The following is a 288,358-nucleotide window of genomic DNA, read 5'->3' on the forward strand; positions in this document are numbered from 1 at the left end:
GGGAACATATTTCCAGGTTTTAAGGTGGAGTTAGAAACAGACATCAGCCTCCGATTTCCTCACAATTGGTAATTACAAGAGGGCAGTGCTGTCAGAGCTGCCAGGGGCCGGAAGACCTTCACCTTCACCCATGGGGTCCTGACTCTTCACAGGAGTGAAGGTTGAAACAAGGCATTCTGTGTCAGACACCCTGCAGCGTCAGGGATGTGAATGGGGCAGCCTTCCGTAATTGGGATTTCCTTAAAAATACTGAACATTTTTCACTATTAAACACTATCTTCAAAATCCTAGGGCAATGTTCCAAGAGCTTTGATTCACCCTGAAATGATTTGGTTCTCAGAATGTTTCAATTTCTGGATTTAGCAACTCTGAGCTGTGGTGCAGAAAAATGTATTTTGAAAAATCCTTGAAGCTAAGGGCTCAGGAGAGCCAAGAAGCCAGCTAGAAATTGCAGAATATTTCATTTCATTTTCTGTTTCAGCACCAGGATTTCTGCATGATGGGTATCCAAACAAATATCGGACCAAAGAAAAAAACAAACCATTTTACGAATTAGATATCAGGATTCAACCTTTTTTTCGTATTTATCATTTTTAACAGAAAATGAACTGCTGCTGCTGAGTGCTAATACCAGCTCCTGTATGATCTGTATGATCTGCATTCGCATTGTGCATATAAGCCAGTCTGGAGCAGTCCCTGGCACGTACCAAATACTCCATAGATGTTAGTGGTCATTTTTATTATTAAAATAAGGAAATACTTTTATAATCTTTTCTTGCATCAAAGAAACATATATTTGGCTCTAAGAAATGAAGAAATCTCATTCTGAAGAAATCTGATTTGGGGGACCAGTTTTTAGTTCTGCAATTAACAAACTGGGTTGACCTTATTCACTGATAGAAATTCCTCTTGTCCACTTTGCAAGCAATTTATTATGATTGTGGTATTATCTCTAACAGTTACTAAAACAGCTCTCTTAAAAATTATCAAAAACTTACTAATTGCAAAATCCAATATGCTATAGAATATAGTACTCAGTCATAGAATACAGGTATTAGAAAATACCCCATTCGAGCTTCCCTCTCATTTCACTCACAAGTACCACACCACTACCATCTGATTGGTCCAAAATCTCTATTGGTTTTGCCTCAATTCACTTTTTCCAATCTATCTCCTCCTTTCAATAATCACTTCCTCAGCCCTAGTTGGATATCTCATTATCTCTCACCCAAACAATTAAGGTTGTTGCCTAACCTATATCCAGGCTCTTTCCCTTTCAATACATCTTGAGTATTGCCACCAACATTATTTTCTGAAACAGATCAAACCAATGTCACTCCGTTGCTGGAAAAGCTTCCTTTAGGTCTCTTCCACATGCTCCATAATGTCCGACTTGCTCAACCTATTATTTAAATTCCTTCACAACACAGCCTTTACTCACGTTTCTAGATTGAACTCTCTATCTACAGCAATTTTTCTTACTGTTCTTGGAAACTGACCTTACTTGCTTATCTTTTTTTTGTTTGAATTTAATTTTATTTACTTTTTTATACAGCAGGTTCTTATTAGTCATCCATTTTATACACATCAGTGTATACATGTCAATCCCAATCTCCCAATTCATCTCACCACCACCCCCACCCCTCGCCGCTTTCCCCCCTTGGTGTCCATACGTTTGTTCTCTACATCTGCGTCTCAATTTCTGTCCTGCAAACCGGTTCATCTGTACCATTTTTCTAGACTCCACATATATGCGTTAATATACAATATTTGTTTTTTTCTTTCTGACTTTCTTCACTCTGTATGACAGTCTCTAGATCCACCCACATCTCTACAAATGACCCAATTTCGTTCCTTATTATGGCTGAATAATATTCCATTGTATAAATGTACTACATCTTCTTTATCCATTCGTCTGTCGATGGGCATTTAGGTTGCTTCCATGACGTGGCTATTGTAAACAGTGCTGCAATGAACATTGGGGTGCATGTGTCTTTTTGAATTATGGTTTTCTCTGGGTATATGCCCGGTAGTGGGATTGCTGGGTCATATGGTAATTCTATTTTTAGTTTTTTAAGGAACCTCCATACTGTTCTCCATAGTGACTGTATCAATTTACATTCCCACCAACAGTGCAAGAGGGTTCCCTTTTCTCCACACCCTCTCCAGCATTTGTTGCTTGTAGATATTCTGATGATGCCCATTGTAACTGGTGTGAGGTGATACCTCATTGTAGTTTAGATTTGCATTTCTCTAATAATTAATGATGTTGAGCAGCTTTTCATGTGCTTCTTGACCATCTGTAGCTTTGTAGTATAGTCTGAAGTCAGGGAGTCTGATTCCTCCAGCTCCGTTTTTTTCCCTCAAGGCTCCTTTGGCTATTCGGAGTCTTTTGTGTCTCCGTATAAATTTTAAGACTTTTTGTTCTAGTTCTGTAAAAAATGCCATTGGTAATTTGATAGGGATTGCATTGAATCTGTAGATTGCTTTGGGTAGTATAGTCATTTTCACAACATTGATTCTTCCAATCCAAGAACATGGTATAATCTCTCCATCTGTTGGTATCATCTTTAATTTCTTTCATCAGTGTCTTATAGTTTTCTGCATACAGGTCTTTTGTCTCCCTAGGTAGGTTTATTCCTAGGTATTTTATTCTTTTTGTTGCAATGGTAAATTGGGAGAGTTTCCTTAATTTCTCTTTCAGATTTTTCATCATTAGTGTATAGGAATGCAAGAGATTTCTGTGCATTAATTTTGTATCCTGCAACTTTACCAAATTCATTGATTAGCTCTAGTAGTTTTCTGGTGGCATCTTTAGGATTCTCTATGTATAGTATCATGTCACCTGCAAACAGTGACAGTTTTACTTCTTCTTTTCCGATTTGTATTCCTTTTATTTCTTTTTCTTCTCTGATTTCCGCGGCTAGGACTTCCAATACTATGTTGAATAATAGTAGTGAGAGTGGACATCCTTGTCTTGTTCCTGATCTTAGAGGAAATGCTTTCAGTTTTTCACCATTGAGAGTGATGTTTGCTGTGGGTTTGTCATATATGGCCTTTATTATGTTGAGGTAGGTTCCCTCTATGGCCCCTTTCTGGTGAGTTTTTATCATAAATGGGTGTTGAATTTTGTCAAAAGCTTTTTCTGCATCTACTGAGATGATCATATGGTTTTTCTTCTTCAATTTGTTAATATGGTGTATCACATTGATTGATTTGCATATATTGAAGAATCCTTGCAGCCCTGGGATAAATCACACTTGATCATGGTGTATGATCCTTTTAATGTGTTGTTGGATTCTGTTTGCTAGTGTTTTGTTGAGGATTTTTGCATCTATATTCATCAGTGATATTGGCCTGTAATTTTCTTTTTTTGTAGTATCTTTGTCTGGTTTTGTTATCAGGCTTACTTGCTTATCTTAACATCTAGGTTGTTGGTTGGTTGGTTGGTTGGTTTTAATCTGTTAGGAAAGACTTGCCCTCTCTTCCCAATTCCCCTCCACCCTTTCAGTGTGTGTTAGTTTCAATTCCAACCCTTTCTCTTTCAAGACATCTTCCCAAATTTTCTCTCTCTGTTTCTCCCTCCCTCCCTCATTTTCTCTCTTGCTCTCTCCCTCCCTTACCTCTCATAGCACTTCATTTATTCCTAAAATGTCTTACTTCTAAGAATAATGTTAAATATGCTTGAATCTGGGGTCACATTAGGATTCCTAGAAGGGAAGAACCACAGTGCATTCCTTTCATAGCACTCAATGTTGTATCTAGAACTGCCTATGAGCTCACAGAGTAGGTACTTCATAATGCTAAATGAATGAAAATAACCTTATACTACTGTAGTTGAAAGTCAAAAATTACTCTGTAATGCAGATCTCCAGTACCACAGTTAAGTTTCCTTGCATCCGGTAACCTGTTTGTCATCTCTTCATTGCTTGAATTCCCAGCAGTGAGCACAAAACTTGCCAAATAATAGACTTTTAAATGACTGTTGAATAAATGACTAGTGGAATGAATAAACAAATGAACTAAAGTGGGAAACTAAGATGAATCATCGAATAATTTTAAGTAAACATGAATTGTCTCACTTGCACAGTTGAATGTACCTCCTGAATCAGGATCCAATGATTTTCCCAAAAAGTCTAATTAAGAAAATGATGCTAAAAGGAGTACTCAGAGTGGTTGTCTGTGCTGGTAATCACACTGGAAAATCCTGAACGTCAATTGGCAACTCAACAAACGAAGCAATGAGGTGTACTGAGGTCTTTCCTAGGTGGTTGAAGCCTGCGTCTCTCAGGAAACAAAGGACTGTATCAGGGGGCCAGTTTCAGAAACCAATATTTGGCATCACTTTGCTGAAGTAAGAAGAAGCCCATCCACCTGTTGTCCTGAGAAAGAAGACCTATGAGAATAAGTCAAGAGCAAGAATATGCAGTCATATCAATGCACCATATATACACCTTCTGGCATCCTTCCCCAAAGCACCTGACGTACTGTTCAGCCCAGAGAGAGATGAAAAATGCTGTTGAGTATTTGCCTAGCCCAGTTCTATGTGGCCAGGAAAGGTGGGTAGCCTTTGGAAGGGATTCAAAAATGTCATTCACTGCCTGAAACTGTAGGGCTGATTCCCCTGAGAAACACAGATGTTCAGTCCACAGTTGCCCATATTTTACCATGGGGAAGGTATGAATCACTTCCCACATTTCTTTCATTTCTTCCCATTTACTAAAGCCATTTCAGTCCACACAAATGCTTAAGATTTGGAAGATTAGCAGCTCGCTTGCTAATATTCACTTTGGATGTAACATTGGCATGACAGATGGAGATGGAAAAAAATTAAGAAAATCATCAAAAAGACATATCAGCACGGGATGAATGAAAAAAAGAGGGTGAACTATTATTAGGGAAACAAACATTTTTGCATCATGCTTTTGCACACACAGTCTCTAATATAATAAATCATGTAGCTCCCTAAATTAATATTTTATCCTCCCTCATTTTTCAGCTACTTGAAAGTAGTATATGCATGGGTTGGTGCCATGCCTAAGAGTGAGTAGTTAAATGAACTTTCTCTAATTCCTCATCATTCTATATTCCAAGCAACATTTTACTTAATTTTGTCCTGACAGTAAAGAGTTTGTTTCCTACTCTTTCCTCCTTTTTCTTGCCATTTTAAAACAGAGCTGCAGCTAAAGTGGGAGGATGATAATAGTCCTGCCAAATAGCAATACTGCACATGGTCAAGGTCACAGTCATGAATAAATCTTCGACTTAACATACTCACTATTAATATTTATTGATGATGAATAAAGTCAATGAGGTGAGCTATAAATGCCCCATCATATCCAGCAGCTCTATAGACAGATTCCCAAAAAAACCTATCATTTCTTCTTAGGATGTTTCCTTCTTTCTTTATCCTTTCCCATGGCTGTTTCCCGGAAAGATTTTTTCCTTTCCTCAAATCAAAATTTCATCTTTTAGAAATCAAGCAACAGAAGAACTGAGAAGTATTTTAATTTTGATCTGCCCAATTTTATATCCAGATGAGATATGCTCAACTACAGAATTTTGAGACTCTTTGCCTCTCTAAATGAGATGCTAACTTAGATTACATCTCGAGGGATTTTTCTTTTCTGCTGTCATATTACCAAGACAGATGGTCACTCTAGCAACAAGGGCATAATCACCCGAGAAGAAAGACCAACGTGATCCAGAAAAATTGGGGGAAACTTCATGCTGCATGAAAGAGGTAGGATTTGAGCTAGATCTGAAGGATAAACTTGGGAGTAACAGGATTTGGTGGTTCAGGTAAGTGTCCAGACATGGTGAGGCTGGGTTTTCCAGTGTAGTTTAAGATAGACAGATATGGGAAAATGCCAGACAGGACGAAAGAGCACAAAGATAAAACAACAGGGATAGTAAAATAGATTTCACATTTTCTGTCAACTCAAATCAGTTGAAATAGCTGCCAAGAGCCAATATCTGGTCTCAATTATGAACTGTGTGCTATAATCATTTAGCAACGCCAGCCGTGAGTATGGGAAGGGAGCACAGCAAGCCAACTACCACTTACAATATTTGTCATCCATATTGGATGGCTTTATTGAGGTAACCAGTCTTTAATACCTTGGTAAGCATAATCTAAAAAAAAATTAAACTTGATTTCATGTAAGACATTTGTTGATTTTATTTGATTATTAAAGGCAAGAATTAGTCAAAGGTATACTTTTCGTGGATCAGAAAGAACACCTTAACAATAGCCTATACAAAATGACCCGCATCATACTGGAAAAGTTAAACTCTCTTGCAGAACATTCCTAAAAAAAGATGAAAAAGTCGTTGGGAGAGAGGGCACAGACTGGCATACTATGTTAAAATATTAATGTTGATAAACATTCATTTATTTAGATTTAATATAAAGCATAGAAAATAGATTGTAGAAATAGGAAGGAAGCTGTGCCCCTAAGGTAAAATGCAGTTTTATAGTTATGAAAAGTTAATTTGACTGCTTTTCCAATAATTGCTCATATATGTAGCAGCAGCATGCCAGCAAGATAACGGTCAATCAAATGGACATCACCCTGTAAATCTCTTTAAAAGCCTGTGCTGTGTTTACTGGTGGGAGAATGGCAACGCTTCCAATTGTTAAAAGATGCCCAGCTGAAGAGCAGAATAAGAAATTGGACAGTAGGAAATCTTTATATATTGCCATTTCCCTCCCTCTCTCAAATTAAATTCCTGTTGGGAGCTGGAACTATTTTTTTTCTTCCTGAAAATAGAAAATCTGTCACATCATAAACCAAACCTTGAGCATAGAATGTGTGAGGTTCTCTTCTTAAAATTCTGTTTGTGGTCAAGAAAAATTAGGATATGTTACGAATATGGGCTGGGCAAATATTTCTTTCATAGGTGAGTAAAGGACGGCAGTAGGTCCCTCAATGTATGAAAAATTTCCCTGGATCCTGTTTGAAGAACAGCAGCAGAAAGCTTCCTCTCTGTCTCTGTCGCCCTCTGAGCCTCCTCTAATTCCTCTCTTCCTTTTGTTCTCTTCCTCGTTCCCTGTTTCCCACACTCTTCATGACCGTTGAGAAAACGCCATTAATAACTGGTACAAAGAATCGTGCTCGGTGCCTGGAGATAAACTGGGGATGACAAAATATCAACTTCCTGCTCCTCAATTGAAAGCCCTATCTGTACAACTGGTAATTACTTTTAATTTAATTAGGACTCCTGGTATTGTTTCTATCTCATAGATTACGCTATAACGTGTAATGTGTTAAAGCAACAAGACAAATTGAGGCGAGAAAACACAGAAAATATTACCTTTTTGTCTATAAATAATACCACAGTTTAACTCTTCAAACAGCCCTCAAGTAGCTTTACTATGGGCTAATTATTATTTTCCATATTCTTTTGGCTTAAGTAAGCAAAAATCTTATATAATCTAATGAAAAACTACATCTTGTGGCTCTTTGAAAAGAATTTTTTGAACTCTACACTTTCTCCTTTCCTTTCTCAGGCAGAACAAATAAATGATTTATGCTGTTGCTTGCTAAAACAAAACTCATGTGACTGGCAAGAACACTGCTTGGTGCTAGAGAGAGAACATGACATTGACTCTTAAATGTCGGGGTGTGAGAGTGGCTTTGGAAAGGCACCGTTTTTAGGCAGAAACACACTGTGAAAAAGACAAGGAAGCCCAGCTGAGATCTTTGCTGACTCAAAGGAATATGAGGGATCCATTTCTTTGTGAAAGACGTACATTCTGAGTTTCTATATGGAATTCGCAAATCGTGAACTACTAAATGACCTCAGATGACCATCTAAATAGTTAAATTGTATAATAAGGAGTGTTGATTAGGACTCTGAAGATCTCTCTTTTCAAATTGCTAAACTACAGAATAGGTAGTGAAATGAGGTGAGAGAGACAGACAGACAGAAACACAGAGATACAGAGCAACAGAGAGAAAATATAGAGGCACAAATACAAGCAGACAGATGCCTCAGTTGAAAGAAGATTCCCCGCACTGAGCTTGCAATTGCTGTGCACTTAAATGAAAAAGTCTGAGTGAATGGCAAGGTAAAATATGATTGTAAACTTCTCTAATAATATTTCATCTTGTAAATTAGAGGTGGAGACTTACTAGCGTAGGTAGATTTACTGGCCTAACAAAAACTTACCTGCAAATTTCATAGCACACAGAAAACAAACAGACCTCCCCATCAAAAGATTGCCCTTTTCTAGAATTAGAGGTACATGTTCACAGATAATTTTAGAACCCAAAGACCTTAAATATCATCTTGTACAATAACCCCACGTTATATATGGCAAAACAAAATTCTCAAAAAGGAAATTAGAATATATATCCCAGCAAGGCAGAGCAATCCCGAGGACCAAATTCTCATTTTCAATCCAGAGGTTTTTTTCCCTACACAACATTGTCAACTACAGTTCAAACTAGTGAACTTCAGAGGCTTAACAAAAGTTACACAAAATTAAATAATACCTATTTTTAGTCCAAAATTTCCTGTCATTCCAAGAGATAAAAGCACTTAAGTTCACCTGCATGGCTGAGCTGATTATCATAGTGTGTCGGTGTCTAGAACAGTTCCTCTCTGGCAACCTGGTATCCACAGTCTGGTATAAAGGTACAGCTGTTGCCCTATTTGCAGCCCAAGAAAATAGCACTGGCAGCCACTTCCTGAAAGACAGAAGACTTCTGGAGAAATGGCAGTGCTCTCTTGCGAAAACAGCAAACCATCATCTGGGTAAATTCAGGAAAGCTTATGACTTCTGCCAAAGCGAAATTGTGCAGTGATGATGGCAAGTCAGTACTGTGCTGGGATAGAGATCTAGATAAAGGTCAATTTAGATTTAAAGAAGATATAGAGAGTGGTGCGTGTTCAGAATAGGAAACAATTCCTTAGGCAAGCTATGACTTTTCTTTCTTCAAACATTCACATAATTGTTGTTAAATAGACAACTGTAAAGTGGTATCTTTGAAAGTATAATAATATTTTCAAATAAAGCCACATAGCTATACACATACTTCTGGGTAAAGTTACATACCATTTTACAAAGAGGTAGGACGGGAAGTGGGAGGAAAGGTAATGGATAGGAGTGGGGTTGAGGCTGAGTCATATTATGGATAAATACCCCTTTGGTGTGTAGCATAGTATATTGATGCCCTACAGATCTGGGGATAAAATAAATACAGTGCCTGTCCCCATGGAGCAAACAGTCAGGCAGCAAAGCTGAGTAAGTAACACTGGGCAGGGGTGAGGGGAGCAAGGGGACAATTATTAATTTAAAAACTTGTTACCATAACTGAGAAAGGAGAGTCTCATAGAACATGATGCTAATAAACTCCCACAAAGCTTTATGGAACTAGAACATAATACTGAAATACATCCTAATTTCTTCCTGTGAGATTGTGTACAAGTCATGCTAAGAATGCAAATGAAACTCTTGTAAGTTTCTTGCTAGTAGTTGGGAATTCACTGAGGTTTTCACCTCTCATGCACTAGCAAAGGAGAGAAATAAGATCTCCGCCAAGAAATCAAGAATGATATCAACTGTGGAGCAAAGCAGAGATGTGTACAGTCACACCAAGGAGAAAAAGTGATTCTCAAGTCAGCAAGACTGGACTGTATCCTGCTTCAGTAAACAAAAATATCTGAAAAATAAAATAGCAACTAATAAAGATTCAGTCAGCAAAGAACACATACAAAAGGAGAATCATAGAGCAAACGCTGGCTGTACCTACTTAAGCACTGTCCAAAAGAAAGGGGTTTTGGGATGTCAGTGTGTCCTTGCCAAATAGGACGGAAGGCCATCTCAAGCATGAGGACGAATGCATGGAGATAAAAATCAAAAGATTCAGCAGATTTCAGGTCCCATTAGCAGTAAACTTCTTACCCTGAAATGGATGCATCAGAATGTCTTTTCTTGATTTTTTTAAAGTTCAGTTTATCTAACACTACATCTTCTTCATCTTATTTTTCTATCCTAAGTTACCTTCTGATACACATTAGATCTGTCTGGAGGGATAAAATATCCTGATATACCAAGTCAAATTTTCCCATTTGTGTGACCATGTTATTTCTTCCATTCTCTATTTGGTCCTTATTGATCTGCTTTCTGTATGTGTCTACGAACTGTAGGAAAGCAGGGCCTATGATGGGAAAATGTGGAAGGGGAATGACAGTTTGATCTGCTAAAAATTGTATTTGGTGGCAGTAGCCCAATCTTGCCCATATGTCTTCACAATAATTTATATTGCTCAAGAATCTACTGTGGCTCCCTATCACCTATCATAGGTGATGAGAATCTTAGTGCTGAGAAACATTTGTAATCGTCTAGCAGGAACACACCACTCTATGGAGAAAGAAAATGAGGCATAGAGAAGTTAAATCCTTTGCCTATGACAAAACTCTGTTCAGTCTAGAAATATAGATCAGTGTTCTTTCAGCACCAGGTACTGCTGCCTCCAAAGCCTGTTTTCTGGAGAAGAACCTGAGCCACAGGTCTGGCGGATGGGAGGGTCCTAGAGAGGAGTCTTTGTGTGAGATTGTAGAGGTTCACTTTGACCCTGGCTTCTAAGTCAGAAGAAAGCATTGACCTTTTCTTCAGCAAACCAAAGATGCCTCTTTCTTGGGATATGTCCAGTCCAAGAAGAGTCCCCTCTGAATTCAGCCCCTCGCTACAATCTGCATTCATTGGATCAGTCAACCCCAGAGACTGAGTTGGAACTTGACTAAGGAACCCCTACTCTGAACCAGGCAGGTGAAGCCTGACATCTGAAGGTGACCAGTGGATTGCAGAGACAGGGACTGATGGAGACATATTTTGAGAGAAGCTCAGCATCTGTATGGAAAAAATTAGCATTTGGAGCAAAAAATTAATCTCCTGTGGCTTCAAGTGGATATTATAGTAAATATGCTACCTGGAACCACTGCCGACTCCCACTTAATGGAGAAGGAATAGGATGAACGCAAAAGTATCACTTACAAGAGAAAATAAAGGATGCTAAGGAGATTTACTAGAAGGGTGGGATGAAACCCACCAACCAAAGGAGGAGGATGTGGCTGAGGCCTTTAGACTAACTTAATAGATTGGTCTTGGGAGGGAGTATCATATAATAGAGCCATAGTGCATGGCTATTTATGGATTGGCTTTAGGAAGATGACAAGCTCTAATGAAAACCAAACTTTCAAGCCAGAGGAATATTCAGGAATATATGTAGATTTACCACAAAAGGACAGCAATCTGTATGCAGGACTTCCAGGAATATCTGTAGGTGATGTTAAACCTTTCAGTTCTGTGTGCACAAGTACACTGAAATGCATATGTCCCAGATTCACTCTTCACTGGATGGATACTACGGAGAAAAAACTGCTGGCATTCCGTTACAAAGAATGACTTACTGCGTTACGTTGATGCTTCATTGTGGCACATCTAAAGAGCGTTTTGGTGAGGAATGTGGAATCCCTAGCATTGCTGGGCCTCTGCGCCTCAGGCCCCTCTCTTCTGCCTTCAAAGAATACTCACTCCCCAAACCCACAGCTTCCTCCTCAGACCTCAGCTTCTCAGCAGCAAACACCAACCTTCCTGGTAATCTTTATTCTTTATCTGCTATTCACTGGTCTATATTATTTCTTCTTGTTTTTTATTAAATGTAGTTAAATGAAGAAATAAGTCACCTTTACCACTGAATCAGTATCACCATGTTAAACCCAAATTATCTTACTAAGGCATCAGTCTCAAATTCAAGAGTGTCTATAGTTATCTCACTACTTGAATCATATTTATTTTCTATTCCTCTAACCTATCTCATTACCTTCTGAAAAAGCTGTGATCATAAGAAATGGCCCTTTTTCTCTTTCCACCACAATACCAAAACCACTCCTAACTGAGAGTGGCCTTCTTATGTGTAGGTGGTGCTCCAGTTCACCAGAGTATCCAGATCTCTAATGAATTACACCCTATTTGCTTCTCTCATTTGTGTTACTAGCCAGGCCTTGGGGGCATTTGAGTTTGTGGTCCTTGGTCTCTTAGAGCAATGATTTTTCAAGCTGGGCTCCTTGGAAAGTTTAGTTGATAGACAAAAATTCGTCACCTTTACTAGAAAAAGAATGACTCAAAATGATTGTCTTGCTCAAAACTGTCTCATATGAAGGGAAAGAAGGTTGTTTCTGTTTTAAAAGCTCTATACCCTTCAATATCCTTCAGGAAATCATCCTATTCTATTTAGGTTAGCAAGGGCAAATAACAACGATAATGAAGCTAATGATAATAAAACAACAGTAATTAACAACTGCTCATCACGTATTTTATGCAAGATCCTGTTCTATGTGTCTTTCTTAACTTGTTTAATCCTCATGAGACTCACATGAAGTAGAAACTATAATTGTCCACATATTACAGATGAAGAAACTATACATAAGGTACTGCAATTAAATGGGCACTAGCCCATCCTCAAATCAATCAATGTGATACACCACATTAACAAAACAAAGGATAAAAATCATATAATCATTTCAATAAATGCAGAAAACGCATCTGACAAAATTCAACATCCATTTATAATAAAACTCTCAACAAAGTAGGTATAGAGAGAACATACCTTAACATAACAAAGGCCATATATTGACAAGTTCACAGCTAACATCATAGTCAGTGGTGAAAAGCTGAAAGCTTTTCCTCTAAGATCAGGAACAAGACAAGGATGCCCTCTTGCCACTTTTATTCAACATAGTGTTGGAAGTCCTAGACAGAGCTATTAAGGAAGAAAAAGAAATAAAAGCATCCAAATTGGAAAGGAAGAAGTAAACCTGTCACTATTTATGGATGACATGATTTTATATACAGAAAATCCTTAAAACTCCACCAAAAAGCTGTTAGAACTAATAAATAAATTTATTAAAGTTTCAGGGTCCAAAATCAATATACAAAAATTGGTTGCATTTATTTTTTACCATTTTTTAAACTGAAGTATAGGTAATTTACAACACTGCATTACTTTCAGGTGTATAGCAAAGTGATTCGGTTACATATATATGTATATATGTGTATATATAGAGATATATATATAAAACTTTTTCAGATTCTTTTCCATTATAGGTTATTACAAGATATTGAATATAGTTCCCTGTGCTGTAGAGTAGGTCCTTGTTTACCTATCTTATATATAGTAGTGTGAAGTTGGTTGCATTCCTATACACTAAAAAAAAACTATCAAAAAGAAAAATTAAGAAAACAATCCCATTTACAATTGGATCAGAAAAAGTAAATACCTAGGATTAAGTTTAACCAAGAAGGTGAAAGATCTATACACTGAAAACTATAAGACATTGATGAACAAAACTGAAAAAGACATAAAATAAATGGAAAAATATTCCATTCTCATAGATCTAAAGAATTTATATTGTTAAAATGTCCATACTATCCAAAGCAATCTACAAATTCAATGCAATCTCTTCAAAATTTCAATAGCACTTTTCACAGAAATAGAAAAAACAATCCTAAAAATTTTATGGAACCAAAAAGACCCCAAATAGTCAAAGCAATCTTGAGAAAGAATCTTGAGAAAAAAGAATACAAAGCTAGAGTAATCAAAACAGCATGGTACTGGCATAAAAATAGACACATAGATCAATGAAACAGAAGAGAGAGCCCAGAAATAAATCCATATATGGCCAATTAATTTACTACAAAGTAGGCAAGAATATACAATGGAGAAAGAACAGTCTTTTCAATAAATGGTGTTGGGAAAACTGGACAGCCACATGCAAAGGAATGAAACTAGACCACTATCTTACACCATACACAAAAATTAACTTAATATGGATTAAGGACTTGAATGTAAGACCTGAAATTATAAAATTCCTAGAAGAAAACCTAGCTGTTAAGCTACTTGACATTGGTCTTGGTGATGATTTTTTTAATCTGACTCCAAAAACAAAGGCAAAAAAAAGCAAATGTAAACAAATTGGACTACATCAAAGTAAAAAACTTTGACACAGCAAAGGAAACCATCAACACAATGAAAATGCAACCTACTAAATGGGACAAAATATTTGCCAATCATATATCTGATGAGGGGCTAATATCCAAAATATATAAAGAACTCAGACAACTCAACAGCAAAAAAATAATCTCATTAAAAATGGGCAGAGGATCTGAGTAGACAATTTTCCAAAGAAGACATGCAGATGGCCAACAGGCACATGAAAAATGCTCAACATCACTAGTCATCAGGGAAATGCAAATCAAAATCACAGTGAGATATCACTTCACACCTGTTAGAATTGGCTATTATCAAAAGGACAACAAATAACAAGTGTTGGCAAGGGTGTGGAGAAAAGAGAACCCTCATGCACTGTTGGTGAGAAAGTAAATTTGTATTGTCACTATGCTTTGGAGGTTTCTCAAAAAATTAAAAATAGAACTACCATATGATCCAGCATTTCCACTTCTGGATATTTTTGAAAGAAAATGAAAGCACTAATTTGTAAATATATATGCACCCTAATGTCCATTGCAGCAACATTTACAATAACCAAGATGTGGAACCAACCTAAGTGTCCATCCATGGGTGAATGGTTAAAGAAGATGTGGTATATATAAATACAATGGAATACTACTTAACCATAAAGTATGAAATCTTAACCACTTCTGACAACTTGGATGGATCTTGAGGGTATCATGCCAAGTGAAATAAATCAGAGAAAGACAAATACCTAATGATTTAACTTATGTGTGGAATCTAAAAAAACAAAATGAATGAACTAAACAAAATCTCGTTTGTTGCCTTTATCTTTGTTTTGTAGACACTGTACTCTACAGCTAGGTTTGTCTTTCAGTACTACAAAGGAGAGACCAATTCTGGAAGCCGGTCCCTACATATGTCACTTCATAAATTTAAAGGATCACTCCCAGCCCTATCCTTACAATTAACAAGGAGTATGTATTTCTGCCCAGGAGAGATAGTCCTGCCCAGGAACAAGCCCTTGGGGCCAGAGAGAGCAAAAGCAGCAGAAGAGGGTGACAAACAGCCTATTTCACAATCTTCCAGAACTCCTTGAGTATCTTGCCTTATTCCTCTATGTGCTTAAAATAATGCCTCAGGAATGTTTTGTACCCAATAATTTTTTTAATTTATTTTTTAAAATTTATTTTACTTATTTATTTTTGGCTGTGTTGGGTCTTCGTTGCTGCATGAAGGCTTTCTCTAGTTGCGGTGAATGGGGGCTAGTCTTCATTGTGGTGCGCAGGCTTCTCATTGCGGTGGCTTCTCTTGTTGCGGATCACGGGCTCCGGGCGCACGGGCTTCAGTAGTTGTGGCTCACGGGCTCTAGAGTGCAGGCGCAGTAGCTGTGGCGCACAGGTTTAAGTGCTCCGCGGCACGTGAGATCTTCCCGGACCAGGGCTCAAACCTGTGTCCCCTGCATTGACAGGCGGATTCTTAACCACTGTGCCACCAGGGAAGCCCTATACTCGATATTTTAAGAAGTAAAATAAAGTTGGCCAGTAGCATCATCTTCTTATATGAAGGAGAACGTGTTTTCTTCCAAAGAGAATTTTATACTATTTATCCTCTTTTTTAAAAAATACATTTCAATTTGGTAACTTGGAAAAATGCAAAGTATCTTAGAGTCTTTTAATTATTTGCTTTCAGTGAAAATGAAACGTAAACAAAACAAAACCAAAGGGGGAAGTGACCTTTAAATCATATGGAAAATAACATATTTTTCTTTTATTCTTTCAATACAAAGATGAATAGAGCATTATTCCTGTCCTTCAGAAACACACAGTCTAATAATGAAGGGGGAGAAAAGATTAAAAGCAGCCATCAAATTAAACATTTTGTACCTTAACTGAGTTGCCCATCATTTCTCACCTGCCAAATAGGAATAATGAGAACTGTTTTACTGAGTGGTTGCCAGGGTTAAGGAAAATTACAGATTTGAAAATGCATGTGTGTCTGGCACATAGTAGGTACTCAGAAAATGAGTTTTAAATACACTTGTAAAGGTCAAGTGTTTACTACAATGTGATTTACCAGGGGCAACGCTAGATGTTAAAAAAGAAATAGGTGTATTTCCAAGTATATTTTAGAAATTTAACTGGGAAGCTTTCCTTGAATATTCATTTTGTCACTGTTTATTATAGCTTTCACTAGTCATGAAGTAGTCATGAGGTTAGAAATGCACTGCCTTGTCTTAGTTCTCTGGAACAAGTTTCATAAATGTAGAGACATATTACTTGGATAATTCTGCTACATCACATTTCTATAAGTACATTTATAAAACTTAATTAGTAACAATATACACAGTTTGGCAAGTAGTTACTGAAACAGCTCTATAGTTTTGTGAAACAGATTTGGTACACAAATAATGTAATCATTTAATGGGTCAATTTCAATTACACTTTTCTACTAGGCACCCTGGAAATAGATTTCTTTAACATAGGGACATTAGTCTTTTCCATATTCCTACATATATTTCAGATCCGTGGATGGAGCTGAAACTAAATTTAATAAATCTTTTCTTCATTTTCAGCCAAATGTCCTCCGTTTGATGGATATTAATGACAAAGCAGCTTATAACTCTCACAAATGTTAAAAACTTAAGACAAAATACTTTGTTGCATGTTCACAATACTTTGAAATACAGTTTAGAAGATGAATCAACAGCCAACCTATTAAATATTGTGATAACATATCTCGAAGGAAGACCACATAAGCCCTTCAGCGTTACTCATATCGATTTATGAAATGAGAGCCGCATATGCTATGGCAGGCAGTTTTCATTCTTTTCCAGTGTTCACCCATTTGGTGGTGTGGATGTGGCAGAGTATTCATAATGGATAAGTGTACAATGGCACATGGGGGTCTTGGGTACAGGAACAATGACAGCTCTAAAAAAGAGAGACAGGTTTTATTTTTTCCATTCAATTTCAACTTTTTTAAAACCAAGACATTGTTTCTTTCCTGCCGTTTGGGGTGGGCCTTTGGGTACAAGTGTAATAGCTTAAAAACCAGCTACTTCCTGAGCTAAATATGTGCAGCTTATATAAATTCCACCAAGGGGCCATGTTCCCAGTCGCCTTTTTTCCGAAAACACAGGGAAAGATGCATTACTCAAGGTTTCACGTTTAACAAAAGAAAAGAAAAAAATTGTTTACTTTGGCTTTTCTTTTTCTTTTTCATCTTTATGAATGTGTGTGTAAGAGAAAGACTGTTTTTCCCTCTCAGTCATACTCTGCCATTGGAGGTAAATGTTCATGAAAAGAGGCTTGGTCCAACCCCAGGAAATCACTTGGGGGTAATTACCACTTGGCACTAGAGTGACATTTAACAAGCTTGCCTTTTTCTACCGAGAGATGAAATAGTCAAGCATGGCTTTCATTGAATGCCAAACTGGACTTTCCTCATTCAGGCAGGTTTTTACATTGGTTTTGGTTCAGATTAGTTGGAGTGGCAATTCAGAAGTTAAGAAAGTAGACTTGGTAATTTAACAGACTAGAGAATATTAATTCAACAATCCCAAACTGTTATTTTGCGTACTTGCTGTACTTGCCATTATATGGGAATGCCTGCCTTCTCTGAAGAGGACTAAATACAACATTGAAAGTAAGATAATTAACACACATCAGTTAACTACATGTATTGGTGTTTATATATGTCACACATACATACACACACATACACATACATATACACATACATACATCTCCTTTCTTATATGCACACTGCTCACTACTTGGAATCCTTGTGTGTTTAGACAATTGGGTTCCCCCCTACAAATTCGCCTTTCGGGACACTTCTTTTGTTATTTTGGGGTGTGGCTCTTAGGATAGATAGTAATAAAATAAAAGTTGAGCTGAGCATGTGATAAAAGAGCAGAGAATCCTTAAACATAGCAGGAAAAAGAAGATAGAGTCAGAAGCCAAGAAAATAGAAATGGAGAGTAGATGGAAACCTGCAAAGGAAGGAGAGCTGATGGGAGGTGGCTGGGAGAGAGCCAGTCAAAGTTATATAGTTTTCAGATGGACACAAAACTCCAAAGAAATCCTGGGACTGTGTTTTTCAGCAATTTCAATCATGACGACGGCAGGGGTTGAACCTCTGTGATGTCAAGTATTCAAAATCAGATGCAGTTTAACAAGGACAATACAGCCCTTTGCTTGATATTTATTTACCAGGGAAAGGCTTCATAAACAACCAGGAACAATGTGTAACAAAGAAAGATCTGTGCTTATGTAAGCGCACATGCTTGTGTCTATGAGGAAATTGTTGTATCCTAGAGATTTCCTTCTCTGCATCCGCAGCACCCCTCCCTTCCTATATCCACTGCACCCCCAGCCAGATATGTGCCTTTTCCTTTCCTGCTCTTTGAAAAATGATGTTTGGGCAACATAGCTAGTCAGTAACCATTAATGGGTTAAGAGGGTTGGAAACTCATTTGATTTCATAGTTGACTGTTTGCATGACTACAGGTTAAGCTGTGATTAGATTTCCATTTACAGCTCCCTCATTTTCAGGCATTTAAAAATAACTCAGCCCTAAAAGATCCCTCTAAATTGATTGAACTGGAGCTTGCCAATGAGTCATAGATAACCCTCGACCTCAAAAACACAAACAAAAAGCAATACCAGAGTTGGGGGAGGGGAGAGTATCAACTCAAAGCTAATTTTTTTAAAGCTTTCTTATTCTGAAAAAAAAGAATCATTTTAGGAAGGCAAGCTAATAAATTTATGTCACTTCTGTATAACTGTTTTTAAGTTATTTTGCAAGGACCCCAAAAAAGGTAAAACATTCAACTGCTGCACTTGCTAAAGACAACACACACGCACGCACACACACACACGTGTCTGTCTGAATATAAATAGATAAGAATTCAATGGTCTCTTGGAGGTTGTGTAAGACATATTCAGTGTCAAAATGGGTGTTTTGTGACGGTCTGCTCTCTGAGGAAAATCCAAATAAGTTTCCAAGACCTGATAAAATATCCTTTTTTTCCTCCTTTTTTGACCTTAAATTCAAGGCTATTCAGGACACTTGCCAATTTGCCAATTTACAGCTGTAGGATTACCTAAGAGTGCAAGTTTTTTCAAAGCATTCAGAAAGTGACATGGAAGTCCAGCAGGAGACCCCTGCTGGTGGCATCTCCTTAGACCTCCAGTACAATGCAGCCATTTTTCCTTCTACCCAGGCTCCTTAGAGAGGAACTGGTCTCTTGACCCATCCTATGACTTCTAGATTCCAATTTCCTAAAGCACTACAGCCTCTTATTATCGCATTTGATAGATTTAAAGTATTACTTTTCCTCGTGCCAAGGAACACAATGATGCTTTCAATAAAGTTAAGACCAGTGTGAGTCACTACTGTTTACAGGCATATTTTTTACATATACTGGTATTTCTGTCATTTGGGAAGGTCACTTGTTAAGTAATTTTCCTTTGTGATGGAGGGGTTCATCCTTACCAAAAATAAGACGAATAAACCTGGGAATAGTAGAAAAAATAAGATACGGATTTAGTCTGGTAAAACGTTATTAACTAGGCCTACACTAATGCATAATTTGTGACAGTGTGTCCTGGGCTAGACTACAGATTAAGAAAAATCTTGCTATGCAAATTTTAAAAAGAAACCAAGACTGGGCTGGTGGTGAGAGGTTAGTGGAGTAGGAGGCATATTAAGCCTACTTATGAAACTTCTGAAAACATAAAGCCTCTACAAGCAGCATGCTTCAAAACACGTGTTACACTTCCCACACTGGCACATACTTTGGAATCTATGGAAACAAGGTGAGGTGCTGCCTTCAAGGAGGTAGGATCCAGTTGACTCTGGACTGGCATGGATACGAATGGTTCGGATATTCAGATACAGGCAAAACCAACCTAGCTGTTGGTTTAAAAGTAGCTATGATAGAGGTTAGTTTGGGTATTGAGTGGGAAACAATAATATGGGATTTAAACGTATATAATATATTACATTAAAAATATGTATATATATGCCTGTGTACACACACTCACACAGTCATAAAGTGAATGTCCCCAAAGCTATCCAGTAGTTGTAGAAATTATTAGGTGCTTCCCTGCAGCGTTGGTTTCCCTCAGAGTACAAATAAATTATGGTCACTTGCAGGAGGCGCTGCTTTTGATCAGCTCTCAGTCCAATAAGAACAGAAAACTCATTACTGAGTTTAAATGTCTGCCTGGCGACTGGTTTAGTCCAACCCTCTATATGGACCAAGGAGTGGCATGTCATAGTCAGTAAAATGTGATAGTGAAAGTGCATAGACTCCTTCCAGCCTCTCCCAGGTCGTTGGTGATCGTTTACGTGTAAATTTGAAGACAAGTGTGTTTTACTAAGGATCCACCTGCTTATTTTTACAGTTGCACATATCAAGTTCCTTTTCATTTTTAGGTCTAACATTTTAGGCTGTCCAGTTTAACGTGTGAAAATATTACTGTGATTACATACTTTATTTCAATGCCTTTTTGATATTTTTCCTTAGGTACTATTTATATCATTGCATTATTTAGTCCTCTAACCTTAAAAATTAAGCAGACTTCTAACACCTTCCCATTTTAAAAAATCTCATTCAGTCTATACATCTAACTGGGTTAGAAACTCATAGTAAGAAGAGTAACAGGTACAATTTCTTAAACATTTACATTGTGCCAATGCCATTATAGGAACTTGACATAATTGATCCCAGCTTTACACACCCATTTCATAGATGAGGATGCCAAAGCTCAGAAAATTTTAAATAATGTTCACATGCAAATAACTAGTCATTGGCAAGTCCAATGTGAAAGCTCTGATCTGCAACACTCCAGAGGCCATCTTCCCATTGTGACCATTCAGTCACTGTCTTCAAGTCACTTCCACTGCTCTTCCTAAAGTGGGGAAAGGATTGACTTCATAGCTCAATGTCTGCCATCACCTTTCAATTATCCAGGATCTATTTTCCAATTTCTAAATTATCCATGCCTTTTATTGATCTTTCTGTTTCATATTATTTGCTTTTTATATATTCAATGTCTTATTAGTAAGTTTCCTGGGCCATGAAATATAGAAGGACTGAAGTTGGAAATCAGTGAATATTCTTATTCAAAATTCTAAAGCGATTCTAATGTAGAAGAATGATGAGATAAGGACTAAAGTGAGCTCTGAGTGTTACCTGTGCATTCCTGCCCTTGGTTCCTCCTAAGATAAAGAAGCATGCACTACTGCCATATGTAGCTGTTTATTTTATTTAGCCTGAACACACACACACACACACACACACACACACACACACACACGCCATTTACTATGTGTTAGGCATTATTCTAACACCTTTACAAATATTAACTTATTTAATCCTCATAACGACCCCATATGGTAGGTAACTATTACTCTCATTTTACACATGAGGAAATGAAACTCAGAAAAGAATAGGTGGGTTTCCCCATGTTACAAAGACATTAGCTGGTAGCTGTGGAATTCACATGCAGGTATTCTCACACTAGCATCAGACTAGCTTTTAACTCAGGCAGAAAACTGTTGATTGCTAATTCGTTGACATCACCTCTTCTCAGGGTATGTAATTCATGGACCCTCTCAGCTTGGGACTGGGGGTCCATGGGGATGGTGCTTTCACCATCAAGTGATGTGTTTGAGTATATCTTTACCTCATATCCACTGTTGTTAGAAAGTGGGAAAATACACCAAAAATAATGTCACTTGCTCAGGTGTGCTCCTGCCTTTTTTATAACACGCTGCCTAAGAGCAGGAAAACAAGCCTGGCACCACAGCTTCACTACATTTTTTCTGGCTTTAATGTTTCTCCACTGTGCCCATAAAAATTCAGGTTTATAGCTTCATCACTGGATGGAGATTTGTCTTACTCATCTTTTATTTCTATAACTAGCACAGTTCTTGGCTCGTAGTAGAAGCTCAATAAATATTGATTTGAAATAATGAACAGAACTATGTGAAAACCCAATAAAGGTTATCATTCTTAAACCTACTCTTCTGGTTTTTCATATGAAATGAGCTAATATCTCTGTTTTTCACCAGAAATTAAATTCTATAATGTTTAATGAATCAGAAAGTATATCACATCTTGCCAAACTCCTGTACCATTTTTCCCTGTTCCTGAAATTTTCTTCATTATTGCTGACATTTTACCTATGATAATATTCTCAGCAAAGAAAATAGAATAGCCAAGCAGCTGTTAATAGCCTTTGAAGTGAATCAATTTATTGTCATAGCAACCAAAATTTACAAAACAGATCAATTTAAAAAAAAGATTTAAATTCAAACTAGGAAGTGAATGTTCCTAGAAAAAAAGAGGTAAACTATTCCATTTTTCAAAAAGTTACAACGATAAGCCTTTTTCTGCCTCCGACAGATTTTCCAAAGTAAAGAATACAACCTATCCAGAGTTGAAATTGCATCCAGGAATTGAGGAAAGGTAAAGAAACAATAATGATACCCAAGTGCCAGCAAATTTGTAGATGTAAGTCCCTGCCCTGCCCCTATGGGCACTTTACTCCCATTCATGCTTTAGCTCTCAAATCATCCTACAAGTTCCAGAAAAGCCTCCCTGGCCTCTACTCCTCGCTGGATTAGGGGAGAACCCCTTGTGAAAGACTGAGTATGTCTTTCCTTTATAACAATTAATTTGTCATCAAACGTTTATTTTTTGTGATTACTTGATTACGATTGTCCTCTAGAATGTGTTTCATAAGCTCAGCAACTGGATCTGTCCTCATTCTCATTGTGCACCCAAAGGTTATCATGGGATCTAAAGCATAGAAAGTACTCAAAAAATACTCAGCAATATTTGTACAGCATATGCCGTAAGAACTTGGTGGATTTTTTTTCTCATGTTTCCTTAAAATTAGAAACATAGAGAGCAAAATCTTAAAGTGCATGTTACATAGCCTCAAGTGTAGGCTGGGAAACTTTATCCCAGGATGGAATTTAGACTCCTGAAGGTAATATTACCTGTCAGCTGGCCTTTTAATAAGAACCGATGGTCTCACTATGCTCTTGAAAGCAGTCAGTCCATACAGGAGGGATTCCCATGCATGACACATTCCCGTCGGCCTGTACCAGAGTATGAATAATTCCACTAACTACAGGTCACTCCAGACTTTTCTCTCCCACTTAAGAAAGCCTTTTGAAACTGAGTGTGAGTGACCTTATTATGAGAGAGAGCCTTGGATCTGATTTAATTTATAAGAAAACTTAAACCATTCATAAACACCACTACTTTACAGAAACAAATCATTCATGGCACCCAACAGACAGTGATAGACAAATGTGTCAAAATGATTTGGTGGAGAACGGCAGCCTTGAGGTGGCCTCTCAGGGAACCTATAGGAAAAGCCGAAATGTTCTCCAGAAAGCCGCTCGAAGTCTGTTTTGATATACAAACAACTACCTGAGTACATTTCTGACAATGTCATGCCAGAGTTTTGCACCAAATTTCCTTTCTCCCAGCAGAAAATAACTTCCTTGGAAGGTTACATGATAAACAGGAAGTCAGGAAGACAAGGCTCAGAAAAGTAAGGACTTCAACAAACCTCTTGAGGGACCAAAAATGAAAGAAGAAAGTGATTTAACTGTACTTTTATTTGTTTTTGCATCTCACCTTGCTTAAAGCTCAAAGTCTAGACAGAGTCCAGTGATTTGGCTTGGGTCATGTGCTCACACTGGTTAGAGGTGGGAAGGTGGCCTGGCTTGTAGTCCCACCAAGACTACACAGTGTGTGAGATGAATTTCCCGAATAGAAATCAGATTAATGCTGCCGAAAGAGAGATACGTGAATGCTGCTGTCCATCACTCAAAAGTCCAAGCTTAGGCTCAGCCAAATAAAAGAACTACTGTTCTAGAAGGAACAATCCAAAGGTAGTGCTTCCATATATTTACTCTCGTCATATAGTCTCTGGTCAATCCCTGACCCTTTTCTCTTGGCCTCTACTGAGTTGATCAACGAAGGAGGTACGTAAGTTTCACTCTGTTATTTCAGCTATGACCCCAGTTGTAGCACTCCAGTCCCATCCATGGGTGCCTGTATGCTAGCTAATTTTCACTGTTTCCTTTTGCTATACTTCCCTCAACAAGTCTTTCTATAAGACAGATTTCTCAGAATCATGAACTGATTCTCTCTCTGGTATTCTAAATATCCACACCATGGCCAGATGTCTCCAACAGCTATTCTCTACTCTGAGCAGGTTGCCCTGGAACTGACTGGAATGAAGATTGAGACTACAATATTTCACACGCACCTGAACCTCCCCCACAGATGATATCTAATGGCTAATGATCCTTAACCTCAACATTTTATAAGGTAGACATTGCCAATTTCATACCATCAACAATACAATCCCTTAATGGTGCTTCCACACCATTAAGTCAATTGCCTGCTACAAGACTTCCTGTTGAACCAACCTGAATAAATTAGTTTCAAGTTCAACTCCCCATAACTGCATGACTTATATCCAATTAAATCCAATCTTGTTAGATTTCAATCTAATAGACTTCAGCCTATTATTCTATTTGGTTATGTTCCCTGTGATCCTGATTCTATCATTCTTTGTACTAAACCTTTCTTCTAGTCTCTTGTCACCTGAAAATTTGATCAGAACTCTTTGATAATAAAGTCAGCTAGGACAAGACAAAGCGGAAAACCCAATTGCACCACTGTAGACCTCTCTTCAGGCTGATACTCATCCTCTGGCTCCTCTGCTCTGAATATAGCCCTTCCATCCACGTCAGCTCCTTCTAGCCATATTAGCATATTTCCTCATTTTGTCCACCAGAATATCATGAGAGATATACTAGAGTTTCCCTGAACATTTCCTGTGTTTCAGAGTCATATTAAAAAATCACAACATTAAGAGGGAGGATGTGAGGTTGTTTTCGTGTGATTTCTAAATGATCACTGATGTTGTTTCTAAATTATCATAAATAATATATTAAATAATTGATTCCAGTGTTTTCCTAGGCATAGAATCAAATGTACTGATCTTTAATATGTAGAATCCAAATTCTTCCCTTTTGGAAACTTAGAACAAGTCCTCTATCATTTCTTCCATTTTTCATTATCCTCTACTGTTCAACAAGAACTCCTCTTGAAACCCTTAGGATGAATTCATTAAAGCCAGAGAGTTGAACTTTTAAAACATCTTGGCATACTTTTCCCATTGCATTGTTTGTTTAACCCCCTCTTCACTAGGATTTGCTCTATTATTTTTGTGCACAGAGCGCTCACTGTTCTTGACAGACAGATAGAACAGAAATAGAGCTGGGTAGTGCTTCTGTCCACTTCACCAGTTTTCCTAACACAAACTGTCCTGTAGAGAAGACTGGCTCCTTCTCATTGCTTTGACTCTGAATATAGTGTAGAAACCCCTTAATTAATGTGACTCAGCTGTAGTAGTTGATGGATTAAGTGTGTGTTTTACACTTAAACTCTCTAAGTGTACATTGTTTCACCATTTCTTCGATACAAGGTGAGGCTTATTCTTTGAGTGTGAATCCCTTGTTTGGAGTTCTGCACTACTTTTTTGCATGTACCATACATCTAAAATGTAGGCTACAATCTTCCACTTTTGTTTCCTTAAAGTGCAATAAAAATTTAGAGCACTAGCAAAATCATCTGAATGAAAATCTTCCAAATTTTCACCTTTTTCCCAATCTCTTTTAATTATAATGTAATTTTTAATTATTATTTTTTAGCCACTCATTTTTATAGCCTTTCTAAAACATTTAATTTAGTAGTAATTTCTTTAAAAAAAAAAACCCTTTTCCAGTCATTTCATGAATTTGTATAATATTTAACTATCACAACATATAAAACTGGCATAAATCGAGGAGAAAAACAATTGAGCCTTGGGATATATATAGCTCCAATGGCAGGTTTTGCCTGGTACTCATAGGCATTCTAGAAAGAGCTCAGGAACCATGAGCCTAGTGGCCTGCAGTCTTTATCAAGGATGTTTTAAAAACAGGATGAAGTGTGTCCGTTAATCTGGCATGCCATTAGGCAGAGGTCAGTTAGGAGAGTTTATTCCATAACTTTTGGAAACTCCTTTTTTCTTTTTTTTTTTTTTTTTTGTGGTACGCGGGCCTCTCACTGTTGTGGCCTCTCCCGTTGCGGAGCACAGGCTCCGGACGCGCAGGCTCAGCGGCCATGGCTCTCGGGCCCAGGCGCTCCGCGGCCTGTGGGATCTTCCCGGACCGGGGCACGAACCCGTGTCCCCTGCATCGGCAGGCGGACTCTCAACCACTGCGCCACCAGGGAAACCCCCTGGAAACTCCTTATTATGGATCTTAGCAGTTTTCACAAACCCCAGCATCTTAGAGTTTTGTTCTATAGTATAATGGAATTCTTACAGACTGTTCTCTGTTGTTTTCCTTCTGGGCTATGGTTGCCCCCTTTCTCTTTTCTATGAATGCTTAAAGACTGAGAGTTTCCTGTAGCAGTCACCTCATCTTCCTTAAAAGTGTCTTCTTAAATCCTACAATTTGTGACAACATGGATGAAGCTTGAAGGCAGTATGCCTAGTGAGATAAATCACACAGCGAAAGACAAATACCGTATGATCTTGCTTATACATGGAATCTTCAAAAAAATAAAACAAACTCATAGAAAAAGAGAGCAGACATGTGGGTACCAGAGGAGGGATTGTGGAGAAGGGGAATTGGAGAAAAGTGGTCAAAATGTGCAAACTTCCAGTTATAAGATAAATATTAGGGAATAAATGTACAACACGATGACTATAGTTAATACTGCTGTATGAGATCTAGGAAAGTTGTTAAGAGAGTATGTTCTTAGAGTTCTCATCACAAGGAGAAAAATATTTTCTTCTTTTCTTGTTTTTATATTGTATCTATATGAGATGACGGATATTAGCTGACCCTATTGTGATAATCATTTCACAATATATGTAAATTAAATCATCATGCTGTACACATTAAGCTTCTACAGCAATGTATGTCAATTACTTCTCAATAAAACTGGGTGAAAAAAGTATCCTTTTTACTATAGCAGCAGATTTCCAATATTGGTAAATTGAACTCTGTATTCAATGAAAACAATGTTTATTGCATGCCTGCTGTGTGAAAGGCACTGGGCCTCTTTTTTTGTTTGTTTATTTTTTGTTTGTTTGTTTGTTTTGAGCAACTTCCCTTTCTGGTCTTTGGGCTATGGGAACATGCTTACATTTCCTGTTACTGATGTATTTATTTTTCTAATTTACCATCCCTAAATCTGATATACATCTGGCATTCTCTTATTTTCTTTTTCTCTTGCTATAGAATTCATCTGGTTTCAAGTGTCAGAACTCTTTAGCTGGCTTAAATAAAGAAAAGGAGAGTGAGTGAGTGAGTGAGTGTGTGTGTGTGTGTGTGTGTGTGTGTGTGTGTGTGTGTGTGTAGGAAAACCTCTTCCCTCCTGTAGCTGGAAATCCAGGGGATTTAATCAAAACTTTCATGGTGTCATCAGGCCTCTGGCTCCACCTCTCTTCAGTTCCCTTGGCTGTGACCTCATCTGTGAGTCAGGTTTGTCCTGAGACCGGCTCCCTTCATGACACTAAAAATCAGTTGGGTATTTAGTCATCTAATATGTCCCTCTCCCTCTAGGTAACCTCCACAAGCAGAGGGGCTGCATCTTGTTATTACCCCTTGCTATGCCTGACATCTAGCATGGGGTCTGGCACAGGGTAGCTACCAATAAACATGTACTGAAGGAATAATGATTGCCTGTCATTAGCCATGCACTGAACTAGGTGCTTTGTACTTCTCACCTCCAAGACATGTATGAATTTAAGCCTGAAACATCAGAGTTTAAGGGCGTCACTTTTTTTTTTTTTTTTTTCCTCTGAATCAAATTGTGTCTGCTTCAAGCCCACAACCACTGGACTGAGGAGAATTTCAATCTTAGTCATCAGGCCACCCGTCGCCACTCTATTTTGTACCAGGCAAATCTATTGGACATACGCAGTGCCAGGAAACTGGATAAGAAGCAGCTTCTTTTACCCATGGTTACGGCAGGCCTGATATTTCTTGGTCTGTGTCACACGTCACACAGGTGAACATCTGCCGATGCTCTCTGACTTAATCACCGCCATTCTAGATGGACTCTCAGAGATCTGCCTTCCTGACAATTGGCTCCGTTTCTCACACCATTCCCCGAGGTTCTTTGTGCCACTGGCCTTTGTCATAGCATCTCCCATCCCCGGACTAGAGGAATGGATCCCCCCAACCGCCCGCAGGTGTCACTACTTTTACTTCTACCACTCAAAGCACTTTGACATTTCTGGGACAAACCATATAATTCCCCTCAATGAGCCATTCTTGGGTGCAAGTGGGCAAAGGTGATGTTAACACAAGCTATTCCTTTATTTTTTTTAAACTCATTCTTATATTTAACGAGTCTGTGTTTTACATAAGATCGTTCTCAAAATAAAGGGTAAAGGAAAGTTGGCAACTCCGACCCCCATCCAGCAGGTTCATGGCAGAATCTGCATATGCATCCATCAGTCTTGAACACGTTCTCCTCATTCTAGGTCAGAACCAAATGTGAAGTGGTCACCTGACCCCATTAGTTGGCTTTTATACTTTTTTTCCTGCCCTTACTAGAGGAAGCAACACTAAGCACACCCACCTAATTAGCTAAGGACAAAAAAGCTTCTCAAGAGGACGCTTCACTCAAAATGCATGCCAACGCTAACACACTTCTAATCCCAGTGGGCAGAATTTGACTGCTATCCTGGCTGCCCGGCATTGTATTTTTCTCCTAGTTCAGTATTTATTGGAAATTTTATCATCGGTTTTGTTTTGTCCCTCCCATAATGTACTAATATCAACTACCAGTCTGATTTTACCACAGACAATGAAAGAATCCTGCCTGTTCAATCACAGTGCCAGCCACAAAGAGACTGGACCTGTCTTTTCCAGAAAAGACATTAGCATGACCAGTTCTCCCATAGCAGTGGTCCCTAAATCCAATATAAATCCATCTCTTATACCTTTAAGTCAAAATATGTAGTATACAAAACCACTGACTAAAGATATTGAATATATTTTAAACATGAATTAGGGAAATAAAGTCTTTGTTGTTTGTTTTTAATGTCTTGACAGACTTACAAAGCTAAAGGAGACGTGGGGTAGTGTGCGCTAATCTGGTCAACCCAGGTCAGTCTAGAAAGTTGCATGAATCATCTAAGCACTCACGCTCAAACCACCTACACTACCTAAGTAAGCTCGATAATCTATGCAAGCTCAGGTCCAGTTAGGTACTGCCTTGACTGACTTGTTTCCTGGAAACAAAAAAGACAGGAAAAATAACGATGCTCAAGTTCACAAAACTGGTTTGGACTACTCACAACCATTCTCTGAGAGGTGACTGTTGGCAATGCTTCTTTCCCGTTATGCTGGAAAGGCTCTAAGAAAAGCTTTCTCATGTTATCCCGGTCCTTATGGCCTAGAAAAAATGTGCAGAGGAAGACAAAATGGGTAAATAATATTTTTAAGTTCATCCAAATTTTAAAATTCCCAATCAGCCTACTTTAGTGCTGAAGGAATACCTAGTCACTCGTATGATTTATTATTGTTTCCTCAGCTCTGGTTCCATGAACATAAATATGTTTATATTTTTAAACATGGAGAAATCCTTTGGGGTGAATACTAGCAACTCTGGTAATACTTTGTATCTGAGGTTTCTATTAAAGGTTGGCTAGCACCATTGCAAAAGAAAGAGCCTTCCCTGTGTGCTACTGTTAAGACCTGCAGTCCTCTTAGATAAGAGGCCCGCCTTCGTTAGCTCCCTTCTTCTGCCTTCTAGGTTTAGAAAGTATGAATAGTCTTCATCCTCACTTTAAAATCCATTCAAAACTGCCTTGAATAAAGTAAGGCAACTAAATTTGAAGTTTAAAATAAGACAATCCTTGCAGGGAAAATCAGTCAGTTATCAGTAGAGTTCCATGCAGCTCATTGGAAATTCAGAATTTGGAACACAAATTTAGAACATTGAACATGGCATTATTCATTGCTTGGCACAGAGTCAGGCAAGGCAGTTAGCCAAACAAGCTATCTCTCTACTTACAGGTGAAACAACGGTTTAGAGAATCTTAAAAATGTGAAAACATTCATAAATCAAAATAGGAGGTTTTCTAAGAGGAAAGTTAACATGTTGCCAAGTTAAGCAAACTAAAGAAGGAAGCAAGCTGGCCGTTAAAATGGTTTTCATGACAGATACTAACACTTCCTCAAACAGTATCAATTAGTGTGTTTAGAACAGACTTCCCAAAGATGATATTTCAATCAGTATATTTTCTGGATGTAAAGAGCTTTCTTTCATTGTTTCAGACGGCAGAAAATAGGACGATGGTTAGCACTGCTGACAATGGTAGAGCTGGGGTTTCCTGTGTATACAAACGCCTGAGCTGATATAAAAATTACAGTACTTCTAGAACCTCAAAGGAAAACTTTTCCCTACCTATCAACAATAAAACTTGTTCATGTGTGAGTGTTCTCAGCTTACAGGTATACTTCTCTCTTTTCCAGAAATAATTCTGTCTTTTGAGGATCAGCTAAATTTGCCCTTGTTTTCTAAGGTCTGGTCTATTCTTACCACGTTGTTATGAGGCTACATCAAGAACATGGGTAAAAAGTTATGGGATTCTAAAGAAGAGAAAAATGGAAGACAAATTCCCTACTGAGTCAGTTATTGAGTTCTCCTCTGTTACTGAAAACCTAGACAGGAAATTAAGCCAAGGGACTTAAACTGATCTACAGTATAAAGACTTGAGGAGGAAAAGCAACCAGAGGTGTAACACAGAGAGCCTTCCTGGACTGGGTTTTGGGGAGAATTTTTAAAGTTTGGTGTTTGAGCAGCTCCAGAGCTGCAGAGTTAGGGAAAAGAGAGAACACAATTAAGATGTATAGGATGCATCATGATGCAAGTAAAAAGGCAAAGTCTTGTGTTTACTGTATCTATTTCTTTGATGTCCCTCTATGAAAAGTCTGTGCAATGCAGTGCACTGGTTATACCCACACTACAAGCTAACTCACTCATGTCCAAAAAAGAGTGCTCATTCTGGATCCTCAACAAATTGTCCACAGAAAAAAGGCACAAAAATCCTCCTTCAATGGCAATAACACCAACTATGACCAAGTTGTAAGGCTTGCAGCTGCATTTGAGTTCATTACGTGAACACACCACTTGACACGGGTTTTGACTGACAGTGGCTGTCACAGAATTTTGTCAGTAAGCTTCCAGGTCTGTTGTTGAAAAGCCAAAAATCATTTCTATCCCTGCTGCTTTCCTTATGTGTGACCACGTGACCTATTCATTTGTGTATTTCTCTCTGGAATCTGTTAGGATTTGCTTTTTATCTCTGCTGGTCTGAATGTCATAAATGGTCCTGGACATTTTGCATTTTTATGGGTCCGTGCCATGGTGGGCATTTCACTTGGTAAGACTTTTAGGTCTAGAAATTATTATTCTTTGGTTCTGGCAAAGTTCCTTGTACATTTATATGATAATTTCTTTCCCTCTATTTCCTTTGTTACCTTTTGCAGTAACTTCTGTTTTTTGGATATTGGAACTGCTAGAATGAACTAACTTTCTTGTCCTTCTTTCCTATATATTTATATATTTGACTTTTTGTTGCTTCTTCTAGAAGGTTTGCTCAAGTATATTAATCAACCCTTATGTTGAATTTTAATCTCTATTTCATATTTGTTTTAATTTCCAAAAACTCTCTTTTATACTCTAATACTGAATCACTTTTTACTTTTTTTTTTACTTTATATTGATTTCATTTTCATGAATGTAGTATCTTCTCTTATCTCTCTTGGGATAGTAAACATAGTTTCTTTGAGATTTTGTTAGCTCCCTGTATGGTCTCTTTATCCCCGGCTTCCTGTTTCCTGTTTGTTTCAGTCGCTGTCTTTACGTTAGAGTCTTATCTCAAAACTCAGGTAATCTTTTGGGTCCACTTCAACTTCAGCAAAGTAGTACAATGCTGGTTGGACTATATCTGTGTTCGTGCGTGGGATTTGTCAAATAGTGGGGCTTCGGTAAAGGGAGTTGGGTGGAAGGCATTCACCAGACTGCCAGTGTTCCAGGGAAATCTTAAATGTCCATTCTTGTAAACCTTGAGTGGGTCCGTTTCCTCAGAAAGAAATCCTTCCCTCTCCTGTGTCAGTGGGCAAAGAGGGACTTCCTGTGCTCTGGGGGGTAAAAATGGAAAAGAGGCATGGGGACTTCTTTGTTTAGTATAAAACTTTCACTGAATTCCCCTGTTTCCATGTAGCACCTACCCCTACCTCTGCTTTGCCTGTTGGTGCAGACACCAGACTCTATTGTGCATCTCCTGAAACCAAAGCCCCAGTCTTCAGCCTGGGTGGAGGAGGGAGTATAAAAAGTCTCATCACCTCGTTTAAAAGCAGGCAACCACACCATTACTGGACTCATACCTCTCCTCTTCCCTTGAGGGGTACATACTACCTACAACTCCTGACTCTCAGGAAACAGTGAGCTATGTTGTCCCCTCTGGATGTTCCGTGCTACCCCTCCACACGCTTAGCTGTCAACTTTTTCTGTTCAACATGGTCTCTTACCATTTACTTAACTGCTTTCCAACTTTCAGCTTTTTTGACATGAACCGTCTACTCTCATTTCCTCTCACAATCTCTTTCCCTTGTGTTTCCATAGCTTTCCTGCCACTTAATGAGGTTCGTAGAGGAAGTGTGAATACACACGTGGTCAATCTGCCATGTTAAACTGGAAATCTACGGTAGCTTTTCAACAAGTTTACCTCTAACAATGTAAGTAAGGCTGCAGAGAGACATGAGAGTTCAGAGTCAAGTGAGGCAACCTTATGTGTGAGAGAGGTCCAGGTGTGGTCAAGTTATTTTCTGCAGCTCTAATTGATATTGATGTTAATAACAATGACCTTTAGAGATGCTGATGAAGATGTGGATGAGGAAATGTTTGTAGAGATGTTACATAAACTGTAAAGTTTGTTCATCATCACCCCTCATAGGTAGAGACTAAATTTGTATCAACTCACTGGTAATTCTATGCTAAAAACTTTTTCTGGCTTTTGTCATCAAGGCAGCAAATTACCCAGTTGGCAAAGACAAAAGCATTTATATAGCCAAGAAAAAAAAAAATGCCAGACTACAAAAAGGGTCAAAATATATCAGACCAAATATCTGAATCTGATCTTATCCTTTCCTTCACCTCTGGACCTTCACACAGGCCATTTCCTCCCTAAGGATACGCTTTATCACCTCATTTCACTTTGCTTGACTAATTATCAACTTCCCTTTTTTGTTTTATTAATAATAATTATAATAAGAATGTTACTAACTACTTACAGTGACTAGATGTATTATATTATTGACTTCACATATATTATCTCATTTATTGTTTGGAGCAAACCTTGGAGGTAGAAATTCCCTTTGTCTCCGTTTTATACACAAGAAAACTGAGGCATAATTTATATGCACTTTCTCAAAGAATTCCCCAGTCTCTTAGTTGTGTCTTACAATGCAGTGGTTAGGATATATACTCTGGAGCGAGTTTCTTAGGAAATTTGCTTAACCTCTCTGTTCTTTGGAATCCCTGTCGGGAAAAAAAAAAAAAAAATGTGGATAATAGCAGTTTTCATCTTACATGCTTGTCCTGAAGATTAAATAAGTTAATCCAAGAGAAGCCCCTTGAACAGAACCTGGTGTGTGGTAAAACAGTGACTACATACAAGCTATTACTGTGTACTGCCTGAGCCCCCAGAAAATTCCCTATTTTAACACTTATTACACTATATTAGAATCTGAGGGTTTTTTTTTTAACTACATCAGTTTAGTTCGGTAAATACGCACACAAACACATACTATTCCCATTACACAAACAATTTAGAAGCAACTTATTTAGCAGTTGAAATGATAGTTCCACAAGCCATTACTTAGCAACTGAAATGACAGTTTCAGAGTCCTAGGCACAACCTGGCAGCCAAAAACGTTTAGGTGTGGTCTATGGATCGCTTATTCGTGATGGGTTTAAGTGGAACTGCAGAGGCTGCTTCTGCAGTGCACGGGCAGAATCCGAGCTTTTCATTTTCTGTATCCCACTCCTCACTTTCCAGGGCACTGTGAGCCCTGAGAGGGCCATGACTGTGTCTATGCTCTTCAGCGTTGTATCCTACCACTTAGTACAGGGCCTAGAATGTAAAGTGTACTTAATAAATAGCTGTTGGAAATGAGAATCAATGAATGAAGGCTTGTAGGAATTCAACTCCTTTGGGTGAGTTTTACACGTGCAGAAAATAAGTGAGGGTAGAATACTCAATTAGCTTCCGGCAGAAACATAGTCATTATAAGGAGCAAAGGCAGATCTTCTAACAGCTCTAACTTGGAATCAGAAGGGCAGGCTGTAAGGACCGTGTTCTTGATTTCCTGACCATGTGATCCTAATCTCATTATCAAATGAGATAAGGTACATGCAAGCACTCTGTAAACTGGATATCCCTGTAAAGGGTTACTCTAAAAGATTTCTCCCCAGACCATATCAATCTGGAAGTACAGTTGGGATATTCGTTTAATAGGCCTGTCATTCTCCAGGGTGTTTCTGAACTGTTGCCATCTTCACCATCCTAAGTGCCTGTTAGATTCCTTGTTGATGACGAATATATGTAGATCGTGTGAGTGGGGAAAATGGGGGGTGGGGACAGGAAGCAGAGACTATTTGTGCTTCACTTTGTCCCCAAGTTCCTAGAAGACAAAGAGAATTGAAATGCTCAGAAAAGTTATAGAACAGCCAAAAGTACGTAAAGTCAGCTACAGAACCTATAAACATAAGTAATGATTCTATTTGTTTTGGCAATGGTGCTAGGAGAAGAAAAATCTCAAATTGCCTAATAAGATAGGAAAAAAGAGAAATATGAATAGTTTCATCTTATTTAGAGACCAGCCACCACCTCCTGCCACCAACCAGTTTGGCTGGTTGATTTATTGTTTAATTAAATAATTTGTTTATTTGTTCAACCAATATCATAGATATACACCACCTAATATGCGCAGGGCCTTACGGCTACATTGGCAAGCAAAAGGGAGCAAAACGTTACATCTTGAAACTTACAGCCTGGGGGACACACAGGCTGACCCTATGCCTCTGCTTCTGGTTTGGACCAACTCTCGTATCTGAACTGGAGAGAGTCTTTCTTCATTTAAGAAGCCATGGCTGGCAACAGTGGGAGATGGTGTCCTTTCTATAGAGAACTATTAGACAGACATTTATTAGAGCATATATCCAGTTTGCAATACCATTTCTGAAAAAGAAAGTGAGTGACGGAAGGAAGGATAAAAGTATTTAAATTTAAAAAGATACATCCTGTAAATAAAATTTAAATGATTTTAAAAATCTGAACAGCAGAAACCAAAGTCTGATTTAATTTCTGCATTCAACAAAAGGTTTTCATGTAGGAAATAACCTTGAATAATGTAGGGGAACTGTCGTCCTTACCTAAGAAAGACCTGCGTGGCATTGGATGATAAAGAACTGGACTGGGAAACTGAGGAAACCTAGAGACTTATACTTCCAGGAGACCCATGGATTAAACATCAAGTTGCTTCATCATAGAAGCATCAGTAAAACCATCTCTCCCAGTGCTTTTCAGCTTTATAGATAAGTGAGAGGCCAATTACAATAGATGGCTATTAATTCCATGTAGAGAAAATAGAACAGAGAAAATGAATTTGTTTTGATTCTATTTATACTTTTATTGCAAAAGCCAGACAAGCTCTTATAAATCACTTCAACATTACTGGACCCTTTTCATGTGTCAGGCCCTGTACCCGGTGATGGAAATCTACAAAGATTCTTCTATTTTCATTAAATATATAATTTACTGGGGAGACAGAGCTCATAACTAACCACTGTCAAATAATCCCTTCCTATATGCCAGGCATTTTGTTAAGTATTTTATATGCCTGATTTTATTTAATTTTTACAGTAGTCCTATGAGGTATGGGTTATCACCTGCAGATACAACAATTCAGAACCTTTGAGATGTTAACTAAATCACCAAGGGTTCAGAGCCAAGTCATGGAGCTAGGATTCAAACCCAGTCTTACCCGATCCAAAGCCTGTGTACTCTTGATTACTACTTCCCACTTTGTGCTATACTCCAAAACAAAGGATAGTGATAACGACAGTAATAACAGTAGCAGTAACAAATAAAAGTGACAATGATAGTAAAAATGATAATAATAACACAATGCTTATTATAAGAAACATATAAACAATAGTGTTTGGCGATTAGAGAAAATGGAGAAATTGCTTCCAACTGGAGATCACTGGAAATCTTTGACCGGTCATTTTACAAAGACAGTTGTCCACCAGTATAGGTGACCCCACTTCTGTAGCAGAGCAGTCATTTGTGAGGAGCTACCCAACCAGCCAGTACTTCTCAGCCCCTCTGCCATGACTAATTCTCAGCAGTGGAATCTGAGTGAAAGTGATGTGGGTCCCTCCATTGCCAAGGCAGTGTAGACGCAGGTTTGTTTTTCCCACATTCTCTTTCTTCTTGCTGACCAGAATACCTATATAAATACTGCTTTATAAACACTGCTTTGTATTTATACAAAACATAAACTTTTATTCTGCTAAGCCACTGACATTTTAGGGACTTACTCATTGAAGCCACCGGCATTACACTAACTAATATAGAAATCATTCTGAGCAAGGAATAGAAAATAGGCAATATCATAGAGGCATGGTGTGTGCAGGGAGAGTGAACAATTCAGGTCTTTGGAGGATAGATATTAGAGAGAAGGAGAATGACTGGAAAGGTCATTTAGGACCATGAATACCAGGCACGGAGTTTCAACTCTCAGTGATGGAGATCCCCTGAGACAAGGGAGGTCATAAGTGAAACCTATCCCATTTAAACCTAAAAAAAATGTTTGTAGTTTCCATTAGAAATATGAGCAGAAAGAATTTTGGATCATGGATGGCTAACTGCCCTCCCCTGTTAAATAAATATGTTTGGTTTTAAGTGGAACATACACACTCCCAAGCTCACACATATGCACACTTGCACACACAAACATGCACACATACACACTTGCATGCCTGCAAAGCACAGACATGCACACATACTGTTCACACACATGTGCACACACTTATTCACACTTGTGAATTCACACACTCACCATTTTCTCCTCAAGCAGTGTTAGATCTTATCTAAATAATCTTCTAACTGTATGTTTATATAGCTACCTATTCATTTCTAGAACTGCATCTGTTTGGACACCTGGCTTATATATTTTTGTGAGGAAGAAAAACTAGAGTGCATGGCCGAATACTTGTATTCTCATTGCCTTTGTGATCTCTGTTTCCCCTTCTTTGCCTCGTGGAAGTAAGTCAGAAATGGAAGGGGCATAACTCAAGGAAAGAGAGAAGGCACATCTTTTTCACTTCTCTGTCTTCTTTTCTTCTTATTCTTTAAACACTTTCTTCTGTGGGTCTCCACAAACTCTCCTCAGGTGGGTTCAGAAGGTCCTGAGAGCTGCCAAACTTCCCCTCCAGTAAGAAACTTGTGCAAAAGGCCAGCTGCTTCCCAGAGGGATGTGACAGATGGCAAGATCACCGTGCAGGGCTCGGATGGCTCACTCAGGTGGAGAGGCATCAGGGAGCTGGAAGCAGAGCTCTGGAAATTATTCTTGTCCTGCTTCAGCTTCTCATATTAACAATTCCACACCCTTCGAAGCTGTGAATTTTGGAGGTTGCAGAGCCCAGAGGCATGCTTTTTTTTTCTCCTGAAAGAGCAAATCTGTTTGAGTTCTCTAAAGCCACCATGTCATTGGGGATATTGTCTTTACTGCACTGTACACTATTTTCTAGCGTTCACTGATGCCTAACTCGGTCTAATTTTCTCACCTGGGTGTGATGCTGACTTACCAATGGTAACGCCAGAGTAACCTCAACCAGCTTATAAAGGGGGCTCTTCAACAACCACAGTGCAGGCAGAGCCCAGATGGCATGTGGAATGACATGCCTGGTGTGTGGCCCGATGTGAGAGTTTAGACTTTGCAACTGGCCTGATGGAGGAGTGGCAAGCGTGGAGTGCTCAGAAATCGTAGCTTGGTTAGAGATAACAAATATTTCCCCTATAGGATACGTTGTTTGTGGTTCTTCCTTCCTCCCAAGAGCCACGAGGCAATGCCACGCAGGCAGCTTTACTCTCAGATACCATCACTGGATGGGAAAGCGTGACAAGGCAGATGTTGAAGTTCCACATCTAACCTTTACCTTCAAAGAACAGAAAAAGTAGCAAATACCAACCCCCTTATCACCGTAGGGTTAATTAGGCTAACAGCATCTGTACAAGTGACTCGATTGAAGATGTTTACTGCCAGAAAGCAGGAATTCTGTTTAACTGTTTCTTTCCTGTTAGTGAGATGCTGACTACCATAGTTTTGCTGTGTCCAGTAGTTGTACCCTGTCTCTTTGTCACCAAAGGAACATCAGCAGAAAAACAAGTGACTAACACCCCCCAGGGTAGCACCTAGAAACCTGTATCAAGATGATGAGTATCTGTGTTAAATTTCAGACCCTTGGTATTTGAAGAAGCTCCACAACAGAGCCTTGATGTGCTTTTTGCCCCAAAGTCGAGGTGACACTGAGTTTGAACAGTGTACATACACATATGAGAAGATTTTACTAATATATGTTCCAAGACGCCTGGCAAAGTTACAGCACAGTTCATGGACTTGGAAAAGTTCTGTTTACATTAGATTTTTTTAATGTTTAGCTAAGTGGCCTCCAAGTGGATCAAACCCACAACTTTGGCAACAGTATAACTATAGTCTACCTAAAAGACTTTCATATTCTTTTCTACATAGAAGCATCTGAGGAACTTGATAAACTGCAGATTCTAGGGCCTCACTCTAGAGTCTCTGATTCAGCCAGTCTGAAGTGGGGCCCAAGAATCTGCATCCCAATAAGCTTCCCAGGAGATTCTGATGCAGTAGTCTTGAAACCAAACCCAGAAATAATGTTAATTGAGGCAAATGCCAATTTGAAAGTTTGAAGTCTTCTTTGAGGTTATAGAGAGGACTACACCTCATCATGGGTTAATCTTATTTGCCATGATGAAAGTGGGAAAGAGAAAGAAGGTAGGAAAATGACAAAGAGAGAAAGTGGGATGTTTTACGTTGTGTTCCCCGGAGGCCGAGGCTGAGACAGGAATTCCTGTGCAGGCGAAAGGGGTGAGGGAGGCAAGCTAGCAGACGAGAAGGAGCTAATCAGAGAGGGGGTCTCTGCTGGAGTCTAGCCTCAGCCTGACCCCTCAGGGAGCTCTAGGGCATGAGTCACACACACATTTTGAGGCCAGGTCTCAGTTTCTTGTAACCCCGTATCACTTCGTCTATGGCTGTGGGCTACCCCTGGATGTGGGGCTCCAGCTCCCAGGCATCTCTGTTTGGGGTGGTTCCTTTCAGCAGGGAACAATATTCTGGAGGAAGAAGCAGCTGTGAGCTTACCCAGCCAACACTTCCAGCCGGTGGGGGAAGGATGCACCAGCCCAGTAAAGGACATTTTGGTTGGAGTACCAACAGCGTCAGATACAGGGAGGAACGGAAGTAGGGGAATGAGAAAAAGAATGATAAATAAACACTTCTCAACTAAGGATGATCCAAACAAAAGTTCTACTGTTCCAGTCAACAACCCGAATGGCACTAAAAAGCCAACAAGTCACTTTCTGTGGTACATTCCACTGAGCGTTCACAAATTGCAGCATCCTTGAGCATGTGCAGACTTGACGCTAGTGTCTAGATAGCTGCCTCCAGAGTAATCTGTGGTTATAAGGGCACAAAGGTACAGGAGGACATGAGACCACACACCAAATCACAGAATCTTAGAGATGAACAACTGGGCAGTCCAACAATTCCTCTCTGAAGCACAGGCCATTATACTCAACTTCATGCCATCTGCAAATGTAGTAAACACACATTTTCACCATAGTTAAACTAAAATGTACTGTATCAATCAAGACCACTGATTAACTCAAAATTTCAAAACCCTTCGTGTAGGATAAAGCACCACTAGGATAAACCAATCCAAGTCATATTTTCCATCTTACCCAAACTTCCATGACTTATTTTGTCCAATAAATGCCTTCTGAAATCAAAGATGCCATTACTATGCCATTTCTCTATCACTCCAATTGCTTCATTTTAGAAGGAAATTAATCGGTAGTATCAATGAGTCAACATTTGCTTCAAGTATCAATACTTTTTTAAAAATAGGTGTTAATAAACCACAGATATGATCGTTTATTCCAAAAACATTACTAGGTTTTGATAGTATTTTACTGAACAAAAAATTTTAGAAATTCCACCGTTTGCCCCTTTTTAAAAGCATGTCATATACCCACCTGCAGTGCTTTGGTAAGTCTCTCTACCGCCATGATTTCTAAAAGGGCACCAGACTAACACTATGGTGCTCTCTGCGTGGTCTTCCAGGACCTTACAATTTAATCCCTCTGAGACTTTACCCACATAAAGCTAATAGATTTTTCTTTACAATTTATTTGCTCATCTAACCTGGGCCTCTACATCCTCTTAATGATCTTTGTTCTGACTAGTCGAGCTTGAAGATGGTCTTGCTTGCTGGAAAACATATAATCAAAGTAGGGTCTAAATAATTTCTCTATTACCTTGGGCATATATCTATTGGAGCACTTACAGATGCACTTACCTTTTTCATATTCTCCTTGCCCTACAGAGAGCAAGAAGGCCTTTGGGTTGTATGCAACTCTTATTGAAACTTACTTTTCACCCTGGACTTTAGCTTTCCTGATACTCTTCTCCAGATGCACTTCCTACTCCCGTGTGCATCTGGGCCAAGGCCTCCCTCCATTTTTGTAGATGCCCTTCTACTAGATGACTTTATCAGAGGGCTTCTTTTTGGCTGCATTGTTAACTTTAGCTATCATGTAATTATGCTCGTTTGTGCTAAGTTGTTACAAATTCTACTTTTCAAAGATTCCTCTAGAGCCACATGAACTTTTGACTTTCCTGACCATGCAACAAGGCTTGCCCTTTTTATAAACTCTAGGCAATGTATTTCCTAAAGCCTAAGATATAGTATTGAGTGTCTCCTATGATTTTTTTATTTAGTATCTCAAATGATTTGACTACTTCCTACAAAAGTCCCTATCACGTCTCTATCACAAACAGTTCTTTCATAATTTGGTCCAGAATATTGTTTTCTTTCCTTGCTTCTTCATCTTTCTGAGTTGTCAGCAAGTCTAGAATTTATCAGATGCCCTGCCTTTGGTAGAATAAGACTTCAGCAGACATTCCGACGGGTGTATTTTCCCTTCTCTTCAAGGCCAGTTTTGTAATCTGCGTTCGGAAACCTTTATCCATATCCTCTGTCTGGTCTGTTGGTCTGCAGAATACTTCAAGAATAATATCACTTCTAATTCTCTTTTATCTTATCCTCCCTGAGAGGAAAATTTGCAATGTCCATTCTTTGTGCAGAAGGGAAAAGAACGTTTTGAGTCATAGCTATCACCTGGGTTTCCATGTGCTGCTGAATATTTGAATGCTCAAAAGAGAGGGAACTCAAAGGTCAATAAAATATATTTTTTTGGACAAAGCAGCAAAAAGATCACTTGTCTTTTTCTCTTTAAATTTCCCCATACCAATGACAACCTCTGTCCCAGGTTGTACTAAAACATACACTTATCTAATAAAAGTAGAATTAATTGAAGTATTATACATAGGAAAACAGAGAGTTATTAAGAATAGGAGCTTTGAAGCCCTGAGCTGACTTGACGTTGATTCCCAGCTGCAGTGCCTATGCTGTGTGTCACTGATAGTTTCTCTAAGTCTTAGATGTTAATCTATAAAATGGATTTATTAGTAGTACCTATCTCATGGGATCGCTGTGAAAATTATTTTTAAAAGGCTGACCCCAGTACCTGGATTTCAATAAATGTATTTATTTAATAAAAACCAATTAACAATTGCTTAGTTTGAACCAAGAAATATTCTCTATATTGTTATTATAACAGTGAACAAGTATAAAATTCCTGGCCTCACTAGGAGGGTGTCAGATGCAAACTATAAAATCATCCATACATAAAACATATATAAATTATGGCCAAGAGTAAATGCAATAAAAATACATAAAACGAGAACCAGAAATAAACTATGTATGTGAGGGAAGGGCCATTACTTTAGCTAGGATGGTCAGGAAAAGCTTAAGACTTCTCTAAACAGGGGCCATTTCAGTTGAGCCCGAATGATGAGAAAGCACCAGCAATACAAAAATCTGGGAGAAAAGTATTCTAGACAGAGGGATGGGCAAGTGTAGATAATAGTAAACTACTTCTCAGTACATGTGTTTCCCTTAAATAGATTTTGGCCAAGTGGTTGACATGATTTTATATTTTCTGTTTGGGCATTATCAATTCTCACTTAGAAATGAGCAGATTCCTCTTGATCATCCTCTGTAATGCCATTCAATCAATCATCGATATTTTAAGCTTTTGCAAAGTGCAAGTTGATGATTTACACACCCATGTTTTATCGCTGCGAGACTGTGGCTGAATGACATGTAGATGAATTCGACTCTGGAAACCATGTCCCTTCAATTACCTGTTAAATGCCTCTTTTTACACCCAACCTGCTGACAAAAATGAGAAGGCAAACAGATGAGATGAGCTGCAGTGAGGACACAGGAAGCCAAGAGAGCAGAGTATCTAATTAGAAGAGCACAGGAGAATGTTTAAAATAAGTTTCAGAATAGCGATAAGGATGAAGATGATGTTATCTCTTGGATAGAAGAAGCTATTAAAATACACCAGAATGTTTTGAATCACTTAATCAGAAAGCCCTTTTCCTGAAAACTGTCTTTTGTCCGTGTGCCATGTACAAACATAAATATTTTGGATTTCCTGCATCCTTCACCCTGATAATGGGCTCTTAACTATAAGCTCTTCCCACCTCAAAGAAAAAGCTAAAAACAATGATAAAACATGAAAGATAGATGTAATGTCTTTTCCAGATGAATTACTGAATCCCACAAATAGTTTTTAGTGTTATTCCTTTTCTAGCTCTTGTTTTTTTAAATAGGAGATTTTACGTTTTTTATATATAATACATGATGCATCCTGGATTTAGAGCATAACACATAAAGTAAACATGTACACAAGAGCTGAACTTAGGTAAAAGAAATAAGCTTTTTGAAAATTTCATGTGAATTCCTTTCAAGACGCCACATAATTGTACCCTTTTGTTTATATATAAATTTTCATCTCACATTTAATATTTGAAAAATTCTTAAAGAAATAATTTCATAAGATACTTTTATAAAATGTTCATTTAAGGCTTAAACACTTTTAAATTCTTAAGAGCAATAGGAGTAATTGTGTCTACATGTTTTTTAACAAGATAATTTATGTTGAAATCAAAAAACAAAAAAGAACCCTTATGTTAACAGGCCTATCTAGGAAAAAATTTAAACTATGAATTTTTTAAAACGATAATTAAAACAAATAATTTGACAGAAAGTTCTTCTGTTGTGATGGGAATAAAGTTTCACGAGATGTTTACGTACTTATGAGATTTTAAATAACATTTTCTGGATCCTAATAGAGATGTGTCAATCATTTGAATCATAATAAACCAGAAGTTCTCTTTTGTGTTAAACAAATAAACCAAAATGAAATTCTACTTGGGCAAAGGGTGAAATTAAGTTGAAGTGACCATATTCATGAATAAAATCACTATGAGGTACAATTAAATACATTTTTGCTGCTATTATAAATGACAAATTTTTCCATTATACCTGTATTTTAATTTATAATTGGAAATTGAAATCCTAGTACTCCAGTTGATCCCATCCAGAGTTTTACTTTGAAGTTTGACCTCAGAATTTGCGCAATAATATCAAGTAGCTGATAAAATTTCAGGGAAAATTGTGTAATAATAGCACTCCTGTAGAACTCTTACACAGCCCTGAGTCTTGTATACCAACCCGGCTCTGCTTTCCATAAGGATATAATACCCCTACCTATTTGAACCTCATGTTACCAAGGCACTAAAATACAAATCCGGTTTAATAAAACGGCCAAGACCGACAGAAAGGATCCAGTCAATATGAATAATATTCCTGCTTCTCTCTCCAAAACAAAATAGACTGCTTGAGTGTTTTATGTCCAGGCACAGCAAGCCAGTGAGTGCCGGATTCTGATAATTCAAGGGTTAAAAAGGACAAAATTATCATTCATGTATGAGAGAAGCTGCTATCAGCTTGCTTACTGACCTTATGTGTGCTCATGGGTAAGATGCACTTTACTTATAATAAGATGAGAAATGGATTTATCTGGCTAAACCCTTAGAGGAATCTGATGGTCTCATTAGTAAGGTGGCTTCCTAGCCATCAACACAGCCTCCCCTTACCAAGGAAACAGCTGCTAATCAAATGTGCTTCTGGAGAACTACAACAGGATTTGGCACTACATTTCGAAATAATGATGGTCAAGTAGGGCTTGATTTATCCTGTGTTGTGCTTTTATTCTCTTTATTGATTCCTACAAAATAAAGATGGCCGTGCCTATTACCGAATCTGAAATAATTGGAAACGGTGTTATTTACACATGATTTCATTTTTGCAGAAGTTGGGGAGTGGGTGGGGAGGGGGTGGCAGGCAAGTGGAGAAGTGTCCTTTGAACAGCTGCCTTTGGAAGAAATGTTCGGTAATAAACTGCCTCCAGTGTTTGTCTAAAATAAAGAAAGAAATAAATGCTGCATCGGGTGAATCACATCAAAATCTCAAGACAATTCCAAGATGAACCAACTCGGAGAGTAAATGACCTATTCATCTGGGTGATAAAGTTCCAGCCAAAATATTCTCTGGGCCCGAGACGTGATTCATTAGAAATATGTGCATGGTGGGGCGCTCCTCTCTCTATCTGGCAGAGTCCGGTCTGCACGCTGATAAGAAGCAAATGCAAATGTCCTGATAAGAACTGAATGCAAATATTTATGATATGATATTCCCTGGGAATTATGTGCAGATAAAACAAAGTGTATTATTTTCCTGCTTCTCTTTCAGGTTTGCCAAAATGCCCTTTTTCACTTTTGGAATTTGCATTTCTTCAAAATTGATTCGGCTTGCGTATTATGTTAAGCTATTTGTTTGCTAAGGATGGTAATTAGTTACTGTAATTACAGCAATGACAGTTGCTAAATTGTTTTTAAAGCATTACAGTGGGCCTGTGCCAGAAGATTGCAGTATTTTTTGGGATTTAAGCAGAGGCTGGAAAAACTCCCACTCTAGGGCCAGCATGGGATTTTCAACTACAAAGCTGCTTTTCCTGATTGAAATTTTTTTTTAAAGTCATTAATTTGCATTGATTGCAAGTGCTAACTTTACATTTAGGTTTATTCACATATCACAGAAATATTAGTGATAGTGGACTTTGGTGTAAAAGAGACATGGGGACACCCATCGTAAATAAAAGTGAAGGCTGATAGCAGAGGAAAAATGGTACAACTATTACTTGGAGGCTGTTAATTAAACTTTTTAGCCTGTTTTTAGATAAATTAAAAACAATTAAAAATGTTTCTCTGAAAGCTCTTCCCAAACTTTTCTGAGGGCTCCTGGTTAAAATAAGTAATGTGGAAAAAAATAGTTTGGCTATACTCCTCTATGTTTGATATGTGGAAATTTCCAAAAAAAAAAAAGGGAAAAAATGTTATTTACCCACTACTTCTTACAGATTTAGTTTAAAAGAAAATCATTGAGGAAGAGAGACTTGAGCTGTAGTGCACATCCAAGATGGTTCAGATGATTGATGTTTTATATTAGCATCCGTTAAAGACAGAGGCTAAAGGCAGAGAATGTGGTTCTCTCCGCTGTCTGTTGTTCCAAGACTGATACTACTTTCTAAAGTCTAGAAAATTCATGTGAGCTCAGAGTTTGTCTGCAGCCACTTGAAGTCAAAATAATCCAAAATATGGATGTATACGGGAAGGTGGCAGGGTTTTATACTCATATATCCCCACTCACAAATCCTTCATAAATAATAAATACTACTACCTTTTAAATGTTGAGCTTGCTGTGCTGGAGGAAATTAGTTACTTTCATAACAACGACAGTCATAATAGCAACTAGCATTTCTTGAGATCTTTGCACATTCCAGGCACGGTGCCGAGCCCTTTATACGCATTCTCTCAACAACTTACAGGGCATTATCATTATCGCCTCCATTGTAGAGGAAGAGATTCTGGGGCTTAGAGATGTTAGAACTTCCCAAAGTCACACTTCTGGTAAAAATCGAACATGGAATCCAAACCCCAGGCAGCCTAAGTTCACAGCCTGTGCTCTCAATGTGAGAGGATGTGACTTTGTATTTGAATGTAAATAAATACATAATCTTTTAAAGCCTTGACCTCCTCCTTTAATCAAAAACTAAACTGAAAGCTAAAGCACATAGGAAGATGTCAGAAATCAAATTCTCATTTCAAAGCTTTTTCTCCTGACATTTTATTCGATTTCCTTGTTATAGGTATAAATATGATTTCCTTGATAATGACTCCAAAAGTACTAGTACTTGATGAGAAGTTTGATGTTTTACACAAGGAATAGCCTCCTAGGAGTTGACTACTTTTGCTGCAAAAAAGACTCAACAACTTAGTTTGAATATTTATCATCATTTGAGAACTATAAATCCCAGTTTGTGTAATATGGTTCTTATATTTATATAAATACAGATGAAACTGATAAGTAGGCATTTTGTCACATTTTGAAATTGTTCTGAAACTTATCTCATGCTGTGCATACTTATGTATGATCCTCATTCTATAACAGCTGCTTCATGCATGACCCCAGGTACATATCCCCAGTGTGGGATGCAAGTATCTCACATGGGTACACACACATGAAAGCACAGATCAATAAAACTTACACAAGTGATGTCTCCAATTAATATATTCAAAAATCCCTCTTTATCATTCCTGATATACTTTTACCCCCTCCAAGCTGGACATTATCTCTTCAGCTTCCCAACGACATGGCACTATAATTTTAGCCCTTATAGCACTAATCATGGTGGCTTATATGAACCCGGCTCACTGTGTATCTATCTGTCTCCTCCAGCAGCCTAGAGACTCTTTGAAGACTGGGTCTTTTGTATCTCCTGGATCTAGCACAGAGCTTATTACATAGTAAATACCTGATAAAGACTTACTGAATGAGGGAATTCCCTGGCGGTCCAGTGGTTAGGACTTGCCGGGGCCCAGGTTCAACCCCTGGTCAGGGAACTAAGATCCCACAAGCCCTGCAGCACAGCCAAAAAAGAAAAATAGGCCATGCTCCCCATGCCTCAGACCAGCCTGCTTCTTCATTTATTATCCCCAATCTGCCAGCCCTAGCTTTGGGGAGGTGGGTGTGAGGCGTGTTCACCAGTCTCCTCGCATGGCTGCCTTGGCAAACCCCAGCAACTCAGCCTTTGGCTTGCTGCCCATTGTGCAAAACAGAACTCGTTCAGGAAGGCCCCAGTGCTAGATGAGTAAGACATGACCAGAAAGGTCTGGACTCAAAGAGGGCTAAAAATCCTCAATAGAAACTCTCCGGTAATTAAGCAGCACCGAGCAACAAATGAGTACAGACTCCCCAGTCAGAAATAGATTTCCAGAGAGGATCTTCAAGATGGTGGAGGAGTAAGACATGGAGATCACCTTCCTCCCCACAAATACATCAAAAATACATCTACATGTGGAACAACTCCTACTGAACACATACTGAATGCTGGCAGAAGACCTCAGACTTCCCCAAAGCCGTGTGGCTGAGAGGGTCTTGGTGCTCTGGACGGATGTCAGGCCTGAGCCTCTGAGAGGAGAGCAGAGTTCAGGACATTGGACCACCAGGGACCTCCCGGCACCACATAATATCAATTAGCTCTCCCAGAGATCTCCATCTCAATGCTAAGACCCACCTCCACTCAACAACCAGCAAGCTCTGGTGCTGGACACCCCATGCCAAACAACTAACAAGATAGGAAAACAACCCCACACATTAGCAGAGAGGCTGCCTAAAATCATAATAAGTTCACAGACACCCCAAAACACACCACTGGATGCAGTCCTGCCCACAAGAAAGACAAGATCCAGCCTTATCCCCAGAACACAGGCACCAGTCCCCTCCACCAAGAAGCCTACACAACCCACTAAACCAACCTTAGCCACTGGGGGCAGACAACAAAAACAATAAGAACTACAAACCTGCAGCCTGCAAAAAGGAGACCCCAAACGCAGTACGTTAAGCAAAATAAGAAGACAGAGAACACAGCAGATGAAGGAGCAAGGTAAAAACCCAAAGACCAAACAAAAGAAGAGAAATAAGCAGGCTACCTGAAAAAGAATTCAGAGTAATGATAGTAAAGATGATCCAAAATCTTGGAAATACAATGGAGAAAATAAAAGACACCTTTAACAAGGACCTAGATGAACTAAAGAGCAAACAAACAATGATGAACAACACAATAAGTAAAATTAAAAATTGTCTAGAAGGAATCAATAGCAGAATAACTGAGGCAGAACAATGGATAAGTGACCTAGAAGATAAAATAGTGGAAATAACTACTGCAGAGCAGAATAAAGAAAAAAGAATGAAAAGAATTGAGGACAGTCAGAGACTGTCTCAGGGACAACATTAAATGCACCAACATTCGAATTATAGGGGTCCCAGAAGAAGAAGAGGAAAAAAAAAAAAACAGGGACTGAGAAAATATTTGAAGGGATTACAGTTGAAGACTTCCCTAATATGGGAAAGGAAACAGTCAATCAAGTCCAGGAAGCATAGAGAATCCCATACAGGATAAATCCAAGGAGAAACATGCCAAGACACATACTAACCAAACTATCAAAAATTAAATACAAAGAAAAAATATTGAAAGCAGCAAGGTAAAAGCAACAAATAACATACAAGGGAATCCCCATAAGGTTAACAGCAGCTCTTTCAGCTGAAAATCTACAAGCCAGAAGGGAGTGGCATGACATATTTAAACTGATGAAAGGGAAAAACCTACAACCAAGATTACTCTACCCAGCAAGGGTTTCATTCAGATTCGACAGAGAAATTAAAACCTTTACAGACAAGCAAAAGCTAAGATAACACAGCCCCACAAAAGCAGCTTTACAACAAATGCTACAGGAACTTCTCTAGGCAGGAAACACAAGAGAAGGAAAACACCTACAATAACAAACCCAAAACAATTAAGAAAATGATAATAGGAACATACATATTGATAACTACCTTAAATGTAAATGGAGTAAATGCTCCAACCAAAAGACAAAGACTGGCTGAATGGATACAAAAACAAGACCCACATATATGCTGTCTACAAGAGAGCCACTTCAGACCTACAGACACATACAGACTGAAAGTGAGGGGATGGAAAAAGATATTCCATGCAAATGGAAATCAAAAGAAAGTTGGAGTAGCAATTCTCATATCACACAAAATAGACTTCAAAATAAAGACTATTACAAGAGACAAAGAAGGACACTACCTAATGATCGAGGGATCAATCCAAGAAGAAAATATAACAACTGTAAATATATATGCACCCAACATAGGAGCACCTCGATACATAAGGCAAATGCTAACAGCCATAAAAGGGGAAATTGACAGTAACACAATAACAGTAGGGGAATTTTAACACCCCACTTTCAATAATGGACAAATAAACCAAAATGAAAATAAATAAGGAAACAGAAGCTTTAAATGACACATTAAACATGATGGATTTGATTGATATTTATAGGACATTCCATCCAAAAACAACAAAATACACTTTCTTCTCAAGTGCTCATGAAACATTTTCCAGGATAGATCATATCTTGGGTCACAAATCAAACCTTGGAAAATTTAAGAAAATTGAAATTGTATCAAGTACCTTTTCCGACCACATGCTGTGAGATTAGATATCAATTACAGGAAAAAATCTGTAAAAAATATAAACACATGGAGACTAGACAATACATTACTAAATAACCAGGAGATTACTGAAGAAATAAAAGAGGAAATCAGAACATACCTAGAAACAAATGACAATGAAAACATGATGACCCAAAACCTATGGGATGCAGCAAAAGCAGTTCTAAGAGCAAAGTTTATAGCAATACAACCTACCTCAAGACACAAGAAATATCTCAAATAAACAACCTAACCTTACAACTAAAGCAATTAGAGAAGGAAGAACAAAAAACCCCCCAAAGTTAGCAGAAGGAAAATCATAAAGATCAGATAAGAAATAAATGAAAAAGAAATGAAGGAAACAATAGCAAAGATCAATAAAACTAAAAGCTGGTTCTTTGAGAAGATAAACAAAATTGATAAACCTTTAGCCAGACTCAACAAGAGAAAAAAGGGAGAAGACTCAAATCAACAAAATTAGAAATGAAAAAGGAGAAGTAACAACTGACACTGCAGAAATACAAAGGATCGTGAGAGATTACTACAAGCAACTATGCCAATAAATTGGACAACCTGGAAGAAATGGACAAATTCTTAGAAAAGCACAACCTTCTGAGACTGAACCAGGAAGAAATAGAAAATATAAACAGACCAATCACAAGCACTGGAATTGAAACTGTGATTAAAAATCTTCCAACAAACAAAAGCCCAGGAACAGATGGCTTCACGGGTGAATTCTATGAAACATTTAGAGAAGAGCTAAAACCTAGACTTCTCAAACTCTTCCAAAATATAGCAGAGGAAAGAGCACTCCCAAACTCATTCTATGAGACCTCAATCACCCTGATACTAAAACCAGACAAAGATGTCACAAAGAAAGAAAACTGCAGGCCAATATCACTGATGAACATAGATGCAAAAATCCTCAACAAAATACTAGCAAACAGAATCCAATAGCACATTAAAAGGATCGTACACCACGATCAAGTGGGGTTTATCCCAGGAATGCAAGGATTCTTCAATATACACATATCAATCAATGTGATAAACCACACTAACAAATTGAAGGAGAAAAACCGTATGATCAACCTCATAGATGCAGAAAAAGCTTTTGACAAAATTCAACATCAATTTATGATAAAAACCCTCCAGAAAGTACATATAGAGGGAACTTTACCTCAACATAATAAAAGCCATATATGACCAAGCCACAGCCAACATCCTTCTCATTGGTGAAAATTGAAACCATTTCCACTAAGATCAGGAATAAGAAAAGGTTGTCCACTCTCACCACTATTCTTCAACATAGTTTTGGAACTTTTAGCCAGAGCAATCAGAGAAGAAAAAGAAAGAAAAGGAATCCAATTCAGAAAAGAAGTAGAACTGTCACTGTTTGCAGATGACATGATGCTATACATAGAGAATCCTAAAGATGTTACCAGAAAACTACTAGAGCTAATCAATGAATTTGGTAAAGTAGCAGGATACAAAATTAAGGCACAGAAATCTCTTGCATTCCTATACACTAATGATGAAAAATCTGAAAGAGAAATTAAGGAAGCACTCCCATTTACCACTGCAACAAAAAGAATAAAATACCTAGGAATAAACCTACCCAAGGAGACAGAAGACCTGTATGCAGACAACTATAAGACACTGATGAAAGAGATTAAAGATGATACAAACAGATGGAGAGATATACCATGTTCTTGGATTGGAAGAATCAACATTGTGAAAATGACTATACTACCCAAAGCAATCTACAGATTCAATGCAATCCTTATCAAACTACCAGTGGCATTTTTCACAGAACTAGAACAAAACATTGCACAATATGTATGGAAACACAAAAGACCCTGAATAGCAAAAGCAATCTTGAGAAAGAAAAACAGAGCTGGAGGTATCAGGCAGGCTCCCTGACTTCAGACTATACTACAAAGCTACAGTAATGAAGAAAATATGGTACTGGCACAAAAATAGAAATATAGATCAATGGAACAGGATAGAAAGCCCAGAGATAAACCCACACACATATGGTCACCTTATTTTTGATAAAGGAGGCAAGAATATACAATGGAGAAAAGACAGCCTCTTCAATAAGTGGTCTGTGAAAACTGGACAGCTACATGTAAAAGAATGAAATTAGAACACACCCTAACACCATACACAAAAATAAACTCAAAATGGATTAAAGACCTAAATGTAAGATCAGGCAGTATAAAACTCTTAGAGGAAAACATAGGCAGAACACTCTATGACATAAATCACAGCAAGATCCTTTTTGATCCACCTCCTAGAGAAATGGAAATAAAAACAAAATAAATGGGACCTCATGAAACTTAAAAGCTTTTGCAGAACAAAGGAAACCATAAAGAAGGCAAAAAACAACCTTCAGAATGAGAGAAAATATTTGCAAATGAAGCAACTGACAAAGGATTAATCTCCAAAATATACAAGCGGTTCATGCAGCTCAATATCAAAAAAACAAACCACCCAATCCAAAAATGGGCAGAAGACCTAAATAGACATTTCTCCAAAGAAGATATGCAGATTGCCAACAAACACATGAAAAGATGCTCAACATCACTAATCATTAGAGAAATGCAAATCAAAACTACAATAAGATATCGCCTCACACCGGTCAGAATGGCCATCATCAAAAAAATCTACAAACAATAAATGCTGGAGAGGGTGTGGAGAAACAGGAACCCTCCTACACTGCTGGTGGGAAAGTAAATTGCTACAGCCACTATGGAGAGCACTATGGAGGTTCCTTAAAAAACTAAAATTAGAACTACCATATGACCCAGCAATCCCACTACTGGGCATATACCCTGAAAAATCCATAATTCAAAAAGAGTCATGTACCACAATGTTCAATGCAGCACTATTTACAATAGCCAGGACATGGAAGCAACCTAAGTGTCCACTGACAGATGAATGGTTAAAGAAGATGTGGCACATATATACAATGGAATATTACTCAGCCATAAAAAGAAACGAAATTGAGTTACTTGTAGTGAGATGGATGGACCTAGATTCTGTAATACAGAGTGAAGTAAGTCAGAAAGAGAAAAACAAATACCATATGCTAACACATATATATGGAATAAAAAAATAATGGTTCTGAAGAAGTTAGGGGCAGGACAGGAATAAAGACGTCAACGTAGAGAATGGACTTAAGGACACGTGGAGGGGGAAGGGTAGGTTGGGACAAAGTGAAAGAGTAGCATGGACATATATACACTACCAAATGTAAAATAGATAGCTAGTGGGAAGCAGCCACATAGCACAGGGAGATCAGCTCGGTGCTTTGTGACCATGTAGAGGGGTGGGATAGGGAGTATGAGAGGGAGATGCAAGTGGGAGGGGATATGTTGATAAAAGTATTCATATCGCTGATTCACTTTGTTTGTTATACAGCAGAAAGTAACACAACAATGTAAAGCAATTATACTCCAATAAAGATGTTAAAAAAAAAAAAAAGGCTTACTGAAGAATAAGCACTGGACCCATTCATACAACTCCAAAATTTCAGTAGCACACACAGTGAGCCTTGATGTCTCACCCATGGGCCTACAGTGTACCTAGGACACCGGTGCTTCAGACTGGGCCTCAGTTGGGTCTGTATACTCTCTCAGTTTGGGTCCAGGTTACAGAGGCACAGCTACCTAGGGCATGTTTTTCTCATGTGAAGATCAGAAGCTGCCAGATGGGTAAGTGGAAATATGTGATGTCTTTTAAAGCCTAGACTCAGAACTAGTACCTTTTATTTTTATCCACATTTTATTCTCCAAAGCAGTGAAGAGCCAAGCCCAAAATCAATGTGTGGGCAAACTCTTCCCATGAAACTGTGGGGCATAGATGGTGGGAGAGGGGTAAATGATTGCTGAATAATAATATAAACCACAAACAACAAATATTCAGAGTAAAAAGTTTACATTTCTTTAATGTAAGACTTCTAAAACATCTAAAAGAGAAAAGAAAGGTGGACAACTGCTACGTTATCAAGACCCTGGAAACATTTCATGATTTCCATTGATAATTATTTTTTAATTCAATAAACTGACATGAATTTTCTTTGTTCAGCATTAACATAACAAGCTACAGCTTCGTGCTTTTCTCATTTTATCCTTTGTATGTCTGGAGAAGTAATCAACCCTCTTCTTCCATACTTGAGGACCATTAGTCAATTGTTTGCTATGTTCTCTCCTCCAGGCTGACGTTTCTTTCATCTTCCCGTCTACATTTCACTTGCCAAACCATAACCCACCTTTGTGGCTCTTCTTTGGGACTCTCCCCAATCCATGTGGAGCCAAAAGCTATATCCAAATCTCTTCTTACCATCGATCAGTCAAAACTGGAAAGGGAATCTTATTTCCTTAGAGAAAGATGTTGGCAAATTTCCAGCTGAAGAGAAACATACGGGTTCACACTCCCACTCCCACATTTTCCTAACCCCCACTCCAATCTGCAAACATATCAGAGTCAATTTGACTAAACTGTATTGGATCAAAGAGGAGCTCCAAAGAGTGTGAAGTCAGGCTTCAAATATCAGCTAAGCTCAGTTTGGTTACAGAAAGGAAAACATCCCTCCTGGAGTGAGACATCTTTCTTGTCCAGACGTTCAAAGAGTGTTATTCATTACGAAGTTTATGGTGTCCGCGCTGGGAGCACAGTTCATTACGTCAGAATTCCTGCCCGTTTACAAGGAAGGTCTCCTGTTAGCCTCGTGCTTTCCATGGCAGATTCAGCCTCAGAGAATATAAAATATATCATTAGACGCTCCCTAGCTGCCCTTGGTCATATGGTGACTGTAAACACTTATCCCAGAGCCTGGAACTTTTAAGATTTTCATTTAAGTTTTCAAATTAGGAGGGTAATTTATTTTGCGTTCTGGAAGGTAAGATTTAGTCACGCTTTTTTCATGTAATTCACCTGTTTAACCAAATTCCACTGAAGTAGAGAGTTGATATGTTAATGTAAGGGGAAAAAATCACACTTTGGAACATAATTTAGTATAACTGGTGGTGAGATGAAATGAAAGGGCATCTCAAATTCAAACTTATATCAGTAATTCATATACTCAAGCTCCAGATCACAAAATAGGGACCACATGGCATATTAGTCAGGGTTCTCCAGAGAAACAGAACTGATAGGATATGTAAATATACAGAGAGAGATTTATTTTAAGGAGTTGGCTCATGCAATTGTTAGAGCTGGCAAGCCTGAAATATACAGGACAGGCTGGCAGGCTGGAGACCAGGGAAGAGGTGATATTGCAGCTCAGACCCAAAGATAGTCTAGAGGCAGAACCTCCCCCTTACTCAGGGGACCTCAGTCTTTTTTCTAAGGATGAGGCCTGCCCACATTGTGGAGAATAATCTGCAATCTGCTTTACTTAAATGTTCATTTCTTTTTAAAAAAATCCTTCACAGCTACATCTGGACTGGTTTTTGACCAAATATCTTGGTATCATGGCCTAGCCAAGTTGACTCATAAAATTAACCATCACACGTGGCTTACAATTATCTTTACTCTATCACTTACTTGATCAATAGGCACCTACTGAACATCTACTACATGCTTGGTGGTACCCAGGATTCCTGGGAAAGTTACAAAATCCATAATTCTGAATCATTGTTCAAATGTATTGATTTTCAGAAACACCAGGAAATAGACTTGGAATCATACCTAAATATGGTCTTTCCTAAAACCTAAAAGAAATTAGCACAAACATGCAAAAAATTAGTCGTCCCCAGACTCAAATCTCCTGGCACTTTTATCTTGAAATTTCCAGCCTCCATAACCATAAATGTTTGTTAGTTAAGCCACCCAATCTATGGTATTTTTGTTGTAGCAGCCTGAGCAGACTAAGACAACATGGGTATGGATGTGTAATATATATGTATGTGTGTATATTGATAAAATGTTCAACTGAAATTTACTGAAGGACTACTATGTTTGAGATACTTTCTAGACAGTGACAGCCTAGTGGTAGACCAAAAATCATCGTCTTATTTCTTGTGAAATTATTAGTCTAATGTGGGAGAGAGGAAATAAAACTTATACTTAATTTAAGATCCTAATAAAGCATCTGAGAGAGAAAGGGTAAATGCCTTTAGCAGGGAAAGCTAATTTAGCCAGGGAAGTTTGAAAAAGTTTCCCTGAAAAAGTAATATATTGATTGTATGCTGAAAGTTAAAGAATAATTGTCAGGTGATAAGAAAATCTGGGAGTAGTGTATTCCAGGCAGTGGGAACAGCATATGAAAAACATATTTGAGAAACACACAAAAATCCAGAGTATCCACAAAAGACTTTTTAGGTCACAGTAATAATTTTAGTGCACAGGGGAGTTAGTCCAGGGTTTGAAATAGGTGAGTGACATGGTAATATTCGAATGATCATTCTAGCTACTGTACAAAGAATGATCTGAAGGAAGCAAAGATGTATACTAGAAGGGCAGTGAAGCAGCTACTGCAGCAGTTCAGATAAAAGAAAAAATAGAAAAAAAAATAACAGCATACTTATGAGGTGAATTTTGTTGGACAAATTTGCAAAAATTAGGTCATTTTTGAATGAAGGTATAATGCAGAGGAAGAAGATAAGGTTGACTTCCTGGATTCTAGCATAAACAACTAAGAGAACACAGGGTAAAGATCAATACTAAAGATATGGGTTCAGTCTAATAAAATGTTGAGATGCCTGTGAGACATCATATGTCCAGTAGTTGAGACAAATGAGTTACAGTTATACATTTAGAAGTCATCAGATAATATCTGAAGGCATGAGGTAGAATTCGCTCAAGTTGAGTAAGGAGAAATAAAGATCCAGGGAAATCTCTAAGAAATTCAAGTCTAGAAGGAAGACCCTCAGAGAGGACAGAAGAAAGAAAAAAAAAAGGTGTGGCAGGGGGCATCTTCAAGATGGAGGAGGAGTAAGATGCAGAGATCACCGTCCTCCCCACAGATACATCAGAAATACATCTACATGTGGAACAGCTCCTACAGAACACCCACTGAATGCTGGCAGAAGACCTCAGACATCCCAAAAGGCAAGAAACTCCCCATGTACCTGGGTAGGGCAAAAGAAAACAGCAAAAACAGAGACAAAAGGATAGGGACGGGACCTGCACCAGTGGGAGGGAGCTGTGAAGGAGGAAAGGTTTCCACACACTTGGAAGCCCCTTCGCGGGCGGAGACTGCGGGTGGCGGAGGAGTAAAGCACCGGAGCCGTGGAGGAGAGCACAGCAACAGGGGTGCAGATGGCAAAGCGGAGACATTCCCGCACAGAGGATTGGTGCCGACCGGCCCTCACCAGCCCGAGAGGCTTGTCTGCTCACCCGCTGGGGCGGGCGGGGGCTGGGAGCTGAGGCTCGGGCTTCGGAGGTCAGATCCCAGGGACAGGACTGGGGTTGGCTGCGTGAAGACAGCCTCAAGGGGGCTAGTGCACCACAGCTAGCTGGGAAGGAGTCCAGGAAAAAGTCTGCACCTGACTAAGAGGCAAGAGAACATTGTTTCAGGGTGCACAACGGGAGGGATTCAGAGCACCACCTAAACGAGTTCCAGAGATGGGCGTGAGCCGCGGCTATCAGCCTGGACACCAGAGACGAGCATGAAATGCTAAGGCTGCTGCTGCAGCCACCAAGAAGCCTATGTGCCAGCACAGGTCACTATCCACACCTCCCCTCCCGGGAGCCTGTGTAGCCCACCACTACCAGGGTCCCGTGATCCAGGGACAACTTCCATGAGAGAAAATACGGCATGCCTGAGGCTGTTGCAACATCACACTGGCCTCTGCCGCTGCAGGCTCACCTCACATTCTGTACCCCTCCGTCCTCCTGGCCTGAGTGAGCCAGAGCCCCCTAATCAGCGGCTCCTTTAACCCCGTGCGGTCTGAGTGAAGAACAGATGCCCTCAGGTGACCTACATGCAGAGGCGGGGCCAAATCCAAAGCTGAACCCCATCCAAAGCTGAACCCCAGGAGCTGTGTGAACAAAGAAGAGAAAGGGTAATCTCTCCCAACAGCATCAGGAGCAGCAGATGAAATCTCCACAATCAACTTGATGTACCCTGCATCTGTGGAATACCTGAATAGACAACGAATCGTCCCAAAATTGAGGTGGTGGATTTGGGGAGCAACTGTGGACTTGGGGTTTGCTTTCTGCAACTAATTTGTTTCTGGTTTTATGTTTACCTTAGTTTAGTATTTAGAGCTTATTATCACTGGTAGATTTGTTTATTGATTTGGTTGCTCTCTTCCCATTTTTTTAAATATACATATTGTTTTCCTTTTTCCAGTTTTGTGAGTGTGTATGTGTATGCCTCTTTGTGTGATTTTGTCTGTATAACTTTCCTTTTACCATTTGTCCGAGGGTTCTTCTGTCTGTCCGTTTTATTTATTTATTTTTAGTATAGTTTTTAGTGCTTATTATCATTGTGTGGATTTGTTTTTCGTTTGGTTGCTCTCTTCTTTCTTTCTTTCCTTTTTTTATTACTTTTTTATTTTTAATAATATTTTTTATTTTAATAACTTTATTTTATTTTTCTTTCTTTCTTTCTTTTCCTCCCTTTTCTTCTGAGCCATGTGGCTGAGAGGGTCTTGGTGCTAAGGCCAGGTGTCAGACCTGAGCCTCTGAGGTAGGAGAGCCAAGTTCAGGACATTGGTCCACCAGAGACTTCCCAGCACCAAATGATATCAAACAGACAAAGCTCTCCCAGAGATCACCATCACAAGGCTAAGATCCAGCTCCACTCAATGACGAGCAAGATACAGTGGTGGACACCCCATGCCAAACAACTAGAAAAACAGGAACACAATGCCACCATTAGCAGAGAAGCTGCCTAAAATCATAATAAGGTTACAGACACCCCAAAACACACCACCAGCACCGTCCTGGCCACCAGAAAGACAAGATCCATCCTCATCCACCAGAACACAGGCACTAGTCTCCTCCACCAGGAAGCCTACACAACCTACTGAACCAACCTTACCCACTGAGGGCAGACACCAAAAACAACGGTAACTATGAAGCCACAGCCTGCGAAAAGGAGACCCCAAATGCAGCAGGTTAAGCAAAATGAGAAGACAGAGAAATACACAGCAGATGAAGGAGAGAGGTAAAAACTCACCAGACCAAACAAATGAAGAGGAAATAGGAAGGCTACCTGAAAAAGAATTCAGAGAAATGATAGTAAAGATGATCCAAAATCTTGGAAATAGAATGGAGAAAATACAAGAAATGTTTAACAAGGACCTAAAAGAACTAAGGAGCAACAAACAATAATGAACAACACAATAAATGAAATTAAAAATTCTCTAGAAGGAATCAGTAGCAGAAAAACTGAGGCAGAAGAACGGATAAGTGACCTGGAAGATAAAATAGTGGAAATAACTACCACAGAGCAGAATAAAGAAAAAAGAATGAAAAGAGTTGAGGACAGTCTCAGAGACCTCTGGGACAACATTAAACACACCAACATTCGAATTATAGGGGTCCCAGAAGAAGAAAGGAAAAAGAAAGGGAATGAGAAAATACTTGAAGAGATTGTAGTTGAAAACTTCCCTAATATGGGAAAGGAACTAATTAATCAAGTCCAGGAAGCAGAGAGAGTCCCATACAGGAAAAATCCAAGGAGAAACACGCCAAGACACATACTAATCAAACTATCAAAAATTAAATACAAAGAAAAAATGCTGAAAGCAGCAAGGGAAGAACAACGAATAATATACAAGGGAATGCCCATAAGGTTAACAGCAGCTCTTTCAGCAGAAACTCTGCAAGACAGAAGGGAGTGGCAGGACATATTTAAAGTGATGACAGGGAAAAGCCTACATGAAAGATTACTCTATGCAGCAAGGATCTCATTCAAATTTTTTGTGTGTGTGTGGCTGTGTAGGGTCTTCATTTATGTGGGCTTTCTCCGGCGCGGTAAGCGGGGGCTACTCTTCGTTGTGGTGCACAGGCTTCTCATTGCGGTGGCTTATCTTCTTGCGGAACGTGGGCTCTGGTGCATGGGCTCAGTAGTTGTGGCTCACAGGCTCTAGAGAGCAGGCTCAGTAGTTGTGGTGAATGGGCTTAGTTACTCCACAGCATGTGGGATCTTCCAAGACCAGGGCTCAAACCCATATACCCTACATTGTCAGGCAGATTGTTAACCACTGCGCCACCAGGGAAGCCCTCTCATTGAGATTTGACACAGAAATTAAAACTTTTACCAACAAGCAAAAGCTAAGAGAATACAGCCCCACAAAAGCAGCTTTACAACAAATGCTCCAGGAACCTCTCTAGGCAGGAAACACAAGAGAAGGAAAACACCTACAATAACAAACCCAAAACAATTAAGAAAATGGTAATAGGAAAATGCATATCAATAATTATTTTTAATGTAAATGGAGTAAATGCTCCAACCAAAAGATATAGACTGGCTGAATGGATACAAAACCAAAACCCATATATATGCTGTCTACAAGAGACCCACTTCAGACCTAGGGACACATACAGACTGAAAGCGAGGGGATGGAAAAAGATATTCCATGCAAATGGAAATCAAAAGAAAGTTGGAGTAGCAATTCTCGTATCACACAAAATAGACTTCAAAATAAAGACTATTACAAGAGACAAAGAAGGACACTACCTAATGATCAAGGGATCAATCCAAGAAGAAGATATAACAATTGTAAATATTTATGCACCCAACATAGGGGCACCTCAATACATAAGACAAATGCTAACAGCCAGAAAAGGGGAAATTGACAGTAAAACAATCATAGTAGGGGACTTTTAACACCCTACGTTCACCAATGGACAGATCAACCAAAATGAAAATAAATAAGGAAACGCAAGCTTTAAATGACACACTAAACAGGATGGATTTAATTGATATTTATAGGACATTCCATCCAAAAACAACACAATACACTTCCTTTTCAAGTGCTCATGGAACATTCACCAGGACAGATCATATCTTGGGTCACAAATCAAGCCTTGGTAAATTTAATAAAATTGAAATCATATCAAGTATCTTTTCCAACAACAACACTATGAGACAAGATATCAATTATAGGGGAAAAAATCTGTAAAAAATACAAACACATGGAGGCTAAACAGTACACTACTAAATAACCAAGAGATGACTGAAGAAATCAAAGAGGAAATCAAAAAATACCTAGAAACAAATGACAATGAAACATGATGACCCAAAACCTATGGGATGCAGAAAAAGCAGTTCTAAGAGGGAAGTTTATAGCAATAAAATCCTACCTCAAGACACAAGAAACATCTCAAATAAATAACCTAATCTTACACCTCAAGCAATTAGAGAAAGAAGAACAAATATCCCCAAAGTTAGAAGCAGGAAAGAAATCATAAAGAACAGATCAGAAATAAATGAAAAAGAAATGAAGGAAACAATAGCAAAGATCAATAAAACTAAAAGCTGGTTCTTTGAGGAGATAAACAAAATTGATAAACCATTAGCCAGACTCATCAAGAAAAAAAAAGGGAAAAGACTCATATCAATAGAATTAGAAATGAAAAAGTAGAAGTAACAACTGACACTGAAGAAATACAAAGGATCTTGAGAGATTACTACAAGCAACTATATGCCAATAAAATGGACAACCTGGAACAAATGGACAAATTCTTAGGAAACACAACCTTCTGAGACTGAACCAGGAAGAAGTAGAAAATATAAACAGACCAATCGCAAGCACTGAAATTGAAGCTGTATTAAACAAAAGCCCAGGACCAGACGGCTTCACAGGCGAATTCCTTGAAACACTTAGAGAAGAGCTAACACCTAACTTTCTCAATCTATTCCAAAATATAGCAGAGGGAGGAACACTCCCATACTCATTCTATGAGGCTACCATCACCCTGATACCAAAACCAGACAAAGATGTCACAAAAAAAAAACTACAGGCCAATATCACTGATGGACATAGATGCAAAAATCCTCAACAAAATACTAGCAAACAGAATCCAACTGCACATTAAAACTATCATACACCATGATTAAGTGGGGTTTATTCCAGGAACGCAAGGATTCTTCAATATATGCAAATCAATCAGTGTGATACACCATATTAACAAATTGAAGGAGAAAAACCATATGATCATCTCAATAGATGCAGAAAAAGCTTTTGACAAAATTCAACACCAATTTATGTTAAAAACCCTCCAGAAAGTACACACAGAGGGAACTTACCTAAACATAATAAACGCCATATATGACAAACCCACAGCCAACATCCTTCTCAATGGTGAAAAACTGAAACCATTTCCACTAAGATCAGGAACAAGATAAGGTTGCCCACTCTCACCACTATTATTCAACATAGTTTTGGAAGTTTTAGCCACAACAATCAGAGAAGAAAAAGAAATAAAAGTTATTCAAATCAGAAAAGAAGAAGTAAAACTGTCACTGTTTGTAGATGACATAATGCTATACATAGAGAATCCTAGAGATGCTACCAGAAAACTACTAGAGCTAATCAATGAATCTGGTAATGTAGCAGGAAACAAAATTAATGCACAGAAATCTCTTGCATTCCTATACACTAATGATGAAAAAACTGAAAGAGAAATTAAGGAAACTCTCCCATATACCGTTGCAACAAAAAGAATAAAATACCTAGGAATAAACCTACCTAAGGAGACAAAAGACTTGTATGCAGAAAACTATAAGACTCTGATGAAAGAAATTAAAGATTATACACACAGATGGAGAGATATACCATGTTCTTGGATTGGAAGAATCAACGCTGTGAAAATGACTATACTACTCAAAGCAATCTACAGATTCAATGCAATCCCTATCAACCTACCAATGGCATTTTTCACAGCACTAGAACAAAACATTGCACAGTTTCTATGGAAACACAAAAGACCCCAAATAGCCAAAGCAATCTTGAGAAAGAAAAATGGAGCTGGAGGAATCAGGCTCTTGGACTTCAGACTATACAAACCTGCAGTAATCAAGACAGTATGGTACTGGCACAAAAACAGAATATACATCAATGGAACAGGATAGAAAGCCCAGAGATAAACCCATGCACATATGGTCACCTTATCTTTGATAAAGGAGGCAAGAATATACAATGGAGAAAAGACAGCCTCCTCAATAAGTGGTCTGGGAAAACTGGACAGCTACGTGTAAAAGAATGAAATTAAACACTGCCTAACACCACACACAAAAATAAACTCAAAATGGATTAAAGACCTAAATGTAAGACCAGACACTCTAAAACCCTTAGAGGAAAACATAGGCAGAACACTCTATGACATAAATCACAGCCAGATCTTTTTTTGACCCACCTCCTAGGGAAATGGAAATAAAAACACAAATAAACAAATGGGACCTAATGAAACTTAGAAGCTTTTGCACAGCAAAGGAAAACATAAACAAGACGAAAAGACAACTCTCAGAATGGGAGAAAATATTTGCAAATGAAGCAACTGACAAAGGATTAATCTCTAAAATATACAAGCAGTTCATGCAACTCAATATCAAAAAAACAAACAACCCAATCCAAAAATGGGCAAAGACCTAAATAGACATTTCTCCAGAGAAGATATACAGATTGCCAACAAACACATGAAAAAATGCTCAACATCGCTAATCATTAGAGAAATGCAAATCAAAACTACGAGGTATCACTTAACACCAGTCAGAATGGCCATCATCAAAAAATCGACAAACAATAAATGCTGGAGAGGGTGTGGAGAAAAGGGAACCCTCTTGCACTGTTGGTGGGAATGTAAATTGATACAGCCACTGTGGAAAACAGTATGGGGGTTCCTTAAAAAACTCAAAATACAACTACCGTAGGACCCAGCAATCCCACTACTTGGCGTATACCCTGAGAAAATCATAATTCAAAAAGAGCCATGTACCACAATGTTCATTGCAGCACTATTTTCTATAGCCAGGGCATCGGAGCAACCTAAGTGTTCATCGACAGATGAATCGATGAAGAAGATGTGGCACATGTATACAATGGGATATTACTCAGCCATAAAAAGAAACACAGTTGAATTATTTGTAGTGAGGTGGATGGACCTAGAATCTGTCATACAGAGTGAAGTAAGTCAGAAAGAGAAAAACAAATAATACCGTATGCTAACACATATATATAGAAGCTAAAAAAAAAAAAGTTCTGAAGAACCTAGGGGCAGAATAGGAATAAAGACACAGACGTAGAGAATGGACTTGAAGACACGGAGAGGGGAAAGTGTAAGCTGGGACAAAGTGAAAGAGTGGCATGGACATATATACACTACCAAATGTCAAATAGATAGCTAGTGGGAAGCAGCTGCATAGCACAGGGAGATCAGCTCGGTGCTTTGTGACCACCTAGAGGGGCGGGATACAGTGGGTAGGAGGGAGACGCAAGAGGGAGGGGATATGGGGATATATGTATACATATAGCTGATTCACTTTTTTATACAGCAGAAACTAAGACAACATTGTAAAGCAATTATACTCCAATGAAGAAGTTAAAAAAAAAAAAAAAAAGACCGTGTGGCAACCCAGAAGCCAGGAAAGAGTATTGCAAATGAGGAGTGGCCAATCATGATGGTAACAAGCAAATTAGGGGTAGTAGATAACTTGGTATGTCACCAGATCCCCCTTCCAGGACTGAACCCCTCATTCCTACAGCTTCTAGGAGTTTGGGCAGCAAACAGCTCTCAGCTGACCCCTCTCTGAGAATTGCCTTCAACTGTGAGAGAACCACTTGACCTAAGAACTCTATTCCCGGCGTGGCCAGCATTTGGTGACTGGACAACAGGGGGGAAAAAGGCCCCCTCTCACCCACTCCAGGACAATGCTGAAAGGCCATGTCAGTTCCAGAGCTCCCCTCTAGGACTGGCTGATGCCTTTGTTCACACAAATGCATCACAGTGTAACTTCTCCCTCTGCCCAGTCTTGCTTCCTTCCCTCCCCCACCGCTGTTGATTCTCCTTATTGACTTCCTTCCATGCAATCTCTATTTTAGAATCTCCTACCCAGGGCACTGCCTTTCCACAGTAGGATAAGTACTAAAAAAAAATTAGCCTTTGGACATAATGAATATGGAGGACATTGGTAATCTTAGAAGGAGCAATAGATTTTGGAAATAGAGCAAAAATGATACTTTGGTTGCATGGTATTCCATTGTTCTAGTGGAAAACAAGTGCAGTTGATGGTCATTTACATTCTTTCAATTCTTACTATTGTAAACCATGTTGTGATGCATATTTTGTACAGATATTTTATTAGGATAACATTTCAAATCTTTTTGTTGATTTGTTTTTGTTTGTTTTAAGCAATTGATTTGGACATTTAAAAAAATTTTACTTTTTATTTGGCTGCACCATGTGGCACGTGGGAACTTAGTTCACCGACCAGGGATCGAACCCGTGCCCCCTGCATTGGAAATGCGGAGCCTTAACCACTGGTCCACCAGGGAAGTCCCATCATTTCAAATCTTGAAGAATGTACCTTGCCCCAAGAAACACTGTAATTTCTAGACAGTGTATCCCAAACCAGTCACCTTATAGCACTATCTTAACACAAATCTCTCAGATGCTTCTGTTACTCCTGTTCTTAAGCGCTCAGGTTCTAGTTTAAATCCACCAAAAAAGTCAGTGAGGGAGAAAATGTGTTTTCTTTACCTGCTTAAGAAAGTCAAACACCTTTATTATCCTTGGATAATTTAACTTTTATATTACTAAACGCTTATTTAAGGAAACATTCTCAGTGCAGCAATTATACCCAGTGTAAGTGTACTCAGATAGTTGGGGTTTTTTTAACAAAATACAAATGCAGTTGTTTGGGGGCTTTGTAGTTTTCTTTCCTCTCTATTGAATGTATGGAACCTTATTATATGTGACTCCTAGTGGTTTTGCTTCTCAGAAAACAAGAGAGAGAAAGAACAATTGGATCTAATACCCAATATCTACCAGGTACTGTGTTAAGCACTTTGCAATATATTATAGTAATTAATACCCACAAAAATTCTGTGTGGTCTATTTGCCCATTATTTGGTTGCCTGTTTGTTCATTTGTTTGTCTGTCCATTACCTGTGCATGAGGGTATTGTATGAATTGAATAGACCAGGTACTTACTTTCCCTGACAAATCTCGGCATGACCATGCAACCAAGCCTCAGCCATCTGGATCCTCCTGCCTGGAACTCCAGGTTTGGAGTGTGTGCCACTCATCCTAGAACTCACGCAAAGGGTTGAAGGGCCACCCTGACCAGACTACTCCCACAGAGGACTTAGTCATGTTTCTCCTCCAGCATAACGTGGCTCCAGCCCAGTTTCTGAGCTCAATTCTACATGTTTCTCATGAATTTTATGAACTCTCCTACAAATATATTGCTTTTTTGCCTAAATTTGCCACAAAAACCCTGACTGGTGAGCAGGTACAATTATTACCTATATTTTACAGATGAGGAAAATTAAAGCTCAGAGAAGTAAATTGACATGCAGATCTTTCCAGATTCAGAGGCAATGATTTTAACCATTCTCATTGTGGTGTCTTCTCTTGTTGCAAAACACGGGCTCTAGGCATGCGGGCTTCAGTAGTTGTGGCTTGCAGGCTCTAGAGCACAGGCTCAGTAGTTGTGGCTCACGGGCTTTGTTGCTCGGCGACATGTGGGATCTTCCCGGACCAGGGCTCGAACCCATGTCCCCTGCATTGGCAGGTGGATTCTTAACCACTGGGCCACCAGGGAAGCCCCTGGAGCAATATTTAGATTTCACATGTGTTATATCAATTTACAAAGAATTGAACTAGGCCATACAATAAGTCAATAAATTTAAAAGGATTGAAATCATACAAACTATGTTCTCTGACTACAGTGGGGTGGAATCAGAACTCAACAACAGAAGGAAATTTGGATATCCACAAATATTTGCAAATTAAACAACAGATTTTTAAATAACCCATAGGTCAAAGAAGAAATTACAAGGGAAATTAGTATTTTGATCTGTATGAAAACAACTTTACAGAGAATGAATAATAAAATGAACTTGAAATATTAATAAAATAACATCACAGACAATAGCTGACATGCTTTGAGTATTTGCTATATGTCTGGTGTTTTGCACACATTTTCTTCTTTGATTCCCCCCACAGCCCAGAGAGGTAGGTATTATCATTATCCTTCCTGAAAAGCCGTGGACAGTGAAACTTAGGGAGGCCACACACTAAGAAGTGGTGGGGTAAGGCTTCGACTCAGGTCTGTCTGACACCCAAATCTTGTTTCAATCACTAAGCTATTCTGCTAACACAAGGTTAATGTGAACTATAATGACTGCTTAATTTTACTTAAACTAGTAATTAATTGAAAAATATACAATATAAGAGGGAGTGGCATTTTGTTTCTAGAGGTACCTTTGTATTTGGAATCCATGTTCTTAAGCATGAAGTTTATGCTGAAGAGCATTTGGTGAAAAAAAGAGGTAAAAGGCATTTTATGGACATGTGTTACCCACCACTCAGTTGGAGGGAAGAAAGCTGTTTGGTAAGATTCATTCTGAAGCCCTCACAAAAGTAAGATATGGAAAATTTTATTGAATGACCACAGCTCTTGAAATATAAAGATGAATAAGGCTGATTCTGTGCCCTGAAGGTGCTGACAACTTGCCAGAATCAGATGATGAAGATGAAAATACTAATAATTTAAATAGCGTTCCCCAGGAAACAGACACTGGGGTACAGATTGGCGTGCAGGAAGGTTATTGGGGAGTGCTCTCGGGAGTGAAGGCAGTAGGATTGGCCCAAGTGTCAAGCTGGTCCTGTCATTATCCCTCTTCAAAAGGAGGCCTCACACTAAGGAAGCAGTGGAGTAAGGCTCCAATTCAGGTCTGTCTGACACCCAAATCTTGTTTTCAGTCACTGCACAGGTAAACATATATCCTCTGTATAACATATACAACGATGGATAAGTTTCGCAGTTTGTAACCTTTCATTTAATTTCACTAAATGTTAGAAAGTTCTTTTTATGCTAAACCTGAATCTGTCTCTGCTTTAAACCGCTGGTCTTTGTTCTACCTCCAGAAGGTCTATAGCATATAAAGCCTCCTTCTTCTGTATCACAGAGTTTTAATTATTTGAAACTAACCTTCAGGGCTTTCCTAGAGTGCATCTGGTTAAAGATGACAATTTTCTTCTGCCTTTCTACATATCAACTGCTTTCCAGACCTGCCACCCTTCTGATTCTCTTGCTGGTTAAGACATACATGGATGATAGCCAGTTACATGTTTCAGGCTGGGTCAAGCATGAAGGGTTCACCCTGCAACAATACCAGCCCACCAGGAGGCAGCAGGCACTATAGACAAACCTTGGGAGGAAGTCTAGACTGGAAGACACAACCGTGTCCAGATAACTTAGAAACAGGTAAGATCTAGAGTGAGGTTTTAAACTAGCAATTAGCCAAGTAGTTGGTTGGCTACAGGGAGGTGGAACTGGCATAAAGTATTAGGGGCATCCTGCTAGACTAGAAGAAGGAAGCTTTAAATCCTACAGACCTTCAAAATGTTCACGCACAAAACAATCAACACGAAGGATCATCTCTGCAATGGAATATTGTTCCTATGTGATAAAAATCAGAAAACCAATTCAGAGGAAGTTGACTTGTGAGCACTAACTAACTAGTATTTTATCCCATTCAAAGAATTTATAAAACTACAACCACTGTAAAATTACATGTAGCAATGCAAACACATTTTTTAAATGCCATATTAGGTCAGAATAGGATTCATCCAATACACGTTTCTATCTTTGGAGCTGCCCCTTGGAAAATGTTTTTTTAGAGATGAAGGCTTTATAAAGCTCAGTTTCAATAGCACTGATAAAAGAGACAAATTTGTTATGACAAAAACAGACTATGGAAAGCAAAAGAATCTGGTGATGGCTCTATAGATTCATACTTCAACCGAATTGTTATCCTATTTACATTACAATTGGAGATTGAATATGTGAAAAGCTAAATGTGAAATTGCCCAAATTCTGTGTGATTTTCAACCCCCTCTGCTAAATTAATCATCCCTAGTTACAACTTCTTCCCTAAGCTCCAGACTTGTATCTCCAGCTAACTACTGAACATTTCTTAGATGTTCCATAAACATCCAAAACTCATTGAAGTCAAGGATAATAATCATGTTGTCTCTGTGTCTGAACCAACCATCTTCCTGTCCTATTTCTATGAACAGTACCACTCTATCCTGAAGCCAAAAATGTTCTCTATTTCCCACATTCTCAACAACAGAGATCTGACATCCTTATTACGTCTTGTTGAATCCTATTCTCTTTATTCTCACTGCTACACCTTTGGCTCAGGCCCTTATTTTCCACATCTATCTAATATCCATAACATGCTCTTCCTTATTTCCGGTTCTTCTCCAGTGTTTTTCTCACCAGAGTAAGGTTTTAAACTTCGAACATGAAACAAAAACTTCTTCAATGGCTTCTACTGCCCACATAATAAAGCTCACCTTCTCAGGACATCACTCAATGGCCCCTTTCCGGTGTATCTTTCCAGTTATATCTGCTGCTTCTCCACCTTATGATCTACACTGCAGCTATTCTAGAGTATAAACGTTCCGCAAAATATCTTGCCTCAAATGTTTGTTCCTTCGAATAGAGTACACATCATCCTCTTCTTTTACCTGCACAGTTCAGTTTTATCCTTTATGTCTGACTCAGCTTAAGTGCCAACTGGCAAAGAAGACTAGGAAATGTAGTTTGCAGAGCAATATTATAGTACAATCGCTATTTCTTTTAAAGCTGTTCAGTCTCCTCCACCTCCAGGAGGGGCAGCATAATCCCAAGAAAGAAGTCAGATTTCTACAGACATTCCTGGTAGCTTCTATTTTCTGCTCTGCAAAAATACCAAGGCAGTGAATTATTAAGGGCTTTTCCCTCTACTTAAAGTCATGTAGGAGAGAAAATTACAAAGGATACTGTATTTAAAAAAAATTCCTCGTAGTGGCACTAATGCAAAACAGAAAAGCTGAGTGGACACAGGATTTGGTAAAAGAAATTGTAACGGGCAGCTTTGGCATGTTTGCCTGGCATATAAATGAATGCCTTCTTTTGTTCTCTTGAATTACTCCCTACTACATGACCAAAGGGGTGAGGTTCTAGTAACCGTGTTTGTAGGGCATCACCTCTTCTCTTGGTTGATTACTCCAAAAGTGGGAATGTGTGTTCTCCCAAAAGTGGGAAGCTGTGTTTTCCACCATAGGCCTGAAGAGCAGAGAAAGCTGGTCTGAAGAAAGAGATTATAAAAAATGAAGCAAACACACAGAAAAAAAAAAGAGAGAAGTACTGTCTTAGTTTACCAATGCCTTCCAGTTTTCATTTTCATTTTTTAAGACCTGAACAAACTTTCACAACCTTAGGTTCTATATACTTACAATAATACCTCTACATTTTGTTTATTTCTGTTAATTGCAACCAAAAGAGCCTTACATAATACAAAAATAATTGGGTATAGTTCCAGAACTTACAAGCTTCAACCATATTCATTCTTTAATAAACACTTTTTTAGGGTCTTCTATGTGCCACGTGCTATGCTGGGCACACAAAGCTGAACTCATAATCATCCTTGGACAAATCTCTAGACCACAGCCTCAGTTTCCTGTTCTATTTAATAAGGAGACAAATAATGACAACGGTAATATTATACTCAGGAAAGGTCCCAGTGAAACTATGTATATGAAAGAACTTTGCAAACTGTAAGTATCAAATGAATGTTATTTTACATTCATTATAATATAATTTTGGCTTTCTCCCTTTCTGTCATGTTCGTAATCTCTAGGATGAGAGTATTCCCAGTTTGACTTTTACCTCCAAAATCTGCCATATTACTAGCTTATTTCCCAGTTGACTCCAGATCATAAGATCAAAGACAGGAAGGATAGTTTCAAATAATTAAAACTCTGTGATACAGAAGAAGGAGGCTTTAAATGCTATAGACCTTCTGAAGGTAGAAAAGAGACCAGCGGTTTAAAGCTAGAGACAGATTCAGGTTCAGCGTAAAAAGAACTTTCTAACATTTAGTGAAATTAAATGAAAGGTTACAAACTGCGAAACTTATCCATCGTTGTATATGTTATACAGAGGATATATGTTTACCTGTGCAGTGACTGAAAACAAGATTTGGGTGTCAGATAGACCTGAACTGGAGCCTTACTCCACTGCTTCCTTAGTGTGTGGCCTCCTAAATTTCATTGTCCACATCTTTTGAAGAGGGATAATGACAGGACCAGCTTGACACTTGGGCCAATCCTGCCGCCTTCACTCCCAAGAGCACTCCCCAATAACCTTCCTGCACGCCAATCTACTGTAAATTACTGTAAATATGAGGGACTCCCCAGGGGTCAGGGACACAAAGATCATCAGGGTGAAGCACAGAAGAAAGTTGCCAGAATCAGCTTCATTTAGTTTCACGTAAGCTGGCTAAGTTCTCCTCATCGATAATCAAGCAGATAACCCTCTCTTGTTTTCCAGGTCCTGTCCTACCTTCAGATCCAAAGTCACCCCAGTACTGAGTGGCAAGATTCTTTGAGAGCAGTCTGGTCACTCACAACCCAAAATTGCCCTAATATTTGTTTTCTCCTCCTTTTATCGTTTGCTTTAATATACATGGGACTTAGCGCCATCACTTTCATAAATGTTGTAGTATGTCATTCCGTCTACACAGCACTCCCTTATTGAATTAATGAAAAGAAGCACGGGTTTTTACTTATGTCAGGTGATAGTCTATATTTAGCACAGGGATGGTTAAGGTTATAGTCCGGTTTTATAACTCTGTTCTGTGATTGGTTAATGAAAAGTCTGAAGGTCTAACTGTGTCAAGGTTTACTGAAGAAGTTCTTGAAGATTCTCAACTTCTAATAATGTTGGATGTGTCTAAATCTTTGTAAAAATATAACTACCCAGTACTTATATAGTATTATTACTAATAGACATCCCATCCTACATGTCAGTTTTTCAAATATCACCCTATAAGCTAATAATAATCAAAAAGCAAATCAAGGGTTTACTAGGCTTCTAAGCAACATACAAATGGCCTAGTCGTCGCCTACGAAGGTTATCAGTCTTCACTTTGCTTTCAAGTCTTATGACTTTTATCTGTGGAACACATTTTAGCCACAGCATTAACGAAAAATACATAGAAGACTCATACAGATTTCAGATTACTAATCAACACACATAATTCATCACTAAATACTAACCTAGCCTATCTTCTTAATGTACAACTTAGTTAAAACAGGAAGGACTGTAGTGTACATTAACTCCAAAGGGTTACTGCATCTCCAGAGAAGGATGGTTGTACACAATTCATTAACGGTAGGTTTCTGATTCCCAAATGGCGTATTACAGATTATAAAACAATTTGACTGTGATCATTCTGTTGCCATGCTTAAAGCAATGCACATTAACAGAAGAGGAGTTCTTTTTTTTTTTGCCTAGTATGGTTAAGTGGTACAAATGTAAACACTGAAAATTCCCCAGACTGATGCAAAGCAAATATTACACTGCGTAAAGAGTCTCCATATGGAACTTTGATGTTCAGGGAAAACTTAAGTGACACAATGTAACACTCAAGTTTGCTTTCTGGAGAATACATCAGAGGGCAGGGTAAGGCACAGTGTCTAGTGAAAAATATCTTGCCCTATTTACTCTATAAGTACACAACCCCGCTGGTGTGTACTGCATTAGGGAGATCTTTTAAGGCAAGGAAGGGGTAAGTCACCTTCAAATAAAAATGATTCTATAAAACTTGACCATTGTTTTCTGGAGACAGGTTATTATATTCGGGATACCAGTTATAAAACTATAAATCTCTGTCCCAGCACCAGACAGAAAATTCAGCAGAGCCATTTTTTCCCCTATGGAGTTTCCCATTGAGTCCTAATCTCCAGGAACCTCCACTGTCATTGGTCCTGTTAGAACCCTGAGTTCCCTGAGATGCCTCAAGAACCATCAGAGAAAGCAGATCAGGGCAGATGCTAGGCTTCTCACTGCTCTTCAAGCAAAAAATTTCCACTTTTATTATTATTATATATATACATATATACAATAAAAGTGGAGATTTTCCAAGAATTTGCAGTTTGTTTTCCAAAAATGACTTCTTTATCAAATAAGTTTGAAAACTGCTGCTCTAAACAAAATAGTTGACTGACCCAATATATCAGACCCAATATAAGCCTAAGTTTACCTGGGGCTTCTAAAGATGTGACCAGGAAAGGAAGCCCCATTAACTTTTGCCCACACAGCTACTGCACCATTTATGCACCAACATATATCTAAAATTTCAGTCCTCCCCAAGGTTGTAGCACTTTACTTTTGTGACCTTAGTCTATTTAAATACATGACTTTTAAAATGACTTGGAAATGAGAACCATCTTTCTGCATGTGAAAAATACTGTGAAAAAATTTTAATACAATATTTTGTGTTGTATACCCCTATCTATGTTCAAAAATGATTCTGGACCAGCAAATAATCAAAAAATGAGGAAGTAGCTTAAAAGCTTCAAGTCCCTTCTCCCCCGCTAAAACAAAATTAATGGGAGAGAAAAGATATATTTTAAAAGTTTGAAGCTCTCAAAGAGGAATTATTTGATTGTGAGATAGGTGATGCTCAAGTATAAAACAGTTGAATGATTTTCCCAGCTCATAATAATAATATAATAATATAATTAGAAATTGAGTTATGTGCTATTGAACAGTATCGAAGCTATGCTGAAGGGGACACTTCTCTGAGGAAAAGCAGACTGTTCCTTCAACTGCTTTAGCTATTTGCATCCAGGAGTGCCCACATTTTGGTCACATGAGGTTTCAGTTTTATCACAATTCCTTCTTGAGCAAGGGATGTGTTCTGATACTTCCTTTGCTCACTGGAATAGCTTCATCTGGTTCCTTCTCTCCCTAGTTTGCCCAGGTGTGAGGGGATAGCCCCCTCCTCTTATTCCCATCACCTCCCTTATTGTCCAGAACCTTGAACACTGGTCTGAGACCAATGAAAGATGTTGTCCATTCAGAGTAAGTCATGTAAGGAACTGAGCACAACCGTGGGACACGAGCAAGCACCATTCTTGAAAGACAGTCAGGGATGCTGACAAGATGCTATTGATGGGCTGTCCTCACTCTTTTGCTAGCTCTTTGGCCCAGGTGGTGGACAGTCTTACTCATTGGATCCATGCAGCTTTTGAAGACCAATTCAACTGACACCCACTTTGGAGGCTCTGCCATTTGGAGAGGTATGGCCAAATCTTTAACTGACTCCGTTTGATAATTATTCTCACCGTGCTTTTCTGAAGAGGCCAGAACTGGCATTAGAACCTCCTGTACACATTTGCTTTTTCTTTCATTCAACTTTCATGCTTGGATGCCCAAGAAATTTTGGAATGCCTTCCATACCTCTGGGAAATTCAAGGCTGTGTCTTGCCTTCTTCCTCCCAGACTCTTAATTCTATCAGTTCTATTATATGATATTTGCAATTATACTGTGGTTGCCTTCTCTCTGGGCATCATAAAGCATGTGAAATAGGTCCTCTGTCCTCTCAGACGAGGGCTGAGGTGTCTATAATTCTTCCCACATGGTACAGGGGGAAAAGTCTACACCAAGAGACAGCAGCAGGATGCAGATCCTCCCACACTAACTCTATTGCATTCAGTCTATCTTTTCTCTCTCCTCTCCTCCAAAACTCAGAGGGCCTATGATGAGTTTGGATGGAAGGTGTGTGGACACAGACTACATCTGATTTTGATCATTCTTACTGCTTCCTAAACCTTTTAATCTCACCCTTGAATCTGTTACCTTTTGTATTAGTTAAGATTCTCCAGAGAAAAAGAAGAAATAGGATGTGCATATACACTGGGATTTATTTTAAGGAATTGGCACAAGTGACTGTGAAAGCTTGGCTAGTTCATAATTTAATGGTGGAGGCCAGCAGGCTGGCCACTCGGAATTGCAGTTCAAGCCCAAAGGCAGTCTACTGTGGAATCAGGAAATGCTGATGCTGCAGATGAAGTCTGAAAGCCATCTGATGAATAATTTTCTTTTGCTTGGGAGAGGTCAACCTTTGGCTCTATTCAGGCCTTCAACTGATTGAGTGAGGCCCACCCACACTATGGAGGACAACCTGCTTTACTTATATCCACTGATTTAATGTATATCTCATCCAAAAACACCCCCACAAAAACATCCAGAATAATGTTTTACCAAATGTCTGGGCCCTATGGCCCAGATAAATTGACACATATAATGAACCATCACACATTTGAACCTATTAGGAGAAAATGGCCTTTTGCTATTGTTTCAAGTTTCAATTTTCTAATAGCTATCCCCTGAGTCTAATGATAGACCTATGTCTTAGAAAAGAGAGAAATGATGGCCATGGTTGGAGAGGTAAGGGAGAAAAAAACAGTCTGGTTAATATTCATTGAACAAATATTCATCAGTTACCTATCACATACCAAGTACTATTCTAGACACTATGTTTCAAATGATTACTCTGTCGTATTAGCAAATATGAAATGCGTTTTTTTCTTCTTAAATTGCATTGATCTCAAATCTGGAAGTATGCCAAAGAGATATATATATAATATATATATTATATTTATATATATTATATATATATACATACACACATATATATATTTTATATATATATACATACACACATATATATATTTTATATATATATACATACACACATATATATATTTTTTATTCAAAGTTTTCTATCTCACTTCATAGATTCATGGTATGAATTAATTCAAGTTGAGAGTTGAGAGGCCTTTACACCCCCCAGTATTTATTTAATTTCATTCCAAAACAGGCCTCTGGCTATAGAATGTTATTAACAAACCAAAATTCTGCCCTAAAATATAAGACAGGATGAAAAATCTATAAACTATGTGGAATTACAGTTACTTACCCGGGGAAGTAAATTCAGACTGTAATCTGGGTCCCTCATTTTCTTTGCTGTACTGAACACTGGAAACACATGATAATTGCCCCCCTAGGAAACATCATGCTCAGTCTTTAGACTCAAATGCTTGCATAGTAAATGGTTCTGAAATACCCGAAGAGGTATTTTATAAGTAATCTTTATAAGTAATTTCTTGAAATTGCATCTTCATGTGGGAGAAAATGGACTCCACCTAGGACAGATTTTGCCCATAAGTCTCTGTCTGACACCCCTCACTTTGGAAAGGTTCTAGCCTTTTCTCCTATCAATAAGGGGATATTGTCTCTTCAGGGCTATTAGAACAAAGAGATTGTTTTCTCTTTCTGGGAAGCCACTCAGACAGGATTAAGTAGCACAATCCAATGGCCATAACAGAGACAGATGTGTGGATCATAGACAACCAATGAACTGCCTTCATGCCTGGAGATACCATGTCTGTCACCAGTGACAGAGGATGCTTGACTGTTCTCAGAGGAAAACTGGAGGGACTGACTACTACTTACACTGAGAAAGTCTCGGGCCACTTTCTACTATACAGGCATGCTGAGGCAATGTTGGAGGAGAATTACTCAAAATATCTTGTTGGCAAGTTTAAATCCATACACAAAACGCTGGTAACTTGTACTTTCTCATAGACTAGCAATTTTCAAACATTTCCATTCATGACCTATAAAGCCTCCTTACTTAAAATCTTTCTATATGTAAACTTTCTACTAAACAGGTTGTATCTTTTAGAAATTTTGAACATGCATTTTTTAACCTATATTCCTGAGTATATGGGGTAGGTGCTCAGGAATTACTTGTCAGATTTCTCTAAAATCCCTCACATTTTTTGTAACAGAGCAGTACCCTATGGGGCCTTCTTGGGACAGACCTCTCCCCCGCACCCTTTGCTTTAGTTCCTCTCTGAAGTACCTAGATGATAGCATCTGATGCACATTTCCTGAGTTGTTTTACAGATGTGAAAACTCCCACCAAATGGAAGGTGTTAACTACTTGATGACCATGAGCATGTAGCCCCCAGACCTCCTAGAGCCTGAGGATTGATAATGTTAACCCCTTGTGATGCCTCCCTGTTACCTAACCATCAACAAGTCAGAGAACTGGGCATGAGCTGGTTACTATCCTGCAACTCCCCTCCCTCACCTGGCCTTTAACAGTGCTTTCCTGAGCCCCATGGGGGAGTTCAGGCTTTTTCAGCACTAGCTGTCCCTGACTACTTGTTTGGTGCCTTACAGTAAATGCTGCACTCTCCAGGCAGTCAGAGGCTGAGCTGCTATGGTTAAAGACACTGTTTCTATAAAATAATCAAACTAACATCTTGTTAGATGAGTTGCTTTTGGTGTGCTTTGTCATCCGTATAAGAAGGGAGGCAAGAGTTAAACACCAAATACCTGGAACCCTAATCATGAAAGGTGTTAACGTTGTCTTCGGAGAGTAAGCTTCTTATAAAGTGGCTTCCTTGAAATAAATCTGAATCTAAAAATGTTATAACAGAATTTCTTAGTTGCATTAAAGGATTTTAACCTTAGTAGTTGTGTGACTCATATACACTAGACAACTTACCAAAGGCCCTAACTTATTTTTCCAAAAATGAAAATATCCATTAATAATGTTTCTCTTTTCCATAGAATCATTACATAAATAAAATGCCCTGATCACTTTGCTAAGAAACTTAATTTTGAAAGCTGAGCACAAAGTGAGTTGTTAGACCTTTTAGTAGCACTGTGCAATGTTGAAACTAATTTAAGTACTGAATGTTTGAAATAGATTAGATTGGTACTCTCAATGTCTGACTTGATAGCTAGAGGATTTCATATGTCAATTGAACAAATGTTTATTGAGCGGCTATTATATGCAGACATAGAGCTAGATGCTACATCAGTTATAATGATCAATAAAAAAAAATAGACTTTGCCCTCAGTAATTCAACGTTCTAGAGTTGGGAGAAGGGAAAAACAAGCAACCATATAAGGTCATGCCTAATGTACTGAATAGAGATATAAATGAAGTGTTACTACCATTAAAATGAAGAAAGAGATGCAGAGTTTTAAAAAGAGAGAGATAAAATTGTGAAAATTTTTATAGACTAAATGACTTTTAAACTATACCTTGGGGACTTCCCTTGTGGTGCAGTGGTTAAGAACCCGCCTGCCAATGCAGGGGACATGGGTTCAAGCCCTGGTCCAGGAAGATCCCACATGCCACGGAGCAACTAAGCCTGTGCGCCACAACTACTGAGCCTGTGCGCCACAACTACTGAGCCTGTGCTCTAGAGCCCGCAAGCCACAACTACTGAAGCCCATACGCCTAGAGGCCGTGATCCCCAACAAGAGAAGCCACCGCAATGAGAAGCCCACACACCACAACAAAGAGTAGCCCCCGCTTGCTGCAACTAGAGAAAGCCTGTGCACAGCAATGAAGACCCAACACAGCCAAAAAAAAACAAAAAAAAAAACAACTATACCTTGAAAGATACTCAGAATAGTGTCTAGCACATAGTAGGAGGTTAATAATTATAAATGAATGAGATTTTGATAGGCAGAGAGATAAGGATGGAAGTTTCTAGGCAGAAAAAATAGTGTTAGAAAGAGCTCAGAAGCAGGAAACGACAAAGTAAAACTGGGACACGGAATAGCTGAGATTATATTTATGGTCTATAAAAGGAATAGAATGTGTATATCTACACATGGATGTTTTTGTGGCAGTATAACCTAGGGTTTTTAATAATAATCATCCAAAGACATTTACTTAATTTGAGAGGCAACCATCACAAGAATATTAAAATGGAAAAAATGAAAAAGGAAACTACTTTTAAATCTTTAAACTTTTCCAAATTTGCTCATGTTTAGTATTGTAAATTGCAACGTCTATCTGAAAATACTATGGAGTAAAAACTCTCTGAATGTTCTTAAACTCAAGTATCATAACTTTTCCATGCTGCCCCAGCCAATGATTTTCACTGCGCTCCTGAAATGTTTGTTCACTTGTTAAAACCCATGTCACAAATCTTCAGTGCAGCAGCTAATATTTTACAATCGATCAAATAGCCGTGGCTATATATTCCAAATATGTGACTTAATAAAAACAACCTAAAGATTTATGTTTCATTTAATGTACTTAGCTAAACTCATGGGATTTCAAAAGAAGATAAAAAACAAAAGGTAACTTGGGTTAATGCTTAGTTATCTTTTGGTTAACTTATATAGCTTAGCAATCGAAGGACATGAAAGAGGAATCTTTGATAAAACTCAGTTGCTTTTTAATATCCGTAAAAGGCAACTGCTTTTCCAGAAAGAACCATATTAACATTGGAATGCACAACTTTTAAGCAAAAGCTCTTGCTAAGCTTCATTTGTAATTGACAGTCAAGACACAATTTTTAAGCTACTACCACTCAACGATGCTAGGAAAATGAACCTAGAGTAGGAAGACCTTTTTTTTTTTTTTTAACTTATTACATAAATGGAAGTTCAGGGCCTTCCTCCACATTCCTTTAGGGACTTTAGAGGCTGAGAAAGAGCAGGCATTAGTTTCTGGGGGCTCGCTGATAATAATAGGTGCAAACTTGATAACAGAAGGCATGACTAGAAATTTGATGTATCTCTAAGAGTGTCCATTTTGTCTCGGGGTTCCTTCTGAAGCTAAATTAGGCCAAATATTACAGTTTTTATCATTTTCTCAAATATACGTCAGCATATTGATCAGTCCAAAAGTTTTCTTTAGCAACATGATCACCAAATACTACACTACCAGAGACCCTAGAGCTCCTTGAATCTCTCTGGGAAGCTACCATGAAAGGGAGAAGAACTTAGACCACAAGAGGGTGAAGTGGCAGAATTTGAGCTGCGATAGGGAGTGGTAGAGGTAGAGTCAGGAGAAAACATCGAGGGTGGGTCGACGTTGGAAGAGCACCGCCAAAGTTTCATGGCATTCAAAGGGCTGGGCCAGGATAATTGTTGCAGATGAGAGCTAGAACTTGGCCACCAACCATGGCAGAACTGCGGTCCCTTATTTACCAGATACACACTTGCCTATATACCAAACTATTAAGACCAACCTTATTCTTATCCAGGGGAAATAAAGGAAGCAGGGAGCTATAACTCAACATTAGTTAGTTAGATTTGCTACTTAGTCTTTGGATGGCAGTTATCTGACACACCCCGACACATTCCCCATTACTTTTGTCTATTGTACTCCCCTCTACCCTTAAAACTGACTTTCTCTGGAAGTTTACCCAAAGTCCAAAGTTCCTCCCATGAAATTAGAGCTGAACACAAGATCTCTGTTAGAGAAGCCTGATGTGGAAAAAGCCACCTGTCTAATGGACCTCTAACGATTGCCTGTTAGAAACTTCTTTTAATGTTCCTGCTAAACTTCCACCTGTCGAATTCACAGTCCTTGCTAGGTACCTGGCACTGTTTATTTTTGCTGAAACTTGTTCCCAAGACCCTAAGTTACTTGGTCATCTTCCCAAATTCCTCACCTAACCTTGGTGGCTTTGTCCCTTCTATGGGCTCTAACCTTAAGAGAGGTTACAGCCTCTGGGCCATTAGGCTGTTAGGTTGTCTGGGCCATTCTAAAGCTTATTAACCTGCACTCCATGGACATCAGTGATATGCCCTCTGGTGAATATACAAACATTAAGGCAGGAACTGGTGACATTACTGCAGGTAAGTACCAGACACAAAAGGTGGTTTAGGGGATTTTATGTAGATGGGATTAATCAGTGCTTGATGAGTATGAATTTCCTAGTCACACAATCAACAAACGCGTATCTGCAAAAAATATCTGAAACTTTACTTTTCCAGAACTTGAGCCCCTCTTTTGTCTGATACAGAAAACTTAATCTAGTCATTTCCAAATAGGTTCATCAAATTCAGTGCCTTTTCAGTCATTTGGGCTTTAAAATTCACCTACATTCAGTTTTCCCCAAACTCACCACCTTTCCCCTGAAAGTGGTGCTCTGCTCTGGTGATTTCTGTGAACATAGACCTTGGGAGACTTTGCTGTCTATTTCTCAAAACTTGGTCTACCTCAGTCCTATGCAGACCTCCATCTCCGGTCCAATACTTAGGTGCGTCCTCTTCCACAGGAGCAATCCTTTGACAAATAGCCACGTTCTAGAGCAACCCCCAACTTGGCTTCCTCTGCTCTGAGCTGCCCTGGCTGGGCACTGAGACCCTCCACACACCCACTGGGGCACTCACATTTGCTCCAGCACACTCTATTTCTCCATCTCAGCTAATTTCTGAACCCTTTCTCACAAGCACAGAGAAGGCTGATGCTCTCTTCCCCACCTTCCTGAGGCCACAGGAGCCCTGGCACTGTCAGTGGGTGCTCATCTGCTCTACCAGACTCCACAGACATCTCTGCTCTGTTGTTCTTGTGTCACGTCTCCATATATTTCTGTTGAGCCACCAGAGCTCCAGAGGGAGAAGCAGTGAGACCTCTCCTCACTGATTTTTCTCAAATACACCTGGGATCACAGAAGTAGGCAACACATCAGTTCTTCCTTCCTTTCCTTTCTCCTTCTACTCCCTGGCTAGTGGAGTCTTTAGCTGATCTGGAGTATTTAAGGGGGACAGGGACAGAAAACCAATTCTGGCTCTGTGGTTTCAAATTTCTCTTGTCTCACATGTGAATCCAATAAAGGATTTGGCACCTTTATTCTCTGGTTCTTCTATTGGCAATCTCTTCTCTAATCTAGCCACCTGAACCAGGGATGCTCACTTAGTAAACAAGATTTCAGAAACTCATATTTTATCACACATACTATGGGAGTTAAAAAGCAGCACTTTCTCCGTATCAAAGTTCAGAGTCATCCTGTTGAAGTGACTGTGGAGACGGTATATTTAAACCAGGTCTTGAAGTGTTTCTGTGGCTAATGGATGGGGAGGTCACATGGGAAAAACATTTTAAGGCTCATTAAATGGAAGTCTTGTTCTACCATGCTCTGCGTATGTGTATGTAGGTGTGTGTGTTTTACCTTGAGATTTTTTTTTCCTGATTTTACATATTTCCAATGACATTAGTAGGTTTTGTTTAAATTAAAGAAGACTTTAAAAATAACTTACAGTCACTGATGTATATTTCTCAAGTCTATTCTCTGACAGCAGTGTGAGCAACTGTTACCTTACTCTTACCGTTGAAATGTTTTCTTTTCTTAGGTATAAAGACTGTATAAACTGGCTCATTTCAAGTTCTCCCTCTGCTTCTTTCATCTCATCCTTATGTGTCTATTTTGTTGGCTTCTCTCGCTGTTCCTATTCCTATCTCTCTCTCCTAAGATTCATTCCTTGGCCATTTGCTTTTCTCCCCAAAGATACCCCAGAATTTCCAGGTTTTATGGACCCATATGAATGATTGTTATTTTCAATGCTGTTCCCTCCCCTGCTCTCCAGCTTCCTCGTATCCTGCCATTGAGGTAGGTGATTAGGGGTTTATCAAGAACCTACCCTCTGCCACCTCTGTGCGATATTCATGAGATTCAAAAGGAAAAGCAAAATCTCTGCTCTCATGTTTACAATGGAGCCCAAATGAGGTCTTTCCCATCCGAAACTCTCCTTTGTTTGACATTCTTACTTCAGTTTATAGCATGATCATTCTGAGTCTAAAAGCCATGGTGTCACCACTCCTCCCCCTTCTTTTTCTTCTCTACATTGTCATGCCATCAATATCCCCTTTTCTCATCACACCCTTAAAATTCCCATGGCCAACCCTTTAACGCAAGCCTGATTTGTAATGCCTGAGATAACTAAATAGTTATCTAACTGGGATCCTCAGCTGGGCTCCTGTGTATCTGATCGCACAAGCATGTCCAGCATCACACTGTCAGGTTATCCTTCCTGAATTACTATGTTAGACATTTAACTTGTGCTTTGATTTCCAGTCTACTGCCCAGCAGACACCTGTCATACTCATAACTGCCCCACCTATGTGTATACACTTTCTATATTTAGAGAAGCCCCTTTCCTTCTTTCTTTTCTCCCTTCCTTCCTCCCTCCCTTCCTCCCTCCCTTCCTCTCTCCCTTCCTCCCTCCCTTCCTCTCTCCCTCCTTCCCTCCCTCCCTTTCCATCCATCCTTCCTTCCTTCCTTCCATCCTTCCTTCCTTCCTTCCTTCCTTCCCCAACTATTTATTGAGAGCCAACCTCTGTTCATGGTACCAAGAAAAGAAGAATTAGCAAAGTAAACCAAATCCTTGCCTTCATGGAAATTAGATTCTTACTCTTCCCTCTGACAGCTCTCAATTTCAGCCAAGCTTATTCACCCCTCATGTCCCACCTTTAGATTGGATGACCTCAGCCTAGAATAATCTCCCCAGCCTTCTTACTGAAGCTTACTCTATTTTGTTGGTCTTGCTAAGTCCCTTCTTCTATAAACAATTGCCTTATTTGAATTCTTTTCCTGCTGTCTAGCCTTTTACTGAACTTGAATCTAATTCTTTCAGTTCTTGGATTACATCTTACATTATTACTTATTCTTTAATATATGGAGCCTCCTCCTATTAGATTCTAGGTTCCTTGAAGGCAGAGACTATGTATTATACCTTTTTGAGTCCCAGCATTTGGCCCAGGGCCCTGCATAAGTGCGTAGGTAACAGAATGGCAAGGACATTTCTACATGGGCTCTTTCTGTCATCCATTCCAACATGATGCTAACAAGTAAAGCCAGTTACAACTCTGAGATTCTCAATTCACTCTCAGATAAACTTCAAATTCCTCATCAAGGCATTCAAGGCCCTCCACAATCTGGTCCTAAGTTGCCTTTCCATGGAGAAAGTGCACAAACTTGATTTTCTTAAGAATATTTAAAATTGTATGTTTTTCTTTCTAACCAGATGCCAGTCACTTTGAGAAGTTTTTTTTAAGCAAATAATTCTTGATATAGACATTTGAACTATTTTATTTTTGTGTGTGTATGACAATCTGTATACCCGGTTTCATAATTGCTCTGTGTATCATTTTATATGATAGAAGTCATTAAAATAGGAACACTGCTCATTTTTTGACTTACATATTATGAATAAGGGGAAAGAAGTGGAACTTTGCAGGGAGGAGAAAATGATGAAATTGCAACCTTGCGTTATTTGAACAGCAATTTTTGTGTAAGAATGGCTTTGAATTAAAGTTAGTGTATCTCATTCACTATTTGCCACTATTTTGTGTACAAATCCCTACATAACAAATTACCATGGATTTAGTGGCTCAAAACAATACACATTCATTATCTCACAGTTACTGTGGGTCAGGAGTCTGGGCAGCGCTGAGTTGGTCCCTTTGCTCAGGATCTCACAAAGCTGAAATGAAGGTGTTGACTAGGTGTTCTTATCTGAAGAATTGACTGGAGAAGCTCAATTCAGGCTGTTGACAAAACTTATTCCCTGTGGCTTGTTGACTGAGGGCCCTATCTTCTTCCTGGCTGTCTTCTGGAGGATGCTCTCGGGCCCTACATGCTGTCTGCCGTTCCCTGCCAGGTGGCCCTATCAAGTCAGTAACTTACAACATGGCAATTTACTTCTTTAATGCTATCTAGGGAATCTCTCTCACTTCAGTCTACTAAAATTAACTCAATCAGAGAAGTAACATCCCATCACCTTTGTCACATTCTATTAGAAGTAAGTGAAGTTTTTACCTGTACTCGCGGGCAAGGGATTATACAAGGGTACAACTTGAGAAGAGTCACCTTAGGGTATATCTGCCACAGTGGACTTCTGTCCAAAATTAAAAAAAAAAAAAACTGTGAATATACTTTGAAAATTAAGGATACTGTACCAAGCAAAGCAACTTTCACATTGTGATTTCAAACGTAAAACTGCATTGTATAAAAAGGAATATAGGACTTCCCTGGTGGCGCAGTGGTTGAGAGTCCGCCTGCCGATGCAGGGGACACGCGTTCATGCCCCAGTCCGGGAAGATCCCACATGCCGCGGAGCGGCTGGGCCCGTGAGCCATGGCCGCTGAGCCTGCGCGTCCGGAGCCTGTGCTCCGCAACGGGAGAGGCCACAACAATGAGAGAGGCCCGTGTACCGCAAAAAAAAAAAAAAAAAAAAAAAAGGTATGTATACTATTAATTCGACTGGTTCACTGTGGCTAAGAATGATGAATGCCCTCTTCTATTTAATTGATCTACTTCCTTCTTCTGGCTGACAATATTTTTACTGCCAATTTTCAATTAAGTTATTTCTTTCAGGCCTCCTCGACCTCTGGCTGCTCTGTTCTGAGGAGTCGTCTGGAAGCCCTCACCTAACTAATGGTGTCTACCAAATTAAGAACTTATACTATGTACAAGTTCTTGCACTATGTATTTATTGTACGATGACAATAAGTACAGGCAAAATATACTAGAGTCCCTAATATACTGACCCAGCCAGAATTACCAGTTCAAAATTATAAAGTTTGTTACCCTATTCTTGGATCAATTCCCTACAGAAAGGAAAATAAGCCTTAGGAGGACTGTGTTTCATAGCATCAAGAACCACACTGGACTCACACAGAGCTTAAGAAATCCTGTTGGCATAGCTTGAAGAGTATTGAAACATGTCTGCCAGTGGAGATACTTAAATTCTGCTCTTCAATGAATGCCTGGGCAAAGAGGTAAATGAAGAGTCAAATTTAAATGCTTGATGTGCTCTCCCCTAGATCATGCCCTTTTTCCTTTTTTGTAGGGACGGGAAGATACTGGGATGTGCTGTTTTGGAAAATTTTCCTGTGTGATTAAATATCCTTCCTAAGAAACTATTCATAGTATCTGGTTTATAGCATCCTGTTAAACAGAAAGTATGGTATTCTGATTATACAACCTTAGGGTGACTACTAGGAAAACATTTCTCAGTTATATCTTTTCCTATCTGACTACCCAGAGACTTAATTATAGATGTGGCATATATTGTCCTGACCAAATACTTAGCCCTGTAATACATAAAATAAATTAATATTATAACCTTTATTTCTTTATCATGTTTTAAGTGTACTCACCTCTGAGCCTTTTCATAACAGAGATCTACATAGATATTGAACAATTTGCTTCCTTCTGGAAGGAAATAAAAGTTCTCCATGAAATTTTGTTTAAGAACCTCAGTTAAGTAATATATTCTTATGGCTTAATTTTCCTCTATGTCCATGAAAATTTAAACACACCTAGTTTAATGCTGTGGTTATAAAAACCTAATCTGATCATTCTAGATAATTATACAGCTAAAGCCATCTCTGACACTTTTCTCTGTTTTCCTTTGGGTTAACATTTTTCATCATTTATTAATTTACTGGTAATAATGATGATGGTGATGGTGATAGTAATAGGTAGTATTTATTGATCACCTACAACTTGCCAAGCACTTAAGCCAAGTACTTAATGATGCCTATAATGATGCCCATTTTACAGATGAGAAAACTGAGGTTTAGAAATTAACAGCATGCTCAAAAGTCATACTGGTGGCAGATCCACACCCAGTTCATTTTATCATCAAAGTATATTGGCCCCTTTCCCCAATCCATCACCATGTATTTTTAGTGGTTGAATTTTACGAATCAGTGATATGTTATTCATAGGAAAATATATGAATCTTCAACACACGTAAGCTGGAAACATTTTAACACTCTGTGTACAGTTACTACAATATCTGTTTGCCATAAATTTGATAAAAATACCACAAATATGGCACCATATTTGACAATGTACCAGATTAAAGTAATTTTAGCTTCAAAATATCTGTGTAAGATATGATCTTTTTCTTATAGTTAGCAGAATGTACATAACTCCCACTTCTTTAAAGGTGTTAAAATATACCATGGCCATTTTGTAGAGGTCTCCCTAGAAAACATAATGGCTAGATATAATGACATTATGTGACCAGTAAAGAATATATATACAATGAGACACATATTTTGCAATATAACCTAAAGAATGAATATTGACTGTCACAGTATCAGCAATATTCTTATCTTTTTAAGATTATAATCTTCTTTAATGGGTCAATGAAACAGGGATGCAAGATTATATTAAAGGCTGTGTTAATTTTCTAGCGCTGTCATAACAAAATACCACAGACTGGGTGGCTTAAGCAATAGAAATTTATTTTTCCAAAATTCTGGAGGCTAGAAGTCAAAATTCAAAGTGTAGGCAGCTTCAGTTTCTTCTCCTTGGCTTTCAAATAGAGGCCTTCTTCCTCACATGGCCTTCCCTCTGTGTCTGTGTCCTAATATCCTCTTCTTATAATGACACCCATCAAATTGGACCAGGGCTAACCCAGATGACCTAATTTTATCTTAATTGCATCTTTATTTATTTTAACATCTTTATTGGAGTATAATTGCTTTACAACGGTGTGTTAGTTTCTGCTTTATAACAAAGTGAATCAGCTATACATATACATATATCCCCATATCTCCTCCCTCTTGCATCTCCCTCCCACGCTCCCTACCCCACCCCTCTAGGTGGTCACAAAGCACTGAGCTGATCTCCCTGTGCTATGTGGCTGCTTCCCACTAGCTATCTATTTTACATTTAGTAGTATATATATGTCCATGCCACTCTCTCACTTCGTCCCAGCTTACCCTTCCCCCTCCCTGTGTCCTCAAGTCCATTCTCTATGTGTGCGTCTTTATTCCTGTCCTGCACCTAGGTTCTTCAGGACCATTTTTTTTTTTTGGATTCCATATATATGTGTTAGCATACGGTATTTGTTTTTCTTTTTCTGACTTACTGCACTCTGTATGACAGACTCTAGGTCCACCCACCTCACTACAAATAAGTCAATTTCATTTCTATTTATAGATGAGTAATACTCCATTGTATATATGTGCCACATCTTCTTTATCCCTTCATCTGTCGATGGACACTTAGGTTGCTTCCACGTCCTGGCTATTGTAAATAGTGCTGCAGTGAACATTGTGGTACACGTCTCTTTTTGAACTATGGTTTTCTCAGGTTATATGCCCAGTAGTGGGATTGCCAGGTCCTATGGTAGTTCTTTTTTCAGTTTTTTAAGTTACCTCCAAACTGTTCTCCATAGTGGCTGTATCAATTTACATTCCCACCAGCAGTGCAAGAGGGTTCCCTTTTCTCCACACCCTCTCCAGCATTTATTGTTTGTAGACTTTTTGATGATGGCCATTCTGACTGGTGTGAGATGATACCTCATTGTAGTTTTGATTTGCATTTCTCTAATGATTAATGATGTTGAGCATTCTTTCATGTGTTTGTTAGCAGTCTGTATATCTTCTTTGGAGAAATGTCTATTTAGGTCTTCTACCCATTTTTGGATTGGGTTGTTTGTTTTTTTGCTATTGAGCTGCATGAGCTGCTTGTAAATTTTGGAGATTAATCCTTGTCAGTTGCTTCATTTAAAAATATTTTCTCCCATTATGAGAGCTGTGTTTTCATCTTGTGTATGTTTTCCTTTGCTGTGCAAAAGCTTTTAAGTTCCATTAGGTCCCATTTGTTTATTTTTGGTTTTATTTCCATTTCTCTAGGAGGTGGGTCAAAAAGGATCTTGCTGTGATATATGTCATAGAGTGTTCTGCCTATGTTTTCACCTAAGAGTTTTATACTGTGTGGCCTTACATTTAAGGTCTTTAATCCATTTTGAGTTTATTTTTGTGTATGGTGTTAGAGAGTGTTCTAATTTCATTCTTTTACATGGAGCTGTCCAATTTTCCCAGCACCACTTACTGAAGCACCATTTCTCCCTTGTATATTCTTGCCCCCTTTATCAAAGATAAAGTGATCATATGTGCGTGGGTTTATCTCTGGGCTTTCTATCCTGTCCCATGATCTATATTTCTGTTTTTGTGCCAGTCCAATACTGTCTTGATTACTGTAGCTTTGTACTATAGTCTGAAGTCAGGGAGCCTGATTCCTCCAGCTCCATTTTTCTTTCTCAAGATTGCTTTTGCTATTCAGGGTCTTTTGTGTTTCTATACAAATAGTGCAATTTTTTGTTCTAGTTTTGTGAAAAATACCATTGGTTGTTTGAAAGAGATTGCATTGAATGTGTAGATTGCTTTGGGTAGTATAGTCATTTCCACAATGTTGATTCTTCCATTCTCTAAATGTTTTGATAGAATTTGCCTATGAAGCCATCTGGTCCTGGGCTTTTGTTTGTTGGAAGATTTTTAATTACAGTGTCAATTTCAGTGCTTGTGATTGGTCTGTTTATGCTTTCTATTTCTTCCTGGTTCAGTCTCAGAAGGTTGTGCTTTTCTAAGAATGTGTCCATTTCTTCCAGGTTGTCCATTTTAATGGCACAGAGTTGCTTGTAGTAATCTCTCATGATCCTTTGTATTTCTTCAGTGTCAGTTGTTACTTCTCCTTTTTCATTTCTAATTCTATTGATTTGAGTCTTCTACCTTTTTTTCTTGATGAGTCTGGCTAATAGTTTATCAATTTTGGAGATTTAATCCACTGCTCCTGAGGCGGCTGGGAGAAATTTTCCTTTCTCTTCTTTGTTCGCACAGCTCCTGGGGTTCAGCTGTGGATTTGGCCCTGCCTCTGTGTGTAGGTCACCTGAGGGCATCTGTTCCCACCCAGATAGGACAGGGTTAAAGTAGGAGCTGATTAGGGGGCTCTGGCTCACTCATTCTGGGGGAAGGGAGGGGTGAGGAATGTGGGGCAAGCCTGCGGCGACAGAGGCTGACGTGATGTTGCAACAGCCTGAGGCGTGCTGTGTTTTCTCCCTTGGAAGTTGTCCCTGGACCACAGGACCTTGGCAGTGGCTGGCTGCACAGGCTTCTGGGAGGGGAGGTGTGGATAGTGACCTGGGCTTGCACACAGGCTTCTTGGTGGCTGCAGCAGCAGCCTTAGCATATCATGACCATCTCTGGTGTCCACACTGATAGCCATGGCTCACACCCATCTCTGGAGCTCGTTTAGGCGGTGCTCTGAATCCCCTCTCCTCACGTACCCCAAAACAATGGTCTCTTGCCTCTTAAGCAGGTCCAGACTTTTTCCCGGACTCCCTCCTGGCTAGGTGTGGCGCACTAGCCCCCTTGAGGCTGTGTTCACGCAGCCAACCCCAGTCCTCTCCCTGGGATCTGACCTCCGAAGCCGGAGTCTCAGCTCCCAGCGCCCACCCGCCCCGGCAGGTGAGCAGACAAGCCTCTCAGGCTGGTGAGTGCTGGTCGGCACCGATCCTTTGTGCAGGAATCTCTCCCTTTTGCCCTCTGCACCCCTGTTGCTGCACTCTCCTCCATGGCTCTGAAGCTCACCCCCCTCCACCCCCCCTGTCTCCACCAGTGAAGGGGCTTCCTAGTACGTGGAAACTTTTCCTCCTTCACAGCTCTCTCCCAGTGGTGCAGGTCCCATCCCTATTCTTTCGCCTCTGTTTTTTCTTTTTGCTTTTGCCCTACCTAGGTACGTGGGGAGTGTCTTGCCTTCTGGGAGGTCTAAGGTCTTCTGTCAGCACTCAGTAGGTGTTCTGTAGGAGTTGTTCCACATGTAGATGTATTTCTGATGTATTGGTAGGGAGGAAGGTGATCTCCGTGTCTTACTCCTCCGCCATCTTGAAGGTGTCTCCTTAATTACATCTTTAAAGGCCTCATCTCTAAATACAGTTACATTCTGAGGTACTGAGGGTTAGGATTTTTACATACGAATTTGAGGGGTACATAATTCAGCCCACAGCAGAGGCATATCCCAATTTCTGTCCAGCAAGTAATAAAAACATGCCATTGGATTGGTGCCTAACAATCCTTCCCTTTTCTTGGTGTGATTTCCTAACTACAATTGTCAATAAATTATTTCAGGAAATAAAAACGTGCAAATGCTCACAAAAAGTAACAATTTCTACCCCTCAAAAGAAATCAGAAAGTGATTAACATTCACAAAAGGCAAAAAATTTCTCCTAAATTTCAGTTAATTACTCTAGAATCCATCTCACACTATATAGTAAATAATTTTGACAAATTGTTCAAGATCAGTTTTGGTAAAACAAATCACAGTTTCTCCTACTGAATTTTTTTATATGCAAATACAATATTATTTTAATGTGAATGACATGACTAAAACTATAAAAGGAAAACTGTATTAAGGTAAAATATTTGTAGAAATTATAATAGAGAAAACATTATTTTCCTATATATTTTTTTCAAATTAAATAATTAAAATATTAATCAATTACATAAGCATATGACATAAAATGACTGTTTCCACAAGTCTCCTATTGAATTTTAATGTAAAAGTGAGATGTGTTTCATGGGCACCAGGGACTCCATTACCTTTATTTCCTGAGACAGTCTCAGGACCAGTCATCACTTACTTGTTGCTTTTGGATCAGTTCCATCTATCTCAACCCATCAAATAAACAAGTGATAAGTAACAGTGACCCATGTGGCTCCTACATTGCATAGGAATTACAGGTTTGTTTAGTTTTACAATTAACACATAGTACAGTATCCCTTCCTGAAATTTGTGATTGGGACTCCACAGCTATAATTATTTACTAGTTCATTCTCATTTCTCACTTTGACTAGAATTTGTCAAAGAACTTGTGGTAGCAATTTAAGTTTAAAATTGGGGCTTTTGATAGCATTAGGTAGTGATAAAGAAGAGGGTAGGATGAATATTTTTTAATGTCATAAACCAAGGGTTATTGCTAAACATTTTTAAAATCGTGGACCACTGTGAGGAATTTATGAAAGCTACAAAGGCACGTTTGCTTACAATAACATAAAATTTTACATTACATTTTAAAGTTTAAAGATTTCTTGAAAACCAGTGGAACTCAGGTTAAAATCTCTGGTTTGGAGGCACCAGTCTCAGCTCAGAGGCACAGAGAGTTAGAAAGAAACCAGCGCCTAATTAGATTAACACTAACCTCCACAATAATGGCCTAGAAGATGGTAAAGTGTTCATCAAAGCATAAAAATTCTTCAAGTATAAAAACTATTTACTTCAGTCTCTACTACTACATAAGATGTATGACTGTCAACAGAAAATGACAAAGTATATGAAAGGTTAAAAAGAAAAAAAGAAACAAAGCAATCTTCTAAATCAGACTCAGATATGACACAGATGTTAGAACTATCTGACAGGAAATTTTAAAATTACTATAATTAATATGCTAAAGGATCTAATTGCAAAGGTGAATGACATGCAAGATCTGATGGGTAATGTCAGTAGAGCAATTAAAAGTATAACAAAAAAATCAAGCATAAGTGCCAGGCATGCATAACACAGTAACAGAGTTGAGGAATGCCTTCCATAAGCTGATAGATAAACTCAACACAGTCAAGAAAGGAATAATTAAATTTAGTTAGAGCTATAGAAATTACCCACACTGAAACACAAAGAAGAAAAAGAACAGTGGGCAAAAAAACATGAGGGAGTATCTGAGAGCAATTTTCTATTTGTTCCATCTGTTCTTTGTTTCCATTAAAAATATTTTAAAATTTTCTTAAAGATTTTCTCTAACCCATGCATTAGTCAAAATGAATGGTTTAATTTTCAAATATTTGGATATATTCAAATAACTTTCTGTTATTGGCTTCTAGTTTAATTCCAATAGGTCCAAGAACATACTTTGTATAATTTCTTTTAAGTTCTACAAGGTTTGTTTTATAGGCCATAATATGGTCTATCTTGCTGAATTTTCCATGTGCATTTGAGAAGAAAGTGTGTTCTGCTGCTATTGGATAGAGTGTTCTAGAAATAAATATCAGGTCAAATTGGTTGATAGTGCTGTTCAGCTCATCTACATCCTTATTTTCTGCCTACTCATTTTTCAATTGCAAGAAAGATGTTAATGTCTCCAAGTATAATTGTGTATCAAAAGATACACTAGGAAATTTTTTTCAAAGCCACAGAGTGAAACAAAATAGTTGAAAAACACATATCTGATACAAGAGTTGTATCTAGAATATACAAAAAATGCTCAAAATTCAACAATAAGAAAACAACCCAAATTTTTCAAGTGGGTAAAAGATATGAACAAATACTTCATCAAAAAAGAGATGCAGAGGGCAAATAAGCATTTAAAAAGATACTTAGTTTCATTATTCATTAGATAAATGCAAAATAAAACCACAATGATTTATCACTACTCATCTATTAGAATGATAGTATAGCTAGTATTAGAATGTATAATACTATACAACCAGCAATCTAGGTATTTACTCAAGTGAATTGAAAGTATATATTCACACAAAAACCTGTGTGTAAATATTTATAGCAGCTTTATTCATAATCTCCAAAAGCTGGAAACAACCCAAATGTCATTCAACAGAAGAATGGATAAACAAACTGTGGTATATCCATACAAGGAATACTACTCAGAAATAAAAAGAAATGAACTATTGATCCATGTAATAAACAAGGATGAATCTTAAACACATCCTAAGTGAAAGAAGCCAAAACCTAAAGACTATATATTGTATGATTCCCTTCATAAGACGTTCTTGAAAAGGCAATATAAAGGAATAGTAATCAGATAAGTGGCAGTCAGGGATTGAGAATGGAGGAAGGGTTGATACGAAGTGGCAGCATAAGGAAATTTTGGATGCCATGGAACCATCCTATATGGTGCTATGATGGTAAATATACAACTTCACATATTTGTCAAAGCCCATAGAAATAAACACCACAAAGAATGAATTTTACCACAGGCAAATTTTTTAAAAATCAACCACATTGTCAAGGGACCCCAAGATGGGATTCAGACCATGAAAACCACACCATGTAAAATGTTAACATTAGGTGAAGCTGAGTGAAGACTATTTGGGAACTCTCTGTACTATCTTGCAAATTTAAAGTTATATAAAAATTAGAAGATAAGGAAAACCAACTACCTAGTTACATCACTTTCACCTAATACAACACCACCTCAACACCAAAAAAGAAAGAAATATACAATCTCATAACAAAGCAAAGTTCCTAAAATTTACTAAATGTAATGTTTAAAACAAAAAAGGTTTTGGCAGTCGGGTAGAGCTCCCAAAGCATCATTTTTCCATTTTCTTTCCAGGCACATTTAAAATAATCATTTAAAGGGTATCCATTTGGAGGTGCTTAAGGAAGATTTCTGAATGAATAAATGAGTTAACAATTTTCAAATTCAACTCATCATCCTCCCCTTAGCCCCAGCACCTTCTTCTAATTTCACAATTTTAGTTAATGATGATTAACTATTTATTGTCTCAGTGCCCCAGACTCAAAACCTTGACATCTTTTCACTTATTGATTGATTGATTTATGGCTGCATTGGGTCTTTATTGCTTCACGCGGGCTTTCTCTAGTTGCAGTGAGCAGGGGCTACTCTTCGTTGTGGTGTGTGGGCTTCTCATTGTGGTGGCTTCTCTTGTTGCAGAGCATGGGCTCTAGGTGCACAGGTTTAAGTAGTGTGGCACACGGGCTTAGTTACTCCTCAGCATGTGGGATCTTCCCGGATCAGCGCTCGAACCCGTGTCCCCTGCATTGGCAGGCGGATTCTTAACCACTGTGCCACCAGGAAAGCCCCTTGGCATCTTTTTAAACTCTAAGTTTTCATTTCAACATTTCTCCCTGCCCTACATACATCAAGTAAGTCACCAACCGTGCCGTTTTTATCCCTGCTTTTTATTTGCTACTCTTCGTCACAAGAGCTAAACCTCCCATAAATTCTCATACGTGTGATTACAGCATGACTTCAAATGGCCCCCTTTGGTAAAATGGCTGCCAGATAGATCTCCCTTACTTACTCTGACCATGGCATAATAATGCTTGAAAACTTTCCACGATTAATCATTGTCTACTAAATAAATTACATCCCTCTTTAGGGCATTTAGTGGTTTCCAGTATTTACCAACACAGGCAAGCTGAACTGTTCATTATTTCCCAAGGGCAATATCCATGTTCACAGCTTTCATGCCATTGTTACTGCTATTCCTTCCACCAGAAAGTGCTCTTCCTGTATGTTCAGAGAAATCCAGTCATCTTAGTTCACATTTCATATTCTTCATAAAGCTTTACCTGATTTCCTAAAAAGTGGATGCAAACTCCCATGCCCTCCAAAACTCCATGCCATTTTGCATAAATTTCCCTTATGGATTTTGTCACATTTTTACCTTGCATTATGATTATTTAACCGTCTTATTTATTGCCTCTTTTAATATGAAAACGGGCTGTGCTTCATCTTTATTTTCCCTATTCCCTACTGAACCAGGAAAAATGCTGATATGTGACCATAAAATGATAGACACAGAATAAATAAGTAAATAAAATATCAATGAATGAATAAGTGAATGTTGACTAAATTGTGATGGAGGAGGAAGTAAAGTTTGGACTAGAAAATGGAAGTTTCTAGAAACTAGAAAATGTAAGTTGTTCCTTTTCTCCTATGATGATTGGGGAAGAAAACTAGCTTAATGGCAAAGAACACACAATGGTTATTCACAATGTCTGCTGGCTACTGAACCTACTATTTTAGCCACAGTCACACTGGTGACTCTATGACTTTTTCTAGGAACTTCCATGACAACAAAAGCAGACAGTCTCCTTCAGGCCCTAGAGCTGACTGTGAACTCTGGCAATGGCTATCTTGATTCTTAGGAATAGAAGATCTTCCATCAGTTTCCGTGTAGTGAAAAAAAAGTATTATAAAGACATTTGACTTATCTCTTTTGCATAAAAGAAACTAGGCCAGAAAGAAAGAACACTAGAGCATTTACCTCAGATAATAGCAGTCTCAGTAAAAAGCACCTGCTGACCCATACAAAATTAAGACATCACATGACACATACATTAAAGATACACATCAAATTAAATTCTAATACTCCAAATGACACTCTTCTTTATTAAGCATGACAGAAAGCAAGAGCCTATGAGTGACAGGTATTTTCCTATGCAACCATAGGTAAAGGATATTTTCTGGCTGAAACATCTTTTAACCATCACATTGAAAGTTCTAAACAAAGAAGGCCTGCAATTTTTTTCTTTGAAAAAAAAAAAAAAAAAACAAGTCTTTCTCCGTGCCCTTTTCCTGCTGTGAAATATCGCATATCTATGCAAAATTACTTGAAAAATTTTCACTTAAATGGGCGGATGTTGCCTAAAATCGTTCGTAACACAGTAAAAATAAAGAAACCCTCAGTTACTTCTGCTACTTTGTTCACAGGACACATCAATGGCTCTGTATAAATGAACCTTATTCATGTGTTGGCTAAAGTTATAGAAGATCCCAATGATGAAATACAAATAACTTACCTACATGTGATTTGGCCATTAAAATGTTGGATTTAACATGTCCATACTCACCTCTTACTGCTTTCGTTTTCCCTCGAATAAAAAACAACAGTAGAAAATTTTAAAAAATTCAACTGTGTATGGCATTTCATTGGACATAGATTCTATGGAGAGCCAAACTCTTTATTCAAAACTCATTGCCTGGTATCATTTAGGTAAACTATTTTTTATAGCCCTGGCACATGGGCAAAAACTTTCTTCCATGGCTGGATTATAATAGTTTATGCATTTAGCCAGCTCTTTAGATGGTTATCTATGTTGTAGCTTTCTCCAGACTCTGGATCACTGAAGCCTATGTGAGCGTACTCAAGGCTAATTTTTCACTGATAAATCTAGAATATACACGTTCACACAAATTTTGGATTAATTTACATTAAATGCATAATGATCTTTAAAGCCCTTCTTCTAACTACTGCTGAATTCTCACTTTAAGAAAAACTGCAATTTATAGAAAAGAAGACAGTTTTTTAAAGGAAGCCTCCAGTGAATCCTTTGGCAAAGTGAGTAATCACATTCTAACTTATGTGTTTTGCAAGTTGAGAAACTAGATTCTCGTTTCGGTATCTCTGGTAGAGGAGATGAGAATGGGGGCAAAGGGCATCTCTTGGACGGCCCAAGAGGAAAGGGTGAGATGAGAGGAGAGGGCAGCCGTCCGGGTTCTCTCCCTGGAAAGTTAAATGTCAGCAGGGTTAGGCCTTGCCAATATAAATACAATCACAATGATGGTATAAAAAGACATGCATTTTCACCTCTATTGACTTTTCACGTTCATGGGATAATTATTGTAACATTTTCTTAAAGGGCAAAAAGCTTTTGATGATGAATACATCTCATTACATGGAATTTTACGTGTAATCCTTACATGAATCTCATTGTAATTCAATGGATGAATTACGTGTTAATGCTAGCATAACAAGCCTTTAACCTATTTGACTTAATTACAGGCATATCATCAGATTTACTGGGAAAAGGTTCCTTCCCTAGGCTCTAAAAGTCTTTTCACTTTTTTAACTCTTTGGTTAAACCTTTACGAAGGCAGCATCAGCCTCTGTCATGAACAATCTGTCTCTTACTACCACATCTATGGACTTCACCTATAGGAATAGAGGACAGAATAGGGAAGACATCCTTTTGCTTAACTTTGTGAATGTCTATATAGATGTTGAGGGCTCCCAGTATGTCTGGTCTCTTATGAGCAGGACCTTTTTCAAGTCAAGAGATATGGTGAAATAGAATGAACTTGGGCTGGGAGTTAGAAATCTAGCTCTGACACTCACTAAGAGGGTAGCTTTAGAAAAGCCAATTAACTCTTATGAACCCCAGTGTCCTTTTCTGTTAAATGGAGATATGATACCACTTGCCTTGCCTACTCACAGGGTCTTGGTGAAGATCTAAGGATGTAATGTAAGTGATATTTGGAATAGTGTTGTGTGAAAAATAAAACAGTACAACTAGAGAGTATGGAGGAAGAAGAAGAAGAAGAAGGAGGAGGAGGAGAGGAAGAGGAAGGAGAAGGGGGAGGGGAGGGGGAGTAGGGAGAGGAGAAGAAAAAGAACAAGAAGCCAGTGGACAGTAATACAACAAATCAGCCCTTTAAAGAGCATTAGTGAATATCCAAGGCACATCCATACAAAAATCGGGAATGAACAGGATACCCAAGGAGCACATAGCAGGGATACCTTACTATCTGAAGAGTTCTCAGAAGCAAACAACAATGAATCTGAGACTAATCTGAGGATAAGTAGGAAAGAATTAGAATGGCAGTTGTTTTGGGGGTGAAGTGGGTATGGAGGTAAGAAGATGGAGGGTCTTCATGATAGAGATTATAACTTGTGCCTTCCTACAAAGTCAGGACCCAGCAAATTTTTGTTGAATGATTGAAAGGGAGAGCGTATCTGAGCATACGGTGCAAGATGAGATGGACTGGAGATGTGGTGAGAGGGAGGTGGAGGCATAACTAATGGGGTTCAGTTTTAGAACAGTGACTCTGGCTACTACGTGAAGAACTCTGTAGAGGGGGGTGGGGGCAGAGAAGCCAGAGAGCAGAAAATTGCCATGAGTCCGTGGCCTTGAAGAGTCAGAGAAGGACTCGACTGTTGGCTGGGTGTGAGGATAGTCTGAGGAAAGGGTTAAGGAAACACTGGCCTCCCAGATTTAAGGAGAGAGGAAACACTAAGCCAGAGATTCTAAATCTCACCCCCAGTTACAGGAGCATATGGGAAGAAAGGCCAAAGTCTTAGCATGTCAGTAGGCGCTTCCCGAAAGAAGTTCCCTTAGCTGAGTCCTCACAGATGAAGAGGAGTCCACCAAGTGAACAGTAGGAAGCATGAGAAGCACTTATTTCTCATGCATCTGCAGTCAGCAGGGGCAGCTGTGCTTCAGGCTATCTGGTGGCTACAGTGTTCTTGCTGAAGCTCTGCCCTTCAACCACTTTCCTCCACTTGTGCTCTTTCTAAAGCCTGGCCTGTAGGGGCAGCCCTACCCGGGAGAAGCTCTCCTCATGGCAACAGCAGAAGCACAAAGGGGCCAATGGAAACATGCAAGGCTAGGAATCAGCACACTATCATTTCTGTCCACGTGCCATCGGTCAAAGCAAGTCATATGACCAAGACTAAAGTCAAGTGCCCAAGGAGGAGGGAGCTGCTCTCTGCCTTTCATGTGAGGTATTGCAAAAAGTTATATAGCAGAGGGCACAGATACAGGGGCTAGGATGAGAGGCAGTGAAGAATGGGCTCAATAATTCCATCTACCACAGGGGTCTTCTGCATGAATTTCAGGAGAGAATCTTTGTGAACAAAGAGGATATGAGATGATAGACCAGAAGCCAGTTTAGTTGCACTTTAGAGGACAGTGGAGGGAAGAAAAAGAGAGAGAAACTGGGCTGAAGAAAGGTGAGCATGGGCTTCATGAAGGGCTTAGTGTAAATCACGGAAGGTACGAAAGTGCTAAATGCCAACAAAAACAGGGCATTCTGGGAGCAGTTAAGGAGCAGATGGGCCCCTAACCCAGTCTTAGGGGGTTGCTGGGGAGACCTACCAGGCAGAGAGATGCGGGTGTGCCAAAATTGTAGGACTACAATCCCTTTAACAAAGCTGGTGCTCACTGACCGAAGGCACAGTGTCTTTGTGGTGCGATACTGCATATTTCATCAGGGTTTACACCTGAGCAAAGTAGCCAGGCTCCTCTGTTGTGATTTGGTGGATCCTGAGAAATGTCCCCTATCCCACATCTAGAAAGCCAACAGCGTCCAGGGTGTGCTGCTCAAGAACAGAGGACAGGGAGTCTGGTTCCGTGCTGTGCTGAGCCTAGACCACCCCATGACAGGTACTCTGGGGGGATTAAAGTGTTTGTTCTCCTGTCAGCAGGCTAGAGAATCCTCCAAACCCATGCCAGGGATATGCACACAGCAAACACTCTGCTCTGTGAGAGCTGTCCTGTCAAAAACCGAGAGAGCTGACTCTCCTGCAGATCTGAGCACCTCTCTTAGTTCCCTTTCTCTGTAATTACCAGAGGTGGTAACGGATCTCCCAAAAGGATGCCAGATTTCACAGAAGCCTTACTAATTCCTCCCCGTTTTATCGGCCAAGTAAAAGTTATATGTGGTGTGTGCGTGTGTGTGTGTGTGTGTGCATGTGTGTGTGTGTGTGTGTGTGGTGATTGAGTGAGGGCCAACAAACTCCAGAGAGTTGCTTGAGGTCACACGGAGTCAGTGGCTCAATACAGTTTAGCAAAGCCTCATGTCCTGTCTGGTCCCCAATCCTTTTTATCTAACCACAGAACAAGCTGTCATATGAAGAAAACATAAAAAGCATTAACCTCTGATAAGTTACATTTATTTTTCTTGTGCATTTGGCATTTATTTTGGTTGTTCCAATTTGTGTGGCTTAGTATATAGAGTCCTATGCGTTGTCCTTTGAATCCTGGGTCTTTTATTTCTGTTGGCATTACCCTTATTCTTTCATTAAATTTACAGTTTTCCATTTCAATAAAAGTTGTCTCAAAACAGTCCTTGGCTTTGGTATCACTGCAATGTGGAATTTAGCCGGATTTTCCTCCCTCCACACTAAAGTCATTTCAGCATCAGCCATTAAAAAACTTTTTTTCCTCCAGTTTTACTGAGATGTAATTGACATTCAGCACCGTATAAGCTTAAGGTGCACAGCATAATGATTTGACTTACACACACCAGGAAATGATTACTACAATTTGTTTAGTGAACATCCTTCATCTCATAAGGATACAATATTAAAGAAATAGAAAAAAAAAGTTTTCCTTGTGATGAGAACTCTTAGGATTTGCTCTCTTAACAACTTTCCTATGTAACACACAGCAGTGGTAATTACATTTATCGCGTTGTACGTTACATCCCTAGTACTTATTTACCTTATAACTGGCAGTGTGTACCCTTTGACCGCCTTGTTCCAATCCCCCCAAATATCATGAGCTATTCTCCATCAACTGATTTGAATGTTTCCAGGGAGAATAAAATTATTTTAACTGTGATTTCACATATTTTCTCTGGTCTTTTGTCTCTCCAGTGAAAGTCTCTGGCCTTTAAATATGCCCTAACATTATCCCCACTCACAGCGTAGTTGGTGTCTGTTAAAATCTTTGGTGCATTTCATGTTGGTGCATGCCTGCAGCTAATTTTCTTTGAAATGCAGAGCTGTTGACTTTGGTGGGGCAGCACCGCAGGCTGGACACAGTGGTCTCAAGGCCACCGAGAGGCCACTTTCTGAAAAGACCGAAATAACCCCCAGAAAATAAAGGGCTTCCCTTGATGCAATCTAAGCAGCCCATACTTATCTGCTTTGCACCAACTGCCAAGCACATGGGGTGAGACCCACAGATTACCCGAGTACAAATGAGCATAAAGATGAACTCAACTCCCTTTGCCACCATGTTTTTCTAAAAGACTGAAATCCACTTGAAAAATAAGAACAGTTCTCTATTAATAAAGATTAGTGTTTAAAAGATCACGTCGAGCTGGAAAAAACAAACAACATCACAATTTCCAGTAATGTGGTTTATCATAAAATAGGTTTCTAAATTGGAAAGAAAGTCATTACAATTAATTGTGATGACAGAGTCATTAATGAGCTTCAAGGCTGTCCACATCTAAGGACGTTCTTGCCTGCTGCACTCGCAGGGCTAGAACTAGAGTGTGGTAGTCTCCTCAGGCACAAAATTTCAGGGGGTGCCGGAAAGTCAGTAGTCAAGATAAATATTTTAATGCAATACTTATAAGACCAAAATTATGCAGAAAAATCCATCATGAACAAAATATCAAAACTGATTGATCAAAGTGGATTGACAGTAAAGTTCCTGCTCTTCAGATGGGTGTGATACCAGAAGATGGGCAGAAAGGGCGATTAGTTTGAAAAGTGTGCTTATTGGAGCAACAGCCTATATGTTCCAAGGGACTCTACAGAGAGAGAGAGCAGGAGAGAGAACCTATGCGTATTTAGTGTTGTGTTTTATCCACTTTAGATTAAAGGAGACTAGAAAATTGGAGAAGAAGAGAGAGTCTATAGGAAAAGGAAAAAGCTTTACAGCAGCTCAAGGCTGTCATTAACCTCAATCTGTTCCATCTACTTAGGGACCCCTACTTTGAAGAGGAGATGACATTCTCTGGCTTCTCTCTGTGCTCTGCAATTGGCTTCATTCTTTTACTCATGGGCATCGTACCCCAGGAACGATAGTCATGTTCATGTCATAACTCTGTGCTCTCTGAGGGCCTGGCTTTCAGGCCAAGGGGACGTGGAAATCGACAACAATAACTCAGGTAATTAGGCAAAAATATCTGGCTTAAATTATCCTGAGAACCATCTTGGGGAATACATTAACCATTCAAATTGTATTTGAAGACAATGGAGAAAAAAATGTTGGGTATGAAAAATTCAGGTGTTATAACATGCATTCAATGAATATAACATAGTATTCAAGTGTGAAGTGTTATCCATCACAATCGTTGGAATGGGGAAAGTAAGACACCAAAGCATTGCTTAGGGAGAGGGAGTTTCTGAGCAGAGGGCAAGCATGCATCCCATGTAGGCAAGATGAGGCCACAGTCTGGGTGGCACTTTATATTTTATTAATTTCCACTGCTGAGAACTTCAAATCTTTTCATTATTAGCGTATTTTACTGAGCTTATGCCTCCAGGCTTTTTAAGTAAAGGGCACACTTTTTTTAAATTAAACTTTAAATCATCATGCATTAAAAGCTGTTCATTACCATGAATATATTTAAAAATGGGGTGCTGAAGTGATCACATAAATCTCCTAAACTGAAGTGAGGTAAAGGGAAGATTACCTTTGAGAATGGGAAACCCAGGAAAAATAAGTTAGGTCAAAGAGGACAATGTCCATGTTGGTTCGATCTCACCACCTTTATGTCTAATCACCTGCATCCAATGAATGGACTCATAAACCCATCCCACTCATTCATTCATTCACTCATTCATTCACTCAACAAATATTTATTGAGTGCCTACATTGGGTCAGACACTGAACTAGATCTTGAGAAAAACAGTTCCAGTTCCTGCTCTCATGGAGCTTACAGTCCTGTGCAGAAGACAGCCTTTAAGAGAATCATCATGTAAATAAATGTAGAAGGATACCTAACTGGGGGACCTGAACAAAGCTAGGGCTCAGGGGAGAATTTTCTTAGAAATTGAGATGTATATTCAGATAGATTACAGCTAACTTGGTGAAAGGGTGTCTGCATGGGAATAAGGGAAGCATTTGAGAAAAGGTGCAAAGAACAAGCCTATGAAAATGGACAATGGCAATTTTTTTCATTTTTTAACTTGAAGTATACTTGATTTACAATACTGTGTTAGTTTCAGGTTACATCAATGGGGAGAGGGAGGAAGAGACAAATTAGGAGTATGGGATTAAAAGAAACTGGCAAACTTTTAAAGGTTTAAAGTCAATGCAGAGAATTAGCAGAAGATGTAGGCAGGTGTGGGTCAATACTGGAACTAGAGCTAATAGGAAATTGAGAAGAGGCGGACAAGTGGAAATCTAGAAGGATGCAGCTGGAAAATCTGAGAAAAGGTCACCAATAGCTTCAGTTTGGGGGACTGGAGTGCAAATGGGGAAACAGACTCTCAGGGAAGCTTATAAAGCCCATCTCATCATACAGTGAGCCTTTCCAGAGAAGTCTGTGAAGCTGCTGGATGTGTGACAAAACCACACGTCTGAATCCCGCGGTTGCCTGAGAATAATGGTTTCCCCTTCCCCTCGCCTTTCAAATCTCACATCAGGTCGTGTTGTCAGGATTTCTAACTCAGGACCATGAAGGGAAAGGGATTCTAGAAATTTTGGCTCCCAGTCTTAGGCAGAGGAGCGGTGATGGGAACAGCAAAGCAGGCACAGATCATTTAGGGCTTGTTATCCAGCTTAGAGTTTGAGATCCAATCCTAAAATCAATAGGAAGCCATTGCAGGGAAAAGTGTAATTAGAAGGTAACTTCTTCCACTGCACTGGCTGTGCTATATACAGACTAGAAGGTGGCCAGGGAGAAGCAGAAACACAGGTTAGAAGACTTGTAAAGCAAGAAATGATATTTGGACTAGAGGAGAGATTGAGAGAAGCAAAAAGATTAAGATAGAACTTTGTTATGAATTGAACATAGGTGGTGAGGTGGAGAGAGGAAGCAGTAGAAATGCACACGGGTTTCATCGTTGATTCAGTTCTCCCACAATCTTTAGATTCAGAGACAGGATGACAAGGACCTTCAGGTCAATTTGACTAACCCAGTCCCTAATTCTGACTGATTACTGTCTTTATTCAATGCCTCCCTCGTTGATGAGGTGAAAGGTGCATGCATGCTTGTTTCAAGAATTATTTTCAATCCCCATAATTTTCATGTCTTTGCATGAAAAAGTCACTGTACCAGCAGAGATTTAGGAATTACAGTGTAAACATTTTCTTTTTTTACTGCACATGAGTTGTAGCGGGAGCAGCAAGCTAGACAAGAACTAGGAAAAGTGAAGTTCAGCGTTCAGTGAAGACAGGTCCCCCCCACTTCCGAAGGTGTGTCTGGATCAGTAATCAGAAGATCAGGTTTAGAAATGGGTAAGAGTGGAGCTTAAAGGGGATTTGAAGGTGATGAGAAGAAACCCTATCTCTATATGGACAGAGAAAGAGATGCTGCAGGTAGTGAAGCCAACGCTCCTCGCCATCTCCTTTATCTATCTTGGAAGCTCTGTGGATTGGCAGGAACTGCCTCACTTCGAGAGGAGTGCTAAGATAAGTTAATTATGTGTTTGTATTTGATACCATTTGTTAAAAAAAAACGCCAACTTGTTACCATTCGGCAATGTAGCTATTGTAAATGAGAAACGCTGACAATACAAGTGTGCCTCTTTCTAAGTAAATTTGATGGTAGGCTCTCAAGTTTATAAAACCTTATCAAATTCATAGGAAGCTAATGCCTTTCTGAAACCTGGAACTTGGGGATTTCGTGAATCATGAATGAGATGGTGAGACCTCCTGGCAAAGTGCAATGTTGCAGCCTAGTATACATACGGAGAATAATGACCTAGGCTTGGTTTTAACTTTTAAACCAGGAAAGGATGCGACAGAGTTTTGCTGGGTTTGAGTGTGAAGTCAAGGAACTGGCCAGAAAGAAAAAAACATAGGTATGTGTCCACCTGACCCAAGAAGAAAATAAGAGGGAGAGTGACACCTTACTTTCAGAAGAAAGGATATCCTCAAGTTAAGAAAATGCCTTAAGGAAAAAGTATATTTTTAGTTTAAAACTTTCTTCAGCCAATAAATATCTTATAATCCAGAGATGTACTATGAGGCCCCGTAGCTCTAGAATTGGTAACATCTTAACCACTTTTACCCCAAAACACTTCAACTCTCTCCATTTGTGAATTTTCCTCTGAAGGCATTTATTTTTAATTTTATAACAAACTCCAATCAGAAATAGCATTTGCCTTCAAGGAATATGTTTTATAAAAAACTTCATTATAAGATATACAATTGTATTTTATCAATATTTTATAGACATGTTATAGGAGATACATGTTTATTCTTATGAAAAGGTCTTGAATAATCGAGCTTCTCTAAAACATCTAACTGTAAAACCATTATTTCAATTTTAAAATAAAAATGTGATGATATGCAGTTACAAAAACTGATTCTTCATCACCGTTATTCAGAAATGCAATGCCTCTCTCTTCTTTATAACTCCTTATTTAATATATAGTTGTCAGCCAATGAAGCATGAAGCATTGAATAAAATTACTTTCAAATATAAAATAACAATGTATTTGGAAAAATTAATTTTATTTCCTCTACTGAAAGGAAATTTTCAAAACTTGTGATGTATTATTCAAACTCAGAAGGACCAATAGCGAAGATGCTAGAAAAAAAATTAGTGGCAGCATCTAAAATAACAATTTTCAAGTTGATGAATGACACAAAACCATTTGAGAGGGACTCCTTTGCACCTTGAGTGGGATCATGATGGTTTATAGCATGCTGAATGGTAATGTAGTAATGCCCCAAGGTGGTCTGAGATCATTAACTCTCATCAACCTCTTAACAGCACCCCCAGGTCACAGTCCTGCTGTATGTCTAATGTTGTATTGTATGAAAATAGCATAAGGGAAATGACCTCTCAAGTTTTTGCAAACATTAAATGAGATAATGCATGCAAGGCACTTAACACCATACCTAACATAAAGCGAAGGCTCAATAAACAACTGCCATCATTGTAGCTTAACCGCCCTGCCAGCCAGAAAAATCCATTAGCGGAAACAGAAAGACAATTTACAGATTGGGGGTTGAGGTGCTCTCAATAATTTATACTATGTCATCTTCATCTAACGACAATAAAAGAGAATCAACTCCAGATCAGCTAATTATTCTTTGTGGGTGAGTTTCAGAGGGGGGTAGGCCATACAAATGTCCTAAATCTGAAAGAATTTCATAAAATGCCTCCGGGTTTTAAAAGTTCAAAAGAGTACTTAGAAGTCCACAATAATCTGTGCTGCGTGTATGAGCCGAATCAAAGACAGGGTTTTAATTCCTAATTTATAGAGAAACTCATATGGGACCATGAGACTCACCAGCAGACTTCTTGGCACAGATGTGTTTCAATCTGTCAAACAGGAGTATTAATCGTATATTATCTTGTTAAAAAATTTCCACAGAGGGCTGTGAAGCTAGGAGTTCAGACAACCACAGTTCTCTTCCCTTGCCGTTTCTCCTCTACTTCTTTTCTATAATTCAGTATGCTCCAATAGTCTTCACAGTTGAGTTTGGCCAAAATAAGCAATACTCTTGTCTCCCGATTTAAAGAGAAAATTCAAAGTGGTTTGAATGGCAAAGGTATTATGTTGTTTATATACCAGAGAAATCCAGAAGTAGAGCAGCTTCAGGCCTGTTTTGATCAGGGCTCTACCTGTGTTTTTGCACAAATGAATTGTCTCTCTGTCCTCCTTCATAGTCAGCCTTGCCTTCAGCCTGGCTTCCCACATGGGGCAAAAGGGCCTCACTAAATCCAGGTGTTACATGCACATATGACTTTTCCCAGGAAACAGGATTTTTCTTCCCCTCTTCATTAAATACAAGTCCTGAGCTTCCGTTTGATGGAGCCACCTCTTGTTCTGTGCCATCCCGAAAACCAATCCTTCTGGCAGAGAGAGGAAACTATACTGAGTGACTCAGCAGGTGGAGGACAGAATTACTGCTACCCACAGCGAGGCCACGACACGGTGAGGAAGTGATGGATGCTGAGCCAACCAGAAGTTGTACCACTTGTCAGATCCTATCACAGGGACCAGAAAGTAGCTTCAAGGGACTTACCGAGATTCTTTTGTGATCCAGCTCTGCTGTATTTACCACCCCTGAGATCTACTCAAGTCCCAGATGGCCGAAGAACAACCTGAAAAATATATTTCTTTCTCTGCTAAAAATCAGCACTCCTCTGACAACCTTGTTCTGGGAACCAAGCTTGTGTATTGTTTCTATTTCCTTTTCACTTGAGATGAATTCTTTTCATAAAATGCCTTGGTCTTTTTGACCTTAAACAAATAGACTGCCAGGTTTTTCTCCAGCAAAAATTGGTTTATTGGGGATCAGCAAAGAATTGCAATCTGAGGTCTGCAAACACAGTGAGCCAGGTGCAAGTACTGCAAATCACGGAGAGGAAAACTCTTTGATAGAAGGGAAAAGGAAGGTGGAAGGACTAGAGTAAGCAAAGAGTCTGTGGCTTTTCATTGGCTGAGTTTTGACAGCCTCTCACTGGCTGAGCTCCGGCCAGGCAAGAGAAGGACGTCTTTCTTCTTCCTGTTGGGCTCTGCTATCACAGAGCACGAGAGCTCCCCCTTCTGGCCTCCCCATTCAATTTTAATTGAGGTTTCTGTTTATTAATTTTTATAGTCCCTTATATAAATAGGCCCTTGATTAATCCCTCCCGGACTGTGGGGAATATGGCTTAAATTGGTGTCTAGGAACTCAGCTGTACATTTATACTAAAATCTTACATGGGAACAAATAACTTTATAAGAACAAATTGAGATTTAAAGTCTCTGGATATAAGTCAATGAATGAGTGAGAAAGTGTAAATAGAAATCATATGGATTTGTCCCTGGATGGATTTCAGCACACAGCACCATATGTGTCCATATTTTAAGGGTATGAGGTAGGAAATGCTGTAATGTCGTATTGCACTTTGTGTGACCCTCAATTTTTAGATTGAAGGAAATAACCCAAAGACCTTCAGGTCCTGAAATTTTCTCAAGAGTTTTCAAAAGTGATTTAGGACTTGAATGAAATATTTTAACACGTTTAAATCCTTTTCATAAAAATTGTTTTCCTTTGTGGAGTTTAACTGAAAAGGTAATGAGCACACTTCTTTTCCATGTATTTAATGTGTCAGAAGTACCGTTTTGCTGCTCATCTTGAAAGGAATAAATACAGATCAAAAGGAAAGACAAACACCAAAAAAAGCTTACTGGGAACTGAGGGGGAAAACATATATTTTTCCCAAACGCTCTCAGGCCACCCAGGCTATCCACTGAACAGAATTTTATGCCTCTCTATGTGTATATGTGTTTGTGTGTTTAGGTAATTTTGAGTTTTCCTAAAGGTTGCATAACCTTTTTGAGCTATGGACTCCTTTGGCTCTCTGGTGAAACCTATGAAACCCTCCTCAGAAAAATAAGGCTAGTAAAGAAACGAAGTATATTAAAACACAGTTGTCAAAATAAATATGTGAAATAGTAATATATGTGCTTCTTTATTAATGTGTTCAATAATAAGATTGTTATGGGCTTAATGTTTATGTCCCCCCCACAAATTCATATGTTGAAACCTATCCCCCCAATGTGACGGAATTAGGAGGTGGGGTCTTTGGGAGATGATTAAGATTAGATGGGCTCATGAGAGAAGGGCCCTCGAATGGGATTAGTGCCTTTAAAAGAATCACAAGGAAGTTTATTTCCTCTCTCTGCTCTCTACCATGTGAGGATATAATAAGTCAGATGTCTGCAAGCCAGAAGACGCCCTCACCGAAGCTGACCATGCTGCCATTCTGATCTCAGACTCCTAGCCACCACAACTGTGAGATGTAAATTTCTGTTATTTATAAGCCAATCATTCTCTGGTACTTTTTAATAGCTGCCTGAATGGCCTAAGACAAAGATCTAGAGGCAGGCCTACTAACTACCACAATTTTGAAATAATTACAACTGGGAATGATATTTTGAGGTACCTGTGAAGTTGTCATGTGATATGAAAACATCTGTGATGCTGGTAACAAAGTCACAAGTACTCCTGATTCTACAATAATCTGTTGCCTTAACTAAGGTGACACAGCTGAGATTCAAACCTCAGACAGTCTGACCCTAGATTCTGCTCTCTCAACCACGTTACTATTCAGCCTAAAACAGACCTGTGAGACAATTTAGCTCAAATCAATGATTATGCAAATAAGATAACGAAGGTTCAGAGAGCAGGAATAACTTACATCAGCAGCTATAGTTAAGGAGTGTTTGGTTTTGTTTTGTAGCTCTCAAGTATATGGAATTGCACTAACCATAATTATTGCTTCAAGACATACCACCATTACTGGTCTATGAGTGGTCCTCCTTACTTTAATTAATGAAGTAATTTAAATAATGAATATTCATAAACTCACCACCCAACCCAAGGACTCGACATTGACAGTAACTTACATCTACCACCCCTATGCTATCCTTATTTTTTTTACAACTTGAGGTAGCCACAATGTTTATTGTTCTTTTACACACCACACACAAACACACACACACACACGCTTCTTTATCACAATATGGGCGTGTTTAAAGAACGTTGTTTAGTTTTAGTAGTTTTTGAATTTTATTATAAAATGGAGTTTACGTTTCTTGCTCAGCATCACATTACTAGGAATCATCCATATTGTTGAGCATACCTATAGTTCAATCATTGGCTAAAAAAAAAACCTGAAAAGATCCAGCTCTATGCTGTTTATAGGAAATAGATTTGAACCCCAGTGTCCTAAGTGAAAGACCAGCACCTAAACCACTACTATAGAACGCTCACTCTTTCCCTCCAAGCGCACCTTCCCCTTCTGAGTGGCATATTTATTGGGAGGGAGCTCTTGGCAGAAGCCTTGAATCACAGCAGTAGGCGGCTGCTAACCACCACCTTTGGGTACCTTTGGATAGGGCTGACTTCTTATCTGAAACGTGTAAATAAATTGGCATTGAGCATCTCGGACCCGGTGGAGAGAAAAGGGAAAACACAGCTCAAAAGTGTGCAGAGGCCAGCAGTATGGGCCTACTTGGGAAGGAAAGGTAGCTCAAAGTCACAACTGATTGGGCTGTGAGGAAAATCCTCATGTTGCTTCACTTGGGCTAAGACCAAAAGCCAAGCATGGCTAGACCTTCGGGGGTAGGACTCAGTGCCATGTTGCTATGGTGATTCTTCCACCAGCTCAGAGGCTTCCTCTGCTCTCTAGCAGAGCCCAGCCTCCAAGGTGGGAGGGGGTGAGAGTGGTGGGGAGAGAAAGATAGGGCTGCTGAAGCCAAGGACAGAAGAATTCTACTGCAGGAAGACCATGAGATGAAAATGCCCTTCTGCTATGTGTGTGCACATACGCGTGTACATCTGCGTGCATGTATGCGTGTACCCACATTGGGGAGGGAGGGATGAAGAATGGATTTTCTGTGCTATGTGTCCACCCTAGGAGCTTAGCTTTAACTAATTCATTTAAAACTTACCCTCTTCCCAAATGATGATAACGAACTCAGGTAACTTTATGTTGCAAAATTCCTTTTTTCTGGGACTGTGAAGATGTCTTATGAGTAATCCCCTCCACACCACATGCACATGCGCACACTCGCACACACACAACATATACCCTTCTGCCATCTTTTCTAAACAAACAACAGATTGCATTGCTGCTGTTCAGGATATTATGCCAGGAAAACAAGAGGAAAAAAACCCAACTTCTTCATCAAGATTCAAACCAAATGTATGTGCCTACCAAGTGATATACTGCACAGTTATAAACATTTCATAAATGTTCATCTAAGCCCATGCCTGCAAAGATTCAGGGAAATTGCTGCCCAGCCCCACTCTCCGGAGAAGGGCCGTATGAGAAAGTGAGTCATATTTGCCATCTGCCCAGTGCATTCCAGAACGTTCAGCAAGCATTCTCTTTAAGGTCACTCATAATCCTCATTTTACAGATGGACGATGGGAGAGAGGAAGAGAGGTGATGTGCTGCCTTTCTCCCCTGCTTCTCTCAGGATCCACAGAAATAAGCAAGCTCCTTTTATTCACTGAAATCGTTAAAAAAAAAAAAAAAAACAGCAACAACTTTTGCCAGATCATAGGGGCAGATTTCAGAGTGTGATCATTTTTCACCAGGAAACATGGCATCTACCATGGCTGCCACGAAATATAAAATGAAGAACATATTTCCTTCTGTTTTCTGGGGTAACACAACTTGAAACACAACTTGAAACTTCCAATGGCAGGTACTCATAGGCCACTGTACCTACCAACAAAAAATCTGGGTAAGCCCCTCAGAAGAACTAAAGCCCTATTGTATTGTGGCATCTTTGTGATATTTTAAAAGTGAAATAAAATCAAGATGCGTAAAACCTATTTATTTTTTTCAAAATGGAAATTTATAACTATAGCAAAAAAAATAAATTAAAACTAGAAAGCCTCCTCTGTAGCAACAGTCTCCAATGACATTCCCAGAGTATGTCATTATTCCATATATGACTTCAGGCAAGTTACTTTAAACTTCCTCATTTTTTTAATCTGTAAAATGGGGCTATACATTGTACCAAACTCTAAAGTGATTTTGGTTATTCAGTGTCATGTAGAGAACTTGGCACAGTGCCTAACACAGAGTAAGAGCTGAGTAAATGTGAGGAATCCTCTCAGTGTACCAAGTTCAAATGTCTTACTTGAACTGGGAAGTGACTCCCCTTCCCAAGGAAAGTGTAAAGAGAACCCAGCTTTAAGAATTAGAGACAGGCATTAGCAAAATACTGGCCACTGGCAAATACATCCTCAAATTATTATTGAGCATCCTTTCCTTATCTTTCACATGAAGAAGGACCACTGCACAATTTCTAAAATCATGACAATGCTTTCTGCCCCGAGCTGAGCTCTGCTGCAGACTTCGGTGAGCTGAAGCGGAGAAACCATATGCAGAAAAGGATCCAGGTTGTTTCAGGGCATAGATTCCAACTTCGTGGCATAGATGTGGGCAGCTGGGCAAGAGGCATCAGCTTGGCAGCCGCTAAGCCTAAAACAGCTCATTGGAATAAAGGTTTCCAGCTGACTGCACAGCTAAGTGGCAAGGTCGTGAATGGCCTTAGGTTCTGGGAGACAAGGCTTTATCCACAATCAAAGAAAAGCCCTTACTTCAGGGATGTACAAAGAGGAGGGCATACCCCCACCAGTCTCTTGAGTCACAAACACATATGCTTGGAAGGAAGACCCACACACACAAAAATGCTGTCATCTTTAAATAAGAGAGAATGGTTGGTTATTACAGAGAGTTCCATAACTCAGTGGGTGTATTCATTTGTAAGGCTCTTGATGTAACATGATGTCTCCCTGTACACACCCTGAGACAAATTGCTATTCACCTCAATTAGCAATTGATAAACATGAGGTAATTAAATTATCAATAGTTTGTGGCCAACGTCATCATGGAATCCTAGATTTGAAAGCAGCTGAAGAAAATTTAGACATCACCTAATTCACTGTCTTCATTGTATGAAGAAAACACAGTCAAGAGAGAATTGTTGACTGGTCCAAGCCCTCATAATTCATCACACCAGATAAGAATACAACAATTCAGTGCTGCTTCCAAAACTCAGTAAGATTAATAATTCAGTTGAGAAACTGTCACCACCACCCAACCTGAGGACCATGACTCAAATATTTTATCAGTTTAACCATAAAGAACACTCTACCGACCCCCACTAGTTCTAAGAAATGGGCAGCCACAGACTGAATAACCTCCTCCTCTCCGGAAACCTCCCAAAACTGTTCTTCTGTTCAGCTGCAACCAAACAAGGACAACCAAATACAATACCTAAAGACCAATCACAAAACTTCCCCACACCCCTTCCAGAAACCTCACCCTAATACATTGTCTCCTGTTTACTTTATAAAGTTCACCTTCCTTTCAAACTCTCTTTGAACTCCTGCAGAAGCAAAAGTGATGGGAGATGTTTCTCTTGCAAGCATATGAATAAATGGTCTTTGCTAATTTTGGTTTCTTGCTTAGTTTTGGTTTGGGGACAGTAGAATTTGCATATGAAGTGTTAGTTAAAAAAAGAAAAACCTGCTCATTGAATAACAATTTTAAAACATAGGTTTTAGAATGCAGTGGCTCTTCGATACCTTGACAGATATCCATCCATGAGCTGTTTGGGCTGAGGCAGTACAAAACTCATGTATGATTCTCCAGAATCTTTCTTCCTCTGTTACAGCTACCAAGAATATTTCAGACGTCAAGTTCTCTGTCATCTTGTGTCCCTAAGTCACTGATCGTGTAGAAATTCATACTGATTCATTTTTCACATGTAGTGTGAGTGAGATATAAAATTGTGTGTGTCAAATCATGGAAATTTTGGGAGGTTTTTGTTACAGCACTATAACTTATCCCATCCTGACTAATACACATCAAGCAATTGCACAAGAGAAATTTATTCTCTTAACATTGTGGGAAAGAATTGATTTAACACAGTTAATTTTTCCCACTGATGGCCCACTTCATCTGAAATTTAGGAAGCTTTAGCCCAGGCATGGAGACTAAAGAAGACATAAGGGAGACATAGACACAGATAACGGTGAATACAAAGTCAGCCCATGGTGAATGCTATAATAGAAAGATAAAGTGCCCTGAGAGCACAGAGTGGGGTTGGATTAGCTGTGATTAAGAGAATCTGTGGAGGACTCAAGAAGAATACATCATTAAATCTTTGCCTAGAAGAACCTCTCTGGGTGTGGATGAGAAACAAGGGAAAGGAAACAATACAAATAAAGGCTCACCTTGCACTTCTGTTGGGTTACAGGGCTAAATAAATAATTAAATAAGAGCCTACTGTAGTCCTCTGTGTTTTGGTGACTGATAAAATCAAGAGATCATTTTCTAGCTGCTAATTGATCTCACTGGGCATCAGCTTGAGAAAGATGATACTTTATGTAGGTAGTTCATGGCTGTTAAAGTGTCCTGGAGCCACTAGATTCTAAAAACTATACTTTAAAATTGCTTTTCAATGAGTAGGTCTTTTACATAACACCTTCGAATTCAAATTCTACTGTGTCAAAAACAAATTTTAGTTAGAAACCAAATTAGTGAAGTCTGTTTATTCAAACACTTGCTCTAGCAAAGAAAGCATCTACTGTCACTTTCACTTACATCTCACTGTGTCCACCAACGCCACGCTGTTATACCATGACCCTTCCCGAGGGGCTCCACCGACATGGTGCTCTTTCGTATTCTGGTAAACAATAACCCAGCTTTGTCTTATCAGGAGGTTATTTTGGGGAGCCAGCATTCAACAATTACCACCTTTCCAGTTTCCAATATCAGTTTAGTCACTACCTGTGACCTGATCACTAAACCAAAGTGACATGGTTTTGTTCTGCACCACCCTGTTTCAGGTACCAATTTCTATATTAGTCAAGATGGACTGATTCTACCGTGGTAACATAAACCTGAAATCTCAGTGACTGAATACAACGATAGTATATTTCTCACACATGCAACATGCTCCTTGTGAGTCAAAATAGGGCTGTCCTTCACATAGTTACTCATGAACACAGACTGACAGAGGCACCACCATCTGGAACATTGTTATCCTCCAAAACAGAAGACAGAGACGCAGCAGGATCTTTCACAGGATTTTTGCTGCCTCAGCTTAGCACTGACAAGCATCATCTCATTGGCAAGAACTATCCAGATGGTCCACCTAACTTCCTGGGGCCCAGGAATGGAGGAAGCATATTTGATGAAAATGATTGTCCCTGACACACTAAGGTTGTGTAAAGATACCACCACTAAGAAAAATGAAGAGACTGCCAACTAGGGGCTTCAAATCTGGCGAAGAAAAAACACTATCAAAACACAAGACACAAGATAAATACCATTTTGAAGTCACTTCCTTCTGGAGCTGCCTCGAAATCCAACCACGATGATTTGCAGAGGACCATCAGCAGATTGGCTGGGTCTAGACACTCCTTGCCACTCCCTGCCCTTCGCTCCAACCTAGACAAAAAAAAAAAAAAGTCTAGGTCATTTGTGAGTATTCTGAATCACTCCTGGTTTACCCACTCGAATGTTCTCTTGATCAGGTTTGAACTTGAAAGATTGGAGTGTTTAAAAATGACCTGCTAGGGGCTTCCCTGGTGGCGCAGTGGTTGAGAGTCCGCCTGCCAATGCAGGGGACACGGGTTCGTGCCCCGGTCCGGGAAGATCCCACGTGCCGCGGAGTGGCTGGGCCCGTGAGCCATGGCCGCTAAGCCTGCGCGTCCGGAGCCTGTGCTCCTCAACGTGAGAGGCCACAACAGTGAGAGGCCCGCGTACAGCAAAAGAAAAAAAAAAAAAAAATGACCTGCTAACCTGGGAAACTTCTGCAGTTCAAGATAGTAATACAACTGAGCCTACTCAGAACAAATGTGAACAAAGCAACTTGGAAAACCCTAAAATCATCACAGACTCTAGCAGATATGAGTAAGTCCACCACCCCACACTGGAAGTTTTGTTGGATTTGAACATCACTGTCATCTCAATTCATTCCTCGGGCAGGGGATGGGGGCCTCTCTTTATTCATCTGCTGGAAATCTGGTTCCTCCATGAGGTTCTGTGTTCCAGAACCCCGTTTCAGTGCTTTAGTGCCTAGTCATGAGTCTAATCAAGTCCACATAAATTGAGTCCAGTAGTTTCATTTTAAACATCTTTGCTTCAAGCAATTTCACTGCAAATGATTTTGCCACACAACTAACAGGTCGTAAGATAATTGTGCAGTAAAAGATAAAAATAACAAAAATAAAATAAAATAAGGACATTAAAAAGGACATAATGAATCATGAAAAACTAGTAATAAACATTTTATTATGAAAAAGAAAATACAAAAAATATTTGAATTCATTTAAAATGTGTTATTCATGGTTATATTTGTATTCAGGTTCATCTTACAGGAAGCAATGATTCTTCCTTTCTCAAAGTGGATCATTAAGGATTCAGGATCTAATGTTGGACATTAAGTTCTTTACAATATTAACAAATCTGCTTGAAAGGCTTTTCATATTTCCCAGGAGGTAAAACAAACAGAGGAGGGATACTGCTATTTCTTGTCAATATATGTAATGTATAAAACTGGTAGTGCATATCTGGACTACATTTAAGTGTTCCATCGCATGCCCAGTGTTCATATTTCCCCAAGTCATCTAAGCCAAATTCTGTGCCAAACACCAAAATCCTGTCTGCATCATGTTCTCCACTATCAAATAGCAAAACTTTTTCAAGAAACTTATACTCATCAGGAATCAGGTAACCATTTCTTTTTTGGGGGATAGGAGGAACTTGATTCTTCCCTTGCCTCCAACTTCTAATATAATGTCATAACTGTGGTAAAGACAGCATGAAAGGACAAGGCACTGCATCTAAATTAGCTAAAGAATAGGTCGTTAATGCTCTCAAAAACTGTTGTGAATTACTAGCCACCTCTTTTATATTCGCCACAGCTTAGTAAACTTTTGGTCCTAATGGGTGGGAGGGGTGCCGGTGTTCATTGAAGGATTTTCGAACTGCTACGTTATCATTTTCTAGAATAGTATGCAATCTGGCTTTACACCCTCTTTTTTCACACTTCCAGTAAGTTTGCTTATCACCGTATTTTCTATCAAGTCCGTATACACAGTTGTTATCATCCACTATTTTAATACCACCACATTTACTCACCACTGTATAGACCATTTTGAGGCCTAAAATGTATACATAAAAATGGGAGTATTGCATCAATGCAGAAATGAAACCAAAATGTCAACCAGTTGAAACCGCACTTAAGGAGAAAATACCTAGAACCCACATACATTCGTACATTTGTTCTCATTCGCTTGAATTGTGAGATGCCTGTTGGAATTATTGTGATCCTGAGGCTCTGGATGTCAAAGCCCTGATAAACTGAGATAAACCACCTGAAAAACATGATGAGTGACAGCCCTTTTGCAGGAAGCCCATTCTGAGCAACAGTGATGCCATGTTGCCCTCTCCATAGTACTCTATCTATTCCCAGGTCTATTCCAAATCCAAGAATAGCTGGAAGCAAAAGGAAATGAGTACCCAGAATCTAAAAGCCTTTCTGTCTGCCAAGAGGACAGACTGCAGAGCTGCAGGTGCTCAGGAAAGCCAAGACGGCCCTCTCTAGACCAGCCAAGGCTTGGAAAATAACAATCATGTTTGCATTTTTTAAAAAATAAATATTTAAAGTGTATGCTTCCCCCCCGCCTTACTTCGTATTTCTTTTTGTCTTTACTTCCATCCCCCTGAAGGCAAGCCATGCTGGTGGTTCTCACGATTATTTCAACCCCTGAAAAGGCACCAACTTCATCTGTGGAATCAGCCTCTCATGCTGGACACATCTGTTGAGCATGGTAGGCAACCGCTTTTCATTGAAGTGTACAAATAAAATCTGAATGAGGAGTAAGTGCTCATACCTCTGTAAGGAGTGACCATGGCAGCCCCACGGAGAGGCAGATTCTGATCACGTCAAGACAGAACAAAGCTGGGGGGGGGGAAGGAGAAGAAAGCAAAGGGCTTCCCAGAGAATGGAGCCTGGGATCTTGACGCTCTATAGCTGAGGCTGCAACTATCAACCTCAAAGGAGGGGGAAGCAGTAGGAGTAATGGTACCCAGACTCTGTGCTTATGACAAGTGAGAACAAAGAACTCAAAGAATGCATCCAGCAGAAAGACCTTTCGGAAGCTCTGCTCACATTGGCTAAGAGGACCTTGAAAGAGAATGGTCTTTACCAACACACAGAAGTAACACTCAGCAGTGAATTGCAGAACTAATGCTAGGATGAGAGAGAAAGAAACCCTAATTCATGTCTTAAAATAACAGAATCTTAAAGTGAGATCATTTATTTCATCTGTTAAGTTTCTAAATAAGGCAACTGAAACTCAGGAAGATGTGAGTTGCTCCAAGCCACAGAGTTCCTAAGAGTATCTTTCTGCAAACACATTTTAGGTGAATTCCCATAAATTTCCATTTTAAAACAAACGTAAAAAATCACATACCACTGTCAATATTCATAGTTTGAGTTGTCCTAAAAGTGGACCTTAAGACAAGGACTTGTTTGCAAGTTTGGGAGGTGCAGGAAATGCTGGTGTGGGAGTGGGGATGTAAGATAGCTGGAAAGAGTGCCAATAAAGCAATAAGACAATAAAGGGTGTGTTTATTGGTGTGTTAAATCCAGCGAATTGCTCCACTGGGCACTTAGAGATAATCCAACTGGGGAAGTCTGGAAGGTGGAATAGAACAAGTACCTCAGAGTTCTCCCACTTGCAGAAAAGGAAACCAGAGTACTTTTCCATTAACTCCCATCCATCACTGGATGAGGGGTGTGTCTAAAAAGATAATTCCCCGGCCCTTCCATCCTGCCCTGTGAGTGGGCTGAACAGATTTCTATTGCTTCAGAAAAAGTCCTTAGACAAAAAGCTGGAGATGCTGATGACTGGAAATCAGCATGAGAACAGGAAATGCAAAGGTCCAAAAGACATGTGTGAGGTACCAACAGTGTATGCTATACCAATCCACCATATATTTAGCTATATTTCTGCTCACCTCTATTCCAGAGATAATTAAGAGGTGTAGATTCCCAGTTTTCTATTGTTCAGTATGTAACATAGTTCTTTAATGGCATAATAGAGATGGCATGCATGAAAATGCTACTCAATAACTTAGTTTGCCCTTCAACCATTTTTGCAAATTCTGTACCATAACTGCTACACCATTGGCTTGAAATATGCATAACATATTTTATACCCAAGCCCCCCTGTTTATCAAAGTGTATTATCATAATGGACAGGTGTGTAGTTCACTTTGTTAGCTTTCAAACTGGTATAAGTATGTCCTAAACTTCTGAACATTATAGCATTTTAAATTTAATGGGCTGTAAGAAGATACATAGACTTCAGATCATGGAATTTGGGAACATGTCCTAATCCCCAGTGTCTTTGTTAATACATCAGAAAGATATATAGGCATATGTCACATCAGCTTTACAAATAAACCAGTATATCTCATTGAATTTAAAAAGGAAGTTTATATCTCAAATAAAATGGTATGTCTTCTACTGGTGCTGCCTGAAATACTATTTGGAAAGTTGGTTTCTAGAATAGTTAAATTTAAAGTCATTTTAATGTACAAATCTCTGACAAGAACTAGAAGTGCAACCTATCACCCTGAAAAAAAGATAAAATAAATGTAGATTCAAAAAGGACTTGAATTTCTTTAAAGCTCTCAGAAAAATGTTACCATTTAGTAATGACATTCCCTATTCATTTGACCTCAGCTTGACACACTGAATTGCTCTGAACATCTGTGGCCAGACACATAAGTTCCACATCTTAACTCTTGCTTTTTAATTTGTACAGAAATGCACATTAATGCCAAGACTAGAGCCAGAGACAATAAAAGAAGCAAAGTCATAAGTAATTACAAAATCCACATCTCCCTGTGCAAAGAAGTGACCAACATTGCCCTGCCAACTTTGGTAACATTTCATGTGGAAATAGCTCAGACTTAGAGATATGTCATGCTTCTCACCTGATTCCATGGATTCTAAATGCCTGGATTAATGATACCCGAACTAGGTCTCTCAAACTAAAATAAAATAGGAACATCCTCGTGACTGCTGGACTACCAACTAGATTATCATATGACTGATTATAAAGACGTGAGGTATAGAGGGGCGGTGTTGGAGTATTTCAACACAGACAAGAAAACTTAGGAAGTGAGCAGATCTACAAACTAATTTTCGTAAATGTGTTACCTGTTTCCTATAATGTGGCACTAGCGGACTCAGCCCCAGAAAGCTGGAGGGAGCAATAGACTTCGCAGTCACAGTTTTTGGTGATTCTTCATGGTTCTCAGCCCTGGCCACGCATTAGAATTAACTGAGGAGCTATTAAAAAATACAATACCCAAGCCTCACCCGGCATCTCTGAGGTTAAACCCAGGAATTCAGACAATTTGCATGTTAAACCAGAGTAGAGAATTACCAACCATTTATGGTAGTAAAGAGCAAAAATGCAGGGGGCCTTAAAAGACACCATTTATTAATTTCCTAAGAAGCCATGATTGAAATATTCAGTTGTCTATAAAAATACGCATTTTATATTAAATGTAGGTAATTAATATATTGATTTATTCAATAGAAATTCACTAAACACTGTGTGCCATAATAAATAATATGTATGCAAAGATTAATAAAACATGTTTGCTGACCTCCTGTATAAAGAGGAGGAAACATAATTGTTGACAGGATGATTACAAGGTACTGGAATAAATGTTTTACGAGGCTATAGAGAGGAGCTTCAAGATGGCGGAAGAGTAAGATGCGGAGATCACCTTCCTCCCCACAGATACACCAGAAATACATCTACACGTGGAACAACTCCTACAGAACACCTACTGAACACTGGCAGAAGACCTCAGACCTCCCAAAAGGTAAGAAACTCCCCATGTACCTGGGTAGAGAAAAAGAAAAAACAGAGACAAAAGAATAGGGACGGTACCTGCACCAGTGGGAGGGAGCTGTGAAGGAGGAAATGTTTCCACACACTAGGAAGCCCCTTCGCTGGCGGAGACTGCAGGTGGCAGAGGGGGGAAGCTTCAGCCGCGGAGGAGAGCGCAGCAACAGGGGTGCGGAGGGCAAAGCGCAGAGATTCCCGCACAGAGGATCGGGGCCGACCGGCACTCACCAGCCCGAGAAGCTTCTCTGCTCACCCGCCGGGGAGGGTGGGGCTGGGAGCTGAGGCTCGGGCTTCCGGCGAGCGCAGGGAGAGGACTGGGGTTGGCGGCGTGAACACAGCCTGAAGGGGTTAGTGCGCCACGGCTGGCCGGGAGGGAGTCCGGGAAAAAGTCTGGACCTGCCGAAGAGGCAAAAGACTTTTTCTTCCCACTTTGTTTCCTGGTGCGCGAGGAGAGGGGATTAAGAGCGCTGCTTAAAGGAGCTCCAGAGACGGGCGCAAGCCGCGGCCATCAGCGTGGACCCCAGAGACGGGCATGAGACGCTAAGGCTGCTGCTGCCGCCCCCAAGAAGCCTGTGTGCAAGCACAGGTCACTATCCACACCTCCCTTCCGGGGAGCCTGTGCAGCCCGCCACTGCCAGGGTCCCGTGATCCAGGAACAACTTCCCCGGGAGAACGCAAGGCGCGCCTCAGGCTGGTGTAACGTCCTGGTGGCCTCTGCCGCCGCAGGCTCGCCCCGCATCCGCACCCCTCCCTCCCCCCGGCCTGAGTGAGCCAGAGCCCCCGAATCAGCGGCTCCTTTAACCCCGTCCTGTCTGAGGGAAGAACAGACGCCCTCAGGCGACCTACACGCAGAGGCGGGGCCAAATCCAAAGCTGAGCCCCCGGGAGCTGTGCAAACAAAGAAGAGAAAGGGAAATCTCGCCCAGCAGCCTCAGAAGCAGCGGATTAAATCTCCACAGTCAACTTGATGTACCCTGCATCTGTGGAATACCTGAATAGACAACGAATCATCCCAAATTGAGGAGGTGGACTTCGGGAGCAACGATATATTTTTTTTTTTCCCTTTTTCTCTTTTTGAGAGTGTGTATGCGTATGCATATGTGTGTGATTTTGTCTGTATAGCTTTGCTTTTACCATTTGTAAAATGCTAGGGTTCTGTCTGTCTGTTTTTTTATTTTAGTATGGTTTCAGCACCTGTTATCATTGGCAGATTCGTTTTTTGGTTTGGTTGTTCTTTTGTGCTTTCTTTTTTTTATTACTTAAAAAAATTTTTTTTAATTATTTTTTGTTTCTTATGTTAATAACTTTTATATTTTATTTTATTTTATCCTTTTCTTGCTTTCTGTTTTTCTCCCTTTTATTCTGAGCAATGTGGATGACAGGCTCTTGGTGCTCCAGCCAGGCATCAGGGCTGTGCCTCTGAGGTGGGAGAGCCAAGTTCAAGACATTGGTCCACCAGAGACCTCCGAGCTCCACGTAATATCAAACGGCGAAAATCTCCCAGGTATCTCCATCTCAACGCCAAGACCCAGCTCCACTCAATGACCAGCAAGCTACAGTGCTGGACACCCTATGCCAAACAACTAGCAAGACAGGAACACAACCCCACCCATTAGCACAGAGGCTGCCTAAAATCATAATACGGTTACAGGCACCACAAAACACCACCAGACGTGGACCTACCCACCAGAAAGACAAGATCCAGCCTCATCCACCAGACCACAGGCACTAGTCCCCTCCACCAGGACACCTACACAACCCACTGAACCAATCTTAGTCACTGGGGGCAGACACCAAAAAAAAAACCAGAAACTATGAACATGCAGCCTGCAAAAAGGAGACCCCAAACACAGTAAGTTAAGCAAAATGAGAAGACAGAAAAACACACAGCAGATGAAGGAGCAAGGTAAAAACCCACCAGACCTAACAAATGAAGAGGAAATAGGCAGTCTACCTGAAAAAGAATTTAGAATAATGATAGTAAAGATGATCCAAAATCTTTGAAATAGAATAGAGAAAATACAAGAAACGTTTAACAAGGACCTAGAAGAACTAAAGAGCAAACAAACAATCATGAACAACACAACAAATGAAATTAAAATTTCTCTAGAAGGAATCAATAGCAGAATAACAGAGGCAGAAGAATGGATAAGTGACCTGGAAGATAAAAAAATGGAAATAACTACTGCAGAGCAGAATAAAGAAAAAAGAATGAAAAGCATTGAGGACAGTCTCAGAGACCTCTGGGACAACATTAAACGCACCAACATTCGAATTATAGGGATCCCAGAAGAAGAAGAGAAAAAGAAAGGGACTGAGAAAATATTTAAAGAGGTTATAGTTGACAACTTCCCTAATATGGAAAAGGAAATAGTTAATCAAGTCCAGGAAGCACAGAGCCCCATACAGGATAAATCCAAAGAGAAACACGCCAAGACACATGTTAATCAAACTATCAAATATTAAATACAAAGAAAAACTATTAAAAGCAGCAAGGGAAAAACAACAAATAACATACAAGGGAATCCCCATAAGGTTAACAGAAAGTAAGCATAGAGGGAACTTACCTCAACATAATAAAGGTCACATATAACAAACCTACAGCCAACATCGTCCTCAATGGCAAAAAACTGAAAACATTTCCTCTAAGATCAGGAACAAGACAAGGTTGCCCACTCTCACCACTATTATTCAACATAGTTTTGGAAATTTTAGCCACAGCAATCATTGAAGAAAAAGAAATAAAAGGAATCCAAATCAGAAAGAAGAAGTAAAGCTGTCACTGTTTGCAGATGACATGATATTATACATAGAGAATCCTAAAGAGGCTACCAGAAAACTGCTAGAGCTAATCAATGAATTTGGTAAAGTAGCAGGATACAAAATTAATGCACAGAAATCTCTGGCATTCCTTTTCACTAATGATGAAAAATCTGGAAGTGAAATTAAGAAAACACTCCCATTTACCATTGCAACAGAAAGAATAAAATATCTAGGAATAAATCTATCTAAGGAGACAAAAGACCTATATGCAGAAAATTATAAGACACTGATGAAAGAAATTAAAGATGATACAAATAGATGGAGAGATAGACCATGTTCTTGGATTGGAAGAATCAACATTGTGAAAATGACTATACTACCCAAAGCAATACACAGATTCAATGCAATTCCTATCAAATTCCAATGGCATTTTTCACAGCACTAGAACAAAAAATTTTGCAATTTGTATGGAAACACAAAAGACCCTGACTAGCCAAAGCAATCTTGAGAAAGAAAAACGGAGCTGAAGGAATCAGACTCCCGGACTTCAGACAATACTACAAAGCTACAGTAATCAAGACAGTATGGTACTGACACAAAAACAGAAATATAGATCAATGGAACAGGATAGAAAGCCCAGAGATAAACCCACGCACATATAGTCACCTTATCTTTGATACAGGAGGCAAGAATATACAAGGGAGAAAAGACAGCCTCTTCAGTAAGTGGTGTTGGGAAAACTGGACAGCTACATGAAAAAGAATGAAATTAGAACATTCCCTAACACCATACACAGAAATAAACTCAAAATGGATTAAAGACCTAAATGTAAGGCCAGACACTCTAAAACTCTTAGAGGAAAACATAGGCAGAACACTCTATGACACAAATGACAGCAAGATCCTTTTTGACCCACCTCCTAGAGAAATGGAAATAAAAACAAAAATAAACAAATGGGACCTAATGAAACTTAAAAGCTTTTGCATAGCAAAGGAAACCATAAACAAGACGAAAAGACAACCCTCAGAATGGGAGAAAATATTTGCAAATGAAGCAACTGACAAAGGATTAATCTCCAAAACTTACAAGCAGCTCATGCAGCTCAATATCAAAAAAAGAAACCATCCAATCCAAAAATGGGCAGAAGACCTGAACAGAGATTTCTCTAAAGAAGATATACAGATTGCCAGCAAACACATGAAAGAATGCTCAACGTCATAATCATTAGAGAAATGCAAATCAAAACTACAATGTGATATCATCTCACACTGGTCAGAATGGCCATCATCAAAAAATCTACAAAAATAAATGCTGGAGAGGGTGTTGAGAAAAGGGAACCCTCATACACTGTTGGTGGGAATGTAAATTGATGCAGCCACTATGGAGAACAGTGTGGAGTTTCCTTAAAAAACTAAAAATAAAACTACCATACGACCCAGCAATCCCACTACTGGGCATATACCCTGAGAAAGCCATAATTCAAAACGAGTCATGTACCACAATGTTCATTGCAGCTCTATTTACAATAGCCAGGACGTGGAAGCAACCTAAGTGTCCATCGACAGATGAATGGATAAAGAAGATATGGCACATATATACAATGGAATGTTACTCAGCCATAAAAAGAAACGAAATTGAGTTATTTATAGTGAGGTGGATGGACCTAGAGTCTGTCATACAGAGTGAAGTAAGTCAGAAAGAGAAAAACAAATACCGTGTGCTAACATATATATATGGAATATACATTTTTAAAAAAATGTTATGAAGAACCTAGGGGCAGGACAGGAATAAAGACGCAGACCTACTAGGGAATGGACTTGAGGACACGGGGGCAGTAAGCCTAAGCTGGGACAAAGTGAGAGAGTGGCATGGACATATATACACTACCAAACGTAAAATAGATAGTGGGAATCAGCCGCATAGCACAGGGAGATCAGCTCAGTGCTTTGTGACCACCTAGAAGGGTGGGATGGGGAGGGGCAAGAGGGAAGAGATATGGGGATATATGTATATGTATAACTGATTCACTTTGTTATAAAGCAGAAACTAACACACCATTATAAAGCAATTATACTCCAATAAAAATGTTAAAAAAAATTTATACAGAAAAAAACAAAGAGGCTATAGAAGATATAGATGAAAACAGAAAAGAAAAGCAGCTAATTTCACCTAGGGAAATCAGAGATAGCTTCATAGAAGAGGCAAAAATTGGCTGTTTACTGAAGAAAGTTAAATCCTGGAAAACTTGAAAAAAGTAAAAAAAGATTTGATTCAAGTTTTTTAAACATAGACTCCTATGAACAAAGGACTTGAATAGACATTTCTCCAAAGAAGATACACAAATGACTGATAAGCACAGAAAAAAGAATCCTTAATGTCATGAATCACTAGAAAAATGCAGTCAAATCCACAAGGAGCTACCACTTCACACCCATTAGAATGATTACTATTAAAAAAAGAAACCCCAGGGCTTCCCTGGTGGCGCAGTTGTTAAGTATCCGCCTGCCAATGCAGGGGACACAGGTTTGATCCCTGGTCCAGGAAGATCCCACATGCCGCAGAGCAACTAAGCCCGTGCACCACAACTACTGACCCTGCGCTCTAGAGGCCGTGAGCCACAGCTACTGAGCCCACATGCCACAACTACTGAAGCCCTCGTGCCTAGAGCCCGTGCTCCGCAACAAGAGAAGCCACAGCAATGAGAAGCCCTTGCACTGCAATGAAGAGTAGCCCCTGCTCACCACAACTGGAGAAAGCCCACGCGCAGCAAGGAGGACCCAACACAGCCATAAATAAATAAATAAATAAATTTTTAAAACTCAGAAAATAACGTGTTGGCAAGGATATGGAGCAATTGGAACACTTGTGCACTGTTGCTAGGAATATAAAATGGCACAGCTGCTGTGGAAAACAGTATGACAGTTCCTCAAAAAATTAAAAATAGAATTATCATATGATCTAGCAATTTGGCATATGCCCAAAAGAATTGAAAGTAAGGTCTCGAGGAGATATTTGCACACCAAATTTCATAGCAGCATTATTTACAATAGGTAAAACAGGGAAGCAACACAAGTGTCCATTGATGGATGAATAAATAAGCAAAATGTGATATACACGGACAATTGAATAATATTTAGCCTTAAACAGGAAGGAAATTCTGACAGGTGCTATAGCATGGATGAAACTTGAGGACATTATTCTAAGGAAAATAAGCCAGTTACACACACAGAAAAACAATTACTGTATGATACCATTTATATGAGGTACTTAGAATAATCAAATTCATAGAGACAGAAAGAAAGGTGGTTGCCAGGGGCTGGGAAGAGAGGGGAATAGGAAGTTGTCATTTAATGGGTGTAGAGTCCCAGTTTTGCAAGATGGAAAGCATTCTGGAGATGGATAGTGATGATGTTTGCACAAAAATATGAATGTACTTAATACCACTGAACTCTACACTTAAAATGGTTAACATGGTCAGTTTTATATTATGTGTATTTAACCACAATTTTAAAATTAAAAAAAAGAAAAGCCATAGATTCCCAACACTCTCTCAGTAGCAGCACTTTCTCTTCGGTTTGGAACTTTATTCTGGGGCTACCCAATGATTCTGCATAGTCAGTTCTTCACAGGGTGAGGGAGGTGGTCTAGGTAAGTATAAGTGGAGGGGACAAGATTAAAATTCAGGGTGGCATTTTGCCGGACAGAGGTTTCTACACAAGACCGTCTTGGGATACCCACAGCCAGATCGGCAGACCTTCAGAGTCAGGAAAAGCTGTGATTTAACAAGACATATCAAGTATGAAAACCAACTCCAAAGAATCACAAGAAGAGATAAGTTCAGGAGTAACAAGAGATAGGATGAAAGTGAAGGAAGATTGGAAATAAGAAAGAGAGGGATCTTGGGAAATATCTGAAAATCCTGACTGGTGTTTGGGTTAAGTCCCTCTTCCCATTTCCGTTGCCTCATGTATTTGAATTGACTAAGGGACGGGCAGGAGTCTGGTGTTTATCCTACTGTGTATTCAGCTTCTCATCTTGTGTTGCTGGAGCTTAGGCCCAAGAATGTAGGATGGAAGACAAAACTGAGTGGGCTGATTAAAACAGGAAGAGGTTGATTTTCATGGACAAGGACAGTTGGAGAAAGAAGGCTATGGGGTTGTTGCCTTAGTCGCTTTGGAGGGCCCCCCAAAATGTTCTTCTGATTTGTAGAAGTCAGTGCTTATCCATTCAACAAATCATCTGTATGTACATTTATTATTTGTAAGAAGGCACAAGAAAAAATGTGTAAGCTCTGCCCTTCCTGAGTTTACAGTCTAGTGGCAGAGGTAAACAAATATATCTAGTAAATTACTTGAAGATTAGAACTGTATTTTATACGTATGCTTATCCCCTTGCCTCCTTCCATCCCATCCCTACCATCATTCCCACCATTGTTCCCAAGTGTTCAGAAACTTAATGAAACAATAAATGTATATATAAGTAAATATATACATTTATATTTATATAAGTGTTTATATAATGTGATGTTTATATAACATCAGAACTCTGTATGTAAAAAGGCTGAGTTGAAAGAAAGCTTAAAATTGTGTAGAACAAGTCTCTCACTTTTTAAGTGAGAAGGTGATAGTAAGAGAAATTGAACCTTAAAATAATGGTACAAATGAACTGATTTACAAAACAGAAATAGAGTCAGAGATGTAGAAAACAAACTTAATGATTACCAAGGGAGAAAAAGGGGGGAGGGAGGGATAAACTGGGAGATTGGGACCAACACATACACACTACTATATATAAAATAGATAACTAATAAGAACCTACTGTATAGCACAGGGAACTCCACTCAGTACTCTGTAATGACCTATATGGGAAAAGAATCTAAAAAAGAGTGGATATAGAGACTTTCCTGGTGGCGCAGTGGTTAAGAATCTGCCTGTCAATGCAGGGGACATGCGTTTGATCCCTGGTCCGGGAAGATCCCAGATACCACGGAGCAACTAAGCCTGTGCACCACAACTACTGAGCCTGTGAGCCACAACTACTGAGCCTGCATTCTAGAGCCCACGAGCCACAACTACTGAACCCACGAGCCACAACTACTGAAGCCCTCACACCTAGAGCCTGTGCTCCACTACAAGAGAAGCCGCTGCAATTAGAAGCTCGTGCACGGCAACGAAGAGTAGCCCCACTCACTGCAATTAGAAAAAGCCCGTGCCCAGCAACAAAGACCCAACGCAGCCAAAAAAAAAAAAGAGTGGATATATGTATATGTATAACTGATTCACTTTGCTGTACAGCAGAAACTAACACAACATTGTAAATCAACTATACTCCAATAAAAATTAATTTAAAAAGAAAGAAATTGTAACCTGTTCAAAGTGATAGCTAGAATCTGTATCTTCTGTTTCATCCAGGGCTTTTTTCACAAAACCCTGTATGTTTATCAAAATACATTGTCAAAAGCCTTCCTTATAGCTGCAATGAAAGTTTCTCTTTAGGGCAACATGAAACGTGAGAAACACACAGAACACTACAAACTACACCAATATTTGTCAAAGTAATAATAAACAGCAATATATGGCTAAAGACATTTTGAAAAAAAGAGTTTAACAAAGGAAGGGAGATGCTAACCTTCCCAGAGCTCAATATATTATAAAGCTGCAGTGATTGAAGATGTGATAAGACTACATAGACAAGGTAATGGAAGAGAATAGGTAACCCAGAAATAGAGCCAAGAACATAACAAACTTTAGTATGATATAAAATGGGTACCACCTGCCCTTACCTTTGTCTGGGATAGGACAGCCTAGAAAAAAGCCTGACCCAAGGGACTGGAACATGGGTTTGATCCTGGAAATGAATCAACGACAGAATCCTAGGAAACCACACAATGGACTGGGAAGGAAGGAAGAAGAAGGCTCAAAGAGAGCAGGAGAGCTTGATAAAAACTGAAAAGAAAGGAGACTGGTAAGCAGTGAGTGACCGACCGGAAGACATACTTACAGAAACTGAGAAATATGATGGTTAGAAACAAGCCATAAATATTGATAATTACGAGATTATTAGAGAACTTAATGAAAGCAGTTTCATTAGAATAGGAGGAACATAAACTAGACTATATAGCAGGGTAAAGAGACAATGTGGAGGAAGTAAAATCATCAAACGTAAAACATTTTTTCAAGAAGTTTGATGGTAAAGGAATAATGGTATTGCTTTGAAGTTAACTGATGAATTTAAAATATGAACAAATAAATGAATATCTGCCAAAGCAATAAGTATTCATTTACTTGCTATGACAATTTATTCTGAATGAATTGTCCTGATTTTTAACAAGTTATTTCCAATTTTATATTATATTGAATATTTTAGAATCATAAAAACAGGTATTTCCCAACATGTTTTTTAGTGTTTTAATGTTATTTTTAATAACCCCAGGATGCTAATGTCTATTAGATTTTTGTAAATGGAATCAAATGATCGCACGTCCCATCCCAGTTCTTAAAGGCAGCATTATTTAACAGTCACTCAGCCTCAGTAACTTTATTTCAAGGCCTTTTTTTGCCTTGCCCGGGTAAACCTTGGGAATGTAACCCTTGCCATGTAACTCTTTTGTCAGTCACGGTCTTCTACAAATAGCCTTTAGAGACATTCCTTTCATATGCCATCTGCCTTGCAGAAAAAGCACCCTTATTATAAGGTTATAGGAAGAAATTTAGTTAACAGAAACAATTCATTGCAAACAAAAAGGGCTAAGTGCTCAGAAAAGCCCAATGATTCTAGTGTAAGGATTTTCGTCCAATTCCCATGCAGTGGAGGGGAGAAGGGCCTGGGGAACCAGGGTCATCTCACAGTCTCTAAGTCGCCCACATGTGGTCCTAAACCTTCTTTTGTTTGTAATTCTTCCACAGCTGTCATCTTGCTCCCTAATCATCACTTACTCCATTTTTGCTTATTATGCAGTCTTGGCTCGGCCACATCGGGGAGCCTGTAGAGGGAGCCATAGCCACAAGTCAACTCAGAGGTGACTGCATCCATTTTGAACAGGGCTAGAGGCTCGTGACTTGGCCACCTCCCAAGAAACACACGCCGTCTATGTGACATCAGAAATCCGTAAAGAGAAATGACTGCATCTTGCAGAACGTCCCTATCAATCGTTCTCATGCCATAGGGCAAGTATGTTGCCTGAGAGAAGGTATTTTCTAACAGAGTCCAAACTTCCCCCTCATCAAGAATATGATTGGACAATTCACCTAGCACTTAGCCTCATATTCCCCCAAATTCAGGGCTTCCCAAGCCTGACCTTGGGAAGTTCAGAATGCCAAAGGACCTATTCTAGGAAAGTAGGCAACTATATAAACATGCCAGGAAGACTTGAATCTAGACACTGTGGTTATGCCATAGGGCCATCTGGCTGGCCAACCTGGCCCATGCAAACTTTTTAACAAAGTGTAGAGACTGCTGGAGGGCACACCAACAACAGGAAATGGTGCAGGTGTCAAGTATGGGCCAAGCCAACCCAAGGGAACGTTGCTCCCAGGATATCCTCAAATACTACCACATTACGCTGCATCTCTGGCTACCTTTTCCTCAACCGTGAGACCATCTGGTAGCTGTGGTACCTTTTGACTCCTGACTTCCCATCTTCCTTACCTCTAATCTACCTGCTCCCTCTGACCGTGAGTCCCAGTTTGCAACACAGCTTTAGTAACATTGTTTAAGGCCTTTCAGATTCATGTCTACCTAGCCATTGTTGTCTGATGGATACATGGAGCCTATTAATGCCTAGAAAAATTCCTCCATCAATATGGTACCCATCTGTAATATCAATACAATTGTGCCACCTACCTCATCCCTGAATCCGCTTTTATCAACACCCACTTTCACAGCAGTTCTGACATCCACCCTGACTTCCATTATTTATCAACAAGCCTAGTCCAATAAAACCCTGCCCTGATTCTGATGACCCCATATCAGGAGCCCTAGTATGGGTAGGGAAGAGATGTCAGACCCTGGCCCACCTGGGAGTACAAAATAGAAACTCACTGGCCATTAGTAACTTGCAACAAGTAAGCAAAGGGAAATCTCAGCGTGATTCTGTCTAAGGGAGTAGTCAAATAAAAATGCGTGGTTTACTGGTGTCTATCCCTTTTTATGATTTCTCTTCATCCTCATGGAGGACTGTCAGGACAGCATTAAAGCCTCCTCCACTTGGGAATTGCTTCAGGCCTATCTCCCTTCCTTTGGCTTTTCTACAATCTCATTCCTAGGCTTCCCTCTGTCACAGGCTCGTATGACATTATAACTTGGCTTACTTGCTTGTTCTTGCTTTTTGTTCTTTCTTTCTTCCTCTTATTCTCTCAGCCCATTTGGCTTGGTGACCAAGTTTTCTATTATTTACCTTGTTTGTATTCTGGCATTTGACACTCAGCTCTACATCCCTCAAGCTCTGCACCCTGCTCGGGTCCCCAATTCCCCACGAGAAGGAAGACAAGTAGGGCCACAATCTTGGAATTATTAGAGTACGAGAGATACACCAAGGAAAGTGCCATTCTGCTTCTTCCCAGCGCCTATCAGCTTTTGTTAACCAAATCTTCCCCTTTCTCAGAAACAATCCACAAACCCGGAGTTAGCTCCTTTCATCCCAACTCTTGGCTTTATGAAGTGAAGGCCCGTCATCCACCCCCCATCACCATATGATCAAATTGAAAAGGAGATCAGTCATAACCCTTCTAGATTCGAATCCTAGCTCTTCCACTTATCAGCTCTATGAAACTTTGTGCCTCTGCCGCCACTTTGGTAAAATATGAATAATAATATCTGTATATAATACAAATACTATTGAGACGATTGAACTATTTAAAAATCCATGTAATTCATTCATCTACACATAGCAAATGCTCAGTAAGTTATAGCATCATTACTATTTCTGCTTATAGACTCTTGCTACCAAAAACCATTAAGACACAAGCCATAAAATGTTTGCATCGAGTAATCATTGCAAGATTTCATGCAGTTCAAGAAAATAGCAGAAAACAAAAAGCAAGAGCCAATGGGGTTCTCCTTTAAGCGACTTACCAAACTCATGTCTAGAGAAAATAAGAACCTAAAGAATCTCATATCTGAGGACAACTCTTTCAAAGTTTTTTTAATCTATTTGCATTTGTTTCAGGGAGGCTGAACAGTTTCCCCATCCCCACCTCACCCCAACTCCTACCCCTTTCTCTGGAAAGTTATATTTTTTTAAATATCTCAGAGACAACCTATTAGGTGAATAATTTGGAGCCAAAAATGTCTGTTTCATTTTATTTGTTTTCCTCTAGTTTGATAAATTGGCAAAGATCATTTGACTTGTTCCTAAAGTATTCAGTGTTAGATTTCTTTCCTTACTGAGAAATAGGAATATACAGTTATTCTTCCTCTACTCTATATAAATTCCAAATGCTACCTTACCAGAATTATGAAATAAAAATGAATGCTTTTTTGAAGCATTTATGGAGACTGGGGAATAAATGATAGAATTTTCTTATATTTCTTGTATATGCAGATAACAGATACATTTAATGCAAGAAGGAAATAGAATTTTAATAGAATTTTTAACTAAAGATCTTGAAACAAAACTAAACATACATTTTAATTGAATTTCTGGCTCAAATTACAGCAAACCATTATAAATCATTAGGAATCAGTTTTAAAACTGCTTTCAGTTTTCCCCGTATTACAAACACAGAGGTAAGCTTTTACAGCCTCAGATAAGTGTTAATAAATTACCCGAATTTCAAAATTAATGGCTGCCCGGCTGCTTTGGGGAGATATCATTGTGTTTCATGAATATTTTGATTTTGTGATTAGATCAAAATGCACTGAATTCCTAAACAGTCATAACCAAGGTCTGCTGATCATAAACTGTTCTTTTTTAATAAATTATATTCCTCACAAATCTGCTGATATGGAATAATTAGAAATTGGTTGCCTGCATTTACTGTAATATTTGCATGACTTTAGATCTCCACCTACTGATCTAGAGGCTGGCAGGAAATGTACATTTTGTACATTTCTAAATATACCTTGCCTGCAGAGATAATGGTTTATATTGTGATGGTAAGAAGGTTTTTATTTGCAAAAAACAAAGAGGTGTCACTCGCCAGTTCTGGAAGACATTGATTAGGCAGTTTATGTCGTTCCTTTTCAGAACTTATTATTTACAGCTTTCTTGTTTCCCTTCCTTTGTAGGAGATAAAGATCTGTATCTTGTAAACTGCTTAATGAGTGTCTATTTTGTCTTTTTTAGGTAGCCTTGAAATACATTTTATAGAATGTATTTCCTGAAACTAAATGTAAACTGAGTAAAATACACTATCACAATTTATTATAGTATCTCCAAGTGTAATCTTCAAATTAAGTGCTTCATAAATCGTTACATGGTGTAAAAAAAATGCACAGGTGTAAATCCATCCTTTACCGTGTTAAGCACATGTATCTAAATTTGAACCTGCGTAACCTACACTGTGTAATCTGATGATCAACCACAGTCATGTGGTAGAAGCCACTGATTGCAAACCCACCAGACTGACTACTTTTATTCCTCTAAATTTAATGATCTTTTACAAAGCTGTGTGACTTCAGGAGTTAAAAGTTTGTGTTTTAGAATATTCTAATACAGAAATATTTAGGGAGTATTTCTGCAAGGATTTTTGAGAGAGAGGTTTTCACCAAGGAACAAGAACAGGTCTTGAAAAAAATCCAGAGAAAGACTCAGGTGAAAGGTACAGGAGACTTTCAGCTCTTTCTTATTAGGCCTTATTTCGAGGCCTGGGGGAATAAAGAAGGGACTCCTGGGAGCATTGTTTACTCCAGTAACTGTACAATTGGCTTCCTCTGCATCTTCATACACTAAGGCCAAGGAGTTCCCTAATCCTCGTATAGTCACAACATAAAGTAATCCTTCTATGGATCTTTGAAGCTGGGACTGGGCTCAGATAAGTTGTCTTGGTTGTGGTTCATGGCACTCGGCATTTCCTCAGAGTTTGAAGCCTTAGTTAGTCATAATTACTTACTCTTTGGATTCGTTACAATTCCTCAATTAACCACAAACACAAGAGGAAGTAAAAAGAATGGCTACATTCAAACGATAATGGAGTCCATGGAAAGGTTTTTCAATGAACAATGTTTAACCTTAAAGAAAGATTCTATCAGTCCAGAATAGTAAATGCACAAATGTTCATTTATTTGTCAGAAACGTAAAAGTGAGATAACAGTCATATTTATAATTGAGAAGCCAGGCCTACTATGGCTTGGCATGTTAGCAAATATATCTAAGGATCTACCCCAAAATCCTGATTAGAGTCCATGGACGCTAATAACAAACTCAGAGCATAAACTAAAATCAACTAGTTTACCTCCCAGGGCTGTCATGTGGATAAACGAGATAAGGTATGTTAGATGCTTAAGTGCCTGGAGTATAGTAAACAATAAATATTACATAAAAACACAAAACAAACCACAGCCACAGAAATATAAGGTTTTTATGGAGACAACTTTCAGCATGAATGTTTTTGTTCTTATCCGACCTCTTCTATGCATTCATTCTGTCTCAGCCATCTGCAATTTCTACATAAATCTTTATTTATGCTTCTATTTGCATTGAAAAAAATTCAGGTAAGAATCTTCTTTTTAACTCAAAAGAGAGGGAGACTACATTAGTCATACATGTCAGCATTTACATACACCAAGGCATCTCCATAGCCACAAGCAGCTCTGCACTCCTCATGTAAGGTGGTATCTGCATTGTAGAACCACATTTTCCCAAAATCTATCCTGTCATCAGGAAGCTTAAATCAAGTTAAAATATATTCTTCCCTCTGAGTATGTTTATGCACCACAGATGTATATTTTTAACATTTTAGTTAGTTCTTTTCCAAATATCTGGTCACTATTTTAAAATAAAGGAGGCATTTCTAGTAATAGTATGTTGCTCAAGAATGATTTATCCACTTAACAAAATTTATTGAACAATTGTTCTATGGTAGGCACTATGCTAGGCCCTTGGGATATAGAGATGAATAAGGCCAGGTACCACCTTCAGGAAGCTGAGTCTGTTGGGCAGCATGACCAGTTCTGTGATGGAAGCATGCACAGTGTACTATGGGAACAAAGGAAGGTCTCTAAAACAGACTAGTGGTCAGACAAGTCTCTCTGAGATGTTTGGAGTTTGGGAAGACCAGGAGGAGTGCCATGGACTGAATGGACTGAACTGTGTCTCTCCAAAATTCACATGCTGAAGCCCTAACTCTAATATTAGCCCTAAGCCTAATACTAATGTGATAGTATTTGGAGATGGGGCCTTTGGGAGATAATTAGGGTTAAATGAGGTCTGATGTATACACTTATCCTAGTTTATAAGCCTTTCATGTCTGGGCCCTACCAACTTTATCTGTCATTCTCCCCTTATTCACAGCTGGCTTTCCTACTTGAGTGTGACAAGTTCTTTTCTGCCTCATGACCTTCGCATACTCAGTTCCCTTAGCTTTGAATCCCCACTCCCTAGCTCCTCACCCAACCCTCCTTCCCCTGACTTCTGTCTGACTTGACCAGCACTATAAATCTACAAAGACTTATATCTGTAGACCTAAGAGACATACATAGAACACTTCACCCAACAACAGCAGAACATACATTCTTCTCAAATGCACATAGAGCATTCTGCAGCATAGATCATATGCTAGATCAGAAAACAAACCTCAATCAATTTAAAAAGATAAAATTACACAAAATATGTTCCCTAACCACAGTGGAATAAAGTTAGAAATCAATAACAGAAAGAAATTTGCAAAACACACAGATATGTAGAAATTAAACAATCACACCCCTAAAAAAAAACAATGGATTAAAGAAGAAATCAAAATGGATATTAGAAAATAGAAAATTTGAGATGAATGAAAATAAAGGCACAACATACCAGAACTCAGGGGTTGCAGTTAAAACAGTGCTTAGAGGGAAATTTATACATGTAAATGCCCATATTAAAAAGGAAGAAACATCTCAAGTCAATAACCTAAACTTTCACCTTAAGACACAGGGAAAAAAAGAAGAGCAAACAAACCCTAGAGTAAGCAGAAGAAAGGAAATAATAAAGACCAGAGTGGAAATTAGTAGTAAAGTCCGAGATTTGTGTTGACAAGTGTTCTAAGGCCACATTCAGGCCCAGAGGAAAAGACTATTTGTAGAGTTATGAGGTCATGGTCATGAGGTCAGGGCTGGGAGTGGACTGAAGCCAAAAAAGTATATTTTGAATTCTGCACCTTGTTAACATAAATCTCCAAGAAGAGTTCCCTCTTTTTATGTTTGTATTATGAGCGTAAGTATTCTGCTTATGTCTCTAAGGGGGTATTGTCCTGCTAGGATCCTTTGAATTCTTCTTTAGTGAGCATGTCACCGAGACACTTGGGTCTCCCTGGGAAGAGTAGAATGTTTTAGCTAGGCTAAGTATTGCTACTGGGCCCAAGTAGAACCACAAGGACTGCCTGATTCCATCCTCACGGGATAGTGGACTAGATTGACCTTATTTAAAATAAGTCTTATGGCACATTTTTGAAGCCAGGATGTTGAACAGTTCCATCTCCACTTCTCCAAAGCTTTTAGATAACGCTGATCTTGCCTAAATTCTTGTATTCTTTCGATACTTATTTTGATGTTTGAAATTATCATACTAATCCCTGCATTTTATAGCACAATATACAGCAGTGTTTACTAACTTGCATCCTAGATCCTGGTTTCCTGAATTCAAATCCTGGTTCTGCATCTTAGCTCACTGTGTGTGACCTTGGGCAAGTTACTTAGCCTATCTGTGCCTCAGTTTCCTTATGTATGGTGGGGATATAAATAACCACATAAGTAATAATTAAATTAATAGCTACTTTAAAAGTCTGTAGTAGAATGGCCACCATACAGGTGAATGCAAGTTGGGCATAACTATTTTCTACAAAGGATTTACACATAAATAATCTTATTTGAGTCTCACAACCAACTTGGGGGGTATTTTATTCTCACTTGACAAATTGAGAGACAGTGGCCCAGAAGCCAAAGTTTCTCATGGCTTCACATCTATAAATGAGTTTAGACCCAGTTTTCTTCCTCCTTGGTGCAGTGCTTTTCATACTGCCATGATGCTAGAAGCCAGCAGAATACACTGAGGCAAGTACATGGGCTCCGTAGCCAGGTAGACTTGGGTTCAACCCCAGCTTTACTCATCTTCTAGTCCTGCGTCTTTTGCCAAAGTACGTCATCTCTAAGCTATGTTTATAAGATGAGCATACTATTTCCTACCTCATGAGGTTATTATAAAAAAGACTGAGGTTTTTATAATAACCTCATGAGGTTATTATAAAAAAGACTGTCATGCCTACTACATATTATGTGATCAACAAATGTTAATTTTCTTTCTCTCACATCTCCTTTTAGCAATGAAAATATTCTCTCTTTACAGTAAACTGTGCTCAAGAGGATCCCTCTGTGGCTGCCAGATCAAGAGAGTCAGCTTTGAAATGCTCCCTCAGTGCTTTTAATGTTAAAAATTTAATACAATTATTGTAACTAAGATGTGCTCATTAATATTGGAAGGGATGAATGTGAAAAAATGAGACTTAATAGCAAGTTTGCCACAATTTTAATTTATCTAAGTGCCACATGGAGAGGAAGGAAGAGGTTTGATTTTATTTTGTTTTTTGAGCGCTGCAAAATGCAACAAAACAAAGAGCAAATAAATTTTAAAACAAAAAGAGTGGCAAGGGTCCTAGGGGAGATAACACATATATAGATAATCTTAATCTAGTTATGGAGAAACATCCCATACAGCCAGCCTTTCTCATGGAAGTTGAATATCCAGGCTTATGTGACCCAGTTGAATATTCACTATAAATTAGAAGATTTATATGGATGAGGTAAAAATTACTAAAAGTATAAAACCAAATTTCTGCAATTGCTTACAGATTGCCTGTCTTCAGAACACAGGAAGAGAACAGATTTGAAAGTACTTGCCAAAGGAATATACTAAAGCAAAGGGAAAAAGAAGAAAGATCCACTTAATATTGTTTTCCAGGGGAGGACCTGGTCGAAAAGAAAGGCAGCCCATCTGCCCTCCCCAAAGCTGAAGTTTGCCGTTATTATCATTCGCAGTGAGAGAGAAGGGAAGTAAACAATAGTTCAGAACAGAGGATAGGGAGAGACTGAAATGTTAGGTTTCAACGAGGGAGAATATGCTTTTGCCAAGAAATCTGGGAAAATGGGATTTGATTAAAGGCAGTCATCAAAAGGATGCAAACCTCCAGGTCATTTCTAGATTTAGTTTTCAGATTGGGAACCCAGACCAGAATCATCAACATCAAAAATATAATAATTTTTTTTTGCCTTCCGTGATTGCCAGCATTTGGGCTGAAAACAAGACAGCAATATCCCAGCCTTGGCTCTGTGGCCATATCTGAGTGACTCCGGAAAAATGGAACTCTGATGGTCATGATATGATATAATGCGTTTCATTCAACTTCATTGATAAAGCACTCCTTCTCTCTTAAATTTTCAAAAGTTATTATCCACACCTTACAAAATGGACTCAGCACTTGCGATGGCTCCGTTTCCCAGGCATTTAACAGGAACCAGGGATGTTTGCAGAATTATAAGAGGTCAAGGGAATATTTTATTATGATAAATTTAGACTTTATTCTAAAGTTTGAATCATTGCCCTTTCCTTGTGTGGTAGAAACATTTAACAGGAGATCTGTCTTTACAAGTTTTAAGTGTACAGTACATGAGTGGTGACTACAGATACAATGTTGTAAAGCAGATCTCTGGAGCTTATTCATCTTAATTCTATTCACTCTTTGATTCTATGAATTTGACTCTTTTAGATGTCTCATATAAGTGGAATCATGCAATATTTGTCTTTCTGAGACTGATTTATCTCATTTAACATAATAGCCTCAAGATTCATTCATGTTGCACTGTTTCCTTCTTTTCTAAGGCTGAATAGTATTCTGTTGTATGTATAGACCACTTTCCTTTATCCATTCATCTCTCAATGGACATTTAGGTTGTTTCCACATCTTGGCTATTGTGAAGAGTGCTGCAGGATAGCTATTATCAAAAAAGAAAAGGCAAGTGTTCACGAGACTATGGAGAAATTGAAACCCTATTGCACTGTGGGTGGAAATGTAAAATGGGCAGCTTTCATGGAAAATAGTATGGAGGTTCCTCAAAAAATTAATTACCATATGATTCAGCAATCCTACTTCCAGGTGTATATCCAAAAGAATTGAAATCAGGATCCCAAAATGATATTAGCCTTCCCATGTTCATTGGGTAACTGCCTCTTGACATTTCATGTGCTCTAGTTTTGTATTGTGAGCCCCTTTCAATTTAACTTTTCACATTCTCTTCAACTAAATCATAAACTCCTTGAAGATAGGAGTTCTGCCTTACACTTAATAGTTCAAAAAGTATTGACAAGGTGGTGATGAAGTGACATAATATCTTTGAGAATCTCCAAATTTTACTATCTCCTTAATACACAATTTTCTTTCTACAAATTCATTAAGTTACAAATGAAAAATTTTAAGTAAACCCTTCATCCTTAAGGAGGATTACTGTGTGTAAACAGAGTCTAACAACCTGGCTGGTTTGAGCCAATAGTGTTGAGTAGTCAGCTATATTCACTCCAGAGTGAAAAGACCTAATACTCACTTCTAGCTTCATAGCATCAGTGATTCAAATTTATTTTTTAAGGAAGTTAAATGATTTGTACTTTGCTCAAAGTACATGTTCAGAAATGTTAGCTAATTGCGTCAGACGCACACACATACACATCTAAGTAACTCCCTTACCATTGGGAAGGGTCTTCTGAGAAAATAATAAAGACACCAAGGTGTCACTTATGCACCAATCAGCCAAGCAAGTAGGACACTCAGAGTAAACTAATTGGAAGCTTAAGTATAAAAAATGAAATCTTTTTCATTGAAATCCCCAAATACCATAATACTCCTAACATCTGCTGGAATGACTGTAGGAAAGCCCATATACATCAGGGCTTTCCTTGGGGAGGAAAAGATACCCCACTAATATGATTATACAGCATTGAGTGAGACCCTGAATTACTACGATAAAGTGTATATCATATTATCAGAAGTCTTGGTTTTGTTTATGATCCTTACTTCAAGTCAAAATTGTAGTCATCATACAAAATGCTGTCATTTCATGTTTCAATACATAATTTTTGTCAACTTAGAATGATGCAGGTTGGTATAATCTTTCAAACTAAGGATCTAGTATTTAGTTAAAAATAAGAATGTTTTTAATCATTGTAAGAATGATTGAAATTTCAATGACTTGAAATTTCATTCTTACAATGAGACAGGCAGAAATAATCAAAATATAAAATATATATAAATATAAGATAAAAAGTAATATGTGCCACAAAGGAATACTGAAGTAGAAGGAGAAAGATAGGAATGCCCAACAATTTCCTCTGTCTTGGAAGCACTGAGGAAGCCATACATACAAGAGACAAAGAGAATGGTTACATTACCGCTTTAGAATTAGGTAAGCCAGGGCCCAATACCCTAGGGCAGCGTTCTCTGATAAAGCTGGTTTGGACAATGTGTTGGATGTCCAAAGCCCATACAGGGCTACCATGTCCCAGTCTTAATTCCCCAGCTACTCATCAGAAGTGATGTGAATTTAGAAGTTTGTTAGAAAGGAGGAGCAAGAAAGACTTTCAAGAGAGCCTTGGTACAGCTTACCAATTACATCTCTTGAAGACAATGGGAAGAAGAAAAAAGAGAGGTCTTGGCCCAAGAGTACCTCAATTTGCAAGAGTAAATCCATCCACCAGTAAATATGGTCCTATAAATTTCCTTTAATCTGACCAGAATTTGGGTATTGTAAAGAATAAGGGAGATGATAGAAGGAAACTCCTACCTCCCCAAAAGTGTCAAATGCTTTGGGAGCTCAAAGAAAAGAGGGACATTGCAATAAAGGGAAAAGTATGTTTCTGATTATTTTTCTTTTCAATTATTTTTTCCCTATTTACTTCCTCACCTCCTATTCCTCCATCTATCCCTTTAGGTTTTCTTCCAGGGTACACTACATTGCTACAGACACAACCCAGGTATAATATACCACCTCTGTTCAGATTAATCTCAACTCAGGCTCAGTTCAGACCTGCCTCCTGAGCTTCAGGTCGTATACTGTGCATCTTGTATAATACTTAACTCTATTCATCTTCACCTCATGAGATAATGAGGCTATTTAAATTTATCTTTTAAACTTTCCTTCTCACTTCTCCTGCTCCCTATGCATTTTTTAAAAATCTCACTTAGTAGCGCCACGATCCACCCAATTATGCAAACTGAAATGTGGATGTCACCATTGCCTCTCTCTTCCAATCTCCAACGTCAATTAAAAGAGTGCTACCTATATTAGCTACTAAGTAGCTAATTCTCTTTTAATTCTCTCTTCCCCACAGATAATGTTAATATCTTCCACCTACTGTCATTGGCTGTTGTCTTTCTTCCTCAAATCCATTCTTAACATAGCTTCCTGCTTGGTCTATCTACAATGCAAATCTGGTCGTGTCACTCCCCTGCTTAACTCCATTCATGGTTCCCATCACCTATAGGACAAATTCCAGTTTTAAACATTGTACATCAGTTTCTACCCAAGCCCTGCTTACCTCTCTGTTCTCATATTCTATTGCTTCTCCCCCCATCCTTTGAGCTCAAGCAGCTTCTACTTCCTGGTGATTTCATCACACACCTCCCTTTTTCAGCTAGCCTGTGCTATGATAGCTCTAAAATTTGGAAAGACCTTCCTTCTCTGCTAGCCTTCTTCATATGGATATTTATTTGTCATACTTCAAGATTCAGCATAGCTGCAACTTCTTTCAAAAAGTCTCCTGTTGATTCACCTCCCATCCTCCCCACCGACAAGACTATTGTAGTCTCCTCCTCTCTGCTCTCATATTTGCTTTACCTATTGACGTTTTGGTCATCTCTCCCCTGGACTGTGAGAGCCTTTATGGCAGCAGACGTGCATGCCCTTTTGGAACATAATAAGTGCCTATTAATATATCTACTCATGGAAGGAAGGAAGGAGGGAGGGAGGGAAAAAAGGAAGGAAGGAAGGAAGGAAGGGGAAAACAGAAAGGAAGGAAGAAGGATTTTCTTTTTTAGAGTTTTGAAAATTATTTTGGTGACCAATAGATATGTAGAAAAGCGGAAATAGAGTCAGAAGAAACCTCATGAGCAAAGGCATGAGATGTAAAAAGGTAATGGGTGGAGAAAGCTATATGGAAGAATATACATGACAGGAAAATAAAATTGAAGGAAAAGCTTGGGCAGGTTTTAAAGGACCAGGATACCAGATTCAAGAGTCTGAATTTCATTGAGAAGGTGGATCCCTGAAAATTTTTGAGCAGGGATGACTATATTAAAGTAGCTTTATGAAAGCAATTTACGGTTATGGGTAGGATGTATTAGAGGAGTGAGAGTCTGGGGAAAACAGAAAGAAGTGTATTGCAATACTCAGAATGAGATATAAGGATGAGTTGAATTGGGGAAGTAGATTTGGAATGGAAAAAAATAAAGAATACACTTAAGAGAAATCTCAGGGAAAAGAATTGCCAGAGGTTGGCAATGGATTGGAAGTGGAGGAACAAAATAAGGAAACTGGATGAGTTAAAGAATGGTGGTATTATTAATGGACAATGAAATTCCCAGATAATACTAGTGTAAGAGGGTTAATGATGAATCCGAATTGGGATACATTGGGCTTGAAGGTGTTTGGGGAGATGCATTTGGAGACCGCTAACAAGTCATTAGAAATTCATTCCTAGAAGCAAAGCGAGTGACCTTGGCTTCAGAAATAAATTAGGGAGTCATTTGCACAGATATGGGAATTGAGAAAGCAATGTGGATGTCTTTATGGCCCATCATCATGAGGGTATGAATTTTATCTAAATTACATTTTATCACATTAATATCTGAAATGTGCTAGTTCAAAGCCCTCATGAGATTATATAAGAATTCAGCACTTCTCTGTCAACTCTATGCCCTTTATTTTAGGTGTATGTTTCACATTAAGAAACATTTATTCTGTATTCTTCTGCTCTACCCTCTTGTTGATATTTACTTCCCACAAGCTGCCTGAGGGAGAAGATAGACCAATATTCAGAGAAGGTCAAAAGGAATTTTTCAGAGTTCAGTATTGGAGGTGGCATGATCCCAACCAAGTTCGACAGTGTAGCGTTGCCTAAGAATGTCTGAAGTGAAATAAAGGATAGGGTCAGTGGAAGTTTTAAAAACATGAAACCATGAAATCATGGCGGTAGAACCATCATTAAGGTGGATATGGAAGTCACCAAGGACTTCCTGAGAATAGTTTAAAGACAAACGTTGCCAGCTGCTAAAATCAGCATGGATGGTGTGTAAAGTGTCCTTAATATTTCAGCAATGAAACTGGATAAAGAATAAAGTGACTGAATAGATTTTGAAAGAACTACATGAGGAATAACCTGGAAGTTACCATGTGGAGCAAAGATTATATTTCCTTTCTCCCTCCCTCCTTTTCTCTGTCATAAAAGCCAACATAATTCCACTTGTGAGACAAATCTAGTTGCTGTGATTTCAAAAAATGGAACTTTATGATATGTGGAGCTCTATTTTCTGTACCTTTTATGTACCTGGTAAGTGCTAGCACATAGAGATTAGCAAATATGGGTTGAATTCATCTGATCCAGAGATAACAGTACACTTATAATTCAATATAAGGCAAAAATAATTTCTAAAACTCAAACCCAGAGGATACAAAATAGAGGGTAAAAATGTCACAAAACATTCAGTCTTACCAATTATTCATAAGAGCTCCTACACCAAGACAAGCTCTTCTCATTTTCTTAAAGTAATAATTTGCAAAATTGTTATTTAAAGACAACTTAAAGGGTTTGTAAGAATGGCGGTAGAAGCCCGTTTTCCACAGGGCTATGGGCATTGTTAGAAGTTTGGATTGTTAGGCTTATCAGATGTTGAGCATCTTTTGAGTCCCCGTGTTGTTAATCAAGATAGATGGCAGACTAGTTAATGCTGTTGTTAGTGAGACTGTGGCAAAGATTAGAAGGTTATCAAACAGATATAAACAAGAGTTCTAGGATTCCTATCTAACATATGAAATTAACAGCTAATAGGTATCTCTCTTCAATAGCTGATTTGATTGAGTGCATGTGGATAAAAGTCAACAAGTGAACAACTTGATTGTCTGCTGAATTAATAGAATGCAAGAACTTTAAATGGTTCTGAAAGCTAATTTAATTCAGAAACCTCAGTGAGGTTCCAGCTCTTTTGTGAAACTAGTGAATAAAATGTTGGCAATTCATTCAGAATAAAAAGGTGAGCATTAGCTTCCTCTGTTCTTGAAATAAAAATTGGTGTTTAAAAAAATTTTTTTTCAAGGAGGGAGCATTAAACTTATAAATATATTCATATGATCCTCTGAATAAACACTGAAAATTAAAATAAAGGAAAACTGCCCTCTGAATTTGTCTTGAGTTTAGTCATTTCTGTCTCAATCTCCCTCTGCATTTGTCTTCCCAATTTCTTTTATTTATATTCCCTTCCCTAACAATTAAAATTGTTCCTTTTCTAGGCCCATTTAAATTTCAATTGCCAGGATGACTTGGGTGTTTTAACGCTTGGTGGACATTTATTAGATTCTACTGAGGTTTATTCAAAGAATACAGAATAGAATAGACTATAGTATTTGTCCAGATTCACCTCAAATCACTTTATCACTATGCTCTAACTACCCTGGCCTCTGTTTCCCTGCAAACCCAAGCTGCTATCCTCTTGCTTATCCTTAGGGAAACTATGTTCTCCTCCCTCTAGCTCCTTACCTGCATTTATCCTGGACAGATTTTACTCATCCTTCAAGCCTCAGGTGAAATATGTCTTCTTCAGGAAAGCTTTCCCTAACCGCCCACTCTCCACCAGCTCGTGCCCCAAGACTCATACCACCTTCTGCTTTTCTTCCATATCATTTCCCACCATCGTACTTAGCCAAGCTGTCAAGAAGCAAATTGTGGTTTAGAACCTCTCTCCTCTACCACATTATAAGTTCTCTGAAAGCAGAGGTCATGTTAGTCTCATTAGCTGTGCCTAGCAGAGTGCCCGGCCCGTGGAGGGAGCTCAGTAAAGCGCTGTGTTGAATGAGTTACAATAGAGGAGAGGGGAGAAGCTCCAGATCATTCCAGGACAAATCCAAATCCAAGACCGACCTCTGATTTGGAGTCTGCTAGGGTGCACTTGAGATCCCTTCTAGAAAACAGGTCAAAAGTCAGGAGTCTACTCAGTTTGAACATCTCCCCTATATCAGGCTTCTTGCCGTGTCTCCAGGGAGGTTTCCACAAGAGAATACCCACATATGGTGGGCCTGCTAAATATGAATCGTATTTTTGGTAAATTCCAAGATATCTTGTACCTGCTCCCTTTCCATATTTTTTTTTCTATGAAAACCTGTAACTTGGTGTTTTCACATCCCTTTAGTTAAATCAAGCCTTTCTGCTCAATAAAAGGATAACACAGGCCAAATTATAATTTCTCAAAACTTCAAGGAGTTATTCTCATGCTAACTTGAACAATGCATAAGACATAATGTTAAATGGAAAAAGCAGTATTGGAAACTGCTTGTATTGTATGAACCCTGTTACGTCATTTCAGATATCAATCTCTTAGTAAAAAGAAAACACTGAGGAGAAATACACAAAAATGTCAACTGTGGTTATCTCTGAGTTGTGAATTTTTGCATCATCTTTTTCTTTGTTTATTTTTTGTATTTCCAAAGTTTTTCTTGATGATTGTGTAATATTTCTATAATCAAAGAAATAAGTTATTTAAACTTATAGACAAACCCTAGCACATAGACTATACTAGGTAAAAACTCATCCGCTCCCAACTCTCCCTTTCCCTCTGAAGGTACCAAGTATGTGCTCTCAAGCACAATATCATATAAGTCCTGATAGTTTTCCATCCCTTTTTGTATGGAAAGAACATGGGCTTTGGTGGCAGCCTGCCAATGGTTTACTAATTTTATAATCTTAAAAGAGTTATTTAAGCAATCTCAGTTGACTCATCTGTAAAGGAACATAATAATAATTCCATCGACTCCCATTTAAACAAATATCCTTGCATTTTCCAACAAGCGGCCAGAGGCACTAGTTCCATATCTTTCGTGATGTTCCTAGGAAGGAATCTTCTGTCTGGAAATTGAGAGAAGGAGCATTTCTGGCCTTGGGCAGTAGTGGTATTAACCCTGCCTGATGGAGTAGGAATAAGAGTTACTTTGAACATACAGACATCGAATTGAAACTCCACATCATGAACAGAAACCTACAGATCCAACATACTTAAATTTTAAGAAAGTTGTCAACATCTTGGTGGAGGACTAGCCATGGGGGTAAAAAGTGCTTCTTAGCAACAAAACAAAAAAACCAAAATCACAAAGTTTTTGTTGTAAATGTCAGAGAAGGAGAACTTGAAATATTTCTAGTTAAAAGATTGTGGGTGGGGCTTCCCTGGTGGCGCAATGGTTGAGAGTCCGCCTGCTGAGGCAGGGGACACAGGTTCGTGCCCTGGTCCGGGAAGATCCCACATGTCGCGGAGCGGCTGGGCCCGTGAGCCATGGCCGCTGGGCCTGCGCGTCCGGAGCCTCTGCTCCAAAAAAAAAAAAGAGTGTGGGTGGAGAAGCCATTATTGCTAATTTTAAAATGTAGAAAATATGGTTGGAAGTCAATTTAGCATTCCATTTCATCTTTTTAGTCTCTCATTATTACTGTCTTGTTTCATTGACTATAAATGTCTTCTTTTTTTTGTAATAGTTTTCATAGGTTCCCCAGTCCTGTTTTCTTCACCAGCTCTTAAATTCCTTAATTGAAGATCCTCCATTCACAGATGTTTCAGTAATTTTCATGTCTGGACAAGGCAAGCTTGGGATTTTTAATTAAATAAACAATTAATTAATTAAATAACAGCAATATGTATAATGTTTAATGTACCAGCCACTTTTCTAAGTGTTCTGCAAATTTTCATGAAACTCCTATCAGATAGCTACATAATCCATGTCTCGAGTGAAGAACTGAGACTCAGAGGTTAAGTGACTGGCCAAGAGCACACATCCAATAGAGGTTGGAACAAGGATTGGAACCCAGTTGCTCTCATTCTACAGCCTGTCAACTATACTGTCTTTCAAATAAGGTAAGGACTTGTTAGACAAGAGGGCCTTTTAAAAACATTTACAGAACCTTAGAATTTTAGAGCAAAAACAAAACTAAGAAAAAACAAATCTAGTCCAACACCCAAGTCACACAAGGAACTAATAATATAGAAGTCATGTGAAAACCCAGGGGCAAGTCTACATGATTTTAAGTAAAAACATTGGTCTTTTATGATAACCAACACATGTATAAGTCAAATTTCATTAAATTGACACATATTTCGATGTTCTAAAGGGTTTCCTGTTCAAAAGACTCCTATCATAAGTCTTTTTATACGTAAAGATTTATTTTGGCAAAGCAAATGTCCATAATTTATTTTTTAAAGAGTTTCAAAACATCCAACTTAGGTAAAGCAAGGTAAACCTGAATTGAATTACTTACAATATAATATTTTATTATAAAAATCACTAAAGTACAATTATTATAGATCATTGACAAAGGTGTGATTTTAAAAATATTTTTATTAAAAATTTATTTATTATATAATATTTTATTTATATACATATTCTAGCTTAAGTCCATATCCCATTGACATTAACTCAAAAATACTCAGCTGACATCCTTTCCCAAAAATAAGAAACTGAAACCTTCAATATTAATGTCACTAAATCAGGGCAACCCCAGACAAGAGTGTGTTAGTACTCCCAAAGTTTAGCTGACTCTCGGAGCCAAAACAATCAGAAATCATTCTCCCTGATTATTCTTTCCCCCATGTAAGGTTTTTACATTTGTTATAACTTAATAGATATTACAAAACAAAAAATTATATATACAAATTGTTAGACAAGATATGTGTTACCTTCATCAGTGAATACTTCAGTACACTATAATACCTGTATTAATTTTAAAGAATATATTATGATCCCGCTCATTCCCAGAAATGTCATTATATAAGGCAGAAATGCATGAAACATAGCACTCAATAAGTCTTACAATAATAATAGTGACGTGGTTATTATTATCATCACCATCATCGTAAGTTGTACTGGCATCATAAGAGGTTCTCCAAGGTATGGCTTCCTTCCCTCCTAAGGATCTTGAGTACTCTATTTTTCCTTCCACACAAGGCAAGCTATGGTTCCCCAAATCTCTTGGACTATGGGAAAAAGGAGATCACCCTTCTTTGGGAAGAAACAGTGAAAGTGTTCATTTTCCTTGTAGTACTGTAAGGACAATAGTATCCTCTTCATAGGGTTGATGTGAGAAGTAAGTCATGCACTTGGAACACACTCAGAAACACACTAAGTGAATAGTAAGCATTAAACAAGTACTTACTATTTCCTTTTTTTTTTGCGGTACGCGGGCCTCTCACTGTTTTGGCCTCTCCCGTTGCGGAGCACAGGCTCCGGACGCGCAGGCTCAGCGGCCATGGCTCACGGGCCCACCCACTCCGCAGCAATGTGGGATCTTTCCGGACAGGGGCACGAACCTGTGTCCCCTGCATCGGCAGGCGGACTCTCAACCACTGCGCCACCAGGGAAGCCCAGTACTTACTATTTTTATAACTATTACTCATGAGCAGATATAAAGAAAGGAGCCCCAAATCCCTGAATAAAACTCTTTTTTTAATATAACATTGTTTTCAGAGTCAAATTACCCATTGAACAGGATCTAATATTGGGCATACCAACTGTTACTACAATTTCAATTATTGTTGGACTACCTCTTCTATTCTTACTCACATGTTTATGAAGAAAATGTAGGCTCTGATGTCTTTGTTCTTCACCATAATTTTTCTATATTCAAAACATGGGTAACCTTTTTTATGTATTGCTTCCCTGAGGATAAAAGTTAACTTAAACATATAATGCTTCAGTTCTAGCCTTCCCATCTAACTTGACCTTTTATTCCCACAAATCCTCAGTAATATACCAACAAACTAGCCTTTATTGAAGGACTATCATTTGCCAGGCTCCATCCTGGGCACCTTGAAACACTTGTTCTCTAATTCTTACTGCTGCCCTGTCATGTATCATTACCGCCATTTTACATAAGAGAACAGAGAGGTACAGAAGAATTCAATAACTTTCTCAATATCACACAGTGAGAAAGTGATGGGCTCTCTGAGCCTACAACCCAGATGCCCTTCCCTCTAACACACTCCTGCACAGATAGAACACAGGTACCACTACCTCCTTTATGGGTTCTCAGAATGTTCCTGGTGTATGTGTAGTAAGATCAACCTGGTCATCAGCAAACGGTTTCCTTAATACCTATGTTTTCTGAATGTTTGCTTGCAAAATGAAATGGACAGGAAGGAGTTACACTTACGATTCCTATCTCAGCAAGCAGTTGCTGAAACTCAGGCCTTCTTACAGCAGTTCTTAGTGAACGTGAGGTGAGCGGAAGTAAACCCAAATGATGCTACACGTGATGGAGAAGGTCTCGTAAAGCATAACCTAGGAGTGACAGGGAAATCAAAAACCAAGACAGCATCTCTGCCCCTACGTAACCTGTTTTGTTTTGTTCTAGAGCTGTTATACCTATTCAAACCTTTGCATTAGACTCTCTCTGCATAATATTTATTGAGTGGCCCATGTAGGTCTTAATATTTTACATTTTAAAAAAAAGTATTCATCTTCCACCATATCTCAGTAAAGGAGATGTTACTATTGCAGTTTTTGCCAGTAAAAAACTGCAGCATGTAAGATACTGGCCTAACATCACATATCTACTATGAGGAAGAGCCTGGATTCAATTCCAGTCATCCGACCACTAGGCTGTGCTGAGTATAAATTATTGCACATTCTTTTTATTACCATTTGCTATTTAAATCAAAATAATATGAGCTTTGAATAAGATATCCTACCTCCTTTCAGCTGAAGGCCTATTGAAGACCATCTAAAAAGTTCTCGGTAAAAAGAAATAACGGCAACTTGCTTCAGACAGGCTAGAAAACCAGTTACAAGGCACTCCTTGGCCTTCTAGTTTTGAAAGGCCAAGTTCCACTAAATAAAACCTTCACTTTGTATATGTGTGTGGAAGTGATTAGTCATTTAATACTGGAAGCTATACCTGGAACACATTTCTTAATACACTTTTTTCACATGCATGATGTCTTTCCACAATTTATTGCCACATTTTATTAAACTCTTGTTACCTAGCGTGTAATTGGAATCATCACTGATACATGAAACATGAGTATACAAATCTGAAACAGAGTGGAGGCAGGTCAAAGAAATAACAGCAAAGCTAAATTTTAAAATGGGGGGGAAAGACATAGGCTGTAGTGTTATGAATTGCGACAATCTTTACCAGTCCAAGGCAATTCCCCCCAGAAAAATCATCTTACACTCTAAACCCACACAAACTAGATCCTCTGTGAATAATAAATGATGGGCTAAAATTTTAGTTTTTAAACACTAAAACAGTAAACATTTAAACATTAGAACAGTTTTTAATATTTTAACATTAAAAACTGACTCAAAACTAAAAGAGAAAGAAAATAGGCGAATCACCGACAATAGATGCTTTTACATATGTTGGCTGTTCAGAAATAGACATTTTACCAGAGTCAAATATAATTTAACTTCACCTTCTGCCTCATGAGGCTACTCTGGTTTCTCTCAGTGTCCTGGAACCTGATTTGATAAGCTCCAACTTGTACGTTTGCTCTGAAATGTAATTGTGTCTACTTTGGGGTCATCATTCCTTTCTGTGATCCTAGAACAATGGCACAGTGTAGAGCCAAAAAAATGTTTTATGAAAGAAAAGGATAGATAAATAGTAAAGCCAGAAGTAGAATGTTTTAGAACTCTATTAAATAAAGCATTAGGGGCTTGTTGGAATCCTATGGAATCTTTCACAAGGAAATTAGGTCCTAAGCTCCTTTTGTGAAATAACTGTCTCTTTTTTCATTTCAGTCTTTTAGAAGATTTTTCTGAATTTGTGTCCTTTTCTTTCATCTCCAGGTTGCAGCCTTATTTTTACCCCAGAGGATTACATCTGTTTCCAGGTATATTTAAGGGCCACACTAGAGATTTCACAGTAAAGATACTATCACCTGTAGACAGAAAAGATTACATTTATTTTAGAGACAGGCAAAGAACAACAAAAAAACAAAAGAGAGAAAATAAAGAACTTTTCTTAAAAGTCCTATCATAATCTGGCACAACTATTCCTATTTTCTAATTACCGTGTTTATTACTATAATTGACACCATAAATATTAATCATTATTCATTACTTAAACATGGCTAAGTATAAATTATTATACATTATTATTATTACTAATTGCCAATCCAGGTATATATGACAATATATAATCAAAATTATTTGTCTGACCAAAGTTTTATAGTAGTTTTTAAAATATTGTTCTGATTCTAAAAAGAATAGGTTTATGGAAGAAAATATATAAAATGTGGGAATTATGAATAAAAAGATTTAAAGTACCCTTAATTCCGTATTCACAAATAACCATCATTATCATTTTATTTTATACTATAAAAAATTACAATAATGCCATTGTATAGAGTAAGTGCTGAAGGCCCTTTCTTCTACTTTCCAAAACAGGTCTACACACTCCAGGACAAGAGTCAGTCAACAAATCCCTCCCGAGTGGGTCCCCTACACCAGGAACTGTTCTAGGTGCCCAGGACACAGTGTTGAACATGAGAAATAAAGCTACTCTCCCAAAGAAACCTATGTTCTACTGGCTACAAAGAAGAAAATAAACAAAACAAGAAGATATGTGTTATGAAGAAGATAAAGTAGGGTAAAGAAAGTACTTTGGAAGCTGCTATCATAAGCGTGGTTTGAAGGCCTCTGGGGAGAGATGACACTTGATTTTAGACCTAGCTCTCAGAAAAGAACATCCCAAGCAAAAGGAGCATTCATATTTGAAGGGTAGAAGTAAGACCAGTGCTTCTGAAACGTGAATTAGAGAAATAATGGAGAAAGATAAAGTTGAAAAGTTAGGGAAGGGCCAGATCAAAGAGAGTCTTATGGGAGCTTAGATTCCATTCTGGTTGCAACGGAAGCCTTTGGAGGGTTTTAAACAGGGCCCACATACAGATAATGGGCTCTAAGAGGACAAGAAAGAAGGAAGAGCTGGTGAGGAACCACCACAGTTTTCCGGGCAAGAGATGACGATGGCTCAGGCTGTTTGTGGCAGTGGAGAAGATGGGTGGTTAGAGGCAGGACGTGCTAGTGAAAGGGTAGAACTTGCTGCAAGATCAGGTGTGGTGAGAAGGGGAAAAATAATAACCAATTCCTAGGTAACTCCTACTGACAGGTGGGAGACACCAATCTAGACATCTTCCTCACAAATACCCTATTATAATCTTTACGAATTTTCTAATTCCTTAAATATTGATAATAGTAGGTACCATTTACTATGTATCAGATGCTCTACATAAATTATCTCAATACTTGTGCAGCAAACCTATAAGATAGATATATGCTATTATTAGCTCAATTTTATGAATAAAAAAAAAACAGAATTAGAGGTTAACTAGCTTATCCAAATTCACATAGCTAATAAATGGTTGAAGCAGAAAGAAGTCAAACCCAGGCCAATGTAACAGCAAAAGCCACACCCTTAATCACCATGCACTGTAAAAGATAAATGTGCCAACATTTATATAACCAATCCCCTTGTTACACAGTTAGTTTATTTTCAGATTATCCTTGCTAAAAATGATGATACTGTGAGCATTATTGTACGTACATTTGTACTTATGTGATTATTTCTTTAAGGTAAATTCCTAGAAGCTAAATTGTACAATAAAATCATGGATATTTTAAAGGCTTTTGATAAAGCATGGCGATTTTCTGATTTTACCAATTCAAAGTTTCACAAGGGTGAATGCAACCAATTTATGCATCATCATTATTTTCCTGATCATTTTTTAAAAAATCTCTGTCACACATTTACTGCTATCACACACTTAGAGGCTGAGCTGGACTGTGCACTCAAGTGGGGTGATACCAGATGTCTCTGCTTAACCAATACGTTATGCACTTTCCTTGCTCTTTAATATAACACGAAGTGATTGAGTTAGGGAATCTAACTTCAGTTGTTTTCATATTTAACCATGTCATCCAGCACCATTTTTTGAATAATCAAACCTTTCTTAATTGATCTCAAATATCTGAAATGCCAAGTTCATCATCATTATTACTAGACAAACCATTTAGTATATGGTAGATGCTATACAAAACACAGGTTCACAGCAACCATAAACTAACAACCACTATATCACCATATTTTAATGGAATAAATTTATATATATACACACATATGAAAGTCTGTTTGTCAGTCTGAGTAAACTGGCTGCTGTAACAAAACATGCCAAAATATTGATGGACTAGCAAAACAGAAGTTTGCTTCTTGCTCATGTCAAGTTCAAAACAGTTTTGTTGATTGCCAGGCGGCCCTTCTCAAAAAAGGGATTCAAAACCCAGGACTTTCCATGCTGAGATACCACTTCTTCAATGCGTGCCTGCAAGGTGTCTGTGCTGGTATGTTTCAAACTAGTGGAAAGGAAATGAGAATGGAGGATTCCCCGCCTCCACGGGAAGTTTTTATGGAGAGATGGTGAAATCCATTGACTAGGATTCAAACATGTGGTCACATCTACCTGCAGGAAAGAATGGGAAATACAGTACCTCCGCGTGCCAAAGAAGAAGAGGAAATGCGTATTTCAAAACTACCTCAGTCTCTGCCAGTCTATTACAGGGCTTATTATCTTTTCCACAACCTATACAAGTATGCCAGTTCTGCACTGATTAACCTAGTGGCACTGATCCCCTTTATTACTATTCTTTCTCCAAATGATCATGCCTGTTCTGATATACTTTACAATCCCTTTCTTGTAAAAGTCAAGTCATAGAGGTAGAAATATAAATGTCCATAAGCAGTATAAAATTGTTTAACCCCGTGGGTATTCAAACGCTATATATTTTTAAATATATCAAATTGGTAACTATGTTAAATAATAAAGTTGAGCAGATGCTATAAAACAGATATTTTTATATTTGCCGGTGATAATGCACATTAAACTTGGGAGTGGGGGGAAGGAAGGAGGCTGAAATTTGGAAGTATAAAACAAAAACTGTCATCTCCATAATCTTTAATCACTTATTCTTTTCTCTTTAGTATTGAAAACATTTTTATTAATCTGATCTTTTTCTCGGAGTGGGACTCTGGAAAAATCTCAGATTTAACACTGTGTCCTCATTGCTAGTATTTTCTAAATTTTCCATTAACTACACTTTTAAATTCTAACATAGTCAAGAACAATATTTAAATTGTAAATGGTTGCATATTTGCAAAATTTTTAACTTTATTTCAGTATCATTAAGAAAGTGATCTATTTAAATTGTTTTGGAGAATACAATGAGGCTTTCTTTTGTCACCTAATATGTGATCAATATTATAAATGTTCCACGAGCCACCTTGAAAACAAGGTGAACTAGTCTCCATATTTAGTACACAAAATGAAACGTGTATTTATTAAATCAATTTTATACATACTAATTAAATCCTTTAGTAATTATTTTCCCAATTTGACCTATGAAATAAGGATGCTTTTAAGTCTACTAGTACTATGTTTCTGATTGTTATTCCTTATATTTTGACAGCTTTCCTGTTTGAGTTATATATCAACCATTTTTATAAATACTATGCATAAGTCTATATTGATGTGGTTTCAATGCTTACCATAAGTCGGTTCATACATAATTTTCTATTCTTGAGTTTCTTATTTTGATTCCTTTCTCATTTAGTAGAACATATTTTGAGTAATTCTTTCAGAAAATGACATGTAAAGTAAATCTGATTATGTCTTTCTATTACCTTTACATCTTAACAACAATATGGCTAGATACAAATTTCTTGAGCCACAAACTTTCCCATCAAAATTATGTAAACTTTGCCTTATTATGTCCAAGCATTTAATGTTAAGGAGAAGACCATGGCAGGCCTGAAGTTTCTACTTCTGTAGGTAACTTTTTTTCCTGGGAATCTTGCCAGATTCTTTTACTTTGTGGTCTTAAATTTTTTTGGATATGGTTAGATAGTAATTTCCTTTTCCTAATTTTGTACACAGAAGGAGCTTTCATTCTACATACACTCTGAGGTATTTCTTTAGCTTCTTTTATTCCATTTATGGGTTTTGCTTCTGTTCCATTTATTCCGGATTCATCTTTAGAAACATAAATTATCTTTTGCCTAAAGTTCTATTCTCTGTGCTCCATAGCTATAATCTTCTCTTTAATTATTGTTACTCATTTGAGTTTCTTCTGTCTTCTAGGGGACTTCTTCTTGGGCAGCATGGACGAGAAAGAAAGCATAATGTGTCAGGGAAATGCCAACTAAGGTAAGCAGGTTCCAGATCATTCTGATCATTCCTTGCTTTGCTCACAAACTTGAACTGCAGTATAAGCCAGTATTTCTAAAGATGTGTTCCACACCAAACTAGTCCTGTGCGGCACTCCACGAAAAAGAAACAGCTTCCATATTCAAAAAGTTTGGGAAATCTTGCATATTATATCCTTCCCTTTTTTAGCGGTTCACAGCAAACGTCAGCATTAAAACCTATTGTATGGGATTAACAGATACACAAAACTATATATAGAATAGACAGAAAACAAGGATTTACTGTATAGCACAGGGAACTATATTCAATATCTTGTAATAACCTACAATGGAAAAGAATTGGAAAAATATATATTTCTATATATAACTGAATCACTTTGCCGTCCACCAGAAGCTAGCACAATATTGTAAATCAACTGCACTTCAATCAAAAACAAACAAAAAAAACTATTGTAAAGAAAAATGCTTACTCTCACCTTGGAATTTTCCACATTTTTTAAAAATATATACTAACAGTTTATGGCAGTCATGAGAGTAAACTTTGGGAATTGCTGTTGTCTTCAATGTGGAGTCACTGAATGGCCTTTATCAGGCAACAGACATCATCAGATGTGCATTTATAAAGATTACACTGAATTTTGTGAGAATAAGATAGTAAGGGCAAAACTAGAGAAAGAAAAACCAAGTTAGCAGTTGTTTTCATAATCCAAAGCAGAAACCTAACTATGGAGATAAAGTCTGTGGATGTCCTTTACTGTCACTGGGGAACCTTAAAGGGGGGGAAAAAACCCTGTCATTTGGGGCTTACAGGGAACAACAAAAAAGCCAGCTATGGATGCTTTTCCTCTGTCTGTGCCCAGATATTACATAAAGCCCATTTCCAGGAGAACTGTGACCATAAATTTAATCTTCAATTTTGTCTCTTCGAATTTCTTCCAGCAAAGAATTCCAGCACAATTCTAGTTGTTTTTCACCCCTTAAATTGGATAAAGGGCAATTTTGTCCTTTGTGTGTTCTTTTGCCATTTCCAACTACATTTTTTCCTGAATTGTTCTATCCATTTTTCTTTAAGAGAGTTACCTTATTTTTGTTCTTGAAGAGTTCACTGCTTTCTTTAAAGGCAGAGCACTGTCTGTGGCTAAATAGCCCAGGTCACAGAGATGACTAGATCCATTTTATTTTTCTAGTCAGCTCTGCCAACTCTTTTCAATATTACTCTGGCTCCAGTTGATTTATTTTTACTCTCGAAACTAAAAACCTGAAAGTTTTTCTACATAAAAATGCTCTTCTTGCCACTCCCTTCCAGCCAGGCTTTCAGGAAAATAATCAGTGCATACATCCTAAAAAGGATTACGAAGAACTATTAATTATTCCTGCCATATTGATTCCATTTCATTACTTTTTTATGGACTCCAATTCCATTTTACCCATAACTTTACAATAGTAAATAAATTCCTTAATACTTATACTATGAACAAAGAGTAAAGGAATTGAGTAATTTTACCTAAATAAGCCTATCATTATAACATGCTGATATTAGGAAATTTGCCGGTGGTCCTGAATGTCCTAACCAGAATTTAAAACAGTATTTAGACTAGAAGATCCTTTTTTTTTTTTTTTTTTGTGGTACGCGGGCCTCTCACTGTTGTGGCCTCTCCCATTGCAGAGCACAGGCTTGGGATGCGCAGGCTCAGCAGCCATGGCTCACGGGCCCAGCCGCTCCGCGGCATGTGGGATCTCCCCAGACCTGGGCACGAACCCGTGTCCCCTGTATCGGCAGGCGGACTCTCAACCACTGCGCCACCAGGGAAGCCCTAGAAGATCCATTTTTTTAAAAAAATTGGAATTTCTTTTATTCTGACCTGCCTTTGCAGAACAAAATAAAGGGATCCAGTCTAACCTCCCAAAGAATATCATAAGCTGTGAAATCTATGACTAGCAGTCACTCACTCTCCAGTGGTCTTCCCTATTACTGGTCAGGCCTAACTGTTCTTCCTTAAAAGAGTTGTAATCACCCCTGCTCTATCCCACCCCTGCCATCATTGAAACCTCAACACGAATGTTTACTAACCACCCACCCTTTACAGGTTCTTTTCTTGGCCCTTTGGATAAGATAAATGTTAAGTTTAATATTTAAAAGCCATGAGACTTTGATGAGTTTCTTTTCCTAGTTGTATATTTTTCTGTGTTTTAAATGGAGAGGATTCTGCCAACTACTTCCACAGCCTGTGCTGGGGGGTAGAGGTTCTTTTGCATTGGGTCGTCAGGGGAAAGCCCTCTTTGAAAAGATGGCATTTGTACCAAGAACTGAAGAAGGTGAGAAGGTAAGCTGGGCAGCTATCTGGAGGAGAGGCACTCTGGACAGAAGGAACAGAAAGTGCAAAGGCACTTTGAGGAACAGCAGGAAGACCAGTCAGGCAGGAGCAGAGTTTGTGCACGAAAGCATTGAGGGAGTGAGATCAGAGATGTATAGGGGACCAGGCTGTGTAGGGTCTTGTAGGCACTGAAGGAATTTTACTCTGAACAAGATGGGAAGGGAGTCAAGCATTTTGATAAGAACAATTAGGATTCTTTCAGAAAACTAGAAACCACTCCAGATTTTAGCAGGAAGGGATGTATGCAGGGAAATTTGTGTTTACAAAATCATTGGCAGGACTGGAGTGATGAAGATCAGAGAAGGTTGCTGCCAACCAGTTCTTAGGTTCATGACTAACTTTCAGAGTCGTTCAGAAGTTATGGGAATTGAAGGGACAGCTGGAAAAATAGCAGCATGGAAGCAGGTGATTCAAAGAAAAATCCCTGAGGCTCCTACAAAATCTCATGTCTTTCTCTACCATGCTAGAGGAAAAGTGCTATGGTTTCTGCTTCCATTCCACCTTCCAAATCTCTAGAGTAATTTTCTCCCATTGTTGACATTTGATCTAGAACTCCAGTGGCAGGAATTCTGGGAAATAAAGTTTCTAGGCTCCCAGCTTCCAGGAAACAGGAGAGACTAAGAAAAGTAAGAATGGTTCTAATGAACCAATAGATAATTCAGTGCAAATGACTTTTTTTAATTCAGTGCAAATGACTTTTTTAATCAGACTTTTTTTATTGGAGTATAATTGATTTACAATGTAGTGTTAATTTCTGCCGTACAGCAAAGAGATTCAGTTAAATATATATATATATGTATATATATTTATTTATTTATTCTTTTCCATTATGGTTTATGAATACAGTTCCCTGTGCTATACAGTAGGACCGTTTATCCACTCCATATATAATAGCTTACATCTGCTAACCCCAACTTCCCACTCCACAAGTCTGTTCTCCATGTCCGTGAGTCAATCAGACTTTTATTTTGAAAGCATCACTCTGGCTTCGGTGTTGAGAACAGTCTGGAAGAGTAAAAGAGTGGAAGCTGGGAGATCAGTTAGAAGATTGTTGTAATAATCCATGCAAGAGAAAATAGAGCCTAGGACCGGGCTATTAACAGTGGAGGGATGAATGGTGATATCCTGGTAATTGAAGGTAAAACAACAGGATTTTCTGATATATTGGATATGAGCTAGACAGAAAATTAGAAATTAAGGATGACCACATGGTTGACCTGAAGATCTGGAAACAGTGTTTCCATGAACTGAGGTCAGGAATGCAACAGATGAACAGGTTGGAAGGAGAGAGGCAATCGGACACTGGAAATAGAACAGTGGTTTCTAAATTTGAGCCTGCGTGAGAATCACCCAGAGGCCTTGTTAAAACACAGATGGCAGTGGCTCACTTCAAAAGTTTCTAATATAGCTGCGAAGGTAAATGGGATTATTTCCTTAATTCCTCTTTCTGATACTTCGTTGTTAGTGTATAGAAATGCAACCGTTTTCTGTATACTAGTTTTGTATCTGCAACCTTACCAGATTCACTGATGAGCTCTAGTAGTTTTCTGGTGGCGTCTTTAGGATTTAGTAGTCTGGAGTAGGGACTGAGAATTTTCTTTTCAAAAAAGTTCCCAGGTGATGCTGCTGCATCCCAAGAGCCACATTTTGAGAACCAGTGTTGTAAAGAATTGATGAGCATAAAAACTTCCTATAGACTTTTTTTTTTAAAGGTGTATGGAGAAAAAAAAATCTACCAAAAATTATTTTATCTTGCTTTTAATAAGATGGAAATATAACAATTGTGGTGTTGCCTTTGAATATCGGAAAGGTAACACCACTCATTAGTTTACCAGTCATCTAAATGTGGGCCTTTGTGCCTCAGACACATTGCAAATGAGTAAATGACTCTACTATTGTTTACATTGAGAAAGAAGACTTGAATATCTTGTTTTGCTTCAGAAATTTATATTTTCTCCTGCAGCAAGAGTAAAGACTAAAAGATTAGAAAAAAGGTTACAACATAGTTTTCAATAATGATAACACTAGAGTTAGCTACACATTTTGCATTTTATATCATTGAATTTACACAAGATTTCTTTGGGGAAGATGTTAACATTCCCTCTTTAATGATGAAGAAATTAACTTTCAAAAAGGCTAAACAATGTGCCTGAGTTTATATAGCTGTTAAGCTTTAGACATTGAATTCATACATAGGTCAGGCTGATGTTCAAGTAATGGGCTCTTTCCATTGTTTCCCCAGCTTACCTGATGATACAATCGTCTGCAGTGCTTGTTAAACATACAGAATTCTAAGCCCACCCTAAACCTAAAGAACCAAAATTTCCAAGGAATGATGGAAGAAATCTGTGAAGTTAACAAGCACCCAGGTGACTCTTAGCATAGGCGGGTTTAGGAAACACTGCCATCCTTCTTCTCTAGAATGCCTAGGTCAAATGAATTCAGACATAGAGGAGAGAAGATGCAGAAACTTCTAAATTTTATCTCATCCTTGGAGTATTAATTTTTAAAAGGTAATTAATAAGAAGTATTATAGTTTTTCCCTTCCAACAGCTTTTGTGTAATGCTAGGCATTTCTGTATACAAAATAATTAACTTTTCCAACTTTCTTTAAACTATTCATTTTTATTTTTTATCTGTTGCTCAGGAAATATAAATGCTATGATACCAGCACAGCACAGACCATAAATTCTATAGATGAATTTAAATTTTAAAAGAATATATTTGCTATTAAGGAAAGAAAAAAATCAGTGGAAGTCATCACATCTTTCATGAAGCTAATGGAATTTTTCAATAGCACTGAGCAAATATTGTACCAAAATTAGAATTCCTCAATGCTGGAAGACTGGACTGATCAAAGAAGTTCTTGGTCTACAGAGGAAAAATAAATTTCTCAGTTCTAAATGTACTTCTTTCTTCTCTGTAAAAGGGAATTATGTTCAGACTAAAATGGATAAAATTAATATTGGTAAGCCCAAAAGAGGTGAAAAGAAATTCACAAAAAGATTTCCTGATATTCTAAATAAGTTAAAGTCACTTGTTTTAGGGGCTTCCCTGGTGGCGCAGTGGTTGAGAGTCCGCCTGCTGATGCAGGGGACACGGGTTTGTGCCCTGGTCCAGGAAGATCCCACATGCCGCGGAGCAGCAGGGCCCGTGAGCCATGGCCACTGAGCCTGCGCAAAAGTCACTTGTTTTACATTCCAGAGAGAGAAGGGGAAGCATGTACTGGTGGTGATATTTGTTGCTTAGAAAGATCCCAGAATATTTAAGACATATAAATATCATTTTAATTTTCAAATAAGGGAGTGAAAAATGGGAGGATGGATTATACAAAACATACAGCAGTGAGTTGGATGTTAAAACCTGAGCAAGATTCAATTATAAATCATAAAGGGATAGATTTTTTTTTAAAGATCATTAAATGGGTCACTAGGGTTCACAATTGATTTTCTAAAGAACTATTTAAGTAAAAGTAACTTTTTTTCATTGTAGTTAAAACATAACATGAAATCTACCCTATTAAATTTTTAAGTAAACAATACAGCATTGTTAATGATAGGCAATATTTTGATCTACAAATCTCTAGAATTTATTCAACTTGCATAATTGAAACTTTATACCTGTTGAACAACTCCCCATTTCCCTCTCCCTCAAGTCCCTGGCAATTAACATTCAACTTTCTGCTTTGATGTGTTTGACTATTTCAGATATCTTATATAAGTGAAATCATGCAGTATTTGCCCTTCTGTGACCAGCTTTTTATTTAGCATAATGTCCTCTGGGTTCATCCATGTTATTGCATAATGCAAGGTTTTCTTCTTTTTTAAGGTTGAATTATATTCCGTTGTATTACATACCACATTTTCTTTATCCATTTAGTCATTTATAGGCATTCAAGTTGTTTCCTTATCTTGGTTAGCGTGAATAATGTTACAATATACTTGGGAATAAAGATATCTCTTTGAGATATTGATTTCAATTCTTTTGGATAAATACCCGGAAGTGGGATTGCTAGATCATATGGTAATTCTATTTTAATTTTTTCAGAGACCTCTATACTGTTTTCCATAGTGGCTGCACCATTTTATGTTTCCACCAACAGTGCATAAGTCTTCCAATTTCCTCCACACCATCACCAACACTTACGTTTTGTTTTGTTTTTTGGATACTAACCATTCTGACAGGTATGAGGTGATATATCATTGTGCTTTTGATTTGCACTTCCCTGATGATCAGTGATCTTGAGCACATTTTTGTTTATCTGTTGGCCATTTGTATGCCTTCTTTGGAGAAATATCTATTCAAGCCCTTGCCCATTTTCTAACTGAGTTAAAAGCAACTTTTTAAAAAATCTCACAGATAGAATTAGTAACCTGTGGAATCATAAAAGTATAGTAAATGTAACATATCTGAGTATGACCAAAGTCTTTGACAAATTCTCTTATTAATCTTTATGGGAAAGATGAAGAAATGTTCACTGAATGGAGTGATAATTGCGGTTATGTAACTTACAAAAAATATGCTAATAAGTCTAAAACAAACCAATCTTTTTATATATGATGTGGATGAAAATATAGATGACCTGTTCACCAAAACTGGAGAGGACATGAAACTCAGAAGAACACGAATTGTATTGGTGCCATAATCAACATCTAAAGAGAATCACATAGGTTGAAGTGAAGGACTGAAACTGAAAAGCAACAACAGCAGAAACACACACATAATATTTAAACATTATAAATATCAAGGTTTCCATTTTGAACATGAAAAGCTTCCTTCAAAGAAGCAGAATCGCTATGCGTGACCAAAAGTAATGAATTTAAAAGAGGGATTAGACTTTATACAGTCATGAACATTAGGGAAGAAATCTGATCCTGAACTCACTGTAGGTCAGCAGAGAAGCTAATCAGAAAGAAAAACTACAAGTGAAGAGAGGAGAGTGAGGATAAACCAGAACTTGCATATGTTTCTTACCACCTGCAACTCAGTGATATGGACAATCTGCCGAAAGAAGTGGGTGCCCTTCTCCGTGAAGCTGCAAGTTCACCTGGGCCAGAACTATGTGAAACTGAAGGAGGAGATTGCTCAGTGGGGGGATGGAGTAGATGACGCCAGAGGGTGTCACAAAGTGAGTTCACAAATCCACCCCAAGGTGCATGAGCTGCAGTGGCATCCAACACCCTCAGGAACCTCAAAGCATAAAGGCTGCTGCTTCACTGTTCCTTCCACGTATCACACGATTTCCCTAAAGGAGCCATGTAGTTAAGGGAATTCTGAAAACTACAGTTCCAGCTTAGCTCATCTGAATGGCACAAACTCATCACAGTCTAACTCTTTTTTATTTAGAAGTTCTTTTTTATTTAGAGGTTAAATAAGGTTAAAAGAGGTTTATTTAACCTCTAAATAAATAGCAAAATTGTGCTTACACCTGACATGATGCAACTATCCCTCATACAACTGAAACACGCAAACTCTCTCAAAAAAAATGATACAAAAATGTCTCCTCATCCATTTTGGGGTGATGTCCTTTCTTCTTCTAGCTGAATGTCCCACTTGAATATCCTGTAACTTAAATACTGAGATTATTAACACAATTTATGTTAAATGTTAGGGGGATGAGAGAAGGGAAGAAAATAATTAATTTATAAATAACCTGATATATTCATCTCAATACAAGGAAATAATACTCAAGAACTGTTTCTATACATCCTTCCCAATTATACACCAACTATTAGAAATGGATCCTGTTTACATTATAAGTTGTAGTACTTATCTGAATTACAATTATTTGTATATGAATCTCCTTCCCCACAAGATCGTGAGTTTCTTTGTGACAGAAAATATAAATGGTCCATTGTTGTATTAGCACAATGTCTGACGTGTGTTCAGTATATATCTGATGAACCCTGCATTTCTACAATTTTTTGTTAATTAAGTGTAACATTATTACAGTATTTCTCGATGAATGAAACATTGCTGACATAGGGCTTTTAGGTCTCTGACTATCAGAAAAGATGGGTAGTAAAAGCCAGGGTATAGAAGTGTGAGGAGAGAAGCAACCAGCTGCCTGTGCTCCATGCTCTATGAGTTGAGGGGCCCATGGATCCAACCAGCAAGAAAGCATCTGTTTTTAAAAGACAATGGAGTACAAGTGAAAAAACCCAAAATGCTAGGAATCAGAATACTCTTTCGCGGCTCAGCTCCCAGTTTAATTCACTGAATGACCTTGAAAATTTTACTTAGCCCATCTAGTCTTCAGTTGCATCTGGATAATGAGAACTTGAGGCACAGAATCTCTCAGATCTTTTCCAACTTTAATTCTATTATATAAATGAAGGTCTTTTTTTTTGTTTGTTTGTTTTTGTTTTTTTACTTTCCTATTCTGAAATTTTTTGCTATTAGAACTCTCCTTCAAATTAGACCAAAACACTCAGGCCCTGACCACCAGAAGTCACTAATCTTTACTTGGGTTAGAATGAATGCTTTGATTAGAATATCAGATCCTCTACCTGTCAGTTTGGAAGTAAGAAGATAGAGTAAGCTTCAGATTATGGGTTAAAGTAGAATGACTGAACTGAATCTACATAGATGCCAATGTATCCCATCCCAAGTTTGAATAGACAGGGTTTTACAATACATGTAAGAACTATGAAGGTCTAGGGACCGGTTGCATCAAGCAGACCCTAGGAGACCAGGAAGCATCTTAAAGCCGTAAAGAGGAAAGCAGATCCTGGAAGAGCCACCAACGTGGAGTCCCTATTAGGTATCTGGTTTTATTCTGACCTTTACAGAGTTCACATCCCATAATCTTCCCAACATCTCAATTAAGTTGGAATTGTGATTCCTTTTGTAAAGGAGGAAATAAAAGTTAAATAAGTTGCTCAGTACAGGGACAACCATTTTTACCAATCACTGACAAAGAAGCAAATACTTTTTCAATTGATTTAAAATTCATTGGAATGAAGATAAAAATAACAAGTCTTGAGAGAAAATCCCTAGACACCTCTTTCTCCCAGCTCACTCCTAGCAAGAGGCTCCCTAAGATGAGATTTTCTTCTGTTGGACACTAGATTGTCTCCTAAGGTATTTGACAACATAGAAATTTGGTTTTAGCTTTAAAGGCTTTATTTAAAATGAAAGATGTGATTGTCACTTCGCATAACTTTTAGTGATAAATAGATTATTTTTCCTGAGTATAGGGTGATGGCTAACCCTTGTCTATCTGGTCTCAAATTTTTGAGGGCTTCGGTGATCCAACCCACCCTTAGACACCAGTAACTTTTTTTTTTTCTTTTTTTTTGCGGCTCGCGGGCCTCTCACTGCTGCGGCCCCTCCCGCCGTGGAGCACAGGCTCCGGATGCGCAGGCCCAGCGGCCATGGCTCACGGGCCCAGCCGCTCCGTGGCATGTGGGATCTTCCCAGACCGGGGCGCGAACCCGTGTCCCCTGCATCAGCAGGAGGACTCCCAACCACTGCGCCACCAGGGAAGCCCGACACCAGTAATTTTTGACATGATTAGACTTCAGGTCCTTGCTGCTTGGCCATTACCATGAAGTACAGGTATCTGCATGTGTGTGTACATACACGTGTGTGCATGTACATGAAATACAAGCATGACTGTGGGACCACATTCATTTAGAAATTAAAGTTGACTTAAATTTTTATCCACAGTCTATGGATCTCTGCCTCTGTACAAATGTCCATTCATTTAGAAAGGAAAGAATCTACTCTAACTGCACCTCTGGAACTAGAGAGTATTTCATTTGACTGACACGAAGCATCTTTAAAAATATAATGTAGGTTTACATAAAAGTTACATTCAACTTATAAACGCTTTTTGCTTTTGAGTTTTTAGTATCCCATCCGTTGTAAAACAGAATAATACCTAGACAGGTAATAAAAAATATACAATGGATGAAAAGGACAAAGCATGTTCTCAACAGAGAAAGTAGGCTATGAAGCTGTTAAGACAAGAAGATAACCTAAACAGAAGACAAAAAAAGGCATAAGAGAAATAATAAAGAAATAGAAGGAAAGCCTTCAAAAGTATTAATCAGATAAGGATACCATGATGGAAGAGAAAAAAAAAAAACAGTATAAAACCAAAAGTTAGTCCAGAATGAAGTCTTCCACAAAGAAAAAAGGAGCTTAAGGACCTTCCAGGACTCTGAAGCCCTGGCCCTGTCAAATGGCTGGAGGGATGGAAAGTACGCCAGATGCCTGCACTCTGAAACTTTCTGATGAGAGTAGCAATGTAAAGTATCACACATTTCAAATCACCAGTGTTATAGACTTCTGCCTCATGAGAGCTGTTCACAAATATGTCCTCTAACAGGAAAAGCTCACCATGAATCTTTCTTGCAGGCAGTGCACATTTTAATGAATGCTAACATGTTTGCAAACATAATGAAAATAGTATTTCCCACAGAGCAGTGTGAGGTTATTTGAATAAAATATCTGCCTTTGGACATAAGGCTCTGCCGATGATCGCAGTAGGATCTGTGCTTTATTGGTGGATTAGAAGCCACAGTGCGGTACGGACATGTGCTTTATGAGGACTGGCTGTGGAAACCTCTCACCTGCTGACATCTGCCCAGATTGCCACTGGTTTTAAATCTCTGCCTCTGAAGTTTAGGAGCTAAAACTTTGGCACTGCTAAAGAGCCACGTCTCTAAATGAGAAAGTCTCAGGAGGAGATGAAATTCAATACCAGAATTTCAAATATTTTATCATTGTAGAACAGAAGCTGACACAAGAAAAGGAATACAATGAAAATGGCTAGCTCACAGGACCCCAACAAAGTGAAAAAAGGTGGCATTTCAATGATAATGGAAATACTACACCCTTGGGAAGGAGGAACACCTGTCTCCTAGCCATTTGCTTTGATGGGAAGATATCTTCTTCATTTTGGGGGAGCAGGTTCTAGATTCGATGGCTCTAATTCTGTAGGAGACTGTGTGTTTGCTAAAGGAACATAGAAGTCTAGGGGTATTTGTTTCTGCTAAAAACTGCTTCAGACTGCAGTCGACACCCCATTGGCCAGCACTGGGTCACACAGCCACACCTAAAGTGCAAAACAGGCTGCAAAGCGTTGTCCAGGATGCGCTTAGAGAACTTTTCGAACCCACTACACAGTGCTTGCTACACCCAATTAATTTGAAACAGATTCTTTGTATGTTTCAGGAGAACTTGAACTATCTATAATACATGCAAATTAGTAACAAATAACAGTAATAATTCTGATGATAGATATCAGATTTTGAATACTTTCAACTAATCCTTTGATTCTCCAAAATTAGAATAAATTGAAGTATAGTGACAATGTACAATGCAATATACTCATCCAGGCCCAAAACCATGCCCATGTTGTTATCCACTATATCCTGACAACATCTCGTCTGATAAATGTATGCGTTCAAGAAATAGTTCTTGTATAAATACAAGAAAACTCTACTTTAGACTCAAAATCAGAGGGGCGTACTCTCATTACTAGAGGTCAAGAAAATTTTTTTCTGGGAAACCAGGAGCTACTTCTTTGGCTTGAGGGAAGCATAAATCTGGCTTCCATGTCTTCAACATGCCATGGGCCCCTATGCTTCCTAGAAACAAACAAAGCCTAGTCTAATGAGCTGAGTCCAGTAGTCTTCAACCATCGTCTTAAGCAAGGACAGGTAGCTGGAGCATGGGCTCTGGAGCCAGACTTCAGAATTTGAATCTGACTTTATCAATTTCTATCGTGTGACCTGAGGCAATATGGTTAACTTCACTCTGGTTCAATCTCTCCATCTGTAAATTTGGGATAATAGAACCCTCTACACATTATTTCTGGAAGTACTAAAATAATGAATTAATAGATGTAAAAGCATTTACAGGAGACCCTATCCGATAGTAAGCATTCAGTAAATACTCACCATAAATGATGGCATGGACATGTCTTTGCGGAGGCTGAAGCTGAATCATAGGCAGGGTTGCCCCATCTGCAGTTTCCAATATTGACAAATATCTTTACCAGATTTTCATGTTTTCAGAATTACGGGCTTGCATTTAAGGTGAACATCCCTCTTTACCCATTTGATATCCACAGTTGTAGGAATAAAAACTAAACTTTAGAGAGCATTTACTATTTTCCACACAATTTTATATGCATTTCCTTATCGGTATTTAGGGAAGTTTAAATATTTGCTACAAGCATCACCGTAAATATGAGAACTTTAACTGGAAGGTAGAGAATCTCATACTAGAATCTGTGCATTTTTCAAGGGTTGGGCATCATGATTTTCTACAGGTCCTTGGGACGGACAGATACAGCACATTATCCCCTGCGTCCTCCACAGCACCACCCAATGCACACGTGCATACAGGGTCTCCCTAAATATCTATAGAATAGATGGATACATGGGCGGGTGAGTGGATGGGCAGTAACTTGATATACGAACGACGGCATGACATTCAACCTCCCTGATTCAGATACCAATACATTTCATCACAATAAATTCAATTTATAAACCTCTGAGTGCCTTATACGGTGATCAACTCAGGAGCACAAACGGAGTGAGTAGCATTAACAAGGAGGAAGCCATTCTAAAACAATTTGGAATGTTTTCACTTCCTTGGACTCCCTGATGGTGAAGCAGGCCCCTGATTGCTTAGCACGCCTATCTGCTGAATACTCACACGGATGGAGGGGGTGGTGATGCAGAAACTACGTAACATCAGATAATCCAAAAGTCATTTACATTTGGCTCAGGAATGCTTTGCATAATAATTTTGCAGCAGATTGATCCTCTTGGGTTTGTTTGTGCTGATATTGAGGCAGTTTTCATTCTGAGAAAATACTGACGGGAAATAGTGGGGTATATGGCTAAACATAAGCATAAGAAAATCATTCATTTATTTATTCATTCATTGATCAGATCTGAATGAGTGTTTAGTTATGCCAGGCACTGTGTTAGGTTCTAAGAATAAAAAGAGAAATGAGGTATTTATAGGAGGGACACAAATAAATATAAATAAGAGTTAGCCATATGTCATTTTAGTCCTCTGAATACATACGTTATTGTGCTCCAGATTCATCTTTCTCTATACAAATATATTTATCCTATCTGAAACAAAAGGTAGCTTAGATATAGATATTCTAAAACTCAGGTTATAGTATTTATTCTCATGAGGAATTAATAATAGCAGACACATATAATGCTACTATATTCTAGGACTGTTCTAAGTGCTTTACATATACTAACTAATTTAGCTTGACAAAAATACCTACAAAAGGTAATATTTCTATCACCCCCATTTTACAGATGAACAAACTGAGGCTCAGAAAATAACACCTAAGGCAATAAAGTTTATAAGTGACAGATCTGGGATTTGAATCTAGGCAGCCTGGCTCTAGAACCTGCATTCTTAATCACCATACTCTATTGCCCTCTTCAATCAAAATGCCAAATGGAATGAGACCTAAAGAATATCAATGATCCTTGCAGAAAAAAATTAAATTAACTCCCGATCTGCACCCTTATAAAAATTAAATTTCATTCATTAGAAAACTTCAAACGTTATGAATGTCAAAAGATATAAACAGATTTCAAAGAAAAATAATAACCTGCCAAAAGAAGGAATTTGCAAAATATGTTACAGTGAAATAATACTCATGTAATAGGAAAGTGAGGAAATGGTACAAAGAATTCACAGAAGAAATTCAAAGGGTCACTATATCTTTAAAATGATGTTCAAACTAACTAGTTATCAAGAAATGGCAAATGAAAAAAAAAATTGGCAAAAATCTAAAAGCTCAACCCCACCATGCATTGACCTGGATGTGGAGAAATAGGAACATTCATTCACTGATGTTCATAGTAGAAATGGGTAGTATGCTTTGGAGAGCAATCTGGCAGGATCTAGTAAGTGTACACCCTGTTAACTCCTCATTTCCATTAACTTTGAGAGGAAATCTTACCTGAGAGAATCTCTTGAAAGAACACATATGCAAAGATATTCACTGCAGCATCGTCTGTAATTACGAAAAATTGTAAAGAACGTTAATACACAGCACTAGGGAAAGGAATAAATAAAAGGAGATATTGTCCCAACATGGGATACTAACACAGTAATAAAGTAATGAACTTGTGCTATATCCATTTATTTCAACATCTAGACGCTCCCTGGTGGTCTAAGGGTTGGGATTTGGCACGCTCAACATCTGTATATTTCAAGACTACAATGCAATACAAGACTACAATGGAAAAAATGCAAAAAGTTTAATACTGCACATGCACATTTGGAAAAGCAGAAAAAACAGTATACATGGATACAAATATATTTTTGGAAAAATATTAAGCAAGAACTGGAAGGACATATACTAAATTCATGAAAATCATTGAGACTGGATACAGGCCCAGATGAACATAATTGAAAGATCAAAGGAAACGTCAACTTTGTCTTAGTTTTTCCAGAGAAAGGCTCACACCAATCAAAAAAAGAATTTTAAATAATCAGTCTGGAGTGGCAGAAATCTGGTGATTTTAATATTAACCTGTATACTTTGTATGTTTTATATTGTTGGAAGACAAAGAATGAAGACAAGAACATCCTTTTGGGTGATGATGTTTTTATTTAAATTTGAAATGTGAACCAATCAACTACTACCTGGCACGTATTACTTACTGCTTTTGATTATAACTGTTTGTATGCGTGCCTTACTTCTTGTATTGACCAAGCTCTTTTTTTTTTTTTTTTTTTTTGCGGTACGCGGGCCTCTCACTGCTGTGGCCTCTCCCGTTGTGGAGCACAGGCTCCGGACGCGCAGGCTCAGCGGCCATGGCTCACGGGCCCAGCCGCTCCCCGGCATGTGGGATCTTCCCAGACCGGGGCACGAACCCACGTCCCCTGCATCGGTAGGCAGACTCTCAACCACTGCCACCAGGGAAGCCCTGACCAAGCTCTTTAAAGGTAGAATTTAGATTGGTGTCAGCTTTGAAGTTCCTGTAATTCACACACATGCACATGCACATAAACACATGTACACACATATACACACATCTGTACATATACACATCTGTACATATATACATGCATGTACATGCACACATATACACACACCCATTCCCACACATGCCCCTTACTCCTACATTTACACAAAACCAAACAATCTCTCCCAGTTTACTGAAAGTACTGTACTTTCAATAAACATTTATGGAATGAATAAAGAGTTTGGATAAACTACTCTTTCTTTGGATAACTTGACTTGGAAATTTGTTCTGCTACAGCAAAGCCAATTTTAGTAGAAATGGAGCAACAGGTGGCTAACCAGTCCTGTCTCACTTAGTTGAATCATCTATTCAGAGGTTTTAAGATGCTTTTAGCAGTTGTTATTTTTTCAATAACATCTTACTTTGAAGCATAAGCAAATAAAACATAATAGGGGAGCTTCTCTGATTGAACCAGGAAAGCGCTTCCATACCATTCCCAAACACATGCATCCCACAGTCCTGGGAAAAGTTCCAGAAAACCCTTATGATGCAACAAAGCACCATGTAAAACATCGCTGTATTTACAGTGAAATAGCATCGTGTTCCAAGGCACTGTTAGCAAATGGCTGGTGTAAGGACTGTTGATATTTTCCTGTGTCTTTTGCTGCTCTGTGCATTAACTTGGCCTTCCTTTCAGCCCCACCCTATCTCTCCTTTGAAACCATTGTCTCCTTGACATGAAAAATGTACTTCAGAAAGCCTAATGGCTAATTACATCAAAGGGAAGAAAGTCCAAACCTCAAACAAGGAATGATTAACTGCATAAGCTTTTACAGAAGCTATCACACCCTCGAAACGACTCCTCTTCTTTAATAAAAATGTTTCCAGTAATTTATTTTGACCAAGTTTGCGTTCTCTGCCCAGGAGTGACTCCTGTTTTGTTCACTCCAGGCTTGTACCCTATCTAGGGCTGGCCCTGACCATGGGCAAAGCAGGCAGCCACCTACATCATATGATTTACACAAATACAGCACATTGAGGGAATAGATACCAGGCCACATGGGAGAGGGAATCCTGCCTCCTCAGTATTGTTTTCCAGGGTGTGTTACACAACATCTTAGTGGGTTTGCATGAAATGCAAAAAACGATGACCAGGGAGGTCATTCTATGATCAAATAACGATGAGAAATGCTGGATTAAGCAAAAGTAACAGGTTTAATTATCAACAGAGATTTTAGTACTCTGTTTTCTTAAAACAGGTACCAGGAAAAATTATATACAGGGCTTCCCTGGTGGTGCAGTGGTTGAGAGTCCGCCTGCCGATGCAGGGGACAAGGGTTCGTGCCCCGGTCCGGGAAGATCCCACATGCCACGGAGCGGGTGGGCCTGTGAGCCATGGCCGCTGAGCCTGCGCGTCCGGAGCCTGTGCTCTGCAACGGGAGAGGCCACAACAGTGAGAGGCCCGCGTACCACAAAAAAAAAAAAAAAAAGAATCCCAAAGAGATGCAAGACAAGAATAAAAATCTACATCTCACACATTAGGAAGATGAGGTCAAAGAAGTATGAAAGAAGAGAAAAAGGAACGAAACTACAATTTTTATGGACCTACTCTGCTTCTCTACTACTACTGTGTGAATCTACTATGTGGCAGCTACATGCCAAGTTCTTGATATACGTACTCTCTTTTTATCCTCACAACAGTCCTGTAAAGTGCCTATTACAGAGGAGGAAACTCAGGGTTTTAAGGTCAAATAATTCACCCAAAGATACACAGGGGGGCAATGGGAGCACTAGGCACAGTACCTGTGTCTTCTAATCCTTGACCTAGTTTTATTGGACTATTCCTTACTAAATGGACATTATGAAATGAGTATTGGAAGTAAAGAAACAAAACAATCTTTGGCATGAGACAATCTTGGCTAAAATATCACACATCTAAATTTAACCTTAAAACAACCTTGTAAGGTACCTACTTTTTATATGTTCTTTATACAGATGAGGAAACCAAAGCAGAGAGGGGTTAATTAATTTGGCCAGGATGACACAGGTAGTAAGTGTTGGGGCCAGGAAAAGAATCATGCTACTCTCTTTCACATTAAATTTAATTAACGCTTAATTTCAATGGGCTTTGATATATATAATCTAATTTTTCCTAACATCAGCCTTGTGAGGTTAGGCAAGTAGGTATTATTATCCCCACTTTAAAGAGGAAGAATTTAAGGGTGCATCCAAGCCACGATCACACAGCTAATAGTGAGAAGAACCAGAGCAGACTCAAGTCTCCAGACTCTTAGCTCATTGCTTTTTCTATTTCACATTCTTATTCCCACAGAACAGACTATTGGACAAGACTCTTATGACTGAGGCCACACACACTGTCCCAAGTCTCTCTACGCAGGGCAAGAGTCAGACGAACCTCACTGGGTGACCTTGGAAACATTACTCAGTGCGCTAGCACAATCTCCCCTCTTCTCCTGTCCCAAAAGGCAACCCCTTTGGGGGAAATCTGTCAAGTATGGTGTTGAGAAAGCAAGGAAACCCAGTATGTGGGGAAGGAGTGTGTGGTCAGCTACATCAATTGCTGTTAAGAAGTCAGTAGACAAATTTTGAAAAATGTTCATATCAACATATAATGAACACCTACCAATCTTGTTCACTCCACCCCCCTGCCACCCATGTATGCTGCAAAAGCAGGTATCTGGCACTGTTTTCCAGAATCCTTGGCAAGAGCCTTAGAAAAGAGGAAAAATATTCACAACCACTGTTTGACAACCCTGAGCTCCTAATCTTTTTCGTACACGGGCCTCTCACTGCCGTGGCCTTTCCCGCCGCGGAGCACAGGCCCCTGACACGCAGGCTCAGCGGCCATGGCCCACGGGCCCCGCCACTCCGCGGCATGCGGGATCCTTCCGGACCAGGGCACGAACCCGCGTCCCCTCCATCGGCAGGCGGACTCCCAACCACTGCGCCACCAGGGAAGCCCGAACTCCTAATCTTGTTCCTTCCTTTTGGAGCTAGCCTCACTGCTAGAAATGTCGTCCTAATAAAATCAGCACATATCTTTTCTTCTTTCATAGAAGACTAAGATTCTCCACCAATTTGGATCTAAATCCTGGAGCGTTGCATGCTGATCACGTGAGATAGCATGGGTGAAATCATGAAACGTGGTGCCCAGCATACAGCAAATGCTTAATAAATGTTAGCTGAATAAGAGTCTTTTAACAGTTTGGATAGCCAAGAGTCTAACTTTTTCTTGTGTCAAAATATTTTTGTGTGTCCAGAAAAGGTTATGAATAACTTCAAGAGCCGTGTGTGTGAGCACGCGCAGGACACATTTGTACCATTTATGACAATTGGCAACGTGGAACAGTTACTGACTTGGAGGATTGAGTTATGAATGACACAGCACAGAGGAAACGTGAAAGAACACAGTTTTAAATGCAAGGTCTGAGTGCTGATTGACATACTTTGTACGATAGTAAAATCTGGCAGGTGCATTAACTTGCATTCCTCTGATCTGTACACATCCACACTTGTCTTCTTAGGGTACTTGGTAATAAGCTTCTTTAAAGATCCCTGAGTAAGCACTGAAGATACTATCTAGAGTATGTAGTGCTCAGTCTTTTTAGAATGGCTTTTTCCTGCTCCTTTCGTTTTCTTAAGAAAATGTCAGTTTAATCATTTCCTAATGCTTTGATAATGTGTTTCTTTTACATAGCTGTAGAACACTCACTTCACTGTTTTAAAAGCATAAATGTAGCGGTAAAAGTGCCAGGTAAATGAGATTATTTTTTCCTAATGAAATAACCAAAGAGGAGTTTAAAGTTTGCTAAACTTACATGGTATTTTCAGAGCAAATAATAAAGTCCTAGCCCTCCAGTGTGTCTCTAATTTGATAGATTAACATTTCAATATCATGCCTTACTGGAACATAATCAATTATTGGAAAAGAGGGAATTCATTTACCTGAGGTGATCTGTCATCTATTAGGTGGGTCTGCCTCCAGCTGAGTGGGGACTTCAGCAACATGGGACACTAGAAGGAGGACATGGGACCAGATACCAGATAGGATGGGAAGATACTGGGTTAGCCAAAAGTTTCATTCATTTTTTTCAGTAAGATGGCTCTAGTAGCACTTAGCTGTCTTTAATGTCATTCAAAACAATTTTATTAGATTGTATGTGACAGCTGTCATATCAGCATGCATTTAAAAAAAGGCATCAGGGCTTCCCTGGTGGCGCAGTGGTTGAGAGTCCACCTGCCGATGCAGGGGACATGGGTTCGCGTCCCGGTCCGGGAAGATCCCACATGCCGCGCAGTGGCTAGGCCCGTGAGCCATGGCCACTAAGCCTGTGCGTCTGGAGCCTGTGCTCCACAATGGGAGAGGCTGCAACAGTGAGAGGCCCGTGTACCGCAAAAAAAAAGACATCAAAATTGGTGAATTTTTGTGAAGCCATTTTAATAATGAAGATGGAAGGGAAAAAAAGCCACATTTTCAGCCTATTATGCTTTACTATATCAAGAAAGGTAAAAATGCAACTGAAACGCAAAAAAAATTTTGTGCAGTGTATGGAGAAGGTGCTGTGACTGATTGAACATGTCAAAAGTGGTTTGTGAAGTTTCGTGCTGGAGATTTCTCGCTGGACGATGCTCCACGGTCGGGTAGACTAGTTGAAGTTGATAATGATCATATTGCGTTAATTGAGAACAATCAACTTTATACCATGTGGAAGATAGCCGACATACTCAAAATATCCAAATGTAGCATTGAAAATCATTTGCACCAGCTTGGCTATGTTCATCACTTTGATGTTTGGGTTCCATCTAAGTTAAGCAAAAAAAAACCTTCTTGACCGTATTTCCGCATGCGATCCTCCACTTAAAAGTAATGAAAATGTTCCGTTTTTAAAACAAATTGTGACAGGTGGTGAAAAGTGGACATTATACAATAATGTGGAATGGAAGAGATCATGGGGCAAGTGAAATGAACCACCACCAACCACACCAAAGGCCGGTCTTCATCCAAAGAAGGTGATGTTGTATATATGGTGGGATTGGAAGGGAGTCCTCTCTTATGAGCTCCTTCTGGAAAACCAAACGATTAATTCCAACAAGTACTGCTCCCAATTAGACCAACTGAAAGCGGCACTCGATGAAAATTGTCCAGAATTAGTCAACAGAAAACACAAAATCTTCCATCAGGATAACTCAAGACCACATGTTTCTTTGATCACCAGACAAAAACAGTTACAGCTTGGCTAGGAAATTCTGATTCATCCGCCGTATTCACCAGACATTGCAAGTTCAGATTTCCATTTATTTTGTTCTTTACAAAATTCTATTAAGGGAAAAAATGTCAATTCCCTGGAAGACTGTAAAAGGCACCTGGAACAGTTCTTTGCTCAAAAAAATAAAAAGTTTTGGGAAGATGGAATTATGAAGTTGCCTGGAAAATGGCTGAAGGTAGTGGAACAAAACAGTGAATATGCTGTTCAATAACGTTCTTTGTGAAAATGAAAAATGTGTCTTTTATTTTTACTTAAAAACCAAAGGCACTTTTTGACCAACCCAATATCAACCCAGTATTATCCCAAAACTGATGTGGGACTGACCTCTGCAGGGGTAGCAGGACTTCATCAAACTCAGTTTGTGGAAGGGTGCCAGTATAAAACATCTATCCACTAAGTGATGAACAAATGTAAGAGGCCAGGTGGCAGAAAGCCTCACAACCGAGAGGTGGCCATGTCTCTGCTCAATCTGTCCATGAGCATCTATCCCAATGGGGACCCAAGTTCTCTCTTTGGAGACAGAAGCCCAGTCAGTCCCCTGCAGGCTAGAACAACATGGCAGGATTGGGGGCAGGAGTAGAGAGGTAGAGAAAAAAGGGGAAGTTGCTTATGTAAAGCTCAGTATGGTGGGCAGAGCATGGCAGCAGAAGCCCAGAAGATCAGCATGAAAGATGATAGGGTCATGGTCCAGATCTTGTTCAAGAGAGAGAGAAGATCTGGCAAAGGTTAGGAAAAGTGACAATTTCTTGGTCAAGCAAATTGAAGTTCAGGGTAGGGCCACGAGAATATACCAATTCTAAACCTTACTTGTCACTTGTGTTGAAAGCCACTGCTGGGGTCAGGGGTAACTCAACAGTCACCCCAACACCTTAGATTTAGAGACAGTGTCAGTGAAACTTATTCTAGCCTCCAACAAATACTGGGCCAGAATGTTAAAATGTTCCCAGTGCTGGTTGGATTAAGCTTTGGAATGGGACAGAGGGCAAATCCTGCCATGGAAAGTGGACAGGAATGGGGGAAGACAGGCACTCACGTTCTCCTATATTTTTATGTGAACCCCAGAAATCCCCTAGAAAAGCAGTCCCCAACCTTTTTGGCACCAAGGACCGGTTTCGTGGAAGACAATTTTTCCATGGGAGGGTGAGGTGTGTGGATGGTTCAGGTGGTAATGTGAGTGATGGGGAGTGATGGGGAGGGATGGGGAGCAATGGGAAGTGATGGGGAGGGATGGGGAGCGATGGGGAGGGATGCGGAGTGATGGGGAGGGATGGGGAGCAGGGCGAGCGATGGGGAGCAGCAAATGAAACTTTGGTCGCTCGCTCACCGCTCACCTCTTGCTGTGCAGCCCGGTTCCTAACAGGCCACAGACTGGTACTGGTCCACGGCCTGGGGATTGGGGACCCCTGCCCTAGAAGAACATCTTTGCCACTAAGATAATAGTGAGATAGAGAAAGCTGAATTAACACAGGGTCTTCCATATTGTTGAATGCTTAACCATATTAAAATAGTTAAGCCATAATACTTTGTAATACTTTTGCAATACTTTGAGGTATTCAGTTTCTTGCCGTAACTGGATCTCCGAGGAAAGCTCATTTTAATGTCTTTCTTGCAAGTAATGGTAACTAATGATACAGGTTAAACTGTCTCTCGTAGGAGTGTGGCCACTTATTCTGGGTCTGAATTTCAGAAAGCACATTGGAAACTTCTGCTCTTCAAATTGGCCTTTGGAATGCTCATGCATCCAGATTTCATCAATGAACCCCTCAGGACTCCCTATTGATAAAAGATACTATAATTACAACAAAGGTTTTCTACCCACCGCCAACCCCCAAATTTAAACAACCAATTAAATCTTAACTTTCATGTAATTACCTCTCTCTCTATCAAGAATGAAAGACTGGATACTCAATACTTACATGTCATGTAGATGGCCATCTCCTAGAGAATGTTTTTTTTTTTTTTACCTTCTGTCTTGATTGGTTTTCTAAAAGTATCTCTTCTGAAAGATGTGGTCTTGGAGCCCGAGTTGCTGCCACTGCTGCCGCTCCCAGCATCCGGCCTGGGTGTGGGAGGCAGCGGGATGGAGGGGCACGGGAAGACGAGGGGCGCACGCTGCGATCAGCACCGGAGACCGGACGCTCGGCTGCGAGGATTCCTGAACTCTGTTCTGAAGGGCTGTTGTGAAGCCTATGAATGCGGCACCCTGTGAGCAAGTGAAGCTAGCCTACACACAAAGGAAAAACAAGAAGTCCACAGGAATAAAAGAGAACATGAAGACTTAGAAATCTCACCAGTTCTGAATATTATTGGCCCTTAAGGTGGAGTAGACTACAGAAAACTCCAGTTTGGTTAAGGAATAAACCTCCGTGTGGCTGACAGGGTCTTGGTGCTCCGGTTGGGTGTCAGGCCTGTGCCTCTGAAGTGGGACAGCCGAGTTCAGGACATTGGTCCACCAGAGACCTCCCGGCTCCACATAATATCAAATGGCAAAAGCTCTCCCAGAGATCTCCATCTCAATGCTAAGACCCAGCTCCACTCAATGACCAGCAAACTACAGTGCTGGACACCCTATGCCAAACAACTAGCAAGTCAGGAACACAACCCCACCCATTAGCAGAGAGGCTGCCTAAAATCATAATAAGGTCACAGACACTACAAAACACACCAATGGATGTGGTCCTGCCCACCAGAAAGACAAGATACAGCCTCATCCACCAGACCACAGGCACCAGTCCCCTCCACCAGGAAGCCCACACAACCCACTGAACCAACTTTACCCACTGAGAGCAGACACCAAAAACATCAGGAACTACGAACCTGCAGCCTGCAAAAAGGAGACCCCAAACACAGTAAGTTAAGCAAAATGAGAAGACAGAGAAACACACAGCAGATGAAGGAGCAAGGTAAAAACCCACCAGACCAAACAAATGAGGAGGAAATAGGCAGTCTACCTGAAAGAGAATTCAGAGTAATGATAGTAAAGATGATCCAAAATCTTGGAAATAGAATAGACAAAATGCAAGAAACATTTAACAAGGACCTCAAAGAACTAAAGAGCAAACAAACAATGATGAAAATCACAATAAATGAAATTTATAATTCTCTAGAAGGGATCAACAGCAGAATAACTGAGGCAGAAGAACGGATAAGTGACCTGGAAGATAAAATAGTGGAAATAACTACTGCAGAGCAGAATAAATATAAAAGAATGAAAATAGAGGACATTGTCAGAGACCTCTGGGACAACATGAAACACACCAACATTCGAATTATAGGGGTCCCAGAAGAAGAAGAGAAAAAGAAAGGGACTGAGAAAATATTTGAAGAGATTATAGTTAACAATTTCCCTAATATGGGAAAGGAAATAGTCAAACAGGTCCAGGAACTGCAGAGAGTCCCATACTGGACAAATACAAGGAGAAACACACCAAGACACATATTAATCAAACTATCAAAAATTAAATACAAAGAAAAAATATTAAAAGCAGCAAGGAAAAAACAACAAATAACATACAAGGGAATCCCCATAAGCTTAACAGCTGCTCTTTCAGCAGAAACTCTGCAGGCCAGAAGGGAGTGACAGGACATATTTAAAGTGATGAAAGGGAAAAATCTACAGCCAAGATTACTCTACCCAGCAAGGATCTCATTCAGCTTTGATGGAGAAATCAAAACCTTTACAGACAACCAAAAGCTAAGAGAACTCAACACCACCAAACCAGCTTTACAACAAATGCTAAAGGAACTTCTCTAGGCAGGAAACACAAGAGAAGGAAAAGATCTACAATAACAAACCCAAAACAATTAAGAAAATAGTAAGAGGAATATACATATCGATAACTACCTTAAATGTAAATGGATTAAATGCTCCAACCAAACGACATAGACTGGCTGAATGGATACAAAAACAAGACCCACATATATGCTGTCTACAAGAGACCCACTTCAAACCTAGGGATACATACAGACTGAAAGTGAGGCGATGGAAAAAGATATTCTATGCAAATGGAAATCAAAAGAAAGCTGGAGTAGCAATTCTTATATCAGAAACAATAGACTTTAAAATAAACACTATTACAAGAGACAAAGAAGGACACTACCTAATGATCAAGGGATCAATCCAAGAAGAAGATATAACAATAGTAAATATTTATGCACCCAACATAGGAACACCTCAATACATAAGGCAGATGTTAACAGCCATAAAAGGGGAAGTTGACAGGAACACAATCAGAGTAGGGGACTTTAATACCCCACTTTCACCAATGGACAGATCATCCAAAATGAAAATAAATAAGGAAACAGAAGCTTTAAATAATACATTAAAGATGGACTTAATTGATATTTCTAGGACATTCCATCCAAAAACAACAGAATACACTTTCTTCTCAAGTGCTCATGGAATATTTTCCAGGACAGATCATATCTTGAATTACAAACCAAGCTTTGGTAAATTTAAGAAAATTGAAATTGTATCAGCTATCTTTTCTGACCACAATGCTATGAGACTAGATATCAATTACAGGAAAATATCTGTAAAAAATACAAACACATGTAGGCTAAACAATACACTACTAAATAACCAAGAGATCACTGAAGAAATCAAAGAGGAAAGCAAAAAATACCTAGAAACAAATGACAATGAAAACACGATAACCCAAAACCTATGGAATGCAGCAAAAGCAATTCTAAGAGGGAAGTTTATAGCAATACAATCCTACCTCAAGAAACAAGAAATATCTCAAATAAACAACCTTACACCTAAAGCAATTAGAGAAAGAAGAACAAAAAAACCCCAAAGTTAGCAGAAGGAAACAAATCATAAAGATCAGATCAGAAATAAATGAAAAAGAAATGAAGGAAACAATAGCAAAGATCAATAAAACTAAAAGCTGGTTCTTTGACAATATAAACAAAATTGAAAAACCATTAGCCAGACTCATCAAGAAAAAAAGAGAGAAGACTCAAATCAATAGAATTAGAAATGAAAAGGGAGAAGTAACAACTGACACTGCAGAAATACAAAGGATCATGAGAGATTACTACAAGCAACTCTATGCTGATAAAATGGACAACCTGGAAGAAATGGACAAATTCCTAGAAAAGCACAACCTGCCAAGACTGAACCAGGAAGAAATAGAAAATTTAAACGGACCAATCACAAGCACTGAAATTGAGATGGTGATTAAAAATCTTCCAACAAACAAAAGCCCAGGACCAGATGGCTTCACAGGCCAATTCTATCAAACATTTAGAGAAGAGCTAACAGCTATCCTTCTCAAACTCTTCCAAAATATAGCAGAGGGAGGAACACTCCCTAACTCATTCTACGAGGCCACCATCACCCTGATACCAAAACCAGACAAAGATGTCACAAAGAAAGGAAACTACAGGCCAATATCACTAATGAACATAGATGCAAAAATCCTCAACAAAATACTAGCAAACAGAATCCAACAGCACAGTAAAAGGATCATACACCATGATCAAGTGGGGTTTATCCCAGGAATGCAAGGGTTTTCAGTATATGCAAATCAACCAATGTGATAAACCATATTAACAAACTGAAGGAGAAAAACCATATGATCATCTCAATAGATGCAGAAAAAGCTTTTGACAAAATTCAACACCCATTTGTTATAAAAAACCCTCCAGAAAGTAGGCAAAGAGGGAACTTACTTCAACATAAAAAAGGCCATATATGGCAAACCCACAGCCAACATCGTTCTCAATGGTGAAAAACTGAAACCATTTCCTCTAAGATCAGGAACAGGGCAAGGTTGTTCAGTCTCACCACTATTATTCAACATAGTTTTGGAAGTTTTAGCCGCAGCAATCAGAGAAGAAAAAGAAATAAAAGGAATCCAAATCAGAAAAGAAGAAGTAAAGCTGTCAATGTTTGCAGATGACATGATATTATACATAGAGAATCCTAAAGATGCTACCAGAAAACTAGTAGAGCTAATCAATGAATTTGGTAAAGTAGCAGGATGCAAAATTAATGCACAGAAATCTCTTGCATTCCTATACACTAATGATGAAAAATCTGAAAGAGAAGTTAAGGAAACACTCCTATTTACCACTGCAACAAAAAGAATAAAATACCTAGGAATAAACCTACCTAAGGAGACAAAAGACTTGTATGCAGAAAACTATAAGACTCTGATGAAAGAAATTAAAGATGATACAAACAGATGGAGAGATATACCATGTTCTTGGATTGGAAGAATCAACATTGCGAAAATGACTATACTACCCAAAGCAATATACAGTTTCAATGCAATCCCTATCAAACTACAAATGGCATTTTTCACAGAACTAGAACAAAAAATTTCACAATTTTTATGGAAACACAAAAGACCCTGAATAGCCAAAGCAAACTTGAGAAAGAAAAACGCAGCTGGAGGAATCAGGCTCCTGGCCTTCAGACTATACTACAAAGCTACAGTAATCAAGAGAGTATGGTACTGGCACAAAAACAGAAATATAGATCAATGGAACAGGATACAAAGCCCAGAGATAAACCCACACACATATGGTCACCTTATCTTTGATAAAGGAGGCAAGAATATACAGTGGAGAAAAGACAACCTCTTCAATAAGTGGTGCTGGGAAAACTGGCCAGCTACATGAAAAAGAATGAAATTAGAACACTCCCTAACACCATACAGAAAAATAAACTCAAAATGGATTAAAGACCTAAGTGTAAGGCCAGACACTATAAAACTCTTAGAGGAAAACATAGGCAGAACACTCTATGACATAAATCACAGCAAGATCCTTTTTGACCCAACTCCTAGAGAAACGGAAATAAAAACAAAAATAAACAAATGGGACCTAATGAAACTTTAAAGCTTTAGAGCAAAGGAAAACATAAACAAGACAAAAAGAGAACCCTCAGAATGGGAGAAAATACTTGCAAATGAAGCAACTGGCAAAGGATTAATCTCCAAAATTTACAAGCAGCTCATGCAGCTCAATATCAAAAAATCAAACAACCCAATCCAAAAATAGACAGAATACCTAAATAGACATTTCTCCAAAGAAGATATACAGATTGCCAACAAACACATGAAAGGATGCTTAACATCACTAATCATTAGAGAAATGCAAATCAAAACTACACTGAGGTATCACTTCACACCAGTCAGATTGGCCATCATCAAAAAATCTACAAACAATAAATGCTGGAGAGGTTGTGGAGAAAAGGGAGCCCTCTTGCACGGCTGGTGGGACACTAAATTGATAGAGCCACTATGGAGAATAGTATGGAGGTTCCTTAAAAAACTAAAAATAGAACTACCATACAACCCAGCAATCCCACTACTGGGCATATACCCTGAGAGAACAATAGTTCAAAAAGAGTCATGTACCACAATGTTCATTGCAGCTCTATTTACAATAGCTAGGACATGGAAGCAACCTAAGTGTCCATCGACAGATGAAGGGATAAAGAAGATGTGGCACATATATACAATGGAACACTACTCAGCCATAAAAAGAAATGAAATTGAGTTATTTGTAGTGAGGTGGATGGACCTAGAGTCCGTCATACAGAGTGAAGTCAGAAAGAGAAAAACAAATACTGTATGCTAATACATATATATGGAAGGTAAAAAAAAATGGCTCTGAAGAACCTAGGGGCAGGACAGAAATAAAGATGCAGACATAGAGAATGGACTTGAAGACACAGAGAGGGGGAAGGGTAAGCTGGGATGAAGTGAGAGTGGCATAGACATATATACACTACCAAGTGTAAAACAGATAGCTAGTGGGAAGCAGCCGCATAGCACAGGGAGATCAGCTCGGTGCTTTGTGACCACCTAGAGGGGTGGGATAGGGAGGGTGGGAGGGAGACGCAAGCGGGAGGAGATATGGGGATATGTGTATATATATATATCTGATTCACTTGATTATAAAGCAGAAACTAACACACCATTGTGAAGCAATTATACCCCAATAAAGATGTTTAAAAAAATAATAATAAAATAAAATGCAAAAACCAAAGCAAAACAAAAAAAGATGGGGTCTTGCATTCAAATACAGGGCCTGGTAACTATGACTAGTTGACCTACCCATGGTCATTTTCCTCATCCCCTCTGGGCTAGATATTCTCTGTTTTCCCTCCAGATCCACACTTCACTCTTCTCCACCCTGCTCTGTGCCCCAGGACTCTGACATCTGTGGACCACATCAACGGCCTTAGTTTCTTTCTGGCTTCCAGATGGGTTTGGCCACTGGGGAGCATTGGCAGGAGATCAGAAGGTGAGAGGAGAGGGAGGTTTGGGGTTTACTGCCCTGGCTCCTGCAGTGTGGAGCTCTGGTTGCCAGTGGCTGCCTTCCTGCCGGGAAGACCACAGCTCCTGACAGGCAATTCTTCTATAGTCAGTTCTTCTTGGTTCTACTCACAGCTCTGGCCTGTTGCTCCTTCATCCCTAAGGGGTGGGAACACTCCTGGTCATTGCTAACCCCAGGGTGTTTCCTGTTTGGCTTCCCTTGACCTTGCCCATACCTTTGAAAATGGTCCCTTCGTTAGACTCTTGTTAATCACATTCTGAGCATACCATCTGTTTCCTGGCAGGCCCCTGAACGATACTGCCTCTTCTGTGTATTTATTTCATGGTTCCCCAACACAGGGAACACAGGACATGCTGAAGAATCAACATCACGAAAAGGAGATGCAACTCCTTCCTGGGTCTCCTAAAAGGCTTGCAAGGCAGTCAGTTACAATTGAGGGTTAAAGTGGAACCCATGGATTATCTGTGGGTTTCAATTATCCTTGTTACCCTCATTCTATCTTGCACAGAGAATTGGGAATTGGCTATGTCAAGACTAAGTTGACACACATCACAGAGGCTATACAGCAGTCTATCTGTTCATTAAGAGCTTTTCACTGAGTATGTCCCACTGATCTTCCACTTCTCGCAATGCTTTTGATGTGGGTTTAATTCTCAGTTCTGAAAGAAAGAGTCTCACATCTGCAGTCCCCAATGTAATCTTCACACGACTGTCAAAAATGCAACTATTTGTCCCCAGGCTTAAAGTGACAGCTCTAAGAAAGGTCAAGAATTCTCCCTAGGAATATCTACAACATTCAAGCATATACAGTACTTAAGATCTTCATTTTATCTGGCACTTTCCTTCAACCTCATGTTCATTTGGATATCGTATTTCCATAGGCTCAATCTGCGCTGAGCATATTTTGAAAACACAGTCCTTATTTCCTTTCTAAAACCACACGCCTACCTGCTGTGCTATGGAAACACTGATACGCCAGATTTAAGCCCAAGAAATGGATTTACCTTAATGAAAGGCACTTTTTTTCCAGTAATTTTCACATGTAACTCTTGGAATGATTTTTTATTTCCATCCTCAATAGTTTACGATTTGATGTAAAGAGCAAAATGAAGAAATAAAATCTTTTAACAAGCAGTAAATTGCAAGTCTTTTCTCATTAATTACCAAGGAAATAAAATGTTTCTCCATAAGTAGCATAGTTTTTTAAACTATTGGTCAACATATTATGTAAATAATGTCTTTCATACTACATCTTATAAGTGATAATATTTCAATCTTCAGTTGCTTTAACTGGAGTCTCCTTGAAACTCAGAATCTCTCTAGAAATGACACTTGTAGATAGCATCACCATCACCAATTAATTTTCCCTAACACCACTTCCCTGAGATGAGTAACTACTTTTCCTGATTTAGGGAAGGTTCGTAACTTGGCCAACTTGTGTTTTGAGGTTTCACTAGAAGCTCTGTAATTATTATTGTTATTCTTATGTTCAATTCATAATTCATTTTCATCCTCTCGTTCTCTTTTAAACTGCTGATTCTAAACTTGAGATTAAGGCAAATTGTGTCATTTGTTTGGCCCTAAAATGAGCTGGAATTTCATAGGACCAGCTTCTTCAAGTGTGAGCTTTTGGAGTTGCCAAGCATGGCTCACTTCCTAGTTATGCAGCTAATTATGCAACAAGTTGTACAACTAATGGTTTGTTGCTTTACAGTTACACACACACAAACACACACACACCCCTGGGTACATATGACTCGTAGCACATTTAGATCTCCATAGTTTGTTGCCTTTGTGTAAAATATACTAACATGTACTAAAGAAATGTTGGCAGCTATGACTTTTATTATCATGACTATTCTTTAGGAATTCTGTGCACAATTAATTAACTGCTTCCAAGCATGGTGATGCTGTTGAATTACACTGCCAGATGATAAGATTTTCAGTCAAATATGTGGAAGGGAAAAGAGTCCCCACCATTTCTTCTTTCTATGAAAGATATACTACTTAAACATTTTGTGACGGAGGTTTGCAAAACACAAGTAGTTACAGCATCATGTAGGGCAGTGACCAAAGAATTGGCTTACAGCCTCAGCTTTGTCAATAAACAGCCTTTTAACCTTGAGCAAATCAATAAAATGTTTTGGAGCTTAGTTTCCTCCCCTGTTAAAAGAGGTTGGACTTAAATGGCTTCTGAGTTCACATTATGATTAATTAAATCTTATTATTATTTCAACATTATGATTCAGCTCTTGGTATCCACTGCATAGCAGTTAAACCCCAGGGCTTCAGGGTCTCTGCCAGAGTGAAAATTCTCACTCTGCCTCTTACTCTCTATGAACTTGGATGAGCTACTTACTTTCCAAGCCCTAAGTGCCCCATGAATAAGAGGGAGAGTCAGTGGCATGTTGGAGCTGGTGCACACAGACTCGGGAGAGGATTATGCACAGCCCTTCACAACCTCATCTTCAGTGGCATCACCCTGGTGGCTGGAATCGGCCATGATGGGAAAATTAACACCTCCGAAAAGGCAGTTGGCAAGAGCCGCAGACAGAGGCTCCTGGTCTCCTGGAGGGCCAGTTCTTGGACATTTACCGGCATAGAGCGGGATATAATGAGTATTTATTCAATATATTTTTTTTTAGTTTTATAGGAAGTAACCCATGCAAATAATAAATAAACATAACACCACTCTGCATCCATATTAGGCTTTCCCTAAGTGTTTTTCTTATTTTACTATAGGCTATAGTCTACTTTTAAAGTTGTAGGAAAATGTGATACTATCCTCATACATCTTGCTGATCCTAAAAACAAGTCTAAGGTCCTTCTAAAATTTACATGAGTCTACCTTTTGCTCAGTTACTGAGTTCCCAAACAAGAAAAGGAATTCCACATCTAATCCTGTATTTACAGCTCCTCTGTTAAGCGCTATCCCCAGTAGACAGTTTTCTCCTCTGTACAATTTGAACAGGGATTTCTCCTCTTTGATTCTAGAATCTGCAGAAAACCGGTAGCAGCTCAATGATATGTTTTTTTCTAATATGAGAAAAAGTGACAATCATTTTACATTCAACCCCGGTCCTCCTCTAGGGCTCACTGTCTCCGTCCATCTTGTTCTAGCCAGAAACGTAGGAGACGCTTTGACTCTTCCTGCTTTCTCACCCTCATCCCAATCAATTTCACCTCCAAAATATCTCTCCAGTCTGTTTGCCTCCCCGCTTCTTGCCCAAGTCATGGTGGCTGCTATGAGATCTACTGAAAATTCTCTTCACTGGTCTCCTCCCCTGCCCTCTGTGCTCCCAGAATGCCCATCTGCCCATGTCACTCTTCGGTGTGGAAACTGTCAGGGCCTTCCTGCTGCTTCTGGGATGCAAGTGTGACCTTCCTCTGGCCCACAGGCTCCCACTCAGGCAGAGCCCTGCCAACTCCTCAGCCTTCCACTGAGAGCTGTGCTCCTGCCACACTGGCCTTCTTTCTGTTCCTCGGATGGGCCAAGCTTCCTTTATCTGCAACACTCTTCTTTCCCAAACGGCCTGCCTTTTCACTTTATCCCTCAGACTTCACTCCAGGTCAACATCATTTCATCAGGAAATCCCTTCTTGGTCTCCAAGGCTCCTTCTTTGCACATACCTATCAAAAGATGTCCCAGTCCTTCAGAGCACATATCTGCTTATAACTTTATAGCCACTCCACTTGTTATTTACTTAACACCTATCTCCCCCACTAGACCATGAGTTCCACAGACTAAATTTATTTAGTTAATCACTATATCTTCAGTGGCAAACACGTCAGCTGCCACATATTCAGTTGAATGAAAAAACGAATTATCATAGAGTGAACTATGGGACATCCAGACAGTGGAATATTCTTCAGCACTAAAAAGAAATGAGCTATCAAGCCATGAAAAAACATGGAAGAGGGCTTCCCTGGTGGCACAGTGGTTGAGAGTCCGCCTGCTGATGCAGGGGACACGGGTTCGTGCCCCGGTCCGGGAGGATCCCACATGCCGCGGAGCGGCTGGGCCCGTGAGCCGTGGCCGCTGAGCCTGCGCGTCCGGAGCCTGTGCTCCGCAACGGGAGAGGCCACAGCGGTGAGAGGCCCGCGTACCGCAAAAAAAAAAAAAAAAAAAAACATGGAAGAAACTTAAATGCACATTACCAAGCATGAGAGGCCCATCTGAAAAGGTGACATACTGTATGATTCCAACTATACGACATTCTGGAAAACGCAAAACTATGGAGACAGTAACAAGATCAAGGGGTTCCAGGGGAGCGAGGGATGGATAGGTTTAACACAGAGAATTTTCAGGCTGTGAAACTAGTTTGTATGATACTATAATGTTAGATATATGTCATTATACGTTTGTTAAAACCCATAGAATGTACAATGCAGTGTAAACTATGGGCTTTGGATGATAATGACATGTCAATGTAGGTGCATCAATTGTAATAAATGGACCACTCGGGGGCAGGGGTGGGCGGTGTTGACAATGGAGGAGGCTCTGTGTGTATATGGGGACAAGGGTATATGGGAAATCTGTACTTTCTACTCTATTTTGCTCCCAACCTAAATGGTTCTAAAAAATAAGTCTATTAAAAAGACAAATGAACAAATGAGTGCATGAATGGATGAATAAATGAATGAGTGAATGAATGAATATATCTGAGCCAGGTCTCTCATTGCAGTGTTCCCATGGCACTTAAGGTAAAATCCAAGCTTTTCTTCACCATTAAGGGAGCCTCATGTGATCAGGCTCCTGCCAGCATTTTCTTCCTTCTCACTAAACTCCTGTGACCCTCACCTCATTTGTGGTTTTCAACACACCAATTCTGGCTTTACTTGCTCTAAGAAAAGTCTTCCTCTAGATGTCATATGGCTTCCTTCTTCCACCTTTCAGGTCATAAAATTAATTTGTAGATCCTGACCTACGAAATGGAGGCAGACCCTGTGGCCCAGCCCATATCGTAAATCTCAACCTAAGCCAGGCTGCAATTCTGGGAAATGCCTCACTGTCAAGGAGACTAAACATAAGTCACAATACTCCAAGTTAGCTTCAGCTGGCTTACCTCACCCTAAAAAATAGGACCTGCTCTACTTATAAAGAAATCCTCCACCTCTTACCCAGTCGTGCCCTGTTTCCACATTCTCCTAGAAACATTAACTCACTCAAATTGTACATATAGAATATTTCCAATTACACAGAAAACAGCAAAATGTGATTATTTGGAGTGATAATCTCTTGAGTGAGGACTGACAGGGGTCCCGGGTTTCCTGCAAGTTCTCCCAGCGTCGTTTTCAATGTGTGAGACACCACGTGACCCAAGTGCTATGCAAGGAGATGCTCTAATAAATGGGGACTTTAAAACTGGAAAGGAAGTACAAGCACGGGTGAACAAAGCCCCCCAAACACACTATAACCACAGCATACAAGGTTCTAGATTGACTACTCATTTCCGTTAGTTCTTTGCCGAAAGCCCTTGATTACTGCAATTTTCTACAGTGTTAGTACCCCATTTAGCAGGTTCTCTTTAAAAATGTGTCAAGCTTTTGAACTCCCCATGTTAACCTGTATTTTCTTGTCTTCTGCCACCAATTATTCAATCAAACTTCTTTTGTGACGAGTGGGAGATAAATACCTGCACAGTCAGAAAACTATAGTGTCATGCCTGAGCAGCTTGATCTTAGACTTTATGCTACAAATAAATTGGTATGTTCTTAAATAATTACCGGGCAGTTTGTCTACCACCTCTCCCGACTGCTGAAATGCCTAACATTTTCTCTAGAGTGACAGCAGGGGCTCCTGGTCCCACCCCATGCCGGTTTGCTGTTTGCAGGACTTTTGTATCCTCAGCACAGAATGGTTAGAATCGAGCTGGGAGATAGGAATTCAAGCTCTAAACAATCCACTTAACTTCCTCGTTCTTTGTCCATAAAATCAGTGTCATAGTGTAGATTTACCTCACAGGGTTTCTAAGAGACTGTATTTATCAACGCTTGTTCATGCATGGGACATCCCAATTTGCATCATATATTAATTTCTTACCTGTTCTTTTGTTCCCCCCTCCATTTGAAGCCTGGGCTGTTTTGACTGTCCATGGCAGTCTTTTTTACAAATTATTTATCCTAGGATTGAAGGGTTAATGGTATACTGCCTGGAACGCTTCAGGAGCTGCTACAATTTTAATCGATATTAAAAGTGGAGATTTCACAAAATAGAGGCAAACCAAAAAAAAAAAAAGGAATTAATAAACAAAGAGGCAAAGGGGAAAAATCTTTTCCTTCATTTCTAGTTAGAACTGCTATTTTTTACAGCTAACTGAAATACTGCAACATTTGAAAAACATCAAAATAGCTAGAATTCATAAGTCTGAGAAGGGAAAAGGAAAGCACCTTGCAAAAGTGAAGGAAATTCATCATTTGCAATGTAATTCAAATTGTACTTGTAATTCAGGTCCTGGAATTAACCCACTCAACCAAAGCTTGAAAAGATTCAGATTTACTCAGACTAGCAACAATACAATACTCCCTCACAATCGCCCAACCACCCTGTCTTTTGGTGATACATCCAATACACTCTAAATATAATTCTCGAACTCAGTTTGTTGTTAAAAAATACATCTGTGCATCATATCAGAGTCTGTCTTGTTGCAATTTAAAGGACAGGGGGAGACTCACAACCCGTTTTAATCAGACTTGGATAACACCTGAGCCCTTTCTATAACCATGCTTTGAAAAATGACTTTTACCACAATTTTTAACGATAGAGAGGTGAATTTGGAATAGAATCCCTGTATTTTCAGCCAATTGACTACAATGAAAAGAGTAACTTTGAAGGCATTGTGGTGTTTGGGGTACGATTCGGACCATCTGAGCTGCCATTTTACTTTTCCAAGGTTGATTCCACCATGGTTACATCTCCTCAGGGGTGGGAGGGTGACCATGTGGGTGAGATGGATTCATGGCACTGGGTGTTTAGACTGCTTGTCCATTAAAGTTATTTGAAGGTTTTTCATTCAAGCAATTTAGGAAAAGTCAGCCATTTTTACCTTTATCTAGTTTGTCAACAGTTCAAAGCACACAGGAAAAGTTTTTGTTTTTGTTTTTGTTTTTGTTTTTGTTTTTGTGCGGTACGCGGGCCTCTCACTGTTGTGGCCTCTCCCGTTGCGGAGCACAGGCTCCGGACGCGCAGGCTCAGCGGCCATGGCTCACGGGCCCAGCCGCTCCGCGGCATGTAGGATCTTCCCCGGACCGGGGCACAAACCCGTGACCCCTGCATCGGCAGGCGGACTCTCAACCACTGCGCCACCAGGGAAGCCCAGGAAAAGTTTTTTTTTAAAAAAAGGAAAAAAATTGTCAAGCCTTTTCAAGGGCAGTTCTAATTTCCTCATTTTTTTATCATGGACATTTTCTGACTGCAATAAACAAAATTTAGGTGTATCTTATATGTTTTATAATGAAAAAAACCTTCGTAAAATTTTAGAGCAAGGCTATGAGTGGAACTCACTTCTTTTAGCTCACTAGCACTCGAAAATAGAGAAAATGTTACAATAGTAGTGAAGACAGTCAGGCCGGTACTTCCGTACCAGGCCCACCAATCAAGTTAGAAATGCAGAGGCAATACTTTGAACTGCATGTTGCAGGGTTTTTTTGTTTGTTTGTTTTTGTTTTTTTAAAGAAGAACAGCAAAGCAGCATTTTCATGATATTCTAAAAGACATATTTGATAGTGTAAAATAACTTCACCTTATAAATCAGTTCTTCGGTAGAGAAAAAACCCTCTAATTTTACTTTTTTAACCCTATGCAAAGCAGCCTAGTCTCATATTTATTTAGCTTGGTGCTTTCTTTCTATTTAAAACATTTATTAACCAGAGAGACCTCAGCGACATATAAATTTCATTTTCTTTGTCCTGTAGATTAAAATACATCTGTTTCAGCCATCATTCAGGAAAGAAATAATTGTAATAGTTCATTTTATTAAAAAAGATTTATGTCAGCATTCAGTTATGACAAGAGAAGGCAAGTGACTTGTACATAATGCTAAGAGGCAGCTTTTTTCCCTCCAGAATTTTATCCAAATTGAACAGAACTATGTCCCTAAAATATATGAGGGGAGAAAATAACTTTGCTTCCTGCTATGTTGCTACTGATGGTGATTCTTCCCTGAAACAGCAGGTAAAGTGTCTTTGTTAAGCTTTAATCTGTGACGTTCTGGTATTTGCATTATTCCATAATTAAAATAATACAACTCGTTCCAGTGGATTTGTCTCTTGTGTTAAGGAAAAATATTTAGGGATGTATCTTTGAGTCTGGCATTTAATGAAGTTTCTTTGCTTCTAATTATGTGCAGTATAGTTTAAAAGCAAACGATGTTTATGTAAAATACCCAGAATACGCAAATCTCTAGAGACAGACAGTAGATGAGTGGTTCCCTGGGGCTAACGTAGGAGGATTGAGGAATGAAAGAGGGTGGCTGCTAATGGGTAGAGGGTTTCTTCTTGGAGTGATGAAAACATTCTAAAATTGATCGTGGTGATGGTTGTGCAATTCTATGAATATGCTCAAAACCATTGAATGAATCACTTGGTAAGAATTTATATCTCAGTAAAACTTTTATGTTACAAAAACAAACAAACAAATGAAAAGGTGAACCCAACTCTATGGCCTGATCCCTGAAAAAATTGTCTGCTGGGTGGGCAGGCAGATGTGTAAACACATAATAAAATGACAACGTGATGAAAAGGAATCCACAAAATACAAAACTCTTTTATTAAAGAGTTCTCTGCCTGAGAGTATCCCTTACAGGAGAGATACTGTTTGAACCAAATCTCGATATCAGGAATGACTAAGGAAGAGCTTTCCTTAATTAAGGAACAGTATATGAAAAGGCAGGAAGGCAAAGAGGCAGGAGAGAGCACCAGGTTTCAAGAAAGATGTGAATATTTTAGCTCTAAAAGTCGAGGAGTCAGTAACTGGGAAGAGGTAGGGGGTTTCAGGGAAGCTATGTGAAAAGGAATTGCCTGAATGTTTCCATCTTTGTTTAAAATTATAAAGGAAGCAAGGGAAAGAATTAACATTCATAACAGTTGAAGGTTAACAATAAAGGTATCAAATTGTAATTAGGTGTTTATTTTCTTTATTATCTTGTTCTAATTGCATATTCTATACAGGAAAATTAGTAGCCTTGGCCTAAGTTTATGCTTAGTTATTTTAATAAGGAATTCTATTTTTCTTCAAATGACTTAGTAATAGCTAAGTAGGAAAAGCCTGTCAAATTTTTCTTTCTTTCTCTTGGGAGATTAACCATTCAACCACACCCATGATGAAGTCGGCCACTTGAACCACAAGATCACAAGTGAGATCTCACAGGCCTCTTCACAGCAGCGTATTTTCATAACATGGAAACATAAACAGCCTACTAAGCATCGCTCCAATAAAAGCCAAGCCTGTTACATCACGGCAAATGCTATCAGAGTTTTTAAAATCAACCTGAAAGGAGAAACACAGTCTGGGGAGAAATGTCTTCCACAGTAGCAAAGCCAAAATGACTACGATAATATAGAACAGAGCTCCCTGCGCTATGCAGTAGATCTTTGTTGGTTAACCATTTTAAATACAGCAGTGTGTACATGTCAATCCCAAACTCTCCAATATTATGTAACTACCTAAATGGGAAAAGAATTTGAAAAAGAATAGATACATGTATAGGTATAACTGAATCACTTTGCTGTACACCTGAAACTAACACAACGTTGTTAATCAACTCTACTCCAATATAAAATAAAAAGTTAAAAATAAATAAAATGACTATGATAATGTAACAAAAGAATTTTAATACTCAGATTGGAAAAGGTTTATTGCGTGTAGATCACTTCAATGTTGGTAGTTACACCTGCCTGACTCACCTCAGTCTCTGGAGAATGAGGCCTAGATACAAGATACCCCTTACTTCAAATCCCTTGTTAGGGTCAGAGTCTTTCTACTTTTGGCCCCTACTTGTGCCCTGTTTCTCAACACTGGGATCAATGAAAAGACACACATGGAACTAGAAGCTCACGTGTTGTCAAAGTCTTCTCACCATCCAGACCTATGCTGAATGATTCACATGCACCTTCCCTCTATAGGAAGTTCCACTTCTTGAAAGCAATGAGCCATCCTCACAAGGTCTTGACCATTTGTTACTCATATCAGGCATCTTCTCAATTAATCTTTCAGAAACCCAACTAGGTAAGCAAAATTATTATCAATCCGCGTACATAGGGGAGGAAAGGCGATGGAGCTCGCTCAGGATCGGATACATGGAGATGGCAGAATCTGGGCCAGGGCCCAGATGTGTCTGAAGCCCACACCCGAATTCTCAACCATGTCACTGTTCTGCTCATTACCCAGAAAACCCAGGCTTCATGTCGACACAAGCAGAGGGCAACTGGGAGAAGAGGAAGCCCCCATGGAACTGAGAAGCTAGGAATAGCCAGACACTCCGAGCTGGGGTGACTTAAGAAGGAAACTAGACAACGAAATGACACTCCCTGCATGGTTCCTACTCGGCATCACTCACGCCCTCCTGCAAGGTTTCAGGGCTGGAAAAACTGGGACTTCCTTGCCTGCTATGGTTGAAGATTAGCAGTACTTCTCCACTGCTGTACCTCCTAGCTCTCAGAACGCATTCTTTCCCTTCTTTTACTTTTTTCACTTGATGTCATCATTCCACAAATATTTATTAGGACCCTATTTATTAAGACCCAAATTCTCTTCTATGCACTAAGGATACAAGAGTGAATAAAATAAACATTGACTTGCTGTCATACACCTTACATTGTCGTGGCATTAGATCATACACAAATGAACAAAAAAATGTATATCTCAATCTCTCATCTGCCCCTGGGTCACAAGAGTCACTATCTAAAAATGTCATGAGGGAATTCCCTGGCAGTCCAGTGGTTAGGGCTCAGTGCTTTCACTGCCAGGGCCCGGGTTCAATCCCTGATCGGGAAACTAAGATCCTGCAAGCTGTGCAGTGCGGCCAAAAAAGAAAAAAAAAAAAAAAAAGTCATGAACTCTTGTAAGGTCAGATATCAAAAGGCTTGAGCTTTCATAAAGGACATACACTTCTTTATAATCAAATTATAAAATACATGCTCAGGAATCTTTCTTGACCATGCTATAACGGGGCTGGGAGCCTAGAACTAACTTTAGCTACTACACGGATCTATTTGTTTTTAAAAGCCAACAGGAGAGCCACTTCTCATGAATTACTAAACCTGGCTATTCCCATTCATGCACACAGACTAATATAGTCACCATCTTTGAGAGAATCAAATAAATTATTAAGGCTTCATCTGCTTTTGATTTTTAAGTCAGTTACTGTATTGATCTCAAATGGAAGACAGTTGATCTACATTTCCCCCCATTATTAGAGCATTTAAATATACCAGTCTTCTAACAATTGAGAGACACTGAACAGACATAACTCAACTTCCAAAAACTTCACTTCTTAATGTTAAGAGACAATTATCCCAAGCTTAAAACTGATGGTGTCAATAATGTGCTAAGTGATATGTGACCAACTGTGAGGATATTTTGATAAGTAAAGTGTAGACACGGAGAAAGTTTTGTATAAACTGTTTTTCATACAAAATTGAGAAGTCTATTTATTACAGAACAGACATGATTTATATTCTTTCCTATGTAATAGTCATAAAAAGAACACTGTTTTTGAAATACATAGACAAAGGAATCTGATGATCTTCTATCCAACCGTATCTATTTACAGGAAGGATTAAAGACAATTGGAATCCACTTACTTAAAAACCAGGTTTGCTAAAATTTGGAGTATGCGGTCCAGAAAATTTTCCATGGTTACCCTCTCTTGCCCTCCCCCACCTCACTTTCACTTAAAGGTAAGTTTTAGTGGAAAACTGCAACAAGAAAAGATGCCACAAATTCATTTTTCTTACATAGCACGATTGATATTTCAAAAAATAAGAGCATATTTTTGAATGAACAGGGACTTACTCAAGGAGCCGGACTTAATATAATAAAAGAGCAAATCCAGTGAAATGAGGTTATTAACTTATTAACAGTTTAGTAAAAGATTAAAGAGTTGCTTTTGAAATTTTACAAATCAATTACTTCAGTTAAATTTTAAACCAGGTCTTATAGTCAAAATCAAAGATTTTTTTTTTTTAAAGGAGATCAAAATCCAACTGTTCATGTTTGGAACCAATTAAGTTCCATTTCGAAGGCACAAGAGATATTCTTGCTCTTTTTTTAAAGGTGCTTCATTAAATGTTACGTTAGGCAGCTTTTCCTATTTTCAATGTTACATTTGCTAAAAGCCGTTTTGAGAAGACATTTTGTGATAAGAAGACATATATCTCAATTGAAGGGTCATTTTATTGAACAGATCAGAGAAAAGTCAAAACATCTAGACCACAGTTGTGTGCTTTTGTTTCTAAAAATGTTAATACCTCTGAACTAAATTCTTGGGGGATTTTAGTTAGATGATGACACAGTTCTGACCAAATAGGCTGAAATAGCCACAACTACCCTCACTCACAGGCATTTTGTTTGGAAGCAAAATAAAGTGAAATCTTACTCCACTGAGCATTCCACTGCGGTTAGCCAGTATTTTTAACAATAGTTAACAATTTATTGAACTGCTTTTCTATGTCAGGCACTGTGATACACACCTAGAATTTCCTCATTTAATCTCACAACATTTTTATACTCATTTCTCAGGGGAAACACCCTCTGGGAGTTAGAGGATCACCCCAAGTTCACATCACCAGGACACGGCAGGGCCCAGATACAAACCAAGTCCCTGATTCCAGGAGCTGCACTGTTAACCATTGACATGTGAACCAATGAAAATCACTAATTGTCTTTATTATTGCCTCTGTCAAAATAGATCAAGTAGGAGCCATCTGTTTATCAGAAAAACTTACCACAGACATTCTTATAATTTAGGAAGGATAGTTAAAATTTATGACTGTTCCCACCAAAGCAATTGATGAAAGCCAAGGCTGAAATGCAGAATTTGCATCTTAAAACATCATTTAAAAAAAAGATGAAAAAGAACAAAGGCTATTAATTTTTAAAGTGGGGGTAATTTTTAAACACCACAATGATAGCACTTAATTTCTCTTTTTCCTAGCTTTGGGCTAACACAATGTATTGTGGTGATATTTGGAGTTTGGGCTTCAGAAATTTCTGCGGACACATTAGCTTAGATGGTTTCATTACCCACCCTGATTATTAAGTAGCATTCAATTACTGAGTGCTGTAATGCCAAAGAGCATAAAAGAGAGACAAAATCTTGGTAAGATCTAAGGGTGAAATGGCATTTTTATATTGCTATAAAGACTACTTAGCTCTAGTGCAGTACTAATGATCATTTCTGTGACTAAAAACATCCCCTTATGATTAATTATGTAAACTCTCATCATTTCAAGCCCAATAAAGACTTTAAAACATTTTTCATGCCTCTCGTATCCCAGCATATTTTTTTTTCCCATTTACCCACATAAGAATCAACTCTAAGGATTAAAGTAACTACTTTCCATTACATTAAAATGGTGTATCACTTGGGAGTGTTCAGGTATATATGTACAATTCAGGTAAATATATGCAGGGAGTGTTTTAATATGGGGGAGGATCTTTTGTATTCTTCATAAATGACGATTTATGTTCCTGATTCCTGTAAAGGACATAGTTTTCTCATATTGGAAGGAATCTCTCAGTAGTCAAGTTCTTCAAACTGGATATATTTGAAAATTAGAATATACAATAAAAATCACTTTCGAGTGTTAATTATAGTTTTGTTTCTGTCATCAATAAAATTGGTGATGGGAGAGGCTGCTGTTCAACATTAAGGGATTGTTTTTAATAGAATGCAAAGCAGCTGTTAAATGTGAGGTTACATATAAATATTTACCAATATAAAAAGATATGATACGGCATTCTGTGAAAATAAAAGCCATAAAAGAGTATGTACAAAAGGACTCTTATTTTTGTAAAAATTTTACGTACGTATATATCCATAGACCTTTGATTGAAAGATATACAGAAAGGCATTAACAGAGTTTATGTCAAGGTGGCAAGATTACAAATAATTTTAAATTTTTTTCTCTTGAACTACCTGCATGTACTAGAATTCTTCTCTCTAATGAACATGGGTTTGCTTTTAAGATAAAGAACTGTAAGGAAAAACACACAAGCAAACCAAAATATCCTCTCTTGATGAGATGATCATTCAGAGTCTGAAATAGAGACATTTCTTGAATAAGGCCCCATACTTATGAAAACTGGTTCAGAGTTACACCCACAGGACAAAGCACCTTCTTAGCCACCACCAGGCCCTGGAACCTATCTCTCAGGCCTGATAGGAAGATAGAAGACAAGCGCCAACAGTGAGCTCGCTGCCTTGGGCCTATGGGCTCTTGTTTCCCTGGCTGCCCTGTGGGTTGGAACTGTGGCAGGAACAGGTAAGGGCAGTTAGAGGTGAAGTCCATACCATTGCTTATTATGCAGCTTTGAAGAAGCTGAAAAGGAGAACATGACATAGGAAAGCAGAGACCGGCCTCTGCCTGAGCCTTTAAATCTTGCAGGTTCAGACGGTTTGAAGGCGGGGTTGATGGCACTGCAGGGCCTTCAGCCTGGGTCACCACCAGCATGATGCCTCACGGTTTACAGTTTTCTTCTTTTCCTCCTTCCTTCCCCTCTAACTGCCCCCCTCTGGTAGTACAAGGGTCCCTATCTACGTGGAACAGGAATTTAGTTTTCGGAAATGTAGTTCTGGGCACCTTCTGAACAGAGACTGGCTATAATCCCAAACTGCATGTTTTATTATGTGGGCTTTATTTGTGTTTCTTATGAAATGAGCTGAGACACTCAAACTCATTTCAGATAGCAGCCAAAGCTAAATGGCCACATCGTCCCTGGGTAGAATGTCAACATGTCACAGGCAAAACTCTCCAGCCCCTGAGTTTTCTCAAAAACTTATTCACAAAGACAAGCTGTTTCAGTCATTTTCTTCTTCGGCAAACTGAGGATTTTATTCCTGAATGGCATGACTGCCTTGACAACTAAAAGAGAAAGCAAAGGCTTTTACCTGATACTTCTAGATTTCTCTATAATGTCAAATTGTGATTAAACATAAAAATCACTTTGGAATTTCATTCAGAATAAAAAAGGACAAAAAGCTTAGCTTTCACTGCTAGAGTTTTGTAAATAAAGAGGTTGAAACAGCTTATTCTATGGAAATAAAGCAGCTGGGTTCACTTGTTGGTGGCCACGGAGCCATTTCTAGTGAGGATTTCCTCTTTTAATCAGTTCTAAGGTATAATGACAGTCTCTACAACCAGCCACACCCTCTGGGGGCCATGTGAATAAACACTGGTAGCTTCTGCCAGAAATAAACACCAGATTAACAGCACGCAGCCTACACATCAGGGGCGCTTCCACCTCGCTGGGACCCCAGATGAGAAATTAATTAAGCTAATACATTTAAAACGAAATCCATTTTACTTGAAATTACCATCCCCAAAAAGTTCAGCAAAAAAACGTGAAATGCCAAAATTGTAAAGTTGCATTCTGTGGGTATTCAGACCCTTGGTAAAGCAGATTCAAATAAAGAAAACCTGAGATAAAGCCAGCAAGCCATGATCGACTCAAGATCTCCATCTAGTGACATTGTGCAGAATAGCAGGTTGTTTGTCTGCATTTCTGGGTAGGCCAGTTAAGTCAAACTAATTAGGCGTTTACTTGGTTCCCCGTTGGGAGGTGAGATGCCTCCTCTTATTACACCTTTGTAAAAAGTATCCCCTCCTCGGGAACAATTTACCCCTTTTACACAATTATAGTGACTCACCTCTGGGCCTGGTTCATCTGTTTTCAGCAGGGTCTATTTCCCTGGATTCACCATTTATTTCCTAACTCTTATGGCACTTGATCAAAGAGGTTGGAGACCCTTGACATGAGTTTAAGTCATGTGAGTGAAATTGTACAGCTGCACGTGACGGTACATATGGCAGTCAGACAACATGTACTTCACGTCAGGAATTGTTTTGATGGCACTGTCTGCCGTGATTAAGTAGAGAGGCATAGGCCAGACAGTAAAATAAGTGACTACAGTGAAGTGAACCAAATGATTTCTCCCACCAGACCCAACATGTGCGTACTACATGCGTCCATTATATGAGGTTTAAGAACAGACAAGACCAACTGATCGTGACAGAGGTTAAAATAACTGTCCTCTGTGGGTGGGGATGGGGGGGGAAATTGATTAGAAAGGGGCATGAGAAGGTGTTCTGAGGTGCTAGAATGTTCTATATCTCAATCTGGTTGGGGATTACATAGGTTTGAACACAAGGACAACACCAAACTGTATATTTATGAACAATGTACTTAATGCATGTTATCCCTTTCCTGTATGCATGGTGTATCTCAGTAATAAGTTTTTTAAATAAAGCGCCATAATTGTTGTCTTACCCCCAATCCTGAGAGATAACAGCCTCGGGATAATATTTTTGTAGCCAGTAAAAGCCAAGTCCCACACAGATTTCTTATGGATACTCAGGAAATTAGATAAGAAGTCGAATGTCTGTCAAACCTAGACATCATTGAGTAAAGGACTTGGGGTCTAGTCATTTGTTTAATTTCACTGAAAATGTTAGGGCCACCCCTTAGGCCAGATTGTAAGCACAGGAAAACAAGGTTGTAAACACACAGATTGTAAGCACATGTGAAAACAAAGCATTGCTTTCGTGGGTGCAGGGCCCATTTTCTGTAGGGAGCTATGTGTATGTCTTCTGACAGTCACTGGCTGGGGCAGAGGGTAGAAACAAAGGCAGGTGGAAAACTGATGTTTATAAAACAGTTTTATAAAACGGTTAGTTTGTAAAACGGCCACCATGAACAAACCCCACTGGCCCACTTCAGAACGTGTGCTTTTTTCATTTGTAAGATAGGGAATGTTAGAGCTGGAAGGAAACTTTGCCATCTCCTTGCTCATTCCCATGTTTCAAGAGGAAGTCCAGAGAGCTTGCATGCAGGCAAAGCCAAGGGATTGGTTCATGACAGGGCTACACCTCCTCTGCCCAGTCTCTCTGACCGCTCGTCTTGCACGTTCCCAGGGCCCCAAACGCTCCCTAAAGCCCTGTGAGGAGAACACAGTGCAAGGCCTTCAAAAATCTTTACAACTGCTTTCAGAGATAGTACCTGCAAAATTCTTCCATCACTTTTTCTTCAAAATGTTTTTCTTCTTGTCTTCCTTCATTCCTTTGTTCCTTTGATCCTTCCTTCCTTCATTTTATCCTTTATTTCCGCTTATATTTTCATTTTCCGCCTTTTTTTCCCTCTCTTTTTCCATGGTATCCAATCAGTCCTCCATATTCATGGGTTCTTCATCCCCAGATTCAACTGACCACAGATCAAAAATACTCAGAAAAAAAATTCCAGAAAGTTCCAAAAAACAAAACTTGATTTTGCTGCATTCTGGCAACTATCAACATACACTGACATTGTATTTACAATGATTTACATAGAATTTATACTGTATTAGGTATTACAAATAATCTAAAGATGACAAAGTATATAAGAGGATATGCATAGGTTATATGCAAATACTATGTGATTTTATATAAGGGATTGAGCATCCTCAGATTTTGCTATCTGTGGGGTCCTGAAATGAATCCCACAGGGATACCAAGGGACGACTGCACTTACTTGCATCCAAAGTTTTCATCTCAGTTTGCTTATCAAGAGTCAGGGAGCACGTATAAAATTCAGACCATTGATTTTCAGGTTTTACCCCTGAATCAAGCTCAAGGGTGATGCAGCCCCTGCTTTCTCTCCTACCCAAGAATAAGAAGTTTGTACCACAAGCAGACCGGGCAGATGTTCAGCATTCCATAAGGCCAGCTTCTCAGGCCAGGGCAAAAGCAGCTTTTGTGTTTACTGTTAGGAAGGAGAGAAGAGAAGGGTCCCAGGACAGAGTGGTTGCTGGGCTTTATCATATCACAGAGCTCTGCAGTTCTAATCATCACAAGGTACTTCGCCTTGACCCTATAACGGCTCCAGTTCTTCAATCCCCATGTGAGAAATGCCATCTGACTCCAAGGTGGCCTTCTTCCCCCACCACCTGTCTACACCCAAATCAATCCACGAAGGGTTATGTCTGCCCTCTGGGATCTCAGAAGTGTCTAAGAATAGAGACCCATCAAAAAATGTCTTAGTGATGCTTGGTTTCTGCCCTGAAATAATTCAGAATCTAGTTGAATTCACAAAGCTGCTGGAAACACGGCATAAGACAGACTCATCACCCATGATATCTTTTACAGAAAAGCTTTATTGAACTTCTACCTTGGACAGAACTTGGGGTGTAACTGCCCCAGGAGTTCAGAGAGGAGAGAAAATACTGCAGGGAGGAATCAGGGGAGGGAAGAGTTCATCACGGAAGGGAGGGAAGGACCTGGTCCAACACCCCATGGTACTTAAATAAATATAAGTATATAATGCATGCTCATTCTAAAAAAGTTTATCACATAATTCTTTAAGTTGAAAAGGAGAAAGTAAAAATCACTTTAGTTGTTTTAATATTACCACTACCCCCAAAACACTTACCTTTAATATTTTGGTGTAATGACCTCCAGACTTTTCTCTATGCATATTTTTTATTTATTTTATATTCATCTTTGGCTGTGTTGGGTCTTCGTTTCTGTGCGAGGGCTTCCTCCAGTTGCGGTGAGCGAGGGCCACTCTTCATCGCGGTGCGCGGGCCTCTCACTATCACGGCCTCTCCCGTTGCGGAGCACAGGCTCCAGACGCGCAGGCTCAGTAGTTGTGGCTCACGGGCCTAGTTGCTCTGCGGCATGTGGGATCCTCCCAGACCGGGGCTCGAACCCGTGTCCCCTGCATTAGCAGGCAGATTCTCAACCAATGCGCCACCAGGGAAGCCCTCTATGCATATTTTTAACTTTATTCAGATCAAGAGTAATTGACAAATATAATTGTATATATTTAAAGTCTAAAACAAGATTTTATATATATATATAAAATATATATATATTAGAATGATTACCAGATCAAGATAATTAATACAACCATCACCTCACATAGTTTACATAGGTAACTCTTTGTGTGTGTATGCATGTGTGTGTCCGTGTGTGGTAAGAATGCTTAAGATCTACCAACAATTTTCAAATGTAGAATACTGTATCATTAACTATAGTCATCATGCTATACATTACATTCTCAGCTTCTTATCTCTCTGCATATATTTTAAAGAGGGAAAAAACAGCTGTGCTATGGCCATAACAATTTGTAAGGTTAAAAAATGCACTTTCTAATCCTTTCTAAAAAGAACATATACAAGGCTTTAATTAACTGTGGTCATTCACATTTTTCTCTGTGAGTTTTTTTCTCTGCATATTTTTAATTCATTCACCAAATATGCCAATTCTAAGCTGCCTTTATGACTTAACAAATACCTTAAAGACCATACTATGCTAATAAATATAAGTCTACATCATCACATCTCTGGGTTTGTTTGCATATAGATTGCTGACTGCTATATGGCTGTTCCATAATTTATTCACTTCACTTTTTATTAATACACTTGTGGTTTCGCATGTTTCACCTATAAACCAAGCTGAGATCAACTTCCTCATACATACGTATTCATATTCTTCTGATCCTTCCATTTGGATAAATTCCTAGAAGAATTGCTGACTCAAGGTGAAACAAACAGTTTCCATTTTGATCCATGGTACCAAACTGCTCTCCAGAAGGAATTGAACAATTTGTGTTCCCACCAGCTTTCCTCATCCTCACTAGGTGTTATCTTTCTTTTCTTATCTTTGCCAATCTGATCATCATAAAATGGTAACTGTTGTTTTAATTTATATTTGCTTGATTGCTTGGGAATATTTTTCATTTGTAGACACGCCCGCCAACCTTTCTACCTGATTTGTGCCAGTAAACTGCATCTCTAATTGTTTCCCCCGTGACTTTCTCCCCTGGTGCTGGATAGAATGTCTCCAGGCAAATTTCCACATGATTCCAAAGCTAGTGAAGTTGTTTTTAAAGTACCCCTGACCCCATCTGCTACCCAGGACAATGCCAGAAGTACCAGTCTGTGTCCCTCCTGTGCCTGAAGTCGCCTCAAGCTTTGTGAGACTGAAGACCAGAAGGCTTCCCATATTGGAGAAGTGATACCTGGAAAGGAATAGAAGAGGAGCTGGCCTATTGTGGGGCCTGAATGGCCATTCTTCAACTCCACCGGCCTATTTCAATTGTCTCCGAATATTACTGTGCAAACTCAAATTTTTTTTTTTTCTTTTTACGGTAGGCGGGCCTCTCACTGCCGTGGCCTCTCCCGTTGCAGAGCACAGGCTCCGGACGCGCAGGCTCAGCGGCCATGGCTCACGGGCCCAGCCGCTCCGCGGCATGTGGGATCCTCCCGGACCGTGGCACGAACCCGTGTCCCCCGCATGGGCAGGCGGACTCTCAACCACTGCGCCACCAGGGAAGCCCCTCAAATGGTTTTTGTTTAAACTGAACTGAACTTTGGTGTTGAGCCCCATTTGAAAGGCAGGAACATAATCTGCCCTCATCTCGTCAGATCTAAACTGAGTTGGGTGAGGAAGGTATGCAGTGGTACCCTGGTCTGGAGACAGGGCCTCCGGTCGTCCTTCTCCACCTTCACTAGCTAGATGTCTCCCTTCACATCGGGATCCGGTTATCGGTCCACACAGCGCAAAGCTGTGTCCTCCGTGTTCCCAGCTGCAAGGCCCCTTGTGTCTGATAGCCCTCTGGACGTCCTGTCCAAGCTGCTCTGCAAGAAACACATACTTACCCCACACGTTCTGAGCTGCAGGGGCTGCTTTGAGGCCCTTCTCAGCTCAGGGCATTGTTACCCTGCCCCACAGCAAGTGGAAGCACAGGGAACTCCCGTCTGGGGGCCCAGACCATCCCTACTCTCAAACTTCCCAGATGAATCCAGGTTCCATGAGCACACGTCAGCCCCAGGACACAGGTTCTTGAAGGTCGGCTTCTTAGGAATCCACCCACATAAAACCCTACCCCTCTGATCCTCCTGCCTTCTTCCTCACCCAGCCCTGGGAAACTTGATCTACTTTTGGTTTCACAATCTACTTAACATGCAGTTGTCTAAATATCTTGTTCCTTCCCAGGACCAAGCTTTTGAGACAAATCCCAGACAGTGACTTCTGCCATCTGACCTAGGGATGAAAATTGCAGGGCTAACTGCCAGACCTGTGACTGCCAGGGGGCAGGGGTGGAAAGATTTAATGAGAAATGGGGAAAGGAGTGTTTGCTGTTTCATTGGTGGAAGAGGGCATCCAGATGTGAGAGACATTACGGACAAGAGATGGGAATGTGCTGGAGTCTGGGTCTGGCTCTGGTAGAGCAGAAGCCTCTGCTACGATCGAGGGAATAAGAGTTTGGACACATGAGGTGGGACCGGAGTCTGTAGAACGCTGTTAAGTAAAGAAAGTGATGGTGGGCATGCCAGATTATCTCAGTGGAACTTACCGACATCAAAGCTCCATTGAACTTGATCGCAAGGCAGTTTTTTTTACTATTTAATGAAAATGAAAGAGTGGCGCTCATGGATAAGACGGGGGCCTCGAAATCAGACAGTCCTGGGGCTGAAGCTGGACGTCTGCCACGTTAGGCATCAGCCTAATGGGACTAGAAAGGCCTCTTTTATCAGTTACTACTTGTATACGTATGAGGGAACAGATAGGAAACAAATGGACTTAGAAAATGTTCCCTTCTCCCCCTAGTTCCCCTCTCCTCTTCCTTAGTTTTAGCCCCAATCCTCAAACTAATTCATAACAAGCCCTATTCCTACCCAGATGAATCTACTGCTAATATTCCTTGGGTTACTAGAAATGCATTCATGAATATGTATGACGTGTACACATAGGTTTGTATGCAGGTGGATCACATGTGTTTTATATCTTCCACAAGGAACTCTGTTATGTTTTGTAATATTCAGTAGGATTTTAAAGAAATATTGATGAAAACATCTTATAAACTAGTTGGCCTTACAAAGTTTCCACAGGACCCTCTGTTCTCGGAAGATCTCAAGCCTCTTCTCTTCACAACTCTCTCTCCCTCCTTCCTGCCCACCGCCCAGGAAGAAGCATAAGGAGGACCACAGCCAAGGCGGCACTGTCAGTCAGCCATCCATGCCAGGGAGCGGGGCTTTAGCTGGGCCCAGCAGGGAGGCTGAAGTCCCGGCTTGTGTGTGAAAAGGCCTCCCTGGCTTGGCTGTTTGGAGAAGACATCTTCCATGGGTCTGGTGAGGTAGCAAAGACCAAAGACAACGAAGCTTCTCTCTCAGGAGATGCCCCCACCTGGGAAGACCACAGGTCTTTTGCCCCAGAGGAAAACCTCTAAAGGTGGAGACTCATACGGTTTACTTTTCCTTAAGGCTCTCTCCTCACCGTGGGAGAGATAAGAGTGCAAACACAAGTTTCGGATCTGGATCTAGGGAGTTCTGTTTCTAGTACAATCCACTTAAGTCTGATTAGGCAAATAATATAATCATCATAATTAATAATTAATAATAACAGCCACAGCAGCAGCAGCTGTAGTTAATCTGGGAAGCAACAAATCCGTGCCGGGTATTGTGCTAAGTGCTTTACAATAATTTTCTTATTTAATCCTCACCACAGCCTTATGAGGTAAGTGCTCCTATCGTATGTTCCCGACAGATGGGAAAACTGAAGTTCGGTGGATTTACATAACCTGCCTGAGATTACAAAGGTAGGAAATTACGGAGCTTGGTTTCAAATGTAGGCAGTCTTACCTCTAGTACCTTCACGTAGCCCAACCCTACTCAACAGAACCCGTGACCCGGTGTCAAAAGTCCCTCAAATCTCCTCTCCTCAGAGCTCCCTCAAGAACTTACAGGTGTGTTAAAGAGCTGTTGGAGAACTGGGAATCCTTGATCCCAGCAATCTCTCATCCTTCCTCATCCTCTTCCACCTTTGAACACATGACCTTTGAACATCATCCCTCCCACAACTGTGTGGCTTGGCTTGGAGCACAGTGCTACCTTGGAGAAATTTTGAGAGGCTCTCATAAGAAAAGAATGTCAGAACTCTTCTTCTACTTCTTCATCCCCTGAGAAACGCAAACATCCTGATGCATCTTCACCATAGCAGAGACAAGATGGAAGGTATCTTGCAAGGACATTGGTTAGGGCCACATGGCTTCCCCAAAGGGTGACACTCACCATAGACTATCTCCCAGTGTATGAAAAAATGATTATTTGTCTTATGCAGCTCTATGAACTCTGATCTTTCATGAGGAAGCTCAAGGAAACATCAGGAGAGATGTGATTTACCCCCACCCCAGCCCTCCAGGAGTCTCTAAAGTTGGCTGTGTTTTAAAACAGACCCAACCCATTCCTTCTTTACTTCTTTCTACTCTCTCCTCCACAATGACCACTAAGGCTCAGGCCTCTCAAACTTAGAGCATGGAAAGTTGTCAGCAACAATCAAGGCTATAAACTTTCTCATTCTGGTCCAGAGGAAGGGAGACAGTCTCTCACATCAGTCATTAAATGTAGGCCCTTCCCTTAAATTCAACTTGGGCATTGTAAGTGTTATGGCTACATCTGAACCAGAGGAATATCATGGACTGATTGGCTTAGGCCTGGGTTAATGCCCAATCTGGAACCAAAAGTTCTATCAAAGAGGGTGGGATTTTCTGAAAGACTTAGGCCAATTAAGACTCATCCTTGGAAGTGGTCTGGGTCTGTTCTACCAAACCGTATGACTACTATACATAGTAATGATGGTGGAGAGTGCCTATACCCCCCAAAATCTGGGTGCAGTTTAGAGAGAAGGTGTCAGTATTGGGTAGAAGATGGATGAATGCCCACTAAAATATAGAAAGACCTGACAAAATATACACTGAAAGTTGGCAGGAGTTATCACGGTGGTAGGATTAGAAGCAATTGTTTGAGCTTTATATAAGCATGTAATTCTTATGGAATTGGTGAAAAAAATATCTACTTTTATTTATTTTTTTTTTATTTTTTTTGCGGTACATGGCCTCTCACTGTTGTGGCCTCTCCCGTTGCGGAGCACAGGCTCCGGACGCGCAGGCTCAGCGGCCATGGCTCACGGGCCCAGCTGCTCTGCGGCATGTGGGATCTTCCTGGACTGGGGCACGAACCCGTGTCCCCTGCATCGGCAGGCAGACTCTCAACCACTGCGCCACCAGGGAAGCCCAAAAAATATCTACTTTTAAAACAATTTGTCAAGAGTGGAACCAAGTGAAAAAATACCAAAAAGAGGACAATCTTCCAAAATGCCATGCGTGTCACATTCAAATACAGAGGCAGCAGTATCACATTCAAATACAGAGAGGAGAACATATTTCTTACAGGTTTGCCGATTGGCCACTCGGAGTGAAAACACATTAACCAAGAGGCAAAGAAAGAAAAGCTTAAGGACACACAAAAAGCAAAGCTCATGCGGTATGAGACTGCCAGAGAAATACTGACCCGCAGCCTCACAGATTAGTGAGACGAATAACAGTCCAAGGTGAGAATGGCACGTAATAATAAGGTGAGAATGACACGTAATAATAAGTTGGCCGACATTCGTTGAAATTGATTACAATGCAGGTGTGCTTATGTCTGATTGCACTTAACACTCACAACAGTGCTTTGAGGTGTTATCATTCCCATCGGAGGCAATGTTGTCGATGTCCTGCCTGTATTCCCTTCGCGCTCACCATTATCACGTGTCAACAGCTTCCTCCTGCAGGCGCCAGCCCTTCTCTGCCTCAGGAGAAGGCTGCAGGTGCACGGGACAGCCGGAGCTGCTGCGGAGATCACAACCCCAGAAGTAGCCCTCAATGATACAGAGCAGTACTCGATAAATAAATACGTATCAAGTATCAAAATCTTAGTAAGTAATTGATAAATCAATCTCTTCCTCGCTCCTTGGGTGGGTTAACTCTGAGGCATGTCCTATACATGCCAGGGTCAGAGGATCCCACTGGGATCCAGGCTTAATTGCCCACAGTGGTGAGCTGCCCATGGACACAACTGTGCTGGCTTCCTTTCTCTCCTTGTCTCACTTTCCCTGCACCTCTTCTTCCTAGGGTCCCAAACACTATTTACACTCACACTTTTGTCTCAGGGTCTGTTTCTGAGGGTATCAACTCAAGACACCCATTTAAAAGATAGAGCAACTGGGGTCTAACAAGTAAGTCACTTGCCCACATGACACCACTAGTAAGTGAAAAAGGACAGATTCCTACCCACAACTGACTCCACTTAATCACTATACACACATTACCCCAAACACAGCAAATGTACCACTGAGGGTACTTGAGAAGCTTTAGGGTGGTGCGTGATGGATTGTTTCATTTTTAATTCAATGTGTATTAGAAAAGTAATACAATATTTCATCAAATTTAAGACACTTTCAATTATAACATACACCAGTATTTTGTTATGTGTTGCTAAGAAAAAAAAACACAGCACGACCCAATGTTTTCTTATCAGTTAATATTTCTATTTTATTCTTGCTGAAAGAACTCTTTTAGGCTTCTTTTGTGCACAGCATTTTAAAATAAATTACACGTGGGCATACATACAAAGGAACATACAAACAAATTCAATTGGCTAAAATATTTCTTAAATTTCTTTACTATCAAGTGTGCAATTCTTCTGAATCACTTGAAACTCAAGGTCAACAATGTCCATGGTTTGCCCCATGATATCATCGTCCATGCCGTGGAGAGCATGGCACTGGTGAGGCTGCATTTCTTCAAGGATGCTCTGGCATTGCCTTTGGGATTTTCGTCCATGCCACTGACATTCATTCTTCAAGTTTTATCCAGTACCTTCTTCTTCTCACCAGAAGGTGTCAGGCAATGACAATTACATCCTGACCGCTGACCGGTCAACAGAAAACGCAAGGATGGTCCCTGGCATCCACTGACAGAGACATCATGACTTCAGATATGTTAACAATGTGGAAAAATGGGGGCCATAGATCTAATGAAATAAGGTATGGAAAAGGCACATCACATCTCTGATACATGGATATTATTACTTAAGATGAAGCTAAAGTAGTATGTAAATTTTTAAAATATGAGTCAATTTAAGGGAAAAATTTAAATTAGAAATTGCACAGGCAATACACTGAAAACTGTGAAGAGAGTCAGTATCTGAACTTTGAGAGACTCAGCATTATATCGTGCCCTGGTCCACGAGGAGACCTGCACAGCCACGAGCAGCCGTCTCCATGCCCAGCAATTATTGCAGCCTGTCCACTCTTTGCTCTCAAACACTCATGATACCACCCACTGGGTCTAATTCCAGGAGTTTCTCAACAATTGCACCTACAGCATGAAAGGGGGCTTTAAATTAATACTTGAGGAGTGATTAAAATTGGGGGGTGGGGTAGAAGAGCATACCAAAAGAACAAGATCAGAACAATTTGATAGACCAGTTCAAATTAGGATTAATGTTTATGGATAAAGAACAATGACCAACAGCATTTCTATAAAGTCAAGTTTACACCGCTTTTCAGCTGGATGTTGGTTTTGTTTTGTTTTGTTTTTTTGCGGTACGCGGGCCTCTCACTGTTGTGGCCTCTCCCGTTGCGGAGCAACAGGCTCTGGACGCGCAGGCTCAGCGGCCATGGCTCATGGGCGCAGCCGCTCCGCGGCATGTGGGATCTTCCCGGACTGGGGCACGAACCCGTGTCCCCTGCATCGGCAGGCGGACTCTCAACCACTGCGCCACCAGCGAAGCCCTGGATGTTTTTTATGTAATTGCAGGCCCTTTTATTGGTGGTAAGATTACATTTCATCACTGAAGTGGAATTGTACACCATACTTGCCCATGTAGTACATAGCCTTAGTACTTTCACATGACAGATGTTTCCATGGCAGAGGGACTTAAGTAGACTAATAAATAGTTACACTCATTATCGTTAATAATCTAACTCAAACAGAACCCCAATTAAGGGATTTTCTCACCATTGTCACTTCAAGACATTAACTCAAGTTCAGAAACTATAACGGACATATGTTCAAACTGAAATCTGAACAGAGCAACCACTAAAATGCATGATTGTTTAACTATACTGTGATGCTTGAAGAAGGTGAGGGCTGTGAAAGCAAATGATCCAATGTGTGAATGTTCCATCTGCCAGATATGTTAAGGTCTACTCCCTAGAGCTAATTAAAGGAAACTAAAGGATGGAAAAGAAAAAGATCAGGTGGCAGGCCTTCTTCAGATTTTAGGTAGGTTGCATGTTGTAAACTTCTTAAGGCTGCTGGGTAAGATAGGAACTTCACATTTCTTCTCAATTAAAAACATTCTAGTTGGTTTACAAAGATTGCCTCTCAGATCCTTCAACTGATGATATGAATCACAATAAGGCCTAAGATTGATCGACTGTAGGATTTAGAAATAAATTTTTCTTTCTCTCCTTGCCCATAAAGCAAACTAGCTAAAAGTGGGAATTTTCCTCTATCAGAGGCTGTGTTCTTGTTTTCCCCTCCTCACTGCCTTTTTTGCAGTACTCACATTTTGTCCACTTTTGTCCATCATCAAATATTCAGCCATTCAAGTGGCATTCAATGAATTAACCAAATGATGAACGACAGGATGAACAAGGAGAATTTGTTCTGCTCAGCGCTCCCTTCATTACACCAAATAAGCATATTCAAATTCAAACCGTAATCACAGAATGTAGTCAGGGGCTTGCAAAGTTGCACCAGTTGCATTTTCACTTAAACTCTTAAAACTTTCACTCTTAAACTTTCATTTTCACTCTTAAACTTTCTTCTTTCTTGGTTTTAAAGAGCCTCTGCCTTCCTCAAACCTTAAAGGCTCCTAGCACAGTTCTCTACTCAGAACAAGCACTCAGTGAGCACATGTTTATAGAAGGAATGAGTGAGAAAAAAACAAAAAGAATAAAAATGATTATCATTTCACCAGTCGATAAAATAAATACTTAAAATCAGAGGAATATCACTGACTCCATCCATTCTGGCAAAACGCCATGAAATTTTACAAATCTGTGCATTATGTCCTCAAGCTATAAATCTCGTAACACTCAACCACATTGCGAAATACAGGAGAAGGTCTATTTCTATATCTTCATTTCGACATGCAAATTCACGAGTGAACAGGATCTTAGAAAACTCTCTAGTTCCTACCAGTGAATTTGGCTATGTGGACGCACAAATACAGCTTTTAAACCTCAGAGGTTTTGGTTGCAGAATTAAGTCCTCTTAATAGAGCTGGAGTTCAGAGGATGATGGCTGTGGTTCAGAGGTGAGAGGGCTCTAAAAACATCCCTGGTCCGGGTTAAGGTTCTTTGCAGAGATCATGATGAGTGTTGCAGACCATGCTGAAATGTTGGGCCCACATTACTAGACGGGTCTATTCTCTAAGGATCGCTTCCCAATGATGGCATAGAAACTACTCAAATGCCATGATGCTTTTTCCTTGTCCTACCACTGCCCAGCACAGCATACCTGTCTCTGCCTGAAATTTTGCCTAGGAGACCCATTTCTTTGAGTCTCAAACCACATGTATTCATCCATTTATTCAGCAAATATGTATTAAGTATCTACTGTATTCTAAGGATCATGCTAAGGATACAAAGGCAAATGAGACCCGGTCCCTGCCCACAAGAGATTTAAAACTAGTGAAAATACTGTTAAAACAGAAATACTACTGAAAACAGTTGCATGTTAAACTGCCTTCAATACCACCTTGTTGTGTGTTTTTGTTGTTGTTGTTTTTGCTTTTGTTTTGTCTCTGAGAAAAAGCAAATCGGCCTGTTAGGTCCCCAGAGAATTTTCTCAGGATTCTTTTTGCCTGCAGTTTGAGGTTTGTAACACCAGATGGCACAACTGAGTCTCAGACTGAGTAAGTTCTCCTGAAACATGAAAAAGAAAAGAACATGGCTGAACACGTGTCCTTTTAAATAGCACTTATTAATATAAACTGAACAAAATAAAAATATATAATCTTCATATGAAATAATTAAGTATTAAAATAACAGAATAGGAAATCAACAGCTATACCACGTGACCTTTAAGTGGACTTTTAATCTCCTGATCACATTTTTTCTTTAATTTTGTTCATTTGGAAACTCCCAGGTCTTTCTTAATTAGGCACCAGTCTTTCCCTCATCCCTTCCTTTGGATTTTTAACACTTGGTCCTAGTTATTCTGTGCTTTTCTGCCTACTTCCATGGACTGCAATGTTGTTTCCGGTTACTACCCTATCAACCTAATTCTTTTATTAAACTCTGTTTCAAAGTAGGGCTTATATTTTCCATTCCTATTCAAATCCTGACATTTTCTGAATCTACAACATAAACTCTTTAATCACTGGTTCTCAGCTGGGGACATTTTTGCCTCCCAGAGGACATTTGGCAATATCTGCAGACATTTCTGATGGTCTCTACTGCAGAGGGGAAGGAGGGATGGGAGTGCTGATGGCATAGAGAGGGGAGAGGCCAGGAATGGCACAAAATATCCAAAAATGCACAGGGCAGACCCCACCACAAAGAGTTAACCAGCACCCATTATCAGAAGTTGAGAAACTCTGACTTTGCAGAGCTGCAGGAGGTCCTAAGATCACAGGAGTCCTGTCAAACCTGGGTGTGCTGAGAAAATGCAAGTTTCTTCCTTTTGTGGCAGGGATTTCCACGTAATAGTCCAAGTGAATTGTCATCTGTTAGAAACTTCGCTTTTAAAGATTACTATTAAAATGGGTCTCTTCTTCTTTTAAAAATCATAACATAGTCCAAACATAAGCTCACAAATACCATCTTTATGCAAATCAGAACCTTAGGTGTTTCACACTTTATTAAGAATTAGTTGACAACTAGCCAGGAACAAGATAGGATGCCAGCTGTGTGAAAAGAAGCCTTTAACTGCAGGAAGGTGTTATTCTTAGTGAAGTAAGTCAGACAGAGAAAGACAAATACGGTAGGTTTTCACTTAGATGTGGAATCTAAAAAATAAAACAAATGAACAAATATAACGAAACAGAAACAGACTCACAGATACAGAGATCAAACTAGGGTTTATTGGAGGCGGGGGAAGGTAGGGGAGGGGGAAGTAGGTGAAGGGGGTTAAAAGATACAAACTACTAGGTATAAAATAAATAAGTTACAAGGATGTAATGTACAACACAGGGAATATAGTCAACATTTTATAATAAGTTTCTATGGAGTATATCTTTAAAAATATCAAATTACTATGTTGTATACCTGAAATTAATATGTTATTGTAAGTCAACTATACTTCAATTCTTTTAAAAAAGAAGCCTTTAACTGCAGAGGTGGGAAATAGTGGCATATACATATTTGCTTTAGAGTTTTCCCTTGACAGCGTTAAACTTTATCTGAGCCCTGTGTTCCCAGAAAGCGGCTACAGTTAAGAAATCCCCTCCAATGCTATCATGTTCCAAGAAAGGGCAAAGCACAAAGGATCGTCCTGCCCTAGCAGAGATTCCTCAGGACTCAGATAAGGCTCACTCTCTCCTACGTTTTCTCAGCACTCCTTGTTTACTTGCTTTTCTGTAAAACTCCAGGTTTTCTTTCTTTTCTTTGAGGTAGTTCTCACTAGTGAACACTTCCCCTACTGTGAGAGCCTAAATAAAATCATCTCCCAGCTGGTCTTTCACACCCTCCTATCTGTCCCCCTGTTGTTTCACTAATTTTAGGTGGCCAGACCTCAGGGCTGCTCAGAGGAAGATGAATATCTCCAAACCTCCTCCAGGCTATGGAGACCCCGCTGAGAGAAAGAAAGGAGCTGGATTCCACTTCTCCATCAGCCTTTCACGATGTCCCTGCAAAACGTTGCTCTGGCAGACACCAGTCACTGAGGTGTTTGTAATGAGAGACCCACCCAAGTCCAAAGGTTGGGCTCTCTCTTCTGTGAAAGGAAAATCAAAATGGAGTCAGTATTGTTAAGAACTCTCCCAAATGGAACCAGGAAGCCACTGAGGAAGTGCGCCTTATGCATGTCTCAGCCTGGATGGAACCTGAATTTTGACCACTTATTGTCTTAACGTGGTCATCCAGAACGTCTGCCCAATGTTCCAGAAACTCAAGACACTTATCGGACCCTTACCCTTAAATAACTCATGACAACCTATCCCTTCAGGACAACTATTTCCTTTCTAGCGTCAGAGTCAGTCATAATTCCTGCCAGACAACTTTAGCAACCTTGTGGCTTCTGCCTTTATAATCCCTTGATTCTTTCTCTTCCCCAGAACTCCCGGGTTTGCCCAAACGTGTCTCCTGAATTACAATTCCTAAGACTCCCAGCTAAAGCTCTTTGCTCTCTGCAGCCTCAGTACTGATTACTGTTTGACACTTCAACACCACTGCTGCTACCCTGCTGGGTCGGGGGTAGGCGTTAACAGGTAGGGCAGTTAAGACAGGAACCCTATGGGATAATCCATGGATGAGATGAAATGCCAGGATGGACCAACCTCCTCCAAGAGGTGTGAGGCATGCAGCGGGCTGGATGGATGTCAGGGGAGGGGTCGGCTCGCAGAGGCTCATTGGCATTTGCCATCTTCCATGTGTGTTACACACGTCCCTAAACGATGGTCCCAGTTCACTCCCACCCAATCCCAGTGGTCTTTACCCTCTAACGCCCTCCTTCAAGTCTCTTTCCAATCTTCATCCTTGCATAAACAGTAAATCCTACCTGCCCTGGGGCTTTCCCTTTTGATTCTCAAGAATATCGTTTGGATGTCAAAAGAACTGAAAGCTAACCTTTCTATCTTTACATTCTTACATTGAAATCCCAATTTCCCCCTTAAAATCCCAATTCCCCCTTGTCTTCCTTAGACAGCCTAGGGAAAGGATCAGAAAGTGTGGGCAGGAAAATGAGAAAATCACAAAGATTAATACTAAGTGAAACCGTGATACTAATTCTTTCAGAGCTCAGTGACCATTCATCATTAACCTGATAAGTACTGGTAACTGGGAGGATATAAGGTACAAACGAGAAGGATGAGGGAGAGATGATTCCAAAGTTTTGAGCCTTAGCGGCTGTGCGGATGGAAGGTGATGACACTGGCAGAAATGGGCACGTCGGGAGGTGAGGTGGGTCTGGGAAAGATGAAAACCAGGCCTTGTTACTGGCAGAAATGGGCACGTCGGGAGGTGAGGTGGGTCTGGGAAAGATGAAAACCAGGCCTTGTTAGCTTGAGGCAATAGGAAGACATGTAAGTGGAAAGTCTTCTGCACTGTGGGATACAGAGTTAGAGCTCAGGCAGAGGTTAGGGCCGCAGGTGTTATCTATGAAGGCTCTTGTTTAGCATCACGCATCAGTAGCAGTCGCCCAGAGATAATTAGTAAAGAGGGAGACATAACTGTTAAAAATCAAAAATCACTCACATTTAAGAGGCAAGATTTAAGAAGAAAACTCAGCCACAGTGACAGCAGAAACTACAAGAAAATGAAAGAAGGTGTATTTTCACAGAAGTCCAATAAAAAAATTTTTTTGTCAAGTTGGAGGAAACAGTCCCCAATGTCCAAATGCTGCAGAGAGGTCAAGATAGATGAGTCTGAGGAAAAGCAATTGAATTTGGTCTTCAGAAAATCGCCAGGGACCTCAGAGAATGGCTGGCATGGGGGACGTAGGGTGTTAATCAAACCTCTGGCCCTGCTCACCCTTACGAGCCTGGGAAGTCATCCAGGTAGTTTGGAAAGCTTCTGAGGGCATCATTATTTACAGGAGTCACCGTTAAACAACCTAAGAACAACTTTCCAAATAAAGATTTATATTCACAATTTGAATTTGAAGAGAAGTAAGTGTAATGATGGGAAAAGCACTGGATTTGAATTCCAAGTCCTTGGGTCAATTGATGTTCTGGTTCGGCCATCTACCAACAGTGAGAACTGGGCCAAGGCAGTCTCTTTGGTCCTTTATTTCTTCTTCCATGGGAAGAATGGGGTTATTGAAGAATCAGTACTCAATAAGGTTGTTTTGATTTGGTTTAGTTTTTACTATAGCACAGTATATATGTATAAGGTATTTAATATATAGTTGTCACAGAGAATTGAGTCAAACTAGTCTAGAAACAGGAAAACTGAAGACTTTAGTTTAAAATTCTGCAGTGAATGACAACATTCCAAGTCTCCTAAGCTTGGAATAAATTAAATTAAATGTCTCTCATTAAGAGGTACAAACTCCCAGTTACAAAAATCAGTGAGTCACGGGGATGAAAGGTACAGCACGGGGAATACAGGCAATAATAAAGGAATATCTTTGTATAATAACAGATGGTAACTAGACTCCTCGTGGTGATTATTTTGAAATGTACAGAAATATTGGCTCACTATGTTGTGCACCAGGAACTAACATAGTGTCGTAGGTTAATTGTACTTCAACAAACAAACTCATAGAAAAAGAAATCCGATTGGTGGTTACCAGAGTTGGGGGATGAGGGAAAGGTGGATTTGGATGAAGGTAGTCAAAAGGTAGAAACTTCCAGTTATAAGATAAATAAGTACTAGAGAGAGGTGTAATGTACAACACAATAAATACTGCTGAATGTTATTTATAAAAGCTGTTAGAGAGTAAGTCCTGAGTTCTCATCACAAGGAAAAAGGTTTTTTTTCTATTTCTTTAATTTTGTATCTATGTGAGATGTTGGGTATTCACTAAACTTACGGTGATAATAATTTCATGAGGCATGTGAGTCAAATCATTATGCTGTATACCTTACACTTACACAGCGCTGTATGTCAGTTATATCTCAATAAGACTGGAAGAAAAAGTAAACAAAATGAAGATGCACTGCCCTTCACACACACAGTGTGCAGACCCAAAAGAGAATTAGATCCTTTGGGACAAAAGTCTACCTCTGGCTGAATGATTTACTCCGTACTTTTCCCACTGGGGTCCCCAGCTTCTCAAGTGGGGTACATCCTCCACAGTGCAAGGAAGCATACCTAAGGGTCCTAAACAAATTCACTGAGGCTGGCTGGAACGTCAGTTATGTTCAGGTTTTGAGCAGGGGTACAGGGTATTTTTATGTTATAACACAAGGTAAATGAGGTACACTGTGGTACAGAATGCAAAATGTACGTGATGTTTGAGACAAAGCCCGTGACTTCAAAGTAATTTCAAAATCATAGCAGGCCATTTGGGGCCACACGGGCCCAGATCGATGGACATTTTTGTAAACTCTTATTTGCTTTTATGTGTACTTCAGTGGGAAAGTTTAAATAGCACTATTACTTTGTTCCTTATTCTCTTTTTCACTGAAGACATAATTGTAAAGCCCACTTTACCTCTACATAGGATTGATGGTCAGTCAGCCTTACCAGCTGACTTCTGTTCTCATTGCTAGTTGCCTATGTCACACCTATAGTTAAGTAACCTGAAGAGCTTACCTGACATGCTTGTTTTCGTTTTTGTCTTGTTCTCTTCTTCTATCAAATCTTGTAAATCTCTTTTAGAACAGGGGCTGTGCCTAACTTTTCTGGGGCGCCTGGGCAATGTCCACAGCTATATCTTGCATGCAATAGGCACTCAGTCAATTACACTGAACCAAACCAAAGACTGCAGAAGGCTAATTATTATCATTCCTTTTAATAAGTAACAACATGAAGCTTACTATTTATTAGTAAGTGGGGGATAGCAGGGGAGGGAGATAAATTAGGAGTCTGAGATTAATGGATACACACTACTATATATAAAATAGATAAACAACAAGGACCTACTGCATGGCACAGGGAACTATATTCAATATCTTGTAATAACTTATAATAGAAAAAGAATCTGTATATATATAACTGAATCACTTTGCTGTACACCTGAAACTAACACAACATTGTAAATTAACTATACTTCAATTTAAAAATGGTAAAAAAAAAATGGAAACTTACTATTTAAAAGTACTATTTTAAAGCACACTGTCTCATCTGATTCTCACAAGAGCTTAGATAAGTCAAAACACAAGATATCGAGTCAAAACTAGAAACCATATTTCCAGAATGCTTTTCAATTAGACAATCAATCCAAAAATATTTACTGAGGACCTACTCTAAGCTAGGCACTCTTCTGGGCTTTAGGAAACATGATAGATAGATAGATGGTTAGATAGAGGGTTACATAGATAGGTAGATAGGGATGCAGAGATATAAATATTCAGCACATCTCCCCATGGAGGAAGAACAGACATATAAAATAATTAAGTAATCAGCAATTTACTAATTGCTGAAAGAAGTTCAGGGAGCCATGGAAGCAACACACAAGGAGGTTTTTATTAGGATTAGTGAATATTGGCTTCCAACCTGCTGTCTACAAAATTTCCCTTTAGGCTCTCTTCTATTGCCCTGGGTCCATTTTATGTCAGGAGAAGAAAATGTACCTAGGAATATGCTAGAGCTGAAGAGGAACCCAAATAATAGGAACAAATATTTGGCCGAAGATCTATTTAACTACTTAGTTTGTCTCACTGGGGGAGGACAAGTTTCAAATATAGTCTTATCAACATAAGAATATGTTTCTTCTTTATTATCTTGGTTGCCATGGACTTGAATTTTGATGGGGCAATTTTCAGCACTTAAACACTTGATTGCCCCTAATAACCAAAGTAATAGCACAACAGTGTTTAGGTTTAATTTATGGGTATTTAACATAACTTTAAGTATGGATTTCTCCAAAGGCAGCTGCTATTTTATTGGAGCTAAGTTACAAGGACATCCTATCCCGCCGGAGTAATCACAAGCAATGCAAATGACCCCATACACTTATCTCGACCCTGCAGATTCCCTGTAATACAGGGCTTGATGACCATCAATTGCTAACACCAGTTTGACAGATGTTTCCCCCTGCGGTCTTGCTTTAGTAAGGCTTCGGTAGTGAGGACAAGCTAAGTTTGATTTTTTTTTTTTTTAATCCCCCTGTCTTTTTAAACGAACCTTCTTAACCTTCATTTCCTCAGGGCTTGCCTGCAGGTGGACAAGCGAACTTCTCCCGTAGTCCACCAGGGGCCGCTGTTCTGCAAGCAGTGACAGCAGGGAGGACTTGCCTTCCACCTCCAAGCAGGACGAAATTGCTGGTGGATGCAACAAAAACACTCCTTTCAAAATATGTTTTTCAACCTTGAAAACACTACGCTAAGTGAAAGAAGACAGACACAAAGGTCCCATATTGTATGATTCCGTTTATGTGAAAGATCTAGAGTAGGCAAATCCGTAGAGCCAGAAAGCAGATTCGGGATGTAGGGACAAGAGGAAGAGGGGTGGGAAAGCGAGTGACTGCTTAATAAGTTCTTGGTTTCCTTTTGAGGTGATGATGAAGTTCTGGAACTAGATAGTGGTGATGGTTGCACCACATTGTGATGACTATATTTAACTTCACTGAATTGTACAATTTAAAATTAATTCACTTTGTTATGCAGCAGAAAAGAACACAATTGTAAAGCAATTATACTCCAATAAAGATGTTAAAAAATAATAAAATAAAATTAAGATGGTCAGTTTTGTACATTTCATGACAATTTAAAAAATTGTTTTCCAGTATTCCTTGTTCTCTAGCATTTACATACTACCTCATATAAATCTCCTATTTAGAGATCATAAATGGATCCTACAAGAAACGACATCGGGTCTGTATTTGTTAAAGCTTCTTTCCCTTCTGGAGGAAGCTCCTGTCCTGACTCCCACGTCCTGACACCTGTTGCGCCCCCCTCACACCCCCTCCGCCCACCTCTTACTCCAGCCCCGGTTGCGTGGTCAGCATCGCGCCTCAGCTGCACCGTGAGTTTCTCCACTCCGTGGGAGGGACCCCGTGGGATACTGCCCAGCATGTGAACCACCGGAAGTGCCGGGGCTTAGCACTCAGGGCTGGGGACTGGTGGGCAACACCACCTGCCTGTGTCCTTGGCCAGACAATACTGAGGTGCATTCTGCATGGCTCCTCCAAAGACTTCAGTGAAATCAAGCAGAGCTCCAGTTTCTCACAGCAGTGATCAACTCAAGACCATCCCTCTAGATGGTCCCCCCTCCTTCTCCCTTCATTCCCCCGAGTCCCTACCTCTGTTCTCTGGAATCCCTCCCCGTGAATAAATGCAGGAACACAAGCCACTGCCTCAGGATCTGCTTTCCAAATGGAAGACCATGCCATCAGAGAGCCCGCTGTTGACAGAAAACAGATGCAAGAAGGTCTTTGACATTTTCAGCTTCTGATACAGCACCTCACCTTGGCATTGGATGCTAGAGTCACCGTCCACCACTTCTGTCACATAACCCACCGTTCTACACACACACACACAGGTTCCCATCCTTATTTCCATATATATATATGTATTCTAAATTTTATTGAACTATAGTTGATTTACAATGTTGTGTTAATTACTGCTATACAGCAAAGTGACTCAGTTATACATATATATATTCTTTTTCATATTCTTTTCTATTATAGTTTATCCCAGGATATTGAATATTGTCCCTTGTGCTACACAGTATGACCTTATTGTTTATCCCTTCTATATATACTAGTTTGCATCTGCTAATCCCAAACTCCCAATCCTTCCCTCCCCACCCCACTGCCAACCTTATTTTTTTATTCACGTGAGGAGGCCATGTGCTTGAGAGGAAGGTGTATTGCCTTGAAATCAAGGATACTTAGATCATCATCAAGGCTGCACAAGGACCCCAATTTGTGTAATCTGGCTCGGGGTTCGCTTTAAAGTGGAGATAACAGCAGGACCTTCTGGGGTTGCCATGAGGGTTAGATGATTAAGTCTTCAAAGCAAGTTATAGAGTAGTTTCCTTCTCCTCTGCCTGAAATTATTTTAGGATGAGCCTAGAGAGAGCTCAGGCTTAGACAGCAAATGGATCTGATTTTGAATCCTGTGTCCCCCAGCTGTTAGCTGTAAGGCCTTGGGCAAATTCTTCGACCTCGTTCCTTCAGTGTTCTTATCTTTAAAATGGGGATAATAACCTTGCTTCCCATGAATGCACTAGGAGCTGTGTACTCACCTATTACCGATCACCTATCCTCAGTGAAGATTTCTTTCAGTGGTACCAGTCTATACTAATCCACACATGCTTCTAGCTTTCTTTCAAGGTCCATATTAAATATTGCTTCCTGTTCAAAGTTGTTTGATACCAGCCGCTTTGTACCTTTTATCTCTTTAAGCCTTCATCATCCTGAGCTGAGATGTCTTATATTTATCTCACTCTGCCCTCCCTAAGGACTGCAGTGTGCCCTTCATATCTTCCCCGTTCCTTCCTTACAGACAATTCTTAGTGCCTTAAGGTAAGAACACTATCGTACTCACCATGTACCTGGCGCCTGTAGATAGGGCTGCCTCACTGCGCAACTCCAGGGCGGCATTCACACTGTAGTGTACGGGAACTGCAGCCTCTAGATCTGTACAGTGCACAGACCTGCCCACAGTGATGTTGCGTATATAGCGGACTCTCAACAAGTATATGTTAGATTTTCTTCTTTTTTTATTGAAGTATAGTTAATTAACAGTGTTGTGTTAGTTTCAGGTTACATCAAAGTGATTCAGATATATATAGATATATAGAGATATTTTTCTTCAGATTCTTTTCCATTTATAAGTTATTACAAGATATGAATAGAGTTTCCTGTGCTATACAGTAGGTCTGTGTTATTTATCTATTTTATATATAGTAGTGTGTATATGTTAATCCCAACCTAATTTATTTCTCCCCGCTGCTATCCACTTTGGTAACCATAAATTTAAGTATGTGCTAGATTAACCTCTCTGTTCCTCTTATTACTGATCTGTGACTCCATGGAGTCTGGCCATGGAGCCCCTTTTCTAATGTACGTTATGCAATACAGATCAAAATGGAGAAATCCTAGTGGACAGGAGAGAAAGAAGAGGTTGAATCCTGGCCTCCTGGGCACCGCTACAAGACCACCCACCTCAGTAAGTCTTTGATGCACCTCCAAGGGACCCCTGGACTAGATCACCTCTGCACTTGTAGGCAGAGCTGACATTCCTGCCTACTTCCTTGGTGCCCAGAGGGCAGTCCCAGGAGTGAATTTATGTGGCTCTGAGAGGCCCAAACGTCTGAGATGAGTTGGACTTGGATATAGACATTATCCTCTTCATCACTGTCACCCTGAAGAACAGTCATGGGGAATATGAGATGAGAGCTAGAAGGAAGCTCAAGAAATGATAATCCTGTGTGTAATATCAATAAAAACGTACCTGGAAACTTACCAAAGAATAAAATTGAAGGCCAGTATAAAGGAGACACAGGGGAATGTCTTTGCTTTTCCATCTCAAGACTGCCTCTCATTGGTGGTGGGATCCACATATGCAGATGTGCCCGTTGAGTCTAGTGTGGCTGGATCGTTAGGATTCCTTCTGGCTGCACAAAATGACAGAGCCAACATCTAGTGGCTTATCCAAATCACACAACCACAAGTCAGGAGGTCAACAGTGTAGGGCTGGTATGTCAGCTCCATTAAGCTGTTATGAAGGTGGACTTTTACTCAGCCACCATTGACATATGACCTTTGTCCTCACCCCTGTCATTTTATGCCACAAATGGCATGGCATCATGTCTGGGTTCAATATAAAAATAAGGAGAATCAAGGCAGTTTCTTGTCTCTTTTACCAAGAGGCCAAAGGCTTTTATAGGAGCCCCTAGAATACTTCTTGTCTTCTTCAGAATCCACAGCACATTCCTTTTAATACTTTTACTCAGGGCATCTCATCGTTTACAAATCCAAGCATCTGTCTTTTATTGAGCAACTACTATGAGCCAGGCATTCTGATAACCACTTCACATGCCTGATCTCATGTCTTCCTCTTTTCTTCCTTCAGCAATTATTTATTAAATGCCTACCATGCAAAAATAGTAAAACTTAGCCTAAGTGCCAGCCAACACAGTCAGTTGTGACCCAGAACTTCTACATTTCTGAAGACTTTCACTCGTAAGAGCTAAGCCATGAATGAACTACAGGGCCTTCCCAAAAGTTTTCTATCTTGAGATAAGCTACAAAAGAAGGGGGAAAAGAAGCTAGGAACATTCTGTTAGGGAGGAGGTGTTGTTTTTCAAATTTTATTTTAATCAAAGACAAAACTTTCTGTTTTCAAAAACTGACCCAAAATGTATTTAATCAGAATTGCTGACAATCATATAATAATTTTACCTACATGTATCGCTTTCTCACTTTATTCTGAGAGCCAGCTAATTGGAAAGCTCAGCTACTTTGCATATGCTTTACGTTTGCAAAGAAAAAATAGAAAGACTCCAACATTGTTCATGTGGTTTTCCTCTGACGTACATGCCAGGAAGTGAACAAAGCAGCCAAGGATTCTGCCCCTAAGAAGTCTATATTTGGTTGGGTACCCAAGTTCTGGTTACATTTATGTACATTTTTTTTTTGCGGTACGCGGGCCTCTCATTGTTGTGGCCTCTCCCGTTGCGGAGCAACAGGCTCCGGACGCTCAGGCTCAGCGGCCATGGCTCACGGGCCCAGCTGCTCCGCGGCATGTGGGATCTTCCCGGACCGGGGCACGAACCCGTGTCCTCTGCATCGGCAGGCGGACTCTCAACCACTGTGCCACCAGGGAAGCCCTATGTACATTTTTATACAGAAAATATACTGTTATTATTTTATATTCACACCTCATATATGTCACTAGTACTATTTATTAAAACACCCTAAATAACAATGTTAATTGACTGTGCTAGTCAATTTCCAAAGCACTTTCAAATGCATCCTGGCATTCATGTGTACTTCAACCACCGAGGTAAGTATCATTATTTTAATTTTACAAATGAAGAAACTGAGGCTCAGAGAAGATTAGGGTTGTCTTAGGATCAGGCAGCCAGTAATCAGGGGAGTGGAGATTTGTACCTGGATCTCCCAGCTCCATGTCCAGAGTTCTTTCTGTCTTCTCTCTTCCAAGGACACAAGCTGGAAGCTCCAGGTTGTCCCAGTTTTACAAGTCCTGTCACCTTGTCCCCATAGATACGCTCATACTTGACTCATCAGGTAACCCAATTTTCAGCTCAGAAAAAGTGGTCGAAGGCTTGATCGCACACCCAGCAACGCTGACGACAGAGTCCTCAGGCTGTGTTCCCTCACAACAAGGAGAAGTGGCAGCAAGCTTTCCGAATCAAGCCACTCTTGTCAGAACTGGAAGAGGAAAAGGAAAAGGCAGCAATATTCCGGAGGCCATTTGCTCAGCTGGTTGATTTAATCTGTTTATATTCCACTGACAGAGCTTTTTAAAGCTCTACTTGATGAACCTGGGTCACATATCTAAAGGAAGAAAATATCCTCTTCTTCCTCTCTGCCTCACCGTTTCTTCCTACTGGCCTCATTTCATCAGTGTTGTCCTCTTTAGCAGGGTTTCTCAACATCAGTACAATGGCCAGATCATTCTTTGTTCTTGGGGACTGTTCTGTGCACTGGAGGATGTCTCATAGCATCCTTGACCTCTATCTACTAGATTCCAGTAGTTCCCTTCCAGCTGTGATATTCAAAAATGCTTTAGATGGAACCGAATGTCCACTGGAGCGCAAAATCGCTCCCAGTTGGGAATACTGGTCTCTGTATTATAAAACTAGGAGAGAAGATAGGAAAGCACAAATATACTGGCTTATCTTAGTAAAGACAAAGGGCGGAGCGGCTCTCCCCCATCCACTTTGTCATGCTAAGGCAATAATGTAAGGACTAAGATTTGAGCACTCTTCTAATGCTTTACTTACATATCTCTCATTTTTACCACATTCCTGTCAAGAGCGTATTTCCAGCCCTATATTCAAAAGTGAGAAGCAAAAAAAAAAAAAAAAAAGTGTGTACAGAGTTTAAATAACTTTCCCTAAACTAGCTGAAAGGTGGCAGATCCATTTCAAATTCGGGTTCTCTACCTCTAAATCCCATGCCCCTTCAAATATTCCATCTGACTCTAACCAGTTGGTTCATTTCTGCTGCTTATCATCTCATTGCTCCTAAAAGCTGAGCGTCTTACACGATGCTAAGAAGGTCAGCGCTGGGATGCAAATGCTCTTTGCACGACCCAACACAAAAGAAGCTATAAAACTTGGGCCCTGAGCTTTCTACATCCCTTGCCTGTGGACAGCCCACCTGGGCATGTAAAGAGGAAAGCAGCCACAAAGAAGAGTGTTCTGTAGAGGTGAGAGCTCCGACTCTGAGGTCAGACAGGCCTGGAGCTAAATGCCATCTCTGCTGCTTTCCAAATGCATGAGTTTGAGCAAGTCCTCTCCCTCTCTTTGTCTTAGTTCCCTCACCTGTGGTTGAGTTGACTGCATGAGGCAGTTCAAATAAAGAACTTCACAAGATGCCTGGTGTATAGGAAGAGTTCAAAAAATGTTAGCTCTTATGATTAAATTTAGTTAATATTCCCTTTCTACTGAGTCAGGTTTATCATCAATGCTCCATAAAGCTGCTCAAAAATCCTTTCCTCTATCCATGGGCTGCTCCTATTCACACTCGCCACCATGGAAGTTCAATATTTCCAACCACTCTCTTCAAATCTCTGACTCCATGCATACGGTCCCTTTCATTTAAGCCAGGTTGTGCCTTTCGCTTCACAACACAGCTGAAGGCCACGTGAAGTATTTTCTCCTCCATCCCTTCCACTCTAAACATATTTGCAACCCCTTAGCAATAGATATCAATATCTATATATTTCCACGTTCCTCCTTTGATTCTTTCTTAGAGGCAAAATGACTCTCCTTTTCAAAACCAAACATACTTTCTTCCAGCTTCTAGAACTTCCATTAGCGAGCCCCTTCCTCTAGTTCCTGTCTCCTTAATCTCATCCTCTCCACTAGGTTTCTCCCCTTCATCAGCAAATGCAGGAGCTAGGAGATTGGCCTTCAGACCAAATTTGCCTAGCAATCGTAATTTTTTACCTGTATTGTATGTTTTGGGGGGCTGTTTTGTGAGGATATTCAGACTCTGAGGGAGAGATAATTCACCCCCCCCACCCCGAGGCCGCTCTCCATATAAATAAACCCCAGTCTTCTCGAAAGAGAAATGTGCTTTTTTTTTTTTTTTTTGCGGTACGCGGGCCTCTCACTGTTGTGGCCTCTCCCGTTGCGGAGCACAGGCTCCGGACGTGCAGGCTCAGCAGCCATGGCTCACGGGCCCAGCCACTCTGCGGCATGTGGGATCCTCCCGGGCCGGGGCACAAACCCGTGTCCCCTGCATCGGCAGGCGGACTCTCAACCACTGCGCCACCAGGGAAGTCCGAGAAATGTGCATTTACTGTCCTAGCTTCCCCCCTCTCCTAGGCACTGCTCAATCTACTGCATTCTGTTTGCCATTTCTCACAGTAGAGAACATTTGGGGTAAATGCCCGGGTCACAGCTACCCCCTCAGTGATCCTGTTTGACCTCCCCTGCTTTTCTGGGGAGAAATTTCTCCCCATCCTGACCCTTCCTCACTGCAACATGGGAACAGCCGTCTTCTTACAGGAGCACATCAACTTAGTCCCAGTGATTATTATACGGTGATCCTATGGCCAATAAACAAGTCCCTGACCGCAGTGACTGGTCCAATGGGCAGTGAGTCACATGACCCAAATAAGACCAACCAAAAGGCTTCCCTAAATTTTTCAAACTAAAGCTGCAAGGAAAAAGTATTTTTCCTCTTTCGTGGTAAAACTATATGAGTGGGAAACTGAATTTGCCTGTAGCTTAGTCCTCAAAGAGAAGTTTGCTAAGAGAATAAAACTGGCACACAGAGGAAAGCTGAGCTGAGAGACCAAAAGATGGCTCTGTCAGAGTTCCCGTGCAACCAGTCTTAGGCCAGCTGCATCCCTGCCCTACCCATGTTTTGGTTTCATAAGCCAGTAACCCTCCCCAAACTTTTTACATCCATTGTCCACTGAAAAAAAAAAAATCACAACCTAAAAGTTGAGAATTATGTTTTATTCCACGGACTTGCTGAGGACTTAAGCCTGAGAGGCAGCCTCTCAGATAGCTCTGAGGGACTATTCAGAAGAGGTAGGGGAGAAACCAGGATATATAGGAGTTTTTGCAACAAAGACGAGGTAGTCGGAACATCAAAAAATGTCTGCTAATTAAAGAAAACCAGACATCTCAAGTTAATAAATTTAGCACTTTTCTATGTGTGGGAAGATGCAAGGGTCTGGGCTGACTGAAATTATTCCTTTGATAGGCACCTTAACTATTTAGGGCTAGCATTCTGCTATTCTCCATTCTGAATCCCCTCGGGTGCACAGGTAGGGGGGCTGCAGTGGCTGATGTCTGCAACATCCTTTGTTTACTGATGTGGGAAGCGACTTTCTTTCTCCACACCTTAAGCAGGTTTGGGTGGGTTTCTGCCACTTCTAAAGAGGAGAGTCTTGCTTCTCCTCTGGTTACTACTCTCTCCCTCTGCTTCTCCTTGCCCTTGTACTTCTTGACATGGAAATCAACACTTATCCCCTTTAATCTCTCACCTTCCATTCAGTACCAAACCGATGAACAATATGACCCCTGTGACTACAACTCTATTCAAGTGGGACTAGCAAAAAAGATTAAAGACCTAATTTAGAAACCCAATGGCCTGTTTTAGGATTTTATCCAATTCGATCTCAGCACGGAGTTAACACCATGTACCAACACATTTCTCCTAACCTACCTTTCCAACATGTCTGGTTCTGATTGGTAGCTGGTCACTGCATCTCAAGCTTCTTCACAGGAAGTCCCACTCTGCCAACTTTTTAAGGTCTGGTGCATCCCGGAAGTCCACCATTAGCCCTCTCCGCACTTGAGATATTCTCCCTGGAACATCTCATCTAAGCTCAACTTCTCTAAGACTTCTGTTTATAACCTCAGGCTTGATCTTTCCTCTAAGCACCAGATTGGCACAGTGAACATTTCTACCTGGGTGCTCCACAGGCGGCCAAAAATAATCTCATCATCCAGCTCATGACGCTGTAGCTCACCCCATTCACCTAATAACTATTTATTGACCATCTACTGAGCGCTAGACATTATTCTAAGTACAGTGGATATCTCCATGAACAAAGTTCTTATTCCAATGAACCCTGTATTCTGACTACATACCTCATTCCCTTCTACTTCCTCTCCTTCCCATCTAATTGCTCTTCGTTCTGTACATTTTTATTTCAGAAACCTATTCTAGATTCTGCCCCTCCTCCCATCACTACTGCCACTCTCATTCTCTCACCTTTTTTTTTTTTTTTTAAACAGGCTACTGTTCGCCTTTGAGCATCTTCATCCTGCAGTTTATTCTCCACTCTGATGCCAGAATTTTCCTCATAAAGAGAAAAATTGTTTATTTTCACTCCTTTGCTTCAAAATCCCTGCTGGCTCACTAGCACTGGACGATAACGTTCAAATTCCCTAATTAGGCACATATATTTCTACACAATCTGGTCAGAACCTAACTCTTCAAACTCACTAATGCTCCCCGTCCTATACCCACCCCGCTCCATCCCAGCCACACCCAAGAGCCACCAAGCCTCTCATGCTTCTCTAACAGCACATACACATCTTGGCCCCTTTGCAAATACTGGGCCCCTTATTTGGAAATGCTCTCTTCTACCCTTTCACCCCTTCCCTTCTTTCCACCTATTGATCTTTTTGTTTGTCTGTTTGTTTCGGTCTTTTTTACATCTTTATTGGAGTATAACTGCTTTACAATGGTGTGTTAGTTTCTGCTTTATAACAAAGTGAATCAGTTATACATATACATATGTTCCCATATCTCTTCCCTCTTGCATCTCCCTCCCTCTCACCCTACCTATCCCACCCCTCCGCACCGAATTGATCTCCCTGTGCTATGTGGCTGCTTCCCACTAGCTATCTATTTCACGTTTGGTAGTGTATATATGTCCATGCCACTCTCTCACTTTGTCACAGCTTACCCTTCCCCCTCCCCATGTCCTCAAGTCCATTCCCTAGTAGGTCTGTGTCTTTATTCCCGTCTTACCCCTAGGTTCTTCATGACATTTTTTTTCTTAAATTCCATATATATGTGTTAGCGTACGGTATTTGTCTTTCTCTTTCTGAGTTACTTCACTCTGTATGACAGACTCTAGGTCTATCCACCTCATTACAAATAGGTCAATTTCATTTCTTTTTATGATTGAGTAATATTCCATTGTATATATGTGCCACATTTTCTTTATCCATTCATCCGATGATGTACACTTAGGTTGTTTCCATCTGCAGGCTATTGTAAATAGAGCTGCAATGAACATTTTGGTACATGACTCTTTTTGAATTTTGGTTTTCTCAGGGTATATGCCCAGTAGTGGGATTGCTGGGTCGTATGGTAGTTCTATTTGTAGTTTTTTAAGGAACCTCCATACTGTTCTCCATAGTGGCTGTATCAATTTACATTCCCACCAGCAGTGCAAGAGTGTTCCCTTTTCTCCACACCCTCTCCAGTATTTATTGTTTCTAGATTTTTTGATGATGGCCATTCTGACTGGTGTGAGATGATATCTCATTGTAGTTTTGATTTGCATTTCTCTAATGATTAATGATATTGAGCATTCTTTCATGTGTTTGTTGGCAGGCAGTCTGTGTGTCTTCTTTGGAGAAATGTCTATTTAGGTCTTCTGTCCATTTTTGTTATAGCATTTATTCCCAATACTATAAAATGCCATCCCTCTGATCCAGCCCATCAAGCCACTGCTATTTACCCCATCCTTCGGTTCTCAAAGCAGTTTGGTGATAACATGGTGCTTAGATCATCTTAAAGTGTATTCACTTGCAAGTGTGTCTCTTCCACAAAACAATAAGCTCCCTAGGAAGGGGGACTGTGCCCCATTCCTTGTTGCATTTCCTACAACCTATATAGAACCTACATATAGCTCAGTGTATATGTCATCATAAGGAGGGGGCCTAGCTGCTGTTTGGCTACCATTCACTCAGTTTTGTTTCAGTTACAGTTTTAGGTAGCAGAAACTGCTATTACCAATTTCAGCGTAAAGAGATTTATATCAGGTATTCGGGGGCTTCCGCAATTACTGGAAGGGCTAGGGGAGCAAACTCTAGACTAAACTTCCAGGAACAACTCCCAGCCCCCAGAATCCCCATAATAAGGAAAGTGGACACTGTTGCTGCCGAAAGCCACTCCTTCGCACCTTGCCTCCGTCACAGTCTGTGTCAGCAAAACGGACGCTTTACCTCCTGCAATCTCGCTCTCTCTCCTTAACTCTGATCCATATTCAAGTCTTGTTTGGGTGCATGTAGTTGATGGAACTGAAATCAAATCCAGAACTTTAGCTGCAAGAGAGTCTGAGAAATTTCCTTTTCAGCTTTCCGGCCTCTGAAATGAGGGGGTACCGCATAGGGCGTTTGGAATGGATGTTGAATAGCCAATCCACACTATCCACGAGTATCTCCTATGTGGTAGGCACTTTGCCAACTGGGTAAGGCAGGTACTATACCTCCACTTTACCAGTGAGGAGACAGAGGCTCAGAGACAGTAAGAACTTGTCCCAATGACATAGTGCATAGGGGTGGGCTCTAATTCAAAATCAAATCGGCCTCATTCAAGATTGCGTTCTTTCTACCACTCTAGTTATTTACAAGTGCCTTAGTTAGTAGCATCTCACATAGGTCTAAAGTAAATTAAACAATAAAACAACAGAAGTTTAACAAAGTGTATCCCTTGTTGTTGCCATCTTGTTACCATTACCCTAGATCTCTGGGAAATGTGTTTGTGGTAGAAATCTTTGTCTTTTTACTAATGTCTAACGACAGGGTTGGTTAAGTGTAAGGTTGCATGGAGCCTGGTAAGAAATACCATTTTTCACTAAAAGTTCCTGGATTCCAAATATAGACTGAGTGCCAGTGACTCCTGAAAGCAGTTAACCTTATTTCTTTTTTTTCTTTTTTTTTTTTTTGCGGTATGCGGGCCTCTCACTGCTGTGGCCTCTCCCACTGCAGAGCACAGGCTCCGGACGCGCAGGCCCAGCGGCCATGGCTCACGGGCCCAGCCGCTCCGCGGCATGTGGGATTCTCCCAGACCGGGGCACGAACCCACGTCCCCTGCATCGGCAGGCGGACTCTCAACCACTGCGCCACCAGGGAAGCCCCAGCTCACCTTATTTCTTGTCACCTTGTTCACGTTCTAAAGCACAGCACACTCTCATTCTGACTCAAGTCACTGCAAAATTGCCCAAATCAGCACCAGTGCCACATGAGGATGGATCTTCTGCCTCCACACTAAATGTCTTTTCTGTGGCTTCCTGAGTCATTTATTGATCACTTTCAGAATGAGGAACATCAGTTGAGTTGACTGATCTCAAACAAGTTAAGCAAGAGAAAATTCTCAGAAATATTTCAAGAGCTGAGCTCAAATAGGGCTACTTAGCTAGAGAAAAGCTAAGAAAAAGCAGCAACAGACAGGTCACCCCCATAGTGCTGTCACATCACTACTCATGGCAAGATCTGGGAGAGTCGGTGGAACCCAAAGAGAGACCTCTAAAGGGTGCATGACCAGAGGGTGAAACTGGGTCCTTGGTCACAAACAGAAAGCCAGGCTCTCAAGTATGTAGGGGAGCATGGCAGTGTGTGTGTGGGAAGAAAAGCACTGGACTAAGACAAGAAACCTGGTACCCAATACTGTTTGCAAAGGCCAAGGTAGACCCAGGTAAGGAATCAGTGTTGATATGTAGTGTAAGGGCCAGAGATTCATTTAGGTGGTTCCCTGGAGCAGCCAGCAGTAGGAAATACCAATAGAAGGATAGAAATCTATCTTCGAGGTTCAAAGCCAGAGAGTCCAAGTTCTGTCAATAGTTGAAGGGACATGGGAAAAGCTATAAACTGGAGACACCAAAATAAGGGAATCAGAGGTTAAGTAGAGACTGTAATGCAACCAAGAGGGAAAGTAAGGACTGAATTAAAGCCTGGGGTGATTGAGAAATCATTCCATTTTCAGATTACCAGAGGCTCATTTATATTGATTATTGCATACCTGAGCGATTGTCCTGTCTTTGCATTTTTCCCCTCCGAAATCCTAATTCGGAAAAATGTCACACTCTGATAACATCCTCCTCTCCTTCCAGTGACCTGCACAACCAGCTTCACTATACCCATTCTGAGACCTCACCAGGATCTTCAATAGCTCTCCCATCTTTATTAAGTCTATGTCTTTCAATCACCCCCTTGTCCACATACTCAATATCCTTGCTCATTTGTCCTTTCTTCATCCACTCTCCTGTCTAACGTTCATCTGTGGCTGAGTCCACCTCACTGCCTCTTTCATACCTCTCAGAGGATCCAGAGAGGGAAACTACACAAGTGGAAAGACTGGTATCAACAAATATGCATAGGCAACAAACTTAAATGGGTGCCCAGAAAAAAATCTGGTAAAGAAAATCTGAGACGGGGTCAGGCATGTGTGTTTACAAGCTCTATGGATGAGTCTGATGTGACAAGAAGACGTCTTGTCGTAGAGAAGTTGCTCTCTCCCTGTCTGTCTCTCCCTCTTTCTTTTTCTCTACTTCTCTCTCTAAAAAAATTATAAAACTCTGAGCTCCTAATTGTTTTAATAATCTTTATCTGAAGATAAGCACATGAGGAAGACAACTCGTGAAAAAGAGAATGGCAGTCCCCCAAGCAGCAGCAGCATCAAGAAGCCCTGGGTGGGGGTGTGGTCCTTGGACAACCAGGACCCTGGGGCCTGGGGGAGGGATCACCAACAAGAAGGAATACCAGCTCAAAGTGCACTACCAGAAGGAAGATCTACAGGAACCCAATCGACCCAATCAGCGGGGCCATATTGTAACCAAGTAGGACCCTATGGGGCCTTCTCGGGTTAGAGCCCTCCCCCATACCCTCTGCTCTAGCTCCTCTCTGAAGTACTCAGATAATAGTATCTCATACATACTTCCTGAGTTTTTCCCACCACCAGGGGACTTCCCTGGTGGTCCAGTGGTTAAGAATCCATCCTGCAATGCAGGGGACACCAGTTCAATCCCTGGTCAGGGACTTGAGATCCTACATGCCGCAGGGCAACTAAAGCCCGCATGCTGCAACTACTGAGCCCGCACACCACAACTAGAGAGCCCTCTCGCCACAACGGATGAGCCCATGCGCTCTAGAGCTCGCGTGCCACAAGTAGAAAGAAGCCTGCGCACTGCAACAAAGAGCCCGTGTGCCACAACGAAAGATCCCGCGTGCCTCAACTAACTAAATAAATAAATCAATATTTAAAAAATAAATAAATAAAAACCACTGCCAGGGTCTGGTTGCGGGGGCGGGGGAGAAGAACCACCCAATCTCCTTGCTTGGGCCTGCAATAAACTTTTCTCTGCTCCAAACTTCGACATTTTGGTTTCTATGGCCTGGTTGTGCACTGGGCACATGAACTTGCGTTAGGTAACAATTTGATCGTTGTGTCCTCTGGGTAAACCACTCAGGCATGACCAGCCCAGATTAGAAACTACAGGGTGAGGACGGAAGAAAATATTGCTAGAAAGTAGATAAGATTAGTGCATATTGGGATTTAACAAGCCTTGATGACACCTACCCTAGATGGCGTTCTCTGAGGAAAGCAGCCTGGGCAGAACCTCTTCAGAACAGAGTGGAGCAGAGAGAGTCAGAGCCTGGCTCATTACATCTGTCCCCAAAGCAGTTCCACTATATTCTGAAGAGGAAGATACGGTAAAAAGAACTGAGCACAGCTAAGGATAGACACAAAATGCCTATCCTAACCCGAACTGGATTAAGCCAATGATCAGATAAATTCCAAGGATATGGACTGAGGGAAGGGCCTTCTGGGATGACTTTGAGACCAACAGGCTCATACTTTGAAGAGAAGATGGAAGAAACATTTGGCAAAGTCTGAGAGGAAAGCAGAGAGCTCTCCACCTCCCCGTGAGGGGTCTTGAACCCCCATGGTCCGTCCCTGTTTCTAGCACTATTTTTAGGGATTTAGATGAAACCTGAGCCTTTCTCAATAAGTCAACCAGACCCCTCTCCAGCAGCACCAATCATTATGTCAGCTTTTGAGATTGTGTGTTCATTGTCTAATATGTTCGAATTTTTCTGTAGCAGATCCAACCTACTTTGGGGAGATTAGTTCTAACAATTTAGATCTGTTGACAACAAAAGTCAAAAGACATTTTGCTTCTAATCCATGATCAAAAACCAAACTCTAGCACCATCTACCATACCATGGCTACCACCTTTGTGCCAGGCTCTTTACCTACATTATCTTATTTAATCCTCACAACTTGATGAAGTAAGCACAAGTATTGTTTTCATTTTTCAGATGAGGAAATTAAGTAACTTGCAAAAAGTCATAGTAGCTATTAAGTGTCAGAGCAGAGATCAGAGGCCAAGTCTGACTGCTCCGGTGTCTTCTGTCTTAATTACCACGGCACATTGCTTCTGATCAACTTGAAAACAGTAACAACCACACTGGAAGAAATACAGCAGCCCAAACTAGGCAGCAAACTCCCTTTCTGGAAAGTGAAAAGAAATCATGGCAGCCCTAAATCCAATTAAGCCATAGTTCTAAAAGAAGTCATATGTATTTTACCTCTTATATCTGCCTCTTGAGTTTTGGTTTTACAAAAGCCTGTGCTCTATACTCAGAAGTGTTTACCTTCAATCTGTCTCAGAAATTGATGTACAGGACAACGTGGTGAGAATAATAACAGCTCAGTTTGGGGACGTTAGCCACGTGGCCGGTGCTGTGCTTCAGTTAACACGTATTTGCCTCCTATATTCTTCCAACAACCTTATGAGGTTGGTAGCTAGAATCCCTGTCTTATAGAAGGATATGCAGAGAAAATAGAAATACATAGAGGTTAGTAATTGCCTCACTTCATATAGCTAGTAAGGAGAAGAATAAAGATGCAAACCTGGGCAATTTGATTCCAAAGCCTATGATCTTATGCATCCTTAAGCAGCTTCCGGGACCAATACAAACTGGATATGAAATGACACTTTTTTTGTGTTTTCAGCAGAGGTTCCAGATAGTCTCACAACCTGTGCAGGTCCCACTGGGATACTCCTGCCCCCTTAGCCCACCCTCCAGATTCAGGCTGTGTAAAAGGCACTAAGAAATTCACTGAGCCTTTGCAGAGGCAGGCAATGAGGATGACTTTGGGTCAGGTTTTTCCCTTCCCTCTGGGTCACCCATCCAGGGCAGAAGACATGGAGGTGATCCTGCACTTTGTCACATTAAGCCAGATAATGTGGGGGCTTCAAAAGAACCACTTAGAGAGTGAAACATGTATTCTTAGGAGTTTAAAGGCTGCAGGGACCAGCCCCTCAATTATGTCTGAGAAGTCTAAATAGAGTCTGGGCTACCCAAAGGGGCCTCTGGAAGCCTAGTCCAGAGTGGGGGACCCACAAGAAATGGCTGCAGGGACCGTTGGGATAAAGAATTAATGCTGGACATTCACTGTCCACAAAAGGGATCAAGTTGTAAGACTTTCCCTGAGCCTTTCCTGTCCTCTCTGACCTCTATAACCAAACCTGCAGAAACCCAAAACAGTAGATGTTCGTAACTGAGGAACAAGAATGAGAAACTGACTATCCATACCCGACCCAGCACAGGTTTCCCAGCCGGAGGCAGAACCAAGATGGGAGAAAAGAGGAGTTTCAACTTAACAAGACCCCCAGGCAATCAGGATGAGGGACAGTACTATTTAGCACCCCAGATTGGAATAATGATGTTTAGATTGAAGTTCTGCTCGCTCACATGCTGGCCCAGTGCTCTTGGCAAGAAACGTGCTGTTAATTTTCAGTTTCCTTGAACCATGAAAAGTGAGAATGTGGGCTTCTTGTGAGGGTTAAGTGAGATACTGCAGGCAATCTCTTTCATTGCCTGCTACAGGGTAGGCAATCACTACATGATAAGGACTATTATTATCACTGCTTGTGATAATTATTTATAATGTTTATAATTTATAATTATTTATAAATTAATATTTATAAATAATTATAATATTAATAAATTAATGATTATAATTATTTATAAATTAATATTTATAATTATTTAATAATGTGATTTTATTTTATAAAATAATTATTTTTATATTATCACTGCTTGTGATAAGTGATTTTATTCTCCCAAGAAGTCTGTCAAAAGCCCAAGCAGTTTTCTGCAGAATAGCTCATATTGCAAAAGCAGCATAAAATGGTGTGGACTCTGGAGAAATAGTCCTGGGCTCATGGTAGCTTTTCCACTTATGGATTATGTGATCTCAAGCACAGTATTTACTTTCAGGGACTTCGTGTCTTCATCTGGATTTTTTTCTGTCTTATTCACTGTTTTTTCTTGTTGCTGGGTTTTTTGTTGTTGTTGTTGTTCTCCAGAGCCTGGGACACTGTAAGGCAGAGAGAATAAATACTTATTGAATGAATTAATTCTTCCATAAAATCGTAGTAACAGTACCTATCTCATGCTCTGATTTGGAGGATTAGAGGAGATAATGCACACGGCAAGATAATACACTGGCATATTAAATTTGTTTGTTTGTTTTTGTTTTTTGCGGTACACGGGCCTCTCACTGTTGTGGCCTCTCCCGTTGCGGAGCACAGGCTCCGGACGCGCAGGCTCAGCGGCCATGGCTCACGGGCCCAGCCGCTCCGCGGCATGTGGGATCTTCCCGGACCGGGGCACGAACCCGCGTCCCCTGCATTGGCAGGCGGACTCTCGACCACTGTGCCACCAGGGAAGCCCTGGCATATTAATTTTTGTATTATTCTTGCTTCTCTAGGAAATGCCAGAAAATGAAGAACTGATTTTTTTTTTTACTTTTTTCCCCTCTTCCCTCCTCCTCCCATGTCCTGGCAGAATAGGCCTGTGTCTTAGATTCTTGGCCACAGAGGGAAAGAACTTTTTCTTTGATGGCATGAGCTGCCCTGAAGACAACCTCCCCACAAGAGAGTATGGGAGGAGCGGATGCTTGGAGGGCAGTTATGGACGAGAGATGGGGGAGCAGGTGCTTTGATGAGGAAGCGAGTGTCCCACTCCAGGTACTGAGAAGACTGGGGCCGGGAGGAGAGCCAGAAACCTGCTCCTAACGATGGCAGAGACCCTATCAGAGGTCCCCAGTGGATGAGTGGGAACTTGACATCAAGTACCTCAAGGCTGGGAGGCAGGAGCAATGGTCCAGGCCCTAACCTGACACAGAAAGGAGACACAAAAGAAACGTCTTAGTAACAGTGGACCAAACACCAGAAACCCTTTTTTAAGCCTCCTGGCTTGTGCAGATCCTGAGGCTACGGCGCTTCCTCCACCCTGCCCCACAAGGGAGCCGAAGCCTATTCCTCTCCAGCAAAAACGGAAATTCAATTTCTCACCAACCCTGGCTGGTCTGAGCCAATCCAGGTATAACCTGATTTAATAAGAAAAGAAATAGGATGGTTGTGCACATGGATGTTGTGGAGATAAATTCATTTAAGTCCCATATACTCATAGCTTCTGATCTAATGTTTGGCACTCGGTAGAAGCTTAACAGATGCTAGTTTCCTCTTCTTACTGACCAGCAAATGCTGTAATGGTCAAATTTGTTGACTTGGAGATGATGGATGAAGGCTCCAGCTCAAAATAGGAACCTCATGTTCTTTATTTTGCAACAAGTTCTTGACCTTGAGGTCAAGTTCTTTGACCTCATTATCTCTACTCTCTGCCTCTCCACTCCTGTGGGGAGCTGAATGCTCCCCCAAACTTGCCAGCCACTGTCTTCTTACTCATTAAAGACATTATGCAAATACCCATCTCTGCGCTTTCCCTGCATCCCTCTTCCGAACATTCGCCCTTCTTTCCATTCCTCTAAATCCTGTCCATCCTCCAAGAATCACCTCCTATCTTTATTCCTTTACAGACTTCCCAGTGCCTACCAAATGCAGTGCTTGCACATACTAGAGGCCCCCTTTCTGCAGACATGCTTCTTGTTCAAATATTTATTCATTCATTTAACAAGTATTTTTTAAAGTGCCTACTACAGTCTAAGCTCCGTGAAAGCCAAAATTGTTTGCCTAATTTGTTCACTGCTATGTTCACAATGCCTATTATAGTGGTTTATATGTCATAGATATCAATAAGTATTTGTTGAATGAATAAATGCTGGGGATACAGTGGTGAACAAAAGAAATAAGGCTCTTGCTATTAATTATGGTTGTCTTATTAGTGATAACTATAGCAAGTTTTTCTTCTCCAAGAATCAAAAATGATCATATCCACCAAGGTTCTGTTCTAGAGGCTCTTCTCTTTCTACACCCACTCCAGTGGCAATGCTATCCACTCCTGCAGCTTCAGCCATCATCTCTACACAAGTACATTTGTCTGATTAAGGATTGATTTTTCTTCTTCCGGGGAACAGATAAAGACAACTTCTTTTCTGTCTATGTAAGTGGACCGAAACTAGAGACACACATCCTCAGGCTAAGGGTACAACCTAACCTTCACATCATCAACTAATCTCTCAAGATATAGAGGAGAATAAAGAAGAATCTCCATAGACAGACAGGTAAGGATTGCACTTTCTCACCACTCCAGGTGAATGCACCTCATACTGGCAGAGGAAAAAGAGTTTCATGTGAGATTTGGGGTGGGCAGGAGAGGGAGGATGTGCTGGTATCCACAGCTGAGGATCTGAGCCACAGGAGGAAAGCCACCTCTGTTAAGAGTCCCAGGAGTGTAACAGTAGCCCAGCCAGGTATTTCACGCGTATTAACTTAGCAAATACAACCATCCTGATGTTATGGTTCCCAACTTACAGATAAAGAAACCAAGGCAGAAGGAGGCTCAGTAACACCCCCCAATGTTTACAGAGTCTGTAAATAACTGGGTAGGACCCCACTGAAGCCAAAAGAAAAACTTTTAACCACTCTATGGTATTGTCCTTGTAAATACGAAGTGATATTTGCCTGGAAGGGCAAAGACTCCAGCATGGGAGTATCACAGACATACCTTAACCTAGACAATCATTAGAAACAAACATATATTTCTAATCCTGACCTCCTTCCTGAGTTCCAGACCATGTTTATAACTGGGTCCTAAAGAATTTCATCATTGTCCCTCCAGCATGTCAAACTCAAGATGTCTAAAGATGAAATCATTACCTTGTCTTCCATACCAGTTTCTCTTCCTGAATTCTCTAGTCCTGTCAGTATTACCCTTACTTTTTCATTCATATTGCCTGGAAGTATTAATATCTGCCTTTACTCTTCCCATTCCTGTTTGCTTTACCCTCAATTAACTGGCATGTCCTATAGATTGACTTCTGTAATATCTTTAAAACATGACCCCTTAATTTCTACAGCTTCAACCCTCATTTCCATCCTTCACTGCATAATAGCTATGAGCCTCCCAACTGTTTATCCTGAATCACTTTCTGTCACATTTATCCAGAAAACCTTTATTATAGTAGTCTTCCTGGAGCACAATTCTAATCACATTTCTACCATATTAAAAAAATCAAACCTTCCATGACACACTTAACCCCCTGTAACTGTATACAAAAGCACTCCCGTGTTCAGAAACTCCCACCAGCCCCCCTCTCTTTCCATTTAAGTCTCAGTGTCCAGCCTGTTGCAGTCTTCTAGTGCTTTCCTACATGTCTCATGCTATGCTCTGCTATGTCAATTCAATGCTTTCCTCTGAGACTTTCCTCTGAAACTGTTCTGGCCTTTGCTTCTATCCGAAATGTCCTTGTCTGGTCACCCCCAGGTTTCTGCTAACTGCCACTCCTCAGAACCCCTATATCACTTAGTTTGCATCCCTTTTATGACACATACCACATACTACTTTGCATACTTCGTTTTGTGGTACATTTACTATTCCATTACCAAGTTGGAAGTTTCTTTGGTAAATGGCCGGCCTGTCCTGTTTCCCCAGTGTGATGGTTAATTATATAGTTCAACTTGCTTAGATTATAGATGCCCTGTTGTTTGGTCAAATACTAGTCTAGATATTACTGTGAAGATGTTTTATAGATATACTAATGTTTACAATTAGTTGATTTTATGTAAAGTAGATTATCCTCCCTAATGTGAGTAGGCCTCATCCAACCATTTAAAGGCCTTAAGAGCAAAAACTGAGGATTCCCAAGGAAGAAGGAATTCTGCCTAAAAGATTGTAACATAGAAGTCCTGCCTGAGTTTCTAGCTTGCTGGCCTGCCCTACAGATCTTGGACTCAAAATTACAACATCAACTTTCACCTAAATTTCCAGACTTCCTGCCAGTCTTACAGATTTGGGGCTTGGCAGCCCCCATAATCACATGAACCAATTCCATAAAATAAATCTCTCCCTCTTTCTCTGTCTCTCTCCCTTCCTATTGGTATAATTTCCTACAGATAGACCAGATAGATAAGATAGATAGATAGATAGATAGAAGATAGATAGATAGAAGATAGATAGATAGATGATAGACAGATAGATAGATAGATAGATAGATAGATAGATAGATAGAAGATAGATAGATAGATAGATAGATAGAAGATAGATAGATACATAGATAGATAGATGATAGGTAGATAGATAGATAGATAGAGTTTGTGTGAAGAGCCCTGACTGATTTGCCCATTTGGGGGCACAAGAAAGATTAGGTCACATTTAATTTTGTTTTGAAACCAACCACCTCAGATCCCTATTTCCATTTATCTCAATAATGCATGCCTTCCTCAATAGACAGTCTCCTCCCAACCCCCCAGCTACAAGATAAGTCAGGAACTCCAATAAGCTGGAAAATCGTGCCTATATTTTGAAAAGCCCCATGCTGTGCAACATGGAGTCTCTGCCAAAAAAAGTGTCCTCTACCAGGCACTCTGGCAGCCCCGAGCAGCCCTGTCCACCCCTGGTCATGCTCAGGCCACAGGAACTTGCTGCTGTGACGTTATTTCCTCAGGTGAGGGAATGTCTGGAGCAGCATCTCTCCTCCAGGCTCACACACAGCAGTGCTCACAGAACTCTGTGATTGGCCTGGCCTTCCAAAGCCATAATCTGTTGTTGACTCAGCTCTTTACGTTTACACACACACACACACACACACACACAGACACGCTCCTTGGCCAAGAGGTGTTCTAGCATCAGCCATGCCCTGATGCCCTGTGTCTTTTTCTAATGATGCACTGCCTTGGCCACCACTCTAGACTGCTTTCCTCCTTAAAGTGAGTTTCCTCTTGAGATCTTTATTTATAAACAGCTGTCCTCAGTCATGGTCACATCAACCCATCAGACACAGAACATTGAACTTCAACGCCAAGGAATTTGTTCCCTTCCTCCAAGAACCCTCCTTGGTCCCAATCCACATTTGCCCTACATCTTTTTTTTCTTTTTTTCTTTGGCCCCCACTGCGCAGCTCGTGGGATCTTATTTCCCTCAGCAGGGATCGAACCCGGGCCCTCGGCAGTGAAAGCACGGAGTCTTTACCACTGGACCGCCAGGGAATTCTCTGCCCTTCATCTTAATAACTACGTGGCACCACCAAAGTTGGTCCTTTCCAAAACAAAGAAGGCATGCTGCAGAGTAAATTAGTATTTCCACCTCCAGCTGCCACTAACTTATTAATGACAGTTTTTTCATTTTATGCTTCTTTTGAGTACCATTTACCATGCATCTCCTTAGGTTACTTCTCAGGAAATAGACCTCGAAGGAATCAATGAATCGATGAATCTGTTTTCCTTTGATCTCCTGTCTTTTCCTCTCACTCATGGCCTCCGGAATTTCCCCGACACCTAAGTACAGTATTTTGTGGTATTTATATTTAATAAAAGTACGTTGCAATCTCCCATTTGGCCTGTAGAGGTTGGGTATGTGGTTCAGTCCTTTTGAAAACCAGGCTGGGGAATCTGTACTTAATTTGGGAAGCGATGGGGAGTCATTGAACGTGAGCACTTAACTTCAAAGTAATAAAAAACTAATTCTCTGTTTTATCAAGACGACAAATTCAGCAAACTATATACCTGAGTTTTTAGAGCAAGAGATAGCTCTGTTAATTTTTTTCCTTTATTAGATGTTACTGGAAAGCATTTTATGCCTGCAAGGCAGGATCAGGGTTTCCATAAACTCCTGAAAAAAAAAAAAAGCATTTCCAGATGGGAGAATTTTCAAATACTCCTCATTTTTGTAAATCACATTTCAAAAGGGAGAGCATTTGCATATTCAAGGTGAAATTCCATGGAACTATGCCTCATGCCCAGTTTTATGGAGTAATTATTTCTACATTTTTGAACTGGCACCACCTTCAAAATATGTCAACTCAAACTGCACACTAGACATAGGTATTAATTAGCCAAGCTAATTATCCGAACTTGTTTAGACTAATCAAGTGATGAAGCAGCTTCAATCTGTTGGATTTTTCTTGAACAACTAACAGTGAAACATGAACTTGTTATGACTAGTAAATTGCACAAACACAATTTGCAACTGAGAAAGAGATTCCACGTTCCCTGAATATGGGTCCTTTCTCACTAAACCTGATCCACGGCCAACTTTGCCTCCAAAGGTACTTTGAAGAAAGGTCTTTCTTCCTTCCTTCCAGCAGAAAATCAATACTGCACGCTGGAGGAGAAGATGGAGAGTTAAAACGTCCTCTTCACCTGAGTGAGTAAACACCACCTCCGTGCTAAGGGAGGGCACAGCAGGGAACTGCAGGCTGTGAGACAGACTGCAAATAAAATCCTTCCGGGAGCAGAGAGTGGCCAGGCCAACGCTTAGCCCTGAAGCTGGCACCGCAGAGCCCTTGGCCTCATATAATTTCATTTCTCTGCGGCTGCAGTTCAGTATGTGCCTGCAAAACTGGATAACGTGTCACTGACGCAGCTGTTATCCAGCAGATCTATTCTTCGCACACCGATTTGCCCGCCTGCCTAATCAATCCACAGGAAGGGAGGGAGAAGCAAATTTGTCACCATCACACTGTGTTCTGGGCCTCTCCTTCATCTCAAACCACCCGCCCCTCCCACAGTTAGAGAAAATCGTAGGCCTCGAAGCTTCCGTGAATAGGAGCTTTGCGTGGGTCCTGTGTTCCCCAGCTTTCACCACTTTCTGGGAAAGATAAATGTTTTTCACATCCTTTGTGTCTTAACCTGGTTCCGTCTCCTTCAATCCGGGTCTAAAACAAAGCTTCCTCTCCACTTGGCTTCTCCCTTGCTGCTCTTCCGTTTTTCCTGAATTGCTCTGGTATTTCTGGATTCTTCCCATGTTGAGTCAGATCTGAGTATGGGTGGCAGAAAGCTTCTAATGTCATCATGTCATCACGAAATACGAAAGGTGGGCAGGCTCTGACAGCTTTAAGCAGCCCACAGCCTCAGGCTAGTATTTTTCCGCTGCAATGACGATAAAAGATAAGACATTGTTCAAATGTTCGTATGCTGGGAACCATCTAAAAGCAGGGCTTTCAAAATAAAAAACAGCGCTAGTTCCCAGGGACAAAAGTCACATCTTCCTTTGTTCTGCCACAAAGCTCTTTGGCACCCCGGTAGAAGGGAGGGCACTTCAGAGGAGCTGTGAGAAGCACAAAAGGGAGCTGGGGGCTTCCCTGGTGGTGCAGTGGTTGAGAGTCCGCCTGCCGATGCAGGGGACACGGGTTCGTGCCCCGGTCTGGGAAGATCCCACATGCAGCGGAGCGGGTGGGCCCGTGAGCCATGACCGCTGAGCCTGCGCATCCGGAGCCTGTGCTCCGCAATGGGAGAGTCCACAACAGTGAGAGGCCTGCGTACCGCAAAAAAAAAAAAATAAAATAAAATAAGTCAAATTATAAATAAGTCAAATCAAAGTCCTTGGGGGTTTCATCATTTAAAGACTTTGTATTGTAGATCTGCTTATAAAACCCATAACATTTCTGGTAATGTGGTTTTTCTCATGCATTTTTTTCAGGTGGGAACATATTTTCTCATCTTAAAACGAGCATGGGAGTATATTTCTTCCAACAGAAAATTCCGAAATTTTTCCTAGCTTCCTGTCTGTCAGGTGCAGTGCTCCATAAAGTTAGATTTTGAATAATCTACAGTCCAAGGTCTGGAATAATCCCAGACAGATCTTCTGCATCCCAAAATGTAGCAACTCCGCTCTAGATTGGAGCACACTTTCACTCAGCTGTCTTTGCAAGACCGTTGCCCTTTGCCCAGAAATGCAGCTGCAGTCTCTCAAGGCACAGATATAAATATAAATGGGGGAAATGTCTGAGGTACCTGATACCGTTTCATCCTAATCACTGGGCAATCTCTCTCTCTCTCTCTCTCTCTCTCTCTCACTCTCGCTCTCGTAGATTTTTAAGTCACTTTAATAGTGAACTTTCTAACAATCAAGGCTTCCTAAAATGAAATAAGCTTACTTTTGAGATGACAATGTTCTTCTCAGAGAAGATATTCTGGTAAAATCTGGATGACCACTCAACAGGTATATAGCCAAATTATAATAGTTTTGAGATTAACCAGCCAGTAAGATGATTCTTTTAAGTTTGTGTGTGTGTGTGTGCATGTGTGTATATATATATATATATATATTTTTTTTTTTTTTCTATCTACCTCTATGGATTTGTCTGTTCTGGATACCTTACATAAATGGAATCCTCCAATATGTGGTCTTTTGTGTCTGGCTTTATTCTCTTGGCATCAGCGACCCTTCTGGGTACAAATCATTTCCAGTTAATTGCTTTGAGATCCATCTTCCATTTCCATCCTCGCTCTTCCCTTCCCAGGCACTCACCAGTGTTGTTTGCATCTTATTCGGTGTGCAGTCTCCGGTCTGGGATCGCCACCCCCGTGGAGTGCCTCAAGGGCACCACACTGACAGCCCTTCTGCCAGTACTTGTTTCAGGTCTGGCTGGGGCCGCCTGTGGTGCTGCAAGAGCAGCAAATCACCCTCAAACTTTTCCAAGGTTTTTTATATTTTAAAATAAGATGTGAGAGGCGCTTTCTCCTTTCTTGACAAATGTAAGTGATAATTAACTGGTAACAGAAAATCTCCCCTGAAGTGTCACAATGTGCTGGTAGTTAACAGAGCCGCCCTCAGAGCTGCACCACAGAGCAGCTCCAAGTAGAACGTGTGCTTGTGGCCAGAAGAGCTGGCACTGCTCCCCCCTTCCAGACATCCAGCCATGTGCACATGGCACCTGCATTGCATTTTGGTTCACAGATGCAACATAAGAAAGAGCAGCCTGTGGTGCGCTGGGGACAGGGCTGGACTCCAAGTGAGAAGATCCAAGTTTGAATCATACTTGCTGCCATTTATTAGCTTGACCATGAGCAAGGCGTGAGCCAACCCACACTTACGTTTGAAAGGAAGGTCATATAAACAGCAGCTAACCTCACTACGTTGTTTTCAAGATTGAAGCCAAGAAGACAATCCCATACACAAAAGCTGATTGTAAGCTATGACCATAGTCCCCAAGCATGTAAACATCATGAAGGCAGGAACTTTGTCCTGTTTTCTGCTGCCATGCGTAATGCATCACTCAAGACAGAGTAGATACTCCATAAGATTTTCATGAATTTGTGAAATAAACAATCATGTTATTATTGTCAGTAACCAGGGTCACACAGTTAGCCACCAAGGAGCATCATCTCTAGATAACTACCCAGATCATTTTTATTTATTGTAACCAAGTTATCACAAGAGAGTGTCTTACCCCATTATGTTTCTTCTAAAGGATGCTATACTTGGAGAGGAAGTGAGAAACATTGTTCTACTAAAATAGAGAACAGGAAAGGGTGACTTCAATTTGAAATGAGCTCTTGTTATGAACTGAAGAGACCTGACGCAAAATATACGTCTTCAGGGATTCATGCTTCTTGGTCTCTACCCACACTGTAATTATGCTTTTTTCACGCCCCATCACAAAACGAATTTACTCACCAGTGTATATAACACTGCAAATGTTGCGTTTTCAAATCTAGAAGCTTCTCCTGGACTGGAACCGGCTAAGTTCTTCCTTCTCTCCTTCCTTCCTCCCTTCTCTCCTTCCTTCTTTCCTTCTTTCTTTCTTTCTTTCTTGTTTTGGCAGTAATTTACATATTTTTTGTTTTTAAACAAACTTTTTGAGGCATAAGTGAAATATTTTAATGTAAATCCCTGACATTGTGTTATTTCACTCTAAATACTTTGAATTTTACCATGCTAAAAAAGATGTTTTGTCATACAACCACAATGCTGTTATTACACCTAACAAAATAATAATGATTACATCTAATACCCACTCCGCATTCAAATTTCACTAAAAGAACAAAAATGTCCTTTTATAGTTGGTCTGTTCAATTCAAGGTCCACCCGCAGCCTTTAATGTACTGAGGACAGAAACTTTGGGTCTTGTTACTCTATTTCTTGGCCTTAGTGCAGCTGGTACTTACTGTTCAGCAGGCCCTCAGTGAAACAGACATTTTTCTTTCTTTTTTTTTTTTTTTTTAATGCGGTACGCGGGGCTCTCACTGCTGTGGCCTCTCCCGTTGCTGAGCACAGGCTCCGGATGCGCAGGCTCAGCGGCCATGGCTCACGGGCCCAGCCGCTCCGCGGCATGTGGGATCTTCCTGGACCAGGGCACAAACCCGTGTCCCCTGCATTGGCAGGTGGACTCTCAACCACTGCACCACCAGGGAAGCCCGAAACAGACATTTTTCATGGAACAAATATTTATTGACCTCTCTATGTGCCAAACAATGTCTTAATTGCTGGTGAGGCAAATATAAATCAGATATACTTTTGTCCTCAAAACCTCAAAATGTGGGTGAACTAAAATGAATATTGAAGTAAATGAATGAAGACAATCAAGGTGAATCTATCAAGCCTAGGATCTGCTATTTTCCCTTCAGAGAAGCCTTTGGGGCAGAGTTTGATGACTTTTCCTAATAGCAGCATCACGTTATCATTTCATATAACTAAAAATGCAGATTTCAAGTTCCATTGTATGAGCAAGACCTCAGAAAGTTTGCTGAACACACATTATTTTTTGTTGGTCGTGGTTCAGAGCTGCTCGTTGTATTTAATTTTCAGAAAGAAACTGGATATTTAAATATTAGATCACCCTGCTCAGTGACAAAGCCCATCATGTAGTGGCTTTCTGTCATCCACAAGGTAAAGGGTTACCTCCTTCAGCAGCCTGCCAGGCCCTCTGTAATCTGGCCTTGCCAGACTCATCTCCTGCCTCACATCTTAGGCTCCACCCAAACTGAACAGCTAATTTACTCCACCCCAAAATCCTCCCATATTCCTCTTAGGACCTATGTCCTTGGCCTCCTCCAGGCCTCAGCAAGGAATACTCTGCCTGCCCTTTTCATGTCCTCTGCCCCAACACCTGGGCCCTACACATTATTTAAAACTCAGTTCAGATGTCCCTTCCTCCAGGAAGCCTTCCGTGACCTCCTAGGCTTAGTTGGCTACCCCTCTTTGGGCTTCTAGGACACCTTGTATAAATCTCGTTTAGCTCATATGTAGCACATTGTGATCTGAAATGATCTGCTGACAGCTGAAATGATCTGCTGACAGTCTGGCATCTTCCTCTTTCCCTCCCCGTAGACCACACATGACCCTCTCCAGGGCCGGGACTATGTACCCTGCATCTCAGTTTCCCCAGGGCACAGCTGAGGTCTGGTAATCAGATGCCCTCAAGAATTCTTTAGGCAGAATTCCTAGAAGATGACAGTATGAATTAAGTAGAGTTACAAAATTTTAAGAGATAAAGATCGGGGCTTCCCTCATGGTGCAGTGGTTAAGAATCTACCTGCCAACGCAGGGGACATGGGTTCGAGCCCTGGTCTGGGAAGATCCCACATGCCGTGGAGCGACTAAGCCCATGCGCCACAACTACTGAAGGCTGCGCGCCTAGAGCCCGTGCTCCGCAACAAGAGAAGCCACCACAATAAGCCTGCGCAACGCAACGAAGAGTAGCCCCCACTCACTGCAACTAGAGAAAGCCAGCACATAGCAACGAAGACCCAACGCAGCCAAAAATAAAAAATAAATAAAATAAATAAATTTTAAAAAAAGAGAGGTAAAGATCATGATGTTCTTTTCAACAACTTCATGATGTTGGAGCCAGAAAGATGTAAGGGAATGTTCTAGTGTAAACCTTTTATTTGGCAGTAGAAGAAACCTAAGTAGAGAGGATGTGAGTATTCATGGACACCCAGTGTCAAGTCCCAACAGAAAAGAGACAACGCCCTTGAGTAAAATAATTCCGGGAGAGTGTGTTTGTTTGTTTGACAAAAGGACTACAAAGAAAGGGATGGGGTGTAGGGGCACCACAAGGGATAATTTAGTAACCTGAAGTTAGAAACAGCAGAGGAGCTATTAACCATTCCTAGGGTAGGGGAACCAAATTGTCCCTGTTTGCCCAGGACTGTCCCAGTTTTAAAGCTCAAAATCCCATGTCCTGGGAACACCCTCAGTTCCAGCAAAGGAAGATGGTTGATCACCCCATCTAGTGCTGAGGTAGAAAGGCAAGGAATGGTCATTGAAACCTGGAAAGAAAGACAGTCCCCTTATACAAGGAAGCAAGTGATCTTCAGACAAGGCCACATTTTTTTCAGAGTGACCTCAGAGGGAGGAGGTCAGGGGAATAGAAACCCTGACTTCACTCTCCTCTCTCCTTCTAACCTCCTGCAGAGGCTCTGCGTGGGGCTCCCCATGAGCCAAGGCCAACCTGAAGCCAGGTCGCATTGGCCAGTGTTCAGGGCAGAGAACAGGATGCAGGAGCATCAGAGCCACACACAGCGCACTCAGCTCACCCCACGGGCAAACAGAAGAGCCTGAGGAAGATGCCCAACTCCCCATCCAATAGGGGCCTCACAAGTCTGAATGCAAGTAATGGGATGGTATTACTCAAGCCCTCAAACCCTCTCCATGATTTCCAGACAGTTCCAATAAATGTGGCTGGGGGAAGGGTGCCTTTAAATTCTTATTCTCCCCTCTGGCTCCCACCTCTTCAATCTACTCATTGCCTTGCCACCCCATGATTGTTATCTCTGGTCTGCATTGCACAGATTCAGATGTAAGTTGCAGCCCCTTCCTCAAATCCCACAAAAAACATTCATGCGCAAAGGCACTGTTTGTGTTTATCAGATCACTGTACTGGAGATTTGGAGGGAGACCAAACAAGAGTTTACATCTCAAAGAACTTCAGGTTGAACTTCAAGCATCCTTGTGCTTGGACTACCTAATGCTCTATAGTTGCTCAGCCTCACACCATGTCTGCATGCCTCTTGCCTCCCATCCACCTCTCCTCTCATACCCTCATTCAATAGCACAAAAAATGCCCCTTGAGTTGAACAGTTAGCCATTTCCTTCCAGGCTTCTGCAGGACCAGTCACTACCCAAGCCCTCCAGATCTCACCTTCTTCCCCGTGAGTCATCCTACCTGCACCAGCTCCCTTCCTGCAATGAATTCTGCTGCCAGCTGTCAGTGGAGTTTTCACGTCCTGTTGTACATTATTCTAGAGGAAGCCATTGATTTTGGTGTAATCCTTTGAGAAGTTTATTAATCAACTTGCATAAAAGTCTCTATCAGTGGCTTTCTTGTCTTGTGGAATCCAATTCTTCCTCTGAACACATCACAGTGCGTTACTCCGCTTAGATCTGGCACGTTTGAGCATCTTGTAGTCGCTGAAGTAACACAGTCATGGCCTGCTGAGCTCGTCTTTTCCTTTCAAAAGGCTGATTTAGGCAGCTTAGCATCTCAGCTCTTTCAAATTACTTTGAGATGAACCTTACTGCATACAAGCTTCCAGTCCAAACGTAATTTTGATTTCCAAATCCCATAGGTTCTGTATCTTAAAGGATTATATTCAAAATGCCATCTGCACGCCCAAGCCTTTTACCAACTTTACGTTTGCCTCTAATGTAGGCAAAACATGAACAAAAGGCCAAGTCCTTTCAGGAAAGCTCAGAACGTTAGAGAGGAGTTTCATTTTCTCCACGCGAGACTTGATACAGAAAGCCGAAGGGAAGTGGCTGGACCCGGCTCAGAGCACTGGGCAACTTCTCCCAGTTTATGCTGGTTATTTTGTGGATAGTAAGAGAATGTGCTCACTCACAAGTTGACTTCAGGGTGGAGGAGGATCTAAAGGAGACCGGGGCAGATTAAATTATTATTAAGTCATTTAAATCATAAAGTATAAGGTTGCAAAGCTTTCACATTGTTTTGCCTTAATTCAGACTTCAGTGTTATATAGATATCTGCATCTGTAGGACCTACCCTCAGTCTTGCATTTGCTATCTTGTTGGCTGGATTTGGTCAATTTTAAAGATTCTTGCAATTAAACATAATTTGACATTACATCTTTTTCTATACTATTATCCATACATCTTATTGTTCAGTTGTAGAAGGAGTTTGTGTTTCTTTAACTTTATACACTACATATACAGAGTCAGAGAGGCATAAAGGAAGAGAATTCCTGTAGGGAAGATTCCTTGGCTTTAGCATTAGCTCTCTGAACTTTGGAGATTGAGCTTTAGTTGTTGTTAGGCTGTTTTTAGCTGTAGATTATGGAAGCACCTACCACGAAGGAAACAATACATGTCCTTATGGTTTAAACCCCTTTTAGTTGGGTTTCCTGTTACGTTATGGTGCTGGGTCTGGCATCTCTGCAACTCCCTTGAAGAAAGACTTAGCCCTCGTGGTCACAAGGTGGCTGTCACAGCTGCAGCCATCTTACTTGACTAAAGTCAAAGGGAGGAAGCAGGTGGGTAGCCAGGTGGTAAGAAAGTACTATCCTTGTATACTACTCTCTTTCTATCAATGAGGAAAAATCCTTCCCAGAAATCCCCTCACCCATCTCATTTGCCTGAACCAGGTCTAGCTTAAAGGGAGGCTGGGAAAGTGGGAAATTTTATCAAACTTTATAGTGGCAGATAGACAAGGGAGAAGGTTTTTCGACAAAACTGGGACAGTTACTGTTCCTGAAAACCTCACAGTACCAAATGAGACCCCTCCTGGGAAAATGCTCTAGAGCTGCTCTATTTAAACCTTTTCCGGAGCTTCATGACTCTGTAATAATACAGAAGCATATAGCAAACCAAGCAGTAACCCGCATAATTCACATGGTGACTATAAAGAAAACCTTCCTATAAGGAAATAATTCAAAAAGTAAACCAGAAAGTGGAATACGGGAGAAGACTCACAAGTGCTTCAAGTTGCCAACCAAATGATATCCTAGGCCTTTCATCATCCAGGTGATCACTTACTAATAAATCAAAAGTGGAGGAGTGAGCAACAATTCTGTCACAAAATCACAACATGCTCTGCATTAGGAATAGACTGTCCTGATGAATTTAAATTGGAAAACAAACTGGTAAAGGTCCCTCTTTTCTGCCTTTGCAGATATCTCCCTGCCCTTTCCTTAGCCGCACCTGGACCCACTTCCTGAGCACAGTCCGTGCACGTTCGGACGCCTGAAGCTGAATTAGTCAAGGCAGAAATTAAGCTCCAGCTTAACAGTAAGCATTTGGTGACTCATCGAGGCATGCATGAGGGAAATGTCACCAACTTGGCAGACACAAGTGTCTGAAAGAAAACATTCCAATAGAATATACTGCAACACACAAAATCCGAGCACAGAGCCAGGCTTTCTGAGGCAATCTAAGCATATCCAGGGGGGTGGGAAGATAAGAAAGATAAAAAAACGATAAGATACTTAGAGTAAAATTCCAAATTCATGCTTCTTTATTGGTATGTGGAAATGTCACATCTAGCATTGTGGGACATGGCACATCTGTGCTAAGCAAATTTAGGTTAGGTATTCAGTAAATGCTTTTTGATTGACGTGATAGGATTTTTTTCTACCAACAAATATCCATCCGCTTCTTGACTTAGCCTCATCAGAGATAATCCAATCAAGTCCCGGTGTCTAACATTTTCCCCTGCAGTTTAACAGCTACATACGCTTGCTGTTCATTTAGCTAATAGACACGGAATCAGAGGAGAGCCACCAGGGGCCTGTCCTTGGCTTTCTTTCCTGGACACTGGAGGGAACAGAGCAAATGGAGGCAATAAGATGAGGGTATAAGGGGCAACCTCCTTGGAGGCAGGAATTAGCAAAGGAGAGGGCCTTGTGGAAGAGGCCATACAGCGATCCCACCAGGCAGGGGATGCCACAGCGGGCCAGCCTTGGGACCCCAGGAGGCTCCAGGCAGAGGGCTTGCAGCCCAGAGCCTCTGACGCCCTCACTCAGCTGCCCTGGGAAACTGGTGACAGAGGGGCTGCTCCCAGCCCAGTGTAAGCAGAGTGGAGCCCGGAAACCAGTGGTTCTCAATCAGGGACATTTTGTCCCCCGGCAGGGCATATTTGGCAATGCCTGGAGACATTTTTGGTCATCACAGTGGGGGTGGGGTGCCCTGCTGCTATCCAGTGGGTAGAAGTTAGGGATGCTGTAAACTCCTACAAGGCAGAGGACCACCCCCCATCCCGACAAAGAATTATCCAGCCCCTCGTGTCAGTGGTGATCAGATTGAGGAGCCCTGCCCTAAACAAGGAGAGAGGAAAGAGGAGGTTGGGAAAGAGGCGAGAGCTGCATGGGACTCACTTCTTTGTCATCAGCACTCAGTTACATTGACTGTAATAAACTCATTCGAAACCCAGCTCTATTGCTAACATGTTGGAAAAGCTTGAATTTGATCAAATCCCTTTATCTCACTCTGTCTCGACTTCCTCTCTTGCACATTGGGGATGATGGCAATTAGGACGGTAGCCCTACCTAATAGGGCTGTTGTAAATAATTCAGATATTATTTTCTGAGCTTCATCATGGACGTCCACCAATATTATCTATCTCCCAGAAGTTTTCAAGGACAAGATGAAATAATGCATGTGAATTTATTATGAAGCTTTAAAACACTATGCAAATAAAGGGATAAAGGATTAGAAAACTGCCTGTGTGTGCTTCACATATAACTAAATGCAAATAATTTAAGAGGGGAAAAAATAGTGTGCCCATTTCTTATTGACAGTTTTCTATTCATTACAGTTGGATAACTAAGTTACTTTAAATATATATTCCCCACTCTATTGCCCATATAAGAGAGAAAAGCCTTTTTCAGTTGTAATTTTAAAAATAGGGCTCAATCATGGGACTTCTTTTCTGTCTACATCCGTTTCCTAGGCGAGTTCATCAATATCAAGACTTAAGTACCAGCCTACAACTATTTTCTCCAGTGCAAAATTTCCTCTGAAATACAGACTCAGGTTATCATTAAATATCCAGTTGGCATCTCAAACTTAGCATGTTTAAAACTGAACTCCTGATTGCCCTTAAATAGTAACTCCACCCATCGAATTGCTCAGACCAAAAATGGAGGAGTCATCTGCGCCCCCCATTTCTCACCTCCAACATTCAATAGGTCAATAAACATATCCAGAATCAAAGGACTTGCTGCCTCGTCCACCATACTGATCTTTTTTTTTTTATAAGCATGGCTTTTTATTTATTTATTTATTTATTTTTGGGTGTGTTGGGTCTTCGTTTCTGTGCAAGGGCTTTCTCTAGTTGCGGCGAGCGGGGGCCACTCTTCATCGCGGTGCGCGGGCCTCTCACTGTCACAGCTTCTCTTGTTGCAGAGCACAGGCTCCAGACGCGCAGGCTCAGTAGTTGTGGCTCACAGGTCTAGTTGCTCCGTGGCATGTGGGATATTCCCGGACCAGGGCTCGAACCCGTGTCCCCTGCATTGGCAGGCAGATTCTCAACCACTGCCCCACCAGGGAAGCCCCACCATACTGATCTTGATTAAAGCTACCGTCACTTTTCTTCTGGATTAGTGCAATAGTTTCCAAATGACCTCCCTACAGCTGAATTTCAACAGATTAGTCAAAATGATCCTGTTACAGAATAAGTCAGCTCTTATCAGCCTTCTGCTGGAACCCCTGCAATGCTTCCCATCCTGCTCTGAACGAAAGCTCCAGTCCTACAGCATCCTCTGAGTCCTGCCTCTCCGGCCCCTCCCTTACCTATTTGGCCATATCTCTCACTTTTCTCCCAACTCTACTCTTCCCCAGCCTCTCCAGCCTTTCCTGGTGGCCTATGCATTTGCTGCTCCTCTATCTGGAACATTCTACCCTCACTCACATGAGGGCTCATAGGTCACCTCCTCACTATTCTATTTAAAATTGCAAACATCCCCACCCCCGACCCTGCACTCACATTTGCTCTTCTTTGCTTTGTTTTTCTCCATAGTAATTCTTTGCATATGACAAGCTACTTACGTTGCTTAATTATTGCTTTGATTCTCTTCCCCCACCAGAATGAAAAAAGCTCCAAGATGGTAAGAAGTTTTGTCTTTTTTGTTCACTACTTTATTCCCAGAAACTACATCGGTGTTTCTTGCATAGTAGGCACTCAATATTTATTAAGTAAATAATGAATGCATGGACTGTTAGAACACACACACACTCACCACAATGATAAACAATAATTTTTGAAGGGACAGTCCAATTTTATGTAAGAAAAGGAAAATCGTTCACTAATGTTACCTAATTTGTATAACCTTCCCATCTGAGCACAGATATGCCGTTTAACACTGGTTTAGAGAGGAAGCTTCAGTTCCCCTTAACTGGTTCCATTCAATGTCCTGGATCCTGCAGATACATAGAAAACAAGACCCATTATAATATCCATCCAGCCGAAACTTTATCCTCTACCACCTTCATTTGCAGAAAAACCTGGTGAAAGTCTATAGTTAAACTTCTCATTTACTTTGGACACATCAAATTCTTTAGCAGAACGTTCTCTCCAGTGCTCCCCAAACTCTTCACCAGCTAAAGGGCTGTAGTGTAAGAATTTATTTTTAAGTTGTCCAGGGAAAGCATTCCAGGTGTTAGGATGGAAGGAGGGTTCTTCTAGATGTGTGTAATTTGGCCACAGCTCTGTTTATATCATGTATTTGAAATGTTAAGAGGCCTCAAGAGCTCACCTGCTGCAATCCGAACAGGTGAATTACATGTCCTGAGGTCTCTGTGGCTTGGTGTAATTATTCCAAGTTTGGTGTCAAGTTCCTCAATCTCTCGAAGCCTCTGTTTGCTCATCTACAAAGTTGAAATGGTAATACTATCTCAGTACCTGCCAGGATTGGAGATGGTTCTTTGCCTAGACTGAGCCTCACTTTATTTCTTTTAGTGCAGAGAGTAGGAAATTGCAGGACTCCAGAAGCCAAAGCCAAGGAAGTCTTCTTTCCCTTTATTTCCCATCCGAGAAAACGCTATGGAAATTCAGATATTACCCTCCCTGCTCCCATCTCTCTGCCAAAGTTGGACTACTTTGCCGTCTGGCAGTCCCAAGCCTCGAAACTGGAACAGCTTCCTTGGTCAGAGAGAAAGACCCAGAGGAGTTTGCCTGCAGCCCTCATACGACTTTGACAGGATCTGGCAACTGCTTTGAAGGCAGAGGATGTTCTGGCCCTTTAATAGATTCCCAAGAGGAAATGCTGGACCAATGGAGACAGCCAGTCATATCTCTCTCCCATCGTTTGGGATATATTTATTTTTTGTTGTTTTGTTCTTTAATAGAGACATGGCAATCAAACTAGCATACTTTTAAACACAGAGACTTTTCCCAGGAAATTTGCAAACACTGCATGTTTTCTTTCTTACTACATATGGTCTATCTTCTGGGAAAGGACACAAGGATCTTTATAAGAAAAGCAACAATCGCCACAGCCTATTAACTCTGCATTCTAGAAAAAAGAAAAAAGTAGAAAAGAAAAAGAAATTACATGGTGAGTATGTGTGGTGGGGATGCTTAAAGCTCATGAAGAGGTTTTCACCACAGGGGCTAAATAATAATCACGTGTTTCACAGGAGCACTATAAGGGTTTATTGATAGCAGTGTATGAATTCATAGCACCGTGCGCAAGCCCTTTGTGCTTAATAGGTGGTAGTGCCCTTCTGCCCCTTTTCCGTATATTCATATCAGAATGCTGTCTAGTGAAGTTGAATACTTCACCAGCTCTAACATGTCTCACTGTCCCTAAAAAATGGGGGAAAACATGATGATGCCCTTTATTTAAAAAGCAAGCAAGTGTGGGGGTGAGGCAAGGGCTGTGGAAACAGGATTTGTTTTCTCTGTGGACTGGTTCCAATGCATGCACATGGTGTCACATGGACAAGTTAGAAATGTAACTGGTGGAAATAGAGCTATTAAGACATCTTTGCAACTATAGAAATGATTAAATTATTCTTTACTGACAGAGGAGCAATTAAATGAATTATGATACATCCCTACTTTAGAATACCGAGCAGATGTTACCAAGAATGAGATAGAGCTTGATGTAGAAATTTGATCCTACTTAACACATATATGTATGACATATGTATGATATGTATGATATACATATATGGTTACACGTATACATATACATAATATACACACATGGTATATGTATGCCTATATGCTTGTGGGATAAGTGTGTTTACCTGAAAGGCCACAATTCAAGCAGTTAAATATAAAATATTTGATGAAAGGAGAAAAGTGGATATTCACTTTTTATGCTGTGCATGTGGCAGAAACATTTAATTCTCATTGACTCTTATTGGCTATCCATATACTTCTCCAGTTTTCCATTTTCCCATGCATTTTGGTGGAATTGTGTGACTGGTTCCTGCCCATGAAACGTGAGCAAAAGAGACATACATCACTTTCTGTCTGGGATACTTAAGTTGTGAGTCCTCCAAGCAATTTTCCTGCCACAAAATGGAAGCAGCCTGGATCACTAAGTTCCCATGCAGGACCGTTTGCCGGGTACTTAACTTGAACTAGAGATGCAGTGTGAGAGTGTGAGCGTATGTACTGGGGGAGGGGGCTGACTGTGTAAAGTCACGGAGATTTAGGAGTTAATTAACGTAACATATTCGTTATCCGTTGGACATAACCAATCTCCCCCACCCCTCCAAGCTTAGCAGCTAGAAGAAACAAATATTTATAATCTCACTGCTCAGGAACTCAGGGGTAGTCCTCACTGAGGATCTCTCATGAGGCTGCAATCAAAGTGTTGGCCAAGGTGTAGACATCTCAAGGCTCTACTGGGGCAGGAGAATCTTCTTCCAAGCCCACTTATGTGGCTGTTGGCAAGCCTTAGCTCTTTGATGGCAGTTGGCCAGAGACATAAGTGGCCTCTCCATAGGGTTGCTTAAGGCAAGGCAACTTGCTTCCCTAGAGTGAGAGATTTAAGAGAGAGAGAGAGAGAGAGAGAGAGCACGAGAGAGAGAGAGAGAGAGAGAGAGAGAGAGCACGATCTCAAGATGGAAGTCATAGCCTTTTTATAACATAATCTCCAAAGTTGTATCGCATTACTTATGCTTGTTCTATTTGTTTGAAGTGAGTCACTAAATCTAGCCCACACTCGGGAGGATGAGAATTTCAAGACTGTGACTACAGGTGGTGGCTCACTGGGGCCATCTCGGAGGCTGACGACCACACACAGCATAGCCCAGTCTGCCCTGAACAATGCAGTATTCTCCTCCACTGCATGACATGTTTTTAAGCATGAGTTACTTTTATAATATAAAAACCAAACATTAAAACCTTCTTCTATACCATGTTTAAAAAAAAAAAAAAAAGCTACCCAGCTAAAATCTCAGTTCCTTTCCCTTTAAAAAAAATAGTCACCTAATGCAAGAGCCAGATGGTAAGATTATCCATTTTGCATCTCCTCAAAGTAGCTCGTTACTCTCCAGTTTTTAAACACGCTTCTTGGAAGTGACTCATTTTATCCCTGCTTCATTTGTACTTTTGTCACACTCAAGACATCTCCTTTGCTACCATCTACACTATTGGGAGGTCTCCTGAGCATTTTCTCCAGAACAAAAACTTTCCATTTCCTAAGTGTTAATTGTATAATGCAGCAGCCACTGAAGTGAAAAAACGAAGTGAACCAGATAGTAGTTCCCTTCTAAAGTCAGATCCCCAAAGCTTACACCAAGCTTTGGAGTTACTGCCCTTCGGTAATTAGCTTCAGATCTGCCCAGGGCTGCTACTGTATAGACACCTCACTGTTTACCCTCATCTGTACCACAGCTCTTCAAAATTCTAAGATAATAAGGCAACAGGGAGATTAAGCTAAACTAGAACCTGTCAGCTCACCAAGCCAGTAGGATTTGGGTCAATCTTACAGGATTATCACTCATCTCAGGTAACTGTCATTCTTGATGAAACAGGAAAGGAAGAAAGGAAGAAAGTGAGTATAATTACATAGTGAATGCCTTTAAATAAAAGGTAAGGATAAAAACTTCAAGAGTTTTCCTCTATATTTGGAAAGACAGGACTAATAGGTCAAAGTCCAGAGACATCTTTGGTGAGAGAAAATTCTGAGGTAAAAATAAGCTGATATAGGAGACAGGATCTAGGAAATAAGATCAAATAGAATAGGAGGTCTTGGGGAGATAAGATTGGACCTTGATGGGGTCGTAGATTTCAACCTTCTAAATAGTAGTCTTCAAATCCCATCCATGCCATTTTGAGAGTGGACTTGCTTTGACCGTTGCACTCTGTTTAAGAGCTGGGTAGGATTCAAGTGAATCTATCAGCATGGTAAAGTGGGCAAGTGAGGATAAATCATTTTTAATAGTTGCAGTTTGTAAAATAATGGGTCCTGTGGGAAGAGAGTGAGAAGTTTTTACCACAGCTGGGTAGTCCCTATAATTTCCTCGATTTTCCTCTAAAAATCCCACATCAGCAATGTAATTGTCTGCCTCACTGTCTCCCTTCCACCCCAGATGGAAGAGAGAGAGAGCGTTGAAGAGAATAATAATGTGACATTCAATAAAGTATTCTCAGCAAAGCCCTGGGTCAGGCTGAGGAGTGGGGTGGAATCCAAAGGAGAAGGGAATACAGCACCACTTTTGGGCGCCGTCCTGGATTTCAGGAGGCCAGAGTGCCTCAGCGGAGCTCCCCAGGGCTGGGAGAGGGCAGATTTACAATGCTGGACTTGGTCACCATCCTTCTTTCAGAGCATCTTGCCTCATGTTTATTTTACTTACTGTCTTTCACTCAGGTTTCATTTGAAAGAGCTTGGAGGTAAAAAAGGAAAAACATTTTTTAAAGAGAAATTGTCTGGTGGAAAATCCATCAAAGATAGACATAGGAAAGGGGAAAATATCAAAACTAAAACCAGTAACAGGCTCGTATTCTGATAATGGCTCAGGATCTTCCAGGAGACATAAAAGCAGTTCACCTGGGCTTTCTGTATTTGCGTTGGTCCCTCAGGTCTTTGTACTCAGTTACGGTTTATTATGGTAAAAGGATACAAAGCAACTTCAACAGGGGGTGAAATCCAGAGGACCCTAGTGCTAACTTCCCAGAGTATCTTCCAGTGGAGTCCCCTGGGACATACTTAATTCTTCCAGCAATCAGTTGTGACAACCCCTGCAAAGTTCGTTGGTCAGGGAAGCTTGACTGAGTTGAGGGGTCTAGTGTCAGTCAGGTAGGCCTATAGTGCCTGTGGGACTAATTGCAGTCACTGAAGCTCCAGACCCCAGAAGGAAATTGTTTGTACAAAATATCTAGATGAGCTGGTACTGTGTGATTGAAAGCCCAGAGCATGCAAAACGCTCTTATCAGTCAGCGCATTCCAAGAGCTCAATTCCCAGGAACCAGCCAAGGGCCAGGCATGGAGCAGATCCTTCTTGGGAACGCGCAAGTTTTGAGCAATTTGGCGCTGCTCAGTTAACACTTTCCAGCACACTGTCCTGTGCAGCTTCCTCTGATAAAGACCGAAACGTAATCACATTGGCCACACTTAGTGCAGGGGGGTCTGGGAAGGGTAATATTTACTCCAGGTGAATATACACCCAGCTAAGAAACAGGAATGCTACTCTTAAAAAGTTGGAAAGAGACCTGGAGGTGCCACATGGACCACTTGAGATGAGCTGGAAAAGTGGAAGTAAGAGACAGATCAAAGTCAGGGAAATACTACTACTTGACCAATGATAATAAAAATAATACCATATTTTACATCAACCAAGATGCCATTAATTATGACACGTTATGATTTTTTTTTTTTTTTCCGGACGCGCAGGCTCAGCGGCCATGGCTCACGGGACCAGCCGCTCCGCGGCATGTGGGATCTTCCCCGACCGGGGCACGAACCCGTGTCCCCTGCATCGGCAGGCAGACTCTCAACCACTGCACCACCAGGGAAGCCCACGCTATGATTTTAATACTGCTAAGAAAAGGGAGAAATGCTGCCAATTAAATAATGACATAATGTTTTCACTTTACCTATTTATCGAAAAGCATGAAACCCATAAACATAGCTCAGTGAATTTTTGTGATGTGAACACACCCATGTAAACAATACTCTGACCAAGAGCTAGAATACTGCCAGATCCCTGGAAGACCCCTAGGCCTGTTCTCAGTGACTACCTCCCTCCAAAGGTAACCATTATCCTGGCTTCTAACAACATGGATAATTTTTAGTTAATTTTGAATTTTATACACATGGAATTGTACATTATGTGCTCTTTTGAGTCTGACTTTGTTTGCTCTACATTATGTGGACAACATTCACCCATGTTATTGTACGTAGCTGTAATATGGTCATTCTCATTGCTGTATGGTACTCCATGCATGAATATACCACGTTATAATTATCCATTGCATTATGAATGGGTGTTCAGGCTATTTACAGTTTGGGGATACTACAAATAGTGCTGCTGTAAACATTCTTATGTGCTTTATCTGATGGACATTTAGATGCATTTCTGTTGGGTACATACATAGAGTACCTGGAAGAAGAACCATGAAGTCAGAGTAGATATGTAGCAGATGTTGCCAAAACAGGTTCCAAAACGGTTGCCCAACTTACAGCCCCACCAGCAGTGTGGAAGGATTCCAGCTGCTCCACAACCTCACAAAAGATATTGTCTTTTTTTTTTTTTAACCATTCTGGTGGGGATGTAGTGTTATTGATCATGGTTTTAATTGCATTGTCCTGATGACTAATAAAGTTAAGTCTTTTTCGTATGTTTCTTGACCATATCTGAGATATGGCCATGCTTTCCTAATCTGAGATATGGCCATGCTTTTGCCCATTCTTCCATTTGAATATCTGTCTTATTATTGATCTGTAGCTCCTTTATTATACGAAATACAGCCCTTTGCCAGATACTCCTAGGGTAAATATTTTCTCCCACCTTATAACTTGCTTCGTCATTCTTTTAATGGTTTGTCTTGCTGAAGAAAAGTTCTTAACGTTAATGTAGTCCAATGTATTTATATTTTTCTTTAGAACTAGAGCCTTTGAGGTCCTGCTTAATAAGTATTTCCCCAACCCAAGCTCATGAAGATGGTCTCCTGTGATATCTTTCAGTAGTTGCATTGTTTTATCTCTCACACAGATGCCACAAGGCATCTGAGGTTGATTTGGGTGATAGACAGAGGAATGTGGACATCCCAGTGACCAATGCTCACATCCAATTGATTCAGAGCATTTTTTTAAAAGACCATCACTTTCCCACTGTACTGCAATGTCACCTTGTCATAATCATCATTTAAAAATTGTTTTGTTATTGAAAGAGCTCTTCTAGAATTACGTTTGATAAAACCTATTACATATCACTGTTTTGCATTTAAACAAAATGCAAAAGGAAAACAAAAGCAAAATAAATAGATTAAAATATTCCTAAAACTTTCAGTCATTCAGACTATGACTATTTAACTTTTCAACTCAGCTGTTGATGACTGTTTTTCCAGAAAATGTGGTCCTCTGTGCCATCAAGAACGCTGGCAATGCAGCAAAAGAATGCTCCATTGTTGCCCCAGGATTTTCTGCACACTTTTATTTCAATGTGCAGAAAATGACATTAAACCATATTAGCCAAAGCCACGGTGATTTTAAGATACATCCTGATTTCAGAATTGTTAAAATGTGAAAATATGGGTGGCTTAAAAATCAAAGAAGTATAGTTTTTGTCTTGGGTCAGGCTACCAGAAACCTGAAACAGACATTCAAGTGCATGTGAGGAAGTACTTTATGGAGGAAGTGCTTTTTAGGGAGAAAAAATATCCCATAAGGAAGGGAGAGAAGCAGGATGGGAAAGGGAATGAGCTAAGCAAGAATGTGATCTCGAGAGATCACATTGCCTGCTCCATGCTGGGAAGTGAAGGAGGGCAAAGGGGGCGGGGACGGCCTGTAGCCTTTTGTAACCCATGTCAGTCAATCACTGGCTGCCAGCATCAGAGAGCACGGTGTGTTGCAATCTCCCCTTCGAGTTTCCTCTCTCTTGACAAGAGCAAGTCTTTAAAAAAGGGATTAATTGTGATCTTTCAGCATTAACACTGAAAACAGCTGGAGGATGGGTACATGGTAAAAGGAGTATAGGCTGGGCACCAGTAGTGTTCACTACAGTCATAATACCTAAAATTAACTGAGCACTTACTACGTACATAACAGGCATTCTCCCCCTCACCTTTTTTTTAAAATGAATTTATTTATTTATTTTTGGCTGCATTGCGTCTTTGTTGCTGCATGCGGGCTTTCTCTAGTTGAGAGAATCTAGTTGCGGCGAGCAGGGGCTACTCTTCGTTGCAGTCGCGCAGGCTTCTCATTGCAGTGGCTTCTCTTGTTGCGGAGCATGGTTTCTAGGCGGGCGGGTTTCAGTAGTTTGGGCACGCAGGCTCAGTAGTTGTGGTTTGCGGGCTTAGCTGCTCCGTGGCATGTGGGATCTTCCTGCACCAGGGATTGAACCCATGTCCCCTGCATTGGTAGGCGGATTCTTAACCACTGTGCCACCAGGGAAGTCCCACACTCTCCCCTTTAAACAAATGAGGTAACTGGAGTTTGGAGAGGCCAAAGGTGCTGATAAATGCTCACCATTAAAGGTACGTGGTGAAGTACCAGGGCCACACAGGTAGTCAATGGCAGAGTTGAACACAGGCAGTTAGATTCCAAGGCCCTTGCTGTTAATTTCTATACTGTATCACTTCTAAATAAACTCAAACACGCAGATAATCAAGTGCATTATTTACATGGTGGAAAGGAGAAGCCCCTTGGGTACTCAAAACTGGCCAAATAAGCAAGACAGAAAGATTAAATACAATTTTAAAATGCTGATTATTTTTCCAAAGCCACAATTTTGTTTTGTTCTCAATCCTGTTTTCTTTAGATTTCCAGACAGATTCTCATCTCATCTTTGAAGCCAAGGGAGATTGATAAAAGTAATTAATACTTTACCAAGTACCTTTAATTGTAAGCATTTATCATCGCCTTGGGTTTAGCCCTCTTGGAGAGTTATGAGTTGCCCTCCAATGTTTTCTATGTAGAAGGAGCAGTTAAGGGCTTTGTCTTGGGATCATGGAAGATCTTTGCAATTCACATGACTGATTTTCTTACTGTGGCAATGACTACTTTGGTTGTTTGTAATTTTAGTTTTCGTGAGTTCCCTTTGACATTCAAAACCATTTTCTTCCTACATTTCTTCAACAGCTTTAAATAACATTTCATAGGCACAGATAGAAGAAAGCTAAGAATCACCTTTGTGTTTATTTGATGGACTTGCCCTCAAAAGAAGCACAAAAGTTGGGTCTTTACAAAACTGCTTAGTCTCATATTAAAACATTCATCTCATTTTTTGGCCTCAACCAGTGCCGATTCATCCTCCTTCTTTCCTGTCCCTCCCTACCCTTCATAGCCTCATCTGGAAAAAGGAGGCAGCACGTTAAAGTGACCAGCCTCATGTAAACCAAGTCAACATATAAATCTGTAGCCTAAAATACAAACCAGTGACCAAAGAGGCTTGCATTAGAATCCCCAAATCAATTCCGGGATACCCCAGGCTTCTCTTACAATAAGCAATGCTAGCCCAAGATTATCAGGGCACTCCAGGGATTGTACTAAATCCCAAGGTAGCTCTTCTGGTTACAGCTGGTAAAGATCCAGGCCCTTGTAACTAAGTTCATGCTTCACAACTGAGCCAACTGCTAAGCAATCTAAAACCCCCAATGTTTCCTTGATAGCACATATCAGAGGAAAAAAAAATGGTGCTAAATGTTGGCAGGAATGAGCACTGACAGCTGTCTGCGGGCAGAGTTTCATAAAAGCCAAGGCACTCTAAGGACAAAACTGATCTCCATCTTGAAAATTCTGTTTGGCCTTCAAATTGCAAGTAAGACATCTAGAGAAATGTAACAACCCACATTTGTGCCTCAGCGCCTGCTGTTCAGCATTTTTCACCATGCTTAGAAAGAGTCAGGGTCGGGGCAGGAGGGATTGTTGTCTGCAGGACAGCTCAAGGTAATGATCAGAGGAGATAAGGTTGATCTCCAGTATCTGCTCACTTCCTCTTTTTAAGTGATTCTTTTCTTTATGCAGCCAGTGCCTCTAATTCTCAAGGGTCACCTGGTACTCTGGACCTCATTTTCCCCTTTCTTTTGTGTGACAATCCAAAGAGATTTGAGCAGAAGTTAATGCCTCAACATAAAGAAATAGAATCCCTGATGGTGGTTTTGGGGGCAACAATGGCAGAACTTTTGGAGAGTAGAGGGGCCTTCAGGGTTCACGCTTATGATGCCGTATGGTCAACATCAGTCACAGGAAAAACTCTGCTGATCTAGAAATTAATGGAGGTGAAGACTTTTAAGGAGTCTGAAATCCTCATCTCCTACTCATACTTCTGTGTTTTTCCAGCTGCCGCTGTTGTGTTTCTTAATCTTGGCATGAAAGAAGGTAGCTGAAGTTTGGATTCCCTAGTTGATGAATGTAGACCCATAAGAGTACAAGGATTTGCTTCCGGGTGTAAGGAAATGGAGCAGTGCTGAATTTTTTCACGGAGATTCAAATGAATCTAAGTGTCTTTGTTTTGTAAGCTAATAAACGAATCCCCTTGATCCTGGAATAAATGATTCCAATATTTATAGAGCACTTAACAAAATGCCTTTTCAAATATTTTCTCATTTATCTTTCCATAACTCCGTGAAATAGAATGACCTGTGTGTCACCATCCCCACGTAGAGATTAACTGACAGGCCCACACCTATGTAAGAGTTAGTGGATGAGTCAGGGTACAGCTCAGTCTTCTGGCTTCAAGCCTGCAGTCTTTCCGCCAAATCTCCCTGATTTGTAGGGTAACATAAGGACTCAATATTTGTGCTTCTAGCTGTGATTCTGAGATTTGAGCACATACTGAAATCTGTGACAACAGTTACTTCATCTTCTGTTTTTACGAGCTTGGTTTTAGAGATTGGTTTGTCGACCAGTCTATTCAACTAATTTCATGGGTCTCCACAATTTTTCTTCCTAGAGCTATTGGGTTTTGCCTCAGTTGGCTCAATTGATTCCCCCTGTCTTCTGTTAAAACACACAGATGAATGATCTCTTCCACCTGGGAAAGCAGTAACGTGAGTTGTTGAAATGACACAAATGAGATAGAGCAAGGGGAAAACAAGACAAAAAATCTTTTTTTATTACCTACAACTCAAAGGAGACTGCTTTTATGATAAAACTACTCTGAATAGCTTCTTTAAAATCCTAGTGAACAACAGTGAGAGATTATTTTAGTGAAAGGGCCATTTTGAAGAATTCAAGAGCAGACATGAAAAGCAGAGTCAAATCCAAGGAAAAATATGGTTGTTATGGGAAGTAAGCTGGATAAGCCATCCTTTCCTTCTTGGAAATCCTGACTTAGCTAATGGTTAGTATAGAAAACAAGCGTATTCTATGCTTCATCAGTAGAATGCGTGCTTCACAAACAGAAAAGAGAAACATCCCCACCCTCAGAGACAGACAATGAACCAGAAAGTAATGAATAATTCAACCTGATAGTGTGTTACTGCTGTGGAAGAAGAAAAAGCAGAACAAGGCATGAGGAATCAGGAGTGCTAGTATTTACGGCTTGCAATTTTAAACAGGGTGATGGGGTAGGCCTCAGTAAGAGAGTGATACTTAAGCGAAGACTTGAAGGTGTGATGGTTAGCCAGGAAAAGCCAGTGCAAAGGCCCTGAGGCAGGTTTGAAGAAGAGCAAGGAGGCCAGTGTGGCTGGAACAGAGAGAGCAGGGGGAGGTGGAACAGCAGGTGAGGTTCAAGAGGAAATGAAACCTGCCTTTGCCGGGCCTCAGAAGCCATTGCAAGGATTTGGGCTCTCACTCGGTGAGAGCCACGCCTACATGTTTCTGAGGAGACAAGAGGCGCAATTACCCCGGATCACTCTAGTGGCTGTGTTAAGAATACCAGGGAGAAAGGGGAGAAAGGATGAAACTGGGGAGACTGGTTTGGAGAACACAATGAATTCTTAATCTTTTCTTTTGTAGTCTAGATATTGCTGATACAACAAGTTTTTATTACTCCCTTTTACAAATTTTTCAAAAATGGTCTAACATCTGCCTTAGAATGTGGAGATACTTGGAATCCACTGTTCTCAGCTTTGAGACTTCAGACAAAACCCAAGACAGGAAAAGTCCCATTTTAACCCCCTGGTCCACTCACCTTATGTTGCTGGAAAGGGCTTCTCCTCTGGGGCCTGGCTATCCCAAGAGGCATTGCCCCTAATGTGTGCCAGCTGCAGGGGTAACCAGGTGATTTCAGAGTCAGCAAATCTCACTCTACACAGGCCATAATCACCAAGGCCCTAATTGCATCTCACTTGTTGCCTATTGGATACCAGGACCTGTGCTAAGGATATTTAAACACCTCACTCACCAAAAAAACCCCCTGATCTTTAAGAGACCATGGTCTAGTAGGAAAAAAACAGACCTGTAAGTAATAACTACTGTAGCAGGGAAAATGATGGGTCTGTCAAGCGGTGGATGAACCAAGTGCTATGGGAACAGAAGGTGGGGTGTTTCACTCCGCCTAGCTGACAGAAGAGGACTCCTCAGAAGAGGCAGCATTTGAGCTCTGCCTTGGACGTTCCACTGGGTTTAGACAAGTGGATGTGGGGAAACATATTCCAAGAAAAGGAAACAGTTTGACCTGAAGCATGAGGGCTGGCCATTGGAGAGCATGTTCAAGGGGAGGGGTCTCATGGGGCTGCCTTGTTATCAAGACAAGGGCTGAGATGTGATGAAAGGTAAGGGGTCACATGATGGGGGGTGGGACTGGGAAGTGTGCTGGGTGAAGGTCGCTAGGGGCATGGATGCGATGCCAGCAGTGGGGAACCAGCAGCAATATTTAGGCCGGGGAGTGATAGAATCATATCTCAGATTTTAGGAAACGATCTGGAAATTGAATAGGAAAGGGGAAGGAATCCCAGAATGGCATCGTTTAAGATAAGCGATAACAGGAGACCATGCTGGGGCGGTGACCCAAGACGGGGAAAGGAGGGGACAGAGTCAAGGGACATTTTGCAGGTAGAATATAAAAAAGCTGAAGTATGATCATCGTGTAAATGACAGAGAAAAGAAGAGATAAAAATATGCAACAAAGTTCCAGTGACACCACTAACAAGCTAATAAACCCTAGGGAGGGAAGTCAAGGTTGATGATCATGGTTTTCTGCCTGTTAATACTATTTTCTTCTCTTAACAAATGCTTATTACTGTGCAATGTTTCTGTACCACAAACATATCGTGCTACCAGACCTTGAATGTAAGAAACCAGATCAGTAGGCAAGCAGAAAGAAAAGGCAAAACTGGGAAGGTTGTAGGCAGGTCAGAGGCCACATCCCCAGAAATCGGTTACGATCTCAAGCACTTCTAGAGATGTCCTAGGCAAGCAAGGCGGGAGTCCAGAGTCTGCAAGACTCAGCTGAATACGTGGAAATGTTGCTCTAGGATCTCAGGACAATGGCCCTGTGCCCCTGTTTGTTTCCATGTTGCCCACGGAGGATGGAGAGCCCTGGTCAGTGGGTGTTTGTGGCAGCAGAAAGGTCGGAGCCTGGGATGGTCTCTACCCTTGCCTGCGGGCTATCCCTGCTCCTAAGAAAGATACTTTCTACCAGACTTGCTCTTCCACATAAATCATATTTTGTCATGCAGTGACAAAAATATTCCGTTTTGAATATTTTAAAACATATCAGCACATGCGGAAAATACAATACTGCGTTTTAATTACAGGGCGGCAACTTCCCCTGATAATGGGCCCTAGAGAACACAGGGAAGGAGGCATTCAGGCCGTGGAATTCCCTTACTGCCCCTCTTTGTTTTTTCTTGTCTTTGGAGAGAGAGGTGGAGGAGACAGAGAGAGGAAGAAGCGTTTCAGGGAGAGAAAGATGTGGGCAGATTAAAAGGAGGGTGGGAAGGCCAATGGGGAAAGAGTCAGGAAGATGCTGAGGCCAATTAAAATGCCTCAGAGCAAATTCTGCATGAAAATTAGGAAGGAAGGAAGGAAGGAAGGAAGGAAGGAAGGAAAAAGGAAGGAAGGGAGGGAGGGAGGGAAGGAAGGAAAGGAGGAAGAAATAACATAACATATAACATAACATAACAAGATGAGAAGTAGCGGTGTGGACCAAGCTCAAAACCGAACTGCAATTATACGTTTCCGTTCCACATGAGGCTGACCTCGAGAGTCTACCTAGAGCGAGTGACAGAGGTAGAAACTGCATCTCATTTTGAACGAACTGTGCCTGGAATTAGGCAAGACAGATGTTGCCTTATTTATTGCCTGATTTTAGCAATTTCAAGCCAGCATTTCCACTGCACATCTGCCTCCCTTTTCTCCATTAGTTTAGAAGCATCAGCTTGCTCTTCTGCCACCTCGTCCTCTCCTCCTGTTTCCCCGAGCCCTTCTCTCAGCCTTCAGGCTGACTCCTGTGTCCCGGGTGCAGTCCATTTCTGGACCATTTGTGTGGCAGAAAGAGCAGCAGACACGTCAAGATCACGGTCCTTGTTTGCTCTCTGTCTTTGCATCGTCACCAGTAGCTTGAGATGCCAGCTTTGTGTTTTGGACATAGAACAACTAGCAGATGCAGTTATGCCTGTATGACTTTCTCACCGAGGTTCCAGAAGGTTGAGACTCTGGGGTTCTTACAGGTCTGTGGACAACTCCCAGGAGGCTATGCTGGGAGCGGGTAGTTTCTCTGCAGCCGGAATGCCCGCTGGTACAAGACTTGTTAAGTTGTGGCCACTTCCTTCATCTGTCTTGGCCTGATCTCCTCTCCTGTAAGAGAGGAGATAATGGCGCCAAGGCTCTTTTTAGGATCAGATGGGGTAGAGTATGAGGAAATGCTGTGTAAAGTATAAATGCTCAACCAGGGATTTTTCATTTGTGTTTCAGGAAAGCGTGGGATTCCTCAGGAGAGCCTCAGTGGATGAGGAGAAATGACCGGTCTGCCTTCCTAGCAGCCCACCCCCAGCTCAACCAGAGAAGGTTAGCTTCTGTTAAGAGTTTTTCATACAATTTAATTCACAAAAAAGCATTCAGTAACCTTAAGAACTGGAAAACTGTTCCACTCCACAAATTATTTCTTTTCTCCTACTTTTTCCAGCAGTCTATCCCTGGTTAAGACAAAGCCTTCCCTCACTCCTGCCCTGGCTTTTTTTTTTTTTTTTTAAACATCTTTATTGGAGTATAATTGCTTTACAATGTTGTGTTAGTTTCTGCTTTATAACAAAGTGAATCAGTTATACATATACATATATCCCCATACCTCCTCCCGCTTGCGTTTCCCTCTCACCCTCCCTATCCCACCCCTCTAGGTGGACACCCTGTGCTATGCGGCTGCTTCCTACTAGCCATCTGTTTTACATTTGGTTGTATATATAAGTCCATGCCACTCTCTCACTTCAACTCAGCTTACCCTTCCCCCTCCCCATGTCCTCAAGTCCATTCTCTACACCTGCATCTCTATTCCTGTCCTGGCCCTAGGTTCTTCAGAACCTTTTTTTTTTTTTTTTTTGAGATTCCATATATATGTGTTAGCATACGGTATTTTTCTCTTTCTGACTTACTTCACTCTGTATGACAGACTCTAGGTCCATCCACCTCACTACAAATAACTCAATTTCGTTTCTTTTTATGGCTGAGTAATATTCCATTGTATATATGTGCCACATCTTCTTTATCCATTCATCCGATGATGGACACTTAGGTTGCTTCCATGTCCTGGCTATTGTAAAATAGAGCTGCAATGAACATTGTGGTACATGACTCTTTTTGAATTTTGGTTTTCTCAGGGTATATGCCCAGTAGTGGGATTGCTGGGTCGTATGGTAGTTCTATTTTTAGTTTTTTAAGGAACCTCCATACTATTCTCCATAGTGGCTGTATCAATTTACATTCCCACCAGCAGTGCAAGAGAGTTCCCTTTTCTCCACACCCTCTCCAGCATTTATTGTTTCTAGATTTTTTGATGATGGCCATCCTGACCAGTGTGAAGTGATACCTCATTGTAGTTTTGATTTGCATTTCTCTAATGATTAGTGACGCTGAGCATTCTTTCATGTGTTTGTTGGCAGTCTGTATATCTTCTTTGGAGAAATGTCTATTTAGGTTTTCTGCCCATTTTTGGATTGGGTTATTTGGTTTTTTGTTATTAAGCTGCATGAGCTGCTTATAAATTTTGGAGATTAATCCTTTGTCAGTTGCTTCATCTGCAAATATTTTCTCCCATTCTGAGGGTTGTCTTTTCATCTTGTTTATGGTTTCCTTTGCTGTGCAAAAGCTATTAAGTTTCATTAGGTCCCATTTGTTTATTTTTTATTTTTGTTTTTATTTCCATTTCTCTAGGAGGTGGGTCAAAAAGGATCTTGCTGTGATTTATGTCATAGAGTGTTCTGCCTATGTTTTCCTCTAAGAGTTTGATGGTGTCTGGCCTTACATTTAGGTCCTTAATCCATTTTGAGTTTATTTCTGTGTATGGTGTTAGGAAGTGTTCTAATTTCATTCTTTTACATGTAGCTGTCCAGTTTTCCCAGCACCACTTATTGAAGAGGCTGTCTTTTCTCCATTGTATATCCTTGCCTCCTTTATCAAAGATAAGTTCACCATATGTGCGTGGGTTTATCTCTGAGCTTTCTATCCTGTTCCATTGATCTATATTTCTGTTTTTGTGCCAGTACCATAATGTCTAGATTACTGTAGCTTTGTAGTATAGTCTGAAGTCAGGGAGCCTGATTCCTCCAGCTCCGTTTTTCTTTCTCAATATTGCTTTGGTTATTCAGGGTCTTTTGTGTGTCCACACAAATTGTGAAATTTTTTGTTCCTGTTCTGTGAAAAATGCCATTGGTAGTTTGATTTGTTGCCAGGTATTTTTTGATTTCCTCTTTGATTTCTTCAGTGATCTCTTGGTTATTAAGTAGTGTATTGTTTAGCCTCCATGTGTTTGTATTTTTTACAGATTTTTTCCTGTAATTGATCTCTAGTCTCATAGTGTTGTGGTCGGAAAAGATACTTGACATGATTTCAATTTTCTTAAATTTACCAAGGCTTGATTTGTGACCCAAGATATGATCTATCCTGGAGAATGTTCCATGAGCACTTGAGAAGAAAGTGTATTCTGTTGTTTTTGGATGGAATGTCCTATAAGTATCAATTAAGTCCATCTTGTTTAATGTATAATTTAAAGCTTGTGTTTCCTTATTTATTTTCATTTTGGATGAGCTGTCCATTGGTGAAAGTGGGGTGTTAAAGTCCCCTACTAGGATTGTGTTACTGTCAATTTCCCCTTTTACAGCTGCAGCATTTGCCTTGTGTATTGATGTGCTCCTATGTTGGGTGCATAAATATTTACAATTGTTCTATCTTCTTCTTGGATTGATCCCTTGATCTGCCCTGGTTTTTGAAAGGAGGATAATAGTCCTTCCTTAACTCCAGCCACGATCCATCACCTGCTATCGATCTCCCTTTCTACTGTGTGACCTTCGGAGAGGGTGGAATACAAGGGTCCCCACCCCATGTGAAGGACCCTTCGGTGATCTAGAATGTTCATCTGGTTGCCCTTCAGGTCTATCTCCTCTCAGCAACATCGCCCACTTCCTTTCTTATCCCATCGAGGTGTTTCATTGGAGCCCTTACACTGCAGCTCCTGCCCACCCACCTGCTCCCTCCTTGAGTGAGCAAGCTGGCCAGAGAGGGGTTACAAGGCTGTGTCCACACAGAAATGCCACAGAGTGAACTTCAGAAGGGCCTGAGAGCCAAACACAGGAGGGGTTGGGGAGGAACCCATAAGGAGGGTGAGGACAGAAAGAGCAAGAGGCTTGAGAGGGCTGGAGAATGGAGGCGGGGGGATGGGGTGGGGGTGGGAAGGCACCCCTCCTGAAGCAGGGAACCCCCCCCCCGTCCGCTGGCCATCCTCTCTTGATGACCACCTCCCCTGACGGGACACTACCCCGGGACTGTGCAGTCAGACAAGCAAGCCGTCTCCTCTGCCAGATGACCCCCCGCCCCAGCCTCCCCTCCCTGGGCAAGGCCCTGCATAAATTTATAGTTTGATGCTTGGCCTCCCTCACCTTCCCTTTCTAATCCCTCCCCCACAGCCTCCCCTGTCCAGATTCATTCATGATGAGGTGTAAAGTGGCTTAATGAGTTGCCTCTCTTGAGAAAATTTGTACTTTTAAAGAGGCAGCTCCAGCTTGGCTAAGCAAACATGCAACACAAGGGATGCAACATGAAGACTTAGATGCCAGCATTAGGCCAGCAAGGGTGGTAACTAGCTGCTGAAAATCACAGCCCAGAGAATTCTGCCTTCTCTACCCAACACCTGTGACACCTGTACCTGACACCAGTTCTTTGGCTGACAACTCTTTCTGTATATTCGGTTACCCACCAAGCACCCCCCACCCCGGCCCTCCTTCCTAAAAAAATGCCCTAGCCCTTCTTGGGGGTGGGGTGTGGGAGTGTAAGGCCCTCTTCCACAGCCTCCCATCTATCCCCTCTTTTCTGTCTCTCCCAGTCATGCCAGGTTACGGCTAGAAAGCTGCAGCCTCTGAAAGCATGTAATGAAGTAAGACAAAAAATGGGATGGCTTGGTTGCTACTTTGATGAGCGTGCCATTCTTCCAATACACAGAACTGCAGAAAGCATTTGAACACATTACATGACCTTCCATCCATCCAGCCCCTAGGACAACAATATAACTTGCTTGGCCACCCGGATTCCCCTGAAAAATTTTAGAATTCTGGTCTATGGGCATATTTATGGCCTGTATTCCTTGGAATAGAGAATTGTTATTTTCCATGAGAATTGCAAACATCTTTATGTTTATTTTAAGCTGTCTATTCTCCACATTCGTAATTCTTTAAGTATGATTTATGGCTTATCTGGGACTTAAGAACAAGAAAGAGGCTACTACTCTGAAGTAAATAATGTCATATGTAAAAAGCTCTAGCTGGGTAAAGAAACTGTAAAGCTAAAGAATTCAATTCAGTTTCCAACTCCCTCTGGGCTATGTAACCTTACAAACCCTTTGAGGCAAGTTTCGGAATTCCAGCAGGGTTGACTGGAATATTTTTTAAAACATTGCTTGAATTATGTGGGGATGGGATCCCCAGGATTCCACAGGAGATAGTCCAAGCTTATACTATCATTTTCCCACAAGCAAATGTCTTTGGGATTCAAGAAACAATCCACCTCTAAATGAATGAATGGTCTGAATCTATTGAAGAACCCCAAGAAGTCAGTTTTTCCCCACCCCAGTTTCTTAATAGATCACCCATTGCTCGTTATCATCGGAGCTTAAAATTTGAGTTCATTTAATGTTTTCTGTACAGACTTGCTCCGAGATGCCTCTGATGACCTAAATGCTGTGGTCATAATCCACTGTTGTCAGTTACCTGGGAAGCTCCCAACACAGCAAACTGAGGACAAACACAGAATTCTTTCAGACAGTCATCTGGAAGGAGAGAGGAGGACCGTCCTGTCTCACAGGGTTGGCGCTGTCATTTGGCATCTGCACTGCAACCCTAGCTAAGTCACGCTGCCTTGAAAGATGCCTAATGAAGTGGCCAGAAGTGAAACAAAAACAGTTCTGCCCTCCTGTGCCTTGGTTGTGAATACCTCTCTACAGGAGAAGAGCTAAAAGTATTTTCAAAGTGATAGTAACTCCTTGCCCCTGAGCACAAACACATTGCTTACAATGTATAAGCTACCTTACTGTCATAACTCCTGCATTGCTGTTTATGCTGTTATGAGAACAAGGTATATTCTCATACATTATCGTATTCAGTCCTCATGATAAACCCACGAGGGCAGGTAGTTGACCCTTATTTTACAAAGTGGTTGTACAAGTTCATACAACTATTAAAGTAAAGTGGGGGTTGGAACAATGGATTCTCATTCTGATTCTTGGTTTTGTGCTACTTTTATTACTATGCATTGCTTCCTAGCCTGACATTGCAGTCATCTCCTTAAAAATCCAGAGTCAGGGGATAGAACTGTTTACCCTACCACTGAGGATAGGGTTAACCAAAAGGGAGAAGAGAGTTGGCCAGATGTGTAAAAACCCTTAAGGGCTGGAGCGAGTTATATTTCTAGATGCTCAGAAGGACAATTTGCCTAAACGAGTGAGTGATTCACTGTCTGTTAGATTATGGGATTCAATACAGATTAGGTGCTGACAGAGAGTTGCAAACTTGGAAACTAATCAAAATAAAATTAATCGCTTAGGCTTTCATTTTAAGGCATACATTTTAGGATTCTGCAGGATTTCGTGGTTAAGGATACTTTCATTGGATGGCTCTTGGGATATAGATTGGACAAGTCACAATGGACTGGTCAGATTCAGAGGGGATAGGGATCCTATTATTTGCTTCTAATCTTATCTTTATGGTGTACAACATAAAACCAAACCTAGGAATTTCCACTAATTCTAACCTAGAAATTTTTACTGCCTGAGACTTTTACATTATTTCAGGCAACTGTATTTTTAACAGAAAAGGTTAAGGCAATTATTTTCTAATAAAGAAAAATCTTTGTAAAGTATAACATACATACAGAAAATTGCATATCATATGATAGGATAGGATAGAATCCTATCATAATTATAGGAGTCAATTTTCACAACTGCACACTGTCACCAGCACCCAAGTCAAGGACATTATCAACACTCAGATTTCCCCCTCATCCTTCCTTTAAATCAGCACTCTTCCTGCAAGGGTCACCTCTCTCCTAACTGCTAGATTTAGTCCTTCCCTCTGAAATAAACAAACTAAGCTACGGTTAAAATATTTCATTTTGAAACACTTCTCATCTGTGTTGAAGATTAGAAAACCTCAAATCATTACCAATTTACAGCAGATCGCTATGCTAACAACTAGTCGGTATAGCAAAAACACAGAAGACCTATTTTCTAAGGCTTTTTATTCTTCATAGAGATCACAGGGGAGAGACTCTGACATGCTGTATTTGGAGACAGTCAGGCCTGACATCTGAATCTTCAACTTTTTCACAGAAAGAATCCTTTTGTAAGATGATAAGGAAAAGTAAATATTTTCAGAACGTTTCAAGAAATGCTTTTGAAATCTCTCCTATAGGAGGTTGGGTCAAGCCCTGCATTTCTATCCATCTTCATTCTTTCTGTCTGTTAAAATCTTGATCTATTGTTCAGCACAAGGATTATTCCCCTGTCAAACCCAGAGCTGCCTATGTGTTGTTAGAAAAGTAGTTAGTATTCAAAACACCAGGAGAAGCCCTTTCTAAATTAAATGAAATTTCAGTGTGGTGATATAATACCAAATCAGATTGTCTGATTTTTTCAGAGATTTGGTTAAACTCAATTTTATATGTAATTTTCTATTTGTAGAAACTAATAGAAGGAAATTGTAATAGACATGAAAGAGAACAGGAATCTTACAGAGTTTGTCATATTCTGCTATGTATTAAAATGATAACACTGATTTCATGGTCCACTATTTCATTAAATTTCCTGCTGTCATTAATGCTTTTATAATTAAAATAGCCTTAAATTTAATTCAGAACTTACTACATATTTACAACTTTCTCCTAACACTTGGCAATCAGATTTTAGAGGGTTTTCCCCTTAAAGGGATGTGATTAACCTTTGCCCCAGAGCCTGTATTTGATTTTGGCAGCCCAAAAAACAGGAAAGAAGAGCTTATTTGATGGGAATTTTGCATAAAGTATTTCCTAGTAGGTAGGATTACATATCAAATAAGGCTTAGTGTGTTCTAAGGGGTTTTCTTTTGAATTATTAGTCTGTTGGGGGCTATCTTTTCATTGAATGCAGCACTGACTCCCAAGCTTTTGAAGCTCACATCTTATTATATGTATGTGCATGTGTGTATGTAAAAACATACTATATATAAACATATATATGTGTGTCCCTTCTCTATTCACTGTGATGTTTCCTTTATTATAAATGTTTGTGTATATAGATACATATGTATTTATGTATATTTATGTATGTATATAGGTATTTGTATGTATGTGTTATATGTATGTATTTGTGTATATGTACATATATACACGTGTGTATTTGTATGTATATACATTATATACATATGAATATACACATAGCATATATATCATGTGTACGTATGTATATGTACAAATACGTATATATACTATATAGATACACAAACATTTGTAATAAAGAAACTATCACAGGTGACTAGAGAAAGGAAACATATGGGGTTATATATGGTATGTTTATATATAGTATGCCTATACATACACACATACACATACACATAATAAGGTGACTTCTTATAAGTCAAAAGTACTTTCTCCATAAATCATCCCTACATACTATATTTTGGTTGGTGCTGACAGATCTCTTTTATTTATGGTATTAAATAGCTATTACAGTTATTGTCAAGAAGCAGGCAAGGTTTAAGATTGTACACCAATTACAAGCCAATATGCCAGCCTGTTACTCTTTCATGAACGCTGGCAAAAGACACAAGAATCCCGGGTCAGAAAAAGAACTTTCCTCTTCATGGTAGAAGCAGTAGCCAGCATGTCAGCGTTAAGCTCATGTGACTTCTCCATCTCCCCAAGGTGTGAAGCAAAGGGCTCAGCCTGGATGATGGCACCCACAGTGGGCAGCATTGACAGGAGAGGAATGCTGAGATTGGGGTATCCTCCACTTGAATAGTGAGCAGAAGGAAGCCTGTTTTTTGCCCTGGGTAGAGATGTTATCTCATCCCTCAGAGTAGCTTACTGCAAACCCAAGCCTGAGAACTGGCCAGAGTAAAGCATGGCCAGGCCAGGGCCTTGAATTCTTGGCATATCCAGCAAGAATATGCACGGACACTTAGGACTGATGGCGGATTGTCTCTCACAAAAGGTGTATATGAATGTTCTTGGGTTTTAAGTACTTGTCTTATATGTAGCAAACTTACTGAGCTCATACTTTGAATGGCTTTTCAATTGATTCTTTTGGATAAGGTACAATCATTCTTTCCTTTGTACACTTTTTTTTTTAACTTATATGACAGTGTGGTCAAATAACATGGTCACGGTTACCTAGATAGTAAATCCCATGTCTGGAATTTAAACCCTGGTATTCCAATTTCAAGTGCTTAATGTTTTCAAAATAAATTTTCTATTTTATTTGAAAATATATTTTTTTATAATAGCATTTACATCACCATGTAGTATTGCCATCATCTCTTTATATATGTGTCTCTGAACTTGGATTCTAAGCTGTTTGAACAGAGGCCGAGTTTATTCATCCTGTCAGCCTTGGTGTTTTGTGCAGTGCCTGGAGTGGGCCAGGATAGATATGGATGAATGGATGGATGGATAGATGAACGGATGGATCAATGGATCGATGGGTCAATGGATTGATGGATATATGACTGCTTCTTTGACCTACATTTTCAGTATATCTAAGAACGCTTCTTTCTTTGTCAAACTTGTTCTAAAGAAATTCTCTGTCTAAATTTTATTAGACTGCTTCTGGATAAACAGAAAGCAATAGCATGAATTTCTAAAGTGGCTTGGCAAAGGCGAATAGATTTGTTTGATTTTAATGAAGACTATAATGTTGGATGGGGCTGATAAATGTGAGTCCTCACATTTGCTTTTATTTAATAAAAAAAAATGAAGCAAAGTCAGCATATTTTAAACACCATAGTCTTAGCTTTTTTTTTTTTTTTTTTTTTTTTTGCAGTACACGGGCCTCTCACTGTCGTGGCCTCTCCCGTTGGAGCACAGGCTCCGGACGCGCAGGCTCAGCGGCCATGGCTCACGGGCCCAGCCGCTTCGCGGCATGTGGGATCTTCCCAGACCGGGGCACGAACCTGCGTCCCCTGCATCGGCAGGCGGACTCTCAACCACTGCGCCACCAGGGAAGCCCTAGTCTTAGCTTTTATTTCCTGATTACGCATGACCTTTATATAAAATGAAGACCGAAAGGGCCTGTCCCTCAAAGAGTTTACAATCTGCCTGAGCCTAGTGCTGATGTGACTGTCAAGGTGAGTTCTCAGAAATGTACATCTGATCATGTCACTCCTCCCTTTAAGGAGGAAATACACATACATCTTTCAGAAGTTCTGTTTGCCTTCAAGATACAAAGAGCTTGACAAGAAATCAAAGCCTCTTTGATCTGCCCACTTCTCTAAAGTTTGCCACTTAGCATGACATATCCCCAAACCTAAGCTTCAACAATGTTACAATGATTGGAGTTTCCCAAGCAAGTCCAGGCCCCCATGGCTTTGCATACCCTGCTTCTTCCATCTGGAACATCTTTCCATGTGCCACTCCCTGGCCACTATTTAGTCATCTTTCGAGATGCATTTCAAATTTCACATTTCATAGAAAACTTTCCCTGAATACTCCTCACGGAAAACTCACCATACTCATTCTTATGTCTCCATTGAATATAATCGTACTCCATTCTGAGCACTCATAACACTTTGTTGCAATTACTAATTTGCAAATCTATGCATTCCTACTGTGTCCAATTCATTGTTTTGTCTCTAGAGTCTAGTACAGAACCTGGCATATGGTAGGTACATGTAACTATTGGTTTCTCTTCCCTGCCCCATCCTTCCCTTCATGGCCAAAGTCTTATTACCAGTAAGGGCATTCATGAGCGTTCAACTCTGAGACCTACCTCCTGTGAAAACGCATAAAGAATTAGCATCTTAAAGTAGCTCAATGTGTTCTGTTAATGCTCTTCAGCAACCAGGAAGTCTAAAGAAAAGGCATTATACATCATATGTGACAACACAGATCGTAGGGGTGTGGGGGGAACAGGTGCCCACGTGTATCACAGGATGTAGAGCATCAGTGACTGCACAAAAGCAGAACCCATCTTGGGTGGATGCTCTGGTGCACTTCCATATACCTCCTGGAGTTTGCGGGACTGATGGCTCAGCTGCTGAGTACCTCTCTGGAAATTGCCATCATTCTGAAGGTCATCCCAGTTCCTTACCTCTCTGTAGGATTGGCTGAGGATTTCTGCATTGCCCCAAAACACTGCCTTCACTCCCTCAATGGGGTGTCTCCTACGAGTACTCCCCAATAAACTTCCTGCTCGAAAGTCTCCATCTCAGAATCTGCTTCCTATAGGAGCCCCACCATAAAACAGAGGGCTTAGAATGTGGCAGAATTTCCCATTTGTGAGCTCATGGGAAGTGCCCTATTTTTTTTTTTTTTTTGCGGTACACGGGGCTCTCACTGTTGTGGCCCCTCCCATTGCGGAGCACAGGTTCCGGACGCGCAAGCCCAGCGGCCTTGGCTCACGGGCCCAGCCGCTCCACGGCATGTGGGATCCTCCCGGACCGGGGCACGAACCCGCGTCCCCTGCATCGGCAGGCGGACTCTCAACCACTGCGCCACCAGGGAAGCCCGAAAGTGCCCTATTTGAAATATTTCTCCCATTGCTTTGTGTTTCAAAGGCTTTGGAATATTTTAAATTCTGTTATCTAAATGCTTCCCGGGAGTGATATCTGAACCTCATTTTAGCTAAAACAACCAAGTGAATGAACAAATGGACCCTATGTTTTCAAACGTTTTGTTTCTTTTCTGTTTATCTATTTATCAACAGTATAACTCCAGATCATAACTTCAATTCAACATGAGTGAACCAGTGTTCAAAAAAATGAGCTGAAATACTTATTACCAAAAAAACAAAGAAACATGATTTTTCTTTTGTTAGGTCGTGCACTTTTACTGCAAAATAAGTATACAATGTTTAATCCTGGTTTCTTATTCAATTATTGAAAATAGCACATGGAGTCCCATTACCTTCATGTGCCCCAAGAATAGAATCTACTCTAATCTCTTCCTTTTAGTCTAAGAAATAAGGAAACTGAGAAAGGAAGGAACAGAAGCCAAAATGATGATGCTTCATCACCAGGACCTCCATCTGTGATTATCACACCTACAGGTAAACTGAAGTGACCTGCTGATGTAAATGAATATGCTCGTGTTCTTTTTAATTAATTAATTAAGCACTCTCTTCTCTGACATAAACTGGTTCTTACTTTAAACCAGCAAAATATCAAGGCCAGAGGATCAGTATCAACCTGTTGAGTGGCTTCAACATTTGAAGTGCCAGATGGAAAACAAAGTCTTCTGCAATGGTTTATGAAACTGTATTGATAAAGATGGCTTTGAATGAAGGCGCATTTACACTGACACAGCTAATTTAGAGCAAAGCTGTAAGGTAGGCAAACTGTTTTTGGAAGCCTCCACAGCCTTTAAAAAAATGATCCCCTTTACCTTCTTTCTAGAACCTTCATTCTTCCAAAGGACCCAGTACAGATCTGCTACTTTGCCCTTCCTTTCTTCCTAGGAAGACAAATCAGACATAGAAGCATGTCTGGGAGTCTGTAAGAAATTCCCAAATCATTCAAATACCTAAAAAGCTTTTTTAAAAATACAGATGTAGATTCACATCATTAGATATTCCAACTCCTCCCCAGGTCTGGGGTGAGGCCCTGGAATCTGTATGCTTAACAAGTATCCCAGGGGCTTGGGGGTGATCAGACAGATTTGGGAACCACTAATATGTGAATTTCATTCTTATCAAGCATCTGACACTTCATGATTAGCCTTCTTGAAGGATTTGCCTTTTAAGGAGCATCTTAGAGAAAGGCAGTGCTTAACTCAAGGGAATAAATCAGAGTAAACAGTGGAGAGGATATTTGGGGTAATTGGACAATCCATGTCCAACTTATCAAATCAAACCTCACAGAAATCATCTACTCCATCTGCCTTTTGAGGTCCACTGAGGTCATTTGTGTCTGTCTCAATGTCCAAGATAAAGGAGAAACAGAAGAGAATAGCTGCCTCTCTTCCGTCCCCTGCAGCTCCCTCTTCCTCTTTATCCTCATCCTTTCTCCTTTCCTCTCTCTCATTTCAGAGATTTATGTACTAGTCCTTTCCTTCCTGAGAAAGAAAAACAATCATCACAAGATGCTGTAATTTATAAAGGAATTCAAAGGACAAAATTAAACTAAAGAGCTCAGAATTAAACTGTATACATAAGGACAGGGAACCTAAAATGGCTTGGTTATACAGGGCTGCCAGAGGAGGTGGCAGCCACTTCCTCATGACTAACCCCAGACAAGTGGCCCCCATGCTCTGAGATTGCGTGCGTGCGTCCTCGCCACCCACACTCCGATACAGGCAAACAACACTAGGTCTTGGTACCAGTTGTTAAAAATAAACTGGGAGCTCTCCGAGGAAAGACAGTCTTTGCGTGAAGGCACACCATGGGGCCCGGCACAGGGAACAATCTCAGTGGACACAACTGGCCCAACCCCCCAACCAGCCCCTGAGAAAAACCCAGCCAGAGTTTGCTGCTTCAGAACCTTAAAAGGGCCGACAAAGAAGCAATAGTATCAGTTCCCTCTGGGATCGTCACTTTTGTCTCGGGATTTTAAGGAGAGACCAAGCCAGCCCTGATGGGGTTTAGGAGTCAAGCGCCTGTAATTTTCTTGCATTTGACACATGGGTTCAAAAAGAGGCCCCACAATTTTCTGAGGATATTTTCCTCTGCATCTTGAGCTCATGGGTGGTTTAAGGGAAGATTAATCCAAGGGCTTGCTTTACCTTGTTAAAATATTACATTGGAAGATGAGTTTAATGTCCAAGAGTCCTGATGCTCCCCTCTATTAAGCTCTTTAAAGAAATACTTTAAACAGGGAGCAGAGCTGAATTTTACAGTTTTCATTTAAGCTCAAGCTTCACTTTACTGTCAGGTGCTTACAATCAAGGTTAGATGATCCCTGAGGGCATTCACACACAGGCTCTGTAATCTACATGTTATCCCGAACTTTTCCAAGGATAGAGAAATGGGAAGGGTCTGTAGGGAGAGGAAAACAGCTGAGTTGCCCTACTCTCTTCTCAACCACACTAAGTGTTCTTCAGAACGGGATAGAACCCAAACTAGCAAATGTTTATGAAGTGCTTATTATGTTAGCACTGTTCTAACGCATGTAAACCAACGATATTATGAGGTGGGTGCTATTGGGAACTCTGTTTTACCGATGAGGAAACTGAGGCAAGAAACTTGCCCAAATAACTTGCCCCGGAGCCACTGAAGTCCACCATGTGGTCATTCAGGGTATCGCCAATTCATCAGATCTCCCCCAAGGCCCCTCCAGCCTGAAAGACACTACCTAGCTTGTTGTCAGCGTGCCATCCTTCCTTACTGAACTCTAATCTCTTGCCCCTGTGTTCCCTCTTTGATCTCAAAGCCATGTATGATCCAACACATCCCAGAAGAAAGAACTTTCCTTGCCTTCAGAAGAAACTGCTTTTTCCCTGGTTTTCTCCTGAGTCATCTTGGACAAGTCTGAGCCTCCATATTCTTATTTTTAAGGAGGATCGTTATGAATCTCCCATGAGTTAACATACGTGAAAAGCAAACTGTAAATTGTGAAATGTTGACCAACATTGATCATAATAATTAACAAAATGTGAGACATATTCAAGAGCAATGAAAGAAAACACGACTGATTCTAACACAGTCAATAATTTGGTGGAAAACCAGGTTATGTTGACAGCTAAATAAGGTAATAAAACAGACTAGGATATAAATATATTCCTAGGACCCCGAGTCAGTAATATTGAAAGCAGGTAATGAATAAATCTTTGCGATCATCATAAATTATATCTGTATAATAGTTTATAGTTTATAGAGCTCTTTGGTGATGGCATTTACTTTATTATATAAAGTTATGTAATATAGGCAGAGTATTGTCAAGTGGAATGTGTGAGCCAGGAAAATGATTGCTGTGGGCAGACATGTGCAGATAAACATTCACTGCAGTGGACTAATTACAGCTCCTCCGGGCATCCTGAGCCCTTAGAGTAACCTGACTGACTTTCTGAAATATTATAGTAAGGGAATGAGAATATTAGAGGACTCTTAGAAATATTCCCTCCATTCTCACTCCAAGCCCTCATTTTCAGATGTTTTTGTGAGAGAGTGGTCCTCTAGGAACTATATGTGTGCAAATTCCTGCTGTCTGTGTAACTCAGCAATCACCAGGCTGAAAATAAAGGCATGGAAAATTCACAACTGGTTTCCCAGGACCCTTTATGTGTGTGAACTTCAGGTTGCTTTACAGGAAAAGGGGTTTCATTGAAGGACGCTGGGAAAAGAGGATTCATCCCACGATGGGAGGATCATATATTTTAGAGGGTGCAGGCTCAAGCCTGCTTCCTGAGGAAGTCTCTCGAAGACCTCTAACGATCAGAAAGAACAAGGACCAGAGAGTGACAAGCATATCAATTAGGGTGTTTTCAGCGGCAAATAGCAGAACACTTAACTAAAAGGTGTGGTTCAAATAATACAGATATTTATAATGTCACATAATAATTAAATGTGTCTGGTACGTAATAGGCTTTGTAGAAGTATCAGCTGTCATTACTGCTGGCAATAACAATAATGATTACTATTATTACCATCATTATAACTTACCTTACTTATAAGGTAAGTCAAGGCAGGGAAGTCCCAAGTTGGGTGCAATGGCTCAGGGACCCAGATACTTTTCTTCATTGTGCTCTGGCACTCACAATGTGACATTGATGCCTCCCCTCATGACCCCAAAAAGGCTGCAATGGTTCCAGAGGTCACATGCTTACAAAACATACACAGAAAAGAGAAAAGGGATGCTTCTTCATTTCTAGAAAGAGAAACCTTTTTCCAAACTCTTAGCAGACATTTCTTCAGGTCCCATGGGTCAATATTGAGTTACTTGCCTATGTGCTAGTTGTAAGGGAGACTGGGAAAAGAGTAACTGGCATTTCCTGCAGTAGGAGAAGGGCTTGTCCAATAAGGAAAGGGAGAGGGAAGCGCCTGGAACGGCGAATAATAGTGTCAGCCACCCATTATAGTATGCAAGTTCTCCCTCCAAACTGCTCAGAAAGGGTAGGGGAAGCTGACAGTCCTGTAACACTGGGCCTTTCTTCGGAGGTAGGAAATTCCTAAGAGAGAAAAAAAATGCCTTTGAACAACTTGAGGTTGGCATGACGAGCTTTATAATTTGGAGTCAATCTTTTCCCTTCTGTCTATGTTAGGAAAGAGATCACCATAATAGGAGGAGCAGCACCCCTTAGGAAATGGGGACTTTTGTAATGGAGGCTCCTGGAAACAGAGCAGACCACTTCCATCACAGCACCCACCAGAGCCCGTCACACAGACAGCCATGCAGGGCAGCAGGACCCCAGAGGAGAGGGACTCAGCAGGAATTCACCACCACTGGAGGACAGGGCATGATCTGTGGGATCCCTTCTGACTACACCCTTCACTGCCTTGTAAGCCCTGATGTCCAGGGAAAAAGAACAGATGAAATGGAAGAAATATACCAATCCCTAGTTGAAAATATTGCTTTGTGGAATCATCCCACGGCAGAAATGACTGATCATTGAGGCAGCCTGGTTCAGACAGGTTATTTTGAGGAAGCAGACATTGGGGTTGAATTCCTATGACTCTAGAGTGAAGTGCTCCTCTAGTTTATTTCCACAATATTCACCCTTAAGGTGTGTTTATCAGGGATTTGTCTACAGTCAGTCTGAGCACGCCAATGAGGAGTCTAGACCTCAGGGAGATCCAGGCAAGCAGTCGAGTGAAGGTTAGCCTCAGTACCGACTACCACAATGTAAGAAGGACTGCGTCACTGGGCTATGGGCCTCAGAGCACATGGCCCCTGGTTTAGAACTAAGGCTCCAGTACCAGATTACGTGTCAATCCCCATTTATCATATGTGTGAATTCTGGCCAATTACGTAACCTCTCTAAGGCTTAACGTCCTTACCTACAAAAAGAATAATGAATATACCTTCCTTAGAGGGTTGATGAGATGATTAAATGAATTAACACATGTACATTTCTGAGGATACTACTTTACATATGTAAATATTAGTAACTCATTATCAGAGGGCAGGTGAAGGGAAGACCTATAAGCAGTCTGAAACCAAATAATGAATAACTGACTTGATTGTGGTTAAGTCAGTTAACAAAGGACCTAATGCGAGGGGGTGGAAAATCTTGGGGGTACAACCTTTTTTGCCTGTGACATACATTAGTGTTGTTGCATGAACTGGGCTTTTATAAGGCTACTTCCCTATGTTGGGGATGAAGGTCAAACCTCTATGGAACAATCTGGAATGTCTCTGAGATGTGCAGGGCAAAGAAGCTGAGCTGGAGAGGGTTGGATCAGTTGCAGTGCTGACACAACTCCTGCCAACCTGAATGGAGACAAGGCATGTGTACCTTTTAACCCCCCTTATGTTTCCTTGAGGAACAAGACCAGTATAATGTAAGGATGCACGTGGAAATGAGGACAACCTGAAGATACCTGAACGATTAGGCCTCCCAGAAAAGGAACAATGAGCTGGGAGATTGGCTTGGGATCTCAGGCAATTCTAGATCCCGATTACCTTGTACCCCCTCAGCCCCTGAAGTTCATAGAATTCTACTAGTATAATGAGTCAGCTTTTTACCGTCTCTCCTTGAACCACTCCCACTGTGACAAACAACTACCTGTGGCATCTGGTCTCCACTTACTTATCACTTTGGTTGACTCAGGACTTCTGCTTACCTACCATTTCTGTTATTCACCATCTTTCATGGCCCTTCTGCCCTATGAATTTGCCTTCATTCTCTAGGTTTCTTTTCAGAAATTCTGATTTGTTCAATGTAGTCTCCATTGTTCTGGTTGAACAAAATTCTTGCTCCACAACCTCATAGCTTATAGACTGTCTTTGGCACAATGGCCACGTCTGGTCTAGTCAGCCTCGGCCAAGAAGACAAACCAAGGTCACATGGTGCCAACGGGAACATATTTGCCTGATGAAATGCCTAGCACCTTTCTTCAACAAGGAAGGAACGTGGCCTCTGAAAGATGACCTTAGACTTTGCAGGCACCCTGAAGCTTGGGCTGTCCTCCACAGCAAGTTTCTCAAACTAGAAACTAAAACTAAGTAGGAAGAAATCATCTAAGACCTTCAAACTCAGAAAAGCGTTGAGTTTTAATGCAGAAAGGACTTTGGCATTTGTCTGAGCATAAAAGGACCTTCTGAGGGCCAGGAACACAGACAAAACCAGACAATACCAAACCAAGCCACCTAGGACACCAGGAGGGAGGAAAGCCATACCTTGGTACCAACCTTACATTGGAATGAAGATCTCTGGGAGTTGAGTGAAGCATGTTGATTACTTCTGTTGGGATAGGAGGTAACAAAGCTATAATTCAGAGAATTTATTATTATTGAGTTGTCTGTTTTTTCCATATATTTTTAAATTCTCTTATTCCTTTTTAATCTTCATGTGTGAAAATTACAGCCTATCTTACCAATGGTGAGGGACAGACCA

The sequence above is a fragment of the Delphinapterus leucas genome, chromosome 17 (genome assembly GCF_059928025.1).
Source record: "Delphinapterus leucas isolate spDelLeu-1000000601 "Yukka" chromosome 17, BTC_Dleu_Yukka2, whole genome shotgun sequence".
Classification (NCBI taxonomy): Eukaryota; Metazoa; Chordata; class Mammalia; order Artiodactyla; family Monodontidae; genus Delphinapterus; species Delphinapterus leucas.